The sequence below is a fragment of the Talpa europaea genome (assembly GCF_964194135.1).
Source record: "Talpa europaea genome assembly, chromosome: 11".
Classification (NCBI taxonomy): Eukaryota; Metazoa; Chordata; class Mammalia; order Eulipotyphla; family Talpidae; genus Talpa; species Talpa europaea.
The window spans coordinates 22,572,646-22,817,059 of record NC_140078.1 but is presented as its reverse complement, the minus strand read 5'-3'; the positions used below and the strand labels follow the sequence as shown (position 1 = coordinate 22,817,059).

General features: G+C 44.1%; 2 protein-coding genes across 2 annotated transcripts; both read right to left on the bottom strand.

Annotated features, from left to right (window-relative positions):
* Window positions 1–24,809: 24,809 nt before the first annotated feature.
* On the bottom strand, window positions 24,810–55,206 carry VSTM2L (V-set and transmembrane domain containing 2 like; the record flags this gene model as incomplete). Its single annotated transcript, XM_084247331.1, has 4 exons — window positions 24,810–25,208; window positions 32,415–32,465; window positions 34,390–34,559; window positions 55,086–55,206. 4 exons carry the CDS (start codon window positions 55,204–55,206, stop codon window positions 24,936–24,938), a joined length of 615 nt encoding a protein of 204 aa, XP_084103457.1. The 3' UTR covers window positions 24,810–24,935.
* Window positions 55,207–80,190: 24,984 nt separating this feature from the next.
* Window positions 80,191–236,755, bottom strand: CTNNBL1 (catenin beta like 1; the record flags this gene model as incomplete). Its single annotated transcript, XM_084246932.1, has 16 exons — window positions 80,191–80,279; window positions 90,924–90,996; window positions 91,199–91,336; window positions 106,943–107,023; window positions 108,890–108,987; window positions 141,431–141,612; window positions 159,585–159,733; window positions 161,197–161,255; window positions 161,494–161,566; window positions 168,492–168,583; window positions 171,096–171,189; window positions 179,550–179,647; window positions 190,476–190,615; window positions 198,847–198,953; window positions 203,195–203,383; window positions 236,726–236,755. The coding sequence occupies 16 exons, from the start codon at window positions 236,753–236,755 to the stop codon at window positions 80,191–80,193; spliced, it is 1,692 nt and encodes a 563-aa protein (XP_084103058.1).
* Window positions 236,756–244,414: the final 7,659 nt, after the last annotated feature.

The following is a 244,414-nucleotide window of genomic DNA, read 5'->3' as shown; positions in this document are numbered from 1 at the left end:
GGCATTCCAGATAGGGACAATAACATGCCCAAAGGCATCTGGGCATACCTGCCAAAATCTGTACACATCACAGCTCCTTCAGTTGCAAGTGACAGGAGACTCAACTCAAACTGGCTTGAGCAAAAAGAAAAGTTTTGGCTCATATAACCAAGAGGCCCAGCTGGTTCTACATCCCACAGCTCATCTCTGTCTTTTGATTCTGCTTTCCCCAGTGTTGGCTTCCCTCTCTAGCAGCCTCTGTATAAAGTGTCAAAGATGGCCACCAGTAATTCCAGGCTTATGTTCGCTCAGTTTAACAAACCTTGGAGAATGTACCTCCCCTGACAGGTCCAGCTCCTGGCGCAGGATTTACTCCTCAGCTCAGCCCATCTTCTGCCCCATCCCAAACCAAACGTCGTGCATCCAAGCAGGTGTCAGCAAACTCTGCAGAGGGCCAGATGGTAAATATTCTAGGTTTGCAGGCCACAGGGTCTGTGTGGCATCTTCGATGTTTTTACAGCCCTTTAAATATAAAAAAAGTCATTCTTAGCTCACGATCTTACAAAATAGGCGAGGGGCCATTTTTGCTTGTTTGCCCTTGGACCCTAGTTTGCCTGCCCCTGACCCATAGCATTGTGCTGGGCAGGCCTGGAGGCAGGCAGTGAGGTCAGCCTACCCTACGCGTAAGGAGAGAGAGTCAGGTGGGAAGGTGTCCTCAGAGAAGCGCTGCATTTGGTTATCAGAAGCAGAGATGCAGCATAGAGAGGAACAAAAGGACAAAAAAATTCATCCCCCTCCCCGTAACCGTGCCCAGTGTGGCTGGTGGTCTGGGAGGGTGTGTTGTCAGGGGATCGGGTCGGTGAGGCTGCATGTATGGAAGGTCTGGAACGTCAATCCAGGGATCCCAACCTTAGGAGATCAAGAAGTGGCCTGGGGAGGTTCTTGAACAGGTGAATAATCTATCGAAAGCGCCTTTTAGAAATATTCATTTCAAGGCAGCATACAGGAGACACCGGGAGGAGGAGAGACTAGCGATGAAATTGTGTTTCCGAAAGTCCCAGGACGAGAAAATGTACCTCTTCCATCAACCCCAAACTGTTTGACATGCGGTGGTTCATGGGCAACTTGAGGCACATAAATATGTGCTTTAAAGTTTAAAAGTAAGGAGTGAGATGAATGGAGCCTCTGATGAGGCTTCCTCTGGCTCGTTCCGGAGAGTTGAGGAGCCCTAGAAATGATTTTTCCGCAGCTCCAGCTGTGATGAGCAGCGCGGGGTCCCTCTCCCTTTGTGTGACTTACCCCGGCTTCTGCGTCGGGCTTGATTGGAAGCAAAGTGCCCATATTGCCTTTCCTCCAGAGTAAGGAATAGAGGCCAAATTTCAGAAAATAATTCTGAGTGATGGCTGACTCTGTCGAAGCGTTGATTGCTTTATAAATGGCATTCTTCTCCCGGCGCCCCCTCCCCCTGCCACCACTGAAGTTTGGAGGCAGCGGCTTTTCAAATTACGCTTGAAAAGCAGGCTGATTTCCCACAGGAATCATCTCCTAGATTAGGAGCTGTTCTACCTTTTCCGACAGTTTTACCCAGAGCACAAAGCCTGTCTGCAAAGGGCGAGGAGGGAGCTGTGCTGTCCTCCCTTCAAAGCCTTCAGCACAAACCATTTATGAAAATGTCTCTCCCGTAGCCCTGCACCCAGCATCTGGGGCTGCCGCAGCAGGAAAGGGTTAAAAAGCTCTGCCTCCACCACCCCTTCCTTTTCCCTCCTTATATAATTTGCCATTCTTTTTGCACAACAGCTCCTGGGTCTCAACCTGCTCTCTCAATCAGTACCCTCACGTCCTCAGCTTCCTCCCACACAGGCGGGCTCAGAAGTAAGGAAAGCACCTTTCAGAATCTCTGAGGCCGTTTCCAAGGGAAAAAGATGTTAGGGGTGGGGGAGGCGGGGAGAAGTAGTGAAGAGTCAGAAGTTTCTTCGTGAAATAAAACTGGTTGCAGTCACTGCTTGCATTCCCTGGGGCAGAGTGTGGCGCTCCCCACCTCCCTCTCACCACTTTCAAGTCCTCTCCTGAACCCCACCTGGAGCTCAAGCACATCCCACCAGGACGCTTCCAGATCCCTAGAAGAGCACAGAGGGACCGGAGTGGGAACAGAACTGTGCCGCTGCTCGAAGGTGACCTTGGGCACACCTTACCAGCTCCCCTCTGGCCTCAGTTTCCCTGTCTGCTACACAAAGGGTTTGAGCCAACTCTCACCAAGCATCATTCCACCTGCTAAAACATCTGTGCTTTAATAGTGACGTGTTAGCAAGTAGGGGGGTAAACAGGTGCGTAAATAGGTATCAGCTCTTGGAGGTCTGTTTGGAAGAAACTCCCAAGTTGCAAAGCAGGCCTTTGGACTAGAAATTCGGCCTCCAAGAAGATCATACACATGCGCACGCAGATGCACCTGCATCGCAGTCCACTGCCACTTGTTCCTGATTTACCAAAACTCACAGACACTGCATTCCCAGTATATGCCAGGCATGGTGGCTCGTGCTTTGCATTAATATCTCAAGAGACTGGAAGCAGAAGATGGGAAATAACCCCATAATCAGACTTCAACATCCACCCAGAGGAGACTGAAACACCGCCCCTCAAATCCCCCCCTCACAATGCAGACCTCCTAGTGAGCCACACTGAAGAACCGCACAGAGTCATGAGCTGTCACTATTTCCTAAAAGTAAATATGGAGTTAAAGAGAAAGCGAGCGAAGGGGCTGGGGAGGAGGTACCGCTACAGCATACAGCACGGAGCTGGGCAGCATTTTCAAAGCTTAATACAATGGCCTTTGTGTTTGAAATGCACATACCCTTTGACTCAGCAACCCCCTTTTAGGGGTGCCCTTATCCTGGTGCAAAGATGGTGAACAAAGTGTTGGTTGAAGCATTGTTTGCATGAATAAACAATTGGAAACAAGCTAAGAGTCCATCCAGAGAGACCTGGCTTAATAAGTGCCTTCTCGATGTGTAGTATATCACGTAGCTTTAAAAAGAATGAGCTAGTTCTCTGTATGTGCCTCCAAGATATATTATTAAAGGAAAAGGCAGGCAGAACAATGCTGCTATGTGTGGAGGAAGGGGCACTTTACGGGGGGAATTTCTTTTAAAGAACACCCGCAGCCGCCTCCAAGAAGGGTCAGGGGTCACTGATGGGAAATCTGTTCATAATGCACCCTCCACACCTCACATTTCTCTTCTACTATATGCATGCATAACTGATTCACAAACTGATTCACAAACAATGATTTTTATTACTAAAATAGAAGGCATTTGTGAATCTGTGAGTCTATGGTAAAGCCCCAGTTTGTTGTTAGTTGTCTAACATCCTTGGGTCCCTGACCTGTGGTTTTGTAGTTCTCAGGCTGGGAGGAGGGGAGGCATCGCTTAATCCAAACAAGCAAAGGGGTCTTGGAAAGGAGCCCCTTTAGTGGGTGGGTTGTGTGTGGTGCAGTCACCCCCTGGCCCAAAGTGCTTGCTGGAGCACCATCTCCCATCCATGCCCTAGTTTCTGGGAGGCCCTCAGAGCCCCAAGAGAAGTAGGTCGAGACTTGGAGGCTTTCCTGACTGCCCAGCAGAACTCAGGCCTCCCAGTCAGTGCTCTCACGGCATGAGTGACACCCTGGACCCGGGTCCCCACACAGCTCTGCCTGACCCCTCTGCCCCCTGCAGCCTTTTCCTGGTTGGAGGGGGAGGATGCATCACAGCGGCATCCTGAGCACCTTCACAGGACTGTGCATTGTTCTTGCCTCTCATTGCTAGGATGCCTGAGCCAATCCAGCGACACATGCAAAGGCACTAGGTAAAGGGGCAGAGAGAGGAATCTAACCCGAGGCTGCTTGCATCATGCGATGAGTTACAGGGTCAGTTCCATTGTGGTTTACGCAGCAAGACCCCAAATCTGTGTGTTGCAAACTTCAATTTAACAAGCATTTTCCCCAGGCTCTCCATGTGCCCGGTCCAGAGACAAAAAGACAAAAAGACATTGCTGCCTCCTAGGAGCCAGGCTCAGAGGCAAGCTCAGTGAGACAAGTTGCCTTGAGAAGGCAGCGATAAAAATCTGCATGGAGTGGAGGGGGGTGGTGGTGGGGGTGGGAAGGGGCGGTCAGGAGCAGTAGTTAAAAGCGAAGCCTCTGGAGACAGCCTAGGTTTGAACCCTGTCCCTACTGCCCTGGGCAAGTCTCTTCATTGCCCCAAGCCTTGATGAAACAGAATAAAACAGCAGTGCCTGAGCCAAGGTGAGAATTAGATGTATGAAGTGCTAGACTCAGGACCAGGGCCATGGGCAGCCCCAGGAAGCATTTGGTCCCTCGTGAGAAAGATGATGATGCTTCGGAGACATACACGGCAGCACTGCGGTTGCACTGAGAGGAAACAGAGAGGCCTCCAAGCGAGGCTTCGCTGTATTTGCTCATCAGATGCGAAGAGCAGAGGCCACGCTCAGTCAGAGGGCCGCTCATGCCCGTGGATGGTGGGAACTGTAAGCTGTATGTAGGCTGACGAGAAGGGCAAGGCTCTGGGAAGGGAGGCTGGTGTATTCAGGACCCCGACCCTGGGGCTGGGTCTGCTTCCAGAGGGCACTCCTGCCTGAGGAATGGGTGAGTAGCATTGTCAAGAGAAGTTCTTTGGGAGGCCTCTGCCGACATTTGGGTGGATGGAGGGCAGAGCTCAGCTCACCAGGGCACTTCCTAAGCCCTTTGCAGAAGCAGGACCATCCTGAGAGGTGAGGGCATGGGCTCTGAAGGTAGACACCTTTACCATTTACATTTGCCAACCTTGGCAAGTCCGTGCCTCACCTGTAAGGTGGAGATAATAGTCACTCACCCTTATGGGATTTATTTTTTTTAATATTTATTTATCCATGCATACAAGAGCTGGGGTATAGGCCAGAGGTGTTGGGGGTGAGAGGATTCACCAGAGATAGAGTGGGGAACAGAACAGGCAGATTGACCAAAGTACACTGCTGAGGGGAGCAGTGGGTGAGTCAGGAGAGATCTGCTGCGCCATGTGGGCATCTCCCTGGCAGGGGATCAAACTCATGCTGCAGTAGTCTTAGATAGCTTCATAGGTTGCGACTTAACCCCTTACACTACCAGGGAGGCCCCTGGTGGAATTTATTGAGGACTCAGTAACTTGATGCATAAAAAGCACTGAGGCCAGTATGCAGTTAGCGCTCACACAGAGGTAGCTACTGTACTTCCACGGGACACCAGCAAATATGAGGTTGAGTGAGGTCCTGACCCACTGGGAACACAGTCTGGGGGGAACCATTTCTGCCCTGGGATCAGAGATGACACGGTGGCAGAGGAGTGGGGAGGAGAAAAAGCCTGGGTAAGCGCCTTTTCTCTCAGCCTCAGTTTCCACATCTGCAATGCAGGTAGTGATGGCTAGCTGGCTGGTCTTGCTGTGAGGATTAAATGAGTCAGTGTAAGGTCAGGGTGAGCACCACATGGCCTGGGAGCACCTGCTAAACATGGCTTCCTAAGAAGGAGAGAGGAGCAGTTAACAGGATAGAATTCTAGGGGGCCTCCCCAGTGGCGCAGTGGTTGAGCGCTGGGTTGCCAGGCTGCCCGCAGCCTCTGCGGTGCCGGTTCGATCCCCGGCTGCTCTCCGGCCACCGGAGGAGGGTCCCACATGGCGCGCAGACCTCTCTTGCCGCCCGCTGCTCCCCTCAGCAGTGTACTTCGGTCCTTCTGCCTGCTCTGCTCCCGCTCTGGCTCTGGTGAATTCTCTCACCCTCCCGCGCTTCTGACTGTACCCAGTGCTTGTATAAATAAATAAATAAACAAACAAAACAAACAAATAAATAAATAAATCTTTAAAAAAAAAAAAAAACAGGATAGAATTCTAGGGGCCTCCCTGGTGGCGCAAGGGGTTAAGCACGACACTATGAAGCAATCCGCAGCCACTGCAGCACAAGTTCAATCCCCAGCCGGCCAGGGAGGAACCCACATGGCGCAGCAGACCTCTCCTGTCTCACCCACTGCTCCCCTCAGTGGTGTACCTCGGTCAATCTGCCTGTTCTGTTCCCCACTCTGTCTCTGGTGGATCCTCTCACCCCCCGCATCTCTGGCCTGTACCCCAGCTCTTACATGCATAAATAAATAAATAAACAAATCTTTAAAAATAATAAATAAAAAACAGGATAGAATTCTAGACAGGGGTCAAATTACTGGGGGTGCTGCCAGGTAGCTACATTAGACCCATCACAGGCTGTCGAGAAGGAGGGCCCTGAGGTGGAGTTGCCCCTCCCAGCATCCCACCCCCTTCTTCACCACAGCTAAGCATGAGGTTGCCTAACATGCCCATTTTATAGGGGCAGAAAATGAGCTCAGGTTGCTGCAGAGGCAGGCTCCTCAAGCCTGCGGTGAGGGAAGTATGGGCCTGAGCCCAGAGCATTTCTAGCTCCAGAGCTCCTGCTTCCCCGACTTCTGGGAACTCCACACAAAAGAAGGGGTATAGTCCTTGAATTTACACTCCAATGTGGGAGGCCAGACTTCCCCAGCAACATTTTCATTTACTAATGGATTTAATGAGTGCAGAACTTCCTGTTTTAAACAAACAAGTGATTAGCATTGACTACAGTCGTGAAAATGGATCCTAATGAATTGCTAATTAGCCTCCTCCTCCTCCTGGGGTCTTTAGCTAGTAAAATCTCTCTGGAGTATTAGTCATTTTGGCTGGAGTTCATTCATTCACGCAACATAAATTTCCTGAGGACCTACTATGTGTCACTGTGAACAAGACAAGCAAGGGCCCTTCCTCACAGTCCAATGGGGCAAAGGCCACATTAATCAACTAACCTCAAAAACTTATAATAATATACTTAGGACAGGGAGCTGGGGCACTGCGCAACAGAACTTGACCTTGTCTTAGATGGAGTAGGGTGTCCCTCAGAGAAGGCTGCCTAGAGGAAGGGACATTTGAGCTAAGAGCTTAAGAATAGGACTTAACTAGATAAAATGGAATGGGAGCGAATAGAAGAATGTCTTAGATTTCCAGAGCAGTATGTGCAAAGGTCCTGTGGTGGGAGGGAGAGAGAAGGGTGAGTCTGAGGAGAAGGAAAACACCAGTGTGAGAGGTGTACAAGAAACTTGTATGTGTGTGTGTGTCCTCTGTGTGTGTGTGTGTGTGTGTGTGTGTGTTTGAGAGAGAGAGAGAGAGAGAGAGAGAGAATGCTGGTGTGTAAGGTACTAGTCTTCCTCCCTCATAATGTTGTAGAGCAACCCCTAACAATAATAGGCAGCGTGGTGTTCCCTGCCCAGATCCCTCAGACCTCAGCTCTTCAATGAGCTCCAGTCACTGTTCAGTTGCCCATGTGTAGGGTAAGGAAAAATGTCAGGCTTTTCTGCCCTCCCGCCATCAGGATAGATGATGGAACCCTGCGGTCCTGAATGCATGCCTGATGGCTGGCACCTGGAGTAGGTTGTGGGCATAGGTAAATGGGATTCGATTGGGCTTTTAAGGGCAGCGTCACAGGGACGTCAGCAGAAGCTGAGAGAGAAGCAAGAGAAGCAGAAGCTGAGAGGAGGCCGGAGAGCCCAGAGTGAAGACCTGCTGGGGGCTGGGAGGCCTGCCAGCCTCCCAGCCCCCCAGCGCCCCTGCCTGCCGTGTACCTTGTAAACACCAATAAAAAAAATCTGCAAAAAACCACTGAGGACTCTGATTCTCCTTTACCCGGTCTGCTGGATCAGAAAACCTGCTTAGTGTCATTCCTGGCCTTTACAATTGGCGTAGTCAGCAGGATGATCCATGCAGACGGGTATTGGAGCCCTCCGAAGACCTGGAGGGACTAAGGAGTAACAGACTGTGTGTGCCTGTGGTGATGCTGGAGGCATCATGGTGGCACAGGAGAGGGACACAGTCCGGGAGCTGCAGGACAAGACCTTGAGTGAAGGAGACAGCCAAGGGGACCAGCCAATGACCCCTAAGGCAGCAAGAATTGTTGTCGGGGAAGAGAGGACCACAATTCAGAGCTCGCCAGTGCTGACGCAGGGAGAGGCCAACGGACTTGGACTAATGGACTTGGACTGATGAACTTGAACTGACAATCCCGCCAGAAGGCAGAGGACCTTGGCAGGTTATGTTTTTTTGAGAATCTGGGGGTGGCCAGTGAGCCTTGATGGCGAAAAGCAGCCTGTGTTTGCCCAGCACCTAGGCAGAGGAGAAAAGCCAACTGAGAAGGCAAAAGCTGGTACTGATGCTGAGTTTGGGAAGCCCTGAGTAGCTGCTAAGCACTGGGGAAGCTGAGGAAGGCCAGTGAGTCTCGTAAAATCACCTGTGGGTGATGCCCTGCTTGTTCTTGAGTGAGGGTGAGGAGCTGAGGAACCCGTCCTTGGGGGACGGGTGGGGAACATGGCTTGGGGTGGAGCCCAAGACAAATGTAGAGTTTGTATCCAAGGATCCCCGACCTTGTGCAGTGGGTTGGCCTGAGTGCAGGGGTCTGCGAAGAAAGCCGAATGTTGGAGCCACTGCAGACAGAAACCCTGAGGGTTGGCGATTACCCCCAACAGTATAGAATCGCCAATCCCAGAGTGAGTGCATCCTGGGGGTGGATGCGGTGTGTGGCTTGTAGCCGAGACTACAGCCAGAGAAGGCCAGGAAGCCTGACGGCTCCTGGTGTGTTACAGTACATGCAGTGAGTGATTCCCCTCCCTCGTATGAGCAGTGCCTTCGGCAGATTTGGTGGCTCATCTGCTGGTACCAATAATTATCTTTTGCCACTAGGTTGGGGCCCTGCCTGGTCTTATTTGTGTTCTGTTGTATTTTGTTATATTGTGATGTATTTGTTTTTGTGGGCCATGGCTGCATTGTTTATGTTTGCTAAGAAAATTGTATATATGTAGATCGTATGGCAGAAAACCCTGAGGGGGTGGACTGTAGGGTAAGGAAAAATGTCAGGCTTTTCTGCCCCCCCGCCATCAGGCTAGATGATGGATCCTTGCGGTCCTGAATGCATGCCTGATGGCGGGCACCTGGGGTAGGGTGTGGGCATAGGTAGATGGGATTCGATTGGACTTTTAAGGGCAGCGTCACAGGGATGCCAGCAGAAGCCAAGAGAGAAGCAAGAGAAGCAGAAGCTGAGAGAAGGCCGGAGAGCCCAGAGTGAAGACCTGCTGGCAGGCCTCCCAGCCCCCCAGCGCCCCTGCCTGCCGTGTACCTGGTAAACCCCAATAAAAAACTTGCAAAAAACCACTGAGGACTCTGATTCCTCCTTTACCCGGTCTGCTGGATCAGAAAACCTGCTCAGTGTCATTCCTGGCCTTTACACCACGTTTGCATCTATTTGCCTAAAGACTTTCTACACGTCTCACACTTCACAGGCCAGAAGTCCCAGCACATTAACTCCCTGGGATATCCCTCAGTCAATGACTGCTGGATAAGTTGATGTATAAAAAACCCCAGCTGCCCCAGCCCTCCAGCAGGATGATTTTGAGGAATGGGCACTCAGGAGTTCAGTCATCTGCCCAAGCTTCCTTGCAGCAACCTCACTTCCCCCTCCTCTACTGGTGCTTCCTGGAATCACTTCCCAAATAACTTTGCCCTCAAGGTTTTGTCCTAGCACCTGCTTCTGGAGGAACTCACACTAAAACTCCCTTAAACAAGACACAGCTACATTTCCAGACCTGCCCTTGCCTGGACCCCTTCCTCTCTCTCATTTGCTCACAGAGTATGGGGCCCAAGGGCCAGAGGGCCCACCTGGGGTCTGCCTGGCTCTATGCAGACCCAGCCCATCCCCTGCCTCTTTCTTGGTACCCTGCCTCTGTTAATACGGCCTTCAGTGTCTTTCCTTTTGGGCAGTGTTATCCAGTAGAACTTTCTTCATTGATGGAAATGCTCTACATCTGCACTGTCCAAACAGTAATCTCCAGCACAGGTGTCTGCTGGGGGTAGGACAACCAACTGAATCTTTTATTGACTTGTAAATAGATACATGTGGCTAGGGGCTACTGTTTTGGACCCACAGCTCCAGGACATACACTGCCTTCTGTAGGCTGCTAAGTTTCCTGAAAACCAAGCCTCTTAGGAAGTAAACAGAGCAGGCACGTTGACCCGGTTTTTTGTATCCAATTCTGTGGTAGAAGCTATGGGAGCTTCCTCCGGTAGGTCGCCCAGAAGGCAGTTACTGAGGTCCCAGGAAGGTCAGTGTTGTGGGCCCATCTACAGATTCCATCATTAACTCCCCCTTTTTTGAACTTGTCCTCATTCAACAGCTTCCTGCCCCAGGAGCTGGAGCAGGACAACCTTGTGGGAGGAGCCAGAGTGGCAGGTGGGAGTGGCAGGAGGTGGGACCTGGGGGTGCCAGCCAGTCCGCTCCTGTACAACCACCTGGATTTCTCCTGTGTGGTGCATTGAAACAGATTTCCCTGGAGTTGAGGAACCGGGATATTTTCTGAATAATATAATGTGTGGAGCTCAGGTTATAGAGACCAGGACAAATTCATACTCGGGGCAGGATCTGCTGGAAATGATCCAATATCTATCCTTGCTTTCTTAGTCAGCAAGCCCTGGTGTTCCTCTGGACACACTGCTGGGCAGATTAAAGGCCACATTTTCCCATCTCCCTTGTAGCACATCACTAAATCCTGGCCCATGATAGGTAAGCAGAAATCAACTTCAGCATTAGGCAAGTATCCTTAAAGAGAGGCTGTGTGCCCTTCTCTGCACTTTCCGCCTTCCTACTGGCTGGAATATGGCCCCAGTGCTGGGAGCAGGGCCCTGTTAGCCTGTGAAGAGAAGCCTGGCCGAAGGGATGGTAGCTGTCATAGTAACAGGGTAGAAACGCTGACTAGATCAAAGCAAGAGTCTCGTGAAATTTAGGGGAGAAGAAAACAGAAGCTAAAAAATCAAAACTTCCTTTGGTTAAATATGTATGTCCAAACCCTGATCCACCTCTGACAAGCTCTTACTGTCAGAGACCAATCTTTATTCATTGATTCATTTTATTGGGTGGGTGCCATGAGCCAAGCCCTGTGCTAGGCACTGGGGAAACAGCAATGAACAGGACCCTTAGAGTCTGTGCCCTCACAGAGCCTTCATTACCAATTCCTGGCATTTTTATAGTGCAGTGTACATTCTAAAGTACTTTCACAGTCAACTCCAGTCAAGATGGTATTGAGTTCATGCTTTAAAAATAACCTGCTCCTCAACCAGAACTCTCATACGTTGCAGATGGGAATGCAGAATGGTGCAACCTCTTTGAAAAACAGTTTGGAAATTTCCAGTAAAGCTAAACATTCTCTCACCATACTGCTCAGCAACCCCACTCTTTGCTATTTACCCAAGAGAAATGAAAACACATTCAAGCAAAGACTTGTGTTTGAGCATTCGTGGCAGATTTATACACAATTGCCCCAAAGTCCAAGAAGAATAGGTACAAAACATTATGATCCATTGTATGACGGAATACTACTCAACAGGAAAAAGGAATGAAGAGTTGAGATACATGATATGGGTAAATCACAAAATCTCTAGGCTTTATGAGAGAAACCAAGCACCAACGCATACAAAATGGTCTAATCCAATTTATATGAAGTTCTAGGAAGGTTACTCAATAGAAAGCAGATCTATGGTTATCTGGGCCTTGGGGAAGGGGCCTGTAACAAAGGGACACAAAGGAAGTTTGGAGGTCACAAAAGTATTCTTTTCTTGATTGTATTGGTAATTACACAACTGTATATATACATTGTCAAAATTCATTGAATTATATACTTTAAATGGGTGCCTGTATTGTGTATAAATCATGCCTCAATAAAACTGATGTAAGAAAAATTAAATGCACTCCACCATGGGGGAAAAATAACCTCTGCTCCTATACTGCAATAATAGGTGCAGTATATTTTTTTTAAGATTTATTTATTCATGCATACAAGAACTGGGGTACAGGCCAGAGGTGTGGAGGGTGAGAGGATTCACCAGAGACAGAGCGGGGAACAGAACAGGCAGACTGACTGAAATACACTGCTGAGGGGAGCAGTGGGTGAGTCAGGAGAGGGTCTGCTGTGCCATGTGGATTGCTCCCTGGCTGGGGATCTAACTTGTGCTGCAGTGGCTGCTCATAGCTTCATAGGTTGTGTCTTAACCCTTTGCTCCACCAGGGAGGCCCGCAGTGTATTTTTAAGTAAATAAAATTATGATACTGTTCTCTTTGGAACAGAAAGGAGATAGAAACATAAGATACGTGGAGGCTGAGCCTTAGCTCTGCCAGGCTCTGGGTCCGAAAAGAGGCAGAAGTGACAGGAATTCATTCAGATCAGCAACATAAATGGAGATCAAAGGAATTTTTGAGAACGGGAGGCCTAATATCAGACTCATTGGTTGAAACCGTATCTTGGATAATGGGGAGAGAAATGTATTTCTGGTGATTGAGGCTTGAGCCAAGTCTCTTGACTTATTAGCTGCATCTGTGACATCTTTTGATATCATCAAAAACCTGGAATCCTGAGTTGCCAATAGGAAACCTGGTCTGGGACTAGGGTCCTGAGGGCCCGGGTTTAGACAAGTGCAGAGAAAGGAGGTAGACAGAAAGATTCCTCTTCAAATAAGCCTGTAAGCCTAAATTCCAAAGCATGTGAAGAAAGCTGACACTAAGCAAGGTAGCCAAACATCTCACCTCTTAAGAGGTGAACTCAGTGGTGATAAGTGCAAATAATAAAGCAATCTGGAAATGACAAGTTTCAGGTATTAACAAACATAAAGGAAGGAACAACTTGTAGAAAGAAAAAAAGTTATGACACAAAAATTGAATTAACTGCTCATGTCAAAGAGAAACAACTAGAAAATCTAAAAATGATAAAAACTACTATTGAAGTGAATTTAAATGGAATAAACAAAATAAGACAATGTTTAAAAGACAGGTGGTGAATTAAAAGAAATTCCTGAATAACATACACTTCAGCAAATGGGAAAGTAAAAGAAAGAAAACATTAAGTACAAAAATTGTTCAAATGCTGGTAAATATAACTAATACCTGACTATATAAATATTAATTTTGTGGTAAATAGTGGAACTAAAATTCTAGACAATAACAAGGAAAATGGCATGGGGTGCATTTCAGTTGGCAACCTCATTGTGTTAAAGGGATTGCCTTGTCAGGAGGAAAATGATCCATTGAAAAACTTTATACTGTTAGGGAAATAAATGGTTAAGTTAGTGTGCTAATAATTAAAGAAATGGAACCATAGACTTCAAGTCAGTGGAGAGGGAAAGGGATGAGTACTAAATTCAAAAGTCAAGAAAGAAGAAAAAACAAGTAACAATATATGTTCTCCCCATCTCATGTTAATAGAAAACTCACACAAAATAAGATGATAGAAAATAAGCCTAAATAAATCAATAATCACAATAACTGTTAATGTATTAAACTTACCTATTAATGACAGAGACCATCAGATGGGATTTCATAAAATCAAAATCCATAAGCTGTGTATAAAAGACCTACCTAAGACAATGAAACAGAAATGCTGAAAATAGAAAAACATATTCCAGGCTCATCCTAACCAATGGTATAACAATGTTAATATCAGGCAAAAGAATATAATGCAAAAAACACAAGTAGTGATAAAGTGAGTCCTTACATTTATTATGAAACCACGGATCCCACCAAGAAGGTAAAACTCATGAACTTAGAGTCTTTCCTAGCATTTGCATGGAGTTTTTGCAGATACACTTATCCAAGGATTGCTCACTCATTAAACTGAGTTCTCATGCAGACCTAACTCCCTTAATGTGGAAAAGGATGAGGCATGAGGACAAAGAGATTTAAAAATAAAGTTGCTTACTAAATTATTAACCATAAAGCTATGGGCTAAATCAACATAAATGCAACTAGAACAATAAAGGCCCAGCACACCCTAAATCACTTGCAGTATATTTGCATATTTAATTGGAACACTTATGTAGCTGTAGCCTAGAAAATGGACTTTATTAAAATGTGCCTGCAGTTAACGCTTTCAGATACCGAACTCATATGGCTCCAAATGCAAGTCAAGAAGCTTCACCTCCCGTTTGTGGGTTGGAATGGGAGCATGAACAGGATGAGTTACAGATGAGAGAGATATTGGAGGCTGGAGAAGCCTGGCACATTTGACAAAAATCACATTTGATGACCTTGTAGACAAGAAAGAGAAATGAGCTAGATGAGGCACAATCAGGTAAATTTGTCTTGGGCCCCAAAGGACAGCTGATTAATAGATGCTGTTAAGCAGGAGAGTCTTAATTGTAGAGTTCTATAACCCAGGCTCAAACACCGAGTCCCTCATTTATTTACCAGTTTGCTGACCTTGGGAAGTTTTTTTCCCCTTTATTTCTCTGGGCATTCAACTGCCCAGAAAGAGAGCAAACTGCCCATTTCAAGGATTGTAGTGAGAATTAAATGAGAGAACTCATTAAAGCACTGAGCACATAGTAAGCACTGGACAAGAGATATTTCCTATTCTATAGGTTAGCAAGAGAGTTTAGGAACCGGGCCTCCCCGGTGGCGCAGCGGTTGAGCGCTGGGTTGCGAAGCTGCCTGCAGCCTCTGCAGCCGGTTCGATCCCCGGCTGCTCCCCGGCCACCGGAGGAGGGTCCCGCATGACGGCGCAGACCTCCCCTGCCGCCCGCTGCTCCCCTCAGCAGTGTACTTTGGTCCTTCTGCCTGCTCTGCTCCCCGCTCTGGCTCTGGTGAATTCTCTCACCCTCCCGCGCTTCTGACTGTACCCAGTGCATGTATAAACCAAACAAACAAATAATAAATAAATAAATAAATAAGACATGCCTCTAGGGGGGAAAAAAAAAAAAAAAGCATAACAAATCAAAAAAAAAAAAAAAGAGAGTTTAGGAACCACACGTATGATACAGGCCTCAGAGTTTGGGTGATAGAGAGTTCAACGGTATGAAAAAAGCAGCTGCAATTTGGCCCGCACAGATAGGAGCATGTCCTGGATGTTGAGAGAGGTGTGAGTTCTGCTCTGCTTAGAGCTCTGTCCCTCCTGGCAAAACCTATGGATGCTTCTCAGAATACAGCTTTTAACTGCACAAAATAAAATGATAGTCAGGCCCCAGCTTGAGTAGTGATTTCATTTTTTTTTTGTAGGAAACTAAACCAATGTTTCTCAAACAGTCATTCCCAGGACCAGCAGCTTCAGAAGCACCTGGGAATTTGTTAGAAATGCAAATATTTGCAAACTCCATCCCAATGGAATCTGAAACAGGTTGGGACCTAGAAATTTGTGTTTGTACAAGCTAATGTTAATGAACATTAGCATGATTCTGATGCATGTTCAAGTTTGAACAGCACCAACCTAGAGAGACATCCTTGTCAGAGGTAACTGAAGTTCCCAAAACCATGTCTCTTGAGTCTAGCTGAGGAAATTGGAAGCTGTTCAGCCTTGAGGATAGAAGATCTGACCGATCTAAGTGAGTGTCAGATAGGAGGAGCTGGTTTCTTTCTCCATGTTTTTCCAGTGATAGTTGGGACAAAGCTAACTATCTTGGGCGACAAAATGGTGTAGTGGATTAGAGAAGTCACCCTTGTCTGCAAGTAAAAGACAAGGGTGGCCTAAATCATAAGGGATCTATTGGTTGATAACAGGAATCCAGGGGTAGGGATTCTGAATCTGACTCGATCCCAGATCCACCACATCCCCAAAGACTCAGACTTCCTTTGCCGTCATTTCTGCATGTCAAGTGGATCAGCTGCTCTCCTCTTGGCTGCCCAGTGGTAGAAGGAATTCCTACGTGCAGACAATAAGAAGCAGAGGGGGAAAGTGTGGCTTCCTTGAGTCTCGATTTAAGAATAAAGAAATCATTCCTGAGTGGAGCTCTGTCCCCCTCAAGGGCCAGCAGATGTCCCCTTACCTTTCACTGTGCATGTGACACCCTATATCCCTGGCTGGGGTGATGGAATTGCTATCAAGTCTACCCTTTGATAGCCTGGCAAAACCTCAGGACCCCTTCTCAGAATACAGCCTTTAACTGCACAAAATAAAATGATAGGATTACAAAGCAAACTAATTACATGAAAATGCAGTTTTCAAAATACATTTTTTAAAGTGTGATATAGGAATAAACTTGCTCCTTTATTAGTGCACTAAATAACAAAATCTAGTGGCGGAGCTAATAACAACCATAACTTTGAAGTAGTGATGAGTGTAAACAATGTTCTGAGATGCCTGTAATAACTGTTTTGTGATATGAAAATATTTGTGATTCTATTGGTGACAAATATACAAGTTATTGCTAATGTTCCTCTGGTTTGTTGCTTGCATTCATAATAGAAGGAAATGCTAAATTTCAGTTGGAGGTTAGTGAAAATAAAGATTTGTTCTTTATTTGTAAAGAACAACAATAAAGGGTTGTTCCCCATGCAAGTTTGCAAATCCCTTGCATCCCATCCATGGACCTTGGTTGGATGGCCTGTGGGTGCCAGATGAATCAAGATTCACATGATGGGGCCTGGAGTGGACTAGTCATTTTCGAGATAAGCAGTTTAAATTAAACCAGGACTAAGTCAAACAAAAAAAGAGAAGTGGATGGGAATTGAGTAGGAGAGTGGGATAGAGGAGGGCTGGAGTGGACACAGCTCCAGGGTCTGCTCCATGTATGCCAGCAAGGGCTTCCTAAAGAAGGAGAAGGCTTTTTTTTTTTTAAATACAGTTTTATTAATAATTGACATATAACATTTTTCTTAGTTTCAGTTACATCATTCTATAATTGCATATCTTTTTTTTATAATAAATTTTATTTTTATATTCCCCATACAATTTCAACCCCCCCATTTTGACCACAATCCCTCCCCTGCCTCCACCCACCCCCCCAAAAGTATCTCTGGTTCATAGATTTTTGTTGATTTTGATTTTCACTTTCTTATAGTTATTCATTTTCCTGGTCCCTTATTTAAGTTTTCTAGATTCCTGCTATGAGTGAGACCATCCGGTATTTTTCTTTTTCTTTCTGGCTTATTTCGCTGAGCATGATCCCTTCCAGCGCCATCCATGTTGCTGCAAATTGCATGTGTTTATCTTTTTTGAATGCTGAGTAATATTCCATGGTGTATATGTACCATATCTTCTTGATCCAGTCATCTATTTTTGGGCATTTGGGCTGTTTCCAAAGCTTAGCTATTGTAAATAGTGCTGCTATAAACATAGGGGTGCAGGTGTTCTTTGGAATTGATGTTTCTGTGTCCTTTGGGTAAATACCTAGGAGTGGAATTGCTGGATCATATGGAAGCTCTATGTTTAGTAGGTCCAGAAATCTCCACACAGCTCTCCATAGTGGTTGGACCAGTTTGCACTCCCACCAACAGTGCAGAAGAGTTCCTTTTTCTCCACACCCTCGCCAACATTTGTTGTTGCTAGTTTTTTTAATATGTGCCATTCTCACTGGTGTAAGATGGTATCTCATGGTAGTTTTGATTTGCATTTCCCTGATTACAAGTGATGTTGAACATTTTTTCATATGCCTGTTGGCCATTTGCATTTCCTCTTCAGAGAAGTTTCTTTTTAGCTCTTCTGCCCATTTTTTGACTGGATTATTTTCTTTGCTGTTGTTGAGTCTCATCAGCTCTTTGCAGATTTTTGTGATCAGTCCTTTATCATTAGTGTTGGGTGCAAAAATGTTCTCCCAGTTGGTGGGGTTTCTCTTTGTTTTTGTTATTGTCTCTTTTGCTGTGCAGAAGCTCTTTAATTTGATGTAGTCCCAGCTGTTTATCTTTGCCTTCACTATCACTGCTTTGGGTGATGTGTCTGTAAAGATGTCTTTGATGTGCAAATCACGTAGTGTTTCGCCTATATTTCCTTCTATGTATTTTATGGTTTCAGGTTTTATGTCTAGTTCTTTAATCCATTTTGAGTTGGTTTTTGTGTATGGTGTGAGGTAGTGGTCAAGCTTCATTCTTTGCATGTAGCGACCCAGTTTTCCCAGCACCATTTATTGAACAGACTTTCTTTGCTCCAATGCATATTCTTTGCTCCTTTGTCAAATATTAGTTGACCATAAATCTGTGGGTTTATTTCTGGATTTTCTATTCGATTCCATTGGTCTGTGTGTCTGTTCTTGTTCCAATACCATGCAGTTTTGATGATTATGGCTTTGTAGTATAGTTTGAAGTCTGGGCGTGTGATGCCTCCATTCCCTTCTTTTTTTTTCGGGAGAGCTTTGGCTATTCGGGGTTTTTGGTGATTCCATTTGGATTTCATCAATAATTGTTCTATTTCTTTGAAGAATAACATTGAAATTTTTATTGGAATAGCATTGAATCGGTATATTGCTTTTGGTAGGATGGCCATTTTAATAATGTTTATTCTTCCAATCCATGAGCAGGGGATGTCTTTCCATTTCTTTGTATCTTCTTCTATTTCTTTTAACAGTGTTTTATAGTTTTCTTTGTAAAGGTCCTTTACCTCTTTTGTTAGATTTATTCCCAAATATTTGATTTTTTTTGTTTCGATAATAAAGGGGATGGTTTTTTTCATTTCTTCTTCTTCAGATTTATTGTTAGTGTATAGGAAGGCTTCTGACTTTTGCATGTTGATTTTGTATCCTGCCACTTTGCTGAACTGATTGATGAGTTCAATTAGTTTTTCTATGGACTTTTTGGGGTTCTCTATGTATATTATCATATCATCTGCAAATAGTGATAGTTTGACTTCTTCTTTTCCTATTTGGATTCCTTGTATGTCTTTCTCTTGTCTTATTGCTCTGGCTAGGACTTCCAGTATTATATTGAAAAGCAATGGTGAGAGTGGACATCCTTGTCTTGTTCCAGATCTTAATGGAAATGCTTTCAGCTTTTCACCATTGAGAATGATACTGGCTGTTGGCTTGTCGTATATGGCCTTTATGATGTTGAGGTATGTTCAGAAGGAGAAGGCTTTATCACAAATATCTAAGTTCTCACTTTGCTAGTTTATGAACTTAACATGATCCCAATTAAACTAACAATCAAAATTTTTCAACTAGACAAGGTGATTCTAAAGTTTATATGGAAAATAAAGAAAAATCCAGGCAACTTCTGGAAACAAAATTAAGAGGGGAGTGGAAATCAGCTATAGCATGGCACAGTGTATAGTGTATTATAAAACTATAATACACCATAATGGCTTAGTACTAACCAACAAAAGTGCTCAGGAGAGTAGAAGAGAGGGTTGAGAAATAATCCATATACATGTAGGGGTTGGGAATACAAAAACGGCATTTCCCATTAGTTGGGGGGAACATAGTATTGGGACAAGAGGCAGATATCTAGGAAAAAAAGAAAACTACAACACTATCTCACACTTTACAGCTATTTAAATTCCTGAGAGGTAAAGTGTGCATTTACAGCAATGAAATATAACACAAGAAATGAAAAGAGATTATAGGTGCCAATTACTTAACAATAAAAAAGTTTATATAGCAAGGTCAAAATGCAAACAAAAGCCAGAAAAATAATTGTGATTCATCTCACAAAGAACCCCTACTAATCAATAAGATGACAAGCAACAAACCAATAAAAAAAATGGGCAAAGATTATGAACTGTCAGTTGACAGGAAAGAGTACAAACGGTTCTTAAATAAGCAAAACGATGCTCAGACTCACTCATAAGACGAACACAAATCGAAACCCACAACAGCCTGTGGGACAGCAGTTGATCCCAACTGCTATGGAGAGCAATTTGACAAGATTTACTTAAATTAAAAATGCACAAATTCTTTGACCCAGCAATTCTAACTCCTAAATATTTATCCCACAAACATATTTGCATACTTGTGCAGAGATTCATACTCTAGGAAATTCACTGCAACGTTGTTTATAGCAGCACAAGCTTGGAAACAACCTATATGTTTATCACCAAGCGACTGGTTATATCAATCACCGTTCACCTGTAAAATGGGATAGTCTACAGCCATGAAAAGACCCTCAGAAACCACCAAGGCACAGATTTGTGTGTCTAGCGTGTTGTCATCTGTGGATTTAAACGCACACGCACACTCACTCACATGTAGGTGCAGAGACTAACTGGAAGGGGCATTAAGACTCTCTGGGTGGTGATTATTATCTCTCAGGAGAATTAGGAGGTGGTGGATGGAATGGAATTCTCTATATGCACTCATGTGAGTTTAAAACACCTCACATCATAGGCCCGCATTACTTTTTCCAATTTTTAAAAATATTTTCACAGCTGTTTGGGGAGAGCAATTTGATAGATATCTCAAATCTCAAGCGTGTCCTCATCTCTCTGGTGCTAGCAAATCCAGGGGTCAGGACTTCCCACATCCTGAAATGGCCGAGAATGTCACGCTATTCGCGGAATCATTCCCTGTGAGAGCAAATCACTAGAAACACCTGAGACATCCCTCAGTGGGTGGAGAGTTGGGTAACGCTGGTGCATCTGTGTCTGGAATGCTCTTCAGTCAGCAGCGAGAGTGAGACAGGACCTGGAGCCGGTGAGAAGCGAGAGCCCGGTGTGCTGCTCAGGGAGACACACACCCACTTTATACAATGTGTTCATGCTCTTGGTGATGTGTGTCTGTTTCTTTCAAGGGTCACAGGGTGCAGTGTTTCTCTCAGCTGCCTCCACCAGCATCCTGGTGGACATCCAGCCTCATGGGCTCCGCTCTAGAACTACCTCATCAGGATGGTGGGGACAGGGCCTCAGAGCCTGAACTGCTCACAAGCTTCCGTGACTCAGAGACCAGGCCTTAGGTGACGTGTTGGCCCAGGAGAGCAGTGGACGCCCATTTCCAGAGTCCCTGAGGGGTCCCCGGAGCTCCCTCCCCTTCTCCTGAACTAGGTCTCCTTCATGACTTGCCCAAGCTAGTTCCTTATGAGGTGCTGGGATGATTCTGAAACTGTCCCGGCCCTTTAGGTAGTTCATCACACAGCCAGCACTTTCTGGGGAGAATAGGAGTTTAAGCAGACCTGCCCTGACCGAGAGTGCCCAGCCCCAAGGTTGACCCTTCCTGGAAGCTCTCTCACCTTCAGAAACAGGTCGTCCCTGCCTCACACTCCGAAACCCCCGGGGTGAAGGAGCAGAGACTTTGTTGTCAGCTTCCCCATTCCCAAGCAGCAGGAGAGAGAAAGTGAAGCTCTGGGACAGGGTTGGGCGGAGACTCCTGAAAGGGGCACACACCTGGGTGGGTGGGATCTGGGCCAGAAGTCAGGGCCTTGGAGAACAAGGAGACTGAGAGACTCAGAGGCAAAGATGGGGGAAGCTGCCCCTGGCCAAAGGCCAGCCTGCCTCCCATCATGAAAACCACCTGGGGGCGCCAGCTGGTGTGTGGGGATCTGAAGGCCCAGAGGGGGTCTGACCAACTGAATTACAACCCACACTGCCCTCTGCTCCCTTATTCTTATGCTGGGCCGCATGGGGGAAATGACCTGCACAGAGACGGAGGAGTGAGGAGGTTTCTCTGAGCCTTTGGGACAAGGCCTGGGGACCCCGCTCACAACCCTTTCAGGAACTCCCCTCCTCCAGGGCTCATGTTCCTCTGCTAACTCCTGCCCCCAGCTGCCACCACTGGCTGGGCCCTGATTTCTCTGGCTTCCACGTAAGAATCACAGCAACATAAACAGGAGCCAGAAGTTCCTGAGGGGCGTGGCAGTGAGCTCTGTGCTAGAGTTAGGAGCATCCCAAGTCTTTCAACAGGTTTATTGAGACATAATCCGCATACCATACAATTCCCCGTGGCAAGGGTGTAATGCTAAAAATGCAACGGTCTTCAACGTAGTTGCAGAATGCACATCCATCCCACAATCAATTTTATCTATCACCCCCAAAGAACCCTGTCCCCACCACTGCCACTCCCCACTCTCCTTGCTCACAGCCAGCCTAGGCGCCACCAATCGGCTTTCTGTCTCTCGGTTTGCTGTTCTGGACGTTTTGTAGAAACAGAATCATGTGCTACGTGGGCTTCTTGTCTGCTGCTCTCACTCACTCGGCTTAATGCTACCAGGTTCACCCATTGTAGGGTGCACAGCGCTTCAGCCATTTTTATGGCCACAAATATACTGTGGTCTGGACATACCACATTTCATTCATGCATTCATCAGTTGATAGATATTTGGGTTGTTTGCACTTTTTGGCTATCATGAGTGATGTTGCTCTAAGTGTTCACTACCCAGTTTGGGGTGGATGTATGTCTTCAACTCTCTTGTGTGTTAGGAGTGGAATTGGGGGGTCATAATTTATAATTCTTTGTTTGACATGCTGAGAAACTGCCAGGCTGTTTTCCAAAGTGGCTATGCCATTTTTAATCTCTCCAGCAGGATGAGAGGGTTCCAATTTCTCCACATCTTTGCCAACACTTGTTACTATCTGTCTTTTGAACCATGTGAAGTGGTATGGCACGATTTTGATTTGCATTTCCCTGGTAACATCCCCATTTTACAGAAAAAGAAATGGAGGTTCAGAGAGATCAAGAGTCTGGCCTGAGGTCTAATCTGGGATGGGTAGAGGCAAGAGTCTACCATTCCTCTGCCTTGGGTTACCCTCCCAGTGGAGTAAGAAAATTGGGGGCTAAATGGGATCTTGTGGAGCCTCAGGAATTCTCATAAAAGCCCTCACTAGTACCTGGCTCATAGCACGTGCTCAGGATCAGCATTGTTATCACTATACCACAAGCCTACCCCTGCCCCCCACGCACACCCAGACCTTCCCAGAGGGATCGGGGCTTTGCAGGGCCTGCCTTGCACTTGGACATTTCTGAAAGAGACAAGCAGATGGGTGGTGCTTGTGGCTTCTGCAGGGGCACCGCAGAGGGAGCAGCTGGCCACCTGGCTGTCAGGGCTGAACATGAGAGCCCCAGAGCAACATACTCTCATGCAGATTTTCAGCAGAATCAGGACAGGTGGGAACCAGAGGAGTTCAGAGCCCAGGCATGAAGGGGAAATGAGGGAGGGTATCCAGGCCTGGCAGAGCTGACTTCAACAACTGTGTGACCTTGGGGTTGGACAAGCTACTTAAACTCTCTGAGCAGGATTCTCCAGCTGTAATAAGGGGATGGCGATACATCATTGGAGAAAATGAGGTCCTTAAAGTGCACGGCCTAAACCTTCAGACTCGCAAATCCACCCAGAGTAGGCTGTGCTCACGTGCATCAGAAGACATGGGTGAGAATGCTCCTGGAAGTGGTGCTGGTTATAGCACCCAGCTGGAACACAAATTCTTATAAACAGTAGGATGGCTACATCAGTTGACAGGCTGCAGGATGTCCATGCAATGGAATATTATACAGCAATAAAAATGGAGAAGTACAGACATGAGCAAATCTGGATGAATCTCACAAATCCAGAGGTGCGTGAAAGAACAGATACAGTATGATTCCATGCACATAACGTTAAAAAAGATAGAACACAGCCATCTTGTTTAAGCTGACATACATGTAGGCAGTAAAACTTCATGTAAAGAGGATTATTAAGGATGTGATTACCTTACAAGTCAGGGTAGGCAGTGGTTACCCCTAAGAAGGTGGAAAGGGGGTATGATCAGGGACACGTGGCTGGGCTGGAGGGAGGGGGCAGTGAGTACTGTGTGTGGTAGGTGGTGGCTACTTTTATTTGTTCGATAATTTATTCACAAAATGGTGTAAACACATTTTAGGCAGTCTTCTGTATGTGTGATTATCTCAAAGTCAGAGAATAATAATTGGATTGGAGCTAAACAAAGGCTGTGTTTCCTTCCCCCTTTCTCTGTGCCCCACCAGCTCTTGTTCTGTGTTTGGGGGGCAGAGAGGAAGAGTGAGAAGCCGAGGGAGGTGTGGGTGTGGGCATGCCCCCAAGCCCCTCAAGCTCTGAGACACAAATGCCCTAGAAAGACACTGCCCCAGAGGTTTTTTTAAACCGCTTTATTTGGGTTGGCTGGTAGTCACAGATTGGATCATATGTACAGGGTTACCCACACAGCCCTGGACGGAGCCCTCGGCCTCTCCCACACCCCCACGACATTGCTGAGGGGTGGCCAGAGGTTTGAGGCAGTTCGAGGGGGTGCTGGACCCAATAGAAATATTTACAAATCACCAGGGATTGATCCCCTGATCAGGAATTGAGGGGATTGGCATGGGGGTGGGGCTTGGCTCCCAAGAACCCCAGACCCTTGAATGGACCTGGCATGGGGCCCAAAAGGGGTTTGGGACGTTGGGAACTGGCAGAGGGGGGCTCCTGGGAGAGCCTCAAAGACCCTGGAAAGGGTCCTGCTGGTGCAAAACTCTGCCTGGGGCCGTGGGGTCAGAGGGGAAAGCCCTCCTTCCGACTTGCTGCGCGCAGGGGTACAGATTCCCTGTCCCGCCTCGAGCAGGCACGGAGGGCTGCTTCTTAGGTATAAGGAGGCTGAACGGAATGACCCACCAGGAGGCAGCCAAGCTTCTGCTCTCCTCCCAAGACCCCTGTGAGTGACCCTGATTACGAGAGAGGGCCCTAGGGCAAGGCTCTCCTGGAGTTCTGTGGCCCAGTTCTTCATGAGGGTGGGGCCCTAGTTCAGCTCAGAGATTCAAGTCCAAATTTGGGGAGGGGTCACTGTCCACACCCCGGGGTCCAAGCAGGGGATGGTGGAAGGTGGGAAAGTAAGGCTGGGCGGCCCGGCTTGGGGCAGGATGGGGGACAAGCAAGCAAAGCGAAACACTGGACTCCACTGAAGCTGGTGACAGAAGGGGGCAGCTGCCCCAGCATGGAGCCCCGCCCCAGTGTTGGGGTGATCATCCCCTTGATGCCCTGAGCTACCTCCTCAGGCTTCTCCAAGCCGGGTCACAGCAGGGGGCTGAAAAGGAAGGGTTGGGTGGGGCTTACATGCTGAGCAAAAGGGGTGGCGGGCGGAGGGCCGATGTGGGGGCCACTGGCGGTCTCGGGGATGGCGAGGAGGCTGGCACCGGGCAGTCCCGTCCCTGGCGGTCCAGCGGCTCCTCATGCACTCTGTACAGCCATAGTGGCGGGGGCGGCAGGTGGCGGGGTAGGGCATCAGTCTAGAGGCTGCAGGCTTCCTCCTCCACTGAGCGCTTCCTCAGCTCCTTGCCTGGCTTGGGAGGCGGTGGGGCGGGTGCTGCAGGAGGGACTTCTGGCAGGTGCAGGACGGAGTTCTCTCCCGGCTGCACCCGCAGGTAGGCCTTGACCTTGTGGTGCCGGGCCTTGCCGTCGCTGAAGTCGATGACACGGCACTCATAGGTGCCTTCATCCGTGGGCTTCACCCGAGACAGGCGCAGCTTGTGGGAGATGTTGCTACCCACCACCTTGACCACCTGGGGGCGACAGAGAAACCTTGACCTGGCCCTGGGTAACAGCAGGGAAGAAAGGGGGAGCAAAGGACCGGGATCCCACTCCTGTCGCAGAAACATTCCCACTAGGGCACACGGAGGTTTGCAGGAGAGTGAGTTAAATACCAAAAAAGTAGAAACAACGTTAACTGTCTATCAATAGAACAGATAAATAAGCAGGGTAGGTCCATTCAATGGAATATTACACAGCAGTTAAAAAGAACCACTGCAGTAGAAAAGTTAGACCTCAGTGACATGCAGGGTGAAAAGATCTCATTGCAAAGCTCTTACAGTGTGATGCCATTTCTTCAAATAAGGGCATTAAATACTCTATACTGGTTTTGAAGACTTGTGTGTGTAGAAATTTGAAATAGACAGGGCACACACACAAAGGTCTCTGAGCCGTGGTTGTCTACTTGGAGCCCAAGGAAGCGCTGTGGACTTGGGATAGACTGCAAAGTGAATTCCTAGTTTGTCTGAAATGCTTTGTTTTTTTAAATAAAAAAAATAAAGGCTGATCATAAATATATGAGAATGATAACTGTTCGCTCCAGTTGGGGGGAACAAGAGAGCCTATGACATTTGTTTTTGTACTTTGCTTTTTGCTTGCTTATTTGTCTATTTATTTGGTTGGTTAATCTTATTTTAAAATTGAAATGTAACTTACATACAGTAGGGTGCACACAGCTTGTAAATACAGCTTGATGAAATGTTACTCATGTATATGTTTATCTGAACATCATCACATTTATAATCCTCTAAAGCATGCCCTTTTGACCCTCTAGGTCAGGCTCATAGGGCTAACACCACTCTGATTTCTATCACCAGATATTAGTTTCGCCTGTTCTTGAACTCCTTCTTGTGTGACTTCAGTCAGGTAACATGGAATCATGAGATTTCTCCATGTTGGTGCATGACTCAGTTTGTTCTTTTTCATTGTTGTATAGTATTCCACCACATGGATATACCACAATTTATTTATCCAGCCACCTGGTGATGGGTAGTATCCATATTACAGTTCTTAGGAGTAAGTATGTTTTTAAGATAAAAATACTGTGAACTTCTTTCAGTTAAAAAAGAAAAAGTAGTTGGATAATTATATAACAAACATTCCTGGGAAAGTTGGCTGAAGGGTACAAAGGACTCTGTGACCTATTTTTGCCACTTTCTGTGAGTCTACACTTCAACTTCAAAATAATGTTATTTTAAAGGGCAGGGGAAGCTGGGCCTATGGAATGGGGTCACGGTAGGAAGAGGCTTCGCTCTTTCCTTGGCCCCTTTTTACCAAGAGCTGAAAGGAGCCCTGCCCCACCTCTTGCAGCCCTGTCCCCCCAGACAGAATAGTAGAGATCAGTCCCCAAGCACCTGCTGGTGACCCTCTTCCCAATAACCTTACTACCTGTTGGCATTACAGGTTTACCCAGCCCAGGCTGGAGCTGAGTGGGCTGCAGGCCTGTGGTCCCAGTCCTGAGGTCTACTAGTCTCTCCCTTCTGGGGGACTGGGGCAACAACCATCCAGCCTGTTCTTGCCAAGCCTAGTTCCTGTAGGGGGAAGCCCCAACTAGTCACGCTTGCAGTGACAAGGCCAGGATGAGGAAGAGAACAGGCCTGCATGGCACTTACCCTACTGCTGGTCACTCACTCACATGACTTGCAATCATCTCACTAATCTGCTCTGGCATCCCTGGCCTCGTCTCATCTCCTGCCAAATTCCAAGCTCTTTCTGACCTCAGGACCTTTGCGCACACTGCCTGGGCGCTTTCCCCATCGCTCTTCACTGCTTGACTCCCCAATTATTCTCTAATAACCTCATGGGAGCCTAATAACCTCATCATACGCCCCTGTGTATTTCCTTCAAAGCACGATTTGAGAATCATTTGTCTGTTGACTTGATTTTGTTTCTCTGGCTGAACTGCAAACTCCATGAGGGCAGGGATGATGTATTTCACTCATCTGAGTCATCATCACAGGGCCTGACATCAGGTAAGTAATGATAACAATAAAATATATGTCGAGTGATTGGACTGGCTATAGTTCCTTCTTTCTCCAAATCAAGTGGTATCCAGAGATTATGCTTAATTTCAGGTCACAGACACACGATTATACCCACTTTAGAGATGGTGAAACTAAGCTGGAAAGGAGCAGTGACTTTCCCATGGACAATGAGTCTGTGAGTGACAGACCCACCTGCCTCAGGGGTCTCACAGTAACACACATTCCAGAGAAGAGGAATAATAAAAATAATAACAGCAGCAGCAGTGCTTGTAACAAGTGTTTATGAGGCGCTTGATCCCTGTGAGGTGAGGTGCTAGGCTTCATTCATCCTATTTAAACCTCGCCCTAAGCCAGACCTGCCTCCATATATTCTAATCCTCCAAATGGTGTGCCCCACCCACAAGGGTTGACCAGAGCTGCCAAGGCATAGAGGACTTCCCAGGTTCTAGAAGGAAAGAGGGCAGCTGGGTAGCAGGGAGTCCAGCCCCCCTCCCTTATTCAGAGCCCTCCAGGTTGGTCCTCATCCCCAAAGAGCAAGATAACATGGAATTCAGGAGCAGCAGAAGCACGAGGTGGGACAGACACAGGCAGAACTTCCCAGGGACAAGCGGTGGGAACTGCTTCCAGCTGCCCCTTTAGAAGGGGGCCCCCGAACCAGCGCCCCTCCCCGCTGTGGGGCTGGGCCCAGCTGGAGGCCATCAGCCCTGCTGACTCCATCACCTCTGACCAAGGGCACGGAGAGGTCCTAGGCCTGTCATGCTCTCAGGCGAGTTAGGAGATGCCGTTGCAAATGCGCAGCGGGGAGCGAATTACCTCAACATCTGTTTCCCTCACGGATATTAATTATCCTTCATTTGTCAACCCTACAAGGCGCTAATGGAGTAATAATGCGAAGCGCTGGGAGCAGGCGCTCCTAGGGTGGGAGCGCCAAGTTCTACCCCACCCTCTGCCCACCACCTCTCCCCCAGAGGGAGCAAAGGCCTGGGCTGGCTCTCCCTGGGAGCAGTCAGGACCGGAGGGGAGGGGGAGCTGGGAGCACTGCAGGGAGCTCTGAAAGGCTGGATTCTGGCCCTGCAGAGTCACCAGCACCCTGGTGTCAGATTTCTTGGGCTAGGCCCATCTGTTCACTGGCAGACATTTAGTGAGCAGCTACTCTGAGCAGGGCGCTGGGGATCCACTCCGAGCTGTGAAGCAGCCAGGTCCCAGCGCTGGCCACAGAGGCTCGCGGTAGTTGCAGAGCCCAGACCTCAATCTCAATAGCAAGAACACAGATCTGACTGCTCCCCCCACCCCACCCCTACCCCTCCACCCCCTCCACCCCCACCTGCCTCAGGGGTCTCACAGTGACACACATTCCAGAGAAGAGGAATAATAAAAATAATAACAGTAGCAGCAGTGCTGGTAACAAGTGTTTATGAGGCGCTTGATCCCTGTGAGGTGAGGTGCTAGGCTTCATTCATCCTATTTAAACCTCGCGCTAAGCCCATGCTGTGCACCCCACCAGGATGGATGACTGCGCTGTGGGTCAGGCCGAAGGCTCAGAGAGGTGATGTGACTTGCCCAAGGTCACTGAGCTGGTGACAGCGACCCAGCCCAGGGGGGGCCCCATGATCAGGAAACTACAAGTCTGTCTGTCTTTCACCCCTCTCACTTCATTCCCTAGGCCCCCCCGTCCTTCATTTCTGGGGGGAACCTCATCCCTTCTCAGAGGCATAGCCCATGGACGGGATCCCACATCCTGCTGCAGCTTGTTGGGATTGGTAGGAGCCATCTGCTGGCTTCCATCACTCACAACTTGGCCAGTGAACCCCGAAGTACAGCCTTGCAGCGTGACCAGAGAGGCCAGGAGAAGAGCCCCCCGCATGGCCGCATGGCTGTAAATCATAATCATCTCGGCCCAGGCATCGACAGGCCTTTGCGGTGCAATTAAGCACCTAATTATGCTGAAAGAGACGAGGCGAGTCCATGCCATGATCCAGCTCAGCCTCCTACTCGCCCCAGGCCCAGCCTTCCCAGTGAAGCAGGGGCACCTGGGTCCTCAGGTGGGCCAACTGGGGTCTTTCCCCAGACCCATGCCAGGAGTGGCTCCATAGCCTGAACACCTGATAAATCCAAGGAGGGACTTCCGGTGATGAAAGCAGGTGAGGCCCCTGGGAAAGGAGGGGTCTGTGTGCAGAATTCCACCTTATCTTAAAATTAAGTTGGAGACCATCTCTACTTGCAAAACTAGTTAACAGAAAATTAAAATTCTAGCCCAAAAGACTTTACATCAAAAGGAAAACTTGCAGAACTTGAAAATGGCCAATAAGCATAAGAATTTGCCTGAGCCCAGGAGTGAGAGCCTAATAGGAGAATCCTCAAAACACATAAGCTGCCAGGCAGGTGGGGGACGCTGGGTCCTGGCTCTACCGTGTCTGCGTGTCTGCTCTATCCAAGGCTGCACTCAGCAGGCCAATTCTGAGCCTTCCCGGGGTCACCAGGTGGTCCTAACAGGCCACAGAACTCTGTCCCCACCTCCCCCTGGAAGCTGATGAACTTCCTTTCCCAGAATTCAAGACTCCACAGGTGCTGGGGTGGCCCAGGCAGTAGACTCTGCTGTTGGTGCCCACATTTTTTTCAAAAATCAAATTAGGTCCCAAGAGTTCAAAGTTGGGAGGTGCTCCATTGAAATCGGGATCTTTAGAGGACACGGGGCACTGGGCTGGAATTCCTGCCTGGCTCCGCTTGCGGCTGTAATGTGGGGCTCGGTTCTCCAGGTTCTACCGCCCTCCCCGCCATGGGCCTGCTCATGCCCCCCATTCACACAAAACGTGCAGGCAGGGGATGCTCGGCCCGCAAGTGTGTCTGTATCACAGTCTGGTCTCAGTTTACTCCGACACTCCTGGGCACAGGTGACAACCCTGGGTAAATATTTCTGGGGCACTACTGGGTGTGGGCATAGTCCTAAGCTCTAAAAATGACACCAAGCAGGCAAGTCCTGGCCCACTGTCTCCCAGACAGACGTGAAACAAATAGTTGACCTTTGAACAACTTGGAGACAGTGGAGGTCAGGGGCGCTGACCCCCATGCAGTCCAAAATCAGCATGTAACTTATAGTTGATCCACCCAAACTTTGGGTTCCACATCCTCAGATTCAACCAACCAACATTTAAAATGGGTTGAATGGTGAATGTGGAAGCTGCCGATAGAAAAATACCCACATAAGTGGACCATAGCCTTCAAGTCCATGCTGTTCCAGGGTCAACTGTTCTCACACAGATGGATAATTAGAGAAGGAAGCAAATGCAGCCAGCAGGGAAAAGGGGTGCTAGCTAAGTCACAGGGTCCACAGAAGCTTCTGGAGCTGGGTTCTGAAGGAGCGAGAGGAACAGTGTTCTAGACAGAGGAGCTGGCCTGTGCAAAGGCCTGCAGGTGGGAGGGGACGGGTGGGTGGGAAGGCAGGCAAGGTTGGGAGGGGAAAAGAAGCTGGGTCAGGCAAGATGAGAGCCCAGAGGGTGAGCAGAGAGTGGCAGCGAATGCTGAAGGCCACAGAGCCAAGTTTGAGCCTTCCTAGACCTCCCCAGGCCATCAGGTAAGGGCGTACCCCTGCCGGAAGTGTGGGCTGATGTCCAATCCGGGTATAGCAGAAGGGGCGTGCGTGTGACGCCGTCTGCACCGAGAGTTGAGTCTATACCTGTCTGTGGGTTTCCTAACCAGACCCCCAAGCCCCAGCTGGTGCCAGAATTGCAGAGGCTGGGGGTGAGGAGCAATTGTGCAATCACGCTGAGCACATTTATTTTATTTAACTAATTAGCATCTTCACATTCCCCTCACGTGGGGCCCAGCAGCCTCCAATTCTAATCCTCTAAGTCAATTAGATGATTCTCTCCTTTGCCTTAAACCCCAAATAAAATCATAGGAGAGAGAGTTGCAATGAACAGGGTGTATTAATACACACAGATCTCTCTATCCGTCCTGGTTTAACGGCTGGGTGTTTGGGCAAGAGAGGGAGCGACCTGCAGCCATGTAAGCTAGAAATGGCTGGAATTTCCAGACCCCAACTCAGAAAGGCCCTGAGACAGATGTTTTGAAGTCCCCTGTTCTCTTATTTGCCCACCTCTTGCTTGAGTGGCCAAGAAGCCTCCTCCCTGTTCCCCAATACCGAGCAGTGCACTCCCATGCCTTTCGGTGCCCACTTTTACAGAGGCTCTTCTGTGCCTCTGTGTCTAATTGGATTTGGGGTCTCAAGCTACCCCAGAAGTCTTAGAAAAAGAGTGGAAGAAGCGGCAGAAAAGGGTGACTTTGAAGGCCCTCCTCTACCCCCCCCCCCACATACACATTCATACTTTTGTGGGCACCTTCGTTTTTTCAGTGTGTCGCTGGAGGAGTTCTAGCCTCTTGCCAGGTTGACCTCACGCCCCAGGCACAAATGCAGCTCGGCCCCATGGTCACCCTGTCCCCAGGAGGGGAGCACACTCTCTTCAGCGTGCTCTTCCTCCGCCTCCTTCTCAATCCCGGCTGCCTCTTTTAGGCCCAACTTCGGATGCCACCTCCCGCAGAAACCATCACCCCTGAGCCCTTGTCTCCCACCCACTTGCCCCAATCCCCCACCCAACAAAGCCCAGCGATAGAGCTTGTGGTCTCAGCCAACCACAAGCTCCAGCGAGTATTTAACCCTTCTAGCCTCAGTGGCCCCACCTGTGAAATGGGCACATGCTCGACCCTTCCCCACAGAGTTGAAGCGATGAGACATTAAGTCAGCACTTAGGAAGGCTTAGTCAGCCTGAAATCCTTCAGCTGTAGTTCCCCCATCACATCAGCCTGGCCCCCCGGGTGACCGTGAGATCCTGCCGCAGTCTGTCATGACGGGCAGGGAAAAAGCCAGCTGAGTCTCATTAGACCCTGTTGGTTCCCCAGATAAAAAATGCCGCTGTGGCAGGCACGCAGCACCGGGGACGCACGCAGCCTTGGCCCCGACAGGAGAGAATGCATCTTCTCTCCTGTCATTTTTCGTGCCTGTCATTCAATGAACTTGAAAAATCCCTGGCTTTTAAAAAACAGAACAGGGCCATTTCCTGCCCCCCACCCCCGTTTTTTCTTCTCCTCCATCTTCTTGCCCAAGCTCCCTGCTGAATTGGACCAATTTTTTTTTTTTTTTTTAAATTACAGCTGTGTCCTCCATTAGAGCCCTTGCAAGAAGTCATTATCAAAACTCACACTTATTTTGGTCGCGTCCTTTCCTGCGTCTTCCTGCTGAGATGCTTTTAGCTGTTGGGAGTGGGATGGGCAGAGAGAGAGCAGAGACAAGGCGTTAGCACATGGGGTGGGGACACCGACAACTGCTGAGAGTCTAGCTCTGGGAGCCACAGGGTCTGGAGTTGGGGGTCCATCTGCTCTGTGTCCACTTAGGGGCCAGGGGGCGGCCGAGCAAAGGAAGAGAGGAGGTATCTGGAAGCCCGACAGTGCATGGGCCATGCATGCAGACAGGCGGGCGTCCTGGCAGGTATGGATGTGAACCTGTGGAAATGTGAGTGTGTAGGGTAAGGAAAAATGTCAGGCTTTTCTGCCCTCCCGCCATCAGGATAGAGGATGGATCCTTGCGGTCCTGAATGCATGCCTGATGGCGGGCACCTGGGGTAGAGTGTGGGCATAGGTAGATGGGATTCACCTGGGCTGAGACTGGGCTTTTAAGGGCGGCGTCACGGGGGCACCAGTAGAAGCCGAGAGAGAAGCAAAAGAAGCAGAAGCTGAGAGAAGGCTGGAGAGCCCAGATAGAATGAAGACTTGCTGGGGGCTGGGAGGCCTGCCAGCCTCCTGGCCCCCCAGCACCCTTACCTGCTGTGTACCTGGTAATCCCAATAAAAGACCTGCAAAAAACCACTGAGGACTCTGACTCCTCCTTTACCTGGTCTGCATGGGATCAGAAAACCTGCATTGTGTCCATTCCTGCCTCACAGAGTGCATGCAGTGTGTCTACACACGTGTGTCTCTACTGTGAATGTGTTTGTATTTGGCGTGTCAAACAAGCGCGTGTGTGTTTGTAGCAGATGCTGTTGGAGCCCTGCCCACATGTCCTACCCACACATGTACATATTCTAGAAGCTGGCCCCGAGGCTCCCAGCATCGAGTACCTGCAACTAAGGGCTTTCTCAGACCCCTGGGGTCGTCTAAGGCCTGGGAGGCAGGCTGGATGTGCTGGGGACTTGACACCCCAGGAGCAAGAGTTTAACACATCTGAATATGTGAGCAGGTGCTTCATGAACAAGAGGGAATGTGCGTGTGCATATGTGCAGGGGGAGCACCCCCGTGCATGTTTGAGTTTTATCTGTATACACACAAAGTGTCTTAGCTTGCATGCCCCCAGAAGCAGACCATGAGACAAAGGTGCGAGTGCAAGCAGGGATGTGGCAGGAGAGTGGGTGAGTTAGGGAAAAGGGAAGGAAGTCAGTAATGGGTCTGTTACCAAGCCGGTTTCCGCTGTGGCCACCGGAACTCACTCCTGCAGGACACCCCAGAAGAGGGCACAGGAAGCCCTCCAGTTAGGGGCCGGGGATCAGGGTATTTATACTCCAATTCTCCATCGGGGTGGGCAGGCTCCGTGTCTGGAGAAAACCCTCCGCAGAGTCACAGGGGTTGGCAGTGGGCATTGAGGCTGCTGGCCAGGGGGCAATACATGTGGACAGGGCAGCAACGCTCTTCGGTGTGCACTGATGAGTGTGTACGTGAGTGGAGGTGAATGTGTGTGCACTGACTGGGCTGCAGGAGCGTGTGGCACGTGTGTGCCTGCACACTGGAGCCTGCACCCAGCCACAACGCTGCTCAGTGTTTGCAGGTTCCTTTACAAAACACTGTCCGCCCAGCTTGGAGAGGTGGTGGCGGGCGAGTCAGGAGCCTGTCTTGCATGTATAACCCGGGGCCAGCTGCTGTCCCCCGGCCTCAGTTCCCCCACCTGTCCACCAAAGGGTGGGACTCTGTGCTCCTTGGAGTCCCTTCTGATGGGGTAATACCCTAAGTGCTCAGCCGTCCTCTGCTTCCTGCTCACCACCATGTCCCCTCACAACATAAGCCTCCATTTCAGGAAGAAGGAAGGAGACAGCTGAGTGCTGCAGGGGCAGAGCTAGGACCTGCAGACACCCCTCCCTAGGGGCCAGGATTCTCCCAGCCAAGTTGGGCCCCTCCCCTGGGGCCATACCTGGTTCGAGGCCCACGCCTGCTTGTCGGTCCAGTCCCTGCGGCTCCGCAGGTACCACCACTGGATCTCCAGCGAGTAGGAGGGGGAGCCGCTGCCACGGAAGGAGCAGGCCATCTCCACATCCTCACCCGTCCGCGCCGTCATGTCGTGGGGCGTCTCCGTGAACAGGGCTGTGCAGAGAAATGGGGGAGCAGTGGCGGTGGTTCAGGAAACAGCAGGGCCACTGGGCACAGATGGGTGGGGGAGAGGTGGAGAAAGTGAGAGCAGCCAGGCCTGTGGGCAGGAATGGCCTGGCTTCGGGGGTTGCAGACACCTGGAGAAGTGCAGTGGGGCCAGGCGGAGGGGTGTGCAGCTGTGGCTGGCAATACATGGGGATGAAGAAGCAGGTGCAGGGCCCTGAGTGTTCCCCCAAGACTGGGCCCGAGTTTGCCTTCTGGATTCTTCCCACCCCCAGAACACAGCAGGCAGTGCTGGAAACCCAATCAGACCTGGCCGCCCCCTGCTCAGAACCCTCCCCCAGCTCCCCACTATAAATAGGACCAAATCCACGGGTGGGGGCCTCAGGCCCTGTCCACCTCCCCTGGCCTCCTCTGTCCTGTGAACACCTCTCCTGCCCCGCCTCACTGTGCCCTGCTGTTTCCATTGCCTTGAATGCTCTTCCCTTGACCCTGACTTGCCGGACAAGCCTCTCACACTTCAAGCTTAGCCCAGTCAGAGAGGCATCCTGACCACCCACAGCACTGCCCCCTCTGCCTGGCCACTACCACGAACCTGTAACTACTGCAGGACTGTCCTGAGATTGGGGACTGGGAGCTACACAGCTCCCCACAGCTGACCCATGTGCGTCTAACTGCTAGAACATTCTCCTTCCCCGGGTTCCCAGACCTGCCTCCCACCAAAGCCCAAGAGAGTTGGTTTCCCTGGCCCTGCAGGAGCCCCACCCACTCACCAAGTAGATGAGAAAACAAATCCCTACTTAATATGGCTCAAGGCCCCTCCCCACCATATGTTCTGTCTCTCTCCCTCCAAACAAATACCCTGAGATGTAATTAGAATTCTTTCCTCTTCTCAGGAGCAATTATTTCACCCTGGAAAGAGATCTCGCAACATGCAGGTCGCCCAGGGAATGTGCCCATCAGTCCCCCCAACCTTGTTCCCCACTTTACTGCTGCAGCCCACCCCAGGCACCCCACACCCAGCAGGAGACACTCTACCTTCCAGGCTGCCTATGCCCTCCAATCCCCATTCAACTCTGGATAGGAAAAGAGGGGGTCTGGGCTGGGACACCCTGCTCTGTGCTCCCCTGCCTCCTCCCTCCCAGGATACTAAGGGTTTGGGGAATGCGGTGAACAAATGCTGCCATCTGGAAGCTTCTGGTCTTTCTGCTGCACACACAGGGTTCCACTGGGGGTTTTCCAGCAACCACTTTCTGGACTGAGAGAAAGTCTGCAATATCCCTGATCCCTAAAGTCAAAGGTTAATGAGATGCTTCCTGGAGGCCTGGGAGGTATTGGCTGCTGCTATGTAAACAAAGCCTGTTTAAGAGAAACGAATGTTGTCAGAATTATTGGACACACACCAGGCATGTGTGAGGTGCCTTCTTGCGGGGATCTGGAAGTGGGGACGCTTGTTCCTCTGGGAGGAAACTAAACCAGCTCCTGGAGAGGAGGGACTCCCCACTCTGCCTTCTGAATGCTCAGGCCAAAAACTTCAGAGCCATCTTTAGCCAGCCGGGAATCGAACACATGCTGCAGAGGCTGCGGACGGCTTCACAGCGCTGTGCTCAACCTGCTGCGCCACTGGGCAGGCCCCATCTTTGACCTCTCATTCTTGCTCTTACACCCCACGTTCAGCCTGCAGGGCACCTGTGGGTTCTGCTTCCAGAACACTCTTCCACCCGCCTTTGTCCTGCCTCTCCCTTCCGCTGTAACTGACTGAAAACCCTGACTCTGGCCCAACAACTCTTTTATTGATGCAGAATCAGATTTCAGAGAGGGCAGTGTCTGGTCTGGGGTTGCACAGCAACCAAGGGTCAGGAAGGTCAGGTCCCGGGTCCTGAATCCTTAGTCAGTACCTCTCACCCCCAAACAGCCTGGGAGGAGACCCTACTATCAGCCACCTCTCCACCGGAACCCCAGTAGTGGTCATCTAGAGGACGCTGTGCCACAGAAGAACTTGAGCCTCATGGGTAAGGCACATATAGAATTTCCAGTTTTCTAGTAGCTGTGTTAAAAAAAGGGAAACAAAAAAAATTTAACAGGAGAAATTAATTTTAATGTTTTTTTATTTAACCCAAGATATCAAGAAACAGTATTTCAACATGTAGTAAAAATTATTAATGAGGGCTTTTAGCTTGTCTCATGCTAGTCCTGAAGTCCAGCATGTCTTTTACACACGACATCTCTTCAGATGGGTCACGTTCCCCGACACAGTGGCCCTGCGTGAGGGTGTTCCAGCAGGAGATCAATCTGTGCTGCCTCTGCTCCCCTTCACCCCACCGCTCAGAGGAGGCAGCCAAGGCCCAGCATAGGGCAATAATCCTTCCAAGGTCACACAGCAGAGCCTGAATTTGAACCCAGGCCTGTGTGACTGCTGAGGCCAATGTTCTTCCCTGAGAATTCAAACTTTTGGCTGCAGAGCTCATCCTTAAAAAGGAACAGCCTATCTTTTTTGATTGCTGAGTAATATTCCATTGTGTATATGCAGCAACATGGATGGAGCTAGAAGGGATCATGCTCAGTGAAATAAGCCAGAAAGGAAAAGAAAAATACCAGATGGTCTCACTCATAGCAGGAATTTAGAAAACCTAAATAACGGATCAAGAAAAAAACTAATTATAATAAAGTAAAAATCAAAATCAACAAGCAACTATAAACCAGAGACACATGGCGCGGGGTGGGGGGGGGGCGGGGAGGAGGGAGTAGGCTCAAAACAAGGGGGTGGGATTGTATGGGGACTATAACCAAGATGGAAATGCATACGTTGTGCAAAAATGAAAAATGATGTAAAAAATATATAAAATTAAAAAAAGGAAGGAAAAAAAAAGAGGAACAACCTAGGGCCTCCCTGGTGGCGCAAGGGGTTAAGTCTCAGCACTCTGAAGCTATTGCCAGCCACTGAAGCATGAGTTCAATCCCCAGCCAGGGACTAACCCACATGGCACAGCAGACTTCTCTTGTCTCGCCCGCTGCTCCCCTCAGCAGTGTATTTCAGTAGATCTGCCTCTTCTGCTCCCCACTCTGTCTCTGGTGAATCCTCTCACCCACTGCACCCATGGCCTATACCCTAACTCTTGTATGCATAAATAAATAAATCTTAAAAAAAAAAAAAACAGCCAAAAATGACCAGCCTTACAGCATCCTGTGGGGCAGATTGGGGTGCTCATTTTATTCTGAGTGCAAAGCATGGAGAGGCACAAGAAAGCATTTCACCCAGCCTGCGGAAATCAGGGGAGGCTTCCCAGAGGAGGTGACAGGCCCCCGTCCCCCGGCCTTGGTGAGACAGGTGATCCTGAGCCAATAGGAGGTAGGGGCTTCAACTGGGAAGATGGAGAGAACCTGCTCTATGAACACATGGTGAGTTGCTGTGGATATTGCCACCAGCCCTCCCTCCCATGGTGGGCTTTGGTCATGGGGTTTCTCTGACCTCCTCAGACTCTGTCAAGAGTTGCTTAGGTGGGATGGGGGGAGGCCCCCTCAGCCTCCTATTAGCTCCAATCTTAGTGGTGGTAAAGGGTGGTGTGACTATAGGACCAGCAGGGAAATTGAGGTTCCGCACTTTGGTGGAATATCTGAGTCTCCTTGTTCACAGGTAGCAGCTTAAAGGCTGTCCTAGCCCCACCCCAAGGAGCCCCAAGGGAGAAGCTGTGTGTGCACATAGGCACTAGAAGTACAGGACTGGGAGCCAGGGATGGCAACTGACAGGCTGTGTGACTTTGGGAAAATGTCTCAGCTTGTTCTTCTGTTCAACAGGGGTTAATCCTGATGGTCCGAGAGCCCCGCCAGCTCAGACAACCCCAGGGAGAAAGTGCTGTATATCCAATGGTCCATTCCTTGCACACTGGGAAGGGAAAGTTCAATTTCACTTGGGGAAGGTGACATGTCAAATAGGTCCTGAATGATGCATGGGTGCTGACAAATGAGGTAGGGAGAAGAGAACAGTAGGAGCCAAGGCAGGGAGGAGGGAAATCCAGAAAGCTTTGGTTTTTTTTAAAAAAGAATCCACACCACTTATTGAGCACCTACTGCATGCCCAGCTTTGTGCAGACTTGTCACTCCCATTTGGCAGATGAAGGAAATGAGGCCCAGAGGGGTGACGTGACTTGCCCAAGACTCACGCACAGCTGCGTTTTGAACCTAAGTCTGACCAGCAGTGTGACCAAGACCCAGGGGCCCATCAGCCCCTACCAGGATTGGGTCTGATCTACAGATAAAGTTTAGCCACGAGGCTCTACACTTCTGCACCCCACTTGCACACCTCCAGAGACGGGGAACTCAGTTCTTCCTGTCTCCACTGAAGATAAGAAGCAGCTCAAACTGGTAAAAGGTTCTTGCTCCCTCTCCTAACACTGAATGAGGACCACATCCGCACCAGAAACTAGAAGGTAATTCACACTAATTTGGATGATGATACAATAATCATCTCAAAGAAACAGAGCTTGCTTTGTGCCAGGCACGATGCCAAGCTCTTCCCACGCATTTTCTCACGTCCCCACTCTGATGCTATGGGGTAGGTATGATCATTAGTACCCCCATGTTTCAGGTGGGGAAGCTGAGGCTCAGAGAAGTTAAGGACTTACCCAAGGCCGCACAGTAATAAGTGGTGACATCTGAACCCAGTTTTAGAGGATTCTAGAGTGGGAGTCTGTAACACGAAGACCTTGCTCCTCTTCTCAGACCCCTCCACCGCTTTCCTTTTAATCACCAGATCCCCAGTCTCCATCAGCATCCCTGCTAAATTTGGGACTTAAAACTACTTCTCTTTGACTCCCCGCCCCTGAGTCCTCCCTCCCTGCTCAGTTACCTCCTCACAGCCCATCCCCAGGGAGGCTGGTATAACATAGATTTTTGAGAGGGATGTAATTGTGTTCTGCAGCCCCAGGGCCTGAGCGGGGCTGGGCTCCCTGGGAAGACAATGAAAACCGTTGTCCACAAATTAGGATTCTGCGGGAGAAGGAGAAAGGGGCTTGATTGAATGTAACATCTTCTTCTTTTTTGCTTTTAATTGGGGAGTGATGTTTTAATTAACCCCAGGCCCGGTTATCCGGGCATCATCTGCAGGAAACAGCTCCGTGGCCCTGGCCTAAGTCAGAGCATTTGGTTTCTGAGAAGGCAGAGATGACCTGAAGACCCTGCCCAGCCTTCTAGGCCAGCACACACCTTTAGAGCTTTGCCTTCAGACCTGGGCTTGAATCCTGATTCCTCTACTCCTGAGCTCTGTGACCTGGACAAGCCCCTTTACCTTTCTGAGCCTCAGTTTCTTTATCAGAAAAAAAAGGAGGGGAGAGAATAAGAGGGCTGGAGGAGAGGATTACACAAGGCTTTATATGCCTTATGCCTGGTAATAGTAGGTGCTCAATAATAGCACTCCCTTCTCTCACCTAGCTCAAAAAATCTATCACCTCCAGGAAGATTTTAAAGATGCGTCCTTATTGTCTCATTAGACTATGCAGTGGATATAGCATCTGTATTTCTCTCACTCAAACCTTTCATCCAGTTCCTCTTCTCCTTCCTCATCTGTTTCCAACAGCCCTGCATCTCTCTCCCCACCTCCCCAAAGTCAGCAGCCAAGGAGCCTCATGCAGGCCCCAGTGGGGCTTGTCCAACAAAGACAGCTTTCTTTGTATCTGAGTAGAGATTCCCCACCCCAGGCCCTCTGCTTCAATCCCAAATTTCCTTTTTCCCTCTGAACAGTTTTCCTAGCCTTCCAACCTTCCAATCTCTGATTTGAGGCTGCCTCCTCCAAGAAGCCTTGTAGAACTGGCAGACCCATCACACCTGCCAGAGTGAGATAAAGCACTGGTGGCTAGGGCAACTCTTAGTCAGGGAAACCAAGGCAGAGCTAGAGCTAGACAGAGGCAAAGGGGTAGAGCCCCTTGGACATCCCTCAACCCAGCCCCAACTGAGTCCCAGCTTGCCCCAAAACCTCCAAAGATGGATGGATACATAAATTGGTTTCTCCATACATGGAATAATATTCTGGGAAGATTCCACTTCTATGAGGTACGTACAGCCGTCAAACTCAGAGAGTGGAGGGTGGTCACCAGGCCAGGGGTGAGCCATCTGGGGGCATTACTACTTAATAGGGACAGAGTTTCACTATGGGATGATGAAAAAGTTCTGGAAATGGACATTGGTGATTGGCTGTACAGCAACCTGAATGTATTTGATGCCACTGAACTATACATTTCAAAATGGACAAAATGCTAAATTTTATGTTGTATGTATTTTGCTATTTTTCCTCCCATGGCATCCCAGGCTATGGTCTTCATGCCACAAAAATTTCCCTGGACTTGCGCCTGGGAAGCTCCCACCCCAACATTCTTACCTCTTTCGGGTCTGAGTCACCTCCTAAGTCTTCCCTGCCCTCTTCACCCCCTTCTCTGCTTACTACTTACCATAACAGTAATTCTCACTTAGGTATCTCATTTATTGTCCACCCTCCCACATGAGTGTAAGTTCCTCAAGGGCAGAAGATTTGGGTTCATTTTGTTTATTGCTGCACCCTGACAGCTAGAATGATGCCAAGCATGTAGGTGTTCAGTGGACACTTTGCCTTTATTAAACAAGACATACATGGGGCCCTGGCAGAAGGCAAAGGAAGGATGCCAACCTCCCTGCTCGGGACCATCTGGGAGCTCCAGGAAGCCTTCATGCTTGGGGTGTCCCAGTAGGAAGCCACCAGCCCTGAGGGCCAAACCCAGGCTCCCAGGCTGGGCATCAAGAGCTCTGGCCCCTCCTGACCTCTCCCAGGGGGCCCCCTGGGGGCATTGCCTGCACATAGTTCCTGGAATGTGGCTCACAGGTGGCCCGCCCTCCCCAGCCCTCTCCGTGCCCCAATGGTCTCAGAGGACTTGTCTCACTGCCCCCCTGGAGTGTTAGTGACAGATATAAAAGTGTCTGTCTCCCCAGCCTAGGAGCTCCCCTCGGCAGGGTCCCTGCATTGCCCAGCAAGGAGCAGGCACACGGGAGGTGCCAGTAGGCATGGGCTGAATGGATAGGTGGGTGGTTGGATGGATGGATGAAGAAAGGTAAGACAAATACCCAGAGGACTTAAGTTAGAAACTGTAGAAAAAGAGAAATAGATAGCACTCATTCATTCATTCATTGACGCCTACTTTGTGCCAAACTGGAAGATCTGAGGGGACCATATCCATGAGAGGGGGGATGGGGACAGACATACGAACAATATGGACACAGGCAACCAGGGAGGTCCTAAGTCAGACCCCAACAGGCTGGCCCCCACCTGTGACCTTCGTGACCATCCAGTACCCAGGTCCAGCCTGGTCCACATGGGCCCAGCCTGGGAGAGAGCCAGCCAAATTGCCAGGGGGCATGGTTGGACTTGAAAGTTAACCAGCATTTGAACTTGAAGTTAACCAGGTGGGTGGAGAGGGGAGGGCCTCAGAACGGGGGAAGGATGTATCAGAGAGGAAGATTCCCAAGTCCAACCTTTCGGGGTCCACCTTCACCATTTCTGCAAAATCCTTATACCACCTGGACTATTATTTATTTAATATTTATTTTCAAAGCATCTTTCCCTTTTTACTTAAATAAATTCAGCTTAAAAGGAGACTTTTATTACCTCCATAAATGAAAAATCAGCATCACTTGCCATAAATAGAGGGTAACTGTAAAAATAAACACTCTGAAAACCAAACAACGTTCATAAATTCCAGGCGAGGAAGGTTGCTGGCTGGAGAACACTGGCCCCCGTCTCCTTTGTCTCTCATTAGCAAGGGGACTGGCGAGGGTGAGTGGCTGAATTGGGAGCAGCTCCAGGCAGAGACTCTCCCCTTGCCGGAATGTCCCCCTGAGGCGGGGGCCGCACGGCAGCCGCCTCCGCCCTGTCTCGGGCTCTGGCTCTGGCATGGGACGGCCACTGCTCCACTCACCCAGCTGGCGTCCACTGCCTGCCTGCGCCGGACCCTGGACCGGGGCGCCTTCCTGCCACTCGTCTCTGAGGACCCTACGGATGCTCCCAGCGGGTGGGGCGGCCTCCTGTGTGATTCGCCACCGTGAGGTTCCCTGTCCGCTGCGAGCCTGCAGGACGAGGCAGCAAAGCAAGGAATGGCGGACTCTCTTATAGTCTGTGCTGCTCCAACCAGGGAAGGAACTTCCCGGGCCATCGACTTCCTTCCCCCAAGTGGGGAAAGAACATGATTTCTGCATTAAAACAAACATGCATATATTATGGACTTGAATACAGAATTCATGAGTTTTGAGTGAAATAGGAGATATCAGGGAAAACCTCACCCTGGGCCTCCTGCCTGATCCGAGGTCTCCATTCTCCCTGCAGCCTCAGGCTCTTTGGACCTCAGCTAAGGCGGGAAGGGGTTCAGAAGGAAAGAGGGGCAGGAGGAAGCATGGAGCCCATGTTTACAGGTGAGGATGCAAGTGGCAGCTCCGCCCTGACCTGCTGTGTGGCCGGGTGCAAGTTGCTGCACTTGTCGGAGTTTCTGTTCCCACCTGTGTCATAGTTTAAAAACTTGTTTGGGGGATTCAAGGAGCTAATGCAGGTGAAAAGCCTGTTTCAGGGTGCAGGACACAGACCTCAACACCCACTATTGCCTGGTACTTCCACTCACGGCTGCATTTTCAGCACACACGGGCACACCCCCTCTCCCACCCTGGGCTAAGGGGCGGGGGGGCTGCCCCAGCCAATAACAGTAGTTAACACTGTCGAGTACCTACTATGAGCTCAGTCTCTGATGACACAGTGCTCAGTTTCCTCACCTGTAAAATGGGGTAACACCAGCTGCCTCTTAGGGTTGCTGAGGATGAAATGCATTGCCATTCACAAAGCGGACTGCCTGGCACGGAGTGTGTTAGAGAGGGGGTTCTTTTTTATTTATATAGTTTGTTTTAAATGAAGTAAAATTCACATATCATAAATTAGCCATTTAAATGGAACAATTTAATGGCATTTAATGCATCCACAATGTTGCACAACTACCAACTGGATCTAGTCCCAAAACATTTTCATCAGCCCAAAAGGAGACACTGGTACCCATGAAGCGCTCACTCTGCACCCCCTACCCCTCATCGTGGCAACCACCAATCAGTGTTCTGTTTCTATGGATTTGCCTACTCCATATAAACGGAATCATATAATATGTGGTCTTTGGGGACTGGCGTTTTTCACTGAGCATAATGTTTCCAAGGTTCATTCACATTCAAGCACATATCAGATTTCGTTCCTTTTATAGAGGTGTTTCTTTAATAAAATAAAACATCTCACTGAATTCCCAGAACAATCTGGGAAGTAGCCACTATCATTCTCCTCTTCATACAAATGAGGAAACTGAGGCACAGAGCGGGTGGGTACTGGTCCGGTCCCCAGCCAGGTGGCCCTGACACAGCCTGGCAGCTGGTGCTGGCACGTGAGACTAGGGCAGGGAGCCTTCCCAGGCCACCTGCACATATTGAAGGAGACAGGAGCGGAATTACAAATCTAGGGAGATTTAAGGAGAGTGAAAATATTCTGGCACTTGCAGAATTGTGGGAGCTGAGGTTTCCCCAGTGGAATTCCCACCTCCTTTTCCCACAAGGCTGGGCCACAGGGAGCAAAAACGTTTGGGAAGGAGCGAGGCATGTGTGGGAACGTGCAGGGAGCCAGGGCCCTGGGGGAGACGGTCACCCTGAGGTCTGTGCAGATCCCATGTCCCCTCCTCCTCATGTGCAAAGCTGGGGGCTGCACCTGCCGCACCGATTGCCAATGAGGCTCAGAGAGGTTGGCGGGGCCAGGATGTGAGCCCAAGAGAGTCTGACCCTAAAGCAGTGTTTATTCCTGCTGCCCGTCAAGGGCAGGGAGCACAGGGAGGTTCATCATCTGGGCCAGTTGTCCCAGATCCCCACAAAGGAGCAGGCCAAGACCCACTGAGGAGAAAAAGCGTGAGAGATGTGGGGAAGAGGCCAGGGTAGAGGCAGGGGCCAGGCCTGAGAGGGACCGAGCAGAAAGGGAGAGCCAGAGGCAAGGGCGCCCAAAGGCCAGCTGCCCAGACTAACAGGAGGGGAGACGGAGGCAGACCCCAGGGGTGCTGTAGAGCAGCACTTCTTGCAGGTGTCCAGTGGGCAGAGCAGAGGTCAGCGTGGCCAGGCTGCCCTCTACCACCAGGACCAAGCCCCCTGGGGACAGAGTGCCCTCGCCTAGTGGTGTTTGGGAAATCCGAGATGGCTGCAGTGCCTTGTGGGCTCTCATGGGAATCAGGCTGCCCCAGATTCGGACATCGACTGTGTTTCCTGTGGTGGGCAAATCTCAGCCTCTGTCTCCTCACCTGTGAAAAGGGAATCATGCAAAGGGCCTCAAGGGATCAATTCCTGTAAGACTAGCACAGTGAGCTCCAGGGAGCACTACCAAGATGGTGATGCCTCTTGCTCCAGCTCCTCCCTCCCCAAGGCTCCCACCCCCTAATTCCTCACCTAGAAGACTGGCTGAGCTCAGTCTGGCCTTTACAATCACAGGACTAGTCTAGAAGCAGGGGTTCTGAAAGAGTTCTGCCCCACTCCAGGGCTTTCTTCTTACTATTCCCTCTGCCTAGGAGGGGATTTAACAGAAAGTTGCAGAGCCTGGATGAGGGCTGGGAGCTCCCAGCACCTCACTGGAGTTCGGGACTACTCCGGGGGCTTGCTGGGGGCATAAGGAGACCAGCTGGCGTGTCTCAGGGCCCCTGCCCCACAGGCCTTACCATCAGCTATCAGCCAGCCTGCCCTCGCACCCCTCCTCTGGCTGCAGGGAGACCATTAGCGTGGCTTTGTTTTGAGTGCTATTTCCACTACCATGTGCTCTGGCTGCCAGGCCTCCATTAGGGACCCTTTCCTGGGGCCGATGACAGGCGGCAAACAGCTCCCCAGCGAGCTGGCCGTAATTGCTGCCGCCTCCGAGGCCGGAAACGATTTTTTTAAAACCTCACAAAGCAAAACAGACACCCTACCGGCTGCTCCAGTCTTACTGCCTTCAGCCAGGAACCAAGCCTGAGTGAGGGCTGTGAAAAAGAGGTTTTAGCCAAGACCTCCAACCCCAAGAGACAATGCCAGGCAGGTGGGGGAGGGGCAGGGAACAAAGTTGGGGCTCTGCTACCTTGCCGTGAATGAGGTGTGGGCACCAGGCCCAGCATGCCTCAGTTTCCTCCTCTGAAGATGGCACATTGATGCCAGGGTGCCTGCTGGGGTGATCATGGTAAGGCTCTCTCAGCAGGTCATGGGTCTCCCTGGGCTGGAGCATGCAGCATGAAGGAGAGAGCCTGCCAGGTAGAGGAAATGGCTTGGGAAAAAGTGAGGAGGAAGAGTGCTTGGTGTACTCAGGGACCAAACAGGAAGCCAGTGCATGTGCGCACACACACAGGTATGCACGCACACAGATGTGCACACACACACAGAGATGCGTGCAAAAATGCACACACACAGGCATGTGTGCAAAAATGCAGGCACAGGCATGCGCACACACAGGCTTGCGTCAGCACGTACGTACCCAATTCCCCTTTCCTTCAGAGCCCACATTTCCCTCACCCCTTGAACACTGCAGTCACCCGGCATCCAATGAACCGACAAGCTCAGCCCTTCCCCTTTGCCCCTTTCCTTCCTCCAAGTCCTGCTGCAGCCCCTCTTTCCACTACAGTACCCAGAGATCAGCCACTCTAGGCCTTCCCCATTGGGGAAACTTCCAGGGCTGTCCCTGTGCTGAGGATCAGGAGCAAGCTCTGCAGCCTGCTTCTCCAGACATGCAGACACCGCTCATTTGGAAAAGCAATCCCGGCCAGACCCAGGCAGCCAGGCGAGGCTTGTGCTGGCTTCTGGTGTCCCCTCGGAGTCCTCGCTTGGACAGGACCCGGGGGAGGCCCCTTCCCCCAGGAAGTCTTCCCTGACTGCCGGACACTGGGAACCTCCTGGGGCCTCCTCTGGACGCACGGCACTCATTTCTGGTTTACTGTCCTCCACATCTCTCCGCCAGACCCACCCCTGAAGACACTCAGAGGCTTGCTGGGAAAAAAGAAGAAAGCTGCTTCCGCAGGCCTCCCGGGTGACCTGGGAGAGCAGTGGGGGAGGGAAAGACTCAGATCCACACCAGCTCTGCGCACACTTGCCCTGCGTCCCGGGACCAGTCCTGAAGGCTGTCTGGCCTCAGTTTCCTCCCTGGTGAAATGAAGGCCACCTCCCCTGAGAGCCACCGCTGGGCTTCTTAGGTTTCTGCAAACCTCTGACAGGGGGCGACCTGGGGCAAGGCAATGAGGCCTTTTCCCGAATAAATGATCTAGTTTTCATCAGATTCACAGTAGGTTTGCAACTTTCGAAAAAATTAGGAACCACGAGTCTAGACAAGCTCCAGTGTCCCTTGTGGCATTACCATTTGGTCATTCATTTATTCACTTCATTCATTCACCTGCCGTTTCTTGGGTGCTGCTCTGTGCGATCTTGAGATGTCATCAGGAGAGAGGAGTGTGTGAGTGTTTACAGACAGAAAGGGAGGACCCAGGAGGGGAGATGGATACAGCTGACACAGAGAAAGGGACAAAGAAAGCCGGAGAGATCAAAAGACAAAGATAAAGAGAGCAAAAGAAGGGACAGTGAGCGATCTGGAGAGACAGACCAGGGAGAGGACGATCCAGTGAAGGGTGCTGAGAGACAGGCAGGCAGAGCGCTGCCCACAGACGGCCACTTCCAATACCCCTAGATTGACAGGTGTGAGCAAGGAACCCTCCAGCTACAGCTCTAACCTTCCAGATGCTCCCAGGCCTCTCAGCCTAGCTTCCCAGGGGCACTGTCTTGCAGGAGGGAGGCTGGCACTGAAGCAGGGATATGATGGGGCAAAGGATACCAGCTGGCACCTTAGGCCAGGACATTAGAGAGCTACCCAAGATCCTGCCCACATGATCAAACACCCAAACACAGTCACCCTAGATACACATGTGGAAAAATCACCAGCCCTGGGGGGATACCCAGGCAGGACACAGAGTCACACGCATGCCCCTAGAGTCCCATGATTCCCCTCTGACAGCGATGGACTTGGATCCAGGAGCTGAGACCCTCAGCTGTTCTTTCAGCCAGACCCAGGCGACCTTAGCACTCTGCATCATGGACCCCGAGAGAATCTGATGAAGCCAGGGCGCTGCTATGGAACAAAGCGTGTGTCACCCACACCCGCTGTGGCAGCCTGGAGCAGGACAGGTGAGCGGTCAAGACTCCAGCTCCGCTACTCCACAGCTGGGTCCAAGCCTGGTTTTGCCCTGGAACATCTGTGTGTCCTCAGGCAAGTCACCTCCTGCTAAGCCTCAGCCTCCTTGTCTGTGAAATGGGAGCGCCCTCCTCAGGCGGGTTGTGAGGACTAAATGAGGAGGAATGAGAGAGTGTTCTCGTTCAAGGACCTGAAAAATCATGGAGAGGGAAGCACCACACACTGGGCCAACCCCACCGTGGTGCAAGATGGTGCCCCTGGGAAGCTAGGCTGAGAGGCCTGGGAGCATCTGGAAGGCGAGAGCTGGAGCTGAGAGGGTTCCTTGCTCAGACCTGTCCATCTAGGAGTACTGGAAGGACCCCTCCTGCCTGCTACAGGACAGAAGACAGGGTGTGGGAGGAGACAGATGCAAGAATTCTAGAGGCTTAGAGCTTAGGTGAGCTCACCATTGTTCAGGTGGGGAAACTGAGGTCGCGAGAGAGGCAGGGCCCTGCCAAGTCACCCATTCAGGTAGAGGAAGGGGAAGGGAAGGGGATCCTCTTCCCCCACCCCAACTCTCCCACTTTAACTCAGAGTGGGAGTTACAGAGGCGTCCCTGCCCCTCCCTCAAGGCGGGGGACAGCGGAGGCCCCCACCTGCCATGTCAGCTGTGGGACTAGGCACCCTAGGGGCTGGGTGCTCTGCCTACATGGGCCCGTCCCCAGATTGCTGTGTGCCAGATCTTCATGAACATTCGCTGTGTTCTGACTTCTCTGCCCACTTCACTCGTCTCTGCTATTTGGAGAAAAAAGGTGGAGTCCCCTCTATAATATCTCCAGCTAAAACTGGTCGGGTCCACCTTGCATACTTTCTGAGACGTGGAGCTCACCACTGGGCACCTTCACTGCCTCCTGAACAAGTGCTCTTCTCGGGGCTGAATGCCATCCCTGCTTCTCATCTCTTATCATAATTTATACTTCTATATTTTTATAGCTTTAGTTGTCTGAGCAAGAACCTTATCTGTCTTCTTCACTGATACGTCCCCAGTGGCTAAAAGAGCCTGGTGCATGGCAGTCGTTCAACTGATGGCTGTGAATGGATGAAGGAATGAATGATCACGCTCCCGGTGACGGCAGCAGCCCCTGCCAGGCAGTAGCGCCCAGTGTGAGGAGCCCAGAGCATGAGGTGGGTGGAGGTGGCCTGTGAGCCAGGGTGCCCCCAAGGCCAGTCACCCCCACACGAGGTACTGTGCACCCCCGTGCTGCTGCATCCTTCCTGCTTTTCTATAACCTAACCCACTATTTTTAATATCCCCCGTTAGTCTCATCCCAAACAATCATATCTGTGAAATTACAGTTTTGATGTTCTGGTTATTTTTTTTCTAATTCACATTAAAATAAATTCATAACCATTAAAATGTAAGAGCTTTGACTGTTCTGTTTGAAATCATCTCACAGGTAGGACTCAATCTTGCCGAGGGCCAGGGGGCATTTTGCAGAAAGGTTTCAACTGGGAATGGTGAGTCCCCGAGGCCCCTCTGCGGCTTGGAGGAAAGTGGGGGATTAGGCAGCCCCCTGCTTCTCAAGAGGCACCTCCCTTCTCTATAACAGTAGGAGCCAGGGGCACCAGCTGGTAGAGGATGAATTTCCTCCCCCAGTGAGAACGCTGCCCCTTATTGTGATGGAACATTTCTCTCAGGGTCTGGGAGAGGAAGATACCCTGAGGGCCCCATTAACCTCAGGGCTATCGCATCCCAGATGCACCCTACATAGGGGTGGACCTGCCCACTGCAAGGTGAAGTCACCCTTACCCACCCCAGAACGTCCTTGTGGTCAACAGGAGTGAGGAAAGACTCCGATTTTGTGGTTTTTCTACTAAAAACATGGATTCCTTATGCAATTAAAATTACATGCATGTTCAAAACTAATTCCTTGGAATGAGCAAAAGTTTAAGAATTTGGATTGAGACTCTGCATTGTTCTCTTCACCATCCATTTGTTCTCTCCCTACCACCGCCCTGTGCTGGGCATTGTGGTGGGTGCTGGGGCCCCGGGGAATGGGACCCGTCCGTGTCCTGGAGCCCCTGCTCATTACAACAAGGGTGGGAGTGCCCGGAAACGAGCCCCTGTGTGCCCAGCTCTCTCTGGGGTTGAGGGGCCATCAATCCCAGCAACAGCTGATTCCATCCCTAAAGTCCAAGGTCATGGCCAAGCACCAGGAGGTTGGCTTGCTTCATGCCTCCACCATCCCCTACTGTTGCTGAGACCCACCCCTCGTGTGGGCACCAGGTCATCGCCTGCTCCACCTACTGCCTCTCCACTCCCTTTTGATTGTCTCAACCTCTGAGGGACTTGGAAGGTCACAGAGGCAGGTTCCTGGTCTCAGGCAGCCACTTCCACTGCTACGCCCAGTGTGGAAATGAGGAGGGCACCAGGCTCCTCCCAGCATCGGGCTGTGTCTGGTGACCTTGGGCCTCTCCCTTCTACTCTGGAAGTCAACAGCGTGTGTGCACAGGCCCTGGACCCATCCCCAGCTTCAAACTTAGGCTCCACTGTGAGGCGTAGGACCTTGGGGAGCCCTTTTAACCTTGGTTTCCTCATCCATACACCAGGCAGGGAGTGTCCCCTCCGCTGAAGGTTCTTGTCAGAACCCAGTGAGACGGTGCCCCCTAAGACTCCAGGATCACACTGGGTAAAACAACGGCTCCTGTATATTTCTGTTCGTACAAACTTGGATGAGGTGATCCCAAAAGCCAAGCACTAACCTCCTAGGCAATTTGGAGCAAATGACTCCTTGCCCGTGGCCTCCGTCTTCCCCTCTGTGAGAGGGGTTGAGGGACATGATCCCAGGGGCTTCACTGGCTGGTTCTGAGCCTGGGGGGGTCAATAATGAGCTGCATCTCCTGCCCCAACAGCTGGGGGGTCAGAAAGGACCACTTTCCTGGACCCCTGACCCTGCCCTCTTGCTCCCCACAACCCACAACACTCCTGTGTCACCTTTGCAATGAATGAAATCCTGGTCCTGCTGGTCGACCACCTTAACCGCCCCCCCACCCCCCACCCCCGCCCTGGTGCTTGGGGAAAAGGCCCGGGGAGCTGTTGATAGGCAAGGTGTCAAAACCAATTGGTGTGAAGGACTTGGGGAAAACGGCTTGTGAGGGCCAATTCCCCACAGGAGGCCGGGAAACCCTCAGCCCAGGGCGGAGTGTTTACAGGCGTAATTGATAGAATAATCACCAACACCCGAGACAACGGCAAACACATTTTTAACATCATAACCTTCGGAAGACAGCACTCAATTTTCTCCGTCTCCCAGCCACCAAACTAGCCAGCTTATTGATGGTAAGATCCACCAGTTCGGGAAGGAACTCGAGAAAGCCAGAGTCATTTTTCAGTGCACAGGCTGTTTGCGAAATAGCCTGGCGGCCCCCGCCCCTCCCCCAGCACCCCACTGCTCCCTCCTGGCAACAGAGAGAAGCTCAGGACAGTGAATCACTCAATGGACAAAGCGCCAGACCAAGCCAGGATCTTTGTCTGCATTGGGGTGTATTAATAATTGAAGGTGCTGGCCTGGGGGGGGGGGGGGGTGTATATCTGTGTGTGTGTGTGCGTGTGTGTGTGTGTGCGTGTGTGTGTGTGTGTGTGTGTGTGTGTGAAGGCAGAGGGGGGAGGAGGGATGTTTACTGCAGTATAAGGCTTCCTGGGGCTCCTCTCAGACTCCGCTTAGGGCTCTAGACTGGACCTCTCCCGCGCTTGCAAAACTAAAATCCATCAGCCCACAGTTTTCCATCCCCTTGTCCCATCAGGTACGGGCGAATACTTAAGGCTCCCAAACTCCAGGCTGCATGAGAAGCGTCTGGGGAGCTTATGGGTCATTTTGGCCAGTGGGTATGGGGGGACCCTAAGATCTGCTTTTTAACACATACCCTCAAGGGATTCCAAGTCAGAAGGTCTGCAAAGACCGTGCCTTCTGGACGTCTGCCCTGGATGGGACCTGGAAAGAGCATTGAAGAAGAAGCCCAGCCCAGCTGTCTCTTCCAGCTGGCATGTTACCCCAGCAAGGTCCTGTTACCGTCTGAGTCACTGACTCCTCTTAGTGGAACCCACTGCTTTCACAGTTTTCTGAGGTGCTGGAAGGGAGTGTGCTTGGATGGGCTGCACAGAGGAAGTTTGGTCAGACACGCCTGCCTTGAAGCTGTCTGGAGGAGGCAGGCCCAGAGCTACCAGACACACCTTCTTTCTAGATCAGTTCTCCAGCTCGCAGTGCAAACTCAGTGACCTTGGGCACGTCATTTGCCCTCTCTGAACCTCAGTTTCCTCTTATGTCCAACGTCAGCCTTGCTGGACTTGTGAGTCACGAATAATGTCAGTCTTTGTGAGTTAACACTGGCAGGGGGTTGGCAGCACCTAGCGCACAGTAGGCATTTCATAAATGCCATTTCCTGTGCCCCCACCTCTGCTGTGCTCATGGCAAGGAGCTAATCCTTTCTGATAAAGAATATTCAAAACAGCTTCCATTTAGTGAGAACCTACTAGGCACATACACTGACCATCAACACCACAGCCTCCCAATTCCCGAGGCCTCCCTAAGAGGCACACACCATTCAGTCCCCATTCATTCTTCAAGCCTTTAAAAAGCCCTCTGTGAAGTGGGCTGAGTGGAGGTGGCAGGGAGACGGAAAGCAAGACAGATGTCCTTGCGGACCCATCTGACCGCGAGCTCTCCCTGTGACGAGCCTTGGGGCGGTGGGCGGACGGCGTGAGCCTGGCGGCTGGGCTCAGATGGAGCCGGAGAGGTGAGCAGCCAGCAGGCGGTTGGGGTCAGTGGGCCCCCGCGTCTGGTCCCCCACTCCCATCCCAGACACAGAGACACCTCCCTAACCTGGCCACATTTCCTGAATCAGCTCAGGCCACGCGGAGCCTGGCATAATGCAACGATCAGGCTCCAATCTGCTAAACAGCAATTTCTGGGCTTTTTCAGCACACACAGCTTTTATCAAATTGGTATTCTCCTCCTGAACACAAATGGCTTATTAGACATGACCCACTTATTCGCCGCGTCTCACTATCATTAATAACAGTTTCTTTTTGTGATTAAGTGAGTGGCTCCAAACCCTTCCTGTGGTGGCGTGCGCTTGGCCCGACACAGGGGCAGCCGCGGGGGCTCCTCAGCATCCACTACTTGGTGACTTTGAACCTGGTATTGTTGGGGGCGGCAGCCTGGTCCCTGCAGAGCAGTCCAGCCTCCTCGTTTCTTGAGGGTCATGGGGAGCCCCAGAGGGGTAGCTCACTTGCCCAGAGTCACATGGGGAATCAGTAAGAGGAGCGAGGCTCCCCAGGCAGAGCTGTCTCCTTTCCACCTAGCCCACCTCTGGGCCTTAGCTGGACCTCTCCAGGGTCTGGCACGGCTGAGCTGTGGCCCTAAGCATGCCTGGCACCAGGAGGCAGGCAGAGGCTGCCACACAAAGGGCAAGTCCTGCTTCCTTTTAGTGCCCCGGGAATGATACAGTGGTACCCAAATCCTTGGGAACAGGATGATGGTAAACCGCGGGTCCTGCTGTCTCTAGGGACGGAAGACTCAGTAAAGCTCTTCTTTGGAAAACCCTCCTCGTGTAAGTTTCAACAGTGCCAAGCAACTGAGCTGCAAGAGGTGGAGAGCGGAAGGAGGAATTCCCAGTTTGCCTTGAATGGGAGAGAATCTGACAGGGAGATGAACGTGTCCTGGAAAAATCACTCTCTTTGTCCGACAGACCCTGGAGCCAGTCCCAGGTCAGCCACTCACTGTGCGACCTTGGACAAGTCCCTTGACCTCTCTGAGCTTCGGTTTCTCCATCTGTACACTGAGGATCAAAACAGCCCTTTTCCTATCTACCAGCCAGGTTGGTAGAAATTACATGAGGGACAGGAACAAGCGACAGACAGAGCAGTTACTGTCAGACGTGATAAGGCAATAAGGCATGGTTCCCCCAAAGCAGAGAACCTGAGAAGGGTTTGGGGAGCTCCCCTCCGCCTGAAGCAATCCCACTCATGCGTCACTCCCTAGTGAAGCCTTTTCCGACTTTCTGTTCACCTCTCCCCCCCAGCCCTATTCTTCCCCATCAGAATAAATCACCCGGTTCTCTGTCCTTTGTGTAAACCTCCTCCCAGTCTTGGGCATAAAGTGCCCAGCACTGGTGCTGCAGCCTTCCCCACCACACAGGGAGCCCCTGCAGGGGCAGATGGCTAGAGGAAGGGTCTCCATTTTCATGCATGCCCCGTTCCCCATGACGGCAGCCTGGCTCACAGGGGGCATGGGAAGGCCCCACAAAAGTCAGCCTCAGACAATCCAACTCTGCTGCCAACTTGGGCTCCTCTGGGGCTAAAAGGAGCTTCGACACTCAGGCAACCAGTGCTGGGAATGCTTGCTTGCTCCCGGCTCCCACGGCGGCCGAGTTGAGATCTCCCACATTCCAGTCCTCCGACTGAGGATGAGGTAGATGGGCCCCTACATTAGGATGGCATGGGCTCCGTGCCCACCCCCAGAGGCAGACAAAAGCTCCTGGCATTCCCTCTTCCCCTTCCTCCTTGTTGACTGGAAGCAACAATCCCAACTATTCCAGCGTCTTCGTGGGGCTCCCACCAAGCCTTCGGCCCACCCACCCAACAGGGGTGGGTGCAGCCCTGGGCTACCAGTTCTCAAGAAGCAGGGTCTCCTGGCCCTCAGGACTTCTGCCAACAACTTAAGGAGCAGGTGTGGCGAGGCAGGGGACAAGGGCAGCTGCGGGGTTAAACCCACAAAGGGGAGGTAGATGGGCAAAGAGGGGTGGGCGAGCAAAGTGTGTTCACAAGTCTGTGTATCTGCCAGTGTGTCTGCAGGTGGGCGGGTGGGCAAGAGTTGTGCAGAGTGTATGCACCTGAGTGCCAGTCGGCAGGGTGTGAGCCCCCCAGCCTTGGTGCCTGATGTGTGGGTCTGTAGTGGCTGTCAGTGTGAGTGTCTGCGAGTGAGGAAGGGGTCTGAGGTGTCTGGAGATGCGTGAGCAAATGAATTGCGAGTGTGAGAAAGCGGGGAACGTGGCTCCGAGTGTGCCCGGGGCCGTGGGTATCTGTGTGGTCCTGGAGATGCGTGTGCTCGCCCGAGCGTCTGTGTGCGAGCACACTCAGGGGTGCACACGGGCTGCTCCCTCCTCCGCAGGGTGGCCAGGGTGCGGGGGCGGCTCACTGGCCCCGACAGGGGGCGCCCGGACTCCTGCCTCTGTCGCCGCGGGTTCGAGCCCGGGGACCGCGAAGTTGGAGCCGGGCAGCCCGGGTGGGCTGTGCCGGGGAAGTCCGCGGGGTCGGGGACCCAACTCACCGTGACCGGAGACGTGGTTGTCCCAGGGCGCGTGGCCGGCGGGCCGCGTGGCTCCGCCGAGTTGCAGGAAAAGTGCCAGGGAGTGGAGGGCGCCCAGCGCCAAGGCGAGCGGGGCCCCCATGGTGCTCGCTCGGGCGGGGGGCGCCGCCGCCTCACATCGGGGCTCAGGGGACCGCAGACCCTGCGCCCGCCGTTCCCTGCCCGGCGCGGCCTGGCTGCCCGGCGCGGGTCGCGGCTCCTCGCCAGCTGCGCCCGGCCCGGCCCCGGCCCCGGCCCCGGCCCCGGCCCCAGCCCTCGCGGGCCCCGGCCCAGCCCCGGATGCGGACAGCGAGCGCGCGCCCGGCCGGCCGCCTCCGACTGCGGGACTCTTCCCTCGCGCGGAAGGCCACGCCGCGCGGCCGCCGCACCCCCTCCCGCCCGCCCAGAGCAGGCGGCGGCGGAGGGATCTGCCGCTTGATTTATCATCAAAGTTTTGCCCAGGCCGGGATTTTTAAAGCGGTACCCGCCGGCCCCCGCCCCGAGCGCGCCGGGCGGGCCGGGAGGGAGGCGCCACCCCCGGGGCCCGGGGCCCGCAAGGCGCCACGCAACGGGCTCCTGAGGCAAAAAATACTTTCAGCGGGATAAGGAGAAGCGGGTGCAGCCGCAGGGCCAGCGCGCTCAGGGGGACTCCTGCAATTTTGGGGGGGCCGCGAGGCAGGTGGGGGTGAGGGGGAGTGGAGGGGCAGGTGCGGGTGAGGGGGGGTAGGAAGCGGGGCTGGAGCCCCCGAGACCCGGCGGTAGCCCCGCTGCAGCCTGTGACTGTGGGAGCGTGTCGGGGTGTCTGCCCCGGTCTGGGCCTCGGTGTCTGCATCTGAGACATGGAACTGTCAGCTGCCTCCGGGGTCCTCGTGAGGGTTTTGGAAATGGCGCATGTAAAGCGCTTACCGTGCTGCCAGCCACATGGTGGAGGGCCCCAGCGTTGTTAGTGTTACTGTTCCCTCTCTGGGACTCAGTTTTCGTGTCTGTAAAATGGGAGTGAGGCGGGTCAGCTGCTGGGGCGCCGTCTGGCTTAGAGATGCTGGATTGGATCGCCCCCTTCTGGATCGTGAGGCTCCCTTCTTGGGATCTATAGGCCTAGATGGAATATTGAGGCGGAGGGGGGTCGGGGGGGGGTGTGGGGGGCGGGGAATAATGAATCCACTCCCATTCTCAAGAGCAAAATCCAAAGAGATCCTCAGATTCTTTCTTCCCCTGATTGAAGCCTCTGAATAGTGCGCTTGGGACAGACCTTCAGTGCAGTCACGAGGGTGGACAGCGGTCTGGCCCTGGAGGGATCCCTCCTGCTCCCCCATTCCTTGTCCTTCCCCAGCCCTCGTTGCTCACTAGGCCCTGTCTGCTGCGGTTTAAGCGCCACGGAAGAGGTCAGCGTCTACCCTGCCACCCAAGCACTGGCCTCGCGGGCTAGTAGATACGAGGGTTCAGCACTGTGGACAGCCTTTCCGACTCCTTCCTCTGCACCCCAGGGAAGGGGACACAACAGCGAAGACGGCTCACTCCCCCCACCCCCAGACCACAGCTGGATCCAGCATTGTGAACAGCGCCCCAAGTTTGAGAATGAGGTTAGAGCCCAAGAGACAGTTCCCCACCCCGCTGTCTTTTCTCTGTTCTCACAGCCCCTCTTTCAACATTATGGCGAACAGCACACCAGATGGGGCCTGTGGTCGCCAGCAAGAATACAGGTCATTCAAAGGTGAGGACAGAGCCCCAAAGAGTCGCGCAATCACGAAAACCGTGTTCCTGCAGCACCGACGGAGCCCACGGGAGGGGCGGCGCCGCGCGGTCTTCAGCACCGCGGACAGATCCCCGCCGCCGCGGGACTTGGGGCGCGCTCCCGGCCACTGCAGGACCGAGCCCGGGTTTTGCCAGATCGACCCGCTTCTTTTCACTTCCTTCCCACACAGCGATGATACTTAGGTTATTCTAGGAGGGCCAGGCGTCTTGGGTTCTACAAAAGCATTTTCTCATTCACTAATTCACTTGAGCTTCGCTCCCAATGAAACGAGCTCCATTGTTCTCATAATAAAGATGAAGAAACCCAGAATCTTTAAGTCACAGAGCTCCGTCTGTGCTACAGAAACATGGTTTTTGTGATTGCGCGACACTTGGGGGCTCTGTCCTCAGCTTTGAGCAGTGTCAAGACTGACACTCCGGACTTTCAGTCCCAGCCTGACGTCCTCCAGTAGAATGTGATGACAGAACTGGGGCTCAAACCCAAGAATTTCTCGCCTTAAACCACAGATTGGAAGAAGAGGGCACAGGCAGGGGGACAAGTTGAGAGGAGATTAGAAGAGAGGAGTAAACAGAGGCATTGGTTGGGTGCTGCATTGCTTCTTAGTCACTAGCCCACTGATGGTCCTGAGAGCTTCAGGAATCCTTTTTCCTTGTAGTCTGGAATAGGGTTAAACCCAGTGACTTCTAATATTCCTTCAAGGACAGACCTCCAGGGATTTTATGACTGAAAACATTCGTGCTGTAATGGCTTTGCTTAAACCTCTCCGGTGGCTTTGTTTATTAGAGAATTTCTGACTTTTTTCATTTGCATTCAAAGTCCCAGCCTCACCTTTGACACAAAACCTCTACTCCAGGCTCTGTTCCCTCCCTGAATGTGTCCAGCTCATCATGTCCTCACCATTCCCAGCACCTCTCCCTCTGCTTACCTGCCTTCCCATCTGCCCTCCATCCAGACTCCAGTCTGAGTCCCCACAGGAAGAAATGCCACGAGAATCTCCCAGTCTCGGAGTGTCTGTTGGTCCCTCACGTGTACCTGGCATTGTGCTAATTTTCTTTAATTATCCCACTTAATTCTCAAAACAAATGGGGTATGGTCATACAGGGTAGAATAATGTGATTTCAAGTATGAACTCTGCTTTTGAGACCTGCTGCTTACTAGCTGTGTGACCTTAGAAAAGTTACTTAGCCTTTCTGTGCCTAAAAGCTATCTGCAAAATAAATACCCAATCACAAGTTTATTGTGAGGATTAAATAACTTCTATATGAAAAACACTTAAAACAGAGCCTGGCACATAGTAAATGCATGATACATATTGGTTATTATTGTTTAACTATTAGTATAGTTATTATTATTTACACATAAGGAAACAGATGCTCAGAGAGGTTATGTATCTTGCCCACTGTCACACAGCAAGGCAGTTTTAGAGCTGTGATGTTTTTGATCCCAGAGCCCACATATAATATAATATATAATACCTAAGCCCATCCAGTTCAACCCACCCTCTTCGAAGCTTAGGAAACTAAGACCCAGAAAAAATAAGTGACTTCAGAGTCACACAAACAACTGTGACAGAACCAGATCCAGGTCCTCAATCTCCCAGCTCAGGGTTCTCCTGCTACACCAATGTGTCCCATTTGTATTTCCTGTAACACCTAAATTGCACTTTACTGTTTACAAATCACATTTACATTGACGATCTCCTGTAATTCATGCCCCAACCCTGAGGCCACTGTATTAGTATTACTTTTTTCTTTTACAGATAAGGAAACTGAAGCTCAGAGATGAAATAATCTGCACAAGGTTGCACAGTAAGGCAAGGCAAAGGCCAGAGGAGAAAGGGTGATCGATTCCCCAGTCCACATTCCTCCCTTGTCTCTTTTCTCTTCATTGTAGAACTGTGGAACCTCAGAATTTAGAGGAGGCAGGAGGTAGCTAAAGTCATCCAAAGCAGTAGTTTCTAGGAATTCACTAAGGTGGATGACGTTTGTCCCTCATTTCACTCTGGGAATGCTCCAGGAGATAGTAAGATTCCCATCCTTGGAGGCAACAACATAAGTATTTAGGGGCCATATGGATGCTGAGACAAAAACTGCTGCTACTTCCATTACACAAATGAGACTTAGGAGGCCAGCATCATGTCAAGTATTTCAGTTGGGAAAGGTGGGTTCAAAGTTCCCCTCAGAGAGAATCCTGCGCTGTTCTCTACCTCAGACCCAAGTCCCTGGAGGCTCTTCACCCTCCCCGACACAGGGAGGCCACCCTCCCTCTCCTCCTTGAGAGGTGTCACTTGAGCTCCATGGCTCTGTCAGTGGTAACAGCCGTAAGATTTGTCCTTTTAATCCAGAATCAATAACAAATTTCATTTAAAAATAAATTAAACCAGGCATTGGAAATCATTCACCGTGTGGGCTAGGGCCCTATATGGTGTCATCTAAATGGGTTCCTTTCGCTCATCTATCAATGCCAAGAGGGGGAAATACCTAAGCTGCCTGATTCATGGAGAAACTACTTAAATGTATCAGCCTCTAACAATGAGCAACATGAGCCCAGAGTTGCACCTTTTAACACACCAATAACATGTGGAGCAGGCCTTCATGAGAGCTTATCGGAGACCCTCTGGTCACTGGTTTTGAGGGATCCCATTTATGAGGGGGAACAATGGCTTTAGTATGTAGCTGCCTAATTTCCAGAATGCATTACTGAGCTCAGAGGAGCAGTGGATTCTATTAAACTCTTATCTGCCTTGGGAGGGTATGAAACCAACAGGGAAATCCAGACTTAGCAGAGACATGCCCAAAAAGCACCAGGGCTGACCCTAGGAAGTGGGTGAACAAACCCAAAGGGGAGAGGATGTGTGAAAATATGTGCACTAATAGAGCTCCGGCTTCCAGCGATTACGTTTACATCAGCGAATAAAACTTGGCAATAAAATATCGGTGCTGCGTCCCCGACAGCATTTCCTTTTACAGCCCGGCGTATTTCACTCATTATAACAGGAGGCAAGGAGTTTGAGGTGTCCGCATTTCTCTCCCTTTAATTGAATTTCCTAAACTGCCCAAGATTTGGATAAAGTGAAAGACTTACAACTCGGCTAATCACCATCACGGTGCCCACCATGACGCGCTGACCCTGGCCATCCCCAGTTCCAGTGTTATGAAAATGAAATACTATGGGCATTGCCTGCCTGCCCGGGCTCTGGTTTGTAAAAAGAGATGTAGCCTCAAGAGAGAAATTGGCATAGGCTCAGCAAAGAGGCCTGAATACAGGCATGGTTTTGCCATCACCTCGCTCTGTGACCTTGGGCAAGTTACTTCTCCTCCTTGACTTCCCAAGTTCCCATACCCTTTCCCCAAACATCCACCTTTAGGCTCTAGAATTGATTTAGGGGCCTCCCTAGGGGTTAAGTCTCAGCACTGTCACCACTATGGCCTGAGTTAGATCCCCGGCCAGGGAGCAGACCCACAGGAGACCTCTCTTTCCTTGCCCACTGCTCCCCTCAGCAGTGTATTTCAGTAGATTCTCCTGTTCTGTTCCCCACTCTATCTCTGGTGAATCCTCTCACCCCTGCACCTCTGGCCTCCCCCCCCAGTTCTTGTACACAAAATAATAAAAAATAAAAGAATTGATTTGGGGATGGGGTACATTATCAATGCACACTGGGATGACTGGGGGAGCTTTATTTTTTTAAAAAGATTTATTTATTTGTATAAGCACTGGGGTACAGTCAGAAGCATGGGAAGGTGAGAGAATTCACCAGAGCCAGAGTGGGGAGCAGAACAGGCAGAAGGACCGAAGTACACTGCTGAGGGGAGCAGCGGGCGGCAGGAGAGGTCTGCGCGCCATGTGGGACCCTCACCCAGCAGCCAGGGATCGATCTGGGGATCGAACTGATGCTGCAGAGGCTGCTGGCAGCTTCGCAACCCAGCGCTCAACTGCTGCACCACCGGGGAGGCCCGACTGGGGGAGCTTTAAAAGGTATCGACGTCACGTCACACTCCAGAGATCCTAACAAAATTGGTCTGGGGTAAGGACTAGATGTGGGGTTTTATAAACATTCCCAGGTGATCCAGCAGACAGCTGGGGTTGAGCACCACTGACCTAGACAGAATCAGGAGATGTTAGTGGACTTCAGAATCTCTGGGGAGGTTGCTTCTACCTGCAGAGACCAGGCCCCACCCCTGTGGGTGATCTTTCAGACTGACTGGGGAGAGGACATATGGGAATCTGCCCACTTACCAAGCCCCCCACATGTATCTCATGGAGGGATCTGTGGGCCACCGTGAGAGAGACAACAGGGCTCCTCCTCTTCTGTTCCTTGAATTGGGCCCAGCCACTCCTTGGTATGAGGATGCCTCCCTGTGGCATCCACCATCAGGCCAAGTTCCCATCACATGAACCTCCAGGTTTTTCTACTCACATGACCCACCCCTGATGTAGATTCGGGTCCTCCCACCTGCCTGACTTTGGAACTTTCATCTGCATTCTACCTCCCTCAGAACTCGTGGCCAAATAGAAAGCTCCTGTCCAGGCTGAAGGCCATGACTGAGCCAGAGGCCAGGAGCAGGGGCAGGTCATCCAGCCTGGCCCTTGCCCCCACCAGGCTGAGTAACCTTGCAAAGACACGTGGGGCCATTCGGAGGTTTTCTTCTGAACTCTGGCCTGAGTGGGCCGCAGGCAGTGAAGACAGCATGTAAAAGCTAGAGTTCAAAATAGCTCCATTTTTTTGGGCTCCATTTTTGGGCTCCATTTTTTTGGCGCAGCGGTTGAGTGCTGGGCTGCGAAGCTGCATGCAGCCTCTGCAGCGCCGGTTCTATCCCCGGCCACCGGGCTAGGGTCCCACATGGTGCACAGACCTCTCCTGCCGCCCGCTGCTCCCCTCAGCAGTGTACTTCGGTCCTTCTGCCTGTTCTGCTCCCTGCTCTGGCTCTGGTGAATTCTCTCACCCTCCCGCGCTTCTGACTGTAACCAGTGCTTGTATAAATAAATAAATAAATAAATAAATAAATAAATAAATAAATAAATAAATAAATAAATAAATCTTTAAAAACAAAAAACAAAAAAAAAAACAAAATAGCTCCATTTTTTAACATAGACTATCAAAGCTCACCCACTGTTGCCCTCATTGTAAAGATGGGGGCTGAGACTCAGAGAGGGGTGGCAACAGGTCCAAGGCCCCCCAGGGAGGAAAAGGCAGCCTGGGCTGAGGACCAGGAGTCCTGACTCGGGCCTGGGGTCCACTCTGTATGCGTCACTGCCTGAGGAGGGCAGAGCAGATCCATCATCAGGCTGCAGTCAGGCTGCTCCTCCGAAGGCCTCTGACTCTGTGGCTTCCCAAAAGGGGCACCAAAGAAGCCCTGGAGGCTTGGCCTTCAAACGTGAACCCAAGCCGGTAAATTGCACTCTACCAAGGTCAGGAGGACATCCACGCAGCGTCTATCTGTGTTGCCCCAGCAAGGAGCCCTGATCATAATTCCCATCAAAGACAATTAATTGCATCAGAGACGGGGTTCCTAGGCCCTTTCACCCTGCAAACTAGGTGCTTATTAAACACAACAGGACAGCAGGGCCTCTGCCAATTTCAAGATTCTGCTTTGTAGGAGTGTTTTTAAATTCCTAAAATGACTATAATGGTGTGGTTAATGCCAGACTAAATATTCCACGGCAGTGAGTAATTAGCTAGGCCAATGCTGTGCAATAGAAATCAAATGGGAGCCTCCTGTGTAATTTAAAATTTTCTAGTAGCCACGTTTTTAAAAGGTAAAAAGAAACTGGGGAAATCAATTTAATAATATATTTCATGTGACCCAATCTACTCAAAATATTGTCATTTCAGCAGGCATCAATCTAGAACATTATTCATGAGATTATTCTACGTATTTTTCGTCTGTGTACTTTACAGCAGTGGGACATCTCAGTTTGGAAAGGGCACAACTCCAGTGCTCAGGAGCCAGGTGGGATTCCCAACTCCCCCAGTGGACAGGGCAGAGCTAGACCACTCCAAGGGGAGCCCAGCGCTGGTATCTCATGGTCCACACACAGAGAGAGAGAATGGGGTCTATTGAGCACTGGTGTGTGCTGGCACTGGGATTTATCTCATTAAATCCCCACAAGGATGGGAGGGAGGTGGTGTTCACCCCATCTTGCGGCTGAGACAACTGAGGTTCAGAGAGGTGAAGTGACTGGGCTCAAGGAGCACAGTGACCGGGACCATGGGTCGCTGCCCCCCCAGGCAGAGCTATCATCCCAGAGTCCCTGCCGGGTGGAAGCATCACCAGAGCCCCAGGATCTGGATCTCTCTGATTAATAATCTATTGGCAGAATCTAGATGGAGGTGCCGGGTAATTATACGTAAGTGGCTGGCACCTTCTCCAGTCTTTCTCGGCACTCGCCAGGGCCTGTAAATCATGCCACAGCAGCTCAAGGAGGGGATAAATTCCCCTCTAATCTGGGAACATCTCCAGCTGTGATCCTGAAAGCAAGCGACATTGACAATCGGAAGCTCTCTGAGCCTCCTTCCCACCCTCAGGGAAGCTGCCTTCAGGGGCAAAGTGGGGGTGGGGACACAGCAGGTTGAGGGGAAGCCCCTGACCCTGGAACGGAAGCCCTCCTGCCCCCATAAGATCTAGCTTAAGAACAACCAGTGAGCCTGGGGGTGCTTTGGCCTTTCCCTTTTACTCCCCACCCAGCCAATACCTACTCTTAGCTGGTGTGGTGCAGTGGTGAGAACAACCCTGCTCGGTTCAAATCCAACCCAGGTGACCCTGCACAAGCCTCTTGGGCCCCTGGGCCTCAGTGTCCTGTCTGAGATGATGCTTCCTCTCCTCCTCACTCAAGGACAGTTGCAAGAGAGGAGACAGATCGTCACACCCATTTAATGAGCAGGCAGTGTGCCTGTGGCTTTAAATCTATCATCTCATTTAAACCGCTTTGGAGGGGGCTATGGTTCTCCCCATTTTTCTGATGGAGAAACTGAAACTGCATGGGGACAGAGTCCCACAGCTGCTTGTTCTTGCTGGCTTCTGCCCACATTTATTGCACTTTTCTTCCACACTCCACCGCTCTCTCCCAGCCCCACCTACTGATACACCCTCGCAGGGTGTGGGTGTGGCTTGGTCGTTGGGTGTGGCAGAGTAAACACGGGCCTCATTTGAAGTCAGAGGCAGGTCTGAATCCAGTCTCACCCCATCCTGGCTGTGAGATCCCCAGAATGCTATTCAACCTTTCCAGGCCTCAGTTTCCCCATCTCTAAAGCAGAGGTTATAATCTCCACCTGGGTTTTGTGAAAATTAAGTGAGATATGCATGAAAGTCCCTTCTGAAGCACCTGGCACAGTAAGGCGTGAGACTTGCTAGCTATTGATCTGTTTGTCCCTGCTTTCCTAGGAGAATCTATCGCTGTCACTGGTCATCATCTTATTGCACTTCCTCACTGTACAGGTGGGGAACGGAACAGGAAAGGGCAGACCTTCTGAGACCACCCATCCCCCGAACAGGCTGATACAGGCCTGGACCCTGGGGCTGCCTTCCCTCCATCACGCCCATCATGAAGTTGGCCCATCAGAGCCAGAGGAACCAGAAACCCCCCGCACAGACCAGGGAGGAGGCCTATGTCCCCAAAGAAAGGATCCCTCTGGCCAAAGGTCATGTGTGCTTCTTATGAGGCCCCCCTTCATGACCTCAGCATCCCCTCCATCAAACATTCCAGTAACGTCCCTGTCTCCCTGGTACCTGGAGTCTGAAAGCAGGAACCAGCCATGCAGTTTTGAAGGTTTACCATTTCTTCCTTCCCTGCTCCTGTCCCCCTCATTTAGGCAGGATTTGTAAGGCCTCACTGCCTTCTGACAGGGGCTCTCTCTCACCCCCACCCCAGTGAGTGTAGGACGGCCCAGCGAGGCTCATGGGGCAGCTGGTAGACTCTCTGAGCGTGTGTAGTAGTCAGGGTTTGGATCCTTGCTCTCCACATTCCAGGCTGTGTGGCCTTGGGTTTTTCTTTCTCTGAGCCTCTGTTTCTTCAGGTATAAAATGGGAATAACAATAGAGCTTATTGTTAAGGGTTGCTGAGCAAGACAAACCTGAATCTCCCCTGCAATGCGGGAGGCTAGCCAGCGCGGCCCAGTAATGGAAGCAGTGGATCATTTGCTAACCCCTGGCCAAGGCCTGCTGGGGTTCAGCTTGCTGTGTGACTAGGTTGATGCAAAGGATGCTCTCCAGGTGGGTTCCAGTTCAGGTATGGAGTGAGGGAAGCTGCACCTCCAGGTCTTCAGGAGGCTTCCAGCCCCACTGAAAATAGGGTTGAGCCCACTGACCAGGTTGAGCCCACTCACCACGGTCTGCTCTGTCCAACCTGGGCCTCCTCCTCTGTTGCCTTGCACTCTTCTGCCCCTTTGAAGAGAGACACTGACTTGCTGAATGGGGAAGGGGACAGGAGGAAGGAGTGGGCCTTCGGGCCATGCATTTTCACCTGAGAGGATTCATTGGCACTGGGGACACGTTGGTGGGGGCTCCAGGAGTCTGACAGCCCTGACCCAGGCACCACTGCGTCTATAGCTCATCCTTATATGTGCTTTTTTTTTTTTAAAAAAAAAAAGATTTATTTTATTTATTTATATAAGCACTGGGTACAGTCAGAAGCACGGGAGGGTGAGAGAATTCACCAGAGCCAGAGCGGGGAGCAGAGCAGGCAGAAGGACTGAAGTACACTGCTGAGGGAAGCAGCGGGCGGCAGGAGAGGTCTGCGCGCCATGTGGGACCCTCCTCCGGTGGCCGGGGAGCAGCCGGGGATCGAACCGGCGCTGCAGAGGCAGCGGGCAGCTTCGCAACCCAGCGTTCAACCGCTGCGCCACCGGGGAGGCCCCTTATATGTGCTTTTAACTGAAGTTCTGCTCACCCCCTTCAAGCCTGGCCCTCACCCTGTTCTGAGCTTCCCCATCTCAGGAAGCTCCCCCAATCATCTTCCTGTCCAGCAACCCAAGATCTAATCCAGCCCCAAACCCTGCCTGCTGAGCCACACGACATCTCTCTCACCCGTCCACTTCTATCTGCGCCCCTGGTCCACAGCCCCAGCTCCGAGCAGCTGCAGGAGACTCCTGCTCCCCCCATTGCCCACCCCACCCCAGGTCAGTTCTCCCACAAAAGCCAGAGGGTGTGCTTTTATAAATGCAAATCCCATCATCCTCCCTTATTTAAAACTCTCCATGGGTCCCACAGTTTAGAATAAATTCCAAATAGCTTCCTTCTACAGCCTCACCTCCTACTGGCTCTCCTCACTCTCATTTCTGGCCATTGGACCTCCGGGAAGTTTCTAGAAAGCACCTTCTACCAAAGTTCCCTGTGCCGGGACACCCTCACATCTCTTCCAGATCTTGGCTTCAGTGCCACTTCCTGGAGGGGCCAAGGCTCCCTCTCCAGGGCTTTCCTAGCCCCTCACATCTCTCTGCTGAAGCACTGCCTCCATGACTAGACTGTTGGCACCCCAAGGGGTCAGTCCTATTTTCCTCATGCTCATGTTCTCTCAGCCAAGCACGGAGTGGGGCCCCAGTCAATCTCGGAATGAATGAGTGAAGGAAGTCACCGAGGAACGAACACAGAGCTGTCATTCAGCCTGGGAAGCAGATGTGGCGCAGGACAGGCCACGATGGAGCTCAGCCCCAGGGGAGACTGGACCTTGCAGCGACACCTGCTCGCTGCGTCACGCTGGCGTTTGCTTGTTCTCTGAGCTTTGTTTCCCCAGGAGAAGGTGAGAGTTGCGTGAGCTGGCCTCGAAGGCCCCTCCTCACCCTAGGGGTTTATGTTCTGGGATATGAAGGAGGCGGGGACGTCACAGAACTGGGTGCTGGGGGTGGAACTGGAGGGACTTGGACCAGGTCCAACAAGGACAAATGTTCCTGCCGCCAGCGCTGTCTTGCTGCTGGGTGGGCTGGCTTGGGGAGCGAGCTCCCCGGCTCTGGAGGGAAGTAAGCCCGGGGTGCTGCAGGGGGTCCTTTGCACCAGCTTGTGTAGTCCTCACATGGCCAGGCGCCCAGGCTGGCAGTGGGAACGGCTCTCTGAAGGTCAGTCTTAGCTTCATCCTTATTAGCTGCGTGACCTTGGGCAAGTTGGTTCGGCTCTCGGAATCCCCTGGAGGACCTGATGGAAGAGACAGAGATACCAGATCGACCTCGCGAGGTTTTAAGAAGATGCACAGGGCCGGGACTGGTGTGTCTGATAAGCTCAGCTTCTGCACCAGCCCAGTGCGCACATCTGGACACAAGCTCCCGCCATACTCTTGGTCCCCAGAGTGCAGTAAGTGCCTGGCCCCTCGTTACAGCACTCCAGGAGTGCTTGTCCGGTCTTCAGGCCCCAGGGGACCCTGGCCGTGACCCCGAAGCTTAAGAGATAGGGCAGGCTCGAGTAGGTCCTGCCCGATGCTGGGCACCCCCTCCAGACCCATGGACCTGTGACTTTTCCTTCCTGCTCCCCTCCGTTCCCTCCGCTCTCCTCTGTGCAGGGAGCCCCATCCTTTCCACGCCTCCCAATCACGGCAAACTGCCTCATCAATCATGTTCTCTCTAATTAACTTCTAATTTACCTCTTTAGTCAAATCTGTTTACAATCAGAGACAAGAAAACACGCAGCAGCTCGAGTTGTGGATGTGGGGACCAGCTCCGGGGACTGGGAGGATCAATCAGTCCTTGGGCGGGTGGGAGCTGCGGGCTCCCCTCCTCCCCCTCCCAGTGAGGGCTGAGGGCTCTGAAGGGGGAGGGGAAACAACTGGCCCGGAGCCCTGGCCCGGCGCAGACTGGCGTCCTGCCCTCTGCCCCCACCTCCCAGAGACCTTTTCTGCGGGACCCCAGGCCTCTCCACCCCTTTCTATGCTCCCTGCTCTGTGGTCTTTCCACCTCACCAAGTGGGGTACTCCTCACTGGTAGGCATCCTGCCAAACACTGGCTGTGTGACCCCTGAAAAGGAGCAGGCATCTCTGAGCTTCAGTTTCTCCATTTGCAAAGCAGCTCTCCTCGCGGGGGCAGTGAGCCCCAAAGCAGCCCAGCTGGACTGGACACCCACTGAGCCCCGTGTGGACACCCACAGATCCCGTATGTTTGTTTTTTGTTTCTCTGTGTTGGATGTTTTAGATTTTTTAAATTTTGAGCTAATTTCCAACCTCACGCTTGCAAGCACAGAGCATGATGTGCCATCATCTGCCAGTATTTTAGGGTGCATTTTCTAAAACAAAGACATCCCCACATACCCGCACACAACCACTCGAATCTGTGTTGAAACTGGGGAGTCTGTGTTAAACATCCCCGCTGACTTGTCTTGGCCGGGGCCTGAGCGTTAATCCCACGTGCCCTTCATGGCCACCTGACCTTGGCCAAGCCATAGGGCCCCTGCCAGGCCCAGGTTCGCATCTGTATAGAGGACCACTGAGGGAGCAGCCAGCCTGTCTCTGTCTTTGAGGGATGCTCTGCGAACCAGCCAGCTGGTGCCTTGCTTGGGGAGCCACATGTGGAGGAGCTGGGGGTACTCTCCTCCGGTTAGGGGCCCAGCAGGTACTCTCCTCCGGAAAGAGAGGCCCAGCAGGTCAGTAGTTTTTTCCAGGCCACACAGCATGAAGGCCAGAGTCAGTGTCCAGGGTCTTCCAGGGGCAGAGCCCCGGTCATGGGTGGGGCTCGTTCTCCATTCAGGCAGGGGCAACCAGAGCTTCAGCAAGTCCAGAAGACTGTTTCTTAGGCCTCTTGACCTATGTTGAGGGAGGAAGGTGAGGGGTAATGATTATTAATGGCCCACCAATAATACTAACGATAAGGAGCAAAGTCACCTTGCAGGAGGCCACTAATGGGAGCCGTGGGAGGGGTGGGTTGGAGGGAGGAACCCACAGGTCCTGCCCACAGGACACCCCGACATTGAGTGCACAGTGTTGGGTACTCATGACTCTCAGAGGGTCCTGGGAGTGTCAGGGAGAGGGCCCCCTCAACAGAGAACAGGAGGACCCCAGCTTTGCCTCGGCTCCGGGCTTCTTTGCCCGTCTCCTCCTTCACTTACACATCTACCCCCTGGTTCATTCAGTTTGGCTCTGCCAGGAACAGCCCCGCAGCTGCCCGCAGCCCCTGCTCCCCATGCAGGCTTCAGCTCAAACCCCAGCGCCTCAGAGACCGACCACCCGCCACACACGCACCTTCTAATTTGCTCTGCATCTTGTGACACTGTTTATTTTCTTCATCTCACTTCTTTCTACTTCAAATGATAGCATTTCATTCTCTGTGGTTAGTTTTTGGTTGGTTTAGCTTGTTCAGTGTTTATCTCCTCCCTCTCACCAGTTTCTTAAGAGCAGGCATCTTCTGTTCATTTCTGTCTCCCCAGAGCCCAGCATGGACACGCAGAGATGCCTGGAAACACAGCGGGGCGAATTTCGAATCCACCCATCCTAATGTCTTCCCTGGCGCCTGTCCATGTGGGGACACAGACAAGAAATCAGGCGGTGCCCCGCCCACCTCACCTCCTCAGAGCCCCCCTCCTGGGGGAGGGCCCCCCTCCCAACATTGCTGGGTGGTGCCACACTCCGGGGACGGACCTGGGGGAGAAGCCTCTGACTAAAGGGAGGCAGCACCCCAAGGTGGCACCCAGCAGGCCCTGTCTCCAGGCCCAGGCCAGGGTAGGCCCAAGTGGGACCCGCCCCTCTCGCCCGGGAGACCTGACAGACGCCTGTTCTCCGCGGGGCTCTGCAGAGGGCTCTGGGGGGCACTGCTCCTGCTCAGAAGCATTTGTCATGGAGCCCGACCTGCTGCGGGGAAGCGGGGGGCTGTGGGTGGTCAAGGGGCTCAGCGTGGCCGGCAAGCCCCTTCCCATGAGCGGTCAAGGACCAGGAGCCCAGCTTGTCCAGAGACCCGGGGGAGGTGACAGCTTCTGGGGAGGGGAGGACGGCGCCACCGTCAGCTGCGCTGTCTGTTCATATTTCTATTTCCCTGGCCGTGTTGCACGATACAGACTGTGTAATTAGGTGTCCAGGGGTGTCTCTGACTCTGTTCCGATAGAATTTGCCTTGTTTAATCGGTAACAGGATGGCTGCCTCTGACAGCTGTTTTTCCTAGAAAAAAAAAAAAGGCTGCTAGGGAGGGTGAGTTGGGAGGCAGCAGGGAGCAGGCTTCTTGGCTCTAATTCACCTTCTCCACCGCCCGGCGGGCCGGCCCGGGGTCTGTGCCCTCCCCTCCCCGGGTCTCGGCGTGCCCATCTGCAAGGCCGGGCGCCCGCGATCCTCAGCGGGGCCTGCGAGCCCGGGCAGCCGCGAGCCTACTGCGTGCGGGGCTGTCGTGGGGGGCGGGCCGGGCCGCGAACATTCTCTCAACGCGATGCTTGAGGAGACACATTTAAATCCACGGTGGCATTTTTATTGCTGTGTTCTTAATTGTAATGGCCATTTAATTAGATTAATGATAATTAATAACACTAATAATGTACTGTCCTTCGTCTGGACAATGACATTGCAGACCCACCACCCTGAGGTGGAGCTGGACTGCGCCGGGCCCCTCATCTCCTCCCGACTTTGTCTCCTCACCACGCCGCACTGGACTGTGACCGCCTCTTGTCTTGATGGTCTCCCTGTTAGACCAGGAAATGCTCCAGAGCTAGGACCCGTCCAGGCATTCCTGCCGCCCCCCCCCCCCCCCGCCCCCAAACAAACAAAAAACCAGTGGGGACCAGCCAGCCAGAGAAGGCCTCACACAGGCTGGATAGGAGGAAGGCTCTGGAGACATGGGGAAGTGACTAGCGTTTCTCTGCACCCAGACCAGGCCTCTGGGGGATCCCACCTCTGCTCTCAGTCCCGTCTTCCTGACCGAGTCCGGGCCACTCTCACTCTGCAGGCGCTCACAAGCATGTCTTTCCTCCCCAGGCTCAAGGTCACAGCCCTGCTCGAAGCCACCACTGTGGCTGGCCGAGACAACAAAACCAGCCCCTTCCTGCTCCCCCAGCCTCCTGACCTACCCCTTCCCATCCATTATGCACAGACAGGAGAGACCTTCAGACGCCTTCCTGCCTCGGGTCCAGAATGCTTCTGGGACGCGGGGACTTCCTGAGCTGACTCCTGCCCACCTCCCAGGTGCCTTTTCTATTGTCTCCTCACCCTCCTCCCTGTCCTGCCCCCCTTGCTTACACAGTTCTTCTTGCAACGTGCTTCATTCCTCGGGGCCTTTGCCGGAGCTCTTCCCCCTACCATTGCTCCCACCCTCCCAGTCCAGTTCTCCACCACCCAAAGCTCATCGGAGCCCTGGAGGGAGCCAGATCCTGCCCCATCCTTGGTATTTCCTCCATGCAGGCAGCCAGGGTCTCAGTTTCTGCCCTTCATCAGTCATCCACCCTTTTATCTTCCCTCCCTTCACTCACCCCCTCCCACCCTCCTTGCCTGTCATTGTGTCACACGGTCTCCCTGTGATTACTACCCTCTTCTGCTGAAAGCCCTCCAAAGGCTTCCCACTGTGTGTGGAAGAAAATCCAAACTCTTTCTTGTGGCTAATAAGGCCCTATATGGCCTGGTCCCTGCAAACTCATCTCCTTCACTCTCCTCCTCATTCGTATAGCACATCTGGCTGTTCCTCAAATATGTAAATCACAGTGCTACCCCAGGGCCTTTGCACTGGCTATTTCTTCTACCTAGAATATTCCCAACATCCCCTGGCAGCTGCTCTGCTTATTAATCCTGTCTTAACTCCAGTGTAACCTCCTCAGACAGGCCTTCCCTGACCACCCAGGGCACAGTAGCCACCCTTCCTTATAATCACACTCTCTTATTCTCTGTATAGCTCCCAGCACCATCTCAAACTGCCCTGTTGGTTTATCTTTTGCTTATGTACTTCTATGTCCCCCTGCTTGAAGACACAGGGCAAGGAATATCCCCACAGCCTAGCATAGAGCCTGGCACATAGTAAGTGCTCAGAAAACACTTGCTGCAGAAAGGTTTCAGGAGCACCTATGGGGTGGCATATTCCCTGCCAGGCACCGCAAGGCAAAAATTGATGAAACACAGCAACTGTTCGACTAGAAGCTCCCTGAGGGCAGGATTTATGCCCCAGTTTCCCAGAAAGACAGCATCTGGCCAGGACTAACCTTGAGCAAAGAGTAGAATCAGTGGGGGGAAGTGAGAAGTGGGGTGGGTCAGAGAGAAGGAAGGGCATGGACAAAGGCATGGGGGAGAGGGCTGTAGGCAGTGGCTGGACAGTTAGTCAGGCCCAGCACTTTGGTTCAGTTCCCCAGTTGTTAAATAGCACATATACACAGGCTCTCTGCTCGGTCCTTGTGCCGAAAAGACCAGAGCTTGGGTGTTTGCTAATGGGTGGATTGATGCCATTATGGAATTAATCATTCTTGAAGGTACAAATAAAGATGAGTCAGCTGGGTCTGGTGGGGAAAGTGAAGGAGCAAGCACAGCAGATGAGGACATTAGCAGTGGTGATATGGACACTGCTCAGCTCGGAGAGCCTGTCAAGCACTTTCTATGTATCAGTTTGTTGCACATCTGGACACTGAGAATTGTACAGCACTATCCTCACCCCTATTTTACATTTTGCAGGTGATAGAGACCCAGGCAGAAGTGACTCAGCCAGGGTTGCATGGCTGGAGAGTGGCAGAGCTGGATTGGAACCCAGGCGGCCCGTCACCAGTATCCATGTCCTCTGCTCACTGCCCACGTGGGTCCAACCTGGTGACACTTGACTGGTACATCTTTTAATCTTCCCCAGTTACAGAGAGACTTTTGCCTGCAGCTGCTAAAGCAGAAGCCTGTCCTCAGACCAGCCTCCCAGGAGGGCTGGAGTGAGGTGGGGTGGGAAGGCAGCTGGCCCAGGCCAAGTCCTGTGACGGCCACTTAATGAGCTTAACTGATAACCAGGAGCTCAGGCAGGTTGCCAGCCCGGCCTGTCCATTTGGCCAGGTTTCCTGGCCGTATTTACACCCATTGGCTGGGGAAGGGTGGCAGCAGGCCAATGGGGGCAGGGCTGAAGATCCCCAGTTGTTTGAGTGCCTGGAGCCATGGCCGGCATCAGTGACTTGCCAGACAAAGCTGTGTGACCTTGGGCAAATGCATCGGTCTATCTGTGCTTCCTTTTCTTATTTGCAAAATGGAGGGGAGCATGGCAACCTTGGAAGATGCTGCAAGGATGCCACGAGGTGCTAAAGATAGTGGCCTTTGGTTCGGAGACTACCTGGCACATATAGCCACACAGTGAATTTTCTATCCAGACCTTCGAAGGACTCAAGAAAGCACCCCAACCTCATGATGCTGAATAAAGCAGAAAGGGCTGCTGTGGTTGGGTAGAGACACGGACTCTCATCCCGTCCTGTCACTAACTGGTGGGCTGGCCTGGGGCCCAATTCTCTCGGGGCGCCAGTGTTCTCTGCAGAATGGGGCACAGACAGGAATGTGGGGAAGGGCCCATGAAATGGTGCTGCCAATTGCTGGCATAGAGACAAGCTGCGAGTCGGCGCTACATATTGCAGCTGACACTATGGTAGTTTTTGAGGGTCGGATCTACTGATTCTGTGTGATCTCAGCAGAGCCACTGACTTTGTGGGGCCCCTACTTACTCCGTGGTAACACTGGGTGACTGCAAGTTATGCTTTCCCAGGTGCTGCTGTTCTGGGAATACTGTTTCTGCGTTAGCCCGGGGAGCTAAGTAGGCCCTGCAGTAGGCCAGCAGGCCCTGCAGCCCCGGAGAGCGGGCAGAGGTGGGGAGACTTTGTACCCATTTCCCTGCTAAAGAGAGTGCGGCCCCTGTTTTAGTGGCAAACCACGCTTCCCTGCCCACTGCTGCCTATTGAAGTTGTGGGGGCGAAGCAGGGAAGGCCCAGATTGTCCTCGGTCCAGAAAGGTCTGGGGAGAAGGGCCTGGGTCTAGATTCCCCAGGGGATGGGGTTGACACGTTCAGCATAGAGGCAGGACCTGGGGGGCGGGGCAGGGAGATTTATTGCAGCCATTCCTCTCCCCCTGCAGCGCCTGCTTCTAATGAAATTTTACGGCAGGTGGAAATGATACGACTCCGCCAGCCCTAAAAGCACTTCTATTTATTCATTAAAGATATTTATATACTGAGCATCTCTCACTGCTGGCCCCACCTGACTCCTGCTGAGCCCTAGAGTTGCTCTCAGTCCTCAGAGATGGGGGAGGCTCCTGGGGCCGGGGCACCTCCCAGCAGTGACGGACTGGCTGTCCTCAGACATCCCAACTCCCCTCGCCGCCAGCCCTTCTCCAGGTGCCAAGTCCAGAATCTCTCCGTGCGTGAGCACGACAGCCTCTCTTTAGTCTCCTCCTTCCATGCCAGCGCCCATGTGTCCTCCACTGAGCAGTCACAAGGACCTTATCAAAACCAGGTCACATCGCTTCCCTGCTTAAAACTCCTCCATGGTCCTCAAGGCTCAAAAAGATCTGGCCCCGGCCTGCCTCTCCAGCCGTCCCCCCTAGTCGTTCCCACTTGACTCTGGGGTCCAGTCACAGTGGCTTCTTTGGGCTATTTTCTGGAGAATGATGGTGTTCTTTCTCTGCCTCAGGACCTTTGCACCCGTGCCTCTACTTGGAACCCTCTTTCCCCAGTTCTTGGGTTGCCTTGGCTCCCTGACATCATTTAAAGTTCAGCTCAAAGGCACTTCATCAAGAAGGACTTCCTGCCACTGAACCTCAAGTCGGCCCCCCAGACCTTGTCTCTACCACTCCACGTCCTGTCTGCTCCTTTCTTAGCAATCACTGTACGTGTCTGTCTTTTGAGCTGTCCCACCAGGACGTGAGCTCCCTGAGGGCATGGGTGATGTCTGTTCTGCTCCCTGCATTTGTGGGAGGTGTGTGGTAAGTGATGGGGGGAGTTGCAGATGATTGCCTGTACCAGGGCACAGGTCTGGATTTCCCAGCCTGGCCCCTCAGAGACCTGCTCCTTCAGTGTCCGATTGGAGGAGTGGTGATTCCAAGAGGGTGAGGAATGTGCTCGTGTCCTGCAGAGGCTGAGTGGGGGTCCTGCCCCCGCCCGAGGGCTCCTGGGCATTTCCTGGATGAGGCTGGCTGGCTGAGCCCCCGGGAGTGGTCGCCCCTCTGCAGCCTTCTTCAGCTGTGACTGGGCCAGGGCCCTGGCTTCTGTGGACTTGTCTCTCGTGGCGTTTCCCCAGCCGCTCCCTCGGGCTTTGGAGCAAAGCCTTGTCCCAGGGGCTGTGGACAGACAGAGGTGGCCAACCAGGCTTCCTGGCACCGCAGGGTGGGGGTGGCCAGTGTCAGGAGTAGGGGGGTGCAGGCACCTCTGGATGACCTTTCAAGGCCAGCTCTTGCTTTAGGGGTCAGAAACGCAGCTTCGTCACATTCTAGTGGAACCAGCTCTGTGATGCTGGACAAACAGGACCCCCGAGAAAGCAGAAAGCGCAGAGCAACATGCCGTCTTTGTCAGCTTTTGCTGCAGCCAGGAGCAGCTCCAGCCCCACCTCAGGAGGGTTGGGGCATCCAGTGAAGTAACTGAAAACCCACAGGCCCCGAGTCCCGTGCTTGCTCGTGTCCCCAGCCCATTGCCCGTGCCGTCCCCCGGCTGCAAAGGAAGTTTCCACCTCTTGTTTTTCTTTAGATTCTGGGCCATGCTAAGGACCCTGTGAAGTCAATCAAGATTCAGGCAGGGCGCAGGGTCTGCCTCTCCTGATCTTGCCTGTCAGCTTCGGGGCCCCTCTGCCCTATAGCCCCGCCCCCTGACCGAAGCCTATTACCGTTCTCGTCCCTTAACTGTGGAGAGTTCATACACGCGGGTAGTGTCACTTGTATGTGGAATAGAGAGAAACCAAGCAAAGGGCCAAAGACAAAGTTTAAAACTGACCCATGAAAGCTGACCACAGATGCGAGGCACCCCGAGGGGGCGTGAAGAGGGTGGGAAGGAAGAGCCCACACCGGGTGCTTTGGTGGCGTGCTGTGGGCCACACCTGAGGGGTAACCCTATACTGTCAAAACAGGAACAGGGATGTAAAACAATGGTATCTTCCATTAAAAAAATGCAGAAGGGTTAGGCCTAGGGCAAGGACTTTGAGGGTAGTGGGCAGGCAGGGGAGGGGTGGGCGGGGCAGGCAGGCAAGGACCCTCACTGCAAACATGCTTAAAGGGGGCTCTTCCTCCTCGCTGCTGCAGATGGACAGCTCAGCCTTCCAGATGCATTCTCGGACTCCCCTCTTCCCATGGGAGAGCAGCCAGGGTGGCACCCATGACTGCCCCTCCCCAGACAGGAAACGGGGAATATTCAGCAGCTGCCAGATGTGCCAGTGAGCTGGGGCCTGCATGGCCCCGTGGGCGCAAGCGAGGAGGCCGGTGGAAGGCTGCTTCTCAGGCTCCCTGCACAACTTCAGGCGTCTGTTTCGAATGTGTTCTGGACCCAGAGGGGCATCTCCAACAGCTGCTGCCCCCTCCAGCTTCACCCAAGCTCCGTACTGCAGTCAGCTGGGGAGACTGTGGCTCTGGGGTGAAGGTTAGGGGCTCTGGAACTCGTTTGTTTATATTCCACTCCCAGCTCTGCCACTTTCTAAGCGACTGACACTCTCTAGTGCCCTCATCTGTGAAATGGGGTTGATAAAAGTACCTACATCTCAGGAGTGAGGGTTAAATGAGCTAATTTGAGTAAAGCACTTAGCTTATAGGAGCTCCATGAGCATTAGCTAATATGGCACACATTCAATAAATTCTTTCTTCTAAATGACTTTACTCGTAAGAGATGGCAATTAACACGACAACCAGGATGCACAGCTCCCCGATCAGAGGCAGGACAGGCAGGTAAGCCGTGCTGGGGAGGAGCTGGGTGGCACTTGCACATGCTGCTGCAGGAGGGCAACCTGCGAGATACGTCAGTAAAAAATGCACCCTCTCTCTGACTTAGCAATTCTGCCTGGGAATTGAAATTCACATATGTGTGAAGTGTTCTACACAAGGGTGTTCACTGCAGCATTGTAATAGCCAAAGACCAGAAGCAACCTGAATGTTCATTAAGGAGATTAACTAAATTCTGATGCCACAGACTCAGCCATGAGAGAAAGGAGGGCAACTCTGGGTGGGTGTGGTGCAGAGAAACGCAAGGTGTGGAACAAAGAACATGGGATGCCACAAATACATTTACGTTAAATGTATTTTCGTTCATTTGAAAACATGTAAGACGACCTCTGAAAGGGGACCCCAGCGAACTAGCGGTGGTTGCTCCCAGGGGGAAGGGTGCTGGTGGCCCAGAGATGCGTCTGGCAGGGATATCCATGCACTGAACACCTTGACGTCCCTTCTGAAGTTTATACCCGGGGCGTGTGCTACCTAATCAACACAAAGGTGACTGGAGGGGTGCTTGCCATTTTTTGGCATAGATAACGAAGGCCCACTGCTGTGATACCAACTACTTTCCACGTGTACCAGGGAGCAAGACAGATTGCAAAATGGGGCTCTGCTTTTACTCCACTGTTGGGTAAGAAAATCTAATCAAGAAGTTTTTTCGCCTTCAGGAAAGCAAGTCTCGTCTTCCTGTTGACACTAAATCGGCGCTCTTGGTAATGGCAGAAGATGCCACCTGGGCACTGGTGCTGCTGTGGGGTGACGGAAGGATGCCTTCAAGCTTCCTGACAATGCATTTCCCCTCAGATAAAGGAGGAATGCAGCCTGCATGCAAATCTCCCTAAATTAGACATGGCCCATCTTGCAGATGCTGAATTCAGGCGTGCCGACCACCACGCAGAGCGGCAAGCTGCTGAGGAGGAAATGAAACCTTCATTTCCCTCGTGAAGAAATTCTGGCTAATAAGCTTTAGGGCTATTTTACTGCCATGTTTGGACAGGAAAAGAACTGCTCTGCCGGGCTGCTATGGGGACACTCTGAGATGGACACAAGAATGGACATGAAGGGGCTGTGGTTGAAGGGGAGGAGGGTTTGTGAACCCCAAGAGCACACAGACACAGGAGTCAAGTTCAGAACCACAGGTCCAGGGAAGTCCTCCCGGAAGCCCCAGAAGCCCTCCCAAAGGGGCATGGTGGCTTGGCGAGGCCGACTGAGCCAGCAGCAGGTACAAGAGGCAGAAACCGCACCCTGGCTGTGAGGTCGGGAACGAGCACCTTACCTTGTGTTTAAAAGCTCTTCTCAGCCTTGTGTGTGGTCGGGTGTTAAAATTAAAAAGCAGATGTTAGGGATTTTCCCTCCTTTCTCCTTTGTCCCCCGGCCCCTGTAACTGCACATCCCTTGTAAATCTGAAGGGATTTTACTTCCTGTCCCTTCACAAACCCTCCCCTCACAAAACCTCTGGGAAAGTGGACCACATCCTCTTTTGGAAAATGAAGGCGTGAGTTCAAACTTACTTTACAGGGGACTTAAGGAGACACCCCAACATAGGACCCTCCCGACATGCAGTGCAAAGCCTAGGGCCCTGGTAGGATAAGCTGGAGAAGTGCCGGACAGAGCTTCTCTGGGTGACCATCAGGTGACAGGGTGACTCCAGGGACAGGGAGATGCAGGGGAGGGGAGACAGGAGGGAGGAGCTTCATTGTATACCTTTGGTTAAATTTCGAACTCTGCACCACGTACAAGTATTACCTAGTAACAAAATTCAAAAAAAAAAAAGTGGAAGACTATTGATCTCCGTAGCACCACATTTACTTCAAAAAGTCTACGATTCTACAGGTGACATCTGAACATGCTTTATTCTTTGTGAATTCATTAAACCATGTATCAATAGTGGAACAGATCGAGGTATAACGTCAGTGACGTGTGATTGTCTTCTAGACAGAGGCAGCTGGGTGGAGGGGAGAGCTCAGACTGTGGACAGACAGACAGAGCTTGCTGGGGATGTAGCTTTCCACTCCCATAGGCCATAGCACCTTCCACAGGTCACTCACCCTCTCTGAGCTCCGTCTCGGCTTCAGTGATTTGGGCTGGGCTTGCAGCAGGGCTGTGGTGCGGATCACAAAGGAGCGAGGTAAAACAAGGCGCCCTGAGCGGGCAGTCAGTACACGGTGGCTACTGCAGTTAGAGAAAAGTTAAAAACAAAAAGCTAAATTGGCAAGTCCGATTCTGCACCAGGCAGGTTACGCACTCCCCACTGCTCCATGGGGATGCTCACTCATGGGAATGAGGTCTGTCTTCCCACCAGGCTGGACGTGAGCACCGGGAGGGCTCTGTTCCCAGCCCAGTGCTGGACGGTAAGATGTAGGGGCCACCTTCCTCAGAGTCCTCTCAGGTGGACCTGGCAAGTCAACTCTGGCCAGATGGCAGTGGCTGCTGGGAGCCCTGTCCTTTGGGGTTCGATGAGAAACATGCTCTTGTTTCTCACTTCATATCTGCTGACAGGCAACGTCAGCCACGGGCACAGCGCAGGCTATGTGGTGTCCCTTCTAGCTGATCTGGTGGCCCTAGGCTGAACACTTCATTTTAATGAAATTCCGCTTTTCTCAATCAGTGTTCTTCCACCTCCTCACTCAGGAGGACTCTATTCTTTGCAGGAGATTAAAACCATGCTAAAGGACTGCTGATTTCTGCAAAGGAGAAGCCCGACTTTCTCCCAACCCATGAAAGTGGGTGAAATTGCAATTCTGAAGCTACAGGTCTGAGGGAAGGATGAAAAGACATCATAGTTTATAATACACCTACTGTGTGCTCATCACTGTGCTGCATGCTAATTCCATTTCATCCTTGCAAGCACCAAGTGGGTCTCATTACCCTCACTTTGCAGATAAAGGGAGTGACATTCAGGAAGGTCAAGTCACTTATCCAAACTGCCACAGCTGCTAAGTGGGTGCAGCTGGGATTTGAAGCCAAGGCCTATCTCCTCTGGAGTGGTGTGTTCTCACCCTGATGCCTGGAATCACCCAGCACCATAAAAACATCAGTGTCTGGGCTGTAGCACCCGAGATTCTGATCTGATTGTTCCAGGGTGGGATTTAATTTTTAAGTCCCAACCAAATTGATTCTGGTGTGCGGCCAGGGTTGAGAATGCTATGTTCTCTGTGCTGGGGCTCACAATGCCATGGAAGACTCCCCAGAGGGGCTTCTTCATGAGCCAAACGCCTCAAGTTACATGTCTGGATTTTTCTGTGATAGGGCCCTGGCGGGGTCATTTGTCCACACAAATGCCGCCAGAATAGCCACTGATATGTTCTTTTAGCCTCAATGTCCTCACTGGTAGAGTGAGGCCAACTGCTGACCCTTCTCAGGCGTGTTCCATGGCAGTGTCTGTGAAAATGGAGGGTAAGGTTGGGTACAGCTTTGTTACAAAGAATGCCAGCCCAGGATACCAAAACTAGCTTTAATTTGTCCAAAAGTCACACTGAGCTGTGTAAAACTGTTTGTGGGAGGGAGGTCCAGAGAGAGTCCATGCCGAACAGGGCCGAGGGGCCTCTAGAAATTCTCCAGCAGGCCCAGGATGCGCTTTTGCTCGTTCTCCCGGAACTCTGGGCTCCTGCCATCCCCGATGTTCTCCGCATATTCTAGGGAGACAAAGGCAGGGTTAGGTGTCACTTGGAGGTGTGGGCTCCACTGTGCCTGGGCCACTACATATCTTCCTCTAAGTGCCAGCTCCCGCTGAGGTATTTTATTGTCTTTAACAGCCCCCACAGAGCTCTTAGGTCTTATACTGGAGGCCCTCAGTTAAAAGGATGAGACTCACCTTTACATGCTCACGTTCCTCTCCCAGCCACAGCCTTAACTCTCTTACTCACTTACCGCACTTGTTAAATGGATTCACTTAATACCCACGGGCAGGCAGTGTTCTAGACCAGTGCTTCTCAGAGTGTGGACCTCGACCAGCAGCATCAGCATCACGCTGGGAACTGGTTACAAATGCAAATTTGGGGGCCTAAGCGAGATACACTTAACTGGAAACTCTGCGGAGGGGCCCAGCTGTCTGTCGGAACCAGCCCTCCAGGTAACGCTGGTGCATGCTGCTCAAAGTAGGGAACCACTACTCGAAGCAATGAGGATAGTCATGATCAAAAATAGCTGGAAATCTCTGCTCTATGGAGCCTATTCTCTAGTGAAATAAACCAAAAAGCAAGTAAAATGCATGAGGTGGCTGTCAGAAGCCCTCATGGAGAAGGGAAGATCTGATTAAAGACCTGAAAGACATGCTTGTGGGAATACCTGGGAGCAGGTGGTGGAGGAATGAATGTGCGGAGACCCTGGGGGAGGAGCTTATGCTGTTATCTGACGGTGAGCAAGGCCAGTCCAGGGGAGTGGGCACCCACAGATCATGTGGGGTATTTTTCTGTTGTTGAGTTTTATGAGTTCTTAATTCTGGAGTCTAACCCCTTTTCTGATATAGAACTTATAAATACCTTTCCCCATTCAGTAGATTGCCTTCCTGCTTTCATGATGGCTTCTTTGGCCGTGCAGAAGCCTTTTAATTTGATGTAATTTTATTTACTTTTGCGTTTGTTTCCTTAGTTGGAGATATACAAAGATATCACTAAGGTCGATGTCGAGGAGCTTGTCCCCTGTGTTTTCTTCTATGTACTTTATAGTTTCAGGCCTTAAATGCAAGTCTTCAGTCCATGTTGAACATGGATGCGTGATGCAGATGTGGCACACATACACATGGACTACTACTCAACTACGTAAAAAAGATGAAATCCTGCCATTCTCCAGACCATGGATAGCCCTAGGAGGTACCAGGCAAAGTGAAATAAGACAGCTGGAGAAAGACAAACACTGTACGATTTCACTCATATGTTTAGATAAAGAAAAGGAACAAACAAAACAAAAACTCTTGAGCTATTAGAAGAAAATACTGGTTACCGGAAGGGAAGCGGGGAGCAGGGTGAGAAAACTGGTAAAAGGGATCAACTGTTTGGTGATGGGTGGAGACTGACTTTGGGTGACAGGCACCATGGGGTGTATTCTGGTCTTGCCATCTAAGTGTACACACGGAAGCTGTGTATTGTTATAAACCAGTGCTATTTCAATTATGTGTGTGTGTGTAAAGAACAAAGTGAAGGGGGAGGAGGGTTGGGGCCATCAATCCCTTGCTGCCTGCTGGCCAAGCCCTGCCCTCTCCCACAGTGGAGACGGTGTGACATCCTGGGCTGTGTCTGAATCCCCTAACTTAACATCCTAAGCGATGTTGAGAGGCTTGCTTCCTCCTTTGGAAATGTATGTAACGTGTCCAGCAAAGAACAGATGTCCCTTCCCCGCCTCCTTCACTCAGGCCAGCATTGTCACTCGTGGAAACCCCACACTTCCTTCAAGGTCCCTCTTCAAGGACTTTTTCCTCTGTGAAACTGCCTGGTTATCTCTCTCTTGCGCCTCTCTCCAGGCCACTTGTCTCCACGACGGGCCTGACTTCTAGACCATCCTCTACTTGTCTTCTCTCTTCCCCGAGACTAGGAGCTTCATGAAGGTAGGGGCTTTTGTCTAACCCTCAGCTACGTTCCCAGAACAGCCTGGCCGAGAGGCAGTGTGGAGAGTGGGGAATAAGCTCTCAGAATAGTTGATTAGAATTACTACTTGCATACCTGCCCCCTGATCCCTGACTGGGGTGGCTTGAGATGGAACAATAGAGAAAACTCTCTAGCAACAGGCTTTTGCATAATAAAACATCTGCTGATCCAAATCAGACAAAGACTGGGGAGAGAGAAGAAAATGAGAGTATAAAATCCCCCTCCTACCTCCCTTCCCCCACCATGCTGGGGAAATAATCTTGTTCCCAACACTTCCTTTTTCCTCCTCCTTCTTTATTACTTTGGACATGTGCCGGAAAACGGGATTTGGGACTCAGACATGTGCCAGCTGCGTGTCTCCCCCCGGAAATCATCCTCTTCTGTTAGGCCCATCCATCACCTCCAACTGCAAATGGTTGTGATGCCTTCTATTAAGGCTGTTTAAAGAGAAGGCTGGGTGGTGGGAGATCAGGAACCGGGCTGCAGAAGGCCATGGGCGAATGTAAGTGGTAGCTTTTACTCACATGTGCATGATCTAGTCGCTGCCCCAGGAGAGAGAGAAATGACCATTACAGCACTTAATACCCCCAGAGGCATGGTCTGGAAGCAAGAGTCTTAATGGATTGAACTAACACTTAGCTCTCCTAATGTATTCTCAGACTCAGGAGGAGGGAAGCAGAGACGCAGTCTGATCCTCTGGGGCAGTAATTTTCCAAGTAGAGTCAGCTTCCCTGGAGGGGACTAATCCTTTTCGAGGATGCACAAAGTAGAGGGAAGCAAAGTTGTATCAATCCTCTGGCTGAACCACCTCTGCCAAAGCCTTAGAAAAAAAGCTGCTGTACACAGAGGACCCATCCCCTGGGCAAGTCTCCTTTGCCACTCCGTCTGAGCGGAAGGAAGAAACAGTCGGATTATCTGTTCTCTGAAAATGGGCTGTGAATGGTGTTCGCGCCATCAGGAAGGGGGCTGCAGCACACACGGCGGGGGAGCCAACATGTCAAGAACAGACGTGTGCCAGGCACTGACGTGTCATCTTGTTTAATCTTGCAGTGATCCCACAAGACAAAGAATCCCACTTCTGTGTCTAGATGAGGAAACTGAGGCTTATTAGAGAACTGAAGCTATTAGAGAACTGAAGCTTATTAGAGAACTGAGGCTTATTAGAGAACTGAAGCTCGTCTACCAAATCTAGACTGGTAGACGAGCTGAAATCAACCTCCAGAACATGTGCGAGTAGTGAGAAAGGCTCCTCAATAAATGGGGGTTGTGTGTGTGAGGGCGGGGAGCCAATCCCTGGGGTGGCATCTTCTTACCAAAATAATACCCTACCATGCCCATTCCCCATCCTCCGGGCAAGAAATTCCTGTTCTGTGAGCTCTTTCAAGCAGTCCAGCCCCCGCAGGGCCTCTTATAAAGCTAAGACTAAAGGGAACACCCCATGGTAAAGGGGGATCAGAGGTCAGGAGAGACATGGAGCAGTTTGGCCACCCACTGACATACCAGGTCACAGATTGTCAGCTGGCAGGGCTCTCAGGAATGTACCACAACCCTGAAGGGACAGGTGATTGGTCAGGGTCCCCCAGGGAGCCAGCCCCTGGCCCAGGCCCAAGAACCAGTCTGGTGAGCCAGTCTAGGACCTGGGACTCTTTCACTGCCCCTGGCAGCCAACACTAATTGTGCACCTGGCCCCTCCCTTCAACCCCTTACCCCCAACTCATTCTTTGTTTCCAAGTAGAATCTATTTGGAGCAAATGGTGGTGGTGCCAGCTACCTCTGGTTATTGTAGCTACTGCAGCAGTTTATAAATATTAAACAGATTCCTCCCAGAGGTCTTGGGAAAGAGTTCTCTTTGCTCTGTGTGTGTGTGTGTGTGTGTGTGTGTGTGTGTGAGAGAGAGAGAGAGAGAGAGAGAGAGAGAGAGAGAGAGAGAGAGGAGGGGTTGTGGGGGGAGGGGGAGAGGGAATATGGGGGCGGGCAGGTGTGATGCCAGATGAATGGCTAACTCTGGGAGGGTGGGAGAGGGCAAGGAGCGAGGCAAAAGAGGATGAGTCGGGTTGGAGAGTGAGAAAGATGGTGTATACATCAACTCCCTTTTCTACTTCCCCAGCATTTTCAAATGCTCTTATAATAAAGGCTTTGATGGAGCTCAAAAACAGGCGGCAGTGCTGAACGCATAAATATTAAAGCAAACTTTAGACAGCAGGTTTACTATTCAGACATGGAATACAAGCTGTTCTGTTTATGTTAAGAGGAAGAGGAGGGAGGGATGGGGCTGGTAGATGGGGAAGAACTGTCTTCCAGGGCAGAGACTTGGACCTGCGCTCATAAGCTTGGTTCAGATCCTTGAACCTTACGCCTCACCTGCTCACCCTTTTAAAAATGTAGGAGGGAAGTGAGGCGGGGGAGAAATAAGCCAATATTTTCACATTGGAAACCCTTGAATACATAGAAATAACCACAAAATAGAAACTGGGAAAGGAAAATTGTTCAGGTCTAATGGAAATTCCTTATGACAATGATGAACTTAGAAGGTCTAAATGTTACACTGGCCTAGAAGAGTTTTGCTGGCTGTGGGATATCATTTCACCAAGGATATCACTAAAATGAAACCCACTTAAAAGAGAAGGAAACTTGCCCTTTGCAGAGGATGCAAACAAGGTCAAGTCCTCATAGTCTCAAGGACATTTTAGCTGACTGAAAAAGCCCCTCCCCCCCCAACCCCAGGAGTCTGGTCTGGGCACTTCTCTGCCCCAGGCCCCTGACTGCATCTTAACCTCAGCCTTCCAGTGAGGCAGTACTCACTTCAGGGGTGCTTTTTAACACAGGCAGAAGCCAAGGCTCAAATATGGTATCTACTAACTTAGCCAAAGTTACCCAGAGAACTAAAATTTATGCTGGTGTGTGTCTCCGCATAATATGTGACTCACTACCTGGTTCACCTGGACATTAATTACAGCAGCAGAGGCAGCTAATGTTTATCAAGTACTTACGTGCCAGCCAACATGTAAACGCTCTACAGGCGGCACCTCACCTAATCCTCAAGGCAACCTTTGGAGGCAGGTCCCCTCATCTTATAAAGTAACTGGGGCTTAGAGAGGGTAAATATCACCTCAGGCCTCCCTCCAGGATCTTTTCCTGCCTCCAAATATCTGGCCGTAGCCATGACCCGATACAAGTCACACACACCAACATGGCATCAAAAGATAAATCCAATCAGCTTCTGCAGCTTTAAAATCACAGAGGCCAAGCTTAGGTTACCAAAAGCCCAAAATCAATATGGAAATACATGTTTATGAGCTTCTAAGAGGAGATTTTAAGCCATAAAGAACACAAGCAAATCAAAGGGCCCAGAGCCAATTTCTGAAAGCATTTTGAAATCTTTGGCTCAGTCTTTCTGTCACCAGTGAGCTTTGAGCCAGTAATCCTTTGAGTTTTGCTCTGCAGAGCAGCCCAGCACCCTCGTGATCTTCCGGCACTTTCACCAGCAACTAACACATGGAAGGGGCTCACCAGTGGCTTCCACTGCAACCCTTGGCACAAGTATTTATACCAAGGAGTCCCAGGTCACAGCTCTGAGGCCGCATCCAAGGAGATGGCCACTCAGTGAGCTACATCACGCCCACCTGCGCTGGGAGGTCCTTTGCCTGCATCTTACTCAGAGTCACACACAGAATGACCGCATTAGGGTGATTGCCAGAGGCTGAGGGAGGGAAGGGTGGAGGAAGTGACTAGTCACTCGGTACGAAGTGTCAGTTTTGAAGATAAAAATAAGTTCTGTGTATAGATGGTGGTGACAGTTGGTTAAAATGGGAATTTTTACAGGTATTTTACCACCGAAAAAAAAGGAAAGGAAAGGGGAAAAATAAAGTAAGCACCTCCTCTGTGCTTCTCCTTGGATCTCCAAGCTCCTTTTAACTGAGAGTAGAATTAACTGCAATCTTGATTCCCACCATGTATTAGCTCTGATTTCCTTCTACTTTGTATTGCAGTTAATTATTTCCCCTGCGATGGGGCTGTGCTCCCCCGGAGGACAGTCTCTAAGGGTCTCATTCACTGTAGGAGCCCACCCAGTGTCTGGAGATGCCACGTGGGTACTCTCTAAAGGCGAATGCCCTAAACTCTTTTCTTTTTGAGAAGTCTGTAGGAGTGTATTGGCCAACAAAGAACAGTCAGAGCGCTCCTGTCTGCTGAATAGAGGACTGACGTGTATAGATCTGAGTTTGGATCCAATTTCTAACATGACTAGTGACTTGGGTAATGTCCCTTAACCTCTGAGAGTCTTGGTTTCCTTACTGCAAAATGGAGACTGCAATCCTGCTTTCTAGGGCTATTGTGAGACCCAAAGAACACACACTAAAAAGCCTACGAGGGGGACATGCCCAGGAGCGCCCACCCCACCTATATATCCTGGACTCCTGGAAGAGCACAAAAAGCCTACATCCCCAGAAGCATTAACGGAGCCTATTTTGTGCTGTCAGGAGCCAGGCACCAGAAGACGAGAGGCAGGAAGAAGACCCTTGCTGCCCTTGCAGAGTACAGGGTCTCATGTTTCCCTTCTCTAGCAAAGAGACCATCATCTCCCATGTGGGAACCGCAGTCTTCAGTCCCAGAGCTGCAGCCACTAACAAGGAAGGCTGGACTTCAGGAGCATCGAGTAAGCAGTCTGCAGAAGAGGGACTTTAATGAGCCATCAATTATTCCCAGTTCTCTTGGCCCCCCCCAGTAGAAAAGGAGGGAGGAAAATTGTGAGAAGGGGACCAAAATATAACGGGAAAAGTCCCCTGCTGGGCTTGCCTCATCAGCGTTTTCCTGAGACCTCAAGGGATACATCAGCTGTCATCCTGCCAGCAAAACTTAGGAAATATGTAGGCCATAAAATCAAAGAAAAAAGCTTGCATCTAATTAGTATGTTAAAAAAAGGAGGGGGGGGAGAAGCGACTCAAACTGAAAAACAAAATTAAAATCAAAGAGGACAGAGTGATGAGCTGGTTTTCTTTATGAGGCTTTGTTCCTTGGTGCTTTTGGATGGAATGAGGGATGCAGGGAGGAGGGGAAGGCTGTGAAGACTGTGAAGGGGGCCTGAGAAGGGCCCGTCACCAACTCCCATGGCAGCCTGACCCCCTTCTTACCTCACTCTGCCCTGCACTGTGTTGGGGGCTGCTCAGAGAGGTGCCACAGGGCACCAGAGATAAGAGGCAGGAAAATGGGCTTCCTTGCAGTGCTGTGAGCAAGGATTAGGGCGTGCCAGTTGAAAGGGGTCAAGAGCCCCTTATTATAACCTTAACCTTTCATCTGGGGAGAACTCTTTATTTAATGGTCAGCATTATGTGAGGGCCTAACTGACCTGGGCAAAGGCATCATAATTAGGTACCTTTCAATATCACCTCCACACAAATGACTTCAAATTCCAAACGAGCATTTTTCCTGAGCCCTGATGGCTCAGGGATGTAGGGATGGCTACATCTGCAAAGGGATGTAGTCACTACCAAACTCTCAAACTCACCATGTAGCTAACAGAACTCAAGGGTGCTGGCCAGCAATATTCTCCACCCCACCCAACCCTCCAGCCTCCTGCAGCCCTGCCTGGCCTCTGCTGGTGTGGCCATTGTCCTGTCCTGCCTCTGATCCCTCTGTCTGAAATATGCCTTTACCTCCACAGCACCATTCCTAGTCCTGAGGAGGAACAGTCCCTCCCTCCTCTGGGATCCCATGGATTGGCCTCTGCCTGTTACCACTGCCTTAGCACACTGCTTGCAACATTAATGTAGCACTTATCACATTATAATTAGTTTCAAATTTCTTTCCCCACTACTGTGAACGCCTCTAGGATAGGGATCTTGTTTATTCTTTTATCTCTAGTACTGGATAGAGACAGACTGGTCAGAGCAACACAATCTGAGTAGTTAAGCAGCATGTATTTAATTTTGCTCGGATTATGGTCACTTACACATCTATGTCCCCCACAAGACGAAGAACTCTATGAGGGTGGCTGCCATGTGACATCTTAGTATCTAGCTCTGTGCCTAACCCTGAGGAGAGCCTCAGTAAACATTTGCTGAATTAAATTCATGCAAGGGTAGGGGTTAACTCCACTATGTTTAAAATAGTCACCAGGTTCCACCCATATGCCCAGCATTGTTCCAGGCATGGTAAACAGGCCAGACAATGTCCCTACATCACAGACCTTACATTTTAATGTATGATACATAAAATGATTAACAACGACATAAATAAAAACAATTACAGATTGTGATAAGGGCTAGGAAAGAAAGTGGGTGCTATGGTGGGAAATAACAGATGGAGACAAGTACATGGATTCAAGATTGAGTTTGGAGGCAGAACTGGTAGGATTTGCTAATGGATGGGCCGTGAAGGGCAAAGGGGGAGAAATGAAGGGCTGGGTCCAAGGTCTGGACATAGGAGGGAGGACAGAGAGCACAGGGGAGAAGAACAAGAGTGGGAATGAACACAGCACCTGTGCATCTCACCTGCTTGCTCCCTGCTCCCTTGCCCAGACATTTGATTAAAAAATATCTATTCAGCATCCAGTATGTGCCTGAAACTTTAATAGGCATAGGGGGAGTAAATCAGGATCTGAGGAAGACAGAGGCTGGCTCACAACGACTGATAATTCTGAATAAGCTAAGGTGTATGTGCTAGGATTTCAGGGGAAAAACACCCACCTACTATGTGTCAGCACCAGTTAAAAACATACTACTTTCTCTGAAGATGACTGTTTTGATTACAGGGATGGAGGTGCAGAGAGAAGCCTAAATGCAAGGAAGGAGAGCTGAGAGTAATAACAAGTCCTAATTGAACACGTGGGTGTTAAAAGTAAATGCCTTTTAAAGGCTGGAGGTGCAAATCACCACAGCTACACCTTAGCAGGGAGGCGGCATGACACTCTGAAAAGTAATTCATGAGAATGTGACGGTAAGAGTGGGGAGGAAGCACCCAGAATGCCACCACAGAAGACAAGATGCTGTGCTAGGCTCTTGAATGCGTTCCCTCTGCCCTCTTTCTCTGAGGGAGAAAATAGTAGGTTCCAGTACCTCAGATTCTCCCATCTGCAAAATGGGCACGATGGGCATTCCCATCTGCCTGGGAGGGCAGTGCTGTGCATATGATTTCTAGTCCCTGTACCATCACTCGTACTGCCCCTTAGTTCTGGAATGTTCTTGTCCCAGCTTTGGAGTCCCAGCTCACTGCCACTACTTCCACAAAGTTTTTCAGCCATGCCTCACTAATAACGATGATGGTAATTATCTTCATAATATTTTACAACACTCATAATAGTTAACATTTACTGAGAACTAATTAAGGGCAGGCATTTTCCATCTATCATTTCTTAATCCTCTCACCCATTCTAGGATGTCACAGAGCAAATGGCCATTGCGTCGAAGGTGACATAGTAAACAGCAGTCAGGATTCACCCCAGAAGCCAGATCTTAGAGCCCAAGCTCAAGACCTTTTTTTTTAAAGATTGATTGATTGATTGATTGATTTATATAAGCACTGGGTACAGTCAGAAGCGCAGGAGGGTGAGAGAATTCACCAGAGCCAGAGCGGGGAGCAGAGCAGGCAGAAGGACCAAAGTACACTGCTGAGGGGAGCAGCGGGCAGCAGGAGAGGTCTGCGTGCCATGCGGGACCTTCTTCCAGTGGCCGGGGAGCAGCTGGGGATCGAACCGGCGCTGCAGAGGCTGTGGCTTTGCAACCCAGTGCTCAACCGCTGTGCCACCGGGGAGGCCCAAGACTTCTTTATTATTGTACCATTTGTCTTCATGTTTTGTGTCAAGGCTTTAAAGGGAGGAAAACCTTTTAAGTAAATCTAGCTTAATTTTTCATCTCAGAAATGGGCAGAACAAGGGCCAGAGGGAGAAAATGATGTGCATGTTGGTATCCAGTCCATCCTGACTCAAAACACTGGTGTTCCCAGTACCATGAGGTCCACACAAGCCTTACTGCCACATGTGCCAGTTTGTCCTAAGCGGCCCAAGGGTGGGGCTGCACCACAGAGCTCAGTTCAGGGGCCCTGCTTCTTGGGAACCACTCAGGTTGAGTCATGTCCAGCCAAAGAGGCAACAGCACCTGAGGGACTCTGGAATAGGTGAGGGAAGGAGAGAAATCCACCCAACTGAGCACTTTCTGTGTGCCTGTTGAGAGACTAGACAGTGTCCTGTAGGCTCTCATGCAACCTTTGCAAAACTTCTTCTAGGTAAATAATGTGCAATCACACATAGCTTATGGTTATGAGGAAACTAGGATTAGATGGCAAGCATGTCCTTTCTATTACACCACACTGCCTCCAGTTCATTCCTTCAGTCTTGCATAAATCCAGGTATTTGTCACTTAGTTTTTTCCCCCTAAGAATGTAATTTACTTCCACAAAAACTAGACTTTTTGTTTCTTATTTTCTTTAAAAAACAAACAAACAGTATGTTGGTGCCCACAGATACGTAATATTTAAATTCTAGAACTGGAGGTGAGCAGAATAACTGGGTCAATATTCTGACAACGATGATCTGAACACAGCGAACTAACCAGCACATTGAAGCTTTCAGTGCAGAGAATGCAGTGCACTGAGTTCCAGAGATACTAACAGAGACTCAGAAAGTAAGCATCCCACATCCCACTTCCCAGAAAGTAAGCATCATCCCACTTCTAGGCCCCCAGAGCCCAGCAACATTCAACTCACCTTTGATGATGTGCCTGACAATTTTGATGGAGCTTCCTCGCATGTTCAGAATCTGGTGAACCCTCTGGCGAATCTAACAAGGAAGAAGAATGGGGAGAAAAAGAAAACCCATCATTTTTGCAGCGTATAACAGGCTGGAAGTGCTCACCTTACTTCCACCCTTGAGAAACAGGGTGAAGGAATCCAAGGAGAATGTGAACCACTTCTTTCCTTGGCAGCACAGCAAAGAAGGAGGCAGGGGTGGACAGGCCCATGCAGAGGAAGGCGCACCCTACCTGGGGGACATTGGCATTGCAGATCTCCGCCATGATGTAGCAGATATGCTGGAGAACAAAGAGCCCCGTGTCCAAGCGCCGGAGGTAGAACTCATCCTCAGTGTCATTGTCTATGATCTCTCCTCGGCGGACCATGTCCTAGAAACAAATGAACGTTGGAGAGTTAGAGTTGAGCAGTTAGTGGACGAGGAAAACACAGACTTCTAGTTTGCCTATAACATACAAAAGGTAGTCACAACAAAAGACACAACAACAAAAGAAAACCACCCTGTCTTCATCTTGGACTTCTCTTATTAAAATATCTTCCTTGGGCCTCCCCAGTGGTGCAGTGGGTTGAGCACAGGTTGTGAATTTGTCCACAGCCTCTTCAGCATGGGTTCAATTCCCAGCTGGTCAGGGAGATGCCCTACATGGCGCGGCAGACCTCTCCTGTCACGCCTGCTGCTCCCCTCAGCAGTGCTTTTAGTCTGTCTGACTGCTCTGCTCCCCACTCTATCTCTGGTGAATCCTCTAGCCCTCCCACACCTATGGCCTGTACCCCAGCTATTATATATATATAAAGTATCTTCCTTATGTTCTCATTCTTGATGGAGTATAGAGGCCCTGGGAATCAAATTTAAAGTCTGTCTGTTTTTTTTTTTTTTTTCAATATAATGACTCAAGGTCAAAAAGATCTCATGCACATATTCAACCTGAAAAGTAAGCTGAAGGGACACAAATCTCAGCTGTTTCTCTTTTCCACTTATGCTTTACTCATTAGTTCCAGACTCCATAAATAACCTCTCTACAAGATACACTTAATTCTCTTCTCTTTCCCTTCCAAATCAAATTAAATGTGGGAAAGAGATGTACCCTTTCCCCACAACTGTCCTGGTACCCTGATGAAACTGATGGCCAGGCGCCCAGCTAGACATATGCATCCCTTTTGGTTCAGTGTGTCAACTGCAAAACGCTGCCAACCTTTCCACTTCCCTTCACAAGTTCAACACTCCGTTAGGCCAGAGCCCTTATAAGTAATGGGGCCTTCCTTCCTAAACCTTTGTAACCCACCGATCAGATCTCCCGTTCCTCCATTTATTCCTGCCTAATGGATTAAAATAATAACACTATTAAAACATACAACAGTTCACATAGCATACAATCTAGCCATCTGAAGTATATAGTTTAATGCCTTTCAATATATTCAGAGTTTTAGAGTGATCATCACAATCACTGCAGAATCTTTTCACATGCACAAGCACACACACACACCATACCCCACCTCCTTCAGCCCCCTTTCCAGTAGATTACCACCATCTCTGCCAAGAGAATCTTTCTCCCCACCCCAAGGTCCTCACTGTCTTCCTTTCTAGGTGTTCCAGGGTATCTCTAAAGGCAACAATATTTTTAAGCTGCCTCTACCACAAAGCCTTTCCTGGTTATATAAGGCCAACAACTGGTCCTTTCCAAAACTCCTGAGTGCACCCTCATAAGCCCCTCAACTCCCTCTCTTTCTAAAACTTTATTTTCATGGGAACGGATTGTGAGCTCTGAAAGGTAGGGATTGAATTTGTTTTCATATCCCCAGCTCAATAAATATCCATGCAGTCAATGAAAGGAAAAAAAAAAAAAACAACATTTCTGCCTTGGGATGTCAATTGTCAGGAGAAGGGACCGGGTGAGGGACTCATTCCGCGCGCCTAGCAGACTGGCCTGAGAAGACGGGTGCTTAACACACGCTTCTGACGACAACAACCCATTTCTTAATTCTGTCAAGAGTTTTACGGCCATGGTTCCCTCTGACAACTCAAGCTCCTATCACTGATAGAAACCCCTGGGACCCTGCTTTCCACTCTCCCAAACTCGAAGGCCTTACCACTGTGGTCATCAATCTCCAACACGAATCCTTTAGAGACTATTTAGACGCAGATAATGCACTTCTTTATTTGCCCAAGGGCCAGCCTGTAGCGACACAAGGCTACTTTTCATCTCGTTCCTAAAGGTCTCTGTCTATAAGGCAAAAGGGGCTGTGTATTTGCCAGGCCCTGTACTGCCTGGCAAATCACCACCACTAATTCCTAGCTTCATTTAGTAGCAAATTTCTTGGTAATCTGGTAATAGTGTTAATGTTCACAAGGTAGTCATGGAGCACTGGACTGATGTCCAAGGAGTTTAAAAATAGAAGAGCCTCTTTAGTTTCTCATTTACTCATAATCATAACTTCCTGCTCCAGAACTCCTAAGTGTTCAGCAGCTGGGGGCACAGGAAGGGAAATTACTCCTGACTTCCACTCATGCAAAAAACATTTGCTGCTAATACTTTACATTTATATAATGCTGTAGGGTTTAAAGTGTTATTATATATCCATGGTCCTTACTATCAAATTTAAAGAGAACAGGGAAGGGATTATTAATCCCATTGTACAAATTAGAATCCAAAGCACACAGAGGTTAAGTAAGTTGCTCATAATTACATAATTACCAGTTAGTAGAGTATGGACTCCTTGGGGACAGGATTCCTGTCTGGTTCATCTCTGAGATGGACACTGAATAACATGGTACAGAATATTCAGATCCTGGCCCTGCAAAGTGACTATTGGCAAGAACATAATTATAAGCACTGAGTTAAGCCAGAAGAACAAAAATGGAGGCAAGGGGATGTCCTAGCCTTAGTTACTGAAGAGCTGATTGTCTGGGGATATCACAGTGACATAGGAGGTGACTAAAAAGTAAACTGATACATTGCACCCACAAGTTAAAAATGATTACAAGTGGAGGGTGCTGATCAGGGCGGGTTAAAATGGTATGGCACTGGAAAAAATGACTTTTGGGTATGATATGAAGGTTCCTGATGGACAAGAGATAGCCAAATAAATGCCGTAAGGATAAGGCCTTTCCGTGACCTGGGTCTTGATCCCAAATGCATTATGCTCTTCACACTTTCTGCTTACTAGCTCCTCCACCCAAACAGTATAAACAGCCCCCCAAACCACTGTCCTTTTATGGCCACTTAGCTTTGTAACATTGTTACTCCCCACACACCAATCTCTATCACAATAAATTTAAAATCTAAAATATGATAATTCTTACAAAACTTTTCCTGAGATCTTTGAAAACATCTCAAAGCTTTTGATAGGATTTTCTGCCTTAAACACCCTACCCACACCACCAACTCTTGGATTTGTACCTCTTTTATGGCACCCCCCCACACCCCATCCCTGCCTTGTAATAAATAGTTATCAGAGGTTCTTTGAAAGCAAGAATTGTGTTTTACACATATCTGTATCCTAGAAAGGACCCTGCAAGGTACTTTTTTCTTGGAAAGCATTTGTCAACCAGATTGAAAAAATGCAGGGAGAGGTTCTATACTATTTAAATGAGCCTCCTGTGCAAAAACTTGGGTGGGTGGTGTATAAGAGAAAATATCAGAAAATGTTGAGGGGCAGTGCCTTGGAGGGCTAGTTTGTGAGTGGCTGGTCAGAGAAGTGAGGAATGATGGCCTGCAGACTGCACGGTGCAGGGAAATGTCATGGATGAGAATATGCAAACAGCCGGATGATGGACGTACTAGCTTAAAGTGTTGAAAGGCAGGCAGATTGTAGAGCCGGGAGGCCACAGTATCAGTCTATGTGACAAGTAGATTTGGGGAGGCGAAGGGAGGAAAGGGAAGGATTGAAATCCTTAGAGGTTTGCAAACATGAAAACTTGGAGTGGAACACATTCATTCATCCACTTGATAAAGGTTTCCTGAACAACAAACTATGGGCCAGGTATTATGTGATAATATAGCAAAGTAAAGTAAACAGTTGACACAATCAAGGAGATTACAGTCTAATAAGGTTAACAAATATCAATGATTTTTTTTTCAATGCAGTAACGGCTATTGTTCAGAACTCACACTATACTTTGTGCTGTGGGAACCCAAAAGAGGGACAGATCAAGCCTGATCTGGAGTCAAGAAAGTTCAAAGGAAATGTAACATTCAATGTGGACTCTCAAGGATTTTGACAAGCTGGAAAGGACATTCCAAGCAGAAAAATGACAGCATAGATAGTCACAGAAAACCGAGCTTGGCTAGGGTGGGGGAGAACAACAGTGGAATAGCAGTATCACTGCTAGAGAGCACGGGTAGAAAGGAGTAAGGGAGTACTTTTCTGTTATTAGATCCCAGCTATCAGCAGATCGTATTATTTTTGACCGATTATAAAATGAGGCACTGTGTGAGGCAGTCTGAACAATCACCACTGCTACCACCATCTATCCATTCAGGAGAGCAGCAGCTGGCATTCATTGAGGGCTGCTTATGTGTCAGGCAGAGTGCTAAGTGCTTAACATAGACAGCTCCTCTATTGCTCACAAATATTTCAGAAAAGGAAGTGAAACAGGCTCAGCAACCTCCTCAAGGTTAGCGGGGGCAGAACTAAAAGTCAAATCCACGTGTGTTCTCTCTTGGTACCATCAGGCTTGTGTAGGCAGATTTCAGAGCTGTAACAAGGAGACGTTGAAGAGTGGTAGAAAGACTGGAGACTGGAGCTTAGCAAAGTTAAGGCTCTTCAATGAGGTCAGAAGTGTTGCTTGTGATTTTTCGGTTTTCACACTCTTCCCCACAATTTTATCTTTTTTAAAGCCATGCTAGTACATACTGTACCTTCCAGCTTCTCTAAATATTGTCATCTAGAAAGAATGGACCTTAAGACGGTAATGCCAAATTCCATTTTTCCTCTTCCCTCAGAACTTCAAGACTGTCAACGTTCAACTTGACATTCTACTTTTAGACATACAGCCACATGATTTGAAAGTGAAATTTTTAAATGCATATCTGAGATACAACTACAACTCATCTCCAAGAAAGGCATCACCATTGCTACATTGAACATGCACAAAGATGAAGGAGAGATTGGCTTCTTAAGACGAAGTTTCTGCCCTGCCAGTTTTAGAAGTGTCTTAAAAACCACAGGCAGAGAAGGTGACTGCTGTCAGGATAACACCTTATCTAGGTGTTATAACTCGGTGGAATGGAATACTCACTGATGAATGGATTCAGGAAGTTGAATATAATCATGTTTAAGGGGAAATAAAGGAAGCAGGATGATTATGTATCATTATGATGGGTACAGCTCTTTTAGGAACATTTGCTCAAGTGAAGGTCTGTTTTAAACAAGAAGTAGTATGGGATGTCGCTTTTATTATCTACCCTTGTCTTACTATGTGTGGATAGGATCAACTTACTATAAATTTCTGGCTACTTTTCTGGATTTCTGTTTTTTGGATAAGGACTGATAGTTTTTTGGATATCTGTGTAAAGAAGTAGAACCAAACATCTGAGAGAATATCTAAGGGTGTCCAAATCTCTGAAACAGTTGGCAGGACTCAATTCATTATCATTTGAGTTGGAGTCAATCTTTGGAAAAGTAAAATAGACATTCCAGGAGTCAAAAATATAAATATAAAAATATATCATCATGAGCTTCTTCCCACCCCATTAATTCCCTCATAAAAGATTCCAAAAGAACTAAAGGAATGTGAGCTAGAATATTCCAATGGTTTGCACCAGTAATAAACACACTGACTTCCTTCATTAGTGGTAGGGAGGAAATGATTATGCCCAACTGACCAATGAGCCCCGTTTCAAAAGTAAAGAACAGAGTCAAGTCAGCTGGCTGTGAAGAGATCAGTCAAAGCAGTCCAACCTCCCTAGTACATGGGTACTGAACAAATAGGCCACAAATACCCCATTATAAAGTAGGTACTCAACCTTCCCTGTCTTCTTCCCTCTGAAGAGACTCTCCGGTGGTCCAAGCAGCGTTTAAGTTAGATATCTGGACTTTTCTGAACCTTGATACATAAATTTTAGAAACAAGTTCTTTTGTCAAAGCAGGTCAGAGTATTAAGCAAATAGGATCATATCCCAGCTGAGACTAACTTATCAGTGACCTTAAGCAAGTCATTTAATTTTTCTTACTCAGCTTCTTTGCTTGGACATACGAATTGCGAATGAGATGAGGCTAGAGAAAGAGGGTTCACTGTGAGCACCAGCTCAAATCCACGGTAATGACTGTAGAGCACTACACATGGAAAAGGGTTAAGGCAGAGGTGAAGCTTAGCTGGGAAGAACACTGACATCAGTTAGCAATGTCTGCCCTGACTGCACTATGGGGGAGGTATGGGTCTCAGCTTGGCCTTTGCTCTCTGGACTCTTGAAAATTTCCTTTAGCTTTGGTAACCTGTGGCAAGTCTAGGGCTGAAACACCTCCACAAATAGATGTAATGGATTTCTGTCTGTACACAGGTATATGGATGGGGCAAAGTTGCTGACTGATGATGCTCCCAGATAGTTAGAAGAGTCACTGAGAGAAATGCCTCAAGTGGGAGACACAAACTGTCACCTCAATAGGACACAATGGCCACTACTGACAATTAGCTTGTCCACTCATCAAAAAATTAAACTCCCCTGTGACAACAAGACAGCTCCTGGATCTGCTATTACATTAGAAAGACTATTTTAAACAATCTGGGCATGTAAATCGAGTACTCTTCAAACACAAATATGATTGAGATTAAAAAGAAATTCCACAAATGCAGTAACCTCCCTAAGTGTCGTAAACCTATTTTACTTTACAAAATTTCATAGTGAAAATCTATACATACGTTGCATTGTTTTTGAAATATGACAGGAGAATTAAGATTAAAAGGAAGTCTTCTATGAATCAATTCATTCAACTCTCACCTTTGAGAAGAGTGAAGGTGACTGTCTTCTTTGTGAAGCAATGACAACCCAACATCCACAACTCTGCGGCAGAGCATCTGCATTAACCTCGCTTGCTGTGCATGCCCCGTGTTGAGTATGTATAGCAAATATCATTTTCAGATTTCACAGATGGAAAATTAAGACAGATGTCAAATGACAGCCACTGAGTTTAGGTTGGAGACTCGAGTGGAACATGATTTCCTTGTCCAAGGCCTTTATCTATTAGTCCTTTTACTCTGGCGAGATGAACAGGGAAAAGGAATAATACAACAGCAAAGTCTCCTGAGTCCTTACTGTGTGCTAGGCACTGTGCTAAGCACTGTCTTGAATTTTCCATTGTGGGTCTGCTAGACTTAAGTGGCCTGTTCAGCCACCATTATTGTTACCTGCAGTTCTGTATTCCTATACAAGGTCAGAACTGCCCTTCAGAAACTGGTCAATCAGTATTAGGAGCCAAACCTTACAAAGTGCCTTTCAAATCAATCAAGAGCAGAAAGCTTGATCACTCTGGGAAGGGTTGCATCAAGACATATGACCGGTAATGCCCAGATGTATGACAAGAGACCCCAGAAGCTGACCAGTGCAATGCCTTGTTGATAAGAATAGAACCATGGCCAGGAGTCTGGGGTATGGTTTTGATTACAAGCTGGTAACAATTATCTGATCAGCACACTCCTGTCTCCTCAAGCCCTACACGACATGCTTTAGTTTCACCCATCTTTTTCTCCTTGTCCTCCTACCCCACGTTACTGATGCTGTATGATTATTCTATCAATAAAAAGGGCCAAGATCTTGCTCTTGCATTGTGCAGCCTGTTCTACAACTCCTGTTTCTTTATCAGTGTAGTGTTGCCCAACACAACACTTCATAAGAACCCAAAGAGGTAAGAATTATTACTGTTTCTACTTTTAGGTGGGAAACTGGGCTTAAGGAGGTGAAGCATTTCCTAAGGTCACAGACCTCATGATTAAGTAAATGTTGGTGACAGGTTAAGAACCCAGACAAGTTTGGGTCCAAGCCTGCAATCATTTCCAAATTCAAAGAAGGAAAGTTTTTTTTTACAACAGATTTTTCCAGTATTATCTATGTGCACATAGATGGGATTTTTTTCTTTATGCCCTACTGGGGGATTAATGTAAACCAGCAGTATTGAATGTAAGGTCATCTAGCTTCCAGGCGTATGTTTTCTGTATAAATTGAAGAAACTTTTAAAAAAGGGGGAAACAATCTATAGCTAAACCAGTGAATTCCACATGCAATTTGGGAGAGTTTGAAAAAAAAAAAAAAGAAGATACTGAGAGGTTTTGTTTTGTTCATTCCATAACAGAGGGCTAGAATAAAAACTTAGATGGTAATTCAGTGAATGGCGCATTAAGTAGAACAGATTGCAATTCACAGCAGCATAAGCCTGTTTGGGGGCTGCTAAAATAAACAGATTCATCTCCAAAGATACACAAGGATGTGATACGTGTGGCGTCAAGGTGCCATTTCTGCAGGGCTGTACGTGTGCTTCCCCTCCCCCATCACATCCTCACTTTAAATGTTAATCTGTCTTCAGGAGCACTTTGGAATCACCACCTTTCCACATGCCTCCATCTCTCTCAGCAGGCAAGTTGCAAGCCTCCAAAATGAGAATGTGGATGCCATGTCTAATCTGCCCCCAACAGTCAGTGAGCTGCCCCTCACTGATGGAAGGAGACAGTCATAAAAGAAGCTGCTATAAAGCCAACAGAAAACCCTCTTGCCTTAATAAGAGGGGACATGACTCAGCACCCCAGCAGGGGTCACAGTTACTGTCTGTAGTCATGGGCAGGATAGCCCCACCATTTTAAAAAGGCCAATTTCTTTTTCTTCCAAAGCAAGAGGAGAATTTAAACCATGCGAGAAACAGGTAAGCAGAAATGGGAAGCCACTAACACTAGCAAAAACAAACCTTTCTCCAAAACTTCCAAAGTAGGGTAGTCTGTTAAAGAAGAATCAGAGAGGCGGTAATTTTCAGCTGGAGAAACTGAGGCTGAAGAGTTAGTCAAAGGAACTTTTTGAAAGTGAATGCAGAGCTGACTGGTGCCAGCTCTGATAAGACAAGGATCTCAGGCCAGAGCTTTCCCCACCTCCTTGTGTATCCCCACAAACCATATGCTAGGGTGGCCTTAGCGAGTGATCATGTACCAGGTGTTTATAACCAATCTCATTAATCCTCAAAGTGACCCTCTAATAAAGCTCCCATGAAAACTAACATGCACACAGGGCAAGTCACTTCCCAGAGCAACAGAGCTGCTATGTGGCAGATCTGGAATTTCAGCTTTGGCTGTCTGACCGCAGGGTTCATGTTCCTGCTACATAACCACCATGTCTCCACCACAGGTTTGTTTTAAAAAAGAATACACTAAGATTTAATATTTGATTTTGGCAACATATAAAGCGAGTCTTGAGCGAACCCGGGCTTCCGTGATACATATAAAATAATAAAAGGCCAGAAAATGCCAATTCTGTTGGGGGTGCAGAGAAAGTAAGATCCGTCTTTGCTGTGATGACTTAGTGTTAATTCAGAGGGAGCGAGAGACAAGCATGCAGCCCAAATGTACAATAACAGCCACCACTTATGGTGTACTTCCATTAGAAACCATTCTAAGTGACTTATATAGATTATTTAAACGTTCCCAAGCTCTTCAAAATAGATAATATTTTCCTCCTTTTACTGATGAGGAAACTGAAGCAGGGTTGAAGTAACTTGCTATGAATAAGCAGCTTCTAAGAGGCAGGATTTGAGTCTATGCAGTCTGGCTCTCGATCTGGGATCTCGAGCTGAGGCTGCAGTAGACTGGGATGGCTTTCCACAGGAACTGACACTGCAACACTAAGCAGCATGTGTGGCACATGGTAGACACTCAACACATATTTATTGACTGACTTTTTGCCAAAGTTCTTAAGGACACAGAGGAATCAGCCAGTTATAAGAAAGGAATATGGAAAAGAGAGCACAGAGAAGTTCTAGGCAGAGCAAACAGCACTGGGCAAAAGCATACAAAGTTTGAGAAAGCGCAAGTTTGGGGAGACACAAGTGGCACAGAATAGCTACGGCACATCACGAGATGGGAAGAGTGGTCAGGGATGCAGCTAGAGTGGCAGGCTGGAGCCAAAGTGCGAAAGGCTCTGCAAAGCCCGGTAAGGAATTAAAACCCTATGCTGAAGTCAACGCAGAACCAGTATGTTATGTGACTAAGCAGGGGTGTGGCATAACTTTTCACTTTAGAAAAACCTCTGGTTACTATGCATGAAATTGGGACAAACCCAAAGAGAGGGAAGAAAATTAGGTAGGAAGGTACTGTACAAATGCAAGAAAAAGATGATGGTAGCCTCAAGTCTAGTTCTGGTAATGATGACAGAGAAAAACAGATAAGCATAGAGATAAAATCTACTAGATGGATATATTGTTGGAGGAGGAGGGAGAAGACTAAAACCCTGATACCCCGGTTTTTGACCTGGTCAAACTGATGACTGGCCCTGGTGTGGGAGGAGGAGAAGAGAGAATATGCAGAGAAGTCTCTGGATGATGCCCAGTGGGAGCTGGCTATGTAATCTGCAGAGGCGTGGGAGCCCCTGGCACATAGCCCCGATGTCACCAGACAATACAACAAGCCCATGAGGCCAGCAGGGGAGAGCCCATGAACCAGCACTGAGAGAGGACAGTGAGGATGTGAAAAGCAAAATGGAGTGCTCAAGGCCACACTCAAGGTGAATGGCAGGGGAATGGGGCCAGAATCAGGTCTTCTGACTTCTCCAACAGGAGGAAGATGACTGTGATTGAGAAGAGACAGGCAGGGAGGTAGCTGAAGGTGAACAGGTATATGGCTGAATCTGTAGGTGTCTAGGAGAGGGGGCAGCAGGAGAGAGAAAAAACCTCATGCCTCCTGCTCCTCCACCATCACTGGTTTCTAAGGGATATATAAGCTGCGTTCTGGCAAATTCTTGTACCGAGAAGTTTGGGAACCAGTGATTGAGAGAATTACTGAGGAACTCAGTAAGTTTCTCTTTTTTTTAAGCTTGCCCCAAAAGCTTCCAGCACAGTTAGCCAAAGACTCAGTGGCAGTCTCATACTTGCACTGTCCACATCCTTACCCAGTGCTTTAGGGTCACTTCCACATTCATTTCTGTGCTTTGCTCCCCTTCTCCTGCTTTGCACAAATCTTTAAATGAGTTTCAAGTGCTAAGGAAATAGTTGAAGTCTGTTTCAGACACCAAGTCCTGTAGATACTGTTTCATTATAAGGAATCCATCTTTCAGTTTCCAGGATAAAGCCTGGAATAATTTAACTGTGGCAAAATTAGCATGCAATTTGTAAGTCATTATGGAGCAAAGTATGTGGTGAGAATACTTTATTGAATAAACCTGCTGAGTATAATTTTCCCAGGAACTAAAATAAGGAAAACCTCTCTTTAAGGCTCTCCTCCCTCCTTCAAAAGCCCTGCCAGTACTATATAATTATGTCTCATTCTGACAGTCAGAAGCCAGGCGTCTCTGTACATTTAACCAATAGAAATCAGAAGGAACCAAGAAGACTGGACATCTGCCTAAAAAGGACTTAGGTATTTTCTAGGCTTCGAGTTGTTTGGGGAGTCAGGTAAAATCTGCTGAGACAAACATCCTGGATATTTACCGAACACAGAGAACGAATGTTCACTAGGAGAGTCTTAAGAACAACATGCCCTTTAAAAGTTCAGGTCAAATCTTGTTAACCAGAACCCCCCCCAGGGTATGTCCGGATACACAGTGGCCCTGGGATGGCATGGACACTGCATGTTAGCATGAAAGCAGGGCCCAAGATGCGGACGTCTTTGCTAGTTACAGATTATTGCAGGAATGTCATTGGAACTAAACGTGTATAAAATGATCAATTTGTTCTATAACTCTGTTGAGTAGGAGTGTTTTCCCTTGAATACTGCTGCATCTATGCCAGAGTCCACATAGTTGTACTAAGTATTTCTGATTATGGAGTTAATCATAGAAAAAACAAAAATTAGGATAAAAACTGAGACTAAGAAATAATGTAGAAAACCTAGGACTCTGTTAATACCTACAGCCAAAAATTAATTTTATCTTATGAGTAGTGATCCTTCATTTACTGCATGTAAGTCATTATGCAACCAAGGAAAATGGAAGGTTTTCTGACCACCTCCTATGTGCAAGGCCGCGTGAAAGCAGTTTTCACGTGTGTTATAGTCTGTCACCAAATCCCTCCATATGTAATGCCTCAATACCCAGATTGGGACATACACCATCAGAAGCAAACACCAAAACACCAAGAGAGAAAATAAGGCTGGAGTTAGAGAACCAGAAAGAAGCCTGGCTTTAAAGCCCACATTCTCCCTCTCACAACCCCTGTTTTTGGAATTTAACTTACCACTCACCCCACACTGAATCTGGCATCCCTTGGCCCATGAAAGATCCTGTATGTTTCTATCATTTAAAGTTTAGCTCCAGGGCCTCCCTGGTGGCACAGTGAGTTGAGCGCAGCGCTGTGAAGCTGTCCACAGCCTCTGCAGGGTGGGTTAGATTCCTGGTAGGTCACCAAGGAGATACCCACATGGCACAGCAGACCTCTCCTGTCTCACCTAATGCTCCCCTCAGCAATGTCTTCAGTCAGTCTGCCTGTTCTGCTCCCCGCTCTGTCTCTGGTGAATTCTCTCACCTTCCCTCGCTTCTGGCCTGTACCCCAGTTCTTGTATAAAATAAATAAATCTTAAAAAAAAAAGATAAAGTTTAGTTCCAAATTCTGCCTTACCCACAAAGCTGCTAAGGATGACTCTGGGTAAAGACGACATCATCATCATACCTTCCGGGGCCCATTCTTCCATCGTAACCACCTCTCCACCCACAGCCCCTGCCAATCAATGTAAGGTCCAGGACTCTGCACAGAGCAGGAGCCTGAGAAACATTTGCCAAATGGTTCTCTCCAGGAAATCTTGGTCAACTGCAAACCATGGAGACTTGCCCTCGGTCCATGGAAATCTAAAGTTTACAGGGAAGATGGGGGCTCTGAGACATGGAAACTCAACACCTGAATCCTGTTATGTGGATCAGTACCCTGACAGTGCTATCTAAGGTCTTTTTAATTTTTGTTGCAGACTTGGAGAAGTATGTGAGATATTTATTCATCACTGTTCTGACAGCCAATGTCATCAAATGCCTTAGAAATAAGCATTTAAATCAACAAATATTTGCTGAGTTCCCAAGGGTGTAGGACATCCAAGTTTAATGGAGGCAGGGTGAGGTGAGTGACGAATTGTTCACGACTTAAGCAGAAGACAGCATGAAGGAGAGGTGAGAGAGGCTGCTTTGTTCCAAGTCACTTTACACCTGTGAAGTGGCTTCATATGCCAGGATGGAGCCTGAGTGCTGGCAGAGAACACCGCTCACAAATGCATCCCTCACCTCCCACCCTGCCCTGTCTCTCTGAGCAACTGAGTCTGCTGAGCACTAATGGCCTTGGAATGTTTGCCAGTGCCCAGCAAAACGGCCTTGGCATCAAGGAGACAGATGTTTGTCAGGAAATGGCAGGGGCCCCAGTGCCTGTGGCACACAGCTCTCTGAATGCTGGGGAAAGTGGCTGCAGCGATTACTCTCCATCAGTGCTAATCAATTTCACACCCTCTTCAATGCTGATAATAAATAATCTGGTGGGAAGAGGGCCAAATTTCCTAATGGCCACATGCAAGCTACTCCCTGGTGCCCAAGAGTATATTTGGTCTCCCACAAAACAAACAAACAAACATACAAATAAACAAACAAACACCCTGTCTTCCAGCTTCACCTCAACTGAAGCACCTGATGGTGCCAACACTCTGGTCTGCTAGGGTGACTGTCTGGGACATCTAGAAAGGATGTTTCCAGTAAAGACTAACTGGCTTACTTAAAAGTTACACACAATTCCAAAGGAAGCCAGGGAAATCTAGCAATTATGACTAACTGAGCAAGGTGATTTATATACTTTATGCTTAGCCTTCACAATAACCCCAAATGGGAGGTGTTGCTATTCCCATTTTACAGATGAGAAAAGCAAAGCTTAAAGAGTCAACTCATTTGTCTAAGGGTTCAGAACCAAGAAGTGACAGAACTGGAATTCAAATCTGGCTTCTGTGACTCCGTGCCTCATCCATACTTCTCTACTAGGCTGCTGCTTCTCTATAAAGACAACTTACTCACTGATTAACCACATATTTCTCCTTTAACCCATACCTCCAAATGGCAGAGCCATCCACGGTTGTTCACCTGAACCTGCGGGAGAACACTGAGCTGGAAGAGACCTCCGAGAGGGTCTGTCAATACTGCACAGAAGCAAAGAATGGAGGCGACATGGCGTGGTGACACGTCGGGCTGGGCAGTGATATGAAGGTGGTGCCTGCACTGAAATTCTCAGGCCCCTGATTCCCAGGTGCTCCTCTACCACTGAAAATCTCCTGCAGATAACATGGGGGTTCCATCAGAGCTGGAGCACTATTTGTTTCATGCCTGTTTCTCTATAGAAGTCTAGGGAAAATTTCAATTTGTTTCTAATTATCATTCAGACAAAGAGAAATAATATATTACTCTGGCACTTTAACAATTGCAAAGTGTCCCTCATGTACAAGTTACTGTGAAGAGAAGGAAAGTTTAATCAAAGAACAAAATAAAGGGTATGGGGTGTATGGAATGAAAGGACTGTGTGTGGAACATGCTAGTATCTCAAGTTCAGAATTTAGAGTCATGGCTTTTATCTTGTAGTAGTATCACTGCATAAAAGAAGAAAGTCCCAGTCAATCAATTCAATCAATCAACAAACATCTGAGGACTTACTAGGCTTAGAGAGCATAGGAAAATCACCAGAATAAAAAATAGTTCTCTGTCTGCTGGGATTCATAAATAAGAGTGTATTTTGTGAAAGGGGAGGGGTGGATAAGAAGGGGTGAAGAGAAACAGGGCACAGACAACAGGGTCAGTCTCCCCCCAAGCTGTCTCTCACCCTGGCCTGAGGCAAGCTTCAGGGAAAAAGCTAGTATAATTCCCAGTGCACACAGTTCTGCCACAGCCGATGCCCTAACGCAGAAGGGAGGGTGGTCCCAGAACCACTAAGGTTCAAAAGCCTTCAAGTGTATCTTAAGGCAAAAAGAGTGAAAGGAGAATGGAGTGATACATACAGCAATCAAGATCACAAGGAAAATGGGGTCTAGTTTACTACAGACTTGGAAAAAAGGCAAGAGAAGCATCATTTTGCAATGTGACCAAAGACTGTGGAATGTCTTGTGGAGAAGAGAATGTAAATCAGACATTAAATAACAGACATGAAAACTGGCCCTGATGAAGATGGAGGAGAAAGCTACAGAGGCCTGAGATGGCAAACAAAAGAGAAGCTGACAAAAAATACAGAAGGCAAGATACCACCATTGAAAGGACAGTTGCTCAAAAAAAAATTCAGCAGGTTTCCTTTCCCTCAGCAACCATCAGCATGAGCACCTCAGCACCAGCCATTCTGAGCCTACAGGTTTTGCTGTAATGTAGCTGAGCTTCCTTTCTCCAGATCTCTGCTTTTTTCCTCTGAAAATGGGGAACTGGATTCAATGACCTCATTTCCTTTTCACTCTTATATCATGTGATCACCCTTCCTTCAAATGCTCCCCTAGGACCACAAAAGCCAGCAAGAGTATGTACCAAGACACACACGGCCAACATGATGCCAAGTCACCCCCTGTGCTTTGGCCAATTTTCGAGGACAAGCTCTTGTCAAGGGTGCTTGTACTATCACCCAGCCTCCTGATCCAGGGCCAGACCTGGTCAATTATATACCTCCTCCCTCTCTCCTGTCAGAAGAGCAGTGAGAACCACTGGCAGACTCTGTGTTGCTCTTCCAACATAGTAGGTGGTGGCACAGGCATGCAGACAGCACCGAAGCCTGTGCCTATCCTGTGGGGAGACAGAAGGTACACAAGGGACCCAAATTAAGTACAAGGCAATAGTTGGCAAAAGACCGGGAGGGAAACGTACGTGTTTTTCCCCTTCAATCTTCTTGTCGGCCACCTGCATTGCATCCAGGTATTTAAAATGCAGCTCCATCAGTCTGTCAACCTGAAAGAGAGATAATTTCACAGAAGTGAGTAAGAAGGAAAGAGAATGCCAACGCAGGAGAACAGTAGAGATCCTATTCATCTCATTGTCATTCCTTACAAAGGGAGACACACTCTACCACTTCTTACATGCAATGTGAGCTTTGCTTAGGAACACACCAGGAATGGATCAAAAGGCTGGGCAGAACAAAGCAGGCACTTAGGATAGATGCAGTTGGAACAGTGGTCTGTTCCCAAAAGGAGATTCATTCCAAGCCCTTCTAAGACTCCCATGAATTCAAGTTGTTAAAAACAAACAAACAAATAAAAAATTCAAGTCCCTTCTTGCAAAGAGGAGCCTGAAGTTACATACTTGATATTCACTTAGAACTTTATAGAATTTCTCTTTTCAAACTGAAACCTTTCATGTTCAGATTCTGCCCCAGAGCTGATCTTTTTTTAAAAAGGTCTGAGTAAAATCTCTTTAGCTGCTTTTGAGTCAGAAGAGAGTGCAAGAAAAACTCCTTCAGCAACTTTTAAAAAAGGCCTTTCGCTCAGCAATAACTTAAAAATCAGCTTTAAACTTAGCAAAAGTCATGCTTCAATTATGGCCTGAGGAACACTCAGTGAGTTTGAAAAAGTTTCATTTTTCCCTAAGACTTCTAAAAGATCGAAGGAAAACTGTGAAACCAGCCGAGAATATCTTTTTTACTAGGTTGGCAACACCTAGTTTTTGGCAACCCTGGTTTTCACCTGGGAGCTGATATTAATAGCAGATGTTGCTTCAACACAGCATCAGACAGTCTAGGAAGACTGCCCAAACTTTCTCTGGATAACAGCGATGACCTGTAGAACCCACTGTATTTTCGTGTCTATTTCTTTCAACCTTAAAAAACCTAACAAGGTAGTCAGGGATGATAGAGTGCAACCTCAATTTTAAAGATGAGGAAACTGAAGCACAGATGTTAAATGATGTCACCAGGTGACATGATTGCTACGATGTTCCCTGTCCTAAACTAATGTCCTCTTTACACTGCACTGCTACTGAGGGTAGAAAAAAATGGTCTGAGGTAGGCTCAAAGAATCTCATCTCTCTCTCCAAAGCAGGAAAAAATTTCAGTCCTACCAGAAAAGAAATTATCCTAAGTTATAAAGGGGGTTTTGGTCCTTGATTTTACTCATCCAGAATGACCTGTTTACAGCTAGTGTGATAAAATACACAGGTTTTCTAAACTCAGGGAGCCTGAGTTCAAGTCCCAGCTCTATTTCTTTTACTGGTTTGATCTTGCACAAGTCACCTAATGTTTGTAAGCTTTAATTTCCTTATATGTAAACATGAAGGAAAGCTACAAAAGGATATACCCATAGTGTTGTAAACATATATGCAACAGTGAAGGGGAGTTGCTATATTACCCAGTTCACAGTAGTTATAATGAATGGCAGCTCTTATTACTGTTAAAAACGTCCATTACAGTCTCTATAGGCAGGGAAAATGAGGCTTAGAGTGGCACATATCTCAAAAGTAGAAAAACCAGGTTCAAATTCAGATGTCTAAATCCAAACAAAGCCTAAACTATTAATCACTTTGCTACATTTATTGCTCAACATTTCCTCCCACCCCGCGAAATACCACCACAGTTTCATTATAATATATTCTTGTGGGTCTAAAAGTCCCCTTAAAGTACTAGTCGGCAACACCCTAAGATCTTGTACATTTGAAGATGAGAAGCAAAGTAACTAGAAAAACTTCTGAGATGCAAAGCAATGGGGTCCAGCTGCTGGAGAAGATATTTTCGGGCAGGAACACTCTACTGTTCGGACTACGTCTCGGGTAAAGAGCTCTACGCCTGCCCCCTGGTCCCATCCTTATAGTCCAACTGGCACCCACCTTCTCACTGTCATTTTCAGTAAATTTATTCAGAAGCCGGGTTCGCTGCTGCCCCCTCAGGTTTCGCAGGAGGGAAGCCAGGATCGAACAGACATGCTCTGGGGTGGGAAGGAGAAAAGAGAACACACTGTGATCAGAGCAGTAATTATTATCTCTTCAAGTTTGGCCTGGTTCTACTGAAGGGGGAGTAAGTAGGCCTTCCCTGACTGCTGCTATTGATTAATAAGACAAGAACCTAAATTGTGTCATTGGAAAACCGAACTGATCTTCTCATACAGCACAAGAAACATTCAAAAGGGATGATATCCTCAAGGACAACTTGAGCAAGTGAATCAAAATGAAATTAGAATTTCTCTTCTGTCTGAAATAGATTTTTATTGTCCACGACAGAACCTTACACTAATCCTCCATTTACATAAATAACCCATGAATAGAGTATGAATCCCAATCATGAGATGAACAAACAGGACACACTCTAGCATATTCTCAAATTGACTTATACCATTCACAAATAAATATTTCAGAATTCAATAAGAACTGTGATAGGGTCTCAGGGTTATCACTGACATTCTGCCACAGTTAACCGCCTCCTCCCATTTCATGTTTAAAGGCAGCTGGACAGTACATACTTCAAAAATGGTAACAATGCTTTTTGAGTTCACAAAGCCTGTGGATTTCTATTATGAGCCACTATTTATTCTCCTACCTTGGGGAGAAGTGGGTAATTGAAAGGTGTATATTATAGGCTTCAACTGCAAAGAGATTCTTTACTTTCAAAAAATTTTTCAAATCAAGAATGATGACCTTGAAAAGTAGGTAGAAGTCTACTCATGGAGAAATGGCAGAGTAAAGTTTATTTTGAAATAAAATACCCACCGGGTAGACAACATTCTATTTGAAAATTAACTGAAATATTGGCATCCTCATATGCCAATATTATCTTCAGTTCTCAAAAACTGTCAATGGACTATTAAAGACACATGTAAGTATTCCTACTGTACCACAGGTATATTTGTATTGTTTTCTTCCTCCTTTTTACCTCCAATCTCTTACGCTGGAGTTTATTCAGTCTTAAGGTTTACACGTCTATCTATGCTCACTTCCCTAGAGATCCCATCTAGTCCGATGACTTTAAAAACCATTTACATGCTGACAATTCCCTAACTTGTGTCGATAGGTCAGCCCTGTTCTTCAAACACAGACTCATGCACTCAACTGTCCACCTGCTTGCTCCCCATGATTGTCTAACAGGTCCTTTAACTGAACATGTCCAAACCAAGTTCCTGATCTTTTCCTCATTCTTTTCCATCTAGTTTATGGCAACCAGGCTCTCCAGTTTCTCAAGCCAAAAACAACACAGTATCTCTAACCTCAAGAAACTCCTTATTTAGTGGGAAAAAGAGAACAATGAGTATAGTTCACACTGACAAATTCCGTTAGTAAAATAGGCATAAGGGACTTGGGGAACATGGAAGAGGGATATCTGACTTTGAAAATTTTTCATTAGAGGTAATAAGCAACAGAAAATCTTGAAAAATAAAAACACCAATAGCCAGGTCAACAACTAGGTAGAGGAGAGAACATTCTAGGCAAAAAGGGTCAATATATGCAAAGGCCAATTTGGATGGGATATCACAACTGGGAGAGAGGATGTGGGTCATGTGGGCAAAGGCTGGATCTTGATGGAAAGTGATTAGGAGCCACCAATGAATTTCAAGATGGGGAGAGAGAAGATGAGACCTGAATTTAGACCAGTCCTTTCAGAGATCAGGAATAGGAAAAGGTTTCTCATCCCTAATGAAATGTTTGTGCTTCGTATCAGGGTTCCATCTTTGCCTTGGAAATTAGGAAGCTCACTCAAAGATCAGTTTATCAATCACAGGAAGCCATTTTTTTTATTGCTTTACTGTTGATTCCCTCCATCCTCCACCAATGGATTCTAAAATTAAAACAATAGCTTCACATGGTAAAAACCAAATTACATGGAAAGGTTCAAAGGGCCGAATTATATATCTATTTTCTTTTCTCATACTCCTCTCATTGCCTGTTTCCTCTTTCCCGGGGTAGGAGGGAGAACTATAGAGTATCTTGTGTACATGTCCAGAAGTGGGAAAAAAACTAAACATACACACACACACACACACCCTTTCCATGTCTGCATATTCCTTTTTTTCTTAAATGGCTATCTAGAATTCTACTGAACTTAGTTACTGTAATTTAACTACATCCCAATCATGGGTATAATTGTAGATGGTTTCCAATGTGGTTTTTTTTTTGTTTTTTTTTTTTTGCTGTTAGAAATAATGCTGCCTGAACATTGTAGATATATGTTTTGGCACACCTTTGCACGTGTCTTCTCATGGTGCATTCCTAGCAGTAGAATCGATGAGTCAAAAGATATTGACATAGAAAATGTTGAAAGACACTGACAAATTGTTATCTAAAATGGTTGTACAAATTATACTTCCATTCTCAGTGTGTATGTGCCTACATATACACAAACATACATATACATGTATACATACATATACACATACACAGATATAGATGAGTGGAAGTGTTAATTATATAAATGTTATAAAAGTATCTTTCTTCTTTCTATATCCTCAGATTGGATATTCAGTGTAGAAATCATAACCTGCTATGTGAAAAATGGGACCCTCCTTTGATTAGCATGGCTTTGTTCTTATTATGACTAACGTTAAGTACCTTTTCTGCTATGTTTACTGACCATTTGTACTGCTTTTTTGTCCAGTCTTTTCTTTTGTCAATTTCGATTTCTAGCTACTATTTGTAAATTAAGAATATTATCCTTTTGTCATTTGTGTTGTAAATATTTTCCTTGGCTTCACATTTATCTTTTGACAAATTCTTATTCAAAGCTAAGATTTAGTACTACCACATTGTTTTGCTGTAAGCTACTTCAAATTCCTATTTGAAAGTAAGTAGGGTACAATAATAACTGTCACCATTTTTATTATGTATCTATGACAGTTGGTTTATTTGAGTCTGCACACGTTTTACATTGAATCCTTACAACTAAGCTATAAGAAAGATACTGTTCTTATGTTGCTAGTTCATGGGTGATATGATGATGGGAAATTATGGTGACTACAATTAATAAGAACAACAAAGAAAGATACTGTTTTTATGTAGGATCCATGGCTCAGAGAGGTTAATGAATGTGCGTAAAGTCATGTCCTTGAATAAGTGCTGGGAGATTAGATTTGAACCTAAATTGTCTGACTCCAAACTGCAAACTTTTCCTACTATGTTATATGCTTCCCACATATGAAAGGTAATCATCAAGCTTTTCAAGAAGGAACAAAAAAAAAAGACAGAAACTTAACTATGCAAAGCCTAAAGGTTTGCCTCATGTGGGGCTCACTGTATCCTAAAGACGGGAACTATGTAAATGTGGATTAAAGAAAAAAAAAAGTTTCAATGAGTAATATGAAGCAAAAAGCCATATGGAACAAGACATGAATAACAACCCCTCTCTTCTCTTTTATTGAATGACTCTTTCCAGATTGATTTCTACCAGAATCCAGATAAAGAAGAGACTATGGGTTTTAGGCATTTCCACAAATACTGAAATAGAATTTCTCAGTAATTTTCCCTTCTAATCTTGCTGATTATGATGGATGAGAAAGAGTTGCAAGAGAATGTTTTTTACATACTGCAACAAGAAAGGAGCTGGTAGCACAGAAAAGGTACCAAGAAGCTGTAATTTTTAAAGACAAAAATGTTAAATACATTAAGAATCATCTTTTTTGGCATTAGATCATATTAGCATGCATTTCCATAGCTCATCCCGCTTGGAGCAGGAAATACCTTGACTCACTGCAGTGATATACTAAGAACAAATCACATTTACCTGTTAGTTTGGGATTTTAAATGAAGAGACAGATGTCAATCTTAGGAGACGCCTTCCATCCGTCTCTGGTTGTTATGGTTGGTTGGTGGTAGTCTGGCTGTGCTTGCCAGATAGGAAAACACTTCAGCCACCCCCAAGTTTTATCACACACAGACATACACACAGACACACACACACACAGAGTTTCATTAGCTACTAATAAATGTAGCTTCCCTAGGAACAGATTTCAGCCCAAGGTGATGTCAATTTTTCATGCACCAAGGAGATGGAAAGAGCTGCTGGCACAGAGAGCAGGGGAGATAACAGGTTTATCTTCTGACCAACACTACTCAGCTGCTCTGTTATTTCGACAGGATAAAATGGAGGTGAAGGATAACTATGGAACTGTCAACACAGACAGTGGATCTGGTGGCTCCCATTGCACAGAACAACCTTAAAGGCAGGGCCCAGGAAAAGCAGAAAACAAGCCCCCCACCCCCGCCCCGCCCAGAATCTACAAGGTTCCAGAGAGGGAAAGGCCCAACAAATCTACATTTTCAAGTCAGTAGGTAGGGCAGAAGGGGTGTTGGAGGAGTGTTTCAGAACCAGTATTAAAATCATGCCAGTGTGAGTCCCTACCCACTGGGTGCCCTGTTCATAGCAAGGTAACAGGCTGCTTCAGACCCTCAACTAGTGACACTGCCCAGGGGTGTGGTTCTGGCCCACTCTTCCTCAGCTTAAATCAGGGCCTCTCAAGGACAATCAGCAATGGGTTAGACCCCTGGGTATATGCTAAAGATTTGATTTGTAGGGGCAGTCAGAGTTCTAATTTTTAGAACTAGAAGGAGAATTAGAAATGTTTGGCTCAACTCCTCTGAGGTTTCAAGTATAGAAATGTAAGTCCTGATAAGGAATGTGACTTACTGTGCATCAAAAGTAACTGTGTGGGCAAGATTGCCAGATGATCTGGAATTTCTTTTCTTTTTTTAAATCATGACACTTGAGAACCTGACAAAACTTAAGACAATGCTATCTCCTCCAAAATATATACACAAATGCTACATTACCATGGGGTTTCAGACTGTACCCCTCTCTAAGGGACAGTATCTTGGTTAAGAAGCCTTGACCTAGTATTTTCAGATCAGGTCTTTGCAGGATGGCACAACCAGATTGTGGCAGTCACTCCAGCCAGTTTCTTGGAGTATGCACTGTTTCTGCAAAGAATGACAAGTACTAGGATTTCCTATCCTTAACCTCAAAGAAGTATGGTCCAAACTCCCATAGCTTAACATCGTACTATCTACCCATAGACAGGTCTATCAGTGTCCTACTACTAAGAAAGACATGTTTATATTGAGAGGACTAATTCATGGGGCCTGCTCCAGAAATGCCAACAAGTGAATTAATTAATGTTATGTAGGGTTTTAGTATCAGGCAAATTTGGATTCAAATAGTGCCTCTGACACTAGCTAGTTAAACTAACTGAAGGGCATATTGTTTAATCTTTGAATTTTTGTTTTCTTATTTATAAAATGGGCTGCCATTTCCACTTACTAAATTCCTTGTAGCAAATGAGGTATGTGCACAGTAGGTACATACCTCTGCACCTGTCACAGATCACCTTCATCCTGCATGCTGCCCACATGCTCCAGTCTGCCTGGGTCATCCTAACTACCCCTGCTGAGAAAAACAGGCACTTAGACCACTTGACTTTCTCAGCCAGTAGAGCTATTTCCTGTAATTCAAGATTTGTTCTAACCCTAAAACGAAGCAAGGCCAACTTCACTCAGACTCTTTAATCCCACAATAAATTAAAGTGCTTATCTGTGGCTGCCTATAAAGCCAAATACAAGATTCTGAGAGATCCTTAGCCAGGTGGGCAGTGGCTATTTACTAGTAAGCTGAAGGACAAGGCATCTAAGCAGAGATGGTCCTACTTTTTAATAAAAATATATGTACTTGGCTATGACTATCATTTGCCTTTTGATCTTGCAAGAAAACACAACACATGATCTGTAGAGAAAATACAAAAAAAAAAGCCTTTTCTTCCTTCATGAGTTTTATAGCCACAGGATAATTAATTACAGGGCACAAAGGGGTACGGACACCAGAGGGAGGATGAAAGGTAATGAGGTTGGAAAGGTGGGGGAGGGGTGAAGATCATGGATAAATATATAAAAAGTGGAACCTAACCAACATCCCAATGGCCTGGTGGTTAGACACTGCACTAGCCTGGCAGGCTGGGGAATGAGTTCAAGGCTGCTCTGCTCTCCCAGCTTCAGAGCCTACACTTGACTCATAATAGCCCAAATGGTTAAGAAAGATATGAGTCAGTAAGAGTTCTATTCTTAGCATGGATGGTGGTTGTACTTTAACCATCAGCCCATGTCGTGGTAAGATTTTGTAGGGCCACTTTAAAATTCAAGGCCACACTGCAGAGCTGCCTTTGTTTCCATGTAACATCTGAGGCCATTAGTTCCTTTGTTTTAAGGAAATCATACAACAGTGTTCTTCTCTCAATTTTAAAATTAAAACCGTCTTCACTTTACTGCTGAATCTTGCTTATCACCTTTCCCTAAGCTACCCCAGATGGACAGACATCCTGCTTTCTGGTAAGACTCTAGATGCAAACAGGATGTTTAAAATACCCTAATTAGATCGATCTTGACTTCAGCAGTGGTGTGTTGGAATACAGATTAATCTGTTCTATGCCTGGCACTGGCAGCTGAAGTAGCAGGAGGCCCTGTCAAATCAAGCCATAACATTACACTCCTCTGCCTTTATTATTATTTTTTCCCTTTTACATTTCATTATAATGGACATCTGCCTAGCAGGGAATGTGGTAACCCAAGAAGAGTCACGCATGTGTGCTCAGCCACTCCTGTTGAATACTGATGTAAGTCAAATCACTCTTCTTAAGACAGATGGGTCTGTGTGAGCATCTATCTATAGCCCCTTTAAACACATACACAAAATATGTGTATAGCCCCTTTAAACACATACACAAAATATGTGGGAGACTTAAAGCGGTATCATTTATTGTAAACCTACTATGTTGCCTTTATATGTAATACCTTACAAAAATCCTATCTAACCTATTTCATTTTCCCCATTTTACAGGTAAGAAACTAGAGACTCAGTCAGGAAAAGAAATTTGCCTTCCAGGGTGTCATAGCTAGGAAGTGACCTAGTTAGTTCCACCATAACAAAACTTGGTTATTTTCTTCTAGCGTTAAAAATACCCAATAAGCATATATGAAAAAAAGCATTCAACTTTACTAGTTTGGCAAATAAAATCAAGAAATAGTTTCATTTGGTGACATTTTCAAACTATTTCACACCAGACAGGCTATGGGGAAGGTGAGCTCTCTCTAACACTGCTGACCACAGAAGCAGTGATGATATAGCAATGAGAACACTGCCATATGAATGTCCCAGTAGGTGGTAAATTCCTCAAAGGCAGGGCCCACATCTTAACTACCTCCATGCCTTCAGTGTCCAGTCCTATGCCAGGAGTTCAGCTCAGACTGGATTTGCTATCCTAACAAAACACCATATAATGGTGGCTTCATCAAATTAAAGAGCTTCTGCACAGCAAAAGAGACAATAACCAAAACAAAGAGAAACCCCACCGACTGGGAGAAAATTTTTGCACACAACACTAATGATTAAGGACTGATCACAAAAATCTACAAAGAGCTGATGAGACTCAACAAAAACAAAGAAAATAATCCAGTCAAAAAATGGGTAGAAGAGCTAAAAAGAAACTTCTCTGAAGAGGAAATGCAAATGGCCAACAGGCATATGAAAAAATGTTCAACATCACTTGTAATCAGGGAAATGCAAATCAAAACTACAGTGAGATACCATCTTACACCAGTGAGAATGGCACATATAAAAAAAACTAGCAACAACAAATGTTGGCGAGGGTGTGGAGAAAAAGGAACTTTCCTGCACTACTGGTGGGAGTGCAAACTGGTCCAACCAATATGAAAAGCCATGTGGAGATTCCTCAACCTACTAAAGATAGAGCTTCCATATGATCCAGCAATTCCACTCCTAGGTATTTACCCAAAAGACACAGGAACATTAATTCCAAAGGGCACCTGCACCCCAATGTTTATAGCAGCACTGTTTACAATAGCTAAGCTTTGGAAACAACCTAAATGCCCAAAAATAGATGACTGGGTCAAGAAGATGTGGTACATATACACCATGGAATATTACTCAGCAATCAAAAAAGATAAATTCATGCAATTTGCAGCACCATGGATGGAGCTGGAAGGGATCATGCTCAGTGAAATAAGCCAGAAAGAAAAATACTGGATGGTCTCACTCATAGCAGGAATCTAGAAAACGTAAATAAGGGACCAGGAAAAAGAATAAGAAAGAAAAAATCAAAATCAACAAACAACTATGAACCAGAGACAAACTATGGGGGGGGAGGGTGGCAGGGAAAGGAGAGATTGGGGACAAAATAAGGGGGGGGGCAATTGTGTTGTGAAATATAAAAATTGAGGAATATAAAATTGTGGAATATAAAAATTGTGGAATTAAAAAATGAGGAATATAAAAATTAAAAAAAAAGTTGTAAGAAGTACGCATGTTTGGAAAAGGAGTAAGTGACTCCTTGAGTGTCAGGATGAGCCAAATTCTTTTTTTCTTTTCTTTTTTTTAAGATTTATTTATTGAATGCCATTTAATTTTTCATTCCTTGTGTCAGGCAGTGTGCTAGTGTGTCAGGGAATGACATCCAAAGCAATGTAAGGGATGGAGGACAGGGGTGATGGCATTCACTCCCCGAAACAAACTCATTTTTTTTTATTATTATATCTGATACTTTTTTTAAATAAATCTTTAAATTTTATTTTTATATTCCCCATACAATTACAATCCCCTTATTTTGACCCCAAGCCCTCCTTTCTCTGCCCCCCAACTCCCATAGAGTGTCTCTTGTTCATAGCTGTTTGTTGATTTTGGTATTTTCTTTCTTATAGTTATTCTTTTTCCTGGTCCCTTATTTACGTTTTCTAGATTCCTGCTATGAGTGAGACCATCCAGTATTTTTCTTTTTCTTTCTGGCTTATTTCACTGAGCATGATCCCTTCCAGCTCCATCCATGTTGCTGCAAATTGCATGAATTTATCTTTTTTGAATGCTGAGTAACAGTCCATGGTGTATATGTACCACATCTTCTTGATCCAGTCATCTATTTTTGGGCATTTGGGTTGCTTCCAAAGCTTAGCTATTGTAAACAGTGCTGCTATAAACATAGGGGTGCAGGTGCCCTTTGGAATTGATATTTCTGTGTCCTTTGGATAAATACCTAGGAGTGGAATTGCTGGATCATATGGAAGCTCTATCTTTAGTAGGTCAAGAAATCTCCACATAGCTCTCCATAGTGGTTGGACCAGTTTGCACTCCCACCAGCAGTGCAGGAGAGTTCCTTTTTCTCCACACCCTCGCCAACATTTGTTGTTGCTAGTTTTTTTAATATGTGCCATTCTCACTGGTGTAAGATGGTATCTCACTGTAGTTTTGATTTGCATTTCCCTGATTACAAGTGATGTTGAACATTTTTTCATATGCCTGTTGGCCATTTGCATTTCCTCTTCAGAGAATTTTCTTTTTAGCCTTCTGCCCATTTTTTTAAAATTATTTATTTATACAAGCACTGGGTACAGTCAGTAGCGGGGGACAGTGAGAGAATTCACCAGAGCCAGAGCGGGGAGCAGAGCAGGCAGAAGGACCGAAGTACACTGCTGAGGGGAGCAGCGGGTGGCAGGAGAGGTCTGTGCGCCACGTGGGACCCTCCTCCGGTGGCCGGGGAGCAGCCGGGGATCGAACCAGCACTGCAGAGGCTGCAGGCAGCTTTGCAACCCAGCACTCAACCGCTGCGCCACCGGGGAAGCCCTCTTCTGCCCATTTTTTGACTGGATTATTTTCTTTGTTTTTGTTGAGTCTAGGATGAGCCAAATTCTGAAGAGTAAGGAGGAATTTATCAGAAAGACAAAGGGGGAACAAAATTCCCGATAAAACACAACAGGTTTAAAGGCATGGAGATATGATGGCGCACAATACTGGGTAGGCTGTAGGGTTGGGCGATGGGACAAGGTAAGGCCAAAGAGTAACCAAGAACCTTGCACACTCAACTAAAGAATCTGGACTTTATTCTATAGAATATTTAGAGTAGATGACAGCACGATCAAATTTCTGTTTCAGAAACACTCTGGAATATTTACAGGAATACATACTGGAGGAAATGCAAGGTCAGAGCCAGATTATTACAAAAGCACATGCAACAAGGGTATATCTAAAAGTTAATTCTCCCAAAGCAAAAAGGGAAATAGTTAATGATCTTTCAGAAAGAAGCCCAGTTTCCCTGCTCCCTTCTCATGGGAAGCAAAGAAGTGTGACCTAAGGAACACCAATGTAGAGTGGGTTTCTAGTTCAAACTTGGAGAAACATTTCTTGTGTACTCTGAATAGACCTCTTTTCCACCTACTTTCAGAGCCTCAACATCCTTGTTTGTAAAAGCTGGAAAATGGCCTGGAGGATTTATAAGTTCCCCTTTTAATTCAATTTTAAGATTTTAGTTATCAAAAAAAGATGTGAACAACTACCAAAAGACCTAGGTATCTACTCAAGAGATAATGAAAACAATGTGAGTATAGAAAGACATTCTATTCACAATGGCCCCAAAAGTTGAAACAGTGCCAACAGGAAGGGAAAAATATATCCACACAACTGCATGCTAGTCAGCAATAAAAAGGGACAGACTACTGATGCACACAACAGCGTGTAAGAATCTGAAAAGCAGTATGCTGAGCAAAAGCCATTGTTGGGTGGGAAGGGATCTGACTAGAAAAGGACACGAGGGAACTTTCTGGGGTGGTTGTAATGTTCTGTACCTTGACAGGGTATGCATTAGTCCAAATTCATCAAATGGTGCATTCAAGATCGGTGTACTTCACCCCCACCCCTAAATTGGAACTCTACATTAATGATATTCATGCTGAGGGTTTAAGGGTGAAATGTATTGATGTCTGCAGCTTAACTCCTGCATCAAAAAATAAAATGGATGGATGAGGGAGAGATGGACAGATATGTGACAAAGCAAATCTATATAACTAGAATCTAGGTAGTGGATAAATAAGCATTTGCTGTACAGTTCTTTCATCTTTTCTGTATATTTGAAAATTTTCTTAAGAAAACATTAGGAGGAAGACAGCAAGAGAAAAGGCAGAAGACATGAACTTGAAATATAAATCATGAGATTCCTAAAGGTTTATTTTCCAAAAAGCAGTTTTTACAGACAATTATAAATCAAGAGACATACTGCAGGGGAGAAGGAGGGAGAGGGATCAGAGGGAGGGAGGGAGGGGCACAGGGGAATAAGGTGATGGTGCACGGGTACACTGGTGAAGTAAACTCTATGGGGACTACTTACCTGAGGGGATGGGGGGGAGCAAATTTTGTTTAAAAATGAACAATGATGTAAAAAAAATTAATGTTAAAGAAAAAAAGAAAAAAGAAAAAAATTTTAAAAAGTGGAAAGAAAGAGCAGTTTTTAATGTCTGTTGTTTGAAATTTTTTTAAAAGATTATTTATGCATACAAGAACTGGGGTACAGGCCAGAGGTGCAGGGAGAGGATTCACCAGAGACAGAGTGGGGAGCAGAACAGGCAGACTGACTGAAATACACTGTTGAGGGGAAGCAGTGGGTGAGTCAGGAGAGGTCTGCTGCGCCATGTGGGTAGCTCCCTGGCCAGGGATTGAACTTGTGCTTCAGTGGCTGTGGATAGCTTCATAATGCTGTGCTTAACCCCTTGGGCCACCAGGGAGGCCCTGTTGTTTGAAATTTTGAATGCATTTCCCATGGAAATAAGTCCACTGAAATCCATTTAATCTCAAAAATAGTCAAAATTAATTAATTCAGTATTCTCATTTTTCAGTTGTGATGCAATCATACAAACACTGTTTTAAGCACCTACTGAGCTTAACAGGTGCTGTTTTGGTTGACTTATCTCCACAGTTCCCATGGGATTTCTCTTCCTCATCTCAGAGCACTCTAGCAGCACTAGGCAATTTTTTTTTAAAGTGTGTAAGTGCTAGCTTAACTAATTTACAGCCTTGAATCTGTAGGGAAAATGTGTTTGGAGCCAGAAAGGGATATGTATGCTCAAGAAATGCTTCTTTCTGCTATACAACTATTCTCCAAAGGCTCAGAGTAAAAAGAACAGAAAGACATGCCATCCAACATGCCTTCTCGGGACTTGAGCCGAATGCCTTAAGTTCCCAAGGTCAAGTGTTCACATATCAGGGAAGGTCCATATCTCAGATGGGTTGAAGGAAAAATCCATTAGATTTTAAGTACCCACTACGTGTATATACTACCATCTCCAGTGGAAAATAACTCTGACCTGCAATTTTCTATGACTCCCACAATGTGCTTTATTGGTGAAATCAACCTGTTGCTCCAGAAGCAGAAGCCACAGTGTGCGCTGGGGAATGATGCTGGTTCTGGGCAGCACCACCAAGAGTGAGCTGGGCACCAGTAACTTCAGGAACTCTGAGAAGGCCTGGACAAACTCTGCCCATAGAGATTCTTTTTCACCCCATCAAAATTTTATTCATTTGCCATTCATTTACAAAAATATATACATTTTGGAGTATAACTTGACACCTCAACAGTGCAAGTTTTACTTGCCCTCCACCAAAGCTCCAGTGCCAATACACACCCTCTTAGCTCTTCTTGATCTTCCTCCCTTACCCCCTTCCCAGCTGGTAGCCAGCATAGTTTTCACAGAATGTAAGGATTATTTTGCCAGTTTGTTTTCTTGGGTTATTTATATTCTACAAATGGGAGAAAACACCTGGTAAATGTCTTTCACTTTCTGACTTATTTTGCTAGGGCATAATTACCTCACAATCCGCCCATATTGTCCCCAAAGTCATTATGTCATCTTTTTTAAATAGCTGAGTAGTAGTCCATTGAGTATATATAGCACAATTTCTTTATCCAGTCATTTGTAAATGGGCATTTAGGTTGATTCCATGTCTTGACTATTGTGAATAATGTTGCTATAAACAAAGGGGTGCATAAATCTTTCCATAGTAGTGTTTTCATATTCTCTGGATAAACATCTAGGTGTGGTATTGCTGGATTACATGGTATTTCCATTTTTAGTTTTTAAAGAAATCTCCATACTGTTTTCCATTGAGGTTGCTCCAATTTATATTCCCACTATCAGTAGGAGGAATGTTTCTCCTCCCACCCTCACTGGAATATTTTGACATAGGGCATTCTCATACAGGGTGAGGTGATAACCTCATTGTGGTTTTTTTTTTTTTAAAGGCATGTATTTTATTTATTTATTTATTTGTTTGTTTGCTTGTTCATACATGCACTGGGTACAGTCAGAAGCGCGGGAGGTGAGAGAATTCACCAGAGCCAGAGCGGGGAGCAGAGCAGGCAGAAGGACCGAAGTACACTGCCAAGGGGAGCAGCGGGCGGCAGGAGAGGTCTGCGTGCCATGTGGGACCCTCCTCCGGTGGCTGGGGAGCAGCCGGGGATTGAACCGGCGCTGCAGAGGCCGCGGGGAGCTTCGCAACCCAGCGCTCAACTGCTGCACCACCGGGGAGGGCCCTCATTGTGGTTTTGATTTGCATTCCTTTTTAAGTAAAGTTAAGCATTTTTTCACATGCCTTCTCTTTGGAGAAGTTGTCTGCAAGTTGTTTAGGTCTTTTGCCCAGATTTTGATTGGGTTGTTAGTTTTTTTTTGTTGTTGAGCTGTATAAGTTCTTCATATTAGAAATTAACCCCCTGTTGAATGTGGGATGTGCAAGTATCTACTCCCACTCTGTAGGTTGTGTTTTTGTTTTAATTGCAGTTTCTTTCACTGTACAAAGGCATTTAAGTTTAATGTGATGACATTTAAGTATTTTTTGCTTTTGCCCCTTTGCCTTTGGAGACAAACCCTCAAATACATTTCTGAGGTTTATGTGCAGCAGAGGATCAGGCACCTGTGTTTTCTTCTACATATGGCTTCAGGTCTTATATCTAAGTCTTTGATCCATTTTGAGTTAATTTTGTATATGGAACTAAATAATGATCTAATTTCTTTCTTTCTTTTTTTTGCATGTGGGTATCCAAGTTTCCCAGCACTATCTGCTGAAGAGGTTTTCTTTTTTCATTGTATGGTCTTTGGCTTCTTTGTCATAGAATAACTGACCATATTTGCGTGGGTTTCTTTCTGGGCTAAGAGAGATGTTCTACACTGACTGACAACATCCTTACTGCCTGAGATTGCCCACTGCCTTTCCAATTTCCCTTCTTATTTCTATTTCCTAGAATAGAATTTGGTAACATGCCCAGCTTTAAAAAACAAACACATAACAATTTCCCTTATAGCTAGGTATGAATATGTAACTAACTTCAAGTCAGGGGTTTAAGATGAAATGGTATACAGGACTTCTAGGCCTGGGGTACATGTACGTGTCTGCTATGCCCTCCCAACTCCCCACCTTTTGTTTTCCTGATTCCAGGCATTGGAATACAGGCATCATAACTGGAACTTTAGTAGCTATCTGAGACTAGGAGGCAATCTTGAAAATAGAAGCCAGGCACTTTTATAGGTGCCTGGGGCACATAACAAGCAAACAAACATCTTTTGCTCCGTGATAAGGATGGCAGAATAGAATGACAGAAGGAACCTAGGCTCCTGATGACACTGTGAAGCTGCCAGTCCAGCCCTGCTGACATCTAGGCTTGTTTGACTTGAGAGAGTCGCATGTGTTTCATTTTGTTTAAACCACTGTTGTTTCCAGTTTCTGTACCTAGCAACCCACTGCAATTCCTCACTGATACACTAATCCAGTAAAACTGTTTTCTAGGAACTCCAAAGAGAGACTCTGCCACACATCCCAGAAGAGGAAGTGCTAGAACCAGGAGTAACTGCTGGTGATGAGGCACATACCCTTCTTTCATCCACGCTGTCTCAAAAGGTCTCCTCAGAACATTTTTCTATTTTATCCGGAGAACCTGAGCAGAAGGACTGATGCAGGGTTTTTTTTTTTTTTTTTAACTTAACCCCATCCTTGTCATGGTAGAAATAAATGCTGATGTTCCAGCTCTTCTGTTTTATCTCCACATACTCATTTTTGGTTCAGCCACAACACTGTGTTAGTGGCAACCACACACAATAGTATTCTGCAGAAACATATGAGACAACGTAATACAGGGATTCTGACTCACCAGACTGTGTCCTGCAGTGATTTCCTTTGATGAAAACAGCTAAACTTCAGTAGTGGCTGGTGATAGTTACCCTCTTATATACACTTTTAGGGGTATTTAATCAAAATTAAATTGACTCGGTGACCCAGAAGCTCTTGGAGGTTTTAAAAATACAATATACAGTTACCACTTCTCTCCCTACCCACATCCCAAGCAAAAACACACAAATCTTAAGATACTGAAATGAGGGGCCTCCCCTGGTGGCGCAGCGGTTGAGCCCTGGGCTGTGAAGCTTCCCGTAACCTCTGCAGCGCCGGTTCGATCCCCGGCCACCAGCGAGGGTCCCACATGGCGTGCAGACCTCTTCTGCCGCGTCCCTCTGCCTGTTCTGTTCTCCGCTCTCCGCTCTGGTGAATTCTCTCACCCTCCCGCGCTTCTGACTGTACCCAGTGCTTGTATAAATAAATAAATAAATAAATCTTTAAAGAAAAGAAAAAAAGACACTGAAATGAGACAATGCTCCTGAATGTTTCCACTATAATTTCATTATTTTTAAAAAGTGTCCATTCATCATTAGCTTACTATATTCTCGAATAGCCCTGAAAGGTTGGGAAAGTATAGCAGGACCCTGTCAATAATGTGACACAGCATTACCTGGATTTGGATATACCAAAGGTTTAGCACAAGTGCCAGAATTCTCTCACACTCTTCCTCTTTTCAGTGATTCCATTACTACTCCAATTTGCCACTTTCCAAGTATCAACCCATCATGGCTCAGAAGAGCTAGTCAGCACAGACCCAAAGCAAGAGAGGTGTTTTCACACTCCTCTGAACTCCATCCTTGGATGCCTGCTTTAGACCAGAAATCCAGTTAAAAAAAAAAAAAAAGTAGAAAAACCCATTTCTAAGGCCTTCAGGGAATGATCTAAACCCAGTTCTTCACTACTTTCATTTTATTCACCAGTCCTGCTTTTAGCACTCTTCAAACACTGTGGTCTCCTCCTCCTTTTCTTCCCACATTTAGCAGCAAAGTCCTCCTTGAAGCTGCTGCAGCCTCACCAACTGTTGAGCTCCACACACTTCCTCCAGACTCCAGGGTTTCCGCTGATTTCCACAGAAACCAGAGAAACCTGCTTATAAATCCAGGGCAGCCTTATGTTTATTTTCTTGAAGTCTGACTTCTTAACCCTGCTTCCATCAGTCAGTAACGTGGCAGAGTGAAAGGACAGAGGAATTTCAGTGCTGTACTAACATAGTTCTTTCATTTCTAGTTTAAGGCGAACAACTAATCATTCTATAATCTTGCACATACAAAATCTACTGGAAAAAACATGCAGTCATCTCTGTGAATATGCTTCAGGATCATATTCTAACAGGGATCAAACTTGTAATAGGAAAGATATAAAAGAACCTGGTTAACTCTAAAAAGCATATGGTAACATTCCCATGCTGTTTTACTAACAGAATATAGTCAACAACTGTCATCATCATTTTCTTACAAGTTAATCTTCCTGTACACCCAGTGCAACAATTTATCAGTTGTACAAATAAAGAACTAAGGGTCTGAGAAATCTATACGCCTTTCCCAAGGGGTCTTTCTTAAGAGGAAAAAAAAAAAATCCCATTTATTATTGTTTTCCTTTTTGAAAATCCTAACCAGGCTGCAGTGCTAGGAACTTCACACTCTTTCTCACTTACTATGCATGTTATCTTTGGAGTGGATTATTCTCCCCATTTTACGGATGAGAATAAGGCCCAGAGAGGTTATATGTCTCACCCAAGTTCTCAGAGCTGGTAAGAGCCAGAGACTGATCTGACACCCAAGGCCAGTTTTCTTCCCACTACCCCAAAAATTCCATTCCAATGGTAACCTAAAGTTACTAGCATCCAAATTTTCAGGGTACTACTTAGCAAAGTTGTGAGAAATAAACAGAGTCCTTTTGAACAAAGCTATAAACGGAAATACCAATGTCCCTTTGTTTTACGTAAAACAGATGGTTTCTGGCAAAAACTGACTGCAAAGTAATTTTTGTGAAACAAATCCTACTTGTCTACCACTATGGAACCAAGAAGCATTTGCCAAGGAAAGAATTAATCATAAATGTTTAGTAAAGGAGAATGATGAGCAGCCTTGGCAGATGCTGGGCAAGGATTCAAAGCAGCAGCAGCATGTTGGTAGTGGCATCCCGAAACGCCCCTTAAGTGTTCTTCCCTGCTCAGTGAGACAGCCCCTGGCCAGGTGCTCTTCTCTGCTCAGTGAGGCAGCCCCATCAGTTCACAGGCATTCTTCCTGCTCCAAGTTAAGCCTGTGACATCACCTTGATAGCTCTCAGAAATGATGTGTGGTATAGAGGGGCATACTGGAACAGGGACCAGAAAAGAGATTTTCATCTCCAGCTTGGGGGAGACTCCAGGAATAAATAATCAGTCTAAAAGAAAGGGAACAAAGGAGTAACCCAGTCAAGGGAAGTGTCAAGTGTCAAGACATGGAGGAACTACAATAGCTTAGCTGTTGACGGGGGTTGGGGGGGGGGTTGGGGTGAGAGGTGGGGGAGAACGGCAGAAGAAGGCCAAGTGGGCAGGTCTTCTAGATCATGCTAAGAAGTCTCGGCTTCACCCTAGACCTTTATTAAGAAGACTTTCAAGGGTTAAGACTTTCACATGGCCAAATTTTTTTTTTAAAGATTTATTTTATTTATCTATACAATAGCTGGGGTACACGCCAGATGCATGGGAGGGTGAGAGGATTCACCAGAGACAGAGTGGGGAACAGAACAGGCAGACTGACGAAATATACTACTGAGGGAGCAGCGGGCGAGACAGGAGAGGTCTGCTTGCCATGTGGGTTGCTCCGAGGCCGGCGGGGATCAAACTGGCACTGCAGAGGCTGCGGACAGCTTCACAGTGCTGTGCTCAACCACAAGCGCCATCAGGGAGGCTCCAAACATGACCAAATTTTAAGAGATGCCTCAGGGAGTGCATCTGAGTTATCTGGGTCTTAGGGAGAAGCAACCTGATGGACTGGAGAGAGGCAAGAATTCAACAGTGAAATCTGTTAGAGACGAAGGATGTTTCAGTCATCTAAGAAAGGATAATAGGGACAATAGGAATTACAGGAAGATAAAATTTAAAGAGTTTTTATAACTATGACTAATTATCATCAAATGAACTCCAAAGTTAGTAACAAAAGAAGTCTGATTTAAGGATACCAAAACTGAGATTAACAGAGAAGAATCTATAAAAAAGTTCTTGAAAAATAAAATGAATTTTGTAGATTTACAGGAAAGACATCGATATGTAGACAGGGGCTCCTCCCTGACTTTCTCAATTTTTGAAGATTTTAGACATACATGAGTGATGATACTGTGGTTAAGTGTGTCTGCCTGCGTAGGCCAGTTTAGGAGAAGGCTGTCCTGGTACAGGTCCTCTATCCTGCTGGTCAGCCCTCCTCGCCTTGACAAAGACACCCAGTAGTCTGGCTCATCGAGCTTAGACTAAACCTTAAGATACAACACAGGAAGCCTTTCCTACAATCCCATCACATTCTCTGTGCCTTTGCATATGCTACTACCCCTGTCTAAAGTCTTGGAACATTCCTACTCACTTTCAATCTTCTAACGCTCAGGGAAGATTTCCAGTGCACCTATCACTTCTTCCTTTATTTCTTCCAACTGCAAACTGTATCTACCTCCTTTAGAATCCTTGATATATTATAATATATTTTAATCATTATTTATGTATTATACCCCCACTGAAAGGTAAGCATCTAAAGGGTAGGGCCTGGGGTGGTTCGTGTGTGTCCCCCAGGATCTAACACTTTGCTTGGCACCACTAGGCAAATACTGTTTGACAAATACTGGCCAAAGAACTGAATGGAGAGTGAATAATCTCAAAGAGGAGGTCTGGTAAGGTTTCTAGAGGTCAGTTTACAAAGGTTTTCACAGAGACTTTATAAATGACTCCTAGTTGTCAATGAATTCCTAAAGATGAACCACATCTCCTCAAGTTCAGGTGTGGGCATCTGTCATTTTAAAGCCGAATTCTGAGCTCATTACTTGTGCAATGCCTTCTGTAGCTTGGGACTCAGGATGGAGATAAGACATGCCAGGAATACATATTTTCAGGTCCACTTCTTAAGTAAAGACGACCCCCCAGGTATGTTAGAAAGAGAGGGGAAGAGGGCTTAGATTTGTTAAGCCCCTGCGATATGCCACAACAAATCTGTGAGGTAGACACAAATAGTCTGATTTCCAGATCCCGGCTACACCAAATGTGTTCAGGAGACCAGCAGCACCATCACCTGTGCACACTGGATGGAAATAACACAATTTCAGGCCTCACCCCAAACCCACTGAACAGAATCTGCATTTCATAAGATCCCCCAAGTGATTCATCTGCAAGAAAAACATTGAGAAGTACTGTTGTAGATGAGGAATCTGGGATCAATGAAGCTAATTATTGTGCTTTAGGTTTCACAACTAGAATTAACAGGGATTTGAACCCAGACTATGTTCTGAGAGGCTGTGCTTTTCCCACTACAGTGCTTGTAAAAGCCACGCCAAGCTCACAGCTTAAAAAACGCATACAAATTAATTAGGAAAAGGTTTGTTATAACAATGTTCATTATGTCAAAAAACTTAGTAATAAAAAATTTTCACATCCCTATAAGGTCAGTGCACAGGGCCCGGTGAGAGTCCCAGGCCACGGGCACAAGGAAGGGCCTTAAAACCGCAGAGGGAATTCCACCTTTGCCTTAGCTCCTGGAACCAGACAGAGGCCTCCACCTGACACAAACAGGACCAGATAGCGATCAACCAGAAATCACCAAAAAAAAAGAGAAAAAAACAACTTCAGTTCCACATACCCAGTTTCCCGCCCTACCTTTCCTCATCCTATAAAAGGACATCTCCCTCTACAATGGATGTGACTTCTACGACCCCAGTGGGGGTCAGGGAACCTCACCTGGGGGCGCAATAAAGTTCCTGCCTGTGAGAAACTTGGCCTGGCTCTCCTTCTCTTTACCACTGATCCTTTCAATCCCACATTACCAAACACAGAAAACTCAGAGCTTTCTTGTCTTGTGATGCCAGTCATATAAGTTTTCCTATTTTATTACTAGAAATAACTAAAGTTAATAAATTAATGCCTTCATGATTAAAAATCACTTAACTTTTGGTTTTGGGGGTATCTCTTTGAGAGACTGAAGCACAATTTCAAGACATAGGTTCTAGCAGACGCTCATTTAAATTGTATGCACAATTTAAGAAAGTACTTAACTTCTTTGGGGCTGTATCATCAGTAATAAAACAGGCTAATGCTGCCGTTAGGGATAATGACATCATGTATATAGTAGAACACAGCAAATACTCAATAAATGTGAGAAACCATTGCCACCATCATTGTCAGCAGTAGCCTCTGACTGGCTGACACATCTTCAGGAAAATCAGCCTGTTAACAAGGCTAGCAAATATTGTTATTCTACAAGTTTCTCAGCCAGCAGGCATACTTAACAGAGACATGACTTATTAGTAATCAATACATTTTAAGAAAGTTGTAGGCATATTTTTTAGTGATTATCAAAATGATACGCTTAATTTATTTTATGGTAACCCTACAGCAAATAGGGAACAAATTAGCTATTATTTTCTTTCTACTTTGGAACCAGAGACAAGGAAGAAGAGACAGGGAAAAATATGCAATGTACTATACACTACAACCACATTGCCTATATGTATAATTTTATGGTACACAAAGCACTTTGCCTATAAATTATCTCACTCAATTCTCACATCCTGTGAACTATTGTCTCCATTGTAAAGGGTGGGAAACTTAAGTTCAGAGCGGGCACATGACATGCTGAGTCACAAATCCTGAGCAGAGTCAAGGCAGAAACACAAATCCAACTCTTCTGAACCCAGTCAGGGGCTCCTTCCTACTAGGCTACTTAAGGGATTAAAGTAACTACTCCAACAAGGAGAGGTGCTCAGCTGCAGAAAACCACCCCCATGACAGTTCACAGCAAGGTTCCCCAGCCCCATTCCCCGTAGTGACTCTCCGAGTCCCACATACACATTCTTTAATAAACCCATATCTAGAAGAGAAAAGTGCTGCTTTTCTTGAACGTGATACCTGAGAATAATTTCTGCTTGGGGATCTTTTGTTTGGCTAGTAGAAAAGAATGTTCAACATCTTTCCAAGCTCCTTCTTATGCTAATTACAGCTCATCAGCATCTGGACACCCACAAGCAAAATCAATCTGACTATAAAAGCAAGCCAAAGACATTTTCTTACCATAAAAAAAAACCCAACAATAGCAACAAACAAACAAGATTGCAACATGATTAAACACACAGAGCATTTCCCCAGCAACCTGCAGGCTACTGCATATAAAAATCACATCCAATATCACAAGAGTCCAGGAAGGTGGACACTAACAAACATCTCACACATATAATTGTATTCATTATTAGCAGTGAAATGTATACACATTTATTTTCATTTTATTCTCTTTCATTCTCTTTCACATTATATCTACTGTTACATGCCAACAAGTCTAACACATTCAAATATTCGTATATTAAAAAAAAAATTCTGAAAGGCATCTTCACTTCCCTTTATAATATAACCAAATGAACTCAGATACATTAGCCTTCAGTCAACACCTCATTTTCTTCTGCCCTTAAGTCCCAGCACATTCATAATACTTGGAAGAGCCAACATCATCATCTAAGCACAGCTCACCTTTCCAAACTGCCATCGCCTCCACAATGTAATCATTTAACCTGAAATCTACCCTGCCTTCTAAAAATAGTTCAACTGCCTAATTGTATTAAAAGATTCAACCTTGCCTGACAAATATGCCTCAGATAAAGTGAGTAAAAATAGTAGGTTATAAAATAGCATATATGTGCAGATATCATTTAATAAGGTTAAAAATTAAGACCCCACTTCTTGCCCAGCAGGCAAATTTTTGAGACTTAAATAGATAAGGGAATCGATAAGGTTGCCATGGGAACTGGGCCCTAAGACCTACCACCAAGACCAGAAAACCAGCCCAGCTCCAGGGGCCTGGACACATTCTGTGTTCAAAGGCAGTGGCAATCAGATATCCCAGGATACAAAACTGATGCCCCCAGTAAGAAAACCAGTGAAAAGAGAATCTCAAAAAGAGAATCTCAAATCCTTCTTCCTGTACACCCTGCTCTCTGGCAGGAGATTTCAATAAATCACCTCTCTTGTTCTACACTCTGTCTCTGGCGAATTCTTTCACTTCAATGCCTCTGTGCATACCTCAATATTAGACCGCCAAAACATATACCATTTCACTTACAGAAAATTATATATAGACATACTTAGCTCCTACCCCTAACACAGATGTTTGAATGAATGGCATTCCAAGATGTTTTCAGCAATTAACTGTGGGTGGTGAGAGTAGGGGTGATTTTTACTTTCCTTCCATCCTTTTCCACGATGCTTGAATTTTCTACATTAGTTTACTTAATTCATGTTTTGAAAAAGCAACAAAGCTATTTTTAGCAAGCCTCCCCCGAAGATCCACCAAATCAAAAATCTTCTCCTGACACAGAAAGAAAGTAAAGACGATGCTTCCAAAGGCAGGTATTCTAAGCATTCTGGCTAGTGGTTTTCAACACTAGGCAACAGGATATGGAGCTTTTCAAACATTTCGATGTTCAGTGTCCCAGTCCTTGGATTTCTGGAGGTGAGACTAGGTAGGTATATTTTGTCAAAATTCTTCAACTGATACTGATCAGAGAAAGTTGAAAACTGCAGATTTATGTCTCATTCTCAATAGAGCTTCAAATAGAGAAAAAAATAGGCCAAAGGGCTGAGTGAAGTGTTTAACTAAAGGCAGGCAATTGCAAGGTAACCAGACAGGAATGTTTAGAAACAGAAACTGAAGGTTAAAGCTGTGCTGAGCCTCAGTATGAGAGGCCACGAAGAGGTAGGAGGCTGTCTGTGGGTAAATGTGTCCTAAATTGGAAGCTACAAAGTAAACCAATATGGAAGGGCAAAATGTTTGAGATTGAGGATGGAGATTGTTTATGAAGCATGGCCATAAGAGAGAAGAGAAATGGCATAGGAAAAGACTAAGTAGTTAAAATTAGGTTCATGATAGGTAAGTAACCTTGACTTATGATTAAAAGAGCATTGCATATGCTAGGTGAAAATCCTAATAAGGCCATGTACTATCTGTAGTGATCTTTGAAAAGCGACAACTTCTCTCTGCCTCAGTGTTCTCACCTGTAAAATAGTACCTGGCTCAGAGTTATTGTGACGATTAGGTGAAATGAGATAATGAATGCAAAGGCCTGTCAGAGTCGTCAGAACAAGAACAGTCCCCAATGGTAACATTAGGAAGTACACAGTGCACTAAAGATCATGCTGAATGTTAATAAACTGGGGACCACAGTTGTTTCCTCTTTTTTTACCTCACTAAATAGGCTGGAGAAGTAACCTAAAAGGTTTGGCTACTTCTCTGTTACTTCTACATCCCCGGTATTTGCTTTACTTCTATAAAGGAGACATGATGCATACTAAACAATTTCTATAAAATTTAATCAAGATTATAAATGAAAACTAACAGAGTCATACTGACAAAATAATAAATGTACCAGTGGAAAATTCTATAACCAAAATAAGAATGCAGCTAATACTGCCACTAAAGAACAAAGTTCCTATCTGGAAAAATGAAAAACATAAAAGGAAAACAGGAGTGATAAATGTTTCTCCTTTACCCTTTCCAGCAGATTCGACAAAATTGAATTTATGCTAAATTAGGTAAAACAGTCAAAATAACTAAAATTAATACTATGCCCTGTAAATATTGGGGGGAGTCTGTCCCTTTTTGTATAACATAGTAAGATAACTATAAAAGCAGCAATAATTATTAACATTTAATAAATGCTTGCCAGATTCTGTGCTGAGCTTGTACAACATTAGCTCAGTTCTTAAAACAGTTCTGCAGATCCTTTAGGCTCTGGCTTCTGGCTCAACTATCTAATCTGGAAGCTCTACTCACCAAGGACTGGTATAATGCTGGCCACAGAGGGCATTCCCGGGAAGAGAGATTAATAGAAAAATACAGATCCACTGACACTGGGCGAAATCGGAAATTCTGAGAACGTGTCTCAAAAGACTACATTTTAAACAAAATTCCAGATGATTCTGATGAGCACCTAGGTTAAGGCTCAAGTCAATCTATGCTTCCCAACTTTTGTTCTATACATGTTGCTTTTTTCACCTGACATTCCTTTACAGGGCGAACTCACACAGCTTGGTTCAAGAGCCACATTTCTTTCTTTCTTTTTTTAAAATTTTTTTAGATTTCATTTATTTATTTATACAAGCACTGGGAACAGTCAGAAGCGTGGGAGGGTGAGAGAACTCACCAGAGCCAAAGCGGGGAACAGAACAGGCAGACTGATGAAACACACTGCTGAGGGGAGCAGCAGGCTCGGCAGGAGAGGTCTGCGTGCCATGTGGGACCCTTGCCCCGGTGGCCGGGGATCAAACTGGTGCTGCAGAGGCTGCGGGCAGCTTCGCAGCCCAAGGGAGGCCCTAAGAGCCATATTTCTAAGGTAGAGCCATTTCTAATCTCCACCTGTTCTCTCACCACCGAGGGTAGATTAGGGCCCCACCTCTGTGCTTCCACGGTGCTTCACATTCTCGCCTACCCTTTGACTTTGTAACAGAAATGTAGGTTTCTGTGACTACAGTCCTAGCTGGGCTCTGAGCTTACTCACCTTTCATTGTTATCTGGTATTATAAACACAGGTTTCTGTCTCCCTAGCTGGACTGTGAACTTGTTCATCTTCCATCTACAGCACCAAGGCTGGCACAAACACCAAGCAATGGCTAGTGGTTAGTTTAATAAAAGAATGAGTGAAGCCTCGCTGACCTACCTTTAGGAATGTTATCTGTAGAAACAGACCTTCTACAAAAGCAGCAAACAGGAATAGAATTCACTCTAGAATGATGAATTTTAACTGGGTTAGCGCAACCCGGGTTGTAACAGAGGGCCAGGGGAATAGGCCATCACAATAAACAGTGGTTGTCTCATCTCTCTGATAGCTTGTTAGGACCTAGCATGACCACATGCACAGTCTTGATGTGCAACTGGGCTCCCTCCTACAAAAGCCAAGGAGTTTGCATCCTAAATGTAAAAATGAAAGCTGGGAGAGGTAGGGGTGATTATTTTTGAAAGGAGGTTGATAGACAGTAACCATATAAGCATTTATTGAAAGTCATCACATTACAGACTACATAGGACAATCATTATTCTTCACACAACTGTTTGGGAAAGGTTTTATCAGGCTTGTTTACTGTAAAGGAATTCAAGTTATAGAGAGAATAACTGGCCCAAGGTATCACCTAGTATGGGGTATCACCTAGTATAGGGGTTGAAGGCAGGTCTGTCAGTATTTAAAGACAATCCTCCTTCCGCAATTCTCTGCTGCCTCTGAATACCAACCAAAAGACTGCTAGAATCACCTTGGTGTTGGCAGAATCTTTATAAGCAGACCCAGGTTTAAATTTTGCTTTCATTACTCACTTGCTAAACCGTATTTTGGTCATTAACAAATTCTCTGAGATTCACTGTAAAAAAAAAAAGAAATGCTTAATTCACACTATGTATATCTGTAAAGCCTTGAATCTACTAGTATCAACAGCCAATAAATGTGAGCTGGCTATTAGGCTGTTTTCCTCCTCCGTTCTGCAAAAGAGAAGAATAGTTTCTTTCTAGGATGGCAAATATATCCTCTCTGCTTCGCTGTCTTCCTCCTTGGCAAACAACTATGCTGTGTTCTGCGCAGGAAAGACCTGTAGGTAAAGGCCTAATATGACTGGAACCAGTTAGCAAACCAGATGTGAAACATTCAGAATGATCCCCTTAGGCCTGATGAGAGAAACCCCAAGTCCAAACACATTGCTTATTTCAGCATCCTTACATTTTGTCCTCTGAGGTCAGGAATAAGACAAGCAGCTGGAGGGAGAAAAAAGGAATTGATCCAGAAACTGTTCAATTATAAGGTTTTCAAGTAGTAACAAAAAAACAACAGCAAGACATTTCTATCCTTGTTTAACATAAAATGCCCATTAGAACATGACGTAATACCATTCTTAAAATTAAATACTGGTCACTCTCTACTTGCTTATTGCTCTGACCACTATAACCAACCCTTTGTGACTTTCAAGTTTAGGGAATACAAAAGTGTGTGTTTGTAGTTGGTGGGGTGGGGGTGGGGGGGTTGGGTTGGGGGTGTGTGCTTGGAGATACACAAATTCTGTTTACAGGTGATATGGAAAAGAAACAGGGATCTGGGATTCCATGGTATATCATCTCTGAGGAGGGTTTTTATCTTACAATTGCCATGTTCACAGTCCCATCTCTACAAGTAGCAGATGCAGAGAGGGAAAGCATTTCTTTAAGTATGTACATCTAAAATTACCAAGAGTAAAAGGAAGAGAAACACAAATGGAAAGCCCATCCTCATTCCAGGTACTAACATTAACCAAGCGGGCACTGCACTAAACACTTGATCTCTAGTATTTCATGTAATCCTCACATAGCACCCTTATGAGCTAGATTCTAATATAAACCTAGTTTGATAGAGACAATATGCTCAGAGAGGTTAGGCAACTTTCTCAAAGGAACACAGATAATAAATGACAGGAACAAGACACCAACACAAGTCTTGTCTTAATCCAAATCCCATATACTTAGTCATTTCTTCTCCAATAACTAGCTATATGCCTCAGCAGCTGTTGTCCCATCTGACAGTACTTTCATTGGTGTAAGAATAAAATACAATTTCTTTTTCAAGGAACACTCAAATGCCATCTCTTTTCTTAAGTCTTTCCAGAATCCCTAGAAGTCTTGGCTTGCACACCTCTCATATAACATTTAGTATAGTGTGAGATGTCTGGGATCAGGGTTAAAACAGTAATCCATAATAAACTAACATTTATCAACACCCCACTGTAGACTATGTTGGACTTGTATAAGCCACAAATAACAATAATAATTCTTACAACAACTTAAGAAAGTAGGTATTAATTCTATTCTTATAGATGAATAGGCAAATGTCTGTGGAATACTTCTATGAGACAGATGTTAAGCAGAGTTACAGAAGAACCATAAATTGGCTAAGAATCCTTTGAATAATTTCCACAAAATTATTTTGCCATTTGCTCCTAAAAACTTACACAATTTGAAAGGATAATAGTCATCACCACCATGATGACCTGCCCTGGGTCAAAGAACCAAGATCAGAATCAAGGTCTTCTGATCAAGAATTTTTGATTTCACCAGCAATCGAGAGAAAAGCAACCTAGTTTGGACCCAGAAGAGTAAGTAGCACTGGTATGACTTTATGCAATGAGTGTGAGATTTGTGATCAGAAGCTGAGGGTGTGAGTCCTAGTTTAGTTACTTATTCACTGCACGACTTGAAGTCATGATCTCCTTGAGTCTTACAATTTCCCCTCTCCGGAATGACACGAGAAATTGCAGGATTTACAAGGCTGAAATTCTAGTCCCCTTTCTTTTGGTCTGCGTCATCATCTCCCTTCCACTGGAAAGGTGTTCCTCTCTAAACATTCCTGTTCTCTTGCTCCCTTTAATAATGAAGCACTTGTTTGAAATGTCTTTGTATTTGCTGTTAAGGTTTTTTGGTAAATATCTATGGAATTGACTTTCCCCCCACTGCCCTGTTATCTATTTTCCCCCTTCCTTAAACTGATTCAAGATATTTTTATAAGGTAGAATCACAGATTATGACCATTTACATGAGGGGAATGTTAATGTTATACTGTTAAATCTGGTGCATAGACTTCTGTCTTGGTGGAGTGGATAGAGAAAGTAGAAGAGACTTGAGCAAAGAATGAATGAATGTGGTTTTGAATGAACTGTGTATCTGGTGGAGTTGTCTGCTGTTTAATTAGCTGCACCAACTAGATCTTGAAAGACAAAGAATCAAGGCAAAGAATTGGGGATTAAATTTGTGGACAGGAAAGATCATCCAAGAAGAGTATTAGAGTGGAAAAAAATAACTAGAGGGAAGATACCCCCAAATCCATGTGAAAATGAACACTTGAGAGACAGCAAAAGGATCTGGTGTTCTACTTTGTTCCCTTACTCCTGGGAACTGTCAGATACTAGGTCCTTGCTGAAACATGAACATAGCAGAGCCCCGATAAAAGTTGGCTCCAAACAATGCCAGATCATTACCACAGTTCAAACTGGAGACCTTTAAAAGGTTTCTTTTTTACCTAAATTGGCTAATCTCTTGTCTTTTCTGATTATAGGAAAGGTTTTATCATTTTCCTCTTTTAACCCTGGAAGGTGGTGGGAACTCGGTCTTCACTTGCTCACTGGTAGGAGTCCAACAAGCTCAGACATGTTTCCTGACATGTGGAGTCAACCAGAATCACTGCCAGTACTTTGCAAGTGACAGAAAAGTATCCTTGAAAGCACTGCCCTGCTATCAACTGTCACTGTTGATAAGGTAAAATGTGTGCATTACACCTGGCATATACAGTACACACCTACACACTGCTTGGTAGCTTACCCCTTAATAGCCTCCCGGGGAACCATGTTAAAACAGTGCGATTAACGAGAACTGCTATAAACTCAATAACTCACCCACCTAATGAAGCAATACAAGGAAAATTCGACCCATTTTAATAAGAATTTTAAAAAGAGACAAGAAATAAAGGTCAAATGCCATTTCTGGATCCCAGCTCTTTTCTTTCTTTCCTCCTATTCTGAAGCAGTTAATGCCAAGGAGACAATATATACTGTGCTATTCTTTATAAAAACCAAGGAAGCAGCCAATCATACTACTGTACCCAAGGGCAAATTATTTCTTTCCAACCCATCCCCCAAGCTAAGTGCCTCCCCTGATCTATTTCTGAAGGTTTTATTATGCAAACCTGAATGGATTTCAATTACAATAATTCTTTTCCTTATCCATCCCAACTCACAAAGGAGGAACAAAATTACCAGCAATTCTAGGTTATATGGGTGGTTTTTTTTTTTTTTTTGCTTCTTCCCTCCTCTCTGCAGTCACCTTAATCTAGAAGTTCTTCTCTTTCAACCCCTTTTATTGACTGTGGGAACACAGCTGTTTTTATGCTACCCTACCTGACTATTTAGCATAGTATGACTCTGGACATTACCGTGAAGAGTGTATTTGTCCATTCTCAGGCTGCAATCACGAAGCAGCTAGACCTCAGGCCAATCAATAAATCCCAATAAATCCCTCCCCTAGTCAAAGTTGAACAGTCTGATCTCCCCATGATTTCTTAGAAGGATGGGTGTATGTGTGTGACCAAGACAGAACTGGAGAGAGGTTTGGTAGAGAAGAGAACTTATGCTTCATAAGGGGTCTATGCTAAGCATATAATATATGTCATCTCATCTGACCCTTACAACCACCCTATACGTAGATCTAGCCTCACTATTTTATAGGTCTGGCAACAGAGGCTCAGAGAGTTTAGGAATTTGTCCCAAATCATATAGCTGATGTGCAGTGTACCCACCTGTATCACACCAGGCCACACTGTTACTGTAGGAAGGCCCTGAGGGGTGACAGGATGAACCTAAAGAGGCAAATCCTGATATGTGACAAGTGTCCAGGTTTGACAAGAAAGAAAGGGAAGAGTGTGGGGAAACCCTTCAGGGCTTCTGGACTGGCATGCGGATTTCTGCTCCATAGTCCTTAATTTGGAGTTGCTGGATTACCATAAGAAGTTTATCATATGGTGGCCTCACCTATAAGGTAGTTCCATCCACAACTTGGCTTTTAAGGATGTGGATCGAAGTGGGTAGGGGATTTCCATAATCTCCATGCCCATGAGACAAAGTAGAAGTTATCACTAGCAACCCTCTTGCTTTTGCTTCCAAACAAGTTGGGTGAAAGTCCTAGGTGTATGACTGAGTAGTATTTTAGGGAAGTGGTAGCCCATTTACTTTGCCTCCATCATATGCCAAGCACTAGGCCCAAGAACCCCGAGGTGACAATGTCACTGATTTTTTTAAGAGCTATAAAGGCAAAGTGTTTGGACCAAGAGTGCATTTAATAGGAGGCTCTGTTCTAGTCTAGGGATTCATGATATGTTCCCCAAAGAAAATGAAAGCCAAACTAAGGACCTAAAGGATGACTGAAAGGCAGTGAAAGAAAATTGCTACACATAGAGGAAAGAGCGTGGTACAAGCTTGGTGGCAGGAATGAGTGGGCACATGTGCTAATATTCCTGATGTTTTGAGGCTACTGTGCTCTAGCTAAGCACACAAAACTGGTCCACTTGCAGCTCAAGGGCCAGATACAGAGGGCGACACAGAGGACAAGACAGAAGAAGAAAGCCTTGCATAATGTGCCCCGGCTTCACCTCCATTCTCACCCTACCATGCCATTTACGATGTGAAGGCCAACTTGCCAGAAGTACCAGCAGCAGCTAACAGGCATTGGGAATGGTCTGGGGTAGTATTTTCTTCTTGGGGTTCATTTCTCTCTGCATATTGCTATATTCAGGATGCAGAGCTCATTCTCACCAGCCATTACAGTCCAAACATGCCTTCCAGGGGCTGTCTTATCAAGCCATTGCCCTTACTAATATAATGTTATCAAATTCCTAATGCAAGTACTCTAGAGCAAATGTACTGTTACCAGCATGCCACCAGGCACGTTTTTTCTGAAGGAAAACAGCAGCTCACTGAATCTGTCACTTCTCAGTACCAAGCACACAGAACAAGAGCCTGCTAAGGGCTGTTTTCCTTCACTTTCTTCAGGCATGCTCAAGATGCAGCATCAAGTCTCTCAATAGAACCCAGCAGATCAGTCTTAAGGAGTTTCCAGGATGAGAGAACAAAACCGTGGCAACAAGGGTCTGTGCCTCGGAATCTTAAGGTACAGAATAAGAGCTAGTCTAGTTTCACTAGTCTAGTTTTCTTCTTTTATAGGAAGAAAGGAGCACACAGTCTAGAGAAGTTAAGCAAAGGGTATAAAGCCACACAGCTAGTTTGTTGTAGAATCACAGTTTGGTTCCTTTCTCAGCAGACTTACTTATCTGAAAAAACAAGGATACTACCATTTACGTCATAGGTTGTGAGGTCTAAATAAAACAGCGCATAATGCAGCAGTGCCACATTTTCAACGAATGGGGACTGTCCCTAAAATTGTACTTCCTACATCTCTAAAACTACCCATTTCCCCTCCCGTCATTTTGCTTAATTTCCAAAGAGGAAAGAAAAAAGATGTGGGCCTTAACAATGCTTACTACGGGTATCTGGTCAATGAGGTGCTCTGAGGTGACCTGATCTCTCTACTTATTCTCAGGTCTCTAGCCCACAATTCTTTGCACTGCAAGTTCCTCCCCTGTACAACTTCCTGTTATCTATGGAGAACTGATTTGATAAGAGATGACATTACTGGAGATGACCACCAGAGACAGGTCATATCATTGTCCCTGTAGCCACTACAAGTTGGAAAAGACTAAGCCAAGTGAATTTGAGAAGAGATAAATGCTCAAACTTTTACTAGGAGGGTAAGGAATACAAAAGATCCCACATAGACCTACATCCATTCTACCACCATTGATGGAAAAAAGTCACCCACGCACAAAGAAATGTTAACTTCTGACACAACAACCAAATTAGCCAGTCAGCTCAGGTTCTCTCCTCTGATACACCACCTCCGTACCCACCTTGTGGCCCTCCCCGCACTTTCAAATAACCATCCCACCATGTAAATTTCCCGGTGCAAGTGTCTGCTAGCCTCCAGCAGAACTGTCAATGCTCATAAATCCCTGGCCTTCCAGATTGCACTGCAGCTATTTATTGGGGGGAGGGATGCAGCAGGCCACTAGACAATAGCAGGAAGAAACCGGCCCAGCAGTAACTACTCTGGTTACAGCATCGCAATTCATGGCAGCATTTTGCTGGGAGTGTGCACCATCAGGGAGGAGAAACATAAAAAGGGGAACCTGGGCTGTAAATAGTTTATTTCGGCAATTCCTGATGTTGGCTGAATCATACTTTAATACAGAAGTACATGAAAGCACCACTCTGGAAGTGACATGTGTTGCCGCCTCATTACTCTTTTCAAAAGGGTCTTCCATCAGAGAGACACCTCACTACAAATTATAGCAAAGAAAACAAAACCCTCATGCACAGACTTATTAACAGGCAGGAAAGAAAAGGAACTGCCAGCATTCAAGTAAGCAGAGAATGCATGTGACAAAGACAAGCAGCGATCTGGAGTATCTGTGATGTTTTCCACACCTAGCAAATAAGATAGACGAGAAAAACGCAGCACTCTTCTTCTGAAGAGCCCACTCCTCAAGTGCAAGTCAGTTTTTCAAAGGAGTTCTCATTTTCCGTATTTCTAATGCACCTAAACTAGACTGACTCCTCCAGCAAACCTTACCTTCATGTTCCTTCTCTGTGGTTCCCACTTTCTTGATCTTCCTGGGAGATTTCATAAAGAGGGGAAAGATGGTTCGTAAGCCAAGAATGTCAACAAATTTATGGCAATTGTCTGTGCCCTCAGGTCCAATCATGGCATGGTCAAGCACTTTCAGGGCACTGCTCCGGGAGATCTTCTTTTCTCTGTGAACAAAAGGGGTTTCATATAAAGTATTCCACAGGTACATTCTAGCCTTAAAGTATATCTATTTACTGAAGTACTGATAATGAGGAAAAGGAAATAAAAATAAAACAACGTAAATATCCACCAATGAGAAAATTATTACATTGTGGCATATCTAAGTGGAATATTACACAGTTGTTAACAACTAGGAGAGTATGTACTAGAATGAACATAGTCTTACGCTCAAAATGATAAACACAAAAGACAGTATTCAAAATTCTATATGAAGCATTGCCTTAACTGTGAAAAACAGGCAATAAAAAGGCTAGAAAAAGATCAAAATCCAAACAAAATTTATTTCAGGGTCAGGGTGGTGGAATTATGGATGATTTATTCCTTTTTCTTCCTTTAAAGCAGCTTTATCAAGATTTAATTTACATACCATACAACTCACCCCTTTAAAATGTACAAATCAATGGATTTTAGTATATTCACAGATGTGTGCAAGCATCACCACCGTCAATTACAGAATACTTTCTTCACTCTGACAAGAACTCCCCCACCCTTTAGCTATCATCCTCTACCTTCCCCATCCTACTTGGGCCTTCAGCAATCCCTGATCTACTCTCTGCCTTCATGGATTTGCCTATTCTGTATATTTCAAGTAAATGGTATAAATAATATGTGATCTTTTGTGACTGACTTCTTTCAGGTTCCATCTATGTTGTAATATGCATCAGAACTTGATTCTGTTCTGTGGCTGAATAAAAGTCCATTATTGTATGGATTTGCCACAATTTTTCTATCCATTCGTACACCTACGGACATTTGGATTACTTCCTTCTTTTGGTCACTGTGAATAATGCTACTATGAATGCTTATGTACAAGTTTCTGTGTGGGCATATTTTGCGTTTCTTTTAGGCACATGTATACCTAGCAGTGGAATTGCTGGGGCATATGGTATCTCTATGTTTAACCTCTTAACAAGGTGTCAGACTATTTTCCAAAGTGGCTGTATCATTTTACATTTCCACCAGCAGTTTATAAGTGTTATGATTTCTACACATCCCTGCCAACACTCATCATCTGACTTTTTGGTTCTAGACATTTTAGTGGGTGTAAAGTGGTATCTCATTATGGTTTTGATTTGCATTTCCCTGATAAATAATGACTCAAGCATCGTTTCATGTGCTTATTGGCCATTTGTATATCTTCTTTGGAGAAATGTCTATTCACATCCTTTGCCCATTTTTGAATTAACTTAATTATCTTTATAATTGAGTTGTAAGAGTTCTTTATTTATTCTAGATGCAAGTCCTTTAACAGATAATTGATTTGCAAATATTCAATTCTAAGGGTTGTTTTTTTACTTTCTTGGTACTTTGAAACACAAAAGTTTTTCACTTTGATGATTGTTTTCTTTTGTGTTGCTCATATCTAACAACAATTGTGACAGCCAATGTCATGAAAATTTATACCTATGTTTTCTAAAAATTTTAAGTTTTAGTTCTTACATTTGATTCATTTTTGGATTTTTTTTAAAAAGACTTATTTTATTTATTTATGCATACAAGAACTGTGGTGTAGGCCAGAAGTAGGGGGGTGGTGTGTGTGAGAGGATTCACCAGAGAGAGAGTGGGGAGCAGAACAGGCAGATCTACTGAAACATACTGCTGATGGGAGCAGCGGGCAAGACAGGAGAGGTCTGCTGCGTCTTGTGGGTCAGCTCCCCGGCCAGGGATCAAACTCATGCCACAGTCTGGCGATAGATTGACAGTGCTGAGACTTTAACTTCTGTGCCACAAAAATTTTTGAATTTTTGTATATGGTATGAGGTAAGGAACCAACTCCATCCTTTTGAATTTAGATATCCACTTGTCCCAGGGCCCTTTGTTGAAGCTATTCCCTAGTCTGGGTACTAAATCTGAAAATCAAGCTGACCACAGACACCTAGTTTTATTCCTAAATTCTCAATTATAGTCCATTAATTTATCCCAATACTACACGGTCTTGATTAGCATTGTTGTGCAGTAAGCTTTTTTTTTATCCTTGATGTGTTATTTTTTATTTTATTTTATATATTTTTTACATCATGTTTCATTTTTGCACAATGTATGCATTTTCATCTTGGTCATTCCCCATACAATTCCCACCCCCCCTATTTTGACTCTAATCCCTACTCCCCTCTCCCTCCATAGTGTGCCTCTGGTTTATAGTTGCTTGTTGATTTTGATTTTTACTTTATTATAATTAGGCTTTTTCCTGGTCCCTTATTTAGGTTTTCTAACTTCCTGCTATGAGTGAGACCATCTGGTATTCTTCTTTTTCTTTCTGGCTTATTTCGCTGAGCATGATCCCTTCCAGCTCCATCCACGTTGCTGCAAATTGCATGAGTTTATCTTTTTTGATTGCTGAGTAATATTCCATTGTATATATATATATATATATATATATATATATATATATATATATGTGTGTGTGTGTGTGTGTGTGTGTGTGTGTATGCACCACATCTTCTTGATCCAGTCATCTATTTTTGGGCATTTTGGTTGTTTCCAAAGCTTACCTATTGTAAATAGTGCTACTATAAACATAGGGGTGCAGATGCTCTTTTGAATTAATGATTTTGTGTCTTTTGGGTAAATACCTAGGAGTGGAATTGTTGGATCATATGGAAGCTCCATCTTTAGCAGGTTGAGGAATCTCCACACAGCTTTCACTATGAAAAGTGTGTGTGGAGATTCCTCAACCTGCTAATTCTAATTACAATTCTTAGAATTGTACCACAATTCCATATGAATTTTAGGATCAGCATATCAACTCCTACAATGAAGTCAGCTTGGATGCTAACTGGATTGTGCTGAATCTATAAATCACTTTGGGGAGTCTTACCATTTTAACAGTATTAGGTCTCCTGATCCAAGGATATAAACTGTTTCTCCATTTATTTGGATTTTCTTTAACTTCTTTTAGTAATATTATATAGTTTTCAGAGTACAAATTATATACTTCTTTTGTTAAATTTATTCCTGGATATTTTATTCTTGATGTTATTGCAAATGGAACTATTTTCTTAGTTTCATTTTTGGACTATTTATTGCAGTTTACAGAAATACAATTCATTTTGTATATTAACATAACCTGCAACCTTGCTGAATTTAGTAGCTCTAATAATTTTCTAGTGTATTCCTCAGGTCATGTCATTTGAAAACAAATACTTTTACTCTTTTCTACTCTAGATGCCTTTTATTTCATTTTATTGCCTAGTTGTCATGGATAGACCATCCCACGCAACACTGAATAGAAGTGGTCTGAGTGGACATCCTTCTCTTATTCTTCATTTAGGGAGAAAACAGACAGTCTTTCACCACTAAGCATGATGTCTGCTGTGAATTTCTCGTGAAAGCTTTTTATCAAAGTTGGAGAAATTTCCTTCTATTCCTAGAGTATTTCTATCATGAAAAGAGGGTGGATTTTATCAAATGTTTATTATTTCTTTTTCTATTGTTCAATACCTTTTATTTTCCCCACAATGAACATGTAGTACTTTTTAGAATTAGAATCAACTATTCAAAAAAAAAAAAAAGTAATTTTCTTTCCCCTCAACACCAAAGGGCATAGAAGAATCCCTCTGACTACCATTCTTGAAGTTACTTCTCTAAGGGTGTAATCTTCTATTAATTTCTACACTTTTTATCTTATCATTCTATGAGGTAGAGAGGAACAAATCAATCATTTCCTATCTTAGTATTGTGGTCAATCAACCAACCAAGACAACATGCAGTATTTACTGAACATTTACTCAGCATCCCAGTAGGCACAAGAGAAAAACAAAAATTAACATAGCTTCTGCTTATGAAAACATTAAACCTACTTAAGGTGACTAAATTAATAAGAAATAGTTAGGGAAAAGTATAAATCACCATAATTTTTACCCCATGTATGAATCAATCTGTAAATATTAACTCGCTACCGCTTGTGAATAGGACAGAACAAGTATGAAGTTTCATGGAACTTAGAACGTAGTTAGAGGAAACAAATGAAAAGTCACAATACTTGATAGTGGTATGTGTGATGGAAATGAAGTAATATGAAAGAATGACTAGAGAGGATATTTTAGGTTAGGATTAAGGAAGTACTCAACATTTGTGTTGAGATCTGAGTGATAAGATGAACTGATCATGTGCATTTTAGGGACAAAATACTAAAGGCAGAAAGTACAGCCTTAAGATGAAAATGAGCTAATTTGGTTAAAAAACAGACAGCAAGTTGGCATGCCTGAAGCCTAAGGAGCAGAGCTCCTAGCTTGAATCAGAGAGGAAAACATGGGCTGTACCAAAGGCAAGGCCATGTAGTCCTGTAGACCACAATAAGGACTCCAAATAAATAACTGATTCCAGGAGTTAAGGAGACACAATTCAACATGCTTATTCTGAGATTAGTATTTGTTAGTTAAGGTGAGGGGGAGAGGAGAATGGGAAAAGACATACATATATGTAGATATTTGAAAAGAGGTGAGAAAGTAAGAGGGGTGAGTGTGGAATTATTACTCATAAGTAAAGCCTGGAGAAGAGGGGTCAATCAGCTTGAGAGGAAAGTCAAGTTCAGGTTTTTTCTGAATTACTACTTTTAAAAATATGAAAAGTTTAATCCTATTTTAGGGTATCAAGAAGTCAATGGTGATGAGACTAAAGATTTTAAAAAAGAGGAAAACATTAATGGAGCAAGGTGCTTGGTCAAGCAAGAGGAGGCAAGCTGGATCAAAAAGGTGATAATAACATAACTCAAAACCCTTCATCCAATTTCTCACTTGAAAAATCAAAGAAAAAGAATCAGAAACAATATCCCTTTTGGATAGTCTTTTGTAGAGGTGACACTGTAACAGTGTGCTGACAAAGAATGTTATCCTGGGTCAGACCAGCCAGCTAGGACTGGGTCCCAATGACTGGTGGAAAGAAGTGTAGCCAGAAAGCCTGCAAATGATGCTGCTTTGTGCTAGACCATCCTGATTTACCTGAGACTGTTTCACTTTTAGCACTGAAAGTACCACATCCAGGGAAACCCCATAGTCCTAGCAAATTAAGATAGTTGGTCATCCTACTAGGTGCTAACCTCAAAAGATCAAGGAATAGTCTTACTTTTATTCTCTTTGCTGCAGGAACAAAACAATCTAAATACTCACAAATGATATCAATCCAACTACTGAATTGAAAAGAAAAAGGCCACTACTGAGCATGTACTTGCATACATGCATACAGGCTTATAGTGGCTGCTAGGAGTTATAAGCTACCTATCTTTAAATAACTTAAGGACAGGTAAATAAAATAATTTCAAAAGCCCTAAGCAATGGAAATTCAGCCCAAAAGATAGGAGGTGGAGATGTTAACTTTATCTGTGGGAAGTCAGTTATGGTATCAATGACAAGTGACATCTGAACTGAGACGTCTGAAAATGAGCATTTGCCAGGCAGAGTAAGTGATGAACTGATGGTGATGTTGGGTAAACAGCATGTGCAAAGGTACTGCAGGCCTGTAAGAGAATGGGGACTTGAGGAATGAGAGGCAGTAATGAAGATGACTGAATAGGGGCAGGCAAAAATAGGTCATGACAGGTACCACATGTGCTGCCAGGAAAGCTGGACCTCATGCCATAGATGTTGTGAAGTCATGGGATATTTAAGAAAAGGAGAACAACAGATGGCTACACTTTAAAAGCTTAAACTGGCAACAGTTTGATGAAAGGACTGGAGCATCAGAGCTTGGGGCAGGGAGGACAGTTAGGAGATAATGACAACAGTGCAGTGGAAAATGACAAGGGGTTCTGAGTTCGGCAGTGGCATGAAAAAGGCATTTTTTGAGACATGAAGTCTTAAGTATCAACAGAAGAGTAAACAAGGCTCCAGACTCAGCAGGAAAGGGTTTTTTCCTGCATCAAGATGAAATTCTAACAAGAAACTGGACAAATAATATATTTGTTTTCACTGCAGCTGGACGTTAGCATCTTACTTTACAAACTTGTATTTCAAAGGTTATGACTAGGGCAGGTAATCATATGAGTAGAAATTAGGAAACTGAGATATAATATCCTCATTGTTTAGTCACTCAGGAAAAGGCCTCTTGAAATGAATGACAGTCATATAATAGGGCACCTGCACTTACTATTCAGCATTCATTCAAGCCATTTCACAAATAACACAGAATTGCTTGAAATACTAAAGGTAAAGGGCTTTGGTTTAGCCAAGTCTTTTTTTCCTGGCTAAGCAAATTCAACAAAGGATTTTAAAAGTAAAACCCTTCTTCAGGTAGGCACTGTAAGACACGTTTAAAGGGGGCAGTAATTGCATATTGATCACCATTTAGGCAAGCTGCATGGAGGTGAACTTTGGAATATTCATTGGGCTTAAGTTCAGGCTTTTAGCAATCAATAGCTGTTTGGCCTGACTTTCTGGGGTTGACTTTATTTGAAATATTTATTCTACTGGAGGACAAGTAGTTTATCTTAGTCTTGTCTGGGTTCATCAGGTTGTCGATCACGCCAGGACCAATGTGAACGTGAGCCTCAGGAGCCGTGGGTGGTTGTGGAAAATGGCTGAGGGTCATCTACTGCTTCCTCTTCTATCAAAGGCAACCTCCTGAAGCAGAGGGGCAGTGGGAGAGGGAAGCTTCCTGTTTTGCTGTAATTAGTTTCTTCTTCTTTAATATATAAAAATACTTCTGCAATGAACATGCATTCTGAGTATAATTTTTTTGTTGTTCATTTGTTCTTTCATCAAGTATTTATGAAGTACCTAAGAGGTGCCTGATATTAAGGTGAGGATGTACACACAGCTCATTCTTCCAAGGAGCTCAGCTCATAGGGGAGACAGACATGCAGACAATGGGTACACTGAGAAAAACCGAATGATGCAGTGGAGTGTATACAAAGTAGGACATGAAAGGAAGGCTGACTGTGTCTGAGTCAGGGAGGACTCACAAAGATGATGATGCCTGAACCAAGCTTCCCTGGATGTCTTTTCTAGAAAGGCAAAAGGGAGAAGGCATTTAAAGCAGAAGGAAACAACAGCACAAGCACAGGCATGGGAAGCATGGGCCACTCAGGGAAGTGGTACATGACACTGCTGGAATGGGAAGAGGAAGGAGGATGTCAGCAAAACTTGAAGCCAGCTGGTTTTTTGTGTACTAGAAAAATTACACATGCCAGAGTGGGTTGGACAATATTGCAGAGGGAGTAGGGCAGGAAGCAGAAGAGGAAAATATATTAGAGGCAGGAAGACTGGTAAGAAAGACAAGTAGACTAGGAATGAAAGGTTGAATTCAGACTGAGACAAGGTTAAGCCTTGTCTCAATGTCCAGGGTGGACTTATGGGGCTGAAATCCAGAAATGAGATTAAAAATAAGGGAAAATTTGGAAGAATCATAAAAATCTAAGGGCAATAACTGAATGAATTTTGTAAATAAGAATACCCTGAGAAGGGGCAGAAAATAATGCAGAAAAGAGGGAGGGAAAATTGGAGGAAACTTATTTGAAGGACAAGAGGTAAAGTTCACTCCCTCCCTGGTTTAAGAAGATCAAGGAATAAAGAAAAGTAGGGGACAAGTATTCTTTAAAAGATACTGTGAACCATAAACTGACCTTGGCAAGAAAGTTGTATAATACCACATGAGACAATCTTTGTTTGCTTTATAATGTGACTGATAAAGTTCATTTCTTTTAGAGCACTCAAAAATATAAGATGTCTTTCCTAGACCCAGGATTTCTATAAACTAGACAATGAAATTAACATAAGCTTATAGTGACTTTCAAACTACAATGCCAAAGAACACTGGCTAAGAGATATTCAACCACTAAAATAGGATAAACACGGCTTGATGTTACTTAGACTCAATTTTTTCCTCATAAAATATATGCTCCCATTTATTTTTCACAAACTTATTGTTACCAACCACTATTTGAATGTCTGTGTCAGAAAACAAAACAAATACATAGAAAACAGAGGTTAAGATTTTTATTCCTAACACTGTAGGAACAGGGTTACAGTTGCAGGAAGAGAAGAAGCTGACAGTAAAATAAGAGAAATAATCAGTGACCAAAAACTTAGGAATCCAGGCAGGGACTGGCAAACTTCATCTAAAAGTTAGGGCAGAAAATATTTTAGATTTCACAGGCCATAGATTTACTCAATGAAAAATATGTTCATATTACTCAGCATTCAAAAAAGATAAACACATGCAATTTGCAGCAACATGGATGGCGCTGGAAGGGATCATGCTCAGCGAAATAAGCCAAAAAGAAAAAGAAAAATACTGGATGGTCTCACTCATAGCAGGAATCTAGAAAACTTAAATAAGGGACCAGGAAAATGAATAACTATAAGAAAGTAAAAATCAAAATCAACAAAAAACTATGAACCAGAGACACTTTTTGGGGGGTGGGGGCCGGGAGGGGAGGGATTGGGGTCAGAATGGGGCATGTGCAGTTGTATGGGGGAATATAAAAATAAAATTTATTATTTAAAAAAAAATATATATATATATAAAAAGAAAAATATGTTCACCTAAAGATTTTTACATAAACATTCATAATAACTTTGCTCATAAGAGCAAAAGTCTGGAAACCAACATCCACCAACAAGTAAATAAACAATTGTGATTTTACATAAAATGAAATACTACTTTGCAATGAAAAAAGAAAGAACTACTGCCATATGTCACTTAACATTCTGATCACTGACAGCTGGTAGATATAACAATGGTCCCAACAAGCTATACCATATTGCCTCGGTGCATAATAGGGTATAACATCTATGTTGTGTAGTTAAATGATGTTCACACAATGACAAAATCACCCAACAATTCATTTCATAGAATGTATCTCTGTTGTTAAGCAACATATGATTGTATTGGTACACCTGGGAGAATATCAAATAATTAGAGTGAGTAAAATAGGCCATATCAAAAGACAGTACATACTATATGATTCCATCTATATGAAATTCTGGAATCTCTATAGGGATAGAAAGCAAATTAGTGGTTGCCTGATGACAATGAGGTGGTAGATAAGTGTCATGGATTACAAAGGAAACATTTGATTATGATAAATATATTTGTTATCATGCTTGTGGTGGTATTATTGGTCTATACATATCACAAAACTCACTAAACTGTATACTTGGTTTATGTGCAATTTAACTGTACTAAAATGACGAACAGCAATCAGGTCTGATGGAGGGGCTCAGACAGGTCCTACACCATTTCCTGCCAGGTAATCTTGCTTCAGCTTAACCTGCCTTCTCAGCCACAGCACTTTCCCATTTATGAAGAACTAACACCAGCCTAGAGGGCTGTTGGAAGGATTACTTTGTGCTTTTGAATCGTTTTCTGGTTCCTAGAGAACAGGTGCAAACAACTATTATCCATCTAGAAGAGAATGGTAATATCCAGTGAGCAAGGAAAGGAAATGCTTGTTGGATAAACAACAAGCAAGAAATGTGTGTGCAGCTTTGAGCACAGACTGTATACAGGCCCATCAGGAAGGACAACTGACTTCTAAAAGTTCTGCACTATTTTGCTATTGCAGTTGAATATGGGAGACTGAAAGCTAGAAGGAAAGGCTCTCTATTAAAAAATAAAAAACAAACAAAAAAACCTATAAAGGACCACAAGAATAAAAATGCAAGAGCCTTTGGTCCAATATAGAATAAGAGAATGATCAAGATTCAAAAAAATTCCCCAGGCTGGTCTACCTAGCTATATGCTTTGGTACAAGCTCACAGTACAGAATTGGGTCTGCAAAGACTTTCTTTGTAGTTTGGAATACCATCACCATTTTATTTGTTTTCTTTATCAGAGACACTTTTCTTTAGATTAAGGAAAAACTGCAGCAGAAAAAAAGTTGGTGGCTCCTGAAATGGGTGAATTTAGGTATGCTTCCCCCCACCTTTTTTTTTTTTATCTATACAGTTAATAACCAAGATGGGTTCACTGTATTTTTGCTACATAACCCCAAGTTGTATTTGTACACATCCCTTGGGATCACTGTGGTCTCTTCTCTTTCTAACTAGAACAGGATTTTACAACAAAAGTAATAAGCTTCATGTCAACATTTTCAAGGAAACTGACAATGTAATTCTTCTGTATCCCAATAGCTTTGCTTTTTTTTTTTTTTTTAAATACTGAACCATTTGATACAAGAACACACTGTTAAAAAGTGCTTTGTGGTGGCAAGAAGCAAGTGATTTAGCAAGTGATTTAGTACAGGCTACAATTAAACCCAATATATTGGAATTTTCTATTTGTAGCAACCCTTTTACCAAAGAGAGACATCTGTAATCAAAAACATAAGAGATAGAAATCAGTCTCCATCCAGGGGGCAATGAGGGAAACTTTATACCTCTACCTTCATTTCCTGCTAAATTCTACATGGCCATCCCCCATTAAGTATAATTTAGTCTTATTTCTGTGAATTGGACACTCTAAATTTGATCACTTTGTTAAACTGTGCAATAAATTGTGCCTTTCGTAAATTTTATTTTTCTCTCAACTATCCCTGGCTACAAAAATCCCATTAGGCTCATGTTCTTAAATTTTTGCAGCTAGTCACACCATTCAAATATCCTCTCTGTATCCTAACTCTTGCCCATCAAACCAAAAGAAGGACAATCTGCTTGACACCTAAGGAGCAGTTTTTCCCCATCAGGAACTCTGGTTCACTCTTCCTCTGAGTACATAGTTCTACACTGTCCAAAAGATTCTGTACCTTCCACCCTCACCTCACCTCACCTTTTCTCTTTTCTTATCAAAACACTATGACCAAATGAGAAATTCCTTTTTGGGGGGCTCCGATACCCTAAGATGGCTACCTGCTGCTTTCCTCACAGCATGAGTTCCATTTTTAGATATCACCTCAATAATCTGTCCTCTGGCAGAGAAAGAAAAAAAAAAATGTGTTTTTTCTTATTGATTCTGCCAAGCACTGTGAAATCCAGATACTTTAAACAGAAGAATGAAAAAAATCACCCAACAACTAGACTAACACCTGGTTGGAAGGGCAAACTGGAGTTCTGTGAGAAACCAGCATTCTGTGAGAAAAAGGGAAAGAGGCACTACACCTCCAAAGAATTTCTGGAAACAAAAGCTGAGAGACTACCAATCTGCATGAAAGGCTTCTCTGAACCTTGAGTAGTAACGTTTTAAGAAAGGGATAACTAAACCACAACCCTGAAGTGCCGAAGAGTATAATGGAAGAAGAGAGTTGAGAGAATCAAGTATCCCAATGGGGAATAGATTGAAATGTGAACACTTGTGTTGGCTTCTGCTCTGAAGCCCAATGTGGGCACAAGCCAAACAGGGAAGGTGACCCAAGGCTACAGCTGACACCTGACCACCCTGACACCATGAAGGTCAGGGTCAGTTTTACACAACTCATGCACTAGAAAAACTGACAGGGAAAACAGGACCAAATATCTCCAGGCAGGAAACTGAGTTATCAACTTTATGGCTTTTATTAAGTCATTCTTAATTCTTTCCCACTACTATGGGATTTGCCAGAATTCTATGATATACTGATTCTAAATAGCAAACATGTTTCTTAGATTTTCCTCATTCATTTGGAAAAAATTTATTGGGCACCTAGTATGTTATTTGTTACTAGGTACTGGGGATACAGAGAGGAAGAATTGCTGGTAAGAGTGGTAAGTGCTTCCACAGAGGAAATGAAGAGGTCTAGTTAGAACCTAATCCTTAGGTGGGTGGGGGAGATGTGGGGGCAGCACTAATGGAAATGACAGAGGGGCAGAAGCTTCTTAAGGAAGCTTAGTCAAAACATCCAGCGTGAGCCAACCAGAGAAAATAAAGAAATGTGTTAAGGAATATAAAACAGCTTGGTATAGAGAGTAGAATATAAACACATGGGGAGAATGAGAAGAGGTGGTGATGAGAGAATTAGGCAGAGGCCAGATCCTGAAGGGACCTGATACTATTTCAAATGTTCATAAAGAAATATAACTTTATTTTTTAAAAAGTAAATTTCACTAATAGAAAAGCAGTAGAAAAAAGGATTTCCAAAAGACACATAAAACAAGGAAGTCATTAGAACAAAGGGCCAAACATAACAGTCATCAGAATAAAAACAAATACTAAATTCATCTACTTAAAGACAAACTCTCATATAGGACAAAAAATACAAACAAACAAAAAACTGAAAAAGAGTCACATATAATACAAAATGACATAAAGAGCTAAAGAAAATGACAGGAGTACAATAGAGGACAGGATACAATAGAGAAATACAAAATTATAAAAGAATTCAAGACAAATTCATTACATGCTACAATGAGTGCTAATATTGACAAAATGTATGATTCAAATTTAATATGAAAATAATAAGTATTTACTTTTTTGAATAAGCATGCTAGATTATAACAAGCAAAAAATTCAAGAATAGTAAAGAAACAATTACAGTTGAGAGACTAATCCTTCTTTCAGAATTTGACAAATCAGTCCAAAGTTCAGAAAAGCTGAATATATTTACAAAATTGTTTAGGACATAATTATAGCACTTTAAGCCCTAGAAACACAAATTATATTCAAATGTTCATGGAAGATTTCAAAAACTAGCCATCTATAAGTCCACAAATAACATCTCAAATTCAGCCTATATTTTCTGTGCCTATCATAAACAACAAAACTTATCCACTTGGAAATATGTGACAAAGCTAAGCAGTTTTAAAAGAAAAATTTTAACTGTACATCTTTATTTTTAAATATGAGAATTATCTTTAAAAGCATTAACCATCCAACTCAGATATTATGAAAAGGGCAGCATAATCAATGGAAAGAAAATAGTAAAAAGGAAATAAAGGTCGTGTAAAAAGCCTAAGAGAGAAGAAACACATAAATAAAATACAAATTAAAACTAAAACCAATCCCAATCATTTCTAAAAAATCTGATTGAGGAAAAAAGCATAGAAATGTAAATATAAACATTAGGAATTTAAAAAGCATATGAAGTAGAGAAAATGAAGAAGAAAAAAATGTGAAGATGAAAAGGAATAAGAAAACAAGAACAATTTATAGTAATACATTTAAGAGTTATGGAATAACACACTTTGAGGAAAACATAAAGTATTAAGTTGTCTTAAGAAAATTTACAACACTGAGGAAAGACCTCAAACATTGAAATAAATGGAGAAATATACCATGTTCATGAATTGGAAGACTCATTATTCAAAGATGTCCATTGTCACCCAAATGATCTATAGATATAATGTAATCCCAACTGAAACCCCGGCAGGTCTTTTCTAGAAATCAACAAGAGAATTCTAAAGTTTTTATGAAAAGGTATAGGAAGTAAGGAATTAGAATAGTTAAAACAATTTTTTAAAAGACATTAAGTCAGAGGATTCATACCACAGGATTCAAAGTTGAAATATAACGTTGAAAGAATCCAGTGTGTTGTGGCAAAAAAAAAAGACAGAAACATAGCTTAATGGAGCAAAGTTGAAAGCACAGAAATAGACCTATACACATAAGATAAACTGATTTCTGACAAAAGTGTAAAGGCAATTTAATGGAACATGGCTAGTCTTTGCAATAAATGGTGCCAAGACAGGGCAAAAATATGCAAAAATAATAAAGCCAAGAAGAGTAGATCATAGACCTATAAATGTATGAACTAAAAACTAAAGGAAACGTCATTTAGGCAGTTTACATGCAATACCAAAAGCACAAATCATAAAAGTATTACAAATTAGCCTTCATCAAAGTAAAAGTTTTGCTCTTTAAAAGACATAGCTAAAAACTGAAGAGGCAGGCCACAAACTCAGGGAAAAATATTTCCAAAATATGTAGTTGATAAAGACTTATAGCTAGAAAAAGGAAAACTTACAATTCAACGACAACCCAATAAAAATTTAAAAAGTGAACAAAAGGTTAAAGTTTGACTTTAACAGAAGTTATAAGGTCAATATGCACATGAGAAGATGCTCACTGTCATCAGACATGAGGTAAATGTAAATTAAAATTATAATACACACTCACTCAAATGACTAAATTTAAAATATGACAATACCAAGTGTTGAGGAGGATATAAGCAACTGAAATTCCCATGACTTGCTAGTGGGAATATAAAATGATACTATCATTTTGGAAAAGAGCTTTATAATTTCTCATAGTAAATCTACTTTTATGATATGACCCAATCATTCCATTCCTGGGTACATAGCTAAGAGAAATGAAATTATTTATCCAAAGACTTTTAGTAGCTTTATTTTTAATAGCAAAATACTGGTTAAGTCTAATGTCCATCAACAAGTGAATAAACAGAGATACTGGGAAGTACAAATAGAATACTACTAAGTATGAAAAAAAATTACTGATACATATAAAATGAATCTCAAAAATAATCTATTGAATGAAAGTGGCTAAAGAACACATACTGTATATACCATTTTGTGCCTCGGGCTAGAGGTGGGTGGGTGGGAACAGACTGTAAATGAGACCAACGGAACTCTAGGGGGTAATGAAAAGGAATACATTTGCCCTGCCCAATATGGTAGCTATTGATTACAGTGCAACTGAGGAGCTAAAATTTAAGTTAAATAAATTTAAGTTTAAATTTAAAAAGTCTATCTTCAATGTGGTGAACAAAGGTACAGCTGTCAAAATCAAAACTGATAAATATACCTTTAAAAGGGTATATTTTATTGTATATAAATTATGCCTCAATAAAGGTGATAAGAATATTTAACTGGATAGTAAGCATATGTGTGTGCACACCGGCACATGTATGTATATAAACAACTATCTTGTTGGTGACCTTTCCTTATCAATAATTAGAAATGTGAAAAAAAAATTCAGAGGTTATAGACATGCAAAATTGACTGTTCCTCTACATAGTAACCACATTTAATTGTATTAGTTATTTATTATCAGTCTCCCTCACTAGCTATCAAGCTTCTTTTTTTTTGTCATTTATTTATTTATTTAGAGGTTAACACAAGTTTTATTTACAAGGGAAGGGGAATGAGGAAATGTACAACTCCAGGAGAAAAGAGGGAGATAAATTCTAAAATGTGTACTGCCCGAAATATTTTATTTATACTTTAATTTCCACAAAATCCCTGTAAATTTGGCATCGTTACTCCAATTTTTCAGATGAAAAACCTAAGGATCAAGAAAAAAGAAAAACCTAGGGGTCAAAGGTCACAAAGGTTAGAATAACTCACCAAATCTCTGCAACTAGTAAGTGAAGGACCTATAAATGCGAAAGACCTATAAATGTGAGTTCCAAACTCACATTTATCTTAACCTCAAAGTCCATTCTGCCATGCTATAATCTTTCCAAGTGCTAGATGGATGGCTAAATCAAAGTAAAGATTAGTATTTAGTGGCAATGGAACCTCAGAAATTATCCTGAACTTCTAGCATTACAGCTTCATGGAGCAACTTGGCAGCTCTTGCTAGGTCAGGAAGAGCAAGTGCAGTAGGAAACAAAAGAATTCCTATCAATTAAATGTTTTGTTTTCTCTTAAAAATTGGTAATCTGGGGTCTCCATGGTGGTGCAGCAGTTGAATGCCACGCTGCGAAGCTGTCCACAGCCTCTGCAGTGCCGGTTTGATTCCCCGCTGGCCAGGGAGAATCCCACATGCGCAGCCGACCTCTCCTGCATCGCCTGTTGCTCCCCTCAGCAGTGTCTTTGCTCCGTCTGCCTGCTCTGCTCCCTGCTCTGGCTTTGGTGAGTTCTCTCACTCTCCTGCACTTCTGACCTGTACCCCAGTTCTTGTATAAAATAAATAAATAAATCTTTTAAAAAAGTGGTAATCTGAAGAAGAAAAATACACAGAACAAAAAGCATCGGAAAGAGAAAAAAGGAAATGCTGAATCTGCTAATATAACTAATTAATGCAAGAGAATTAATTTAACAGTAACTTCAGCATTCAAAAATGAAAGGTTAGGAGATCCTCGAGAGGTACTGTTTCTAAGTCTGTTGGAACTCCTCTTTAATTAGGCTCCCAGAATTTCAGCATTCCGGTTTAAATAATCCATATCTTTTTATTTATTCAGCTCCCCACTGCTGCACATTGCCAAACCATATGCTACAGGAATACATCACTTCATATTTGCATTCAGCCATCCAAAGACAGTGGCAACTCAGACCTTTAGGAAGCTACGGGAAGAGCCCCTGCAGAGTGTAGTTTTAAGATTAGAAGGCCCAGGAAGCCAAATGCATCTTCTTTATATGCTATTTGCCTGAGAAGGTGGGTCATTTCAACAAAAGAACAGGTAATTAGAAGAGTAGAGGAGATAACCAAAGAAAAACTCAAGAGGGTATAGCTAGCAAAAATTAGTTAAATTTCAATGCCCATCTATGCAATAAAAACAAAAAATAAAACCTTCTTTTAAAAAACAATTCCACAAAGGAAGACTTTCAATCAATCCAAGGTCTGATATGCACTGTGCCTCTAGCCCTATACAAGCCTTGAAAGAGATGTTTCAGAAACATGTATCTTGATAACCTCAAATAGTTTTAAGCACAAACATGGTCATTGTATAATCTGTTATAATAGTAAAACACTGGCAATAACCTCTGTCAACAACAGAAGAATACAAAGTAAGCTTGTAAGAGGTCCAATATGCAGTTATTGCAAACTCTCATGAAGATTATGTTACAGCATCAGAAGCAGTATAGAAAATTACACGTGTGGCAGGCCTAAAAAATTGTTTAAAAAAACAGAAAAAACAACTACAGAATAAAAGACCAGAAGGAATATACACCCAAAGTCAGGTTGTGTGACAGAGTTGTATTTTAGCTTCTCGGAGACAAGAATCCTGGCTTCTTTGTTTTCATAAAAGTTTAGCATTTAGGTCTCACTCATAGCAGGAATATAGAAAACTTAAATAAGGGACCAGGAAAATGAATATAAGAAAGTGAAAATCAAAATCAACAAAAAACTATGAACCAGAGACACTTTTTGGGGGGTGGGGGGCGGGAGGGGAAGGATTGGGGTCAGAATGGGGCGTTTGCAATTGTATGGGGGAATATAAAAATAAAATTTAATATTAAAAAAAAAAAGTTTAGCATTTAACTTAGAGGTTTATGCTTTCACAGCATGTCTATATTCTAAATTATATTTAATATATACATATCAAATTTATATAAAGCAATTTCAAAGAAATAGTTTAAGTGTTAACTCTATGTGAGTATATATTTAAAACAGCAGATTGACTCAATTTAATAAAAAATAATTCTATAAAGATTGGAGTCTTCCAACTATGCAAACATACTCTAGTATCTCTCCATATCTACCCCTTGACCCACACTCACTCTACTTCCCACTTTCGTAGCCATATTTTTCCAAGGTTATCCATACCTCCCATTTATTTCTAACTTTAGGATTCTGTGAAATACAACAATAAGAAATCTACTCTAAATACCTTAAGGAATTAGAGCATAAAAATTAAGATATACAAGGAAGTACTACAAAGAAAAGTTTTAAAACTGTCTCATATATTTTCATATGTCCTATGCTAAGCTCATAATACATGCATGATTCATTACTGAAAATAATGTGTTACGAAAAATGTGTATAAATGAAAAACATGAATGACATCTGCTATCAATAACAAAAACACAGGCAAACATATGACAAAGATAGATATATGTGGGTTACAAGTAAATCAGGTTTTTAGAAGTCAACATAGGATAAATTCACAAGTATTTCCTAAAACCAACATACTAAGGAACAAAAAGACATTTCCCTTCAATAGAGGTATCACATTACCAATTAACACAACTATAGGGCACAAGCAGACCAAAATATACTTCTTATTTATCCACTCTAATGTTAGAAAAGACCACACACACCCCCAAAGACTTTACTGATCTCTCTCATAGGAAACTCAACAAAATAAAATACCATAGCAAAATGTTCTTGAATCTAGGCTAACAGTGAAGAGTGGTGCAAAAAGAGAGCTAGGAGATTAGATACATACCTGAGCATGAGATTCATCAGCTGAAGACCCTCGCCCTTCAGGAAGCGCTCACGATTGGAACTGAGCATTAGGCAAGAACAGAGGGAATCAAACAGATTCTCCATCATCTCCTGCTCCTCGGCTGTGCTAGGATTGTGTCTTTTAAATACCTGTCAAGCAAAGGCATCAGAAAACACAGAGCCATGAGAGAAAGTCTTCTCATCGGTTAGTACACAACAATTTCCAAATTCCATCTGCCACAACCAACAACTAAGGAAACAGAAGTTTACCAAAGGAAATTCTCATTAGTTTCCATTTGACAGAAACTGGGCTTTCGGATTCAAGTTATTAAATTAATGGCTATCAGTTAATGCAAAAAATCAGAGAACTCAACTGACTACTGGGTCCATGAGTGACTGATGGCTCCTGGGAGACAGATTTTTTAAAAACAACCATTTCCCTATGAAATATAACGAAGATACAGAAAACTCCATAAAAGACATGTAAAACTTAGTGGACAAAGTGAATACCCCTGTAAACACTATCTAGGGTCAGGAAACAACATTGCCAGCTACCCCCAAGGTCCTACACTTACTCCACTGCAACCTATTTCTTCCCCTTCTAAAAGAAGCCACACCCGAAGGACAAATGTTAGTTCACATAAGGAAGCGTTTCCGTTTAACCATCAGGGCTACTGTGTGGACTGTCTCACATAGCAGTTGTGGCTCTAAGTCATGGGAAGGGCTCAGAGAGGGGCTCTGTCTTTGCCAGGGGTATGTGGCATGTTAAGAGGGAAGCATCTTAACAGTACATGCGTACCCATACAGCCTACTACAAAATGATCAATAGTCTTGCAGGAATAGGACTAAGCACCTTCTCAGAATTGGAAACAAATTCACATTTCAAAGCTCTTATTTTTTTGGGGTGGAGGCCAAGCCACTCTTGCTGCTGGCACCAAGAGGGAAGCTGTATGCAAACTGACATCTCAGACACTCCCAACACTCTTGAGATTTTATCCAAATGATCTATTTCCAGTCCTGTTTTTGGAAGAGCACAGATGAAATTTGTTACAAGAAATCTTAACAGTATTTTTAGAATGCCAGCAGAACAACATTTCAACTGGATTTACATTTCTTACAGTGAGCAAATGGCAATTTCCAATTTCTCATTTTAGCTTCCAGTAGCACATCCTTCCCTAGCCTCCTCTGTGACCTCTATCCCACTGCATCGAAACTTGTATTCCTGAGCTTATCTGGATCCTAAATGAGTAAGACTTGTTGACAGTGACAGATTGAAAGGAAAGGAAGTGAACAATGTTGGGAGTGGGTCAACTGAAAATAATTTGGCATTCTTGGTCTAAGAACATATATAGGAAGCACACCTCTTTTGGACTGACAAATACATCAGAAAACTAAGGAAGTCCATACCAGATACACAGTGATACCTGCTCATGACAGCTAATGACAAAGAAAAGGAGGCAAACCGTGTACCTCAATGGAACCTCAAACTTGCCAACATACCCCATATGGCTTGCATCACCTGGCTTATTCCGTCTCACAATTTCCAGCTCCTCCTCCCATTTAAAGCAGGCCATGTATCTTCATGGCAGGCAGGAAGCATAAGAATTACTCACGGATAACTGCTGAAGAAGCACATCGATTCCATCCAGCTCCCCAAGCAATTCCCTGTTTTCTAAAAGAGGAAAAAAATAGAGGAAGAAAAAAAAATGAAGCTAACTGTCAGATTTTACAGCCGTCTAACACTGATACATCAGCAAACAAAATCAATACAGCTTGACAGAGTACAAAAGCTGCTCAGAGAGCGAGAGGGAGAGCAAGGGGATGCCAAAGGCAAGAGAGCTTGCTGTCATGATCTGAAACAAGCCTGGCTCCTATCCTAACAGAATATCAATACCGAGAGGGAGCCTCACCATCATTGTCCTGGAGCAATATGGCCAGCACCTCACTACAATATAGTTTGTTGGCATCGAAAGGCATCTTTGCCTGTGGGAAAATAGGAAAAATGAGAAAAACGTTAAGAGGGCTAGAATTTTTCACAGGTACTAGGATCTGAGTTAGAGAGAAAGGTAGAAGTTGCTAATGGAAAGGGCAAGTTAAGGGTTAAAAAAGTCCACCTCTACTCTCATGAGACCAGGCTCAAGTATGATACCGAAATGGCAAATGGACATGATGGCTCTCACGCTCCTAAATGCTCAGGTAGGAATTATCACCTCACCTCCTCAGTGAAGTCACCCCATTTTGAGTATAGGGACTATTAGGTACTCTGCACACAGTACATGCTGATAATATGAACTAGATGAATAACTGAAAGTTCTGAACTTTTAAGAGAGAAATCCATCCTGGAGCTTAGTTCACAAGTTACAACCATAAAATTAGACTAAATTCACTGATAGATGATCAAAGAAGTTGGAAAGAGTGCAAGTTCTTATTTAGATTAGCTGAATGTATTTATAACAAAGTAGTTCCTTTTGGATTTTTTTAATGCTTAAAATTTAATTTGAAATCATAAACCTATCTGCTAGTGTGCCATAATCTGCCTACTATTTAAAAAGGAAACCACATTAAATATGCAGAAATGTGTTAATATTTTAACACCCAAATTACTACCCACAATTCTTTCCTGCCTCATGCTCTGCTACTTTGAGTTTCAGAGAGGACACTGCTACTGCAGAGCATAACTTTCATGGCTGTGCACACGGCTGCTTCAGCAGGAGGATTCAAATATCTCACCATAACAATGCCCCTTGGATCAAGGTGCACAGAGAGCAGCAAGCCTTATCGATGTGTTTTTATTTATTGTACCTTTGATCCTTTGAATGCAAGCACATAGACAATGGCTGTTAATCAGCTGCAGCCTTACTACCTATCTAGGTTTTTGAAATGACAAATAATTCCTGTAGCTGGAAAGGACAGGGGAAGTGTTTATCTTGGAGCTAACACCTCCATCACCTTAGTGCCACTCACAGTTGTTTGGACATTGATTCTGTGCTAAGAGGAAAGAGTGGCCCCTAATGAAACAACACCCGGCATCTTTTCAGTTTTTTGTGCACAACCTCCTCATCAGACCTAAGTGTACCCCAGGGTTTCAGGAGGCTGGCAAGGTATGACCCATCTTAGGTTAAAGGTAGGTAAATTTGAAATGTTACTTGTGCTGACTGCCAGGCATATTTCCTGAGCAAGTTAGAGGCCTCAATTCAAGAAATTCAGTATAACCAAGTTTAAAAGCAATCTCTGGTGTGTTCCACTTTAAGAAAAGCAGTTTTAAAAAAAAACACACAGGTGGAAAACCAACAGTGGCACATCTCTATCAAAATCAAACATTTGATGATGAAATTACTTACTCAAATGATTTAAGTTACAAGTATTGTCATTATATTTTATATAATTTAAGCTACAACATCTTGTGAGCAGTCTTTCCTGGACCAGGATTCTTGTTTGAAACAAGATACACTTAACTGAAAAATGCCAAAAGACATGAGGACACCAGAATAATAGCTTTGCGTGGTTTCAATGTTTTTGTCCTTTACCTGGTTTTATAGACTCCCATCCGCTAGGTAAGGTGATATATATATATATATATATATATATATATATATATATATATAAAATATATATATTTAAATTCATATAAATATATAAATAAATTTTTCAACAAATATTTACTGGGCACTTGCTACATGCAAGAACAAAAATTGAACACAACAGCAAATAAAGGAGAATTAGACATGAACCTTGTCCATTATTATGACATTTAAAGATTTTATAGCGAATTAAAGTTAATTTTATCAGACCTCCCTGGTGGCTGAGGGGTTAAGTCTCAGGGCTATCACCACTATGCCTGATTTTGATCCCCTGCCAGGGAGCTAACCCACATGGTGCAGCAGACCTCTCCTGCCTCACCTGCTGCTCCCCTCAGCAGTGTACTTTCAGTAGATCCACCTGTCCTGCTCCCCACTCTGTCTCTGGTGAATCCTCTCACACCCACACCTCTGGCCTATACCCCAGTTCTTCTATGCAAAAATAAATAATACATAAAAAAAATAAATTTTAGCAAGTACTATAGTCATGTTTAAAAAAACAGGGTAAGTCAGGATCAGGCATACCTAGGTCTGACTCATACATGCATTACCTATGCAACACTAAGTCGGCAGTTCCCAAACTGTGTGCTGAGGTACCCAGGGTGCCATATGGAATTCACAGGGGCACTGCAGGATATTTTAAATTTCCAAGGAAAGCAAAGTGACAACTGACATCTGTAGAACACTGCAACAATCACTAGCTTGCAGCCCATTTTTGTTTTTTTTTATATGACATCTTTTCTTTATGAAGTTGGATTTTGGAGTTGCTCTGATAAAAGAACTATTGAAAATTAATGTGGAATAGGAATAAAGGTGGTGTTCAATCTGATTCCAAGGTTTTAGAAGTATAGTACTTAAAAGGCACACACTATTATCAAATAATTGTAGGATTTAAAAATGAAATAAAAAAACTTTTAATTCATACATGTAATTTTTTCAAATGGCTACTAAATTGTTAGGACAAAAACATGGATTAAATTGTCTGTACCCAATTATTTAATAAAGGGTACTGTTAGGTCCTTTCCGGCATAGGGGTGCTGTGAAACCAGAATTACTGTGAAATTAAGGGCACCAAAAACTGAGAATGGTGCATCCCTACCTAACCCAAATAACAAACATTTGCTGGCTTCAAGTTTTTCAAGTCTCCATAAAATGGAAATAATAAAAGATCATCTTCTGTGGCAGTTACTGGGAGAATTCAAAACAGTAATATGGATGTACCTAATATAAAACAAGAATTACAAGTATTTCTGATGACCGGAATCAAAAATATGTTACAGTCTCAGCAATTTTGGTTAACAGTTATGTGATCTTAGTCAAATTACTCTGTTCTCTAATCTGAATTCTCTTATGTTAAGTGAAAATAAATAATACTTTCCCCACGCGGTGGCTGGACTAAATAAACCAGCACATACATAACAGATGCCCAACAGCTGAGTTCCCCTCTAGTGAGAATTCCTGATTGCCCCAGGAATCACAGCTTTCCAATTTGCCCAAAGTAAATTTTTAAAAATCAAAATCATAATTTCATCACTTTCCCCTCTAAAATACACGTCCTTTGATTAAAAAGCTAGTATAGAGGGATAATCTAACAAGAAAGTAAAAAATGATTAAAACCCATAACTCCCCAGCACTGAGCTCTGAAATGCTTCAGAGCCTGAAAGGATTGCCAGATGGGAAGCAGTGTGGCCAAAGTGGGGTTTTGGAGTACCCAGGCAGCTCTCACAGGCTCTCCCACATACTGCCCATGGGGTTTGCAAGGTACTTCCTCTCTCTGGGATTCTTTTCTCATCTGTAAAATGGGGTAGCAGCCTCCACCTGAAGGGATGTTTGTGAGGATCAGAATGAATGTGCATAAAGAATCTAAAACAACACTTTGCACATAGTGATCAGTCAATACGTGACACTATACTGGATGAAGAAGACTTAGTGGTGACGGTGATGATGCTGATGCCAACAACCAAACACTTCAATCTGGTGGAAAGAAATGAAAGAAACCATGGCCAAGGTGGAATGGAAGGAAACTAATCATCTTTCATGCCTAGTTCAAAGACAAAAGTCACCAAGGAAGCTTTATTTTATTTCTGTTTACTTTTTGGCCACTGATGACTGCCTCCAAGCTTACAAAATACCAAACCACCAAATTACAAGGACATTTAGTCAAAATCAAGAGAAAGAAGAATTCATTTACCAGATATGGTCTCTTGGATTTTGCAAAGTTAACTGATGGGACTTGGAGCTTCTGGGGCTGGCTCACTTTTATCCAGGAGCCTGGCAATCCTAAATCCTTCATGTGTCACAGTAATTATGGAGTCAAACATAGGTTTCTATTCAGCATGTACTAGCCTTGAATAAAATGAAACTGCACGTTTTGGGAAGCTGCAGCTTTTTTTTTTGAAAGCACAAAACAATTATGCTACCACCTGCAGTCAGAAGCTGCAGGTTGTTTCTGCAACTCACCTCTGCTACTTGGAACACACAGGACAGATTCAGACACATCTCCAGCCCTGTACAACTGTCAAAGCACACTGTGTTCTGCAAAATCCCAATTCTGGGCCATAAGGTCAATCAGTACACATGTAGTATAACATCACTAATTCTCAACTTATCAGCTCATATGCTAAATGTTGCAACTGTTTTTGAAATATCAATTTAACTGGACATCTTAATTTTGTCTTAGTAGGAAAAAAATAAAACTTTTAGTTTGGGTGTTATTTTCAATAGTACAAAATATTGCAATAAGTTTGTATTTCCCATTAAAAAAAATAACTGTGAAGCAGTGTCTCTCTCACTACTGTTATCTCTTCACCTGCTAATTCATTTAATGCAATCATTTGCAATGGGTTTCATTTTCATTAGTACAAATTAGTGAGGTTTCATTTAGTGGATGAAGAGATCCCTGAATATTTCTATATATTGCTAGGCTACCGGTACAGAAATGAAACTCACCAATGTGCCACTTACTCAAGAATTACTCAAGGACTACTGAAAATATGAAGCAATGAGTTAAACAGCAAGGTTTGAGCAAGCAATGCCAAGAGGAAGTACTCTAGGACGGTGGCCCTCAGACTTCAGCACACATCAGAATCACTTGAAGGTCTTATTAAAACACATGATGTTCCACCCCAATTGGGCAGATTCCATGGCTCTGGGTGGATTTAAGAATCTGCACTTCCAACAAATTACCAGGTGAGTCTGAAGCTACTGGTAGGAAACCACAACTTAAGAATAAGTGGAGGGTGATACAAAAGTGACGGAGACCCAGTCCTTGCTTTTAAGGCGTGTAATGATAGTTGGAGAAAGACAATGAGCACACACAATAATATAAAAATTTGCCAGGTGAAGAAAAAAGATGCTCCCTGAGGAGCATCCAGTTAGGGATAAATGACAGAACCTAAACCTGCTACCTCCCACAAGAAAAGCATCAGGAAAAAAGCAAAGTGGCTGACATTCAGAAAAGCAAGAGGGCAATATGGGCCGGGGGCAAAACAGTGCTAATGAAAGGGTGTGTGAAAAGTCTGAAAATTTGGGTTTTAGTTCTTGTTCCATCTCTAGCTGCATGAATCTGGGCAAGGCATTTAAATCTCTAAGGTCTTGATTAAAAATGTTTTTATTTGCAATAGAACTTACAAATTTTCTTTCAGTTCTAAAAATGGAGGCTACATGGAAAAGTAGGAATTTAAGCTGGCTAATGAAGGTTGTGCACAATTTAGAAATATGTAAGAAAGCCAGGAGTCACTCCTGGTGGGAAGGAGCATGAGCAGTGACAAAGAGGTCAAAACAATACTGACCTTCGTAGAGCAGGGGATAGGTGAAAGAGATGTCTAAACAGTAAAATGACCAATGTTTCAAAAAATGGAAATGGAAAGATCAGATGGGGCCAGTTAAGGGGTCTCAAAGAGCAGGCAGAGAAGGTGGGACCTGATGCAGATGGCACAGCATCACTGAGTTAGGTTCTTCAATAGGGAATGGCATACTGAAAATGGAGTTCTAAATCAGTCTGGGAGTAGAGCAGAATAAAAATAGGTTGAACAAAAAGTTTGCATCTCTAGAGACCAGTGGATCTTAGCAGGAGCTGTAAAACAATCACAGTTGGAGCTTTTCTAAATTATACCAAAAACTAAAACAGTTGGTCTGGGAATCTGTATTTTTTAGTTCCTCTGGTGCCTCGGTGGTAGGTGTGGTGTGGTGACACTGGAGGAAGAGTGTGAACCTCTATCTCTTATTCATATACAACGTTATAAACCAGTGAAACAGCAATAAAAAAACAAACAAAAAAGGAAATTGGACATTTGAATATATATGTAGAAATTAAAATATTTTTTAAATAGCCTTTAAAAACTCTGAAAATAATATAAACATGTTGTAAATACAAATTCATGGGATTTAGAGCCATAAAACGAAAAGCTCCTCTTGGCTCGTTCCTTCTAGCTCTGCGTCACAGAGGAAGTTAGCAGTATTTTTATCTAATCTTCCAGAAATTTTCTTGTGAATATATAGAAGTGGAAGTGTGTGTGTTTCATAAATCTAATTATACAATATTTTGTAAATTTTTTCACGAGCTAAATGCTGTCTGCTATTTCATTTTATAAATATACCAAAATTAATCTAATCTATGTTTGTAAATAGTTTTTTTTCATTGTTAAAACTGTGCCTCAGGATATTCTTGGGTACACATACTGTCTTTTCCACTTGCACTCTTGTGTCATTTTATCGGTAGGAGAAATCCCTAGAAGTAAAATCAATAGGTCAAAGGGTAATAAATACATTAACATTTTTGGTAGACATTGTAAAATTGCCTTCTATAAAAGTTGTCCCACTGATTTCAGCATTGGGTATCACCAAATTTAACAATTTTGTTAATCTTATAACTGAAGACTGACTTTTATTAGTTTAATTTCCTGATAGCCTCAGTTCTACAGCCAGATTTATAGGGTTTTTTATTGTTTTGGTTTTATCTAACCCTTTGTTTTGTTTCTCTATATTCTACATACAAGTGACACAGTCAGTATTTGTCTTTCTCCTTCTGATTTATCTCACTTAGCATAATCCCCTCTAGATAATCCCTTCCAGTTCCATCCATGTTGATGCAAAAGTCAAGAGTTTATCGTTTTGTTATTTATTTTTTCAGCCAAAGGAGTAAAGTCTCTTATTTTAAAACAAAGAAGAGAAAACAAAAAAAGAAGCAGGAAAGAGGCAAGAGGTACCAAAAGAGTCCCAAACTAGATGACACAGCCTGGAGGTAACAATCTGATGTGGGGTCATTGGTACCCCACATCAGCCGAGCACAGTGCAATAAGACTGAACCACAGTCTCAAAGCCAAACTTACCTTCAGCCTCTTTAAAAGCCACTGCAAAAGGCCCTGCTGGGCAGCTTCTGTACACATCTCTGGCCGGAACTCAGCCATGTTTTCCACAATTGCTGAAGGGAGACAGAGGCCAGTCATTTGGGAGGGCAACTTTGTTTCCATCTGCAACAAGTTCACTTCCCATGGGAGGGGGGGGTGCTGGGGTTTTTTTTTTTTACCCTTCAAGTTATGTTACAAATAAAACTCATAACTGAAAATGATGCATTTTATAAAAGAAATAATAGATTCTCTATACCAACAGGGAAAGCCACTAAAAGAGAACACACAGAGGGGAGATAAATGCCTATGGACACCCTCTGTCTTCATTGTACTGGAGTCCCAGAGATCTATGACTGAAGAGATGGGGCCATGCAGAGGCCTTAGGAAAAAATTCAAGGGATGGTGAATGCAGTCTCTTCTTTTCCTCATTCATCCACTTTTGATTCTCTTCCCCTGCTTACAAGGAAAGCAAGTGTGATCTTAATTGAACAATATAATGTGCACAGTGGGGAAAGGCCATGATGTTAGAGGTAACTGTCAAGTATTCAAAAACAAATATAACTGGCCCTACTACCGCCTACGACAAACTGCTGTTTCATCGCAAATTTAAAACTTAAGAGGCAATTTTTAAAAAGGAGCATTTAAAAAAAAAACAAAAAAAAAAAACCAAAAAAAAAACAATCCCCTAGCATCCCAGACACATCCAGTGCTTTCATTTCCTTCAGGGACTCTTCCACTCCCACCCCAGGAGATGTTACTCCCAAAGCAGAGAGAGCTCTGTGTCTCTAAGCACAGAGGAGAAAGGGCTAAAGAAATCACCACACTTCCTAACTTCTTCCTCACTCCTTGGCCCACATCAGCCTTACCAATGCAAGTTACACAATGACAGGGCAACCCCCTCTGAGAATGGAATACAAAGCCATGGGAGCAGAGTAGCAACAAGACTCGGAGAGATGAAGGTCATTACAATACCCCCAATTACTCTCACATTTTCTAAGAAAATCAACTCATTCATTCTATTTCTATGACTTTATCTTCTGCTTATACTGTAGAAGACATCCTGTTGCCCAATAAATTAAATTCCAAACATCGTGTCATGATTTACAAGGTTCCATAATCTGGACAAACTTACTCCTCCAGTTCCCTCTCCCACCACTCCTACCTCCCACTGCCACAGTACATTTATATTCTTTCCCCAAAGCCTGTGCCCACACATGGCTTTGCAAATGATACTCCCCTGCCCAAGGATGCTTCTCATATTTCTCTGTCAAAACGTACCTGCCTTCATATTCAGCCCCATTCTGCTACCAGCTCTGATCCATCAATTCAGAGACCCTTCCTCTCCATTTTCATAGTGCTTGCCACTAAGACCTATCATGCCATTTGTCACCCCACATTATCTTTCCTTTCTGATCAAGACTTTCCCATAAGTCTGCCTCTTAAGGAGAAAAATCATGACTGACTAATCTTTAATCTACCCCAGTGCCTAAACATCAGGCATTTAGTAAGGGAGAGAAAAATGAATCTCCTGGGCTGTTGGTAGGTGAGCAAGTTGAAACTAAACAGATCTCTGTACACTGCCAGGTGAGTCCTTTTTCTATTACACTAGACCCTTTATATTAACAGTCAGTTAAAAGTTTTAATAAGCTTTCTATTCAGCAAAATTCAGTGTTATGCTAACAGATGGCAATGCCAAATTCTGGTTCTAGACTACAACCAACCCCCAAGCTACAGATTGTTGTGTTCTCTCTGCTCTTACTTCCCATGTGTTGTACTTCCCATTCTCTATAATGATCCTCACAGAAGAAAGTATAAAACGGCAAGAAGTCTGTGGCAGACACAAAGGAATTGAAAGAAAATCTAATCTCATCAAAATTTCTGCTTCTGCTGGGCCTTGTTCATTTCTCAAGGACTGCTTACAGATACGCCACTTTTGTTTTTTAAGACAGGGACTGGTGATAAAGACAACTACCCCAAATAGGTTATTGGTTTGGCAACTTTGCAGGGGGAAAGACTGAGAGATTCTAGGAAGAAGAGAAGGCAGGGAAATAGTGCAGCGGTTCACTTAAGTAAATACATAAAGAAGGGGTAGCCAATGGCAGTATTTCAACTGACACTTTACATGGCAAACTACACATAAGAAACACTAACTCTTTCAAATACAATGTCCTGTAAAGGTACACAGTTGCACAAAAGTTTATAGTTCCACTGGAGGGAAATGTGAAGAAAAACCAACATAAGAGGGTTAAATATGTAAAATACACACTTTCCAAAGTAAAAACAAAAAAAGTAACCCTGCATATACTCTGTCCTCACTTTTGGAGGCAAAGGCCTATTTAAAGGAATCTGCAGTTTTTGTTCAGGAAGGTTACCTACTTAGTGGATTTCTGTTTTTATTACCTGCAAGCCAAACCAAAGCTGTAGTTATATGAAGTTTACACAAGGGTCTTCATTTCTGAAAAGGTGGTATGGGAGCAGAAAGAAAGAAAACACTCCTGCTGTTGACTCTATTATGAAGGAGGAAGGGAAATGAGCATCAGGCTCCAAAATAAACACAAAGAAATTCAGGGAACGCTCTTCCCTCACCCAGAGTGTTATGAACTCCATCTGCCTCTTCTTTCACAGACTCGTCCAGGCGCTCCAGATTCTGCACAAGCAGCGCTACCACTTGTCCATCCACCTTCAGCAACAGGGAAACATAAAAGAGAGGGATACTGTCACAAACTGTCCCAAAATGTTCCCATTCCCATGCCCACTTCTATGCTGAATGAACAAAGTAATCAGCCACCTATGGTTTACAAAGTGCTCTCTCATCCTAGTATCTTTTAAGCCTTGCGGTATCCCTGAGGTGAAGAAAGGGCAGGACTCATTATCCCTAATTTAAGATGAATAAATTGAAATTTAAGGAGACAAAGTAAAATTCAAGGTTACAAAGTTGGTGAGTGACTATGCTAGCAGCTGAACCTAGGCCTTCAAAAATCAGGTCCAGCGTGCTTTCTACTTCTCTGTGATATTTAAATACCTTACAAAAATGCCACCGTAAGTCAACAGTTCATTCTAAAGCACATTTCTAGAATACAACACCAAGAAATTTAATTGAGATGTTTACCTGCCATTGTTAGACCTCAAAATTTTAGGTTTAAATTCAAAACAGGGGCCTCCCTCCCTGGTGGCACCAAGGGTTAAGTCTCAGCACTATGAGGCTATCTTCAGCCACAGCAGCACGAGTTCAATCCCTGGCCAGGGAGGTGACCCACATGGTGCAGCAGACCTCTCATGTCTTGCCCACTGCTCCCCTCAGCAGTGTATTTCAGTAGATCTGCCTGTTCTGCTTCCCACTCCATCTCTGGTGAATCCTCTCACCACCACCCCCTGCACTCCCACATCTCTGGCCTGCACCCCAGCTCTTATATGCATAATAAATAAATCTTTAAAAAAAATAAATTCAAAACATTCCTAACTTCCCATGCTATGCCTTTAAGAAACTACAGACAGTCCCTGACTTAACAATGGTTTTACTTGGCAATTTCTCAACAAGATGGGGCAAAAAAAACCCACACAGATTCATAGAAATCATACTTTCAATTTTGATCTTTTACTGGCTAGTGATATTCAGAATGCTGGGCAGAAGCAGCAAGCTGAAGCTCCCTGTAAGCCACAGGATCACAAGGGTAAACAACCAACACCCTATAGTGTCCTGTGAGGCCAGCGTTTTCAACTGTCAGTATTTTTAATTTATGATGATTGGTTTTGAGCAGGACTTAAACCCATAGTAAGTTGATAAAGATCTGTGTTAATTCTGACTAATTTCTAATTTCTTTTGGAAAAAAATATATCTTTTATATAAATGCCTTATTTTTATACTATAGTTAGTGCTAATAAAAGCAATTACAGGGCCTCCCCGATGGCGCAGCGGTTGAGCGCTGGGTTGCGAGGCTGCCCGCAACCTCTGCAGTGCCAGTTCGATCCCCGGCTGCTCCCTGGCCACTGGAGGAGGGTCCCACATGGCGCGCAGACCTCTCCTGCCGCCGGCTGCTCCCCTCAGCAGTGTACTTCGGTCCTTCTGCCTGCTCTGCTCCCCACTCTGGCTCTGGTGAGTTCTCTCACCCTCCCGCGCTTCTGACTGTACCCAGTGCTTATATGTATAAACAAACAAATAAATCTTTTTTAAAAAAAAAAAGCAATTATATTTCTCTTATTTGATTCACCTAAAACAAGAAACTTTCAGTAGCCACATCATACTGCTGATATACAAGAGATTAATGACTTAAGAGATTAATAACTTAAGACCATACAGTAATAGTAGCAAAAGCAAAAACCAAGATTCTTTCCTAGGTGAAATAATGCTTATTCTACTTTACACTACCTTCTGTTCTTGGGGAGACTACTCTTTAGGGAGCCCCGAAAATACCAAGAAAGGTAACTAAGGAACTATCTAATAATCAAGAAGTGATAATCTATCTGGAAATTTCTAAAGTAAACCTGTCTCAGAAGGTAAGACCTGCTGCATACCTGTCGGGTGTTGTCTCTCACCGCTCGGTGTCCTCGCTTAAGAAATGGGAATGGGGGCCTCCCTGGTGGCACAAGGGGTTAAGCACCATACTATGGCACAGCAGACCTCTCCTGACTCGCCCACTGCTCCCCTCAGCAGTGTGTTTCTTCAATCTGCCTGTTCTGTTCCCCACTCTGTCTCTGGTGAATCCGCTCACACCCCGTATCTCTGGCCTGTCCCCCAGCTCTTGTCTGTATAATTAAATAAATCTTAAAAAAAGAAAAGAAAAGAAAAGAAAAGAAATGGGAATGAATTGTAAAGATTAAATGAAAATATGTGGCAAGCTTTACCCTGGATCTGACACGTGGTTACTCACTGCTGAAATCTCTCACATGCTAAGGAATATTCCTGTTTTTTGAAGGCAAACATGATTTTACTCTTATGCAATCCTCACAGATCTTAAAGATGAGAAAGCAAAGGTTCAGAGAGGTTAATTAGTCTGGCCATTGTCACAAAGTTTGAAGCAGAAGTGGTCAACTCTGAAACTATTTTTTCCCATCATGATCTATTATCACTTAGGTGAGGGGAAAAGGAAATACTCTCACTTAACTGACACTTCATGAACATGTATATATAAGGCACTAGGGATAGAACAAGGGCAAGATGGGCAGATCTTGAAATAAGGTGGTTGTTTTGTTTTTTTTTGTTTTGTTTTGTTTTTGTTTTTTAGTATTTCTGCGTGAGACATTAGGGAAGCATGGGGGAGGGTTGCTGGGGAACTAAAATCATTGACTAATTTGAGACACCTGAATCACAAATGAAGGACATATTTTCTAGGTTCTCTTTTAAGCTCTGTTGTAAGGAATAATGAAAGACATTAGCATATATTTCAGGGGATACCAATGTCAGAATTGAGAGTGTCCACAAGTACAAGAAAGAACTGTTTACGTTTACCCCTTATACCAAGGAGACAGGCAATCTTGCTCTCAAATACCACAGCCAGCGAAAGCTTTACCAATGAAATCCACTGCAATGTTTTCCTTAATTAATTGGACAATTTGGGTATGTGAGAGAAAACAGAAAAACATCTGGGGGAAAAATATGAACCATGTCACAGTTTGTTTTTCCTTAAATCACCCTGATTGACTTATAATCTCCCTGAATCCTAAAGGAGCAAATACTGCAATTCCACTGGGTATCACACTGTTTGTCAGTTCTGCAAACTGCTTCACCAGTTTCAACTGCCTATTGCTGCTTTATCTGCATAACTTCCCCTGCCCACTCCTTTCCTTGATTCTTGGTTATATTTCTGCTGTCTGGAAAGTGGTGAAGACAGCAGAAGTAAGGAACACATGCAAATTCCAGAACTGAATGGCAATGGATAATGGGTACACAGCTGGAGAAAAATCCTTCTTCTTGCTATAGAAATTTAACTTCTAACAGAGGGCCCTTTTAAAGCTTGTCAAGTGTGAAACTTTGTTTAGCTGGGTTAAATGCAGTTTTATCTGACTAAAGAGGGTCAAAGTTGTCAATACGCACTTAATTCAGAAAACTCTTGAAAAAATATTTATATTATGCATAGCTCTGGATACAGCCTAATAAGGAGTACGGATTTATATTCTTACTGCCTCTAACCCCCTGGGTCTACCACCTTCATGCTTATATTTTTGGACCTGTGACTAAGTCAGAAACTGAAAACAAATCCTGCTTAGGGATTAAAGTAGCAGTCATAACAGCCCTGGCCTTGGAAATCATGACTGTTTTTTTTTTTAATTTAACTTTTATTTTTATATTCCCCATACAATTACAACCCCCTTATTTTTACCCCAAGCCCTCCTTTCCCCAACCCCCACCTCCCATAGAGAGTCTCTTGTTCATAGTTATTTATTGATTTTGATATTTTCTTTCTTATAGTTCTTTTTTGGTCCCTTATTTAAGTCATGACTGTTTTAATCAAGTCTAATGTTTTCTGATCAAGTATTAGTTATTTCTGCTTGTTAGCAGGGACCCCAAATAATATTCCAGCAGGTCTTGCTGAGACAAAGTTCAAGGACATGATCAGACTTGCTCTACCACTTGCAGAGAGGATGGATACAGAAGAGGAACTTTAAAAATGGGTAGGTGAGAGGGTTTGAAGGATTCCTTTTCTACCCGTACAATCTGCTAATAAGCTTTACCTCAAGAGTTTGACAGGACTTTTGCTACTTGCTAGTTCTGGAAATTCATATTTAAAAAACATTAATAAAAAACCCTACCCTCTGACTCTTGATCGAGCAATACATTTTGAGGACACGTATGGTAACATGGTCCTAATGGAGCTCTTAAGCATGTAGTGACCTATCTAGTAATGTTTAAGCTTCTACCCTGGCCTCTTAAATCCATTATCCACACAGCTGGCCCTGACCATGCTCCTTCCCCTTGCACCAGTTGCGCTCTCACAGTACCGGCCTTTCTTCTGTTCCTGGATTATGTCGATCTCACTTTTGCGCTAGGTTCTTGCACATGTCTTATCTTGCCCTTGGTCATTCTGAATGGCTGGTTTCTTATCATCCAGAACTCAGGTCTTTCCCAACAATCTAACCTAATGTGATTTCCCAGTCACTCTATATCATATCACTTTACTTTAATTCTTTGTGTAACAGAGAATCACTATTTGTTTTCTTATTCACTTGTTGTTTCTCCCTATGATAGACTATGAGCTCCACAAAAGCAGACTTGTCAGTCATGCTTATGGTTGTATCCCAGTCCTAGAATCAGGATATAACAAGCAAAACTTAACATTTTTGAATGAATGAACTTATGACTTCAGCTTAGAAACAAATAAAGGGAAGAGAAGAGATAAAGTGAGGGGATCCAGAAATTTACATAACCAAAGGCCAGTCAACTTCAGCCTCACCAGAGTAGCACAAATGCATAGCCAACCAGCCCATCCCAAACCAGTATGGGGCTTTAAAGTTTAACAGTTAAGTAGGATAAGTTGAGAGCAATAATGGGCATTGAGTACACGCCCAGGCTTTCCACACAAACACAAAGTCACTTTTGTGACATTCTCTATAGCAGAATTGGGGCTCCTAGTCATTCTGGTCAGCTTCACAGCCTGGTCACATTTCTACCTCCTCTGCTTATGACACCTCCACACACCTTCATCTTAAAGCCTCCCAACTGAGACCACTGTCAAACTGGCATCTCAGCAGTGCTTCCTGAGGCCTCCCCTTATTTCCAGGGATACTCGCATTTCTCACAACTGTCCTTAGCGTAATATCATTACTTCACTTTTTTAAAAAACTAAATCTATACCCTCTCACCTCCTGTCTTATTTAGACCCACATTCTTCAAAGGTTTTTTGTGGTTGTTTTTTTTTTTTGAGTTTGTTGGGCAGGTTTTTGAAACATTTGTTGAAATGAAAACAATATTAAACTCAACAAAATTTTACTGTGTGGCAGATGATACATATCATTTTAACCTGACATTTACTAAGCATTTAATATGTGGCAGGCATAATACCTTTATAGAGATAATGGCCAATATTCACTGGGTGTTTATGTTAAACACAGTTCTAAAGACTTACTAAATACCTCATTTCTTCATCACTTCAGTCCTGTGCAATAGGCACTACTGTGCTCCCCATTTTACAGAAGAAGAAAATGAGTACAGAGAGGTTAGGAAACCTTGGTGACAGAAGCAGCAGTTTGGCCACTCCCCTGATGAGGACCACAACTCAGGAATGACAAACTTATAAACAGAAATCTATAAACTAACGTGACCAGTGCTAGCAAGTGCTAGGGAACACAATCTGATCAGGACATGAGTCTGAAAAAGAACCCCTAAGATCTTGAGGAGATAAGTTAGGTCTTAAAGATGAATAGAATTCTAGGCAGCCAAGAAGTAAGGCCTGCTGAGCTGAGGAAAAAGTAAACAAAAGTATGGGGCTACTAAACACATAACAAGTTTTGGGACTAGTAAGGAGAAAAATGAGTGTAATCTAATCATGACTGTCAAGGAGTCCAAAGTCGTCTTTAGAGAGAGGTATGCCAGAGAACCACCACCGAATCAATAAATCCTTATATTTACTGCTCCTCAGAAAAATAGTTTATTTCCAGGCTAGCATATCAACTCGTTACAAGCACAAATATTCACCTTTTGCATAAGTAACAGCAGTGGATATTAACCAACTTTCAACCCCAAAGATCTCTGAGAATGCCAAGACAGCACTCTTTCCCCACAAATGTGCTATTCTATTGCTTTGGAGTTCCAACTGGGAAAAAGACCAAGGCAATAACTGCAAACTGCATACCACAATAAATTCTGCTACATGCCCTCTAGCCTCTGCTCGTGCAATTCCAGGCCACTGATACTGGCCCCAAATTAAAACTATGAAGACAACTCAACCCTTGTAATATGAGAATACATATCAAATGTCTTCCTGAATGCATCACAAGGGTAGAAAACAATAAAAAGGGAGACCACCGACTGATTCTGCTCTCTGATATTTACTGATGGCTTCTGACCGGCTGCAGACTAGCAAATAATATATGGGAGTCCAGGAATGTTCAATTGTTTGTGATTCACATCAGCCCCAGCAGTATAAAGATCTAAGAGATGAAGTTTTGAAATTAAACAAGAACAAAAAACCCACGACCTAAACAGAAAACCTTGTATAGCAGATACCTAATGGCTCCCCAGACTGAGGATGAACTGTTTCTTTCCAAACAAACAATAAAACCTGCAAGATCCAGCTTTTGTTGGTGGGTCTGGCAACACAAAAATCACAAAAAGGGCTTTTGTGTGAATTGCTGTTTCTGGGTACATTTTATAGACAGCCGCCAGGCTAGCTATTCCTCTCTTCTCTCCTCTATTCACACAGGCAAAGGATGGTAATTAAAATCAGTCCAGGGACCAGGCAGAAAGACTCATTCAGGGCCACTGTAATTAACCCCTGGAAGGGAAGACTGCACAAATGACACTGTGGGGACACAGTGAAGAAGTAAGTGCCATGGGCCTCCCCTTCAAATGCTCCTCAAAACAAAGGACGCCCAACATCATCCTTTTCATTCAGCACAGTGGTTCTAAGAAAAAAGAAAGGTCCTGAATTCTACAAAAGTGGCAGTTCACTGTAGGAAGGGGCTTAAAAGAAAAATGGCAATAGAAATTTTCATCATACTGTCACAAATGGCCCTGCTGGACTCCAGCCTTGTTCCCTGTAGGAGACAGCCCTTCATAACCAGTGGGTTCACAACCCCTTCATTCACACCAAATGCAAGCAGCGAGCGTGGCACATGGTGGAAATTTTAGTGTCAAGACCCTGAGAAAGAAAGGGTGAGGAGGAGCAGGCAGTATAGCAATGTGGTTTCAGAATGATTGGAGGTAACAGTTTCAGCATTCTGATTCAATAGGTCTTGGATGGGGCCAGAAAGTGACCTAACAAGAACCCAGGTGCTTCTGACACAAGTGGCTGCAGTGACCTTTGATAAGCTCTGCAGACTGCATCAAAATCAGTCTGCTAATGTTCTTACCTGAGAGAAACGACCAGACAAAAGACAGCAGAAATAAAGGAAAAATCAGCAGAGCCCCCAAGGAGGGAGAGAGCTTGGTAAGTGGCCCGAGACCTATCAGACATTGGGTTAAGGGGTTGAACTAGACTCACTCCTGCCAATGGCCAGTTGTGATGCCTTTTCAGACTTGGAGCCCTCTCCAATTCCTGGCAGGAGGGACGGTAGGAGAGAATGCAGGCTCTAATCTTAGCTGTGATAGGGACTGCCTGAGTGACCCATAAGGCTTCACTTCTGCATCTGGGTTTCCTCAAGTATAAAGTGAGGTGGTGAGACTAGATGGGGCCTAGCAGATAGGCTTCACATCACACAGAAACTCCTTTGGATTGGCTGCTGCCTGGCACAATGGGTGAGGAAGATTCTGAGGCCTTGCCCAGGATCCACAGAAAGAAGGCAGAAATCAACCAGTCCTGGCTTCTACAGGCAGGGGCTACCACTCAGTCCGGAATGAGTGATAAGATTTGTTCTCATTATTAACATTCTCCCATTCCCTGTCTATAAAATAAGTAATAATGATGCCTGTTCTCACTAGCTTGGGATTATAAAGTCCAGAGGAGAAAAGAAACATCTGTGAAAACTCTTTAAAAAGGTCAGCAGCAACACAGCTGATGGCTGTGAACATGGAGATGGAAAGAACACAGGTTCAGATCCCAGTTGTGTGAACCCCTAGAAGGTATTCTGCCTTTCTGAATCTGTTTCATAGTTGTAAATGGGAATAATAATAATAAGCCCATATATGATGATATGGCAAAGATTACATAAAGTGAAAAGAAAAAGCCTACTTATAGCAGATATTTAATAAATGCTAGGCCTCTACAACCCATTACCTAACATGGTTCCAAAGAAGCTAAGCTAAGCTAAATTGATTTCTACTTTCCTATTCTTCTCAATCAGACCATTCTTGCCAAAGAGCTCTACCTGAAACCACCCAATGACACTCACAGAGACAAAAAAACCTTACAAAAAATGTGCAAAGCCCCAGAGGGATGGACAACTTACCAGAGCATCGATGAGTACTTCTGCTCCCTCTTCACTCTCATGGAGGGTGTCTATATCTGTTAATTCCTGAAGCAAATCAACCACAGCGATGGACACATGTGAAAAATGTTAAGGGTACCACATACATACTCAAACTCCGCAAACATTTTATTACAAATTTTTGGTTCTTTTCCATTCCTCATCAATCACTTTGTCACCATTTATCTTTACATAATCTGGTTTTATTAACATCTCTTCAACAAGCTTCTATTCACAGTAGGTGTTGAATACAGTGTTAACTAACTCGGTCTCTTTTCTTATGCTGTCTTCCTGGCAATTTATTCTACAGGCTCACTGCATTTTCATAAATTTCAAAACTTTCAAAACTTAGCTTTTCTAGTGAGAAACAGGTCAACACTACTACCTCATACCATGCATGAAAATCTACTGGAAATGGATAAAAGAACTGAATATAAGACCTGAAACCATAAAATATATAGAAGAAAATATAGGTAAAGCACTACATGACATACATCTCACTAACATCTTTAAAGACTCATCCTCCAAAGCAAAGAAAGTGAAAGAAAAGATAAACAGCTGGGATTACATTAAACTAAAAAGCTTCTGTATAGCAAAAGAGATATTAGCCAAAACAAAGAGACATCCTACTGATTGGGAGAAAACTTTTGCACGCCATACAACTAATAAAGGACTGATCACAAAGATCTACAAAGAATTCACACGACTCAACAAAAACAAAGTAAGCAAGTCAAAAAATGGGCAGAGAGTTAAAAAGACACATCTTCAAAGAAGAAACGCAAATGGCCACCAGGTATATGAAAAAATGTTCAACATCCCTGATAATCAGGGAAATGCAAATAAAAACCACAATGAGAAACCACCTTACACCAGTGAGAATGATACATTTTAAAAAACCATATGTTGGCGAGGATGTGGAAAAAAAGGAACTCTCCTACACTGCTGGTGGGAGTGCAAACTGATCCAACCACTATGGAAAGCTGTCTGGAGGGTCCTCAAACTGCTAGAAATGGAGCTATCACATGACCCGGCAATTCCACTCCTCGGAATCTACCCAAAGGACACAAAAACATTAATTTAAAAGGATACCTGCACCCCTATGTTTATTGCAGCACTATTTATAATAGGTAAGATATGGAAACAACCCAAATGCCCAAAAATAGATGACTGGATCAAGATGTGGTACATATACACAATGGAATACTATTCAGCAATCAAAAAAGATAAACTTATGTCATTCACAGCAACATGGATGGAGCTAGAAGGCATTATGTTCAATGAAGTAAGTCAGAAGGAAAAAGAAAAATATCAGATGGTTTCACTGATAGGAGGAATATAGGGGAAGCAAATAAGGGACCAGGGGAAAAATAATAACAATAAAAAAACCCAAAATTAATAGGCAATTATAAATCAGAGACATTCTTTATGGGAGGGTGAGGGATCAAAATGGGAGAGAAGAACAAAAGGGACTATGGTAATGGTGCAGGGGGTGAACTGGTGGTGGGAGTTCTATGGGGACTACACCTGAGAGGAGAAAGCAAACATTGTATAAAAATGAACAATGGGGCCTCCCCAGTGGCGCAGCAGTTGAGCGCTGGGCTGCGAAGCTGCGCGCGGCCTCTGCAGCGCCGGTTCGATCCCCGGCTGCTTCCCAGCCACCAGAGGAGGGTCCCGCATGGTGCGCAGACCTCTCCTGCCGCCCGCTGGTCCCCTCAGCAGTGTACTTCAGTCCTTCTGCCTGCTCTGCTCCCCGCTCTGGCTCTGCTGAATTCTCTCACCCTCCCGCGCTTCTGACTGTACCCAGTGCTTGAATAAATAAATAAATAAATCTTAAAAAAAAAAAAGAACAATGATGTAAAATATCTATAAATAAATAAATTATATTTTTTTAAAAAAGAAAGAAATAGGTCAATACCCTTAACCATATCTCATACTTTAAATTCTTAGAACTCAGTATAAACTTAACTTGGCACAGTTCACCTTCAAAGCTAGTAATGATTTCTGAGATGAGGTGGCCAGTGTTCACCAAGACATTTGTAGAAATCAGGACATAACAAACCGAGTTTAAAATACAGAGGGAAGATTTACATTACACTGCACCTGGCCCTACCAACTTTCTTTCCCCTCAAATATCAAACTGCTTTGGACACAAAATGAAGAAAACAATGAGATAAACACTAGGTAAATATAACTTAGAAAATATAAGAGAAAGAAAACAAGGAGGGAGAAAAGTTATATTTGGAAACTAGAAGGCAAAACTAAATTAAATTTCCCTTCCCCCACCTTGAAGTCAATCTTTCTCTCTCTCTCTCTCTCTCTCTCTCTCTCTCTCTCTCTCTCTCTCACACACACACACACACACACACACTTGCTCTACCAACCTGCATTTACAGAAAGCCTATAATGAATTAAAGTGCTCTGATGCTGACAAATCCATTCTTCATTCTGGGTCTCAGTTTCCTCAGCTATAAAATGAGGAAGTTAGAAAATCTGAGACATTAAAAAAATTAACACTGACAGGCAATAAGCAAACAAAGAATATAGACAACAAAAACTGCAGATGTCCTGAGAAAGGAGTGATCAAATTAAACTGGAAAATCAGAATGATTTCCTAGAAGACAGGTCAGAAACAGGCATCTAAAAAGATGAGGTCAGGCAAGCTAGAAAGTAGAACCACAGAAATAAAAGCCAAAAGACTGGAATGTATCAAGGCATATGAAGAAGAGAAAAGAAGGTTAAGGAAGGGAGTGAACAGGAGGTGACGACAGGGTGTGGAGGAGAGAAAATTATAACAACTATATGGAGAAAATAATATTTTGAATAACCTAACAGCTGTGTGCAGAACAGCTGTCTGAGTACTGGGCTTGGGGGGATGGCAGATAGGAGGCAGGATGAGAGGTAGTTGGGGAATGAGGGGAGGAGCCAGGTCTAATAGAGGAGGACAAAGCTACCACATACAATTGAGGTCAGAAGTGAGACAACAAGGATTAGGATCTGGGCAGTTTCACTACAACTGGAAGGAAAGAAAAAGGAAAGACTCAAGACATACTAACAAGAATGACAGGGCTTGGTAATTAACAACTAATGTTTCAGGTATTTTATGAACATCTTTTGCTGAAAGAAAAATTATTTGAAGTTGTGTTTTACTCATCTATAGCTGACCATACTAAGTAATTAAGCTTTCTGTGTTCTATTCTTCCACTCCTTAAAGTGATAGGGGAGTTCTATGAAGCTTGGTGTGTATCAAGAGCTTAATGGTCGGGCCTCCCCTGGTGGTGCAGGCAGTTGAGCGCAGTGCTGTGAAGCTGTCCGCAGCCTCTGCAGCACAGGTTCAATCCCGGCCTGCGAGGGTCCCATATGGCGCAGCAGACCTCTCCTGTCTCGCCCGCTGCTCCACTCAGCAGTGTATTTCGTCAGTCTACCTGTTCTGCTCCCCACTCTGTCTCTGGCGAATCCTCTCACCCTCCCGCGCATCTGGGCTGTACCCCAGTTCTTGTATAAATTTAAAAAAAGAGCTTAATGGTCTTTGAACAAAACTCTTTCATGCTTATAGTCTTTATTAACGAAGTGACCAGGAGGCTACTGACACAAAAGATCATGTATCATACTTGACATACAGTGAACCAGAATATATAAGTTGTTTGAATTAAAAAAAAAAAAAATAGGTTACTCCAAGAAGACTAGGGAAAAAATCTAACCCCTAGAAGTTCTAGAACTACCCCTGGCTAGTAAGAATTAATTCTCCCTCTCCAAAGACTGCAGTAGCTACCATCATAGCAATCACTAATTTTAAGTCATCATTATGCCAAGTACTATCCAACTGAAATCCCATAACAGCACCTTAATGTAAGTGAGATTCCCATTTCACAGATAAGAAAGCTAAATAAGTACCTTAAGTAACTTATCCAAAGGTCATTGCAACAGTAAGGGAAAATGTGAGATCCATCTAAGTATTCCAAAAGCAATACTTTTACCATTACACATCATATAAATGTACAGAGGGATATATAACAGATCTAAATAAGGTTGGTATCCTATAACTTTTAGCTACTGGTCCTACTGTAATTAAAGAGAAACACATTGCCATTTATTTCCACCCTAAGTTTTTAAAAGTTCTAAGAAAAAAGAACAAAATGGACAATTTCCCCGCTCATTGTCACCTAAGAAACTCCTATGTTTATTCTCTTGAAAAGTTCTTACATGAGATGTAAAAATCTTATTATTTATTCACATGTTTATTTAATATGTGTGACAGCATTTCAGCCATTCATCTATCATCCACCATCCATCCACCCACAGTAGTCTCCTGTCTACAGAACAAGGATGTGAATTAGGTATGCAGTGAGTACTATCTTTACATAAGTTGATAACACCACACATGAGTAAGTACTTTTTATGCAGTATGTGGCAATTATTAATTAAATAACAGCCTCATTTATGATTCTTTAATTCACCTATGAAAGAATCACCTATGAAAGAATCATAGTCAGAGCAGAGTTGAGGACAGGGGACATGTTCCCATATTCATATTTGTTTCATATCTTTAGTGAACTTAACTTTCCCCAAATTACCACTAATCATATAATCTTGCTCAAGCTCCTTTATGTCCTTCCACATCTGTAAAATGGTGTTAATGGTCTCTGCCCAATTTACCTCACTGAACAGCTGTAAGAATAATGAGGTCATGTATATCTAAGGCCATGTAAGTCAAAGTACTAAAAAAATATAAAAGCAAATATACTGATATCTATAAAACAGGCAGTCAAGTCTTCTCACAGAATGGCCAAAGCCCCTACCGCTGCCTTCATTTTCCTGAAAGCCTCCAAAATCTCAAAATATAAGCTAATAATAGCATATTCTTTTTCTGTATCGTAATGGTTTGGAAGGTCTAATTTTATATTTTAGTTATGTCACAGACAGACTGACCACATCCTTTTTCATCCTCTAAGGTCTTATGAGCCAGGTATTATATTTTTCTTTGATTAGATTAGTCTTATACCTGCTCATAAATGTGCCACATTAAACCGAAGAACCTTTTTAAAAATGGAGAAAAAAAAAAAGACAATGGTGGTGGGTAGGAACAAAAAATGTTTCACTTTTATCAAGAAGTCATTTCTTACAATGTTCCATTGAATATCTCCTTGCCTACATTCTTGCCTCAGTTGATAAGTGAAACAAGAAATAAGTTACCAACTAACAGGTCTGGTAAACATCTCATCAATCCTACCACTAACTGATTTTACATAAAATCCCAATTTTCATCAAATAGCATTTCAGCAAGGCAGTAATGAGTCCATAATTGTAATCATCAACTCCTGGGTAATACAATATGACCCAGAAGACAGAGGTCATTTGAAGACCAGAAAGAGGACTGAAACTAAAGATAGACAGACGAACTCTCAATCTTGATGAGAAAATTCAGCACGGTCTGCCACCCACCCAGCATTTCTTCACAAGCAGATTCTGGGCATGGCTGATAGGTTTTTCCACTGTAGTTACAATTTCATTTCACAAGGTAAAAGGCTCTCCCGTCCAAGTATAATAGGAAAACAGAGAGCCTGTCTCTCTGCGAATTACTAAAACACAGTTTTTGATAGCCTATTTTGTCATGTCGAGTAGAAAGCCACCCCACCTGCTCCCTCTGTACCTGTCCACTACTGGGGCTATAAGCTAGTATAATAAGAGGTGAAGTTGAGAAGACCAGCTGGATGGGAAATGATCCATAACACAATGGCTCTTGGAAAAAAAGAGGGGTTTACTTCTGTTTTTCTGGCTTTCAATATTTGTTTTTTGGCCTGATCCCAAGCAAATTCTTGGTACAGAAACTAAGTATTAATCTCATTACTCTCCAATGAGATGTGTCCATAAAGAACTAAGTTATTAAAAAGAGAGAGAGAGAAAGATACAGAGAAAGAGATATATTAAGTAGATGGCTTTTTTAAACAGTCATTTCAACAAGGCTTCCTTAAGAAAAAAGAACTCAGGATAGATTCAAGTATATAACTGGTTTAATGGAACAAGACTAAAAATATTTTTTCTTTTATTCCTAAACTAGGATAGTGATTAGATATAATGCAATTAATGCAGGTAAATTCCAAAACACAGACAAAATGCTCTTTTTCTCCCTTTAAAAGTTGGCACAGAGCTACCCAGATTTAAACCTAGACTCTTAATTTTATCCTAATCCTAGATCAAACTAAAATGAGGGAGAAAATGCACTCATGCAACACTTATTAAGTAGCTACTAAATGCTAGTGGGTACTATTATGCCACGGGAGAAATGTCCAACCACCTTAACCTTTCAGAGAGTTGGAATTTACCTGAAAATCATAAGATCAAAAGCTAAGTTAAGAGATCCTTTTCCTCAATTGCCATTTTTGTACTTCTTAACTAATCTGAATTTTTCTCTGAGCATATTTAAATGGCTTTTTTTTTTTTTTTAAAAAAAGGTGGCTAACGGATTTTCAAGGAACTTAAGACTACCGATGAGAAGTCAATTCTTTTCAATGTAGTTTCATTCTGAAAATATCTAAATGAGGATAGCTCCTAGAAAAACAACAGCTCAAGATACACAAGTCTTGTTAAACAGTGATTGCAGGAACTCAGTGGAGCAATAACCAACTCCTTCCCAGTCCAATTAGAAGAAAGCCCTGAGGAGACTCAAACCCTTCCCAGCCCTATTCCTGCTCATTAACACTGGGGCTCTAACACGAGGCACCCCTGACTATTGTACACACCCCCTGGGATAATATGGCATGTCACAGTCACTTTGTTCCACTTTAGCATTCTCAGACCCAACTGTTCAAGTTCAATTGATCCCTGCTGGTCTAAAAAACACTATCTCCTCCTAATTTTCTAATTCCAACAGTAATTCTTCACAAAATCCAACAGGGCAAATTTGTAAGTTCTCCTGGCTCTCTATTAATAGAAAGCTAGGCAATAATTTAGAATAATGCTAAACACCACTCCCTAAAATTAACCCAGACAAAAAGAGCTGTCCCATCAGCACCAATGATCTACTTTGTAACTAACAAAACCATTCTCTCTCTACCTGCATGTTAGTATGCAGACCATTGTACTGACACCTTAAGTCAAAATGACAATGAGACCTCACTTTTTGGAATCACATATGGGTAAAGAGGCTGCAGATTTTGAATAAATTAGGTTTAAATTACACAGTATTTTTTACTAAAGAATAAGGCACTGGGTGGGGAGGTACTGGGGCGGGAGTTGGGGGATGATAGGACATGAAGTCGTAATTTTTTTTTTTTTTCCAATAAAGTCATGGATGTGATATCCTGAAGTCTGTAGTGACAACATGATAGGCCGGCAAGAGCACATTAGCTTCCAACGTGTGAGGAATGGCAATTTTCATTGCCAAGGTAGAGAGACCATGGAAATAAACTTGAAATGCACTTTAATCTCCACATCTATCAAAAGCTTACTCATCTCCAATGCCCAATTCCCTAATCAGCCTCAAGCCAAAGATAACCTAAACCTCAGAACTCCACTGGCATTTCCGGAGCATAACACTCCAAGGGCCCTTACCACATGGTAATTTGAATGATTCTGCGCTCAGCTGAAGTTATTTCTTGTTTCCCTAATATCACCCAACAGGGCTTATCCTACAAAGGAGGAACCTAGTAAATGTCATGGTCTACCACAAGGACTTCAGGAAGGTGCCCTGACTTCTCACTCAAACTGAGAACACAGCAAATGACATACAAAAACAGGATACGTATGGATTGATGCTGTGATAATATTTTGTGTTAGCAGAAGAGGTGATCAGCCACCATCTGGGGTTTTATCTTCTTGTTTTATTCCTCTTTGTTTCTTTAGGCAAATTGAGTAAATTAAGCTTAAACTGGGCCACAATATTGCTTAGTAATACCTTAAGAAACGCTCCTTAAATATAACTTTAGTTTTATTTTCCTGTAGAAACACTCCAAAGGGTTCACCAAAAAGGGCTCTAAACATGTTTAAATGATTTATTTTAAAAGAAAATTGTTTTTAAAAGCGATATTTCTAAAAGTAGCAGCTGTTGGATCCCACTTTGTGCTCCTAATGCATTCATTCAGAGTGACTCTTCAATACTGTGTGAGGGATGTACCCCTCCTTCTCCAACCCTCACCCCCAGAGGTGCTCTTCACAGATCAGAATTTCACACAGCAGCCAACTGATGGCTGGGCTCCAGGCTCTCAAGGGGGGAGCTGAGGCACAGAAGCGCTGACAAGCCCTCACCAGCAGCAGTGATGCAGAGCGCCAGAATAAACTCTGAAGCTGCTTCTCACGGTTGAAAGGACGAGGCACAAGCTGTTTTCTCACATCCTCTGCCTCTTAAGGTTACAACAAACCAGCCTCTGATCCAATTAAAATCCTTATAGTTTATGTTTTCACTAAGAAGGACAAAGCAAAGTTGACCTGTGCTTGCTGGGAACATGACCAGCCACGTTTTGTCTTGGCTGATAAATGAAGAGTTAAAAAAGATTAAAAATTTAAGTCATGACTGCCATGAAATTGTTTATTCATGGTAAGGTGTTTCGGGCAGTTACAGCTGTACAACAGTAAATTGTTAACAACTATTTCCTGAAGAAAAATTTCCATTATAGATCACAGATAAGACAAGAAGCAGAGTGCAATGCTGCTGGGAGATCAACATTCTTACCGATAGAGGGTATGTTAGATGCAAGTCAAGAGGGCCTACCCTTTCCTGAAACCACTTTCAAGAAAGAATTATACTTTGAAGAGGATGACATTTAGCCTAATTGCTGCCTCTAATTAAAATTAAGTGATTAAAAATTTCAAATGCACTTTACATTTGATGTAGGGCATAATTAAAAATCAGATTTTTAAAAATATCATTAGGGCAGTAAGGTGAAGGCTGGTATGCAAGAGGGGAAAAAAACAGTTTAGCTCTCAGAAAACAGGAGGGAAATGGCTGTGTGTCAAAGTTATTTTTAGGGGGACTTGTTTTTTTCCTTTTTAGAGACCAGAACTTAACAACTTGGAACATCTGTGCCCTTGCCTTTCCCAAGTATGCTGATGTCGAACAGCACTTCCTGTGCCAGTCTTCTCCCCAGCAGGAAACCAGGTTGGTGAATCAGCAGCATGTCAATATCTTCAGAAAGCTGCTACTATTATTTTGAGTTAGAAAAACAAACAAACAAAATGTAAGTAGTGTTTCCAGAAACAAAATAGGTGACTCCTGTGATAATATTTAGGGTACTGGGACACTATGCAACTCTGTCAAGGATATAGTAAATCCTCTAGGAAAAAGACTGGAGATATGCTAGAATGGACAATGGAAAGGGAATCAGGGGTTTGCAGTGCCAGTTTCAACCTTAACAGCTAGCCATCCAACATCTGGACCTCAGATTTGTCACTAAATATATAAAGATTTATTTATTTATATAAATCTGGATTAAGTCATCTCTAAGGATTGTTTGGATTTCGAATATCTACCACTCTATAGGTTAATTAAAATGTGAACTCACAACTACAACTCTTAATAGTTCTTAGTTACTAACTCGGTTAGGACCAATTAGTACCTTGATTAGGACTAATCATATGGTAGATACCCAACATATGTTTATTGATGGGTGCTGCTTGAGTATTCAGTATACTCTATGGTTCCTGGGGGCATAGTACAGTGCCTAGTACATAATAAGCACTCAAAGCATGTCTACTAAATCAATTTATAAGGCTCTATACCAAGCTCACCCAGAAACAAGCTAATTGACTAGGCTCTCGTACACCCAGAACCCGAACCTGGGGATCAGGGGAATGAGAAAGCAATTCTCAGTACCATCAAACATTACAGGAATACGGAAATAGCTTAAGATCACCCTTCAAGAAGCCTACATTAAAATTATTCACTGATTTATTTCTGTGCAAATTACCAGGCAGGAAAGAACATAGTCAGACATGCTCTCAGGAGGGATATTACCAAAAAGATGAAAATAAGATGAAACAGCAGCAGATTCCCCATGAATATCACTCAAGCAGACTAACTACATTTGTCTCTTACCTTTGGAAGTCTGGATTCAAACAGAACAAGTACTGGAAGAGAATTCACTTTCATGAATATAACCCTGACCACAGGCACATCAAAAAACCTTTGGTACTTAAAGCTGTTGTACATCTGATAGCAAAGACAATACCATTTGGAAGTCATGATTCAGATTCAGTTAAAACTAACATTTACTAAATGCCTACTATATATCAGAAACCACTGAGCACTTACATGAACTCCTTTAAGCTTCTCAATAACACTAATCAGCAAAGGTCATTCATTCTGCTTTTGCAGATGAAAATACTAATGGTGGGAGGAACACCAAATCATACAAGAAATGAAGGTGGGAGTCAAACCTAGACTGTCTATTCAAGTCTAATGTTCATTTAACAAATACTAAATGTTATTGTGCAACCAATCTTTTTTAAGGAATTGAGAATACAGTAGTGGACAAAAATAGTAAAATCTCTTTCTGGACATTCCAACATGGTTTCCACCACAGTTCACTGCCACCTGTAGTCTTAATTCCAATGGGCCATCTGTTTGCAGAATGATGTTTAGATCTACAAAATCAAATCCTGTCTGGTCTTGCCTCCATAATGGGCATCCAAATCAAAATCCTGAAAAATTAATGCTACTAATGTATGAACAAATACATCACAATGAATTCTAGTGCTAATAAGAGCAAACAGGACAATTAAGAATTGCCCAACATTTATTAATAGATAAAAACCAGATTTTCAAATGAGTAGTGTGTACTTCAAGATGGGAGATAATTAGAATGGAAATAGAACACCAGACCTGACAGCAGACGGCAGACACAGACAGGAGAAGAGAGTAAACAGTATTTCCCCAGCATGCCAGCCTGCCTATCAAAGACAGAGCTGAAAGGATATCTGTATTATCATGTCCAAGCAACCCAAGAAGAGACTGTACAGCATTCAGCTCCACCAGGAGGTGGTACAGGTCTGGCATGGTGGCCACCACGTGCATCTCCTGAATGATGTCATTTAGGTCCAGTTCAGATTCCATAAACCTAGGAGTGGAAAACAAGACAGCATCATTGAAAGGAATGGGGTACTATCAGGACTGAGGAGCAAATAGCAACACAATCCAGACAGAGACAATCTGTCAAAGTATCTACAACAGACCAACCAAGAAGTACACTCATCTAAACATCATACTGCCACACAATTTCCTTGGGAAATCAATTTCCTCATTACAAAAATCAATCTTGGATTTAGATCTCATTACAGGATTCTCCTTACTCTTACAGTCACAAGTAGCCTTTTAGAGGCGCCCAAAACATTGTGCAGCATTAAATGATCTGCCCACCAGTCCTGTGGATTAGCTCCCATTCCCCCTACATGTGGCAATTCACTCATTGTCTTGAAGATATTTATTCTAGAAATCCAAAAAGGTTTTCTCTTGCCACTTCAGATCAAGGGCCAATTATTCCCCCTATCCAAAGTAAGATACTGAGATTCTGCTACCATCCCCAAACACTTGCCCCTCCTCTATACTCCCTCTTGTGAGCTGATTGAGAGTAGATCCCCAAAAAAAGCAGATCTAGCCTCTGGCTAGATCCTGTAATCACCATCCTATCTTACAAAGAATGGCACTTCCCTTACATTTCCACACTTAACTTTTTAACATATGATGCTCAGGCACTAAAAAAACTGCTTTCACTCCCTCTGCATGCCCTCCCCCAGTGTCTGACATGTAAGAAATGCCCACTAGTCTTTGATGAACAAGACAGGAAAGTTTGTTTTGAGAAGAAAATGAGCTAATAATCCAAGTAAAGCAACTCAATACCTGAGTGAAAGGTACTGAGAGGACACAATGGTTAAACAGACTTTATAGAGTCAGGCTGCCTAGGTTTGTACCTGACTTAGTCACCTACTAAGTTTCCCTATGCCTCAGTCTCTTGATCTGAAAATGGGATAATAAGGGTCACTGTAAAAAAATAAATGAATACATATAAAATATGTATTTTTAAAATTAATGTCTGGCATATAAACAGCACTGTATGTTTCCTCTCTCTTTTTTTTTTTTACTACTATTACTGTTATTATAATATGACTATCTTCTCTTCTCAGCTTCTTAAATATAGGAATTATATCTTTTGTCTCTGATTTCTACAGATGCCTGCTTAAGTGAATGAAGGCCACAAAGAAAAGGAACATAAGCAAGGACTCATGATATCGTGTAAGACTCATAGACTTCCAGATGCTGAGGGGCTAAGCAAATAACACCTCTCTAGAAATTTGGATTCTCTAAGGAACAAAATCTGTACTTTGTAAAAAATAGTCTATAAAAATGTAGACTTTAGACTATAAAGACTAAAAAAATTAAAGATGATAATTCTTTAAAACATGCCCATGTTTTAAATATCCCTTACTATTGTTTTCTCTATTGCCATTTTTAATCATGACATACATTTCTTTCTGACTATAAAACACCGCTTTTTACAGAAAACTAAGAAAAAAATAGTCCTCAAAAAGTAAACAGAAATTACCCATTGTTTACCCTATTAACTAGATAAAACTGCTGACAATACGCTGGTGTGTTTATATCCTTCTCAATTCATAGCTTTCCCTGCGTCCCCCCACTCCAAAGTAGCCTATATAGAATATGGTTCTATACTCAATTTTTGCTGTTGTTGTTAACATAGGCTAAAGAATTTTTCCCCATCATTAAATATTCTTCCACAAGAGGAAAAGCCAGTGTCTGACCCTGCTGTCAGTCCTTCTCCATCTCCCGAGGAAACTATCCTTCACTGAGCACAGCACACCCTCCCTGCTGAACTCAGACATGGCTTCAGAGTTCTTCTCAACAGTGTTCAAAGAAGACTACCGATCAATCAGGAGTACAGGAGTACAGGAGATGAAGCCTATCTGAAATTCCTGCTCTAAATAATATATTGTAAAAAGCTACATGGTGTTTCCTTGTATAAATGCATCATAAATTTATCTTACCAATCCCCTTTTGTGACTCATTCAGGTGGTTTCCAGTTTTTTCCCTTATAATAAATGACACTAAGATGTATGAATTCATAATTATTGTGTTAGGACAAAATCCCAGGAAAGGAAGTGTCAAGTCAAAGAGTATGCATAACTTAATGCATTTTGATCTATCCTCCCAGAAATGTACCAACAGTGTATGAAGAGACTTTCTCCCCTTGCTTTTTTCAAAACCAGTCTTATCTGTTTAAAATCTCCTCCAGGGGCCTCCCCAGTGGTGCAGCGGTTGAGCACTGGGTTGTGAAGCTGCCCACAGCCTCTGAGCGCCGGTTCGATCCCAGGCCCCCGAGCGAGGGTTCCACATGGCGCGCAGACCTCTCCTGCCGCCTGTTGCTCCCCTCAGCAGTGTATTTCGTCAGTCTGCCTGTTCTGTTCCCTGCTCTGGTGAATTCTCTCACCCTCCCGCACTTCTGACTGTACCCAGTGCTTGTATAAATAAATAAATAAATAAATAAATAAATAAATAAATAAATAAATAAATAAATAAATAAATAAATCTTAAAAAAAAAAAATCCTCCAATCTGAAATGGAAAATAAGCATTTTTGATAGTAAGATGTATATTTGGTTAATGTTTACCAGATATTTCTATTTCTTCTTTGTACATTTTTTTGAATCAGGGTGCTCATCTTATTTATTGATTGTAAGTACTCTATATAATAGGAAAATGAATTTCTGCGTTGCAAAAACATAAACCAGAAAAATAAATCTGCCTCTTAGGTTGTACATGTGCTTTTTAGCATAATAGTTTTTAGAGGTTCAAATACTCAAATTTCTGCCTCTATGAATTCTATTTTACATGCATCCTGAGCAAAATTTTTTCTATGGTAACATCAGACATATTGATGGTATATTTTTATGTTTGTACATTTTTTAATGCCTACAAATAAACAATCTGAAATTTATTTTAGCCTACAGGGAAAAAAAACCTAATTTTATCCTCTGTAATGTTTGGCCAATTGCCCTGTACCATAATCTACCCTTTTTCCAGATTTGAAAAAAATGCCAACTCTATCATATTCTGAATTTTAATGTGTAGTCTAACCTGTTTATGGGTTTTTTCACTTCATTTTATTGATTTGTCTACAAATTCCTGAGCCAGAACCACATTTCCATATTATTACAGTATATATTGTATGCAATAATGTCCTACATTTGTATCTACAGTATACATACAGTATATATCTATTGCTGTAAAACACTCCCTGGTTTTTCTTTTTCACTGTTTCCTTATTTATACTCACCTGCTTGTTATTTCAACAAATTTTAAGATTATTTTACTAAGATCCTCCCCATCCCATCCATTTTATTAAACCCCCTTCCACTAAACTTACAACTAGGTTACCTTTTTAAATAACTTGTTCCCCATCAACTAAAGTATGGAGCCATTCAGAATCATACTGAATAGCTGTGCAGAATCCAGATATATCAAGAGGCAGTCAATCTATATAATCTCTAAGCCGAATGGATTCAGCAAACCTGTAAGGCATATTTGCCTTACATGGGTACTTAAAAAAAAAAAATCCGCTTTCCGGGGAATAAATGAACAAAACAATTTTACAGTTCACATGGAAGAACTGGTAAAGGAAACTAGGCACTAAATACTAATAAACAAAATCATGTTGAATACAAGGAAAAGATTTTGGGGATAAGGTGATAATCAATGGATAAAGGTCAGACTGGAGAGAAGTTTCTGGTGGTGTCCTTCAGGGCTATGATTAGGCCTGTTTAGATCAACTATTTCATTTCATTGTTATTTTTTGATCTTTGAGCAAGCAAACATCACAAAAATACCACGGAGCCCCAGTGGTACACGAGTAATGCAATATAGTGAGAAATGTCTGGGCTCAGGAATGAAATTAACCTGTGTCATGTCCCAGTCACACTACTAACTGGCTGTGTGACCATGAGAAGTATGTCAACGAGCTTTTATTGGACATATTCTGTATGCCAGTCACTATGCTAGAGATACTGAGGACATAAAGACAAAAATTCCAGTTGCTGCCCCCATGGAGTTTCTAGTCTACCACAAATATGAACAATCTATCACATACAACTAATTGTAAGAACGCCTGATGCCACTGGAACACAGGCTCCCAACCTAGTCAAGGGAGACAGAGAATAGTTACTAACCTATCTCCAACCTCAATTTCCTTATCTCCTTAGCTAAATTAGAGTGAGGATTAAAGGGATAATAAACATAAAGCACCTAACAATAGTTGGCACATATTAGGTGCTCAACAAATCTAGGTACCCTCAAGTGTGTTATGATATAACAATTCTCTTTTTTGCTGAAAAGAACAAGCTTACTCATTTAAAGCAAGCACTACAATATTTGCGGAGGGCTGTTCAGGGAGTAGCATACCTTCAGCAACAGACGACTCACAGCTGGGGGAAAAGATCAAGTTAGAGGTCAATGGGAAAGCAATAGAGCAACATATTAAAACAGTAACCCAGGCAGAGATGGGGTCATTGATTCCATCTGGTATGCCAGGAAATTTTGCTAGCCTGACCATGTACATTTGCTTCAAACCAGCAGGATGTTCTCCTTTCACCATAAGAGTGAATATTTGCAAATGACTGGCAAAGTTCAAAAATACTGGAAAAGCAAGTGAAACTGATGATTCCTCCTGCAATTACAAAACAGCTCTAACCACACAGGAAACATCTTTCCCTTCCATCCAACTAAATAAGTAGCTCTCAAAATGTGGCCCCTAGGGCCCCAGGTTGGGGGTAGGAGATGGTCAGAAATCCTTTCAGGGGCCCATAAACATCAAAACTATCTTCATAATAATTCTAAGGCATTATTACCTTCTTCACTCTCATTCTCTCAGGAGTACAGGGTGGAGTTTTCCAGAGGACTATTAAGAATTAAGATATGACTGTCCTTGTCCTCATGGCTAATGAACTGTATGCATTTGCATTCTTGTGCTTTCTAAGATAAGCACTTCTGGTACTCAATAATTAAAGAGTGCAAAGGGGTCCCGGGACTAAAAAGTTTGGGAACCACTAAACCAAAAAATTCTAACCCTGCAAAAATGAAAGAGAACTAAAAAGAATTTACTGGGGAAATAGCACACGTTACTCAGTGTGATGTTTGGAAGAAAGATCACACAGTGCAAAGTAGAAGCTGCATAAGGAGAATTGTCAATTGAATCTGAAATGCAGCCAAATGAAGAGAGGCATGTTTGGGTATGCAATCAAAATGACAATTGCATACAAGAGAAAATAAATTTGAATGTTTCTGATCTTAACCTGAAAGTTTCATTCAAACATGCTTTAGCAATTTTTATCTTAATTGCACCTTGCTGGTCTAGAGAATTATAAAGGACACTGCGCCAGTAAGAATTCAAGAACTCAAGGTTAAAATACAGTGTAGTTTCCTAAACTGCTTCTGCATGGGGGGAAAAAAATGTTTGTGCATAATTTCAAAAATCAAACATTCATATTTAAAAACAAAAATGTATATAAGTTTTGTCTGAAATGGAATACTTTTGAATTTTTAAAATAAAATAACCTTTTCTTAAAGCCAGTTTATGAATTATAACACTAAATCGTCTACAATACTGAAGATGTGAATGGTAAACATAACCCACAGAAACTTACTACTCTAAATTGACAGCTGTATACACAATCAGGCAGACAAAAATGAGATTCCAAGAAGCAAACTGAACTTCTTAAATTTCCCATGTTATCAACCTTCAGTTCAGCTTCCTCATAATGTATCCTTAGGTACTAAGCAATGGAGAGGTAACAAAAATGGTATCAACTATATAAGATCTCTCATGTTTAAGGAGCACCTACAGTATGGCAGATAGTAGAGAGACAAACAAGAAATGGTTCCACTCCTAAAAGGTACACAGAATCTAATGCAGGAAGACCACTGAATAAAGAAATAACAATGAAACAAATGGTAAAGATGTGAAAGGCTGATTCATTGCATTGTGGAGAAGAGACCTGCTGGCAGGAAAATAAAAGAATACAGTAGGGAATTTGGCTGTAGCTATAAAAGTTTAAAATGTACATAGCCTTCAATGCGGGAACGCAACGTCGAGGTGTTTATCTTACAGAAATACATGTACGTGAAGACACAGTACATGGAGGTTTACTGCAGCACTGTTCATAAAAGCCAATATTTAAAATAACCAAATGTCCATCAGTAGAAAAATAATAAATAAATCACCTTATTTCCAAATAATAAAATACTATGCACCAGTCACATAACATAAGCTAAACATGCATGTACTAACAGGGAAAGAACTCCTATTATGTAATCAAAAAAAATCAAACTGCAGAACATGTACAGCATGATTGACGTTGCGGGGAGGGGGGGTAGGGTAGAAAAAATTACATATATCTGCAAATAAGTATACAGAGAACAATCTAAAAGGACTCTCACAAAGTGTCCACAGGGGCTATCTCTCTCTAGGTAGCAGAATGGAAAGACAGTCAGTGCAGTTAAGGAGAACTTTAATTTTTTCCACCCCACTTATGCATATGTATGTAAATTATACAATACATATTCTGCACTTTGATATTCTTGGTCACATAACATCTTTTCATATTAGTACATGTACACTTTCTACAAGACAATCTATTCATGTTACTTGTGTAATCGAACCCACTCCCACAACCCCCCACCCCCGCTGGCCCCCCAACACAGTCAGCAGGACAGTATGGTGGCAGTCAACATAAAACCTGACAGGACTCTGGGGCTGGGAAGCTGAGCTCCAATCTAACTATTCCTACAGTCAAAGGGGGCTGTGGCAATAGGTTAAGCAACCAGATTTTTCTCTCTCTGCTTCCTCTTCTATAGTCCGGAGAGAACTGAATGGACCACTCTGGCCTCATCAGATTGCCACGAGGACTCTATGCACTCTGATATCTCTGTGTCTTTGTCATTCTAGTCACCTTGGTTGGCACTTCTCTCCATGTTCTTTTCTGCCTACTAAAATCAAAATAATTCTTCAAAACCCAGTTCAAATACCTCTCTGTGAAGCCCTCAGTTGTCCCCAATGTGGCACTCACTGTTTTTACCTCTATGCTCCCACAATTTTCTGCTTTTATCTCTTTTCAAGTTTATTTCCTTCTTCCATGCATTTACAGTCAGATCTCCCTAGTAATCTATAAACGTGAGTGCAAAGACTATACTATTCAACTCTTAATTGCCTAGGGGCCTTGGGCATATTAAGATTCATTAAAAGTATATGTCCTGGGAGGGAGAAAGGCATAGAGGGAAAAGAGATTTAGAACATTAAAACCTGTATAAATATGAAAATCCCTTCAGTTTGGATTCAAGACTGACAGAATGGTACCAAATACCATTTGTAATAAAGGGCTCAACTAGTAATAAATCATATTAACCAGTATTTCATAAGCACTTACTGTGAGTCAGATACTGTGCTAAACCCTTGTCATTATTTTCATTTACTCTTCACAACACCCTGTGAATGAGACATTTTTTTTTTTAATACAAATAGAGTGCACCTGAGATTAAAATAGGAGAAATAACTTATTAAGGTCATGTGGGAGTCACTCCATATTTGTCAAACCCCAGAGTCTGCATTTTCTCAACAGTAAGAGTTATGACTAATGACAGCCTCGGTCAGTTTTCTTTGGGCCTTGAGAAGAATAATGCAGAACAGAGTTAACATAACAGGCTGATCTTTCAAAGGGCCTAGTCTTAGGGTGGCATCTGGGAACTTGGGTTTTTGAAACGTTGTCTATATAACATGGTGGCCCACCTGGGGGACTGAACATCTATTTTCTTTCTTAGAAATCTAGAATTCTGATAGCTGTTGCTGGCAGAGAATACCTGCAGAGAATACACGGTCTGTCTCAAAAAAATACCCTATACTCAGGCTCTCAAATGGGCATCCCTAGACAGAAACACTGCACACGTGGCGATGTATTTCACTGCTGGAGAAAGGAGAATGTCTGCATGACTCTTCCACAGAAATGGGAGAAAACATAAGAAGCCTATATATATATTTCCCCAAACTCTGGCTGATGTGTCTTTTTCCCTTGCTGACCCTGTTTTGCACCCTTGAGTACCACTAACTTTGAGCAGTAGTGTCAGTCCTTCCAGTGACTGCCTGAACATGTGTATCATTCTGAGACTACTGAACCAAATGAGAAAAAAAATCAGACAAAACAAACAAACAAACAAACAAAAAAACCTCCACAAAATAAATATTGCAGATAAAACAGCAGAGGAGAAAGTCTAACAGCAAAAGAGCTCCTTACTTCTCTGGATTGTCTGGAAACTTGATCCTCAATTCTTGGTTTTTGTATGATCTTTTTTCAAATGTAAGGATCATTTTTTTCACCGAGCTTTCATCCAGTGGTTCCTCCTGTACAAAGGGACAAATGCAACAATTTCAGACTGAAGGGAACTTCTTACTCACTGTGAACTAATTCTTTTCTGTAACTCTCACATGCCATTCTGCCACTCACCTTTCTGGGTTAAATGAAGAATACATACTGTATCATCCCCTAAAACACACACACACCCCCACACACACGCACGCACGCACGCACGTGCTAGAATGAGGTTTAAGTGCCCATATCACTTGCTACTTTTCATCACTGAGTGTCTCACATCTAGCACAGGAAATTCAACTTAAAATGTTAAAAACTCACTCATTCACAAATAGTTCTTGAGCATACTCTTTGGTATGGAGTAAGCAATAATGTTATTTTAATGCTTAGCTTATCCTGTCCTCCTCTGTTGTACAGGTAAAATAACACTCAGAGTTTTAAACGATCTTGTTCAAGGTCAAACCCTGGGTAAGTGACAGTGGACGTTAATCATTTCTCCATACCAGGAGTCAACAATCTACAGGTCAAATCAAACCCCACCACCTATTTTTGTATGGCCTGTGAGATAAGAGGTTGATAATTAGCAACAGTCACTGTTTTGCATTTCTTACAAAATGCAAAATGTATCTGGTCCTCACTAGCTGCTGAGAATGCAATCAGACAAGTGTACTGTAATACAACATCAGTAATTTAAAACACTCCCTCAGAGGAAGCATAAAAAACAAGTAGACCATATAGAGTTTGCTTACTTCATGCTCTGGAATAATATTTACAAAGGTAAAAAACAAGAATTTTTGAAAACTGAATCATTCCTTCTCCCCCCCCCCCCGCCCAAAAAAGAAAAATCTACACTAAAATTTGAGAAATGTTTTCTCCTGGATTTAATTTCCAGTTTAATGTGCTACAACGCTCTCTGCCTCTGTAGCACTTGCCCAACTCCTACTTTGTAGCTCTGTAGTCACTGACCACAACTCACACCTAGACGTAATAAAGAAAACGCTATTAAGACAACCTGAACTAGATCCTTTTGGAAAGCACTGAACCATCTCATATTTTTAAGTACTCAAAAATGTTAGCTATTATTTTATTAAATTTCAACTTTCATATACTGGGTTTTAAATGAGAGATCTCTATAAATTCATTTGAGGCATGACATATTTCCTGGATTTTTATCAGTGATTCCTGGCCCCCGAGACACTCTGTTGAACCCCTACCTCCCTTACCAGTGTCTACAGCTTAAAGTGAGGTTCCCTGACATGGTAAAACCAAAGGAAGTTAATGCCCTGGCTGAGTCACTGCAATGTTACTCTGCGGAATATAATCCTCAAATCCTCGCCATGTCCAGTTGATTCCACCTCAAAAGTCTTTCCTGAATTCATCCACTTGGCAATCAGAATAAAATCCCAAAATTCATCACATCACCTATATATAGAAGGTCTGAAAGGATATGGCCAAAATAATCTCTCCCACTCCAAAGCAGGGCAAATAATCCTGTTGCTGGCCCATCTATATGTTCACCGCTGACTCTTTAGAGCCTATCAAAGTGCCTGGCACACAGCAGCATTGAGTGAAGATGTGTTGAAGGAAGGAAGGAAATCTGAGAGGGAGGGTAAAAATATTACCTGCATCTTTTAAGGTCACATAGTTGACTTAAAGAATTGATGTATATATGAAACTGTTTCATGAACTATATGACACTATGTTAATGTAAGCTGTTGCTACTATTAGCAATAGAAATGATGTTCCAAATAGACCTATGGAATTTAATTAAAAATTCCAAATTTCTAGAAAGGTCTAAATCACTTTTAACTGACCTATTTTTCTTTCTCTTTGCCATCATCCTGCCCACATTGTAGGGAAAACCCTATTTGTATTAATACTATTCCCAAAGCCTTAGCCTCTCCAGGGTTTGGCCTTACCTCCTTTAATTTCTCTCCAACCCTGGGGGGAAAACTGAATTATCAGTCTTAGTCATTGGCCACAGCAGTATCTCCAATAGCTCAATGTCAGAAACCAGAGGGAGATTTCAGAAAGATGGATGCTAGTGATGTAGCACAAAAAGGACAATAATATTTTACAGGTTCACGTGATGTTACAGGGGCAAACATCACTTGTTTTTCATCAAATGGGACTTTGGTGGCAGTGAGAAAATAACTTCTGGACTTGTAGCCTTCCATGTGTCATTTTTACAAAGCGATCTCTTTTTTCCTGTCCCTTAACAGAAGGTCTGGTCCCACATTACATTTCTGTCTCCCAGGCTAGAAACCACTTACCCATGACAGCTACTATCCTAATCCTCCAGTACCAGCCTTGCCCTACATGGGAATTATACCTGCCAATTAACTGCTGCTGCAGGGCTAACAGATTGAGCAGAAGCTAGTGAAGAGGGAGGGAAGGAGAAAGGGAGGGAGGATGTGCTACACACACTGTTTGGTTAAGCCCAACAGGGCTGCTGCCCTCAGAGAGGAAATTCAGGACTGTCTCCCGCCAAAGTGTCACCATCCTTTAGGGGCAGACCTCCAAATTAGCACAGGTATAAAACCAAACGAGGAGAGATTTACTGTCATAACATAGTAAAGACTTTTTTGGAATATGAGTCAATTTTTTTTTATCTCCTCAGATTCACACTCCAGCTTCATTTTTTAAATCCAAACTTAGCTTCATGTCTTTGAGGGAACCAAAAAACAGCTGGTTCTTAAGAATCTATTTCCATAATTCATACTGAACAAAATGCCAGAGTGAAATAACATACAAGTTAACACTTAAGGATTTAAAAGACACAAAGGTAAGGTCATTTTATTTTTAAACTGATGTTTTACCTCTATTCTTTTTAGCTTCATTCATTTATTCATTCAATAAATATTTATTAGGCCTACCTTCAATAAACAGAGATACAGCTGTGAACAAAACAGAGACAGTTCCTATTTTTGCAAAAGCTTGAAGAGAGTAACAAATGGGTAGAACAATCAAACAGGAATTCTAAATCACAATAAGGGCTTGAGGACAATATACAGAATAAAGCAGTAAGAGAACGACTTAAAGGGCTACCTCCGAAGTAGGAAAGACTTCTCTGAGGAGGAAACATTTGAACTGAGACTGAATGAGAAGAAATCAGCTATAAAGCATTGAGAAGAGCATCCCACCAGAGGGCACAACAGTAAAAAAAAGTCCAGAGGCAAGAATGAGTCCAAAGGTCCTAAGGCATCCAGAGATACAGCAAACAGAATGTCCTTAGGCATCTCCTTCCCTAACTTGCTTTTTTTTTAGTTACACCTAAATACTTAATCCCTTAGCTTGTCCTTGAACCTTTCCACCTTTGTTGTTTTCTAATGCTATTTCAACTACCTGTAAAGCTCTTCTTCCACTTGTTTGATAAAATGCTACACCTCTTTCAAAGACTATATAGTACTATACAATTAGGCAGTTACAATGGTTATAGACTTGGGGTTTTTGACTTTACAATGTTGTAAAACCAAGATGCTGCATTCAGTAGAAATCATATTTTGAATTTTGATTTTTGATGTCTTCCTGGGCTAGTAATATGCTCTCTTGTGATGCTGAGCAGCAGTACTGAGCCACAGCTCGCAAGCAGCCATGTGATCAATCACAAGGGTAAACTGTCCATACTCCACAGATTGTTTATCATCTTCAGTTCAGTATTCAATAAATTATGCAAGATACTCAACACATTATTATAGGCTCTATGTTAGATGATTTTGTTCAACTGTAGGCTAATGGAAGTGTTCTGAGCACATTTAAGGTAGAGTAGGCAAAACTATGATGTTCTGTGGGTTAGGAGTATTAAATGCATTTGGATTTACAATATTTTCAATTTATAGTGGGCTTCTCAGGACAACCCCATCATAAATCAAGAAAGACCTTATTCAAATATGTAAGTGCCTTTTCTGTCTCTTTTGTTTTTTTAACTATAAGCACCTTCTGTATGTCTCAGAATGGTCTAGGATGCCTTCCTGACTCTCTTCAGGCAAAACCCATAGCCTCCAAGGTTCAGTGCTAAGGTGTTGATTAAAATATACAATGTAGAAAAATTTAAAAATTCTTATCTATAATGTTCTTTATAATTTGTAAATGCTTCCCCAACTCTAATATCCCACTTGAACTTCATGACAACACTGTGAAATGGGTATTCTTAACCCCACTTTATAAATGAAGGTGGGAAATTCAGAGAAAATAAATATTTGGTTCAAAATGACACTCCCCCTACACTGGACCCGAGACAGCCTCTCAACTCCCAGCCCATCTGCCACCTTACCTCTTCCTCTTCCTCCTCACCCTCTCTGTCAATGATCTGCAGCAGCCTTTTTTTGTCATCATCTGCTTCTTCTACCACATTCATTTCCTCTTCCCGATAACGGCCACGTTCTCGAGTACCAGCTTGTCTCCTACGCATTTTGAGCTCCTCCTCTTCATCATCGCGAGGACGTTTTGTGCCCCTGTTGGGCTAAGAGAACAAGCACAATTTTAGAGCTAAAAAAGATGTAGAAGAGCATAGACAGCAGATATTCAAATAGCTTTTAAGAATTCCCCAAATGAAAAGCACCAAAGCATACAATAGTTCCCACAAAATAAAGTTCTAAGTGGTTATTTTTCAGACCCTCAGTGATTCTGTAAATAAATGATTAAACACCTACAAGGGCTTCTTACTTTGTACAGGATTTTATTGAATAAGCAAAGCTTTGCCACTTTATACAAGGCTGCATATACAGAAACTACAGGGAACCAAGCCACTATGAGGTGGGGACAACTGGGTTGGCTCAATTTACCAGCTAGGATCTAATCCCCAATACCAACCCCTCAGCACCTGGTTTTAATTTTATGTCTAAGAAAGACTACACATACATACCAGTAGTTCAGAGAATATTACACATGTAACTTACAAGGTCCACTGCACTCCAAATTCCTTTACAGGAGAGCAGAGTGAGGCCCAGAGGTCAAGTGTTACCCAAGGTCACAGTATCACCAGCAGCACAGAAATCAGAATTGGCATTTCCTGACTCCTCAGGAGCTCTTTCCATCCTACTCTTAGGACCTCATTTTGCCTGACACTATAACCCACTGAGGCATTCTTACAGTTACTTTCTACTGAATTAGAATAAAACAGGGCACTGCAGCAGACACCAAAATGTCCAATGTCTCCATTCAGCTCAGGTTGCTACTGGTGCAACTTTAGACTTGTCATTTAACCGCTGAATCTTAGTTTCTTCATCTGCAAATGGAGATTATAACACTTCCCTCTGTGAACTTTAAAAGGCTGCTTCTGTATGTGAAGTGTTGCCAGTTTTGTTGTTGTTGTTGTTTTTAGTTTGATCTGACTGACATATAGCATTGTGTGAGTTTAAGATATATAATGCGACCATTTGATTCAGGTATAAATTGCAAAATGAGGGCCTCCCCTGGTGGTGCAGCGGTTGAGGGCTGGGCTGCAAAGCTGCCCGCAGCCTCTGCAGCACCGGTTCAATCCCCAGCAGCTGGCAAGGGTCCCACATGGCGCGCAGACCTCTCCTGCTGCGCCCGCTGCTCCCCTCACAGTGTATTTCGTCGGTCTGCCTGTTCTGTTCCCCGCTCTGGCTATAGTGAATTCTCTCACCCTCCCACGCTTCTGACTGTACCCAGTGCTTGTATGTATAAATAAATAAATAAATAAATCTATAAAGTAAATAATAAATCTTTAAAAAATAAATTGCAAAATGAAAGCCACAATAAGATTAGTAAACACCCCCAATCACCTCACATAACTACTCTTTTTTGAGGGGGGTGAGAAGATTTAAATTCTCTTAGTAAGTATACAATCTATTCTCTTTTAAATATACAATATTGTTAACTATAGTCACCCCGCTATACATTAGATCCCCAGAACTTATTCATCTTATAACTGAAAACTTGTACCTAACGGTTGCTTTTAAAATGCAAAAACTCTACATCAGTACTAAACAAAGATAGAAAATTATCATTGTGAGATAATCCACATGATTCTGTCTTCCCCGACACAAAACATAACTGCACACACCAACAGTGTGCTAAGGAGCAATGTGATATGTTGCTACCAAACAGAAGAAAATGCCACATTAAACTGCCAGCCTGCTAACTTGTTTGGTGGTAACAGACAAATTTCTATTATGTACTTTATTTATTTATTATTTTTTTAAATAGAAGCATGTTTTATTTATTTATTTATTTGTTTGTTTGTTTTTGTTTATACATGCACTGGGTACAGTCAGAAGTGCGGGAGGGTGAGAGAATTCACCAGAGCCAGAGCGGGGAGCAGAGCAGGCAGAAGGACCGAAGTACACCGCTGAGGGGAGCAGCGGGCGGCAGGAGAGGTCTGCGCGCCATGTGGGACCCTCCTCAGGTGGCCAGGGAGCAGCCAGGGATCGAACCGGTGCCGCGGAGGCTGCGGGCAGCATCGCAACCCAGCGCTCAACCGCTGCGCCACCTGGGAGGCCCGTCTATTATGTACTTTATATATCTCACCTTGTGACATATAAACCACACTACAATTTGAACCCCACTATCCCAGCACTGGAAAGTCATTGCCCTTGTATTCACATACTCTGCTGGTTCCACATACCACGTGTTTCTGTAAATATGAGCACATGACATCGCTTAGAAAACTCATGTTAGACAATCTGGTTTGTGGGATACCACTTACTATTTTTAATCTCTTTGGAATAATTAAAATTCCATATATTCACAACCTACTGAAAAAATGGGGTGGGGAGGAAAAGAAAGAGGAGAGAGCAGGAAGGAAGGAGGGTAGGAAGGGGGGAAGGAGGGAGAAAAGAAGAAATCAACATGTCAGTAACCACAGGCTAAGAAAAAGAGGTAGTAGTTTTCACATGAGAAGGAAAGGAAAGGTAGACCGATCCTAAATGGGGTCAGGCTTCAAAGTAGAGCTCTGTAGTCCCCAGCAGGTAAGGAACTTCAGTCCCCTCAGAGTACTAATTCTTTCAGGCTCATAAAACAAGTCATGCTGTGATTCTGATTAGCATGAGCCTGCTGCAGCAGCCAAGCCAAGGCATGAGATCTTAGTTCTCCCCAGAGAAGATTTCTGGATTGTTTATCTCTGAAGGCAGAGAAGAAAAGGCAGTGGACTACAATTAAAAGGAGAAAGCTAAATTCTGCCACAGTTAAGAAATGCAAAATAACAACCAATGACAACATTCCTTTGAACACATCTTCTAATCTGTTTCTTCAAAACAAATTTAGAGGTTAGGGAGGAGTTTCATTTTTCTCTCTAATAATTTCCACTGAAATAGCACTTTTCTTTTTTCAGAACTTAAAAGATCCTTTTTAATCTTCACCATATGTCTGGGGAATAGAAGTAGTGAAACATTCTATTTTATAAAGAGAGACATAGGATACCTGAGATCCTTTAACAAACACTTGGCAAAGACGCCAGATGCCTTCTAAAAGTTGAACCTGATCCTGGGAAGTTTGCTAAGCCACCAAGATTCCAGGATCCTAGGTAGAACTGATATGAGGAACTTTCAGGAAAGCCACACTCCCAAGAACCTAAACCATACAAGACTATGGCCAAGTTAAAATACTATTTGTTAAATGACTGATTCAAAAAATTGAGAATTCCAAGACTTAAATCATCAAGTAATCAGCTACCCCAGGAGCAGTCCCCAAGTTTCCTGTAGGGTACAGGGATAGACAGGGTCAGTACAATTCTTGAGACAAGAGTAGCTTTATTATTATTAACCTTTATTAAGGTCTAAGCACAACATCCCTAAGAGGGCAACTTCTAGGTTCACCTGTTTCTCCAACTCTCTTTCCTTTTCAGCTTTGGCTCCTCTTGTGGAAACTCTGTGGCAGAGCACACAGAACTCATTTACAAACCTATCAGTTCCTACCTCTCCCGAACAGTGGATAAACCTTCCAAAGGTCTTGATGTATTTCATTCCAACATGTTACTCTCACAAGGCAAAATTTTAAGACCATCTGCTCTTTACTTCTCAACCGTTACCTGTCCCTTCTTCACACGCTAACACTCGAAATAGAGAAGTTTCTACTCATTTCTGAAATCTGACCACTCTTAATAATAAAGCTTAGAATTTATCCCCTCAACAAATAATTATTAAGTGCCAATTATGCAAAAGGCATTGTGTTGGGAACTGGGGATGTAAATGTAAATAAGAAGATACTTTTTTGCTATCAAGGGGTTTAACAGTCTAGGACAATAGTCTGATCAAAATAAGACACAAGACATTGATGAAATTTTAAATATTTTAGCAGCTAAATTTTAAAATAAGTAACAAATGGAATTAATTTTAACAATATATTTTATGTAACCTAACATATCCACAATATTATATTTAAATATGAAATCAATATAAAAATTACTAATGCCTATTTTACACTCTCTTTTTTTCCAAATTGTCCTCAGAATTTGGTGCGTACTTTACATCTCCAGTGTATCTCAACACAGACTAGCCCTATTCCATGTGCCCAAACAACCATCTGAGGCAAGTGACAACCATATTGGACAGCATAGGTCCAGGGATTTTTGTCTGAGATTGCTCTTTCCTGATAAAGCCAAAATGAACTGTCTTTCCAGCAAAGTTGAATGAAATGTAGTCATATAAAATTAAAGTGTTGGGCCTCCCCGGTGGCGCAGTGGTTGAGCGCTGGGTTGCGAAGCTGCCCGCAGTCTCTGCAGTGCCGGTTCGATCCCCGGCTGCTCCCTGCCACCGGAGGAGGGTCCCACATGGCGCGCAGACCTCTCCTGCCGCCCGCTGCTCCCCTCAGCAGTGTACTTCGGTCCTTCTGCCTGTACTGCTCCCTGCTCTGGCTCTGGTGAATTCTCTCACCCTCCCGCGCTTCTGACTGTACCCAGTGCTTGTCTAAATCAATAAATAAATTAAAAAAAAAAATTAAAGTGTTGACTGTTCATGAAAGATCCTCACTAAAAATTGTGAACACCTTGACACAGAAATAAACTTCAAGGTTGTAATTACCCTCTATTCACCACTGAGAGAGTGATCAGTTATTAAAAACAAAGGAAAAATATCTAAGTAGGGAAGAAGCGGTCAAGGTGATTTCACTGTAGAAGTCCAAAGGGTGGATCTAGAAAGGAAAATACCACTCACAGCCTGTCACAGGTCAACAGCTCGGGTCCTAGCACTCCTTGATCTTACACAACCAATCCCAATAGGCTTAAGCCAGTCTTAGCAGTCACCTTTGTCAATTAATTTGTTTTGGTATCTGAAAGATGTTTGGACTCCTTCAGGATGAAGGAATAACAAAAGAAACTGTTCTTAATAAAGTAATTTCTTAACTTCTGCTGCCCACAGGACTAGAGAAAAAAATGATTAACTCTTAAATTCTGATATACCAGAACACCAGCCTTTAAGGATTTGTACAATCTTGTACATTCCCTGCCTTACTCCCAATAGGTGTTGAGTAGTATAAATGCTCACTAAGCATTTGCCACCATCCAGCAACACAGCTGGTAGACCTTCTAGGATATAGAAAGGATTCCCACTTGCTCAAAGCTTATAGTAAGTTTCAAGATTACATATATAAAATGCCTTTATTTTTCCAAAACCCTTCAAGCCTGGTATGTGCAATGTGTGAGTGTCTGTCTGTCTGTCTGTGTGTGTCTGTTTCTATGTGTGTGATGGATGAATATAAATACATATGCTCCATCCATCCCCCTGGAAATAGAAGTTAAGACATCTGCATGAGAGCTTTGAAAGAGTTAAAACATTAACTAAGCAATCTGCCTAGGATACTCCCTGCATACCCAGACAATATCCAACCTAAGCTTTAGGTTTCATTTTTCTCTCTCTCCCTCTCTCTCTCCTCTCTCTCTTTTTTTTTAATTAAAAAGCAGTGAGAAGCTGTAGCTATAATGAGGGGCTGTGGGAACATGTAGTTATATTGGGCTCAAAGTAATGTACCATAGGAAGAGGCTACATCACCAGAACGAATCCTAAATTAAAACTCCACTATGAAATCAACTCCATTTCCTCTTAGCAAGCAATCTATATTATCACATTTATGGTCTGTCTCGACCTCAATTAGACTTTGGGGTGGGGGTGGGGGGGAAAAGGGGACTTCTATAATAAGCAATAATGCTATCATTATGATAAATTATGAAAACACACAGCATAATTATTAATGTGAAGAGTGCGTTTGTACCAAGATCTAACAGTGTAGATGTGTGTATGGGGGTGGGGAGACACACATTGAATACGGCTGAACATTCCAAGTTATCTAGCTTAAAAGGGGGTAAATTTTTATAATTGGAACTTTCACATTAACGGAAGAAAATATCTGTTCAATTCTATTAAGGAAATGGAAAAAGTCAAAAGAAACCTTTTATAACCTTATAATAAATTAGGAATTCTTGACAAAGCACCAAGAAGCTCATATAAGAGCCCTCAAAATGGGGGTACAAAATGCTATTTCCTAAATATCAAACAATTAAGAGTCAGAAATTTGCTCTGAATGAAAATTATTAGTATCCCTTTCTTTATAGAAATAGGGGAATCTGAACCCACTGTTTAAACAATTTGTGGTGGACAATAATGCAAGACCTCTACTCTCAAAACAACGCTTTTCCTTCATCACACTAACTCAAAATTGGGTGGGGGAAAAAATAAAGAGGATGTTGAAGAAATCATCAGTAAGTAAATAATACTATTAATATATAAGAACATAGAATAGCTCCTATTTTAGGCAACAGAGTTATAACTCAAGGCCATCAGAAGGAAAAGGCTTCTGATCCTAGCCCATGCAGGACTGGGCATTCCTAACATGTTTGCAATGGTGACACTGTCTAATGACTGAGTGTTGGAGTCAGATTCTCCAAAATTTAAAGGCTGGTCCCTAGCAGTGCAGGGGTACAGTGGTGAGCATGGCTACATTCCATATCCTGATTCCTGCATTCAGCAGTCTCAGAAAACAACCTACCCTTTTAGAGGCTTGAATCTTCTCAATCTATAAATTAGGAAAACAATTTACTTTCACACAGACATTTATCTGTATGTATGCACATAAGTGACAATGTTTCCACAGCGCTGAGCAGAGTTTGGCCCACAGCAGATGATACATGCAACTTCCTAACTCTCTTTGACATACCTGATTTAAAATCAAAGAACCTGGGGCCTCCCTGGTGGTGCAAGGGGTTAAGACGCAACCTATGAAGCTATCTGCAGCCACTGTAGCACAAGTTCGATCCCCGCCTGGGAGCTACCCACATGGCACAGCAGACTTCTCCTGACTCACCCCGCTGCTCCCCACGGCAGTGTATTTCAGTCATTCTGCCTGTTCTGTTCCCCACTGTCTCTGGTGAATTCTCTCGCCCCCCACACACCTCTGGCCTGTACCCCAGTTCTTGTATGCATAAATAAATAAATCTTTAAAAAATAAAAAAAATAAAAATCTAAGAACCTCTTAGATTTTAATAGTATTATTATAGTATTATTTACTTACTGATGATTTCTTCAACATCCTCTTTATTTTTTTCCCCCACCAATTTTGAGTTAGTGTGATGAAGGAAAAGCATTGTTTTGAGAGTAGAGGTCTTGCATTATTGCCCACCACAAACTGTTTAAACAGTGGATTCAGATTCCCCTATTTCTAAATTTAAAATGAAGACCCCTTGTTTAATGTCAAAATGTCTGACAGATCACACCCCCAGTTGTATTTTTCAATATCCTATGATAGAGCAAAGACATAATGACAACATTAACCCCTCACATTTGAGAGCTAGGGCATAAGAGAGGAAAATGCTCACATGTATCTGGATTCGCAAACTCTCACAATAAGGTATTACAGACAGATCAAATTTCAGGAACCCTTTATCTAAGTAAATCATCCATCTAAGGTTTGCACCCCCTTTAAAACTTCTCTGCTAAGTATAAGCTGGAGCTTTCCTAACACCTATGAACCAGAAGTTTACCTCCTTTTAAAGCACCTCCTCCACCTTTGGATCATCCAGAGAATTCATTAAATTGAAGTGAAATCTTTCAACTTATACTTTTCTTCCCTGGACCCTAATATTTGTCCTTAGAGCAATATGAAACATGTTTAGTTGTCATTCTTACATTAAAAGCAAACAAACTTGAGATTACTTCAAGACTGGACTATTTATTTCCTCTCTCATTGTCTTTCTTTTTCAGAATAAACACTTTCAAAAGTGGGGGGGGGGGCGAGGGGACAGGGTAGGGTACAAACACAGGGAAGTCAAGGAGGTATACACATAATTAAATTCCTTCCTACCATTATTTTGAGATTTCATAATTTTAAAGTTTTCTGATACCTCATAACATAATTAATCATATGGAATGTCACAAACCCAAGCCTGTGGACGGATTGGTCTAGCCAATCTGAAATGCTCAGAAATCATCTGCTGTTAACCTCGCCTGATTACATTTTGTCAGAATAAAAGGGAGTTTTCAAACATTCATTTTTACCAGATGGTAGTGAGTGGCCTGACCCAGAAGTTACAGATGAGCTGCAGTAATGAGTTTTCCCTTGCCTTTGCTGGCTGCACATTCACTGGTGACATTTTACAACTAGGACTTCTGGCTCAATCAATATTTGCAGGCATGAAACCTGCCAAAGTTAACATCAGGGCTCCCTTGCAAATTTGCTTAAGGCACCAGAACTGAAAAAGCTCACAATCTCTAACGCTGCAACTACCAACAGCCAAAGTTCATAATTAGGGATTAAAATCATCAGTCAGAAATTTCTACCCATCTCAAATGGATGTGATGATTAAATGAAACACTGTACAAAGGAGCAGTTTGTAAATGGATTATCATCATCATATTTTTAAGAAATAACTGAATGAAAATTCCAAATATTCATAATTATATATTATGTCTTTTTTAAGACCTAAGGTTTTTGTAAAAATCAATCAATTATGAAAATTTACTACTTTTCCAGGGGGTAAAAACAGCACTAAAAGCTCCTCAAAAATCTCAAAATAACATCATTGGAAATATAAAATACAACCCTCATTTACTAAATTTCCTATTAAAAAAAGTATAGGCACTGAGACCCGAGTAATTACTGGTAAATGTGGGACTTACAAATGTCCATAATGAGGGAGAAAGAACACCAATGTATCAAAATACAAAATCACCAACAATCTCACTTATGATTTGTAATCTGACTGGTTGACAAGATAAAAATGACTCACAATTTAAACTGCTAGTCATGAAGATTCTACTTTATCAATTTTTCCTGCCAAAAAATTCTTATTCCTTATTAAAACTTGAATATATATATTCATTTCACCTCCAAAGGGTGCATAGATTTCTTTTTTAGAAATGCAAACTACACTTTAGTAACCATGATTTACTTTGACATCTTCTCTGATTAATTCTGCAGCTGCATCAGAAAGCTGAATGTTGATTCAGTTTCTTTTTTTATCAAGGCTAACAGAGGCAGATACTTGTAAAATCATTGGAAGGTAAACTACCTCCGTTTTAGCTGACTTATAATGAATGCTTTGTCACTACACCAGAACCTTCATCTTTCATTCATTCATTCAGAAGTGTTTACTGAGCTAATAGAACTTTAATATCACTCTACTGGGTACTGAAAGGAATGTTAGACTTCAATCTAACAATAACGTCAGAATTGCACAGATCTAAGTAATACAGTACAACGCAAAGAACAACAGAACAGTAATCAGAAAACTGGGTTCTAGGATTCATTTAAATCACATGACCTTAGATAAGTCACTTGGCTTACCAGAGCTCTGCATTTATAAAAACGCTCTGCCCTTGCTTCAGTACTTCAGAGGACTGTCTTTAGTAGGATAAGGAAAGTAAGATTAGATAAAATAAATTACAGCATTTTGAAAAGAAAACATCTTCTCTTAATGATCACTAATTGCAGAGTCTTATACGTAAAACTTTTAGAAATACTTAAAATCAGGGGCCTCCCTGGTGGCGCAAGGGGTTAAGGCGCAGCACTATGAAGCTGTCTGCAGCTGCTGCAGCATGATTTCAATCCCTGGCCAGGGAGGTGACCCACATGGCGCAGCAGACCTCTCCTGTCTTGCCTGCTGCTCCCCTCAGCAGTGTATTTTAGTAGATCCGCCTGTTCTGCTCCCCACTCTGTTGCTGGTGACTCCTCTCACCCCCCCACCTCTGCCTGTACCCCAGTTCTTGTATGCATAAATAAATAAAAATAAATCTTAAAAAAAAAGTAAATGTAAGAATAAAAAAATACTTAAAATCAGTTTTTGGCATAAATATTCACAATTGTGATCACGAAAGAAAAAATACTGAGTATACTGTGAGTGTACAACATGGGTCCCAACCTCATTAGAAATCAGGAAAATGCACAGAAAAAATGGGAAACATCAGATTGGTAAAAATCTGGCAACATTAACTTTGGTGAGGATGTGGAGAAACAGGATCAAAATTTGCTGATAGGAATGTAAGTGAGTAATAGGCAATTAAGATACCTAATTACACTGAAGATGCATATATTCTATGACTATATCAGCAGTTCTACTCCTACGTGTATATATGAGAGAAATTCTCAGACATGCGTACAAAGAGATATTTAAAGAATATTCACTGGTGCATATGTGTAATAAAAAAAGAAAACTCCAACAATCAATGGATGCATAGATATGTAGTAATAGTAAAAACCATTCATGGGGATAATAACCACCAAATTCTGAATGCCCTAAAAAGGGTAATGAAGAAACTGGATTAGTGCAGGGTTCATAATGAAAAGGGATTAGGGAAAGGTACATGGAGACTATATTTATAATATTTTAATTATTAAAAGAAGATCTGAAGTAAATTTGGCAAAATAGTATAGTTATGTACACACAGGGAAAAGAGGGGAAGGGTCAACCACTAAAAGCAAGCAGGAATCATGCAGAACAAACCAAGCCCAGCTGGCTTGCAGAACAAACCAAGCCCAGTTCCTTAATACTGTATCTGCTCATCAGGGCTAAGGGTCCACAATAAATACAGGGTGGTCCCTTTACATCAACAAGATCTTCGCAAAGTTAGTCACATGGATAGAGGAAGAAATGTGGGGGAATGGTAGTACAGATAGGTAGATTCCACCACTGGTTGAATCAAAAGAGTACAACAAGCATGTAGAATCCTTTGTTTAAATTCAAAATGGCAAATAAATAAACTTAAAAACCATTGAGGAAAGAGCGGAGGATTTTAGTAAATCTCAAATTCAGTGTGGCAACAGGATGACCAACTTCAATTTAAAAAAAAAAAGCATATTAATAGCACACATTTAGCATAACATCCAATTCAGCTACCCTCCCATAGCACTGAGTGAGCCACCACACTTTGAAAGAGACATTACAATCTAGATGACAATTATCTAGACAATCTCATCTAATAACATGAGCGTACAGGGTCTGGAAACCTTGCTATAGGAAAAACCAATGAGGGAATCAGAAGACTGGAGAGAGACCCAGGAGTCACCTTCAGTTATTTAAATGGTACCTGTAGGGTAAGGGAAAAGTATCAGGCTTTTCTGCCCTCCTGCCATTAGGCTAGATGAGGGAACCCTGCGGTCCTGAATGCATGCCTGATGGTGGGCACCTGAAGTGGGTACACCTGGGCTGAGACTGAGTTTATAAGGGCGGTGTCATGGGACACCAGCAGAAGCCAAAAACGAACAGAAGCCGAGAGAAGAAGAAAAGCAGAGAGAAAGCCAGGAAGCCCAGATAGAGTGAGGATTTGCTGGGGGCTGGGAGGACTGTCAGCCTCCCGACCCCCCAGCACCCCTGCCTGCCATGTGCCTGCTAAATCTAAATAAAGACCTGCAAAAGCCACTGAGGACTCTGACTCCTCCTTGACCTGGTCTACTGGATCAGAAAACCTGCCCTGTGTCCTTCCTGCCTCTACATTCCCCTAAAATAGGGTTGTAAGGGCAGGAAGGACACAGCACAGGTTTTCTATGATCCAACAGACCGGGTAAAGGAGGAGTCAGAGTCCTCAGTGGTTTTTTGCAGGTCTTTTATTTGGGTTTATCAGGTACACAGCAGGCAGGGGTGCTGGGGGGCCGGAAGGCTGGCAGGCCTCCCAGCCCCCAGCAAATCCTCACTCTATCTGGGCTCTCTGGCCTTCCCTCTGCTTCTCTGCTCTCGGCTTCTCTTTCGGCTTCTTCTGGTGTCCCCGTGACGCCGCCCTTAAAAGCCCAGTCTCAGCCCAGGTGAATCCCATCGACCTATGCCCACACCCTATTCCAGGTGCCCGCCATCAGGCATGCATTCAGGACCGCAAGGATCCATCCTCTATCCTGATGGTGGGAGGGCAGAAAAGCCTGACATTTTTCCTTACCTTACAAGGGTAAACACATATAGAGCTGCCATGAATGGTATTATCACCTTCTTTTCCCCTTTCACTCCTGCCTGATAAATCCTACTTAGCCTTAAGTGCCAGTTCAAAGGGTACCTTCTTAAAGTGTCCTTCAAATAATCCAGTAAGACCTCTGACCTTTCTCAGCAGTGTACCATACCTTTATGAGCATACAACACATTCATTAGTAAGTTTCCATCTCCTCTATTAAATCATGAGCTAGGCCCTCAATGGTAGGACTCTGTGATATAATACTTGATCCTGACATGCCAGCACTTAACAGGCTTAGTTTATACATTTAACCTATGCTGTTAAATCAATGATAGGTAAGTGGAAAGGACAACTAAACCAATGAGTCACCTAGAAATAACTATTAGTAAATATATTGTAGGGTAAGGTAAAAGGTATCAGGCTTTTCTGCCCTCCCGCCATCAGGATAGATGAGGGAACCCTGTGATCCTGAATGCATGCCTGATGGCGGGAACCTGAAGTGGTTACACCTGCGCTAAGACTGTGCTTTTTTTTTAAGGGCGGTGTCACGGGGATGCCAGTAGCAGCAGAAGCCGAGAGAGAAGCAGAGAAGAAGCAGAAGCAGAGAACACCAGAGAGCCCAGATAGAGTGAGGATGTGCTGGGGGCTGGGAGGCCTGCCAGCCTCCCGGCCCCCCAGCACCCCTGCCTGCCATATGCCTGGTGAACCCCAATAAAAGACCTGCAAAAAACCCAATAAGGACTCTGACTCCTCCTTTACCCGGTCTGCTGGATCAGAAAAACCTGCTCAGTGGTCCAGTCCTGCCCCTACATATACCTAATGCATATATAGTCTCAGAAAACCTTGGGTCCTTAGGGTGACTACAGACAGCCAGAATTATCTGCTTGGCACATACATATTAAGTCACTATATGCCACCGTGGGCTGTATTTAATATAGCTTAGTAAATGTTCTAGTGGTGGTACCTGGTGTTACTTAGAGGGTAAAACAGGGTAAAACTCAGATTCAAAGAATATCAGCACAACCTCACAACTTACAGAGGCGTAAGCTACAACTTAAGTAACAAGACTTGAGCCTGTAGTCATAGAATTGGGCCTGAAATCTAGTATTTTTGCAGGAGCAGCACACACAACCTCCAGACACCTTTCCTTAGTCACAACCTCAGAAATTACTATCCCCAAGGCACATAGTTTGTACCATCTCTCCTTGCATCATCTTTCAACTAACAATTGAGATCTCTTCCACTAGTTTTCTGTCCATGACTTTAACCAGGTAAAGTTCTTTTCTGTAGTTGCTCCTTGTCTGTTTGGAATTTCACTAACCCAAAAGAACTTAGTGTCATATGTCTATATGGAGACTTCCTCTTCCATAGAACATCTCAGGAACCCACACTGAGCCCTGGAGCACCTACCAATTAACACTAATCCGCTCTGAATCTTTAAATACTAACAAATTATTATAGTACCGCAAAACTATTTAAAACTATTTATAGTTTTAAACCAAGGCTCAAATACATTAAATTCACTCTATTATTTAGGTTGACACAAAGGTTAGGTACTTTCAGTGTATATCACAGGGGTTGACCAGGGGTGGAGTACGAATTCAGCGACTAGCAGATCTACACAGTGGCTTTGCAAGTTACATGGTTCACCTGCTATATGTAATTGTGTGGACAGGAAAGTCTCCAGCCAGTGGAATATTGCCTTTAGCAATGGGCAGTTTCATTAAATCTAAAGTGGGGCAAGGAAATCTTTAATTACTTTTTCTTTAAGTTGTCTCTGAGGTTATAGCTGAGACTCCAAACTGCATTCCTCTTTCAAGCAGAAGTGGTAGGGGAATGGGTATATACTAGTAGAACAGATAGGAAAAGAGAAAAATGAAGATTTCTTGGGATGGGGAGGGCAAGGAGGCAAAACAGAAAACCTAACAGGTCAAAATAGGTACCTAACAAGTAAGAACCAGATCATAAATGAGATAATTTTTCTATTCATGTATACAGCCTGAATCTTTCACAGTTGCTCCCTAATTCCTTAAAGGCTTTCACGGCAGGAGCCTGGGACACTAGTTACTACCATTATGTCTATTAAAACTTATCCACATAAGCCTGATAACACAACAGCTACAATATTTATTTCAAAGAAGACAGAACTCAAATGAAACTTTACCCTGAGTATCTTGTTAAAAAGATTGTTTTTCAACCGTATGGGTAATGCTTTAGAATCTGAAAATAAAGCATGATTATATAATATACTTTCCACCTCTTGAGTGTCAATTTACTGATCTCAACTTGAATGAAGTATCTATTGTTATGGTCTCAACACATGCCTGTTGATGAGTCTATCAAAAACAATGAAAAGAGATGGTTTCATGTCTGCTTTAGTCTCAGATGCACTTTATTTTCCTCAACACAAAGGTTTTACTGTTTCTAGAACCACTAAAGTTAGTCAAAAACCTCCATTCCCAATAAAGACAAAGAAGGTATATGAGTTATTCTTAGAGTGAGAAAAATTTTCTTCCCTAGACAAAAAGACAACGCTCACCACCACCTCACATGGAATATGATCAAAAGGAATTCTCTGGTAGACTGAGTAAATGAGTTTTGTCCATCTACAAATTTCCCCCATAAGCTCTTATCTCTACCACAACTCTTGCTCAGGAGACTAAAATAAAATTGATTTCAAAGTGATTTTAAAAAGAATAATTTCACTTCCAGAACATTTTAGAATACTCAATTTCCTAGCAATGGTATCTAGAATACTATGTAAGGCAAAAATGCATCACACCTTTCAGGGCATGAAGAAATTCTACCAAGAATTAAGATAAATAATAAAGTCTTATATGAAAAATAAACACTATGATAATACACTTGTGTTAAACCATCTCCTCCCATCCCCCCTTCCAAAGTTTTCTTTGAAGCTTGGCAAGCTTATGGAATAAAAAAAACTGCCTACCGGGCCTCCCTGGTGGCACAAGGGGTTAAGCACCACAATATGAAGCAGTCCGCAGCCTCTGCAGTGCGAGTTCAATCCCCAGCAAGCCAGGGAGCAACCCACATGGCGCAGCAGACCTCTCCTGTCTCGCCACTGTTCCTCTCAGCAATGTATTTCAGTCAATCTGCCTGTTCTGCTCCCCACTCTCTCTGGTGAATCCTCTCACCACCGCCCCCGCCCCCCGCATCTCTGGCCTGTACCCCAGCTCTTGTATGCATAAATAAATAAATCTTTGAAGAAAAAAAAACTGCCTACCTTAAAAATAGGGATCTAAAAACTGTGCAAAAGCAACTGCGTTTTGTTTTTTGTTTTTGCATGATGCACAGACATTATTATGATACGATAGCTTTACTTCCTGATGAAGCAAAGTGAATTTTCATAAGCAGGTTTTCTCTGTGGGTGAATCTCTAGTCAGTTACAACCAACTCAGAGAGCCATCAAGGCAAACTACCCATTAGCTGTCAATTTAGAATGACTTCAGAAAGCTAGCCCCAGAGCTCCACTGATATCTTTTCAACAACCTCTTAATCTTGTTTATAACACCTGTGTTAAAGCAGGCTGACATCAATCCTACTGTCTCAGACTGAAATTACTTAGAAACTTGAGTCCTGGTAAACATACCAAAAACAGAGAGAGGTACACTGGCTGAAAAACCCTGTACACCCCAGAATTCAGTCTCTCTTTTAAACAAAGCTACATAAATAAGCCAGAATGGGCCTCAATAAGTAAAGTCGGATGTAATCTCACAAAGAGCTTCTTCGGAGCCACTGAGGTCAGAGAACTACAGGGTTTAAAGAAACCATAAAGAATTCCTCCAACAGCTTCCTCACCAAGTGATTATCCAAGTGGCAGAAGAGTTACCATCAACTGTGTGCGGATTATACACAAGGAAGTGAACATTTCATTATCTTTTTAATCCTCATACAAGCCAGCTAGGTAGCTAATGTGGTTCTCTGTTTCTACGAGAGATGAAACCAGGGCTCAGGTGGCTTTCCTAGAGAAGTGTCTAGGGTCAAAGAGCTGGAAAATAGTGGAGCTGGGATTCAAACTCGGCCAATCTAACCCTAAAGCCCTGCTCTTCACCATACCCTTCAACCCATGACTGGGAAATCATCTTGCCTTTAACTGGTGTCTAAGCTTACGACAGATTTGCTTCCTGAGGCTACCTAATCTTAAGTGAACTTTCAGCAGCTCTCTACTTTCCATTTTCGAAATGCATGTATGTCCCAGGCCTGTACAAAACATAAAAGTCTTTAGAACTGATGCTGATCTACTCCCATAATAGGGGGGCATGGAGCAGTGAAGAAAATGGACTTTAGTAGTCAGACATTTAGGTTTACTGTCACTAGTATGTCACCACTGTCTCAACCTTAGTTTTATTCTTGGATAAAGCTTCATAGTGTTGTGGGATAAGATGTGCAAAGGCCTAACTCAGAAAAAAGTACTAAAAAATGTTAAGGAAAAAAATCAACTAGAAATGCTATATACAACCAACATGAAATAAAAACTGATCTTATTGTTAGATCTTATTTTTGTGTCTGTAAGGTACTTCCCCTAACAAGGCTAGGTGAAGAGAAAACAGCAATTACAACCCAGAGGAGATTTGCAGTAAATCTCTGGTGAATAAATGGACCAATCAATTTATACCTTTAGAGTCAGAGACAACCTGTCAACTCTCAGGTTACTACAGTAACGAAACTGGGCTTTTATAATGGTGAGCTATTGTCACTTAAGGCAAGTGTCACCCTATGACGAGGGCCATTATCATTCACAAGCATAGCTTCATCTGTGCACACACACACTCCCTAGCCCCCTCATTCATCCCTCCTTCTTTGCTTTTTTCAGACAAGGAACTTTAACTTCCCATTACTACATAACAGACATTGCTCTGCTTACTGTCCTTGAGGAGCTCGCGGTCCAGTTGGGAGAAAGACATAATCAAGCAAATCCAGTAAAGAATAGCTGGGAAAGTCAGTCTCATGCATGCACAATATTTCAAACCCCACTCACTCACAAAAGACTGGTCTCAGACCTGGAATACGTCTTACCAAGAGGTAAGGAGTCCAAAGAGCCTAGGCCAGAAGTATCATCTTATGTGGGAATATCTTTCCCTATTTCAGGGTCAACTAATGTTTCTTTGTTCTGCTCAAGACTGTACATCAAGGGCCCTTGGACATACCACTAGCTTTCAGGTCAGTGTCCTTCTGCTGCAAGAGAGTAGTGGACCAACTGCCCTGCATCAGCTCTGCAAGGAGGGCATGAGTGGGGTGGGGGAGAGTGGGTAGGCACCCTCTAGCTATAAGGAATCAGAACAGACTATTCGAGCTGAACTTGGCAGGTCTCTTCTTTACGTGAGTATTGTTTCCTCTAGTGCTTGACGGTGTTGTTTTCCTTGGCAACTCTAAGATGCAACTGGCAGAAGTGTTTGGGGTCCTCCCTGGGACTGATAACTGGTGCATGGATACAAGTACAAAGTAGGTTGATGGTACCGTTCTACTCTCTCTGGGAAAATTTCTCTTTTTAAGTTACCTTCATCTACCAGAGTCTTCTACTAAGAAAAAGAGTCTACCATCTGTTTCCTGGATGTCTTTGGGCAAGTTACCAAATATCTGTGAGCTCCTTCCCTTATCAGTAAAATGGAAATAAGACCAACTTCCCAAAATGGGATGAGATGAAATAACATATATAAATCAAAGAGCTCAATGCCTGGATCTCAGTAGTCTTTAATACTTCCAAGTGGTCTTTAATACTTCCAATAAGTGAAAGGGGAGAATTGTTAGGGGGAAGTGATGTCCTGAGTTAATCCCATACAGGCTTTGTGGACTCCACCCCCACTCCAGACTAAAGCCATCAAGACTCTGGGAAAGACAAATCCCATCACCACCAAGGGAGGGTGGCTGGGACCTGAGGGTGGAGTTGGGCAGCCAGGTTGGATATAAAAAACCAAACACGTGGGCCTTGGGCTCTCTCTGGCTCGCGATCGCTTGCCTCCTGGCTTCACCGCTCTTGGCTGGCGGCCAACACTGAGAGCGCCATTTTGGGATTCCTGATGGGCGGATTGGGTAGGACTCATTTAAAACTTTGTCTCCCGCTTTTCTCCCAGAGCTGTACATTTCCTCATTTCCCCTTCCCTTGTAAATAAACCTTTTATTAACCTTTCACGTGTGCCTGCAGTAGAGCATTGATAAGTCCTTTTAAGCGCGCGGGTGAGGACCCACAGTCAGGCACCCCGTTTTCTATCGGGGTTGCTCTACAACAGTTCCAAGCCCTTTGTTTTGTTCTTTTGGTTGGATAACATAAGGAAGAAAGAATACACTGTTTTAGTTCATCAGATGTATGACAATTTCTACATGCTCCTCTGCTTTTCATTCATTTCAAATCAGGGGCATACCATCCCTATAAGTGACCCCTTTCTCCCACACAGAGACAATTTGTCAATTAACGACAAATCTGCCATTAATACAGAGGAAATACTTCATGCCCAGCTGCACACCCACCTCCCAATATTACTGTTAGGTTCAGTGCTACATTTCTGGAAAAAAAAAAAAAAAAACTATACTTAATGCGCTCGAAAGTTCACATGTCAGAAGTGCCTCTGCCTCGCACAAGGTGAGCCATGGCTAAAAATTGCTTTTTTAATTAAAATAAGACTTTTTCGACCTCCTGCTGACAATCACATCTAGAATGTGAAGCCCAGTATCAGACAGTTAACTGGTCTCCATCTTGCACTAATAGTGGTTTTAAGCACACAGCAGAGGTAGTGGAAAAATTACTAATTTAAACAAAATGTTTAATCTTCTAATTATGGGACAGACTCCAAGAGAATGGAAAGTGATTTGCAATCTTCATTATGGAATCCCCGCGCGACCACTGGCACAAGTCATGTCAGCCAGAAGGCAGACACAGTCTCTTTTTTCCCCACTGAGCCTTCTGCGTCCTTATAAGTTCTGTGGGGATGGAAGAAGAAATCTTCAACCAAGGCAGAAAAATCAGAATTTCCATTTCCCCAAATTCATTATGCTGAGTGTGAGGTGTAAGGATCCCTACTGAGAAGCCAGGGAGATAATATTCAGTGACTTTACATTGGCAAGCTGAGCAGCCTGAGGGCCTGTGACACTCTAAAGCCTTGTAAAAACTGCCCAGCTCAGGTGGTATTTAAGCAATTCCTTTCATATGCTGAAAAGTCCTGTCATCAATGGTAAGAGATGCATCGAGAATTAGGGTGGTGCCCACCAATGGCAACACTAGTCAGAAGGAAATCTGTTCCTCTGCAGATATGCTTGTACCATTGCTAATTTGTGTTATCTCTGCCCGCTCAGATCTCTGTGTGCTAACTCAGGAGAAAAAGTCCCTGCCAACCAACTCTGACAAGTCTGGTGGCAGAACTCCCACTGGAGAATCAGCAGAGACAGCAAAGGCAGGCAATTATTCCCTTGCATTAGGAAGTCTTCTTTTTAAGTATGTTATTTTTTTTAATTTTGAAAACAAAAAGTAGCCATTCACAACCACTGCTCACTGCAGGCACTTACACAACTGGCAGAAACTGAAACTTCCCCCTAAGCCAACTGAAAGAGATGTCCTGGAAGTAAGGAGAAATGGCTATGCCCCTTTAATTACCCACTATAATGTACAACCAGACAAGGAGAGAATGGCCACAGCAGATCTGGGCAAAACAGCAGTGATATTTAATCATCAGTCCAGACCATCTGCAACTCTTTTGCAGAAGCCCATAAAGTTTATGGATTCCAAAGCTTCCTACAAGTTACCAGGTGCTGAGGGTCAGTTGCATTGTCCTCAGGTCCACCGGGGGTTGCTTTCTTCATTCTCGCCAGGCCAGGGTGCTCAACAAAAGGCACCATGCCACATTTTCTGTGCCAAGCCTGGCACCAGGAAGAGTGCTGCTTCTTGATTAAGCCAGAGCACAGATTAAACATTTAGAACTGGGAGATTCTGAAAACAACCTAGGCGGGAAAGCAATTATCCTAGGAGAGCACAGCTTCAGCTGAGGCCCTCTGCAGCAAAGGTGAGTTCTTATACCATCCTCCCCAATAACTATCTGGTTAGATTGAGCCCCTAGAATCTTTTCTCCATTCCCCAGATACAGTAATCATTTAAAACATAATCCAAATTGTGTTGCTGCATAGCTTAAAACCCCTAACGGCTTCCCACTGGACTGACATATAATTTTAAAATTTTAGTGTTTCCCCTCCTCCCCACAGGTCACGGGTCAGTCTTTGACCTCAACTGCCCCTCCTTACAATTCATGCTCCAGCCATACTGCCTCAAATGACAAGTTTATTCCCACTTGAGAGCTTTTGCACTGTTTTTCCCCTTAGCTTACACTGTTATTCTCACATCTGGTATGATCTTTCATCCTTCAGTGCTCAGCTCAAATGTCATCTCCCAGAACCTTCTGATGCTATCCCATCACTAACACATCAGCACATTTTCCCCCTTGGAAATTATTTCGTTTTCTTATTTAGGTGTTCTTATTTATTTGTATTTGCTTTTCTTGTTTGTTGTCTGTCTTGCCTTCCCTGCATTTAAGTTCAAGACAGTGATAACTGTCTTGTCATCACTCTATTCCCAGTGCCTAATATACTTCTTGATTTAGTATGTATTTAATAGATATCTGTTGAATAAAGAACAAAAGGGTCATATGGATCACTGATCCAAATGAAATCTACTAACCTCAGAAAATCTGGATGACTATGAGCATGTGTCACAATGCCCTGGAAACACTGGTTGGTTCTTCACCAACCCCTAAGTAGGAAACAACAGCAAAGGGAGATAAGACCAAGATGGAAAACACACAAATGCTTAAAGTGCAGAAATGGAAAAAATGCAAACATTCTTGGGTAGGATCTTGCCCAAAATGTCCTTTCACAGGAGAATCAGATGAATTGGCAATGTTGAAACTCAGTAGGATGAGTTCAAAAGTTGGTCTTAAAGGTCCAGGAGAGTAGAGTCCACTATTTGAAGATTATATGAGGCAGTTTCAGTCCAGAATCCTTATGAGTGCAACAGAAGTTGGGAGCCAGAGAACAGATGCACATACTAAGTCTAAGAGAAATCATGTGTGTGCACGTGCACAAGCATGAGTGCATAAGCAATAAATGTAGGGAGAAAGAAGAGATAAGAGATAAGGAGATAGAGATAGGAGAAATTAGAGATAGAGTCAAGAGCCAAGCACATGACAGGAACTGGAGACAGGCATGTACTGGTGAAGAACAAGCACATAGGATCTCCAGTGATTGCTACAATCTAGCTTTCATTAGCTGGTGGATGTGTGTTTGAATATAAGACTATAGCTTAAAGATACAGATATAAGGTCAAGACAATCAGACAGGTAAATGGCTCTCCTCCAGAAAGACTCTTATCTTTAAAGAAAGAGGCACCTCACAGAAGACCAGGATAAGTTCTTATTTGTGATTACTAGTTTCTCTCAAAAGACTCATTATTGGTGGACAACAATAATTACTCAGATACAAAGAACCAACCGATGTTTCCATTAGTACTCAAGATGGTAGTGGTGAACAAAGAGATGCTAAAGGAAATGCTAGATGAAAAATGAGAAGTTATAGTAACATGATTTCTAGTACTTACAGTCTTTAGCATCTAATAGAAGAGCCCTAAAGTTTTACAGTTCATCCAATGACCAAGAATATTAATGCCTCTTCCATCCAACCTCCCTAGCTTTTCATGACACTATTAAATGAAGCCAAGAAGGGGCCTCAGGTTAGACAGAATCCCTTCAAAGAAACAGTAACACTAATGAGTGGTAGCTGACACCAACGAGAAGGGAGAAAAACTACTAAAAGTAGGCACAAGAACTGAAAATCTAATACTCCACTGTTTTAGTGCAGGACTATAAGCCTTCTACACCTCAAAAAATCATGATAGAATCTGGGCACAATTAATATGTGTTTGTAATGATCCTGAGACAACAGTGAAACCTACTGGGAAAGGCAAGAATGTGTATGCTTTTAAAAGAACTCCATACTAAATGATAAAAATTACAAATTTTGAATATGTAAAGGAGGAGCGCGCATGATCATGGAAAAGGTGCTGCTCTGAACCCTATCACCAAGTAGTTGGAAGTACTTTAAATAGTTTATCACCAAGAAGTTGGAATCCTGAGGCAAGTCACTTTCCTTCTGTTCTGGCTTCTCCCTTCTGTGAAGAGGAGGTTGAATAGATTATTGCTAGGTCCTTCTTGTTCTAGCACGCTGGCTCCACTTATAAGGTTAGTTAAATGGAAAATGTGCTTATGAGGAAGACCACATTTTCCAAAGACTCCAGAGAAATGAGGACTTAGAACAATTCAATATACCCTGTTTTCACCTTTTTAAAAAAGTAACTTCATTATGGGTTTCTTTTGTCTATAACCCCCAATTCATCAACGGTAATGTCTTTTTCTTTCCTTTACTGTCGAGTTTCAGCATTCTGTTGATTCCTTGGCATCCTATGTTTCCCTGCCCAACAGTTACTCCTGGCCAGAACTCCCACTTCATACTTGAGCTTCTTTGCCAATGCTCAAATTTCCCTTATCATTAATAAGAGAAGCCATTAGCAGTTCCTATGGGAGCACTAATGTTCAAAGAGGCTGATAAATGATAACATGACATACTGTAGCTACACTTCTCTTCTTTTTAAGCTATGTTGTAAAAAATACAAATAGCATTATAACCAGATACACAAGAGGACTGATGTATTTAAGTCTATTAAAGATCCCAAAAATAATTTTAAACACAGTTACTCTTAATTTGGGGGAATATCAAACAAAAAAATGTAAAAATCAATCCTCAATTTTATGTATTAACAGAATGAACATATGAATTAAAAATAAGCTCTTTGATGCTCAATCATACCTGCCTTTGAAATATAGGCAGACACATGACTACTTCAAACTTGATGTCAAATCCTTCTCTTTTCAATGATTTTGAACACTGCACGGTAGTTGAAGGGATGTTGATGGAGTCAAAATAAATATTCTGCTCACAAGCAACTGATAATCTAAAATAAGTTGAGACGACAATGCACTGTGGGAGTCTCACTAGGTCTTTCACTGAACTCAGAACGAAAGTTATCCAGTTTCTATTTACCAACCCACAATGGAGCTAGGGTACGAAAGGTGCAGATCAGACACTACTAGACCTCTACAAAAAAGAAAATTGTTTTAAACTAGTCAGCTGAAATGCAGTTTTCCCATACTCCCTAAAAGTATAATATTTATATTTGGTATGATTTATTAGGTTATTTTTTGAGTCTAGGAATGCTCAAAATATGTCCATATAAATTAATGGTAATGTTATTCCCAGACCCCAAAATAATTTACCAAATCATACCAAACAGGAGTTTTCTGCTTTTGGATAGCAGGAGAAAATCTGTACTAAAGCCAAATGGCTGACCTTGAAGAAAGTAATAGCAGTGTCAAAACACTACTTCCACCTTCTCCCAATTCTAAGTTCTCGACAGTTAATCAAGAGTCAAACCAAACCAACCATTGCCTCAGGAACCTGAGGAAAAGGGGAAAAAAAAGAAAAAAGAAAGTAATTTGTAAATGACTCCTGGCACAAGCAAAGAGGAAAACTGAGATATCTTAGTAATATTAAAAAGACCTGAGGAAAAGAATTACTGTATTGATGACACAGTTCTTGATATCAATGACTGCTAACTGCAGTAGAATAGGGCTGTGCCTTAATCTATTGAGAACAGTTCTATACTCTGGCATGTGTGGGTGATAAACAGTTCTCATTTCATTTTATAACATTCTAAACCTTAATCTCCAAGCAATGACCTTGGGAACACTGAGGCAGCTTTGTAGAATTCAAGAAAAACATCTTTTTCTTTTTCTGGTGCATGTGTGTTGTTTGTAATTATATTAGTAAAATTAACAGGTAACACTCAGAGTACTTACTGTGTGTCAGACACAATACTACATAGCACTACCTACATTGTCTTATTCAATGTTGTGTTTTTTAAAAATAAAAGTGGAGATTATTTAAAGGCCAATGGGAACTGAGATAGACACTATTACATAATCTCCATCTGAAAGGTAAAGACTTGAGGTTTAAAGAGGTTAATTAACTGACCCAAGGTCACACAGCTAGCAAAGAGCAGAAGTGGGATTCAAACACAGGCACTCTGACCCACTGTTTATGTTCACCCACTACCCCCAAAACATTAAAACATGTCTACTGGGGGCACTCAGAAAGGCACGCTCTTTATTTTCTTCATCAGTGCTGGCAAGCTATTCTGAACCATCCACATTCTCCAATGTAGTCGTTTTAACATATGAAAACTGTTCTATTGGGCTAATAAGACTTGTAATTCAATCTCCAATATAAACAATGACACTTGGTAAAAGACTGAGGAAAGGTATGGCAGTCTTCCTCAAGATGACCACCAAAATTAGGTATCTCGGTAACACCCTTCTCTGAGGGAGCTGTCTCCAAGGAAGCTGAAACAGGTAGGACTGAATCTATGACTGGAGAAGAGATGGCCTATGGAGGGAAAAAACCCACACTCACAAAGTTAGTATGAGATCCACAAAGATAAAAAGATCAACTAGAAGATTACTTATTTTGTTAGGGGGGAAAAGGATGTCCTAAAGCTAATCCCATACAGGCTTTGTGGACTCCACCCCCACTCCAGGCCAAAGCCAAAGACACTGGGAACTCCAAATCCCATCACCACCAAAGGGAAGGTGGCTGGGACCTGAGGGTGGGGTTAAGCAGCCAGGTTGGTATAAAGCCAGACACATGGGCTTTGGAGGGTCCCGCCATTTTGGCTCTCCGCCAGCTTGCAGCGTCAGGCCAGCTCTGAGAGTGACTTTGGGTTTTCAGGTCAGCGAATAGGGTAGGACGCATTAAAGACTTTATTTCCCTATTTTCTCCCTGAGTTGTACATTTTCCTTATTTCCTTTTCCCTTGTAAATAAACCTTTTATTAACTTTTTGTGTATGCCTGTAGTGGAGTATTAATAAGTCCCTTTTAAGCGCGCGGGTGAGGACCCACAGCCAGGCAACCCGTTCAATATCGGGGCTGCCCTATAACAATTTGACAAAGCACCAAGAGTCTAAACAAAGGTAGTGGCAGTTGAAACAGAAAGGAACGGATGCAGAGAAGACTCTTGAAGAAGCAACTCTGCAAAGCCTTCCCAACTCCCCGCTGGCAGAGCTGCCCCTGCCTCTGCACTACCACCTCTTGTCCATGGCTCTGCAGCAGCACTTGTTGTAGAGCAACCCCGATACAAAACGGGGTGCCTGACTGTGGGTCCTCTCCCGCGTGCTTAAAAGGACTTATCAATGCTCTACTGCAGGCACACGCGAAAGGTTAATAAAAGGTTTATTTACAAGGGAAGGGGAAATGAGGAAATGTACAGCTCTGGGAGAAAAAGTGGGAGACAAAGTTTTAAATGAGTCCTACCCAATCCGCCCATCAGGAATCCCAAAATGGCGCTCTCAGAGTTGGCCGCCAGCCAGGAGCGGTGAAGCCAGGAGGTGAGCGATCGTGAGCCAGAGAGCCCAAGGCCCACGTGTTTGGTTTTTATATCCAACCTGGCTGCCCAACTCCACCCTCAGGTCCCAGCCACCCTCCCTTGGTGGTGATGGGATTTGTCTTTCCCAATGTCTTGATGGCTTTAGTCTGGAGTGGGGGTGGGGTCCACAAAGCCTGTATGGGATTAACTCAGGACATCATTTCCCCCTAACACACTGACTCTGTAGTTGGGCCAGTTTTCAGATTTGCAGGATGCACCCATTAGACTGCAAGCTCCATGCAAGTAAGAACTGTGACTTACTCACTTTCAGATCCTAACATCCTCTTGAGGAGCTAGCCCTCTGCTCACGAGCTTATATGATCCATGAGGAAAAGAAATTTGGCTTTCATGTCTGAGCCCTTTCAGCTTTGAGAAATAGCTCCAAGGCTTCTTTTAAGTCTGTTGAACAGCAACACCCCTGATTAAAATATAAAATTAGGGGACAGGGGGTAGGCACAGAGATGCAGAAAATTATGGGATACCAGGACATCTTGCCTAAACATTCAGTAGCTACATGAAACCTGAATCAGGGCTAATGAGCTAATAAGAGTTGTCTACATAAAAGTATGGAAAGATAGAAGAATGGATAAGTTCTGAAAAAATTAGGAACAGGGTTAGAGAATCAAATTCTAGTGAAGGGTCAAGAATAATGAAGCTCAAGAAAATCACTGGCGGGCCTCCCCGGTGGCGCAGTGGTTGAGCGCTGGGTTGCGAAGCTGCCCGCAGCCTCTGTGGTGCCGGTTCGATCCCCGGCTGCTCCCCGGCCACTGGAGGAGGGTCCCACATGGCGCGCAGACCTCTCCTGCCGCCCGCTGCTCCCCTCAGCAGTGTACTTCGGTCCTTCTGCCTGTTCTGCTCCCCGCTCTGGCTCTGGTGAATTCTCTCACCCTCCTGCACTTCTGACTGTACCCACTGCTTGTATAAATAAATAAATAAATCTTAAAAAAAAAAAAAAAAAAACCACTGGCAAAAAGGGCATGGGCAACCTTTAAGAATATAGATTTTACATACTACAAAGTAACTGACCGGTAATCTTCAAAAATGTCAAGATCATAAATGATAAGGAAGCATGACAATTGGGCAGAATCCTTAAACAGAAAAAGGATATAATGGAAAAGCTGCTGAAATCTGAATTAAGCCTGTAGTTACTGGTACATGAAAGTTAATTTCCTAGTTTTGCTCACTGTACTATATGGTTATATAAGATGTTAACTTTAGCGGATGCCAGGTGAGGAGTATACGGAAACTGTCTTTACTCTTTTGGTAAATTTTCTCTAAGTTTAAAATTGGTTCAAAATAAAAAGTTAAAATGAATATAGGGTTTGTAGCAAGAAGTGACAAAGAAAAGGAGGAACAATTCAGAAAATAAGCAACAAATTGAAATCAAACTTTCTTGAAGCCTAATGTTGAAGCAGTGATACCAGCAGACAAACAAGATATTAAAACAAAAGCTTTCCTAAAGTGGGAGCAACTAGAGCATTTTTGAAGGTACCCACTGGCTCATTCATTTAATCATTAAACTATTTATTAGGCATCAATTACGGGTAAGATGGTGCTGGTCCCTGCCTCTAAGTTCACAGGCCAATGTAAGTGGTGAGAATGAGAAGAATACACCGGAGGAGAGACATAAGGAGGCCTCAAAGGGAATAAATTAACTTAAGAAAAAAATCACTCAGACGATTCAGAAAACACCCTGAAATGGAACTCTGTTATTTACTTTCATTTATAATCCCACTACTAACAAAAAGTAACTTCAAAAGGCACTACTCTAAACTGTCATGCAAATAGAACCCACTTCATGACACTATAAAAGCACATTATAATATGGATGTTATTCTCAGGGTTATAGGTAAAATGGGGCCACCAGAATAAAAGATATATTTGAACAGAAGTATTCAAGTTTCCAATAACGCTTCTTTTTTTTTTAAAGATTTTATTTATTATTATTATTTTTTTAAAGATTTATTTATTTATACAAGCACTGGATACAGTCAGAAGTGCGGGAGGGTAAGAGAATTCACCAGAGCCAGAGCAGGGAGCAGAACAGGCAGAAGGACCGAAGTACACTGCTGAGGGGAGCAGTGAGTGGCAGGAGAGGTCTGCGCGCCATGTGGGACCCTCGCCCGGCGGCTGGGGATCGAACCGGCGCTGCAGAGGCTGCGGGCAGCCTCGCAACCCAGCACTCAATCGTTGCGCCACCGGGGAGGCCCTCCAATAATGCTTCTTATACACACACCAATACAATAAACAAACTACAACTACTACCTTAAGAGAAAGACATAAATGACAACAATACAAAGGACAAATACACACAATGAAAAAAATGCTTAACAAGGATACTATTAAATTATGACAGCCAGGAGCATCAAGACTGCAGTAAAACTGGAGTAGATATGCCGTTAGCAAGGTAAACTGATAAAGGAATTATTCCACGTGAGCATTACATATTGTTTAACATATATGCACTGGAGCAACTCCATCCTCACCTGCCTTTCCCCTCCATCTCCTCAATGCTCTGAATGAACATTTCAATCCCACGCTTTTTCTCAAACTAATCCTAGTCAAGAACGGCTCTCTCAGCCTCCTTCATCACCCAGACTTAGTTGTTGAAATGTCTGCCTCCTTAAATTAATTCTTGAAGGTCCAGGGTCATGTTTTAATTTTAGTATCTGCAATACTTAGCACAGGAGATGGTATATAATAACTACTAACCACAGATGGGAAGGAAAAAAACCCACACGAATGAGCTCACTGCAATATTATCTTCAAGAACAAAAGTCCAGAAACTACCTAAATACTCAATTATAAAGAAATAATTTAGGAATAAATGGTCTATCACCTGAGCAAAAAGTAGGCAAATGTTAAAAAAACAACATGAAACTATGCAGAAACAAAAAATATTTCTGGTAATACTAAATTAAAAACATAAAACAGTATCTATACAATGATTATAGTCATGCAAAATACGTACCAATCATGGGAATATGGTTATTGGACTAGGAGAGTAGTTTCCTTTTCTCAAATACTTTTTTTAAATTTTTCCTGTCAGTTTACTGTCATTAAAGCTTTTTATTTCAAAAGGTAGAAATAAGGGGAAAGGAGCAAGATTACAAATTCTTATAAGTCCCTGCAATCCAAGAATACACTATGATGTTACTGATAGGTGACAGAAGGAGTGGGTGTCTGTCATACTGCAAGCCAAGGGTCCCTGACCCCAATCTGCCTCAAAGAGAATAATTCTCATGTCACAAAGGAAGTCATTCCCTCAGAGCCAAGTTGCACTAAATGTAAATTTCTTATTGCAAAACTTCAGAGGTAAGAACTTTTTCCAGACATCTGTGGAATTAGTATTAATGAGAATGCCCTGGAGTTCATATCCGCGCCTATGCAGCAGAAACTTCTCAGCCAAGGAACTGCTGGGCACATTTTTTGATGAGATGTCTAAGCCTGGAGGCATCAAAAAAAGTACATTTCCATACTGGGAACATAACTGGTTTCTTCTTCAAGACTTTTTCTACCACTCCTGTCCACATTGTAATTCTCCTGTCTTCTCAAATGAATAGTTAACATATGTCAAGGATTTAAGACATATATTGCAGTACTTGCTGCCTAACTTTATTACTAGAAGAAACAATCTCAGCAGAAAATTAGAGTCTTCCCATCAAGTTAGCCCAAAAGGAAATTTAGTAAGCACCCCCAAAATGTTACACTTTTAATAAATATTTCTTGACAGTACATATTTCCTTACTTTAGTTTCTGAATATTAGGAAAAAACCAGAAGTCACAGAGCCCAATTCCTTCACTTTAGAGGTGATAAAAAATTATGTACAAAGAGGGGAAGTGACTTGTCCTGAGTCACTGTCATAAGTAATGATAAAGATAGGATTAAAACTCAAATTTCCCAGATTTTCAGGCCCAATTCTTTCTACTACATCAAGCTTCTTTTATCTCTTGAAATCCCTGGAGCTCTTGGCCTAAATAATTAGTACCACAGAATTTTAAGGCTCAAAGGGCCTCAGAGAGACTTATTTAATCCCCTCATTAGGCATATGAGGAAACTGAGGCCCAGAAAGATTAAGTGATTTGCTCTCAATATCTTGGAGAGCAAGCAAAAAGCATAAGTTGAGCGGGAAAACTGCAAAGTTTGATCCCTAGACCAGCAGCTTCAGCATCACTGGGATCTTGTTAGAAATGCAAATTTCTAAGGTCCCACAGGATTACTCTGAGGATGGAAATGTTCAAAACAGACAACTTTGTTGCTGCATGTCACTAAAAAAAAAAGAACTGTAGTGGTCACACTGAGTCATACTGAGTCTACTCTGTAAATGATAACCATAGTCAAAGCACTTAAGATTTATGCATTTTTCTATGTGTGTACTATACTTCAATTTTTTAAGTTTTTTAAAACTCTGAAAACAAAGCAGAAAACTAGATTTGGGTACTGACTTGTTCCATTTCTATTCTGTTCCTTACTGGGCAGATAACTGACCTCTCTTGCTTGAGTTTCCTTTTCTACAAAATATTGGTAAGTATGCCCCCCTCCTCAAAGGGCACTTTGAGAATCAAAAAAACTTATTTGAAAGTCTTAATCTCAGATAGAAAGAACTTAGCTCAGCATCTGGCACAGCAGGCAGGCAGTACAGTATAGGGGTAAAGAGTTCCAGCTATGAGGTAGGCATTTTTTATACCTCAGTTCCCTCAACTGTACAACAGGGATTAAAAATAGTACCTTCCTCAGTGGGTTGTAATTAAGGATTTAGGGAGATGATACAGCTAATTAATGGATCTTTCATATATATACACGTGTGTGTGTGTGTATGTGTGTGTACACATACACTGTTTTTGAAGAGATTTTGTCACTGTTTTTGAAGAGATTTTGCATCCATTAACTCAGGATTCTCATGACTTTCCACAAGAAGATGGGGGCATTTGATGATGAACAGGAAGAGGAGGCATAGACATTGATTTTACAGAAGTAAATGGCATGACTGGTGCCTGAGGGAATGAGTAGAACTGGAAATAAGATTAGGCTTCTGGTTTTGAGACCTTGACCAGCTGGGGAAGACTTAACAGGAGGGAAATATCAGAACATCTCTTAGCAGGAGAACAGTCTCAAAACACAGTATCAAAAGCATATTAGGATGAAAGCCCCAAATCACCAAATGAAGAAACTACTTGATCAACACAACTCCTAGATTCAAAACCTGAGTACTGTTACAAAAACCATGATGTGACTGTCACTGAAGAGCAGCCCTCCTTTGGGACCCCTCCCTTGTGGGAGCTGTTTTGCCTCTGACCTATCCTTGTATAAATCTCAGGCCTACTGGCTGCTGGCAGGAACCAGCCTGTTTCTTTAATAAAATTCTTTGGCTTTGCTCACTGTGAGTGGCTCAGGGGTTCATTCTTCATTCCTCTGGCCATGGTTCCCAGTTCGTCCGTGTCAGTTTCAACCCTGCCTCTTCCTTGGTCCACTACCTCAGAGAAGTCCCTTTACCAGAATGGGGTTCACTTTTTATCTGTAAACAAATTGGCTGACTTACATATAACATCTCTCAAAATAAAATTCAAACTCCTTATCATGGCCCAAGGGAAGGTCTACATGTCTGTCATCTGCCTACATCTCCAACAATGATCATCTATCAAACTCCTGCTTACCCACCATATTCCCCCTACATCAGTGCTCTTTCCGATCCTCTAACAGGTGAGGGCAGATCACACCTCGTAGCCTATGTACTTGCTGTTCCCTCTACCTTGATCATTCTGTCCTTTTTACATGACTACTTCCTTCTTAACCTTCAGTGCTTTAATGTCCATTCCTTAGAAAGTCCTTCTCAGACTATATAATCTAAAATACTAAGTCCTGTCTCCCGCTCTCAGGGGTGATTGCTGTCCAATAAAAATATATTGGAAGACACAAACAAGCCACATATATAACTTTAAATTTTCTAGAAGCCACATTTAAAAACCTTTTAACAGCTGATATTAATATATTTTCTTTAAATCAAAAATCCTGTTTATCATTTCAACATGCAATCATCATAAAATGTATTTTAAATTCTTTTTTATACTAAATTTTGGAAATCCAATGTATATTTTATATAAGCAGATCTCAATTTGAACCAGTCATATTTCAAATGTTCAACAGTCAATGTGCCTATTAGTGGCCATACCAAACAGCACATATTTTATAATATAACCTGCAAATCCTTCTAAGCACTTATCACAATCTGAATTTCTTGTTTACTCATTATCTTACTTTCTCACCAGACTATAAGCTCCACAAAAGCAAGAACCCTGTCTGTTTTGTTTAAAGTTGTATAGTTAGTGGATGCAGTGCACAGTAGTGTGATAAATAGTTCTTGAACAAATGAATGAAGTTCTTCCAGTATTCATAGTTTGAGTCAATGGACTAGCTATCCCACCGCTCCCAAACAAGCATGTAGACACTCATTCAACAACTCTACTTCCTTTCTTCTTTCAGATTCAAGAGAAATCTCTTGACTTCATATCTCACTATTGCTTACAAGTTCTTTCCCAGAATTCTGCATGTCCAAGGTCGCTCTTTCTACATTGGCTGAAAGAGTGGCATAAATTGCTAACATTTATTTAACGTTTACACTTTGACATTGGTCTAAGCACTTCACATTTCACAACAGTAGGTACCATCACTGTCCCACTTACAGATGAGAAACTAAGGTATAGAAAAGTTAAGTAGCAGCCAGAGAGAGTAAAACAGAGATCCCAAGCAACATAGGAATCATGGCTCATAATTACCTGTTCTCTGCCGTAGAGCTGTCCAAATATGAGGCCTGCTGTATATGTACATTAAGTGGCCAAATTAAAAGGCCAGTAGCTACATTTACAAGTCAACAGAAAGAAATTTTTATTTTAAATGTCTTACATACCCATTCCCCATAGTGATTATTTAATCAATATATAAGTAATAAACATAAAATTTTACTTTTTAAATACTTTTTAAAATCCAGTGTTATTTTTTATTGACAGTACTTCTCAGTTCAGTCTAGTCCCATTTCAAGTGTTCAACAGCTGGAAGAGGCTAGCGGCTACCATACTGGACAGTGCAGTTCTACAGCCTCTCACAAGGAGCTTCTTTAGAAAGTCAAAAGCAAGAGAGTGTGGGGTTAGGAGCCAGGATCAGTGAGCTTTAATCTCAGCTCTTATTTGTTCACATTGGACAAGTTCTTTCTGTCTTCTGGGCCACCATTTCCTCAAAGTCCCCTTGGCAAGAAATTCGGAGTGCTAAGACACATCCCATGCTAGAATTCCAAACATCTCCCAACAACTGCTGTTACTGGGAGATGTCTGGAACATGGTGCAACTTTCTACATGCGTGAAAACATGGGCATAGTTCTCAACATGTTAAAATCAGTTTTTACACCAGTTGCTCTACTCCTCAAACAACCCTACTAGGTAGGTATTACTTTCTTCATTTTACACATACAAAAACTGAGGTTCAATGGGGGAAATGATTTGTCCAAAACTACACAGCCAGTCAGTGGAGGAGCTGGTGCTCAAATGCTAGAAGTCAGTGCTCTCCCACAGTCATAAACTCAAGGAGCTCAACGAGCGGGGGAGAAGAGCGCTGAACGGGGCTGGTTGTGAAAACAGGATAGTGTGGCGCCTTCGAAGAGCAGAAAGTAGCCAAGCCCCATGGTGGGGGGAGTAAAAGGGAGCCGGGCCGCAAGGTGGAATGAAAAAGGGCCCAGGTTTCAGCTGAGCAGTGACGAGACTCAGATCTTCAGAAGGACCGAAAAGAAAGAGTACTGGAAAGCCTCGGGGGAGTGAAGCGAAGTGACAAGAGGCGCAGACCCCGTGGCAAGAGAAGGGGCCACGGCCAAAGAGGTTAAAGGAGGTGAGATGAAGGGGCTCTGGCCCTATGACTCCTGTTCGGGAGAGGGGACGGCCTCCCGGCCCTCCCCGATCTTCATACCTGGTAGCTCAGAAGTTCGCCCACGTCCATGATTGCAGGCCCAGTCAACACCGGCAACACAGTTCCCGGCACTCACGCCCAAATCGCGGGACCTCCAGCAGTGGCTCCAGACACACTGCCGTAAAGCGTCCCGAGCGAGGCCTCAGAGCCAATGAGGTAAAAGTGCGCTCGACGCGCGAGCCAGACACACTGCGGTAAAGCGCAGCGTTACCGTAAAGCGCGCTGCTTTCGCGACAGTACCGCTTCCGCCCAGAGCCAGAAGGGGGCGGGGAAAGGGGAGGAGACTTGAGGGAGGGCGGTGCGGGGAGAAGAAAGACCCAAGATTTATAGCATGCCCCCTGGGCGGGGCGGAGTACGCAGATTCAATCGCACCATCAGATCACCTAGGCCATTTTATATTCATTTTATCATGCTGTGGCTAAGGAAACTGAGGCACCATACCCATTACATGTGGTTACTGAGGGCTTGAATATAGCTAGTCCTGACTGAAATGTGCCCTACTTGTAAATCAAATAACACCGGGTTTCTAAGACTTCCCTTGATTACCCATTGCAGTGATAGTTTGAATACAAATAAAATATAAAGTTAATTTCACACATTTCTTTTTACTTTTTTTTAAAAAAGATTTATTTATTTATGCATACAAGAGCTGGGGTACAGGCCAGAGTTGGGAGGGTGTGAGAGGATTCACCAGAGACAGAGCTGGTAGCAGAACAGGCAAACTGACTGAAATACACTGCTGAGGGGAGCAGTGGGGCAGGCAGGACAGAAGAGATCTGCCTCACCATGTGGGTTGCTCCCTGGCCAGCTGGGGATCGAACTCGTGCTTCTGAGGCTGCGGATTGCTTGATAGTGCGGTGCTTAACCCCTTGCGCCACCAGGGAGGCCCCTCTTTTTACTCTTTTTACTTTTTTAATGCGTTTAGTAGAAAATGTTAATTGCATGTTTGTGTCTTCCATTGTTTTTCTATTGGACAGCGATGATTCAAAGAGCCTGTAGTCATAAGTCATAACAACTATTACTGAGAAACAGCTGGTGATCACATTTTCTTCTCTGGACTGCTGTTTTTCAATCTATGCAAAGCCTAGTGGCAACAGAATGATCTTGTTTCTAATATAAAAGTATTTTCAGGGGGAAAAAAAACCACAAAAAAACCCACCTTGGCCATCATTGGAATAGAATAATTCAGAGTGCATCTGAGCTCCTGGGAGGTCAGTAAGGCTCCATCTTTAGAAACGGTGTTAAGTTCCTCCAAAGCCCTCTTTTTTTTTTTTTTTGTGAGAGAATTCACCAGAGCCAGAGTGGGGAACAGAACAGGCAGACTGATGAAGTACACTACTGTGGGGGGCAGCGGGCGTGGCAGGAGAGTTCTGCGTGCCATGTGGGACACTCGCCAGTGGCCAGGGATCAAACCGGGACTGCAGAGGCTGTGGGCAGCTTTGCAGCCCAGTGCTCAACCACTGTGCCGCTGGGGAGGCCCTGTGATATGTACTTTTAATAAAAATATTTTGCTTCCTGTTTCGGGAATGGTGCAGAGCAAGCACATACCATCAATTCTGGTTCTAGATGAAATTAGATTTAAAAATATCACTTTCTATATTTATGATCTTAAACAAACCCTCTAATTAGATTAACAGGGTTCTTTTATTTTTTTTTTATAAATTTTATTGTTATATTCCCCATACAATTGCAGCCCCCCCATTCTGACCCCAATCCCTCCCCTCCCGCCCCCGCCCCCCTAAAAGTGTCTCTGGTTCATAGTTTTTTGTTGATTTTGATTTTCACTTTCTTATAGTTATTCATTTTCCTGGTCCCTTATTTAAGTTTTCTAGATTCCTGCTATGAGTGAGACCATCCGGTATTTTTCTTTTTCTTTTTGGCTTATTTCGCTGAGCATGATCCCTTCCAGCGCCATCCATGTTGCTGCAAATTGCATGTGTTTATCTTTTTTGAATGCTGAGTAATATTCCATGGTATATATGTACCACATCTTCTTGATCCAGTCATCTATTTTTGGGCATTTGGGTTGTTTCCAAAGCTTAGCTATTGTAAACAGTGCTGCTATAAACATAGGGGTGCAGGTGTTCTTTGGAATTGATGTTTCTGTGTCCTTTCCTCCAAAGCCCTCTTAACCAATAATGCTTGCCCTCCACATTCACCATACTTTAGGAACTTATAAACATCAGAAATTTATTTCTGACAGTTTTGAAGGCAGGGAAGTCCATGATTAAGTATTGAAGAGATTTGTTGTCTGATAAGGCCTGCTCTCCAGTTCATAAATGATTGTCCTCTAACTGTCCTGACTCCATGAAAGGAGAGCCCTTTTATGAAAGTACTAATTCCATTCCTGAGGACTTACCCTTATGACCTAATCACCTCTCTCCAAGTCTTACTTCCTAATACCATCACTATTGTTAGGATCCTCATTTTACAGACTTGGAAACACAGACAAACAACTTCATCTCTATGTACCTGAAGGCCTCACCTGAAAAGTGGAGATTCAACTGAATTTTCTCATAAGATTGTGGGGAATTTACATTAGCTGCTGCATGCGAAACAATTAGCACAGTGCCTGGCACAGAAAGGTGCTCAACCAATGTTTGGTGGTAATATCATGAGAAATTGAGTGTAATTTGTGGGGGGTTTTTTGGGGGGGAGGAGAGGGAAGGGAGATTGAGATCATTGCTTATACCTTTTCTTCTGCAGGCATTCAAGCTTGTCTGTATTGTTAGCGAACAAGACTTAAAACATAGAATCATAAAACAAAATGTACAAGAACCAGGGAAAAAGTGCCGTGAGATAAGGGGAGGTTTCCCAGAAGTGTCATTTTGACTGGGGTTTAAAGAATGAAGAGTGGACAAGGACATGGTAAGAGAACGGTGACCCAGGCCAAGGGAACATAATGGACAAAGACATGAAAATTGGACAATTTCTTGCAGACAAGTCATAGGGTGTGTGAAGGGGGTGGTGAGAAGTAAGGCAGAAAAGCCTGGCTGGGGAAGATCTTAGACAGGGCTGACAGATCTAGCAAATAAAAAATAAGGCACACAGTTAATTCTGAATTTCAGATAAAAAAATGTTCTAGGGCCTCCCAGTGGTGCAGCGGGTTGAGCACCGCGCTGTGAAGCTGTCCGCAGCCTCTGCAGCGCAGGTTCAATCCCGGCGGCCAGCGAGAATCCCACATGGCACAGCAGACCTCTCCTGTCGCGCCTGCTGCTCCCCTCAGCAGTGTATTTCTATCGTCTGCCTATTCTGCTCTCTGCTCTGCCTCAGGTGTATCCTCTCACCCTCTCGCACCTCAGGCCTGGGAAAACAGAAAATTTTTTATTGTTTATCTGAACAATACAGAAAGCTTTTTATTGTTTATCCTGTATTTTGTCTGGCAATCCTGATCATGGAGGATCTTGAAATCCATATTAAGATATTTCAATATTATCTTGATGAAAGGGTCCACTGACAATTCTTTGGGAACCTTCCTGGAGTTCAGGCTTGGGGTGCTTAACCTTCAGGTCTCACGTTAATGTCCCCACATCAAAAGAGCCTTATCTGACTATGAGAACTAAGACAGTCCCTCCTCTTCACTCAGGATTCTCTGGCAGCATTCCTGACCATAGACCATTATTTTCAGAACACTTCTGATTTGTGTTTCTATATTTATTTGCCTTTTACTCCTTTGGGATCTGTTTTCCCTTCTGTATTCTAAACTCCAAAAGGCTAAAGTTTGCTGTATTGTTCATCACAATTAATTCAAAACCTAACACAATCTTGAGCACTTAATTGGCACTAACTAGTTACTGATTTAAAAAATGAGCCAATCAATCTACATAATGATTGACTGATGGATACCTTCCTGGCTATAATACTTTCAAATACCTTCAAATCCCTAATAATATGCTATTTTGATTTAAAAGATGAGGAAAAGGAAGTTCAGAAATGCTAGGTGCTAATCAACCACACCATCCGAAAAACAGTTGATGAGGATGAGGATGATGAGGATGATGATGGTGACTTTAGATCAGCATCCGTGAGGGAGATGGGAAAGGGCACCACCCAGGAGACAAAGTGCTGAACTGTAGCCTGTTTTTAAAAAATGGAAGAATAATCCCTTTTAGAATGTTTTTAAATCTCCTTAGCCTGTCTAGTTTCCTTAAACTTCAAGCTTTAGGTGCTTCAAGATAATCAGTGTTGGGCCTCCCCGGTGGCACAGCGGTTGAGCGCTGGGTTGCGAAGCTGCCCGCAGCCTCTGCAGTGCCGGTTCGATCCCCGGCTGCTCTGCTCTAGTGAATTCTCTCACCCTCCCGCGCTTCTGACTGTACCCAGTGCTTGCATAAATAAATAAATAAATCTTAAAAAAAAAAAAAAGATAATCAGTCTCTTCCTCCATCTTTCATTGTCCCAGTAAGTTCTTTATTGGAACAGCCTTTAAGGAAATATTCTCAAAAAAAAAAAACACTCAAAAAGTATATTTATCACCAATATTGAGCTCCAACACTGCACTCTTGGACTGATTAGAAACATATGACAGTTCATAAGAACACCACGCCCCCTCCATTTAGGGATAGAATGAGTGGGAAGAATTACAGGGTGGGCAGTAGAAAAGGGGCATGTTTTCTGGGGAGCAGAATTCAATTTTGGGGGTTCAAGAGGAGTCCCTCTTCCCTCTGTGTCTCATTCTCAAAATCCAGGTCGCTGTGTCTCCATTCTGATTTTTTTTAATAGTATGAAAACTGAAATGTACAGAATAGAATTACTTGCCCATAGTCATAGTAACTGGCAATAATCCAACACAAGCCTGTCTGACTGTGCATTTCACAGTGGGGATTTGGGCTCAGTTAACCTTTCAAACAGTACTGATACTTTTGATCCAGGCACAGGTGATTACTGAAAGCTAAAGAGTCATTATCCTTCCCAGCAGACACTGGTCTCAATTAGACACAAGGAGAATTTGTGTTCTTACATACACTGTGAGCCAATTAAGAACTCAATAGTCATGAATGTGCAATGATAAAGAATTATTTCAGATCTTTTATGTGATGATAGAAATGAAATATGCTGTTAAAAGAGTGGTAATCTTCTAAAGATACATGCTGAAATTTATGCATGAAGTAATACGACGACGAATGTGCTTCAAAATCTGAAGTGGGGGTAGGTGCAGGTGTGGGTGTAACTTCAGATGGGAGGATCATTAGTGAGTTGATAATTTGTTGAAACTCAGGGATGGAGATATTGGAGCTCCTTTTATTATCCTCCTGGCATCAGAATGGCAGCAGCAGCAGTTCCGAGCACAGCAACGTCCAGAAGAAGAGGGCTGGATCATCTTTTCCTGAGACTTTCTTGTGGGAGCAAAGTAGAAGGAAGGATATGGGTAGGAAGCAACGATGTCCATTGCACAGAAGGATTTTGTCTGTATGCATACTGGAGACTTAGTACGTACCACTGGAAAAGCCCTCGCGGTGGCTTGTAAGAATGTATTGAGTTTCATAAACCCCCAATTCTTTTTTTATTTAACTTTTAAAATGAAATACCATTGTCTATATCCTTGTTAATATTTTGACAGTATAGGATCTCTTCCCTCAGGTGCAGTCACCATAGCTCTCCCATCACCAAAGCACCCATAGTCCTCCACCATAGTCCGTTTACGCTCTCCCCACCTGTAGGGTAAGGAAAAATGTCAGGCTTTTCTGCCCTCCCACCATCAGGATAGAGGATGGATCCTTGCGGTCCTGAATGCATGTCTGATGGCGGGCACCTGGAATAGGGTGTGGGCATAGGTAGATGGGATTCACCTGGGCTAAGACTGCTTTTAAGGGCGGCATCATGGGGACGCCAGGAGAAGCCGAGAAGAGCAGAAGCCGAAAGAGAAGCCAAGAACGAACGGAAGCCGAAAGAAGAAGAGAAGCAGAGAGAAGGCCAGAGAGCCCAGGTAGAGTGAAGATTTTCTGGGGGCTGGGAGGCCTGCCAGCTTCCCGGCCCCCCAGCACTCCTGCCTGCCATGTACCCACTAAATCCCAATAAAAGACCGCAAAAAACCACTGAGGACTCAGACTCTTCCTTTATCCGGTCTGCTGGATTAGAAAACCTGCACTGTGCCCACTCCTGCCCTTATACCACCCTACCCCTGTTGTCACACCCACCCCCCCTCCGGATGCCTGAGATCTATAGTCAGTGTTCAAGGGTGGGTTTTAATGTTTGTCTTTGTCTGACTCTTTGTTTGGTTTCTCCATACTCACATATAAATGACACCATTTGGTATTTATCTTTCTCCTCTGGCTTATTTTTCACTTAGCATAATCCCTTCCAGCACCATTCATATTGCTGAAAATGGCACACGTCTATCTTTTTTATTGCTGAGTAGTATTCCATTGTGTATCTATACCATATCTTCTTGATCCAGTCATCTGTTTGGGGGCACTTAGGTTGTCTCCCTATCTTGGCTATTGTAAATAGTGCTGCAATAAGCACAGGAATGCAGACTTCCTTGAGAATTAGTATTTTTGTATTCTTTGGGTAGATACCTAGGAGTGGAATTGCTGGGTCATATGGCAGATGCATTTTTATTCTTTTAAGGAAAATTCACATAACTTTCCACAGGGGCTGGACCAGTCTACATTCCCACCAAGAGTCTAAGTGGGTTCCTTTTTCTCCACACCCTCACCAGCACCTGCTGTCTCTGGTATTCTTAATATGGGCCATTCTTACTGGATAAACCCCTAATTCTGAAGGGCTCCCCTCATCAATGCCAGATTTTGCCAGACGTGAGCCAGACCTTCCAAAGATGCTGTCATAGTAAGAGTTGGGGAGAACAATATATGCCATCGCTATTTGGGTCAGTGAAAGAGCACTGCATGGAGCAGTGAACTGAAGCAACCCTTTACTACTCAGCCTTAGCACTTAGGCTATGTATTAGTTGTCTTTGCTCTGTAACAAATTACCACAAACTTTAGGTGCTCAAAATAACAATGAACATTTATTTCTCACACAGTTCTGTGATCAGGAGTTTGGAAGCAACTTAGCAGGACAGATCTGGATGAGGGTCCCTCTTGAGGTGACAATCAAGATGTCAGTCCCTTCCAAAATGGTTCTCTCGTGTGCACAGAAAGCTGGCTGTTGGCCAGAGACCTCCATTCTTCACCATGTGGATCTATCAGGCTTGCCCGAGTGTTTTCATAACATCTGGCTGAGTTCAGAGCAAATGATCCAAGAGAGAGCAGGTGGAAACCACCTTTGTGATCTCCTCCATCTTCTTCCTTCTACTGTTTGCCTTTTTCCTCTTCCTCCTTCTCATTCCCATCACCTGGTGGGGAAGGCATTAGTTCTTCAGATGCTAAACCCCATCAGATCTGTGGAACCCCTTGCCAGAATCTCATGTGAAGACGCGAAGATTCTGCAACTGCATGTTAATGGTAAAAATCTCTGAGTAGTGGGCTTGGAATGGCTTTAATTTTCTGCTTGCTGTTTCTTTTATATTTTCTCCATTTCTATCTTGAATAAATATTACAGAAATAAATCACTGAATAAGTATATAAAGGTAATCAAATAAAGCTAATTTGTTACCTTCATGCTATTTATTAAAGCTGCTTGTAATTCCACACCTTGGACTTTGTAAAATTACATTGATCTGTCCCCTATGGATGCACGCCATCCCAACATACCTCTAATCATCCTGCTTCTTTCCATGACAAACAGTCA